The sequence below is a fragment of the Bufo bufo genome, chromosome 6 (assembly GCF_905171765.1).
Source record: "Bufo bufo chromosome 6, aBufBuf1.1, whole genome shotgun sequence".
NCBI lineage: Eukaryota > Metazoa > Chordata > Amphibia > Anura > Bufonidae > Bufo > Bufo bufo.
Window position 1 is genome coordinate 281371351 of NC_053394.1, and position 258522 is coordinate 281629872.

General features: G+C 44.5%; 2 protein-coding genes and 1 pseudogene across 2 annotated transcripts; 2 read left to right on the plus strand and 1 right to left on the minus strand.

The window, feature by feature from the left end:
• Positions 1–107748: 107748 nt before the first annotated feature.
• On the plus strand, positions 107749–173507 carry SMARCD2 (SWI/SNF related, matrix associated, actin dependent regulator of chromatin, subfamily d, member 2). The gene is made up of 13 exons (XM_040439090.1): positions 107749–108486; positions 145761–145945; positions 147050–147092; positions 154347–154469; positions 155444–155563; positions 159389–159484; positions 164139–164240; positions 170272–170433; positions 170655–170752; positions 170858–170993; positions 171106–171228; positions 171708–171809; positions 172892–173507. The coding sequence occupies exons 1-13, from the start codon at positions 108427–108429 to the stop codon at positions 172943–172945; spliced, it is 1404 nt and encodes a 467-aa protein (XP_040295024.1). The 5' UTR covers positions 107749–108426; the 3' UTR covers positions 172946–173507.
• Positions 173508–176117: 2610 nt separating this feature from the next.
• Positions 176118–202436, minus strand: PSMC5 (proteasome 26S subunit, ATPase 5). The gene is made up of 12 exons (XM_040435522.1): positions 202282–202436; positions 194930–195001; positions 194586–194655; positions 193382–193479; positions 193250–193306; positions 192942–193172; positions 191604–191730; positions 190770–190960; positions 189559–189657; positions 189025–189135; positions 179360–179446; positions 176118–176571 (listed from the first exon to the last, which is right to left on the minus strand). The coding sequence occupies exons 1-12, from the start codon at positions 202327–202329 to the stop codon at positions 176518–176520; spliced, it is 1245 nt and encodes a 414-aa protein (XP_040291456.1). The 5' UTR covers positions 202330–202436; the 3' UTR covers positions 176118–176517.
• Positions 202437–220709: 18273 nt separating this feature from the next.
• LOC121006593 lies at positions 220710–220802 on the plus strand (annotated as a pseudogene).
• Positions 220803–258522: the final 37720 nt, after the last annotated feature.

A 258522-nucleotide genomic window follows, 5' to 3' on the forward strand; every position in this document is an offset into this window, starting at 1 on the left:
TTTACTGGCCCAGAGTGTTTAGGGAGGTGGATAAATTCGGTAAGTCTTGCCCGACCTGCCAGGCAACTAGCCCCCAGCACCTTTTCCATAGTCCTTTGGTACCTCTCCCGATCATCGAGGTACCGTTTAAGCGTATCGTTATGGACCTCGTAGGCCCAATACCGAAGTCCGCTAGAGGACAACAAGACATCTTGGTCGTCCTAGACTACGTCACTCGGTACCCGGAGGCGGTGCCACTGCGACATACATCGGCTAAACTTATAGCTAAGGAGCTAATGGAAATGTTCTCCCTAGTGGGGGTTCCTAAAGAGGTTCTGACCAGGGGACCCCTTTTATGTCCAAGGTGATGAGGGAACTCTGTAAGTTGCTGCACAAAAAAAGCTACGGACGTCCGTTTACCATCCCCAAACAGACGGACTGGTAGAAAGGTTTAACAAAACACTAAAAAAACATGTTAAAAAGGGTGGTGTCTAAATATAGGAAGGACTAGGACCTTCTTCTGCCCTATCTCATGTTCGCTGTGCGAGAGGTACCCCAGACCTCTACTAGGTTCTCGCCCTTCGAATTGCTATATGGCAGACATCCTCGTGGGTTGGACGTAGCCAAAGAGGCGTGGGAACAGCAACCCACTCCGCATAATAGTGTCCTTGAGTATGTTACAAGATGCAACAGCAGATAGAGACCGTTTTGCCTCTTGTCAGGGAGCATATGGAGGACGCTCAGCGAGCCCAGAGTCGGATCTATAATTGGCAGGCTCGGGTCCGGATCTTTAACCCGGATGATCGAGTTTTGTTTCTGGTGCCGACCGTGGATAGTAAGTTTCTGGCCAGGTGGCAGAGGCCCTACGAGGTAATTGAAAAAATTGGAGAGGTAAATTACAAGGTACACCAGCCAGGGAGGCAAAAGCTAGAGCAGGTGTACCATGTGAATCTACTCAAACCGTGGAAAGATAGGGAAACCTGTACTGAAGACAGCCCGCAGCCAGGTTTTCTAGGTGAAGCGGTTTCGGCCCCTCTGTCTGAAGCAAGGAAGGCGGCTGCCACAGTAAGAATTGCTGACAGCCTCTCCTCTAAGCAGGCTCAGGTGGCCGGAGAGTTCATTAGTTGGAACACAGATGTGTTTTCGGATATCCCGGGACGCACTTCCACAATTCGGCATGACATTGTCCCTGACCCTCAGGCAAAAGTCTGGCTAAAACCATGCCGGGTACCCGAAACTCGGCGGCAAGCCATCTCAGAGGAAGTGCAGATGATGCTGAGGCTAGACGTCATTGAGGAGTCTAAAAGTGAGTGGGCTAGTCCTATAGTGCTAATACCCAAGCCGGACGGGACACTCCGGTTTTGTAACGATCTCCGAAAACTAAACGAGATTTCTAAGTTTGATGCATATCCCATGCCTTGGGTGGATGAGCTTATTGAGAGGTTAGGCGAAGCCCGGTATTTTTCTGTTTTGGACCTCACCAAAGGGTACTGGTACTGGTACCCTTGACGGAGGCTGCCAAAGAGAAAACTGCCTTCATCACACCAGAGGGGCTGTACCAATATAAGGTGTTACCCTTTGGTCTGCATGGTGCCCCTGCCACTTTTCAACGGCTCATGGACATTGTGCTGCATCCACATCGTCGGTACGCTTCGGCTTACCTGGACGATATTGTCATGCACAGTACCGAGTGGGAAAGTCATCTACCCAAAGTGCAGGTTGTAAAGGACTCCCTTAGGAAGGCTGGACTGACCGCTAACTAGGGTTGGACGATATCAAAAATATTCAGACGATAACGATATTAAAGAATTTATCACGGTAATGATATATATTGCGATAAATACCCGTTTAAAAGAAAAAAACACAAGGAGACTTTATACTGTATGGGGGGGGCCACAAGGAGATGTTATACTGTATGGGGGGCCACAAGGAGACGTTATACAGTATGGGGGGGCCACAAGGAGACGTTATAATGGACTATGGGGCAGCAGCCAGCAGGAGACGTTATAATGGACTATGGGGCAGCAGCCAGCAGGAGACGTTATACTGTATGGGGGGCCACAAGGAGACATGATGATGAGAGCAGCAGCCACAAGGAGACATTACAGTATTGGGGGCAGCAGCGCAGCCGCAAGGAGACATTACAGTATGGGGGCAGCTGGCAGCAGCCACAAAAGGAGACATTACATACAGGATGGGGCTTGGGGGGGGCAGCAGCTGCCCCCCCCCCCCCCCCCCTCATGTCTTATGGCCACCTATGTGACTGTGACTTGTCACCTGCCTGCCAGGCGGCCACCACCATAATTCCTTCTTGTTGGTCATGCTCATCATGTCATGGGGGAGGTACTGGAGGGACTCATGATGGCCTCACTGCGGAGCATGCAGCTAGTGGCAGGCATGAAGGACTGAGTGGGCCAAGACATATAACTGGGGTAATGATAATCTGATAAAGATAGGCAGAGTGGACAGTGACATTACACCTTTTAATAGCTGCCCGTCCGGCAGCTGTGATATATAGGGTCTCTTCTCTCCGCAGGGGGTGGGGGTCGGTCGGACGGAGTTGGACGGAGTGTGGGTTCTTCTGAGTTCTTCTCTGACTGACTTTCCCGCCACTCGCTGCTGTAGCAGAGGTCGCATTACATATTTTCCGAAAGAGTAAAAATACTCCTCTTACCGTTTTTGAGGAGTATTTTCAGCCGAAGAGGAGTACGAAAGTTGAAGTAATCAATATATATAATACATGGGTCTAAATAACATTAAGAGGCTGCTATTTATGCAGGAAACCATTACCAGTCTACTCTAGAATTGTCTTCTATACATAAATAGAAAATTTAGACAATTTTAAATTTCTGACTTTTGTGCAATTTAAAAACTCGTGTTTTATCCATCATATTTAAAATACAACGCAGCCAAAAAGGCAAATTATCAGCGCTCTGCATCTCCAGTATTACATTGGCCCAGCACCATGATTATCCCCACAATGTCCAGCTGTGTAGATCCAGTGCCCACATATAAGATGTCCGAGCAGCGCAGAAATATCTTTGTTGGGATGATGCTGATGGGGCAAAAAAATACAGGATACACAGAGCACTGCATTAACATGATATAGACTGATAGGAGGCAAATACACTCACTGATTACTGCACCAGCAGGCCCTGGCTGAGCAACTGAGCCAGAGCTTGCACTAGCAGGCCCTTGCACTCAGCCAGAACGTGCTGGTGCAGTGATCAGTTAATCCACAGGCTCTTGCTGAGCACCTGACCTGGAGCCTACTGGTGCAGTGATCAGTGAGTCCTCTGACTCAGATGCTCAGTGCTCAGACTCACTGATTACTGCACCAGCAGGCTCTGACTTAGCACCTAACACAGGGAGAACACAGGAGAGTTTAGCGTCGTACTCTACATTCCGGGTGTCAAGATTCCTAGAGGTATGATGACCTCTTGTCTTCAGTCACCTCCTCACCTCTGATGTCGGCAGATGGCTCCATAGCCACGCTGCACTCTAAGTGATCCCATTACCCCGGTCCAGAGCAAAGATCAGTGCTCTGCTGTCCGTCCACAGCTCCTTATCAGCTTGTCCCCAGACATCTGTTGGCCTCCTTAGGGGCTGCTCTTCAGTCTTCACGGATCTTTCCTCGGCCAGCCACTAGTTAGCCTGCACTCTACAGTCAGGGACTCTGGAGAAGCAGCGCGCCGAAATTGGCCAATGAGCAGCCTCCCTCCCTAATAACAAGCTCCTTACTTGCTGCCTTCCCTACACCTGCCAGTAAGGAGCTTAGCTATTGGATGTTTTTGGGTAACAGCAGTATTGCTGTGCTGCCCATAAGATTCACAGCCTGCAGTGCGCTGGTTAACTACATGAAAAGCCTTAATGCGTATTCATACGCATTAGCCTTTTTTCAAAGCGTAAAAATTGCCTGAACAGGCATCTATGACGCTTGTACAGGCGTTATTGCGACCTCTGTGCTGTAGTATGTACTCATTGTACTGCGCTGCTCAACTCAGCCTGGGGGCGCCACCTGATTCTGACGTTAGACGTCGGTCGGTGGGCGGAGACAGCACATTCCGGGCAAGCAGGAGGAGCCGCTGCTGGAAGAAATTGGTAGATAATGATGGGGGAGGGCAGCCGCGGACTCAGTTTTTAAAGGCAATGACGTCACGAAATATACCGTGGTATTTAGGCAACAGCGATATCGCCGTTTTTTTAATACCGCGGTATATCGTGATACCGGTATATCGCCCAACCCTACCGATAACCCAAAGAAATGTGCGATAGGGTTAGAGGAGACAAAGTACCTAGGGTTCGTCATTGGACGTGGAGTTATCAAACCCCAAGTGAATAAAATAGAGGCGATTCGGAATTGGCCCCAACCTGTCACCACGAGGCAAGTAAAGTCGTTCCTGGGAATGGTGGGCTATTATATGAGGTTCTTTCCCCATTTTGCCACTTTAGTGGATCCATTGACAGGGCTCTTGAAGGGACGGAAGTCCATGATGGTCTGCTGGAATGACCAGGCGGAAGAGGCTTTTTATGCATTGAAGTCAGTCCTGTGCGGGTCACCGGTTTTGGTGACGCCCGACTTCAAGGTGGAGTTTGTGGTACAGACCAATGCCTCTGAAGTAGGCCTCGGAGCTGTAATCTCTCAGGAAATCAATGGGGAGGAACATCCCGTTGTTTTCCTGAGCCGCGATCTCACCCCAGCCGAGACCAGGTACAGTATAGTGGAGAGAGAGTGCCTGGCCATCAAGTGGGCACTCGAGTCTCTCCGCTATTATCTGTTGGGGAGAAATTTCCGTTTGGTGACCGACCATTCCCCTCTCAAGTGGATGAGCCAGGCCAAAGAGAGGAATGCTCGGGTCACCAGATGGTTCTTGTCATTACAGAACTTCAAGTTCTCAGTGGAACACAGGGCAGGCCGCTTGCAGGGAAACGCGGATTCCCTGTCCCGGGTACACTGTTTGGCAAGTGTTCATCCCTTCAGGGTTTCAACAAAGGGGGAGGGGGGTATGTAAGAAGGTACAAGGAATCATCGTGGATGATAGGTACGTGTCACCAAGGTTCCTGGCCTCGGCAGGGCCGGTTCTAGGTGAAATGGGGCCCTGGGGCAGAAAACAATAAGGGCCGCCCCCCCACATGACACTTGCTGACTTTAACATCACATCTCTCATTCCCTCCCCCCCCCCCCAAATGCACATTTCTCCAGTCCAAACAGAACCAGGGCGGGCTAGTACACTGCTTGCACTGTCATGCCATCCACAGATGCCCCCATAACAGTGCCATCCACAGATGCCCCCATAACAGTGCCATCCACAGACCCCCATAACAGTGCCATCCACAGACCCCCATAACAGTGCCATCCACAGACCCCCATAACAGTGCCATCCACAGACCCCAATAACAGTGCCATCCACAGACCACCATAACAGTGCCATCCACAGACCCCCATAACAGTGCCATCCACAGATGCTCATAACAGTGCCATCCACAGACCCCCATAACAGTGTGTCTTCCACAGATCCCCCATAATAGTGTCATTCACAGGCTACCATTAGTTCAAAACCCACCAAAAGCACACCTTTTGGTTAAAAATATTTTTTTTCTTATTCTCCTCCTCAAAAACCGTCTTATAGGGCGAAAAATACGGTAATTGGAGCAATTGTATAATTAAGTATATTTGGACCAATATCACAAATATAGGCTTCCTGTGGAAATTGTGTTACCCCGTGTGGTCACTCAGGGTTAATGAACCGAGTTAGAGTTAGTATAAGTCTTAAACAAAAGTTAATTGTAGATGTGGTATCCCGTATTTTCATTCAGGGTTGGTGAGAAGGATTAGTAAAAAAGTTAAGGTTAGTGTATAGATCTTGAGCATAAGTCAATTATACCTTGTACCACCTGATGGGAGTGACAATTGATGGGTAGAATAGCAAAAGTAGATATCGAACATCTCTACTCACAAGAGACTTTTGTGTTTTCAGCTGGAGTCGGGGGCGTCCCACCCGCTACACAGCCACTCACCCGTCCTGATGTATCTGCGCCGGCTCTGTCTCTCTGTCTGGTGGTTTCGTGTAGCTGGCCTCGCTACACTGACAGGGTCTCACGTGATTTCGGGTCGCCCAAGTGATAGCACGATGAGTCACGCGTTACTCCTTATTTGCGAGATTCCGATTTTGTTATACTTGCAAAGGAGTATTCGAATTGTTTACGAATTACAGAGTCTCTGACTTTGAAGATAGATGAAAATGAGCTCGTAATAATCGCGAGATGTCGATTTTCTATTATGGTTGCAACGGAGTGTTGATTCGAATTGTTTGCGAATTCACAGTCTCCACCTTTAAGGGTAGGTGAAATGGACACGAAGTATTATCCCAAAGAGGGTCCCATCCAATACTTCCAGATGCGTTTCGAGGTGTACTACCTCTTCCTCAGTGGCCTTGAATAGGACTCGAGTCTTTCCTGCTTTTATATGCCCATGTTCTGGATTTGCCATAAAATGTGGGATGGAGTGTGGGATGGATTATTAAGATAATTGCCATGCAAAGTAGTTAATATCTTATATTCCCATTGATAATCTTCCTTTGCCCTATATTAAGAAGTAAAAAGCATTTAAAAGAGAAAACCGTAAAAGACATTATAAAATATGGTAAAATATCGCATGCGTTTGTGTTGCGTTTTTGATGCGTTTTTTTTTCATGTGATGCGGTTTTTTGCTATTGCTTGCTAAATACTCAGAAAAGTATTCTGGATAGAAAAGAATTAGTTATTGAAGCCCTCATCCTTGTTTAATCCCATTTTTCATATTACTTTTGTTCTTTTTTTCTTTGAATCTTTCACAATAGGAAGCATTGCTAAGCTGATGAATAAACACTCTTGTTCTAGCTTATATTCGTAGTTTTCTTAAAGTTTCTAATCCAATCGGATGTGGTGGATATTACTACAATTTTCATATATGCTTTTCATATGCCATATTCGTGTGCAATATTCGTATGTAGTAAAAGGGCTGTGGGTCTTACTCCGAGGGGACATTGTGGTGCCAAGAAATCGGCAAGACACACGATGTCCCATCAGTGAAAGACCCAAATTTACAGAAAACCGAAGATCTTAAAATCTGAGTTGAGGCCTCCAGGTATTAAAGTTTCGAAATCATAGATACGTCTAGATTCCTGTCTTGACATTTTAGAAATATGATTTCCGCCTCTCCACTGTATTTCAACTTTCTCAAAAGCTGTAAATATCATTCCACTTGGGTCTTTATTATGATGTTGTTTGAAGTGAAGGGATAATGCGTGTTTTTCGAATCCTTTTCTAATATTAGTGATATGCTCTGATACTCTTTTTTTTGTAAGGTTCTTTTTGTTCTCCCCACATATTGTTTCTTGCATGGGCATTCTATTATATATATTAGATTTGTGGAGTTGCAAGATAGAAATTCTCTTATTTCCCATGCATAAGAGTTATTAGTAGAGCATACTTTCACAGTTTTTCTAGGGAATTTAGTAATTTTACAGTATTGGCACCTGCCACATTTGTAGAATCCTTTTAAATTAAACCATCCATGTGGGATTAAGTCTTTTGATTTTTTTTATAGGTTTTATTGTAGGTGCCATTTTACTGGATAAATTTGGTGCTTTTGTACATGTTATACAGAGAACATCTGTCAGTAGGGGACCTATTATCTTGTCTTTCAATACATGGTGCCAATGTGTTTTGATGATGGCCTCTATTTTTTTATATTGTGTATTATATGGTAGTATAATTCAAATTTTTTCTTCTTGGTTTTGATTAGTACCATTTCCTTTTGGTTCGAAAAAGTTTTTTCTATCCATTTCTCTAATCTTATCTAATGAATCTTCTAATTGTTGTATCGGGTAATTTTTCGCTAAAAATTGTTTTTTCATTATTGAGGCTTCTTTTTCAAAATCTTCCCCATCTGTGCAATTACTTTTCAGGCGTCTGAATTGTCCAGCCGACACATTGAGGATCCATCTTGGTAAATGGCAGCTTGAAAAAAGGATATGGCTATTTCTGGATACTGGTTTTTGGTAGGTACTACAGATAACTTTTATTTGTTTCTGTTCTATTCCAAAAATTCCACTTGTTCCTTACTGAATTTAGAAGAAAATTGTAAGTTAATTGAGTTATTATTGATCTGTTCAAAGAATCTGTTAAGTTCATCTTCTGTTTTATTCCAAATAAAAAATATATCATCTATATAACGATGCCAGAGTACCAAGTCCTCCCCCAGCTTCGGAGCAATGTGGTGGTCTTCCCACTCTCCCATAAACAAACCTGGTACCCATGGTAGTTCCTCTTATCTGTAAGTAAAAAGCTTGATCGTAGACAAAATAATTATGTGTAAGTATAAATTGCACTCCTCTTTTTATAAAATCTATCTGTTCTTGTTGAAGCTCACAATTTTTTTTCAATTGTGAGGTTAAAGCTTTTATACCCTGTTCATGGTTGATTGCTGTATATAGTGAATTCACATCGAGTGTTCCTAAAATCCAGTGGGGTTTATATTGAAGGTCTTCTATTATTTTGATGATCTGTGTTGTATCCTTAATGTAAGAAAATGTTTTCTAACGGATGGTTGTAATCGTTTATCTATGTATTGAGAGAGGTTTGACGTAATAGAATCAATCCCTGAGATGATTGGTCTGCCAGTGTTTTTTTTTGGGTCCTTATGTACTTTCGGAATGCAGTAAAATGCTGGTAACCGCTGTTGAGTGCCTATTATGAATTTATATCCTGTAAGATATTTGGATCCCGACCTTCCCTGGCACATTTTTCAAGTTCTAAATTGTATTCTCTAGTTTGATTTTCTAATTTTTTATAGGTAGTATTGTCCGATAACTGTCTTACACATTCTGTGTCGTATTCTTTAACTCCCCAAATAACAATAGCTCCTCCTTTATCAGCTGGTCTAATTACAATATTTTCATCTTTTTGTAACTGTTTAATTGCCTGAATCTCCTGTGTATTTATGTTATTTAACCTATTTCTTGTCTGGGGTATGTAGTAGATTTTGGTTTGGAATTAGTATGTGTATATAAGTTTCCATTTGTGTAATTTCTGATTATTGGATTTTTTATAAAAGTATTTCTTAAGACATAATTTTCTGACAAACTTTTCAACCCCAATGAATACATCAAATTTGTTTGGTTTAGCGGTTGGGGCAAATTTTACACCCTTATTGAGCAAGGTCATTTGTGCTGGGGTAAGTCTTATTGAACTTAGATTTATTATTGCATCTGTATTTTCTAGTTGTGTCTGTAATTGAGTCTTTTTCCTCTCTCCTCCCTGGCCTCTTCTTGTTCTCTTCTTCTTGTTTCCTGTGGGTATTGTTGGTAATGTTGGTGAAAGTTGGGAGTATAGGGGTTTGTTCTCCTTTGATTCTGTTGGGTGTCCCTCCTGTAATGTATTTTCTGTGAATATGTATTCCATTGTTCCTCTTGATTTTTCTCCCTGTGTCTTAAATTGTACCCATGTTCTATTGATGATGTTTGGTATTGTCTTCGTTCTGGTGTTTGTTTCCTTACTTGTCGTGTTTTGATTCTGTGGTGTGGTGGTGTTCGATCTAAAAAAAAGGGGATTAGCAAGGGTTTCATATCTGTTTGACACTGGGACATTGTAGGGAATATTTTTGTTCGGATTGTCTTTATTTCTATTGTTTACATCTTGTTTCTGAGTGTATGCTACATCTTGTTGTCCATATTGTTGATTATTTTCATACATCTCTTGTGTGTCTGTTTTGGCCAAATTTCAAATTTTTTTTACTTTTTTTGTGATTATTTCTTGTTCAATGTTGCCTAAATTTTTACAAATTTTCTCTTGCCAATTTTTATATTCTTCATTTTGAGGTAGTTTCTCTATTTATCTCTCTTAATTTATTAATTTTCTCAGTGATTTCCTCTAAAATCTGCGATCTTCTTTTTATGATGAGTTGGACCAATGCAACTGATTGTGTTTTCAGAAAGTTAACCTCTTGCCGCTACGCTAACGCCGAAAGGCGTCATTGCGGCGGCTCTCCCAGGCTACACTAACGCCGATCGGCGTCATCTCGCGTGAGCCGAGATTTCCTGTGAACGCGCGCACACAGGCGCGCCCCTTCACAGGATCGGAAGGTAAGCGAATGGATCTTCAGCCTGCCAGCGGCAATCGTTTGCTGGCAGGCTGGAGATGCGATTTTTTTTTAACCCCTAACAGGTATATTAGACGCTGTTTTGAGAACAGCGTATAATATACCTGCTACCTGGTCATCTGGTGGTCCCTTTTGCTTGGATCGACCACCAGAGGACACAGGTAGCTCAGTAAAGTAGCACCAAACACCACTACACTACACCCCCCCGTCACTTATTAACCCCTTATGAACCACTGATCACCCCTGATCACCCCATATAGACTCCCTGATCACCCCCCTGTCATTGATCACCCCCCTGTAAGTCTCCATTCAGACGTCCGTATGTGTTTTGCGGATCCACTGATACATGGATCGGATCCACAAAACACATACGGACATCTGAATGGAGCCTTACAGGGGGGGTGATCAATGACAGGGGGGTGATCACCCCATATAGACTCCCTGATCACCCCCCTGTCATTGATCACCCCCCTGTAAGGCTCCATTCAGATGTCCATATGTGTTTTGCGGATCCGATCCATGTATCCGTAAAAAACATACGGACGTCTGAATGGAGCCTTACAGGATGGTGATCAATGACAGGGGGGTGATCACCCCATATAGACTCCCTGATCACCCCCTGTCATTGATCACCTCCCTGTAAGGCTCCATTCAGACATTTTTTTGGCCCAAGTTAGCGGAAATTTTTATTTTTATTTTTTTCTTACAAAGTCTCAAATTTTACCAACTTGTGTCAAAAAATAAAATCTCACATGAACTCCCCATACCCCTCACGGAATCCAAATGCGTAAAATTTTTTAGACATTTATATTCCAGACTTCTTCTCAGGCTTTAGGGCCCCTAAAATGCCATGGCAGTATAAATACCCCACATGTGACCCCATTTCGGAAAGTAGACACCCCAATGTATTCGCTGAGGGGCATATTGAGTCCATGAAAGATTTAAATTTTTGTCCCAAGTTAGCGGAAAGGGAGACTTTGTGAGAAAAAAAAATAAATAAAATCAATTTCCGCTAACTTGTGGCAAAAAAAAAAAAAAATTCTATGAATTCGCCATGCCCCTCATTGAATACCTTGGGGTGTCTTCTTTCCAAAATGGGGTCACATGTGGGGTATTTATACTGCCCTGGCATTTTAGGGGCCCCAAAGCGTGAGAAGAAGTCTGGGATCCAAATGTCTAAAAATGCCCTCCTAAAAGGAATTTGGGCCCCTTTGCGCATCTAGGCTGCAAAAAAGTGTCACACATCTGGTATCGCCGTACTCAGAAGTTGGGGAATGTGTTTTGGGGTGTCATTTTACATATACCCATGCTGGGTGAGAGAAATATCTCGGTCAAATGCCAACTTTGTATAAAAAAATGGGAAAAGTTGTCTTTTGCCGAGATATTTATCTCACCCAGCATGGGTATATGTAAAATGACACCCCAAAACACATTGCCCAACTTCTCCTGAGTACGGCGATACCAGATGTGTGACATTTTTTTGCAGCCTAGGTGGGCAAAGGGGCCCACATTCCAAAGAGCACCTTTCGGATTTCACCGGCCATTTTTTACAGATTTTGATTTCAAACTACTTCTCACGCATTCGGGCCACTACAATGCCAGGGCAGTATAACTACCCCACAAGTGACCCATTGTGGAAAGAAAACACCCCCAGGTATTTCGTGATGGGCATAGTGAGTTCATGGAAGTTTTTATTTTTTGTCACAAGTTAGTGGAATATGAGACTTTGTAAGAAAAAAAAAAAATCATCATTTTCCGCTAACTTGTGACAAAAAATAAAAAATTCTAGGAACTCGCCATGCCCCTCACGGAATACCTTGGGGTGTCTTCTTTCCAAAATGGGGTCACTTGTGGGGTAGTTATACTGCCCTGGCATTTTAGGGGCCCAAATGCGTGCAAAGTAGTTTGAAATCAAAATGTGTAAAAAATGGCCGGTGAAATCCTAAAGGTGCTCTTTGGAATGTGGGCCCCTTTGCCCACCTAGGCTGCAAAAAAGTGTCACACATGTGGTATCGCCGTACTCAGGAGAAGTTGGGGAATGTGTTTTGGGGTGTCATTTTACATATACCCATGCTGGGTGAGATAAATATCTTGGTCAAATGCCAACTTTGTATAAAAAAATGGGAAAAGTTGTCTTTTGCCGAGATATTTCTCTCACCCAGCATGGGTATATGTAAAAAGACACCCCAAAACACATTGCCCAACTTCTCCTGAGTACGGAGATACCACATGTGTGACACTTTTTTGCAGCCTAGGTGGGCAAAGGGGCCCACATTCCAAAGAGCACCTTTAGGATTTCACCGGCCATTTTTTACAGATTTTGATTTCAAACTACTTACCACACATAAGGGCCCCTAGAATGTCAGGGCAGTATAACTTCCCCACAAGTGACTCCATTTTGGAAAGAAGACACCCCAAGGTATTTCGTGATGGGCATAGTGAGTTCATGGAAGTTTTTATTTTTTGTCACAAGTTAGTGGAATATGAGACTTTGTAAGGAAAAAAAAAAATCATCATTTTCCGCTAACTTGTGACAAAAAATAAAAAAAGTTCTATGAACTCACTATGCCCATCAGCGAATACCTTAGGGTGTCTACTTTCCGAAATGGGGTCATTTGTGGGGGTTTTCTACTGTCTGGGCATTGTAGAACCTCAGGAAACATGACAGCTGCTCAGAAAGTCAGAGCTGCTTCAAAAAGCGGAAATTCACATTTTTGTACCATAGTTTGTAAACACTATAGCTTTTACCCAAACCATTTTTTTTTTACCCAAACATTATTTTTTTATCAAAGACATGTAGAACAATAATTTTAGAGAAAAATTTATATATGGATGTATTTTTTTTTGCAAAATTTTACAACTGAAAGTGAAAAATTTCATTTTTTTTGCAAAAAAATCAGTAAATTTCGATTAATAACAAAAAAAGTAAAAATGTCAGCAGCAATGAAATACCACCAAATGAAAGCTCTATTAGTGAGAAGAAAAGGAGGTAAAATTCATTTGGGTGGTAAGTTGCATGACCGAGCAATAAACCGCTAAAGTTGTGGAGTGCCGATTTGTAAAAAAGGGCCTGGTCACTAGGGGGGTATAAACCTGTGGTCCTTAAGTGGTTAATTCTTCTTTAAACAAATCATTGCATAAATCTTGTATCAGAGTTTTAGACAACTCCAGACCCTTTGGAACAATACCATTGTCGAGATATCGATTAAGGGATTTGATCTCCCATCTTTGTTTTAATTCCTTAATCAGAAGGGTCTCCACTTCTCTAAATATTTCCATCATGGATTTTTCCTTCTTCCTTTCAATGTTTATTTAATTGTCTTCCTCAAATGAGAATTTTTCTAATCGTTGTTTCTGATCTTCTATATAGTTCCAGATGTCCATTTGGAAAAAGAGGGGAGCTCAACCACAATGAGGTGAAAAGGGGTCAATATTAAAGTGAATACAGTTTGTAGTGGCTCTCCCTCCTTTTCAAACTTGGTGAGGGTGCTCTGTATTATGTGACTCACCTCGTCACAAAAATAATTGTTAATAAAGAATAGGAATAAAACAGGCACTCACCATCTGGGACCAATTAAAATATATTAAACGACTATTTTATTTGATAAGAGTAGTTAAAAACTGTTAAAATAACCTATAATAGATCAGGTGGTACTAGAGGAGCATATCTCACAAATAGTGCATACATATTAATGTGAATAAATAGTGCATAAATGTATTAAAATATAACAATCAAAATAAATAAGGTTTTAGGATGGTAAAAAATAAAGAAGTAAAAAAAAAATATATAAAAAAAAGTGAAAAGTAAAAATGGTGTAAAAAGTGTCTCTTGATGTCACTGATAATTGTAGCAATTGTATAATAAATAAGTATATTTGGACCAATATCACAAATATAGGCTTCCTGTGCAAATTGTGTTACCCCGCTGCAAGTATAACAAAATCGGAATCTCGCGAATAAGGAGTAACACGTGACTCATCGTGCTATAACGTGAGCGACCTGAAATCACGTGAGACCCTGTCAGTGTAGCGTGGCCAGCTACATGAAACCACCAGACGGAGAGACACAGAGCCGGCGCAGATACATCAGGACGGGTGAGTGGCTGTGTAGCGGGTGGGACGACCCCGACTCCAGCCGAAAACACAAAAGTCTCTTGTGAGTAGAGACATTCGATACCTACTTTTGCTATTCTACCCATCAATTGTGACTCCCATCAAGTGGATACAAGGTATAATTGACTTATGCTCAAGATCTATACACTAACCTTAACTTTTTTACTAATCCTTCTCACCAACCCTGAATGAAAATACGGGATACCACATCTACAATTAACTTTTGTTTAAGACTTATACTAACTCTAACTCGGTTCATTAACCCTGAGTGACCACATGGGGTAACACAATTTGCACAGGAAGCCTATATTTGTGATATTGGTCCAAATATACTTATTTATTATACAATTGCTACAATTATCAGTGAAATCGAAAGACACTTCTTTTTACACCATTTTTACTTTTAACTTTTTTTTTTACTTTATTTTTTACCATCCTAAACTTTTTTTTTACCATCTTAAAACCTTATTTATTTTGATTGTTATATTTTAATACATTTATGCACTATTTATTCACATTAATATGTATGCACTATTTGTGAGAGATGCTCCTCTAGTACCACCTGATCTATTATAGGTTATTTTAACAGTTTTTAACTACTCTTATCAAATATAATAGTCGTTTAATATATTTTAATTGGTCCCAGATGGTGAGTGCCTGTTTTATTCCTATTATTTATTCTATAAGCGATCTTCTGATTGTACTGCTTTTGCAGTAGGGTATTATACTGTCAGTATACTTTACTGACAGGCATTACCAGGCTGCGCCAGAGAGGCACAGCCTGATAAGGCATACACTGAAAAATAAATGTGCAACCACCCTAAGCAGGGGGCGTAACCATAGCGGTAGACCATGCGACTGCTATGGGGCCCAGGGCAAGATTGGGCCCAGTCTTAGTTGGGATCATCTCCTCTTCTACTGGAGATGAAAACTTGGTCAGGACTCTACCCTCTAAAGGAGCAACTTTTAGCAAATGAGGCAGTGGAAAAAATGGCCCAAGAATCATTAAAAAGGGTCTAGGCAGAAACCCTTCTGTCCTGTGTGGGGGGCCTGGTTTGATCCTTGCTATGGGACCCTTATTTCTCTATGTACGCCACTGACCTTAATAGTCCATTCACACGGCTGTATTTCACACAATCATTCATTTCAACAGGGTTCGCAAAGATGCAGACCGTTGTGTCCGTATGTCCGTTCTGCAGCCCTGCAAAAAACATAGAACATGTCCTATTTTTGTCGTTTTGCGTATATAACACAGGACGGAATGTGGGGGACCGCAAAAGGCGATCTTCTGATTGGCCGGTATCCATAATTTGCAGACCGCAAAATAGATAGTCATGTGAATGGACCCTAAGGGTGACGTATGAACAGAGGGAAATTAGCCCCAGACTGAGACTTGTTGGAATAAAGGTTAATTTACTTTTGTACGCTGTGCATCTGTGTCTGCTCCTCTTTGGTCAGGTTAATCTACACTGAGACTCCAGGAGTAAAAAAACCTGTAATTACAGAACAATCACATTACCTTTGGATGGCAGGTTGCGTGAACACAATTAGCAGTACCGTCAATGGCAGTGGTTCGTTATGCCCAGCTGTTACCATGGTGCAATATAATACATGTTTTTATAGAAGAAACAGATATTCGTTTTAACAAATGCACAGCAGTAATTAAGTGTGTGACTCACTATTTCTAAACAGGGCTGTCAAAATTAACATTAATAAGAAATTACTTTGATATTAAGCCAGGGATTTGTTATGTGCATGATGACTTATGTGGGCACTTTATGCTTACTACTGCTAGGGACTGGATCGCATTTCTGTTCTTCATGGATGTTTGCGATCTTCATTTTCCACACAGTATACTGATCCATATTAACCACCTCAGCCCCCATAGCTTAAACACCCTTAATGACAGGCCACTTTTTACACTTCTGACCTACAGTACTTTCACCGTTTATTGCTCGGTCATGCAACTTACCACCCAAATGAATTTTACCTCCTTTTCTTCTCACTAATAGAGCTTTCATTTGGTGGTATTTCATTGCTGCTGACATTTTTACATTTTTTGTTATTAATCGAAATTTAACGATTTTTTTGCAAAAAAATGACATTTTTCACTTTCAGGTGTAAAATTTTGCAAAAAAAACGACATCCATATATAAATTTTTCTCTAAATTTATTGTTCTACATGTCTTTGATAAAAAAAAAAATGTTTGGGTAAAAAAAAAATGGTTTGGGTAAAAGTTATAGCGTTTACAAACTATGGTACAAAAATGTGAATTTCCGCTTTTTGAAGCAGCTCTGACTTTCTGAGCACCTGTCATGTTTCCTGAGGTTCTACAATGGCCAGACAGTACAAACACCCCACAAATGACCCCATTTCGGAAAGTAGACACCCTAAGGTATTCGCTGATGGGCATAGTGAGTTCATAGAACTTTTTATTTTTTGTCACAAGCTAGTGGAAAATGATTTTATTTATTTTTTTCTTACAAAGTCTCATATTAAACTAACTTGTGACAAAAAATAAAAACTTCTATGAACTCACTATGCCCATCAGCGAATACCTTGGGGTGTCTTCTTTCCAAAATGGGGTCACTTGTGGGGTAGTTATACTGCCCTGGCATTCTAGGGGCCCAAATGTGTGGTAAGTAGTTTGAAATCAAAATCTGTAAAAAATGGTCGGTGAAATCCGAAAGGTGCTCTTTGGAATATGGTCCCCTTTGCCCACCTAGGCTGCAAAAAAGTGTCACACATGTGGTATCTCCATACTCAGGAGAAGTTGGGCAATGTGTTTTGGGGTGTCATTTTACATATACCCATGCTGGGTGAGAGAAATATCTTGGTCAAATGCCAACTTTGTATAAAAAAAAATGGGAAAAGTTGTCTTTTGCCAAGATATTTCTCTCACCCAGCATGGGTATATGTAAAATGACACCCCAAAACACATTGCCCAACTTCTCCTGAGTACGGAGATACCACATGTGTGACACTTTTTTGCAGCCTAGGTGGGCAAAGGGGCCCACATTCCAAAGAACACCTTTTGGATTTCACCGGTCATTTTTTACACATTTTGATTTCAAACTTCTTACCACACATTTGGGCCCCTAGAATGCCAGGGAAGTATAACTACCCCACAAGTGACCCCATTTTGGAAAGAAGACACCCCAAGGTATTCCGTGAGGGGCATGGCGAGTTCCTAGAATTTTTTATTTTTTGTCACAAGTTAGTGGAAAATGATGATTTTTTTTATTATTTTTTTTCTTACAAAGTCTCATATTCCACTAACTTGTGACAAAAAATAAAAACTTCCATGAACTCACTATGCCCATCACGAAATACCTTGGGGTGTCTTCTTTCCAAAATGGGGTCACTTGTGGGGTAGTTATACTGTCCTGGCATTCTAGGTGCCCAAATGTGTGGTAAGAAGTTTGAAATCAAAATGTGTAAAAAATGACCGGTAAAATAAGAAAGGTGCTCTTTGGAATATGGGCCCCTTTGCCCACCTAGGCTGCAAAAAAGTGTCACACATGTGGTATCTCTGTACTCAGGAGAAGTTGGGGAATGTGTTTTGGGGTGTCATTTTACATATACCCATGCTGGGTGAGAGAAATATCTTGGCAAAAGACAACTTTTCCCATTTTTTTATACAAAGTTATCATTTGACCAAGATATTTCTCTCACCCAGCATGGGTATATGTAAAATGACACCCCAAAACACATTCCCCAACTTCTCCTGAGTACGGCGATACCACATGTGTGACACTTTTTTGCAGCCTAGATGCGCAAAGGTGCCCAAATTCCTTTTAGGAGGGCATTTTTAGACATTTGGATACCAGACTTCTTCTCACGCTTTAGGGCCCCTAAAATGCCAGGGCAGTATAAATACCCCACATGTGACCCCATTTTGGAAAGAAGACACCCCAAGGTATTCAATGAGGGGCATGGTGAGTTCATAGAAAAAAAAAATTTGGCACAAGTTAGCGGAAATTATTATTTTTTTTTTCACAAAGTCTCCCTTTCCGCTAACTTGGGACAAACATTTCAATCTTTCATGGACTCAATATGCCCCTCAGCGAATACCTTGGGGTGTCTTCTTTCCAAAATGGGGTCATTTGTGGAGTGTTTGTACTGCCCTGGCATTTGAGGGTCTCCGCAATCATTACATGTATGGCCAGCATTAGGAGTTTCTGCTATTCTCCTTATATTGAGCATACGGGTAACGAGATTTTTTTTTTCCGTTCAGCCTCTGGGCTGAAAGAAAAAAATGAACGCCACAGATTTCTTCATTCGCATCGATCAATGTGGATGAAAAAATCTCTGCCAAAAAAAGAAAAAGGAGGGGAAAGGCGTCTGCCAGGACATAGGAGCTCCGCCCAACATCCATACCCACTTAGCTCGTATGCCCTGGCAAACCAGATTTCTCCATTCACATCAATCGATGTGGATGAATAAATCCTTGCCGGGATTTTTTTTTTTATATATACAAAGTGTTTGCCAAAGTATATGAAGACCGCCACCTCCTCAGCTCATATGCCTCGGCAAACGTATCTTTTACTGCAGAGGAGAAATCTCGTCTTGCAGCGCCGCATACACCGACTTTTGTGTAATCTGATAGCAGCGCAATGCTTCTGTCAGAATGCACATCAGTGCTGCAGCTAGTCGATCGGTTGGTCCACCTGGAAGGTAAAAAAAAGAAAAAAAAAAGAAAAAACCAGGCCGCAACGCAATAAATTTATTAACTTTTGAACAGAACATATAAACTTTTTTTAACTTTTTAACTGAACGTTAACTTTTTTACTTACCGGTAATTTTTTTTTTGTTTAGTTTTTTTTACCTTTATAGAACAAACCTCTCCTTCCCCATGGGACAATGTGCAAAGCGCAAATCGCCCAAAGATGTGGCGAAGTACGTTATGCACTTTATCCCAGGTGAAAGGAGAGGTTTGCAGCAGCTGTGAGTAAAAGGGCCCTAATAGCCCTGTGTGCCTGTCCTGTGAGATGCAATCCCTATGCTACGTGTACCTGTGTGTGGTACTTCCGGAAACACTCACCAAAGCATAGGGCAGGGTGGTCAGGACAGTCAGGACAGAAATAGCGGGTGTCACGCCTTATTCCACTCCTGCTACAGACACATCTTTTTCGGGGTGACGATTGGGTTGAGGTACCAGGAACGACACTGGGGAAATGTCGCTCGTGTAGACGGCTAACTACACTGGTGGATGGGGCCACGGAACCTTCTGGATACAGGAGGTTCTCGATGATCTCTTCCTGGAATTTGAGGAAGGATCCTGTTCTCCCAGCCTTACTGTAGAGAACAAAACTATTGTACAGAGCCAATTGAATTAAATATACAGACACCTTCTTATACCAGCGTCTGGTGCGTCGGGAAACTAAATACGGAGACAACATCTGGTCATTGAAGTCCACCCCTCCCATGAGCAAATTATAGTCGTGGACTGAGAGGGGCTTTTCAATGACACGGGTTGCTCGCTCAATTTGTATTGTTGTCGTGTGCGTGAATGGAGGAGAGCATGTAAACGTCACGCTTGTCTCTCCATTTCACCGCGAGCAGTTCTTCGTTACACAAGGCAGCCCTCTCCCCCCTTGCAAGACGGGTGGTAACGAGCCGTTGGGGGAAGCCCACGCGACTAGTTCGCGCGGTGCCACAGGCGCAAATCTGTTCTAGAAACAAATGCCTAAAGAGGGCCACACTTGTGTAGAAATTGTCCACATAAAGATGGTACCCCTTGCCAAATAAGGGTGACACCAAGTCCCAGACTGTCTTCCCACTGTTCCCCAGGTAGTCAGGGCAACCGACCGGCTCCAGGGTCTGATCTTTTCCCTCAGATCCGAAATTTGTGGGTATAGCCTGTGGCCCTTTCACAGAGCTTATACAATTTGACCCCATACCGGGCACGCTTGCTTGGGATGTATTGTTTGAAGCCAAGGCGCCCGGTAAAATGTATTAGGGACTCGTCTACGCAGATGTTTTGCTCGGGGGTATACAAATCTGCAAATTTCTGGTTGAAGTGGTCTATGAGGGGCCGAATTTTGTGGAGCCGGTCAAAAGCTGGGTGGCCTCTGGGACGGGAGGTGGTGTTGTCGCTAAAATGCAGGAAACGGAGGATGGCCTCAAATCGTGCCTTGGACATAGCAGCAGAGAACATGGGCATGTGATGAATCGGGTTCGTGGACCAATATGACCGCAATTCATGCTTTTTAGTTAGACCCATGTTGAGGAGAAGGCCCAGATTAATTTCGGAAACTTGGACTGGTTTCCACTGGAAAGGCTGGGCATAATAGCTTCCCGGGTTGGCGGATATAAATTGTGTGGCATACCGGTTTGTCTCTGCCACGACTAAGTCCAAGAGCTCCGCAGTCAAGAACAGCTCAAAAAATCCCAGGGCCGAACCGATCTGAGCCGTCTCAACCCGAACTCCAGACTGGGCGGTGAAAGGGGGAACTACAGGTGCGGCTGAAGTTGGTGACTGCCAATCAGGGTTTGCCAGCACCTCAGGGATTCTAGGGGCTCTATGGGCCTGTCTGTGCGGTGGCTGCGACGGGGTAACTACTGCACGTGCCACCGTACCAGCTTCAACTGCCCTTCTGGTGCTCGCCACTTCACCATGTTGTACGGCAGTGCTGGTACTAGGTCCAGGGAGGGCTGCGCTGCTGGTGTATGCCTCACCACGTGATCTGACAGCGCCAGCCCCACTCTGCTGCTCTTGAAGCGGATCCTGCGCAACCTGTGGTCTAGCGACACGGGGCCGGGTACGCCTGGTTCTATCAGGGACCTCCACCTCCTCGTCCGAACTTTGGGTCAGAGAGCCACTGCTTTCTACAGGTTCATATTCTGACCCGCTAGATTCGTCAGATGAGGGTTCCCATTCCTCATTCGACTGGGTCAGAATCCTGTAGGCCTCTTCAGAAGAATACTCCCTGTTTGCCATTTGGATTACTAAATTTAGGGGTATTCCCTGAGACTACCCAAGAAAAAAAGCAAGCCTGTCTTACAAAGGGGAGGCTAGCGAAGTGTCGGAGGCTGCTGCGGTTGATAAAAAATATCAAAACAGATTTTTGTTATCGCCGCAGTGCGTGTAAAGTGAATGTGCAGTGATAAAAAAAAAAAAAAAAATTTGTCACTGCGGTGGGGCGGGCGTGGGTGAACGCACGTGTGGGCGACCGATCAGGCCTGATCGGGCAAACACTGCGTTTTGGGTGGAGGGCGAACTAAAGTGACACTAATACTATTATAGATCTGACCTTGATCAGTTTTGATCACTTACAGATACTATAAAAGTACAAATGCTGATTAGCGAATAAGGGACTGCGGTGCGGTGGGCTGGGCGCTAACCGATCGCTAACTACCTAACCAAGGGGCCTAAACTATCCTAAAACCTAACAGCCAATACTAGTGAAAAAAGAAAGTGTCAGTTTACACTGATCACTTTTTTCCTTTCACTAGTGATTGACAGGGGCGATCAAAGGGGTGATCAAAGGGTTAATTGGGGTGATGGGGGTGATCTGGGGCTAAAGTGTGGTGTTGGTGCTACTCACTGTGAAGCCTGCTCCTCTGCTGGATCCAACCGACGAAAAGGACCAGCAAAAGAGCAGACAAGCCATATAACAGATCATATTTACTAATATGATCTGTTATATGGCTTGTGATTCGTTTTTTTGAAAATCGCCAGCCTACCAGCCAATGATCGTTGCTGGCAGGCTGGTGACGAAATTGTCCTTTAACTTTTGCCGGCCCGCGATGCGCATGCGCGGGCCGGCTTTGAGCCAAATCTCGCTTCTCGCGAGATGATGCGTATATGCGTGACTCTGCGCAGCGCTGCCGCCTCCGGAACGCGATCCTGCGTTAGGCGGTCCGGAGGCGGTTAAGCAATACTTTATGTTTGTTCAAATTTTTTCACGGTCTGTTTAAAAAAGCAGAAGCATGCACTACTTTCATCTGTATTACAGACTAAATATTTTCAGGTCTATTGAAGTCTATGGGTTCATGAAAACTACAGACACACGGATGGCATCCATTTTCCGTCCGTGTTTCATGGACAATCGGGAAATCCCCAGATTGGCCTAGCAGTGCACATATGTGAAAGGAGCAAGAAGTTTACACGTACTGGGAGAGATTTATCAAAAGTGGTGTTAAGGAAAGCTGGCTTAGTTGCCTATAGCAACCAATCATATTCCACTTTTTATTTTCAAAAGGAGCTCTGAAAAATGAGAGGTGGAATCTGATTGGGTGCCATGGGCAAATAAGCCAGTTTTCCTTTACACCACTTTTGATAAATCTCCCTGTAATGGATCTCCTGGCACCCCGACTTGGTACCTCCATTGATGGATGCTCCTAGTGCTTCCTGAGGACTCCAAGCACTCCACTTGACACTGTAAGCACTGCCGACCCCATGAACCGCCGCAGCTTGGTTGGGATCTCGCCGTCTTCTACTCACCCTGGACCTACAACAAGGCTTCCAGGTTCCAGTGGGTGCATCTCTCTTCCTTCAGACAGCGATGCAGGAACAGGGACAGCTCTTACAAGAGCTAGGGATTATACTCTGGAGAGTATAATGATTATAGCAACCCCCAGAGTGTAGTTCTCCAATCCCCCAAACATGAGCCCAGACTTCATGAAGGGTAGAACAGGATACTTTAATGAGGCTACATGCCAGCCTTTTATGCAGGTCTTCCAGCAAGGGACACTCCCCATGGGGACCTTGTGGAAGACTGACAGTTTTTACATAAACCAATCGCATGCAGTTACAGGCAGAAAACACACACATGTGATACAATTAATCAACACAATGGGATAACGTGATCACTCACAGGCAGACAACACCCACATATGACACAATTAACCAACACAATGGGATAACGTAATCACTCACAGGCAGAAACTACCCATTTTTCCCTTTATAGAATGAGCCTGGTGGGGGTCTCTATAGTTCTGGGTCCATAGTCCATAAGAAGGAGGCTAGCCCTCAGGCCTCTCCAGCAGCCCAGTGACGGTTCAGTCCATCACACTCCCCCACTGAATCTTTGGAATTGTCATCTGGCACTATGCCAAGGATAAATGTTCAAGAACTCCAAGAACCCTGGGACACACACAAATTTGTATCACCACCGCCTTCAGGTTGAAGCAGCCTGGGCCAAGGAGGCCATAGAACTTCAAACAACAAAGTGTGAGAAAAGTGGAGTCACAGCAGGCTACTGAAAAATGTTGTTTCTAATTGCAGTAGCGGGACCCCGAGTTCAGCTGCTTCTTCACACGTATGAGTTTCCCACTAAGGATGCCAATACAGTTTGGAAACTGGGATGCATCCTTGGGTAATTTCCATCCAGTGTTCTCATGTAGGGCTAGGCGTTACTTAATGCCTCAGGGTATGTTCTACCACTAATTCGACACTGATTCAGCAAAGGGAAACAGGCATTTTCAGCTGCTAAATCCACAACCAAAACCCCTCAACAGTTTTCTCATTGACTTTGATGTTAAAAAACCCACCTTGTGCATACAGTGTAAATGGTAGAAGATTTTTCAGCAGCTGATTTGAAAAATACTTGAGCTTAAGACAATGGGGAAGCAAAGAAACCTCAACCAAAAACTCTTCTAATACTCTTGTAAAATCTCCTCTAAAACCTCCACCAAATTATAAATCTGCCACCAAAAAATGACCTGTTTTCAGCTAGTAATCTTCTACTAATTCTGCTACAGATTTTTCTGACGCAGATCTTTCCGTGTGAACTTAGTCTTAGTCCGCAAAACACGGATCCGGAATGACGTCTGTGTGCATCACGGACAAGGATAGGACTTTTCTATTAGGGGCCAGACGTCAATATGGATGACGTCTGGCCCCTAATAGAACAGTCCTATCCTTGTCCGTAATGCGGACAATAATAGAAAATGTTCTATTATTTATGGAACGGACATATGGAAACGGAATGCACAACGGAGTAACTTCCATTGAAATGAATGGCTCCACATACAATCGCATAAAAAAAAAAAAAAGGACAGATAAGGAAAGAAAATACGTTTGTGTGCATGAGCCCTTAGTGTGTTCCAGATGTGTTCACAGGTATCTTGCTTGTCTTTGCAATTGTAGACTTTCCTAGCAAAAACTCAAAATGCACAGATGAGAATGAATCCCACGTTGCTTGAAATCTGTAAAAACATTATATATAAAAAAATAAAAAAAGTTATATGAAGATTAAATCTAGAGACATATTGTAAAAAATCGAAATTAAAAAAAGGAAAGAAAAAACAAATACAACAATTAACAATAATTGCTCCTGTGGAGTCACAAAGCAGAGATAAAGTAAAACACAGAGCACACATATAAACCAAGTTGAAAAGGCAGCATGTGGCAAAGAAATCTACAATTCCATAAAAGCAATCAGGATGAACACTGGATAGTTAGCAAAAGCTGTACTCCTACCTTAGGCCCCCTTCACACGGGCGAGTTTTCTACGCAGGTGCAATGCGTGAGGTGAACGCATTGCACCCGCACTGAATACCGACCCATTCATTTCTATGGGGCTGTGCACATGAGTGGTGATTTTCATGCATCACTTGTGCATTGCGTGAAAATCGCAGCATGCTTTATATTCTGCGTTTTTCACGCAACGCAGGCCCCATAGAAGTGAATGGGTTTGCGTGAAAATCGCAAGCATCTGCAAGCAAGTGCGGATGTGGTGCGATTTCCACGCACGGTTGCTAGGAGAAGATCGGGATGGAGACCCGATCATTATTATTTTCCCTTATAACATGGTTATAAGGGAAAATTATAGCATTCTGAATACAGAATGCATAGTAAAATAGCGCTGGAGGGGTTAAAATAAATAAATAATTTAACTCATCTTAGTCCACTTGATCGCGTAGCCCGGCATCTCCTTCTGTCTCCTTTGTTGAATAGGACCTGTGGTGAGCATTAATTACAGGAACAAGACCTTTGATGACGTCACTCCGGTCATCACATGGTACGTCACATGATCTTTTCCCATGGTGATGGATCATTTGATGACCGGAGTGACGTCATCAAAGGTCCTGTTCCTGTAATTAATGCTCACCACAGGTCCTGTTCAACAAAGGAGACAGAAGGAGATGCCGGGCTACGCGATCAAGTGGACTAAGGCGAGTTAAATTATTTTTTTTAACCCCTCCAGCGCTGTTTTACTATGCATTCTGTATTCAGAATGCTATTATTTTCCCTTATAACCATGTTATAAGGGAAAATAATACAATCTACAGAACACCGATCCCAAGCCCGAACTTCTGTGAAGAAGTTTGGGTTTGGGTACCAAACATGCGCGATTTTTCTCACGCGAGTGCAAAACGCATTACAATGTTTTGCACTCGCGCGGAAAAATCGCGGGTGTTCCCGCAACGCACCCGCACATTTTCCCGCAACGCCCGTGTGAAAGAGGCCTAAGTGTCACAGTGCACTACCTGCAGGTGGTAGCAGCTCTCCTAGCGTTCACCATTCGCTAATTATGAAGTCCTAACTGAACTTATTTCTTTGCAAGGCAACAGCTGGCTAAAATATAACTTGTATCACTCTCTGCCCCCCTGACAAGTTTCGCCAAAAACTTGGCGTCTTCAGGGGTATGGGCAGTGATCTGTGAGAGTGGGCGGGACCAGGCTTTTAAAACCTCCCTGCATGCGTCATGACTAATCTGTCGAATGTGTGTCTCTTTTACTTCTGTCTACGAGCATCCGTCCAATCAGTGTGCGCTGCTTAGAGGGCTCTCCGTCGAGAGTCCCTCCCACTGGTCTAATAGCCTATAGGCTCCTGTTAGACCTCCTGCGCCTGCGCACCACCGCTCTGCTGGTCGGGATTGTAAGCCCTTGCTGCACATGCCCAGGCTATTGCGCTATACTCCCGATTCCCCCCATTGATCAGCGCATGCGTACAGTCTTTGATTCCAGGATGCAAACTTACCACAGCGCTTTTATATGGTGTTTGCTTATGGATGGAACGATCTGATGCATCTCTGCTGTGCGCATGTCTGTGCACCATAAGGTTTCCGGGGGCAGGTTAGGTACTTAACTGCGCTTGCTCCGAGTGATAGACTCAGCCGGTAAATGTGGTTCTGCGCATGCTTTAGAACTTCTTCCCTTTGAAGGCATCAGATGTACCAATGCGCTTGTCAGGACACTCAGTGTCTGTCCTGTGTTACTGCGCATGCCCAGGTACTCCCAATCTCACATTATCCATGCATGTCTAGGTACTTAGTGGTTGTTCAGGTACTTGGTAGTTATTCAGTGCAAATTCTATGCTTTGCTGCATTAGCTCGGTATGGTGCGACACTGCGCTCTCGCTGCAATTTGTTCTCTAGGCAAACCCCTTGGATACTATTGCACACATCGGGGCACTAAATATTTCAATAAGCAACCATCTCTAATCTCTATGGTATGGTTTCTAACAGATGTCTAAATATTGTACCTTCCTGGTACATACCCAGGTACTTCTCCATTTTTTCATTTTTGTGATCCTGCTCCGTCGCTGCAGCCACAATTCGCGACATGACAGTGATCACTGCACTGGTTCATATTCTAACCTTTCCCGGACCCATTCATTTCTATGGGGCTGTGCACATGAGTGGTGATTTTCACGCATCACTTGTGCGTTGCGTGAAAATCGCAGCATGCTCTATATTGTGCATTTTTCACGCAACGCAGGCCCCATGGAAGTGAATGGGGCTGTGTGAAAATCGCAAGCATCCGCAAGCAACTGCAAGCATCCGCAAGCAACTTTCACACATGGTTGCTAGGTGATGATCGGGATGGGGAACCAATCTTTATTATTTTCCCTTATAACCATATTATTATTTTTTTAAACTCGTTTTATTGAGAATAACAAGTGAAAATTGGTACATTTACACATGTGTCAATATCGTATATCATACACGTGAATATACATACTCCGCAGTGGAGTCTTACAGTACAATCGAAATGAAATGCATTTCCGCAATTAGGACATTAAAAGCATCAAAGAAAAGAGAAAGATAACATGTGGCAACTCCTAATGGAGTACAATCCCTCCTCATCCCCTCCCCCCCTGCATAAACAATGAAACACTGAGATAGGTAATGTTATGCGTTTTGCACTGAGTGCATGTGGGATGACATTGCAGTAACTGGTGAAGAACACCAAGAACCCCAAATTTTTTCAAATTTCTGAGGGCCCTTCCTATTACCATACATTATTTTTTCATAGGGCAAAATCTGATTTACCAGTGCTTTCCACTGACCTATGGTCGGCGGTCTGTCCGCCATCCAACGTAGAGCTATAGCTTTCCTGGCTAGGAATAGGGTCTCTCTTAAAAAGGTACATACATACAGGGAGCGGGTATCACTATCCACTATCCCCAAAAGGCAGATCTTAGGGCAGCAGGGTATCACCTCTGTGATAAATAATAGCATTCTTAATACAGAAGGCCAAGTAAATTAGGGATGGAGGGGTAAAAAATAAAATAGAAAAAATAAACTCACCTCATCCACTTGTTTGCGCAGCCCGACTTCTCTTCTTTCTTCTTCTTTAAGGACCTGGGAAAAAAGAACCTTTGGTGACGTCACTGCGCTCATCACATGATCCATCACTATGGTGGTGGACCATGTGATGGACCATGTGAAGAGCGCAGCGCGAACAAGTGGATGAGGTGAGTTTATTTTTTATTTTATTTTTTAACCCCTCCATCCCTAATTTACTGTATTAAGAATGCTATTATTTTCCCTTATAACCATGTTATAAGAGAAAATAATAAAGATCGGGTCCCCATCCCGATCGTCACATAGCAAACCATGTGTGAAAATCGCACCGCATCCGCACTTGCTTGCGGATGCTTGTGATTTTCACGCAGCCCCATTCACTTCTATGGGGCCTGCGTTGCGTGAAAAACGCACAATATAGAGCATGCTGCGATTTTTACGCTCATGTGCACAGCCCCATAGAAATGAATAGGTCCGGATTCAGTGCAGGTGTAATGCGTTCACCTCATGCATTGCACCCGCGTGGAAAACTCACCCGTGTGAAAGGGGCCTAAGGTAAGAGTACAGCTTTTGATAACTATCCAGTGTTCATGCTTTTATGGAATTGTAGATTTCTGCTTTGCCACATGCTGCCTTTTCAACTTGGTTTATATGTGTGCTCTGTGTTTTACTGTGAAGAAGTCCGGGTTCGGGTCTGGGTACCAAACATGCCGATTTTTCTCACGCGCGTGTAAAACGCATTAAGACGCTTTGCACTCGCGGAGAAAAATCACGCATTTTCCCGCAACGCACCCGCATCTTTTCCCGCACGTCACCCGCAACACCCGTGTGAAAGAAGCCTTAGGGACACACGGAGGCATTCCTCAGATGAAATTCAACGTCTCAAAGGAGGAGCACTGAAAGCCCAGGAATCGGCCTTCAGCACAGCCATCAGCGCAATGTGAGTGTGGGAGCGCGACATCAGGGAAGAGGGTAAGTATGTGTTTTTTTTTTTTTTCCATAAAGCTGCAGACTGGATGCAAAAGGGGGGCAACAACTAGAGTGAGGGGGCACAAAAGTGGGCATCTTTACTGAGGGGGCGGCCTAATCTGGAATAACTACTGTAATGGGCACATGTGGGCATAACTACTGTGAGGGAAGCACATATCTGGCCATAACCACTGTGAGGGGGCACATATCTGGCATAACTACTGTGAGGGGGCACATATCTGGCTATAACTACTGTCAGGGGCACATACTCTGGCATAACTACTGTGAGAAGGCACATATCTGGGCATAACTACAGCGAGGGGGCACAAAAGTAGGCATAACTACTGTGACAGGAACAAAGTTGGGAATAACTGCTGTGAGGGGCCACAAGGAGGACATAACTATTTTGAAGGGACCACAAGGTGGGCTTAATTACTGTGAGGGGCCACAAGGTGGGCATTAGTACTGTGAGGGGCACAATGTGGGCATTAGTACTGTGTGGTAGCACTTAGGGGAAATGCCCTAGATTACCCTGCTATACATTGGCATGGCTCAGTCTTACAGGCCAGCACAGCACCCCCTGCTGGTGATTTCACAGGGACAGTCACCATCCCTTCCTTATGTGATTATTCTTTTTTTCTCTATGACCACAGGGACTATGTTCTGGATCCAGTGAACATCACGCCGACGCTAGCGACACGCTGGATTAGGTCGGACCAGATTTTATTAGGACTGGGTGAGGGTAGCCATGCATTGGGCTTAGGGCACTTTGACACGAGCGGCTCCTGTGCGGGTAATCCGCTGCGTGAAAGAGTGCCAAGCCCCATTCCGGACAGCAGAGACACGGAGCATTAATATGATTGATAATGCTCTTTGCCTCTCTGTGATCTTTTTACTACAAAATCACAGTGACAACTTTATCTCACTGTAATTTTGTAGTAAAAAGATCACAGAGAGGCATGGAGCATTATTAATCATGTTAATACTCTGTGTCTCGGCTGTCCGGAGCAGGGCTTCGCTCTCTTTCATGCAGCGGATTACCCGCATGGCATCCGCTTGTGTGAAAGAGCCCTTAGTGTAAAGAAAATCTGCCGCCTCTTTGTAGAAATTGTGGGGGGGGGGGGGATCTAAAGTTTGCACTGGGGCCCATAACACCCTAGTTACGCCACTGAACCTGTCCAACAGATGCATCACAACTAGAAAAAATTGCAGAAGAAAAAATACAAACCAGGTTCTGCCTGCAAAAAGCAACAGGGAATGGCATCTGAGAAGTCACCTGTGCTGAATTCAATGATTTTGAATGGGAATTACCAAACTTTAAAACAAGCAGATCTATGTCACATCCATAAACCACTGATGACACACAAATGTCAAACATGGAAACATGGATGAGAAAAGGACTCTTTATGGACATGTTCACGGACAAAACGCGGACATATTTTTCACGGATTTCAATCGGACACGGAAATGTGAATGAGGCCTAAAATGAAGGAAGACAGAAATGCAGTAGAGCAGCACAACATGACAGGAATAAAGACTTTTTAACCTGCTATCAAGCACATTTTCTTTTGACAGTGGACGGTGAGGGTCCTCAATCTGCAGCGCCATCTTTTGGGGTCACATTAGAGGGGCTTAATGGCTCCCATAACTCTTTTTCTCTAAGAATGAGTTTTAATAATACAACAGGCTCATTCTCTGCAGCTGGGGAAGGAGCTTTTCCCAGTGACCCAATCGGACACCAGGGGACCTGCCTACATTCAGCCAAGGGGACCTACAAAGGAGAGGTTGTCTGTTCTGTAATATTGTTTAAGGTACACTACACTGCGTGCAGAATTATTAGGCAAATGAGTATTTTGACCACATCATCCTCTTTATGCATGTTGTCTTACTCCAAGCTGTATAGGCTCGAAAGCCTACTACCAATTAAGCATATTAGGTGATGTGCATCTCTGTAATGAGAAGGGGTGTGGTCTAATGACATCAACACCCTATATTAGGTGTGCATAATTATTAGGCAACTTCCTTTCCTTTGGCAAAATGGGTCAAAAGAAGGACTTGACAGGCTCAGAAAAGTCAGAAATAGTGAGATATCTTGCAGAGGGATGCAGCACTCTTAAAATTGCAAAGCTTCTGAAGCGTGATCATCGAACAATCAAGCGTTTCATTCAAAATAGTCAACAGGGTCGCAAGAAGCGTGTGGAAAAACCAAGGCGCAAAATAACTGCCCATGAACTGAGAAAAGTCAAGCGTGCAGCTGCCAAGATGCCACTTGCCACCAGTTTGGCCATATTTCAGAGCTGCAACATCACTGGAGTGCCCAAAAGCACAAGGTGTGCAATACTCAGAGACATGGCCAAGGTAAGAAAGGCTGAAAGACGACCACCACTGAACAAGACACACAAGCTGAAACGTCAAGACTGGGCCAAGAAATATCTCAAGACTGATTTTTCTAAGGTTTTATGGACTGATGAAATGAGAGTGAGTCTTGATGGGCCAGATGGATGGGCCCGTGGCTGGATTGGTAAAGGGCAGAGAGCTCCAGTCCGACTCAGACGCCAGCAAGGTGGAGGTGGAGAACTGGTTTGGGCTGGTATCATCAAAGATGAGCTTGTGGGGCCTTTTCGGGTTGAGGATGGAGTCAATCTCAACTCCCAGTCCTACTGCCAGTTTCTGGAAGACACCTTCTTCAAGCAGTGGTACAGGAAGAAGTATGCATCCTTCAAGAAAAACATGATTTTCATGCAGGACAATGCTCCATCACACGCGTCCAAGTACTCCACAGCGTGGCTGGCAAGAAAGGGTATAAAAGAAGAAAATCTAATGACATGGCCTCCTTGTTCACCTGATCTGAACCCCATTGAGAACCTGTGGTCCATCATCAAATGTGAGATTTACAAGGAGGGAAAACAGTACACCTCTCTGAACAGTGTCTGGGAGGCTGTGGTTGCTGCTGCACGCAATGTTGATGGTAAACAGATCAAAACACTGTCAGAATCCATGGATGGCAGGCTTTTGAGTGTCCTTGCAAAGAAAGGTGGCTATATTGGTCACTGATTTGTTTTTGTTTTGTTTTTGAATGTCAGAAATGTATATTTGTGAATGTTGAGATGTTATATTGGTTTCACTGGTAAAAATAAATAATTGAAATGGGTATATATTTGTTTTTTGTTAAGTTGCCTAATAATTATGCACAGTAATAGTCACCTGCACACACAGATATCCCCCTAAAATAGCTAAAACTAAAAACAAACTAAAAACTACTTCCAAAAATATTCAGCTTTGATATTAATGAGTTTTTTGGGTTCATTGACAACATGGTTGTTGTTCAATAATAAAATTAATCCTCAAAAATACAACTTGCCTAATAATTCTGCACTCCCTGTAGTGTTGTCCAAGCAGAAGCCTGTGTCATAGAGATACAGAGCATGCAGGAGGATGCTAATACATTACATGTTTAATATAGAAAAAAAGAGTTTAGCAGCTCTCACCTGCCCTTCCTTTGATGTGAGCACGGATAACCCGTGTCAGGTACGGGCAGCAATGCACAAAGAGGTTGAAAGAAATCCAGCTCCACATGGATAAAGGAATGTGCGTTTATTCAGCTTACGGTTAAAAACTCATCCATGAATTACAAAAATTAGCAGTCTTGTCTACGCGTTTCGGGCTACCAGAGACAATTCCAGCCCTTCTTCATGACACAGAAAGACATTAAAAGTGAGACCTTTTAAAGGGGAGGGTACACCTGTGTTCACTAATTGTCTTCACAGGCCTGTAACCGCCCCCAAGAAAAGGTGCCACACCTAAGTTAACTCTTCTCATGAAAATTAAATAGAAGAAAAAACAAAAATATAACCATACACATGCATAGAAAGATATATATATATATATATAATAGCTGTGCAAAAGCTATACTATGCAAGAAAGTATATAAAAGGATACACATAAAGTATATGCTGGACACATAGCAAAAAATTTAACTGAAAATGGTGGAACGTGATGGAAGTCAAATCAACAGAAATTAGATAATTACAAAATTCCCAGAAAAGAGAGGAATCCATACACCAAATTTTCAGTGTATAGATTATTGCTGCAAAATCAGATCTAGGCGTTTGTTAAGCCCCTCAGGTTGGCGCGTATTGAGCGAAAAAATCCAAAACGATTGTCTGTTTTGTAATTTCCTTCTATAGTCTCCTCCACGTTTAGGCAAAAAAACTTTTTCTATGCCTTGTACTATCATATCTGATGTGTCCCCACCATGGCAGACAGCAAAATGCAGACTAGCTGCAGAAACATTGCGACTGCCATGGTGGGGCACATCAGAGATATGTTTGCGTATTCTAGATTTTATTGCATTAATAGTACCAGCCCACGTACTGCAACCTGCATTTTGTACAGGTAATCAAATAGACTGCATGGGTTGTATTGCAATTGAGATACGCTTTCATTGGAAAAACTCTGTTATTTACAGTTGAAGAAAAAGTCTTGGATTTTATCATATGTGTGCAGCAAATACATCTGTGGTGTCCGCACTTGTAACTCCCCTTGGTCCTAAGCCACACTGGTTGCGACTTTTTCTCATCTTGATATAGGCTGGGGCTGACATAGTTTGCAATTGTGGGCGCTTTTCTAGCTGCACATTTAACCCCATCTGCAACTATGTCAATCCATTCTCTATCATATGACAGGACAGGAAAATGCTTTTTTATAATGTGACATATCTGTTGGTACTCTGTACTACATTGTGTCACAAACAGATTATTCCTTCTGCCCTTGTCCTTGATATTGCGTTTTATGTTTTTGTTTTTATTTCTACTGTTGATGCCTATATCAGATGATGGAACCTCCTTTTGCAATAGATGTTCCTGTCTAGGATAAAGGAGGGATCCCCTTTCAATGGTTGAGACTTGTATTATAGCATCCTCTACATGTTTTACACCATAGCCTCTTTTACCCAATCTATGGGAAATATGTCTAGCCTCCTCAATAAAGCTTTTTTCTTCCGTGCAGTTCCTTCTTGCACGGATTATTTCCCCTCTGGGTATATTGGCAGTTACATGTTTTGGATGACAAGAAGTCGCATGTAATGTGGTATTACCTGCCATAGGTTTCCTATGTGTGCATGGAAACCTATGGCAGGTAATACCACATTACATGCGACTTCTTGTCATCCAAAACATGTAACTGCCAATATACCCAGAGGGGAAATAATCCGTGCAAGAAGGAACTGCACGGAAGAAAAAAGCTTTATTGAGGAGGCTAGACATATTTCCCATAGATTGGGTAAAAGAGGCTATGGTGTAAAACATGTAGAGGATGCTATAATACAAGTCTCAACCATTGAAAGGGGATCCCTCCTTTATCCTAGACAGGAACATCTATTGCAAAAGGAGGTTCCATCATCTGATATAGGCATCAACAGTAGAAATAAAAACAAAAACATAAAACGCAATATCAAGGACAAGGGCAGAAGGAATAATCTGTTTGTGACACAATGTAGTACAGAGTACCAACAGATATGTCACATTATAAAAAAGCATTTTCCTGTCCTGTCATATGATAGAGAATGGATTGACATAGTTGCAGATGGGGTTAAATGTGCAGCTAGAAAAGCGCCCACAATTGCAAACTATGTCAGCCCCAGCCTATATCAAGATGAGAAAAAGTCGCAACCAGTGTGGCTTAGGACCAAGGGGATTTATAAGTGCGGACACCACAGATGTATTTGCTGCACACATATGTTAAAATCCAAGACTTTTTCTTCAACTGTAAATAACAGAGTTTTTCCAATGAAAGCGTATCTCAATTGCAATACAACCCATGCAGTCTATTTGATTACCTGTACAAAATGCAGGTTGCAGTACGTGGGCTGGTACTATTAATGCAATAAAATCTAGAATACGCAAACATATTTCTGATGTGCCCCACCATGGCAGTCGCAATGTTTCTGCAGCTAGTCTGCATTTTGCTGTCTGCCATGGTGGGGACACATCAGATATGATAGTACAAGGCATAGAAAAAGTTTTTTTGCCTAAACGTGGAGGAGACTATAGAAGGAAATTACTAAACAGAGAATCGTTTTGGATTTTTTCGCTCAATACGCGCCAACCTGAGGGGCTTAACAAACGCCTAGATCTGATTTTGCAGCAATAATCTATACACCGAAAATTTGGTGTATGGATTGCTCTATTTTCTGGGAATTTTGTAATTATCAAATTTCTGTTGATTTGACTTCCATCACGTTCCACCATTTTCAGTTCAATTTTTTGCTATGTATCCAGCATATACTTCATGTGTATCCTTTTATATACTTTCTTGCATAGTATAGCTTTTGCACAGCTATCATATATATATATATATATATATATATATCTTTCTATGCATGTGTATGGTTATATTTTTGTTTTTTCTTCTATTTAATTTTCATGAGAAGAGTTAACTTAGGTGTGGCACCTTTTCTTGGGGGCGGTTACAGGCCTGTGAAGACAATTAGTGAACACAGGTGTACCCTCCCCTTTAAAAGGTCTCACTTTTTTATGTCTTTCTGTGTCATGAAGAAGGGCTGGAATTGTCTCTGGTAGCCCGAAACGCGTAGACAAGACTGCTAATTTTTGTAATTCATGGAAGAGTTTTTAACCGCAAGCTGAATAAACGCACATTCCTTTATCCATGTGGAGCTGGATTTCTTTCAACCTCTTTGTGCATTACATGTTTAATATACGCGGTATATACATAAGTAATCTGTTAATGGAATTTTTTTATTTTATTAATACAGTGGTCCCTCAACCTACAGTGGTCTCAGGATACAATATTTTCAACATACAATGGCCCTTCCTGGGACACTGTAACTTGAAACCAGACTCAAGATAAAATATCACAGACTGTGTGGCTCTACAGCTTGTGTGACTGGTAGGAAGATCCATCCAATCAGAATGGATGTCTAAAGCTCATTCCTATAGTGCAATGCTGTGCTGTATGTTCTGTACTGCCATCTACCTGTGTCAGGATGAACTGCTTCTATGGATACCAGGTGAAACCAGCTGTGTGTTATTTTTCCAGTACACTGTGTACCGTACCTGACTATGCTCCTGTCCTCATCACATAAATTGTGCACCGCTACCTCTTCAAACAGCTGACTGGAGTAAGGACCCTGCTGATCTAACGTAGTAACATAGTTTATAAGGCTGAAAAAAGACAACTGTCCATCCAGTTCAGCCTGTTATCCTGCAAGTTGATCCAGAGGAAGGCAAAAAAAAAAACTAAAATTCCTCCCCGACTCCAATCAGGCAATCAGAATAACTCACTGGATCAACGACCTCTCTCTAGCAACTATAGCCTATAATATTATTACATTCCAGAAATACATCCAGGCCCCTCTTGAACTCTTTTAGTGAATTCACTATAACCAAATATTCTGATATTGATGACCTATCCCAAGCATACTGTAGGTTATCATATACTTTACATGGAGCCAGAGGAACAAGAAATATAATTGTAGACAGAATGACACCTGTCCTATAAGATAAAAACAATAAATTGAGGGCTAATTTGGACAAGTGGTTGAAGGTAATCATGGTTGAAGGTAATCATGTTCTTGTAATAATAGTAGACCATGTTCAGACCTCACGTATTTGCTGTGACATTCAATGCAGATTACACACTAAAAATCGATGGCATGTAACCGCATAATACTAGTTCGTATTCACGCATGTACTGACATACTCATCGGAGTCTATGGTTGATACATGTGTTAAATGAGTGTCCACCAATCAACAAGCTCGTCAATTGGCCACCCCTTAAACGTGATTTAGGTTTACTATTGCTCTATTGGGGCATTTACCCACTTTGACTCAAGTAGGGACATCAAGTGCCTGATAACAGAGACAGGGATTGAACGGGGCCGCGATAACTCTGTGTTATGGAGGTCACTAGGATGAAATAGCCTTGACAAGGAATTCTAGAGTGAGCACTTCTTACCCTGGCCCTGCTACACATCGCAGCACATGGGAATAGTGCCATATGATCTGTGCCCTCATAGTGTAAGCACAATGACCTCTTCTGGACCGACCTGCTCTTGTGGAACGTCAAGGACAGTATGATTATGTAATCCGAAGCATAAAAAAGTTCTGAATGGCATGGCTGGAACTAATAGTCCACTTGTCCCGCTAACACTGGGGGATCTGTTCAATTGCTTCTGTGTCCCGGGGACACAGAAAGGAGGTGCTACTCAGAGCTGTGTCCAGGACCTAGTTGAACCTAGGAGGTGACAGGGTGTCTGAGAGACGGAGTTCAAAAACCTGGTACGCAATCGGGAGTTGCTGAGTAGTTGACCTATTAAGGCCACCGGGCTGGAAGCCTGCCATGCAATGGCACCTATTAAACCCTACTTCTGGCACTAAAGTAAGAGTTTTTTATGTATAAAATACAAGATTTACTGAATCTTTTTCCATAAAGCTAAATAATCAATCTGCTCAGCTCCTCCTGCTCTATAACATGCTGCCTGCAGATTGCACTGCATTTTGTGGTGTGCAATCTGTCATTAAAGTAAGAACTTGTTACGCCCTGGCTGGAAGGGGTTAAATTAACAGTTTAAGCACATACAGGCATGAGAAAAAGTACACCCTCTTTCTATTTTATTGGGAGAATTTATCAAAGGGGTAATATATGAAGTCACTTGTGTATCAGTCTATATTTGCGTACTTTATCAAATGTCAAATTTGGAGCATATTTAAAACTGTTTTGTCTACAAATGCTACAACAGTCTTCTCCACTTCCCCTACTGCAGTGACTTTAGGGCATTGTTAGCAACTTGTTATTCAGACACACCCACTTTCCCACCCACTCTTTCACACGGACAGTATTTGGTCAGTATTTTTGCATCAGTATTTGTAAACCAAAACCGGGTGTGCGTCCAAAACACAGAAGAAACACAAATATTTGTACTATACGTTTTCTCTGTAGGTTCCACATCTGGTTTTGGCTTACAAATACTGACCAAATACTGATGCAAAATAGCTACCAAATACTGATACTGTGAAACAGGCCTAAGTGGTGTAAAATGCACAAATGAACAAGACATGACAAATTACATTGTGTCATTATTCAACTAAAACAGAATCTGTGCGGAAAAAATTAAGTACACCTTTAGTGCTTCCATAGGAATTAAGAGAGTAAGTAGCAGTCAAGTGCTGCTAACCAAAAGCTCTTGACTAATTGTGTGACCAAGTGTGACTACCTCTATAAAAGCAGAAGGTTTGGCAGTTTGCTGGTATGGAGCATTCCACACAACGCACACAATGCAAAGTTAGAAAGACATCAGCAAGAAGCAATCAGGGCTGGGTAATAAGACAGTTTCAAAAAAATTTGAAGTCCATTATTCTACAGTCAAAAATATTATTCATAAAGAATATGAAACCGAAACGCGTCTGGAACATTAATGGCATTGAGTAGGCTTGAGCGAATCAAGCTTCGGATCATAGATCCAAAGCGGATTCTTTAAAAAAACTTCGCTTTTCAGGGTAAGATATGTCTTGCTACTACCATCTCCCTTTGCATCATATGGGCGTCAGCCCGATGTCATGTTGGGAAATGATCCATAGGGAGTTTGCTCATTTGTTCAGGGCCTAGGTGACTGGAATTTACTTTACTCTACCATAGTTTTGTAAGCTTTTTATGCACCTAAGGCTACTTTCACACTGGCGTTTTGGTTTCCGTTTGTGAGATCCGTTCAGGGCTCTCACAAGCGGTCCAAAACAGATCAGTTTTGCCCTAATGCATTCTGAATGAAAAAGGATCCAAGGATATAGAAGATATAATACAACCGGATCCGTTCATGACGGATGCATGCTGTTGTATTACTGTAATGGAAGCATTTTTGCAGATCCATGATGGATCTGCAAAAAACGCTGATGTAAAGTAGCCTAAGCCTTGTCAAGCCTATTTTCTACTTGATTTTAGAATACACAGCAAAACAACACATCAATGTAAAGGATAGATACAGTCTACACATTGAATGGTAGGTAGATAAAAGGAACGCGGCACTCACCAAGATCTGATGAAGTATCAAAACTTTATTGCTTCTTAATAGCAAAAGATGTGCAGGCTGGGGAGCGGAATGGCCCTGTGGTGTGGATCGGCTGTGGTGTGGAAGCGCGAGTCACGCGCGAAACGGCACCGCCGATCCACACCACAGGGCCATTCCGCTCCCCAGCCTGCACATCTTTTGCTATTAAGAAGCAATAAAGTTTTGATACTTCATCAGATCTTGGTGAGTGCCGCATTCCTTTTATCTACCTACCATTCACTGAGTACTTACTTGTATCTACGCTGAGCACCACATCTTCCGATCTGTTTGCTGAGCCGCGGGTCTGTGATTCCCGATGGAGTAAAGGGCATAGGTGATTCATCGACCAGCAGTGCCGCTGACTCCTTTACTTCCCTCTCCTTCCCGTCTATGACAGTCTACACATTGAGAAGTACACATGCTAAATGTCACAGCTTAAAGTAAAGCAAGCACTGAATTAGGTACTATCCAGAGCAAGGCAAAATAAATAGAATGTTATATAATTGAAAAGCATTCCAGTGTTAAAGAGAGGTGCGAGTAGAAGCCCTGTTGATATAAGTTGTCTGAAATAAATTTATAGGCTCTACAGCAACATTGTCCAAAAGTGTAATTGCCCTGGACAAGTTTAAACAATGCAGAATCTAGATATGCCTACAATACTACATCCCGCTAGGGAAACCACTAGTAACCTGAGTGTTCAAAAAAGTTAGCATAATGGCTGTGCTTCTTTGTACAATCATAACTGTGAAGGAACAGTTATGTTTGTGCTTCCCTAAATTATTTTTCATATTATTCCCATTTTCAGCTGCACAGCTAGTTGTATTTCACTCAGAAGAAGGGGACGCATCCCTTCTATGGAAGTCTGCCAGCACTGTACTGCTGTTACATCCTTTCCCTTACTCCCCACTATAGTTGTTTTCAGCTCCAGGGCTCAAAGAACAGATAGGAGGGATAAAACACACTTACAGATATATAGGAGGCTCCTGTGATGTTCAAAATCTGTGTAGAGGCAGTTCTTTTATTTCGGCTATCTTTGACACCCCCCACTTCCTCTCAGCCATCTTGTGTGTCTATGTTAACATAGACGGATCTTGTCTGACAACAGGAAGTGGACTGCAACTTAGGTGGAACTGAGACCCCTAGTGGCTAGGACAGCTTTTTTTCAGGTGGATGCAGGCATATTTTTTTAAATGCAGGTGTTTAGCAATTAGCTAGTTATGCCATTCTGTATTAAATGAAATGAAATTGTGTGAATGTACACTGACTCTGATGTGGTTGCTTAACACAAGAAAAATGTTGCATCTTTATTTCTGTATGCTTATGCTTAAATGTGAGAAAAATTTGCTTTAAAGAAACATATATCCACCTGTGCAGCTGTATAACCTGTAAGATCTGTGAAACTGCATCTTGTGTAAGTTACAGTCTCAGCATGAATGGTCTAGCAGGTCTAAGGTAACATGAACTTCATTCATCAGTAGAGAACAGTTCTACTGCAAAACAGCCTCATCATTGCCTCCTCCAACACTGCACGGGACCCTGCCTTGCACCTCACCGCATTCATCACTTTCAAGGGCAACTCGAACGACCTTTAGGTAGAAGAATGCCCAGAATCAGGATGTGCCCCGATGGGAAGAAAAGGTGTGCCCTTCCCTTCACTGCATGGCCCAGGTGAGCATCAGAGTGATCACTGACTACATACAACACAGTTCCTCACAGACCCTCTACATAACTGCTCGGTCCTCTTCTCCCAAAACCCACTTCTCCACCATTACAGAAGAAAAACTCTCCACTCTACTCTCCAGATCACATCTCACCACATGTGTACTTGACCCAATCCCATCCCACCTCATCCCTAACCTCACCACAGTGTTTATCCCAGCCCTAACCCATCTCTTCAACCTATCACTAACCTCTAGTGTCTTCCCCTCTGCTTTTAAACATGCTACTATTACACCCATCCTCAAAAAGACTTCACTTGACCCATCTTCTTTGTGCAGTTATTGCCCCATATCACTTCTTCCATATGCCTCAGAGCTACTTGAACAACATGTTCATTCATAACTGTCCTCTAACCTCTCGTCCTGCTCCCTTTTTGTTGAGCTACAATCTGGCTTCCGACCCCACCCCTTGACTGAGACTGCCCTTACCAAAGTCACCAATGACCTACTAACAGCCAAAACCAAAATTACTCTGTCCTCCTTCTCCTTGACCTGTCCTCTGCCTTTGACACTGTCGACCACTCCCTTCTGTTGCAAACTCTCTCATCTCTTGGCATCACTGACCTGGCCCTCTCCTGGATCACATCATACCTCACAGACCGGACGTTTAGCGTCTCCCACTCTCACACCACCTCCTTGTCTCATTCCCTCTCTGTTGGTGTCCCGCAAGGCTCTTTCCTAGGACCTCTGCTCTTCTCTATTTAAACTTTTGGCCTGGGACATCTCATAGAGTCCCATGGCTTTCAGTATCACTCTTATGTTGATGACACCCAAATTTACCTCTCTGGTCCAGACATCACCACCTTATTATCCAGAATCCCACAATGTCTATCTTCTATATCATCCTTCTTCTCCTCTCGCTTTCTAAAACTTAACATGGATAAAACAGAATTCATCATCTTTTCCCCATCTTGCTCAACCCCCCAACAGATCTATCTATCACGATCAATGGCTACACAATCTCCCCGGTCAAACAAGTCCTCTTCCTTGGAGTGACCTAGGATTCTGCCCTCTCCTTCCGACCGCACATCCAAGCCCTTTCCACCACCTGCCGCCTCCAACTCAAAAACATCTCCAGCATCCGCGCTTTCCTTAACTTTGAATCTGCGAAAATGCTTGTACATGCCCTCATCATCTCCCGCCTAGACTACTGCAACATTCTCCTCTGTGGCCTTCCATCTAGCACTCTCGCACCCCTCCAATCTATCCTCAACTCTGCTGCCCGACTAATCCACCTCTCACCCTGTTACTCCTCTGCCTCTCCCCTCTGTCAATCCCTTCACTGGCTCCCCATTGCCCAGCGACTTTAGTTCAAAATACTAACAAATACATACAAGGCCATCCACAACCTGTCCCCTCCCTACATCTCTGAGCTACTTTCCCGATACATCCCCACACGCAATCTCCGATCCTCACAAGACCTCCTTCAATCCTCGTATCACCTTTTCCCACAATCGCCTCCAAGATTTCTCCCGTGCATCCCCCACACTCTGGAACTCGCTACCCCAACATATCAGACTCTCGCCTACAGTGGAATCCTTCAAAAGAAACCTAAAAACCCACTTCTTCAGACAAGCCTACAACCAGTGACCCTGCTGACTCTATACTGCCATGACCAACTTCACCCTCACCTACTGTGTCCTTCTCCCATACCATGTAGATTGTAAGCCCTCACAGGCAGGGCCCTCTCTCCTTCTGTACCAGTTTGTAACTCGTCTTGTTTATGCTTAGTGCAATTGTCTGTATTATGTATGTATACCCCTTTTCATATGTACAGCGCTATGGAATGAATGGCGCTTTAATAAAAAATAATAAAAATAATAACCACCATTCTTGCTATTATCCCTCCTATCCTCTTATCTCCTCGCTTCCCCTCAGCTCACTGCACATGGAGGCAGCAAAATAACAGAAGTGAAACATATTCCTAAAAGGATATCCATGCAGTGTATTATTTAAGGGGAGACATAGATAGTTTACCCTCTCACAGGTTGCCAGTCAGACAACTAATACAACTGCAATACCCATCAGAAATATACCACAGGTATAATATGTCTCCTTGTGTCTTTAGCGCCCTATCTCCTTCAAGCACACATTAGCGTTATCTTGCAGGCAGAATTAGGAGGCTTTTTAATTATGAGCAGCTGTTAAGACTGCCATTACAGAGACCTTCTGGTGCACCCCTATTGGAGGCAGAATACCATAAATCACAAATGATCGGTTGTTTCTCACACCTCCAAAGACATCAAGTTAATGAGCCCCTTGCAAGGCCCTCATTACACCTGACTGGGACAACTGTTTTACAAGGCAATAAAGGCTAAATTGTTACCATGTCTATATCTGTAGCATGCAAACCTTTTTCTACAGTAGTACAGACTAGTGTTTTTTCATCATGCAAAATGCTTCTTTATTACAAAGCTACGTCGGTCTATACCGAGTTTACACAATGCACAGATGTGCTTCTATGTACAAAGCTCATATAGGAAACACCTTTAATGGGGTATTTGTATTAGATTGACCTGGTTTACAAATATAAAAATGTAACTGCAATTATTTTATATATTCACTTTTCATTACGATCTCAATAGAAGTACAGATAAAAAACAAGAAATCAATGATTTAAAGGGCATCTGTCAGCAGATTTGTAGATATGAAACTGGCTAACCTGTTACATGTGCACTTGGCAGATGAAGGCATCTGTGTTGGCCCCATGTTCATATGTTCACTCTGCCCTAACCCCTGAAGACGCCGGTACATGGTGAAACATGTCGGGGGGCAGCGTGGATCTCACGTTTTAATACAGCACTATTCCGCCACCAATATACATAGGGGATAAGTGATACATAGTGCCGATATTAGACTGGCAGTGCGCAGCCAGAAAGGCAACAAAGTATCATCCTAGATAGCTGATCACTAATAGGAAGACTAGTTTAAATACTCAGGTGGTGGAGACGTACTGGAAATTTTAATAATAGGCATTATAGTAGTTATTATAAGCATTATCAATTAAAGGTTAAGTTTTAGGAATAGGAAGTGTTAGGACAATAGGTGTAAGGCAGTCCTAGGGACATTAATAGATAGGTTTATTCGATAAAACACCACATCCTAACACTATAAGGGAAAATGTAAGCAATTGAAATCCATGTTCATATGTGCTCGTATTGCTGAGACAAATGAAGTTTTAATATATGCAAATAAGCCCCTAGGAGCAACGGGGGCGTTGCTGTTACACCTAGAGGCTCAGCTGTCTCTGCAACTGCCATGCCCTCTCCAGTCTTTAGGTATAAAAGCAACACCCCCGTTGCTCCTAGAGGCTCATTTGCATATATTAAAACTTCAATTTTTCTCAGCAATGCTGGCACATATGAACGAGGGACCAACACAGATGTCTTCAGCTGCCAAGTGCACATGCAACAGGTCAGCCAGTTTAGCTCCGCATCGTCAGGCGGACATCAAAACGCTGCAAGCAGCGTTTTGGTGTCCGCCTCCAGAGCGGAATGGAGGCTGAACGGAGGCAAACTGATGCATTCTGAACGGATCCTTATCCATTCAGAATGCATTGGGGCTAAACTGATCCGTTTTGGGCCGCTTGTGAGAGCCCTGAAACGGATATCACAAGCGGACCCAGAAACGCCAGTGTGAAAGTAGCCTAAGAGGTACAAATCTTAACGATTTTTTTCAGGACCTAATATACAGTCAGGTCCATAAATATTAGGACACCGACACAATTGTAACATCTTTGGCTTTATACACCACCACAATGGATTTGAAATGAAACGAACAAGATGTGCTTTAACTGCGGACTGTCAGCTTTAATTTGAGGGTATTTACATCCATATCAGGTGAACGGTGTAGGAATTACAACAGTTTGCATATGTGCCTCCCTCTTGTTAAGGGACCAAAAGTAATGGGACAATTGGCTTCTCAGCTGTTTCATGGCCAGGTGTGTGTTATTCCCTCATTATCCCAATTACAATGAGCAGATAAAAGGGTCCAGAGTTCATTTCAAGTGTGCTATTTGCATTTGGAATCTGTTGCTGTCAACTCTCAAGATGAGATCCAAAGAGCTGTCACTATCAGTGAAGCAAGCCATCATTAGGCTAAAAAAACAAAACAAACCCATCAGAGAGATAGCAAAAACATTAGGCGTGGCCAAAACAACTGTTTGGAACATTCTTAAAAAGAAGGAACACACCGGTGAGCTCAGCAACACCAAAAGACCCGGAAGACCACGAAAAAAAAACTGTGGTGGATGACCGAAGAATTCTTTCCCTGGTGAAGAAAACACCCTTCACAACAGTTGGCCAGATCAAGAACACTCTCCAGGAGGTAGGTGTATGTATGTCAAAGTCAACAATCAAGAGAAGACTTCACCAGAGTGAATACAGAGGGTTTACCACAAGATGTAAACCATTGGTGAGCCTCAAAAACAGGAAGGCCAGATTAGAGTTTGCCAAGCGACATCTAAAAAAGCCTTCACAGTTCTGGCACAACATCCTATGGACAGATGAGACCAAGATCAACTTGTACCAGAGTGATAGGAAGAGAAGAGTATGGAGAAGGAAAGGAACTGCTCATGATCCTAAGCATACCACCTCATCAGTGAAGCATGGTGGTGGTAGTGTCATGGCGTGGGCATGTATGGCTGCCAATGGAACTGGTTCTCTTGTATTTATTGATGATGTGACTGCTGACAAAAGCAGCAGGATAAAGTCAATCACCTTACCTGAATCCGATTGAGCATGCATTTCACTTGCTCAAGACAAAACTGAAGGGAAAATGCAGGAACTGAAGACAGTTGCAGTAGAGGCCTGGCAGAGCATCACCAGGGATGAAATCCAGCATGGAGATGTCTGGTGATGTCTATGCGTTCCAGACTTCAGGCTGTAATTGACTGCAAAGGACTGGCAACCAAGTATTAAAAAGTGAAAGTTTGATTTATGATTATTATTCTGTCCCATTACTTTAGGTTCCTTAACAAGTAGAAGGCACATATGCAAACTGTAATTCCTACACCGTTCACCTGATTTGGATGTAAATACCCTCAAATTAAAGCTCACAGTCTGCAGTTAAAGCACATCTTGTTCGTTTCATTTCAAATCCATTGTGGTGGTGTATAGAGCCAAAAATGTTAGAATTGTGTTGATGTCCCAATATTTATGGACCTGACTGTATATAGCCTATCCTGAAATGGGTTCTCCAGGATTTCACAACTGATGACCTGTCCCTATATACTGCATAACAGCTTCCCCCTGCCTCCCTGTAGTAAGAGCTTGTTGCTCACCCAGGGATCGCTCCTAGTTCATTAATCAGCACACCAGGAGTACAAGGGAGAGCTCACTAACAGCACTGGCCAGTGAGCATAAACTAAGGGGGTAATTTATTAAGCTAAAATACACCTATATTAGACAACTTCTCCAAAGCACGCATCCCCCCAGGGCCCTTTAACCACTTAAGGACCACAGGTTTATACCCCCCTAAAGACCAGGCCCTTTTTTACAAATCGGCACTCCACAACTTTAGCGGTTTATTGCTCGTTCATGCAACTTACCACCCAAATGAATTTTACCTCCTTTTCTCCTCACTAATAGAGCTTTCATTTGGTGGTATTTCATTGCTGCTGACATTTTTACTTTTTTTGTTATTAATCGAAATTTAAAGATTTTTTTTTGCAAAAAATGACATTTTTCATTTCAGTTGTAAAATTTTGCAAAAAAAACGACATCCATATATAAATTTTTCTCTAAATTTATTGTTCTACATGTCTGTGATAAAAAAAAAATATGTTTGGGTAAAAAAAAATGATTTGGGTAAAAGTTATAGCGTTTACAAACTATGGTACAAAAATGTGAATTTCCACTTTTTGAAGCAGCTCTGACTTTCTGAGCACCTGTCATGTTTCCTGAGGTTCTACAATGCCCAGACAGTACAAACACCCCACAAATGACCCCATTTTGGAAAGTAGACACCCTAAGGTATTCGCTGATAGGCATAGTGAGTTCATAGAACTTTTTATTTTTTGTCACAAGTTAGCGGAAAATGATGATTTTTTTTTTTTTTTTCTTACAAAGTCTCATATTCCACTAACTTGTGACAAAAAATAAAAAGTTCTATGAACTCACTATGCCCATCAGCGAATACCTTGGGGTGTCTTCTTTCCAAAATGGGGTCACTTGTGGGATAGTTATACTGCCCTGGCATTGCAGGGGCCCAAATGTGTGGTAAGGAGTTTGAAATCAAAATCTGTAAAAAATGGCCGGTGAAATCCGAAAGGTGCTCTTTGGAATGTGGGCCCCTTTGCCCACCTAGGCTGCAAAAAAGTGTCACACATGTGGTATCGCCGTACTCAGGAGAAGTTGGACAATGTGTTTTGGGGTGTCTTTTTACATATACCCATGCTGGGTGAGAGAAATATCTCGGCAAAAGACAACTTTTCCCATTTTTTTATACAAAGTTGGCATTTGACCAAGATATTTATCTCACCCAGCATGGGTATATGTAAAATGACACCCCAAAACACATTCCCCAACTTCTCCTGAGTATGGCGATACCACATGTGTGACACTTTTTTGAAGCCTAGGTGGGCAAAGGGGCCCACATTCCAAAGAGCACCTTTCGTATTTCACAGACCATTTTTTACATATTTTGATTTCAAACTACTTACCACGCATTTGGGCCCCTAAAATGCCAGGGCAGTATAACTACCCCACAAGTGACCCCATTTTGGAAAGAAGACACCCCAAGATATTTCATGATGGGCATAGTGAGTTCATGGAAGTTTTTATTTTTTGTCACAAGTTAGTGGAATATGAGACTTTGTAAGAAAAAACAAACAAAAAAAAACAACATCATTTTCCGCTAACTTGTGACAAAAAATAAAAAATTATAGGAACTCGCCATGCCCCTCACGGAATACCTTGGGGTGTCTTCTTTCCAAAATGGGGTCACTTGTGGGGTAGTTATACTGCCCTGGCCTTTTAGGGGCCCAAACGCGTGCGAAGTAGTTTCAAATCAAAATCTGTAAAAAATGGCCTGTGAAATCCAAAAGGTGCTCTTTGGAATGTGGGCCCATTTGCCCACCTTGGCTGCAAAAAAGTGGCACACATGTGGTATCACCGTACTCAGGAGAAGTTGGGCAATGTGTTTTGGGGTGTCTTTTTACATATACCCATGCTGGGTGAGAGAAATATCTCGGCAAAAGACAACTTTTCCCATTTTTTTATACAAAGTTGGCATTTGACCAAGATATTTCTCTCACCCAGCATGGGTATATGTAAAATGACACCCCAAAACACATTCCCCAACTTCTCCTGAGTACGGCGATACCACATTTGTGACACTTATTTGCAGCCTAGATGCGCAAAGGGGCCCACATTCCTTTTAGGAGGGCATTTTTAGACATTTGGATCCCAGACTTCTTCGCACGCTTTAGGGCCCCTAAAATGCCAGGGCAGTATAAATACCCCACATGTGACCCCATTTTGGAAAGAAGACACCCCAAGGTATTCAATGAGGGGCATGGCGAGTTCAAAGAAATTTTTTTTTTTGGCACAAGTTAGCGGAAATTGATTTTTTTTGTTTTTTCTCACAAAGTCCCATTTCCGCTAACTTGGGACAAAAATTTTAATCTTTCCTGGACTCAATATGCCCCTCAGCGAATACCTTGGGGTGTCTTCTTTCCAAAATGGGGTCATTTGTGGGGTGTTTGTACTGCCCTGGCATTTGAGGGTCTCCACAGTCATTACATGTATGGCCAGCATTAGGAGTTTCTGCTATTCTCCTTATATTGAGCATACGGGTAATGAGATTTTTTTTTTCCGTTCAGCCTCTGGGTTGAAAGAAAAAATGAACGGCACAGATTTCTTCATTCGCATCGATCAATGTGGATGAAAAAATCTCTGCCAAAAAGAAAAAGGAGGGGAAAGGCGTCTGCCAGGACATAGGAGCTCCGCCCAACATCCATACCCACTTAGCTCGTATGCCCTGGCAAACCAGATTTATCCATTCACATCAATCGATGTGGATAAATAAATCATTGCCGGGATTTTTTTATTTTTTTTATATATACAAAGTGTTTGCCAAAGCATATAAACACTGCCGCCTCCTCAGCTCATATGCCTCGGCAAACGTATCTTTTACTGCAGAGGAGAAATCTCGTTTTGCAGCGCCGCATACACCGACTTGTGTGTAATTTGACAGCAGCGCAATGCTTCTGTCAGAATGCACATCAGTGCTACAGCTGCTTGATCGCTTGGTCCACCTAGAAGGTAAAAAAAAAAAAAAAAACAGGCTGCAACGCAATAAATTTATTAACATTAACTTTAGAGAACATTAACTTTTATAAACTTTTCAAACAGAACAATAACTTTTTTGCTTACCGGTGATTTTTTATTTATTTTTTGTTTTTTTACCTTTATAGGACAAACCTCTCCTTCCCCATGGGACAATGTGCAAAGCGCAAATCGCCCAGAGATGTGGCGAAGTACATTATGCACTTTGTCCCAGGTGAAAGGAGAAGTTTGTGGCAGCTCTGTGTGAAAGGGCCCTAAGACCCCTGTGTGCCTGTCCTGTGAGATGCAATCCCTACACTAATAGTGTACCTGAGTGTGGAACTTGTGGAAACACTCCCCTATGCATAGGGCAGGCTGGTCAGGACAGTCAGGACAAAAAAAGGTGGTGTCACGCCTTATTCCACCCCTGCTGCAGACACGACATCTTTTTCTTGGGGAACGTTGAGTTGGGGTACCAGGATAGACAGACGGGAAGTGTCTGCCATGTAGCCGGCTCACTACATCAGGGCCTTGGGGCACGGACCCTCCTGGATACAGGAGTTCCGAAATGATCTCTTCCTGGAATTTTAGGAAGGATCCTGTTCTCCCAGCCTTACTGTAGAGAACAAAACTATTATACATCGCCAATTGAATTAAATAAACAGACACCTTTTTATACCAGCGTCTGGTGCGTCGGGAAACTAAATAGGGAGCCAACATCTGGTCATTGAAGTCCACCCCTCCCATGTGAAGGTTATAGTCGTGGACAGAGAGGGGTTTCACAATGACTCCAGTTGCCCGTTCAATTTGGACAGTCGTGTCTGCGTGAATGGTGGACAGAAGGCAAACGTCACTCTTGTCCCTCCACTTCACTGCAAGCAGTTCTTGGTCACACAAGGCAGCCCTCTCCCCCCGTGCAAGTCGGGTACTAACGAGCCGTTGGGGGAAGCCCCAGCGACTAGGTCGCACGGTGCCACAGCATTGAATTCCGACTAGATGTAAGTGCCGAAAGAGGGCCACGCTTGAGTAAAAATTGTCCACGTATAAGTGGTACCCCTTGTGGAGTAAGGGTGACACCAAGTCCCAGACAATCTTGCCACTGCTCCCCAGGTAGTCAGGACATCCGACCGGCTCCAGTTTTGAGTCTTTTCCCTCATAGACCCTAAAACGATATGTATAGCCTGTGGCCCTTTCACAGAGCTTATACAGTTTGACCCCATAACGGGCGCGCTTGCTGGGGATGTACTGTTTTATGCCAAGGCGCCCGGTAAAATGTACTAGGGACTCGTCTATGCAGATGTTTTGATTAGGGGTATACGCATCTGCAAATCTGGATGACAAATGGTCTATGAGGGGCCGAATTTTATGGAGCCGGTCATAAGCAGGGTGGCCTCTTGGATGACAGGTGCTATTGTCCGTAAAATGCATAAAACACATGATGGCCTCAAAACGTGCCCTAGACATTACAGCAGAGAACATGGGCATGTAATGTATTGGGTCTTTAGACCAATATGACCGCAATACATTTTTTTTTGTTAGACCCATGCTGAGGAGAAGGCCCAAAAAAATTTTAAACTCGGAAACGGTGACTGGTTTCCACCGGAAAGGCTGGGCATAGAAGCTTTCCGGATTGGCGGTAATAAACTGTGTGGCGTAGCGGTTGGTTTCAGCCACAACTAGGTCATAGAGATCCGCGGTGAAGAACAGCTCAAAAAACTGAAGGGCCGATCCTAAATGAGCCGTCTCCACGCGAACTCCAGACTGGGCGGTGAAAGGGGGCAATACGGGTGCGGCGGAAGCAGGGGAGTGCCAATTGGGATTTGCCAGCACCTCTGGGAGACTAAGGGTTCTACGGGCCTGTGAACGCGGTGGCTGCGACAGGGGAGTTATTGCACGTGCCACCATACCAGCTGGAACTGCCCTTCTGGTGCTCGCCACTTCACCAGGGAATACGGCAGTGCTGGTAGAAGGTCCAGGATGTGCTGCGCTGCTGGTGTATGCCGCACCATAAACAAGATCAGCGCTAGCACCACTCTGCTGCAAATGAGGATCATCATGCAGGGTAGGCAGAACTCTTACATGGGATCGGGTACGTCTGGCTGTAGCAGGGACCTCTACCTCGTCATCCTCACTAGCGGTTAGAGTGCCACTGCTGTCTACAGGTTCATATTCTGAACCACTGGATTCAGCGGGTGAGGCGTCCCCATCGCTTTCATCCATCAGGGCCAGAATCCTGTAGGCCTCTTCAGCGGAATACCCCTTGTTTGACATTTTGGGCTCACTAAATTTAGGGGGTATTCCTCTGAGACTACCCAGGAAAAAGAGCAAACCTACCTAGCAAAAAGAAGTGCTTGCGAAGTAAAGCTGCGACCGCTAATAAAGATCCAAAAAGCTCAAAAGTGATCTTTATAGCGGCGCAGCCATTTTACGGTGTTTTTGCAGTGATCAGAAAAAAAAATTCTGTCACTGCGGTGGGGCGGACTGAACGCAAGTGTGCGCACAAGATCAGGCCTGATCGGGCGAACACTGCGTTTTTTGTAGAACCTAAGGTGACCCTAATGTACTTATATAGATCTGATTGCGATCAGTATTGATCACTTACAGATACTATATAGTACTAGTGCTGATTAGCGACAGCGATGACGCTAATCAGCGACTAATTGGTGACTGCGGTGCGGTGGGCGCTAAACTACCTAGCAAGTAGCTAACTACCTGGCAGGGATGAGGGACCCTTACAGGGGGGGTGATCAATGACAGGGGGGTGGACAAGGGGGTGATCAGGGAGTCTAATATGGGCGATCAGGTGCTAAATAAGGGGTCAATAAATGACAGGGTAATATCTAATGTGAAGTGTGGTGTTTGGTGCTACTTACTGAGCTGCCTGTGTCCTCTGGTGGTCGATCCAAGCGAAAGGGACCACCAGAGGACCAGGCAGCAGTTATATCAGACGCTATTTTAAAAATAGCGTCTGATATAACCATTTCATTCGTCGATTCAAAAATCTACAGCCTGCCAGCCAATGATCGCGGCCGGCAGGCTGCAAATGAACTTGTGCACTATGCGTTCCTGTGAACGCGCGCTCCTGTGTGCGCGCGTTCACAGGAAATCTTGGCTCACGCGAGATGACGCCAATCGGCGTTAGCGTAGCCTGGGAGAGCCGCAGGGATGACGCCTTTCGGCGTTAGCTTAGCGGTAAGTGGTTAAAAGTTCTAGTACTTGTTTTGTGACGCCAGTTGCAATGAAGCAACAAGGGCACAGAGCCCCTTTTAGTGATACTGTGGATGGTACCCAGGTGTAGGAATGCCAGAGTGGTGTAGGGTGGACTAAATGCCCTTTAATGTTGGTGTACGTGTCACGGTACTCCTACCTGGATACGCTGGACCCCAGTTGTTGGCCCCAAAGGAATAAAAAGGGGGTAGTAATAGTAGAGGATGAAGAAATTATTGAGTCCAGACCTTGTGATGAAGTTAATAACAGCTTTATTTTCAATAAACGTTTCTCCAACAGTTTCAGGCTTTGTATTGGTTTCTAGCAGGCTTTAGCATTAACTCTGGCAGGCAAACACACTCAACTCTGCTACATCAGTTGCTCTCTGGCTCTGCTGTGTTGACAGGTTGACTGAATAACTTTGCTTTAGCTGTATGTTGCAACTTCTTTCTTTGTAGTCTGACTCTAGCTTAATACAGGGAACTTTTCCTCCTGGCTTCAGAGGCTTCAAGCTGTGGCCTCCACATCCAGCAGAGCAGAAGGTGCTCTGGGTGGCTTGCTGGGCATGGACACGTCCAACGGCGACATGCCCAGCCCTTGCTTCCTTCCCCTAGCAGGGGGTAAGCTAGACTGACCTCTAACTAAGACCCTCCCCTCCTTAGAGGAATAATTAGAATGGAAAGAAGGGTTCCATCCTCTGTAAATATATCTCTGCCATGCTTGCTGTCACCTACTGGTGAACCAGGTACATTACATTTGAACATAAAAGTTACAAGAAATAGGAATGCGCATTGTAAAGGACTTGGAAAAAATACACAGATGACATGACACTAGCCCATTAGAGATAGTAGCAAAGTGCAGAAGTGGTAATGCCACTCTGGGGCGTTATATTCCCCCTTACTTAAAACCAGGCCATCCTTGGCTTGTGCTTAGGAGATGCTCTAGGGGTATCAAAGAAAAGTTAAAGTGCTGCATGAGCTTGCGGACCATTACACACATATACAGACATAGACACAGCTACCAATAGATTCCTGCCTGTATGAGTAGGGTGTCTAACCACGGTTTTCCCTCTCGCAGTGAACCGGACAAACACTGCACAAAGTGCTCAAATACTCCACAACGTGGCCACAGATGTATATGGAGCGTGGGGGTGTCATGTACTCGAATCCCTTCACGATACTATGAGATGCCCGCAAATAGAAGGGTGGCTTTATCCTGTATTCCCTTCCTAGCACCAAGGTCTAATCATGCTTTACGTTTCGTCACCTTGATGTCTGAACAGGCAGCTACACATTTTCCTTGGCTTGACAATGCACAAGGCCTAGGGACATACACAAATTAAGAGGAGGAGGCGGTGCTCTCCTATACCTCCAGGAGGAATATTCCCTCCAAACACATATTAGCAGCGGGTTACCCTCGACGATGTTAGACCTGCTTGTGACTTACCACTTGGTTCCCCCTGTGTAGCAATAATACAATACCTAGGCTTTCTAGCTAACACAAGGTAACATAAGAACCATAAGTATTAAAAGTCCTAAGAGGCAGTCCATATGAGCAAAGAAGTAAGGTGCTAGCTATCTGGCTAACGATATAAAGTGCAAAGTCCATACAAAAGTGCATAATATCACATTGCGGCACCTGAAAAAGAATACACACAATAGGCACAATATACTTAAACGTTGCTGAAACTTTAAAAAGGGTTAGTGCAAATATATAAGGCAAATAGATACTGCAATAAAATAGTGCAATAACATCAGATTAGAGTCTCTTCTGCGGTGCTTGAAGATCCATTGCACCAAACTGGAACTTTAAGTGCACCAAAGTCGGGATGACGTGATGACGTAGGAGTAGGACGTCGCGCTCTCTCCTCCTCCTCCCGTGGCTTGGCTTCCCCGCTCTCTGTGAGCGTCTCTGCGGCCTCTCCCTCTCTCCCTAGACCCGGGGGACTCGTGATGTAGTTCCGGTCTCCACTTCAGGTGCGCCCCTGCCTTTGCCTCCAAGTGTGTTTTCTCCTCTCCCTCTTTACCCTACCTTACCCAGATTGCAGACTTCTTACTTCCTTCTCCCGTGGCTCGCCTTCCCCGCCCGGACTTCTTACCTGGGCTCCACTTCGCTCCATGCGTTTGCCTCCTGCTGGTGCGGCATCCCTCCTGCTGGATCTTCTCTGCGCCCTGTGTTTTGGGCTGCATGCGGTGTCCGTCGGTGCCTGGTCGGCTGCTCTTCCTGATGGTCTGCTCCGGCTATGTCCTGTGCCTCCTGCTCCTCTCCGGGTTGCCTGTGGTGGTGTCCTCAGGTGGTGTCCTTAGAGATTGGCCGGCTGGTCTTCCTGGTGATCCTCTTCGGCTGTGTCGGCTGTCTCGCGGTGCCCCCGGCTCCTCTCCTGTCATCCATGATTGTCCGGTCTTCATGTGGAAATTGGTGAGACGGTTCCTTTTTCGTTGTTTTTTATGGTTCTTCTATTTCCTTACTAATCAACTAACAAAGTGACACAGTAACCAAAGCTAATTGAAGGATACTAATGAACTCTCAACCTATATCCCACATGGATCATCACTATGGGAGGATAAGGAGATAAAGATAAAGAAACAGGAAAAGGGGGGGCAGGAGAGCAAAAAGAAAGAGAAAGGTGGGAAGGAAAAAAAAATAATAAAGGAAAAAGAGGAGAAGAAAAAGAAAAGAAAAAAAAAAAAAGGAGGAGAAATGGAAAAGAAAATTAAAAGGAAAAAAAAAAAAAAAAAGAGGGGGAAGGAAAGGAGAGAAGAAAGAAGAGGGGGAGGAAAGAAAAGAAAAGAAGGGGGGGGGGGAAAGAAGGAGAAGAGGGGGAAGTAAGGAAAAAGAGGAACACGGAATGGCCCCAAAAGCTAGTAGGCGTTCTGCAGATCTCTCTGCCCAGAAACCGGCCACTAAATCCTTTGAATGAACAAAAATAGACCAATTCCTAAGGTCCCCAAGGGTTAATTCTAGAGGTGGTCAAAAGGACATTAGTTCCAAAAGAACTAACAATACTAAGGTGACGGAAGCAGAACCACAAAAAGTTTCTGGGTACCCCCAAAGGGAAGGGGGAATAGAGGGAGAAGATATGTTTAACGTCGACTCTACCTCGCTAAAAGAAATACTAATGGCAGTAAAACAGAATATGGATTTAATACAAGGCATTACAACCCAACTTGGGTCAATTCAAGCCGATGTGGGACTGATTAGAGATGATTTGTCAAAAATCTGAGATAGAGTTAACAATGTAGAGAGTTCTATGGCTATAATGCAGAATGAATCCCAAAAAATAAATACCGAGGTGTCCACCCTGAAGATAGATCTTAACCTTCTTAAAAGAAAGGTGGTGGACCTCGAAGAACGATCACGAAGATATAATGTGAGAATTTTGGGGGTTCCAGAAGGTGTGGAAGACAAGAACCCTACCCAATTTATACAGATGTTGATCCTGGAAAATTTTGGGAGGGATCTTTTTTCACCTATGTTTATGGTAGAAAGAGCCCATCGGGTCCCAGGTGGGAAACCAATTCCTGGGCGACAACCACGAACACTCCTTGTTAAGATGCTGGCTTCAAGGGACAGGGATATGGTACTAAGAAGGGCGAGGGAATGTTCCCCTGTTCTATATAACGGGAACAGACTGTCTTTTTTCCTGATTTTTCAAAGGATATTCAGGAAAAGAGACGCTCGTTTATTTTTAAAGATACCACTTTTTTTTTCTGACACTCCGGATAAAGCCGCGGACTGGCTTGAACAAAATAATATGTGATTTAACTGTTGTTGGGTTGGCTGGGAATAATAATTATTAGAGGGTGTTTATATTTTCCACTTTCTTTGTTTTACTAGCGAGGAGGTGCCGGGGGGGGGGGGGGGGGGAGTATGGGAGGGATGGTCATAGGTGAGAAATCTGCTGCAATATGTGGTGGATTACCTGTATGGGGGGGTCGGGTGGGCTGGGATGCGTGTGTTTTTTTTTTTTTTCTAATTATTGTTCATAATATCTATCAGAATTCTTACCTGGAATGTTAGGGGTTTGGGGGACAGAAGAAAGAGACAAGCAGTTTTTGATATGATGCGTATACATCTCCCAGCAATTGTATGCTTGATAGAAACACATCTTACTGGGGAGACTTCCGGGGTGGTCACCAGGATATGGGCTGCGCATACGTATCACTCGACGTTCTCTAGTCATTCTAGGGGAGTGACAGTTTTCATTCATAGAACGATTTAATTTTTTTTGCGAGGAGTCCTCTGTTGACCACCAGGGAAGATTGTTTTCTTATACTGTAAGTTGGCGGGGAAGATGTGCATTTTGGCCTTTGTTTATATTCCACCTCCATTCTCTTTCTCAGTTCTTAACTCTTTGTTAACATTTATTGACAAATAGCCGGATTGCCCCACATTGATTATTGGGGATTTCAATTGTGTTATTAATCCGACAGTAGATAGGGTTGCTATGGGTGTGGAGGGAGACGCCCCTGTCCAGGGGTCTCCCCTGGCAGGTTTTTGTTCCGAGGCCGGGTTTGAGGATGTTTGGGGAGGTCCGGGTCAGGGGAGAAGAGTCTTCTCATGTATTAATAAATCAGGTAGATATATGTCAAGAATAGACCATGCATTGATTAATAAAAAATATGTACGATATGTAACACGAATGAAGTACGAGACTAGGTCACTTTCGGATCATCTACCGATACTCCTTGAACTCTGCCTGGCCCAGGATAAACAAATAGGGAGGTGTCCTTTTAGATTAAATCCTTATTGGCTATCACTAATAAAAAATCATGAAATAATACAAAAGGAAATAAACCAATTTTGGGTAACTAATTATGGGTCAACTAAAATCCAAATGGTATGAGATACTTTTAAGGCCTATATGAGGGGTATAATGGTCAGTCACATTGCAAATCTGAGAAAGGAGTATGGGAAAAATGAGAAAAATTTAAAACAACAAGCTTCCTCCGCCACACAATCTTTCTATATAAATAGGACAGAGGAAAATAGGGAAAATATGCAGAAGACTGCACAAGCATACTCTGACTTCTTGCTGGAGAAGGCACAACAGAGTTTATTCTTCAAAGGGCAAAAATATTTTACTGAATCGGGGCGACCAGGGAAACTCCTATCTAGGGTGATCTCGAGTCAGGAATCCAAAAAGAATATAGATAATATACGATTGGCCAATGGGAGGATGGTTAAGGGACAAGACTCCATAGAGAAGGTCTTCCTTGATTATTTTTCAGACCTTTATAGAGCCGATTGTAGGATCACGGATGAATTGATGGACTCTTATCTTGATGGTATAGTCTTTCCTACTATCACTCCGGCTCAAAGGAAGGTACTTGAGCCCGATCTCTATTCAGGAGCTGGAAGGTGCAATTAAGCTATGTTCGGGTAACTCCACCCTTGGCTCAGACGGACTCCCATATGAATTCTATGGTAAATATAAAGAGGATGTTTTTCCCAGATTGTTGGAGGTCCTTGCTGAATCGGTGGAGGAGGGGAACCTGCCAGGTTCAATGAGGGAAGCTGTAATAATATTAATTCCAAAAAAAGGTAAGGACCCCATAGATATGGGATCCTATAGACCGATCTTGCTGTTGAACGCGGATGTAAAGCTCCTGGCGAGGATCTTGGCCACAAGACTTTCTGGGGTTATCTCCTCCATTGTCCACCCGGACCAAAACGGTTTCATTCAAAATAAAAGGTACACAATATAATCTTCATCTGCTTTTTGCCAATATAATGGCTCCTGGGGGGTCTGCTCGCTCCATCCTGTCTTTAGATGCCTCTAAGGTTCCTATGGAGGGCTTTGGCGAGGATGGGCTTTGGGGAGAGATTTATAAACATGATCAAAACACTCTATAGATCTCCTACGGCCAAGTTGAGTCTCAATGGGAGCCTTACTGCCAGTATTGATCTAAATAGAGGTACTTGTCAGGGCTGCCCATTATCTCCACTCCTATTCGATATTTATATTGAGCCCTGGGCCTTGGCTATTAGGCAGGATGCCCAAATTAAAGGATTTGGAACATTGGGAGAGGAAGATCGTATTTCTCTATACGCGGATGATGTCCTTTTTTTCGCAGATAATACAGAGATAACTGTCCCAAGAATTATCCGTATGGTTAAACTATTTGGTGAGGTATCAGGCCTAGATATAAACTGGTCAAAGACTATTCTGATGCCAATAGACCCGGTGTCTCAAGAGGAGTCCTTGATAACCCAGCTAGATGTTGTTGATACTTTTCAATACTTGGGTATGACGATATCCCCCAAGGTTGAAAATTCTGTACATCTTAATCTGACCCCATTGATAACAAAAACTAGGGCAAAAATAGGGATTTGGTTGAGACTTCCTTTATCTAGAGCTGATCGAGTTTCACTGGTTAAAATGCTAATTTTACCCCAATTCCTCTATGTCCTTAGAAATGTACCTATCTGGATAGAGGATAAATATTTCAAACTAATGGAAAGAATAATCAATGATTTGATCTGGGGAAGAAAACGAGTGAGACTCAAACTAGAATATTTATATAAGCCGCTGGAGCATGGGGGCTTAAATCTCCCATGCTTTAAAGGCTACTTCATTGCTGCTCAGCTATGGATGTGCAATGAATGGCCAAATAGTACTTTTTTTAACCACCTGCCATCTGGGCCATTTGCCCCCTTCCTGACCAGGCCAAATTTTGCAAAACTGACATATCTCACTTTATGTGGTAATAACTTTGGAACGCCTTTATTTATCCAAGTCATTCAGAGATTGTTTTCTCGTGACACATTGTACTTCATGATAGTCATAAATTTGAGTCAAAATATTTCACCTTTATTTATGAAAAAATCCCAAATTTACCCAAAAATTTAAAAAATTCGCAATTTTCGAAATTTCAATTTCTCTGCTTTTAAAACAGAAAGTGATACCTCATAAAATATTTATTATTTAACATTCCCCATATGTCTACTTTATGTTGGCATCATTTTGGAAATGTCATTTTATTTTTTTAGGACGTTAGAAGGCTTAAAAGTTTAGAAGCAATTTTTCAAATTTTTGGGTAAATTTGGGATTTTTTTATAAATAAAGGTGAAATATTTTGACTCAAATTTATGACTATCATGAAGTACAATGTGTCATGAGAAAACAATCTCTGAATGACTTGGATAAATAAAGGCGTTCCAAAGTTATTACCACATAAAGTGAGATATGTCAGTTTTGCAAAATTTGGCCTGGTCAGGAAGGGGGCAGATGGCCCAGATGGCAGGTGGTTAAAAAAAAGTAGTATTTGGCCATTCATTGCACATCCATAGCTGAGCAGCAATGAAGTAGCCTTTAAAGCATGGGAGATTTAAGCCCCCATGCTCCAGCGGCTTATATAAATATTCTAGTTTGAGTCTCACTCGTTTTCTTCCCCAGATCAAATCATTGATTATTCTTTCCATTAGTTTGAAATATTTATCCTCTATCCAGATAGGTACATTTCTAAGGACATAGAGGAATTGGGGTAGAATTAGCATTTTAACCAGTGAAACTCGATCAGCTCTAGATAAAGGAAGTCTCAACCAAATCCCTATTTTTGCCCTAGTTTTTGTTATCAATGGGGTCAGATTAAGATGTACAGAATTTTCAAACTTGGGGGATATCGTCATACCCAAGTATTGAAAAGTATCAACAACATCTAGCTGGGTTATCAAGGACTCCTCTTGAGACACCGGGTCTATTGGCATCAGAATAGTCTTTGACCAGTTTATATCTAGGCCTAATACCTCACCAAATAGTTTAACCATACGGATAATGATGATGAAGAACCTTCATTCCAGATTTAAGAAGGAAGCACCTCCTCCAAAAGGAAGGACAAACAGGAGTCTACTTCAGGCCTAATACAAACAATAGGGAAATGCAACACACAGAACCCAAACAAAATACAAAAGGGAAAGGAAAGACTTAACTTCAAAGGGGCTATGGAAGCACCAGGAACTCAGCCGAGATACAACCACAAACTTTCACAGAAGGCACAGGCACAGAAGCTATAAACCGCACAGCATAGTGGGAGAAGCAACTATAAATAAGGAAGGTTAAATGGCCACATTAGCAACACCTGGAGGCAAGGGGTGTGGCTATTACCAGAAACAACACAGACGCCTATTGATCCACAAGAAAAACCTGTCAGATCAAACCACGTGTTGCGAGTCTCACAGATCTCCTGCCACTCACTGTCGTCAGGACGTCCGTAAGTCTTGGTACATCCGTAACAATTACTGAAGACAGGGTTGGAACACTACCTACAGCAACCTGACGGTGTGCAACAAAGATTTGTTATATCTGTCCCTACACATTAGCAAAAAAAAATAAAATTGCCAGTTACACTTTAACTAAAGACGAGTCTTTCACCAGAGAGAAATATTTTGCTTTACTTTTACTTTTTTGCTTTTATTTACTGAAGTACAGTATATCCCTGGTAGAAGTAACAATGTTCACCCGATTCAGACACAGGACTGTTTTTCTGGTTAATTTCTGCACCTATCCGTTCCAGCAAAAAGCAGTAGACATGCATTATCACTATGGTGATGCCAAAAAAAAAAGAAGACATCCATGTGTTAAGACACCTGTCTCTTTGTTGCAAGTAGAGAATTGTAGCAAGCCTGAGGAAATCATTGTCAAAATTATTAGGGATCGACCGATTATCGGTTTGGCCGATATTATCGGCCGATATTGAGGATTTTGAACGTTATCGGTATCGGCATCTATTTTGCCGATATACCGATAACATATTGGGAACACAGAACGCGCTGCTCTCAGCGCTCTCTGTGTTCCCTCCGCAGCACAGGGGAGAAGGAAGCAGTGTCTCCCTCCCCCTGTGCTGCTGCTGCCGCTGCCGCCAATGAGAAGAGAGAACATAAGAGGAGGGGAGGGGCTGTGGCCACTGCGCCACCAATGAAGATAAGCCTTTCATTCATTCATATACAGGAGGCGGGAGCTGGCTGCAGAATCACATAGCCGGCTCCCGACCTCTATGAACTGTAGCTGCGGTCCGCGGTAGTTAACTCCTCAGGTGCCGCGGATCGCAGCTACCGCTCATAGAGATCGGGAGCCGGCTATGTGATTCTGCAGCCAGCACGGGCCTCCTGTATATGAATGATTGAGAGACTTATCTTCATTGGTGGCGCAGTGCGCCCCCCCAAGCCCCCCAGTATTAATCATTGGTGGCGCAGTGCGCCCCCCACCCCCATCCCAATAGTAAAAACATTGGTGGCGCAGTGCGCCCCCCCACCCAGTATTACTCATTGGTGGCTGTGGCCACAGGATCCCCTCTCCCCTGCTCGTCCGATCGGAGCCCCAGCTGTGTAATCCTGGGGCTCCGATCGGTTACCATGGCAGCCAGGACGCTATTGAAGCCCTGGCTGCCATGGTAAGCTCCATGCTGCTGTGTGCACTATGCACAGGGCAGCATGGACAGTGTGAGATCCTATTCACCCTGATAGAGATCTATCAGGGGGAATAGGACAAGGGTTCTGGTCCCTAAGGGGGCTAAAAGTTAGTAAAAAAAAAAAAACACAAAAATATTAAAGTATAAATGAAAAAGATTAAAAAAAAAAAAAATACACATTAACAATAAACAAAAAAAATACACATTAACAATAAACATATTAATTTTCAGCAGATTTGTGTAGGAAATTTTTTTTTTTTCTCAAAAATGAAAATTCCCAGAATATCGGTATAAATTATCGGCTATCGGCCTGAAAGTTCACAAATTATCGGTATCGGTATCGGTCCTAAAAAATCAATATCGGTCGATCCCTAAAAATTATCCAAACAAGTGCAAGTCAACAGGAACTTGTGCTGAAATCGCTGCATCGGAAGCCATACAAAGTGTCAGTTGTGCATGAGTTCACAAAGTGGGACAAGCAGAAGCGTGTGGCATATTACAAATGGCTACTGAATATGATTCTAGATAGACATTTGGACCTATTGCAATCCATCATGTTAGAAGAAAGGTTGAGTCCATCTACCCAAGTGAAAGCGAACGTACAGTGAGCAAAGAGTTGTGGCCTTCAAAGTCACCAGACCTAACGGCATGCAATTTATCTGTGGGATCACCTGAAGGGTAGGGTTTATGAACTAATAACCAGTGTGCAAACTGAAACTGAATTCATGTCCAGAATAATCAAAAGCATTGAGTTGCAGAAGATGTTCCTGAACATAAAACAGGCACAACTGTGCCTAGCGGCTAGCAGAAATCACTTTCAGCTTCTTCTTTAGGGCTTATGCACATGACCGTATGTATTTTGCGGTCCACTAAACACACATTTTTAACTACTGAGATGTAGTTTAAAGGAATACATCCAGTTCTATGCAATCTTTTGGACTTCAGATGTTACTTGAAAGTGTTCATGTAGGCCTAGCCTAAAGCCTGATTCACACGTCAGTATTTTGGTCAGCGATTTCCATCAATGATTTTGAGTCAAAACCAGGATTGGAGCCTCCACAGAGATAAGGTATAAGGGAAAGATTTGCTCTTATTCTGTGTTTGTGAGCCAAAACCAGGTGTGGCTCTAATCACTGATTGAAATCACTGACCAAAACACTGACGTGTGAATGAGGCTTAAAGGGGTATTCCCATCACATACAATGGGGCCATATCGCTAGGATATGCCTTCATTGTCTGATAGGTGCAGGTCCCACCTCTGGGAGCTGCACCTACAACGAGAATGAAGTGGGGAAAGCTGTGGCTGCAGGACCCCGGAAATCCCGGGGTCCATCACTGCTCCCCGCTGCTCCTATAGAAGTGAATGGAAGTGCACTGCGCACACGCGGCCCCTACTCCCCTTCATTTCTATGGGGCAGATGGAAATAGCAGAGCCAGTGATCGGCTATTCATTTCCATTCACCCGCACCTATCAGACAATGGGAGCATATCCTAGCGATATGCCCCATTGTCTGAGATGGCAAAACCCCCTTAAGGCATAACTGAAAAAGAAAGCACACAAGCAAGGTAGGGCTGATTGAGGAGTATTCATTTACATCTGTATTGCTTCATATTAAATATACCGTATAGGTGAAAATAGTGAACTTTGTAATATATTTTATTAAAGAAAAGTGACGATTTCTTTACTTATTTCCCTCCTCCATCTTCACTTAATTACCTCGTTCTTCATGGGATGACGGCCGGGTTTGAGTATGGAAGCCTTGTGGTGAACGCTTCAGTCGTGCCTATGCTGGGGAGAGACACACTGTCCCAACTGCTGGTACGACAGTCAGCCACCCCTGGTAGTGATACCAGGGACACTAAACAGCGTACCTCCCAATTTTTTAAAATGACAAAGAGAGACAATAGCAACGGCACCGTGTTAAATTTCATAGCACTAATTCACACCTCTAACTTCGTCCAATGCATATCTTTACACGCCCAGTCTCTAAATGCCCCACACAGAAGTTATATCTATATCATGCTCCCTCACAGTAGTAATACCCACATTCTGCCCCTTTTTAGTAGTTATGCCCAGATTGTGCTCCCCTTTAATAGTAATGCCCATATTATGCCTCCCTTTTAGATGTAATGCCCACTTTTGGCCCCCTTTTATTAGTGCCACCACTGTTGTTAATTAAATAAAAAACACTAAATACTCACCTAGGCATTCCCCTGATGATTGGAGCACATATTACATTCCCTAGGAGGCATAATGAGGTCACACATCGCGCTGCTGGGCTGTGTAGAAGATGCATGCAAGCCCGGCAATCAGCTTGTGCTCCTCCTACACATCCCAGCAGCGCAATGTGTGTGAGACCGCATCGCGCCCGCTAGTGTGTGCTGGCAGCTGAGTTGAATGATGAAGCAGGGAAAGGACAGATCCCCGCTTCACCATTGCAATCAAATGTCTCTGCGTCCTAAGGACACAGAGATAGTTGAGAGCACTGTGGGACAGAAACTGATATCCAGGACATCCCCGTCGGATCCAGGATGTTTGGTAGGTAAGCTAACCAGTGGCATCTCTAGCTTTCAATTTTTTTTGGAGGGGGCATACTGGGGGCCAGGACAAAAGTAGGGGGGGGGGGGGCAGCTATAACAATGATACATTTACACAAGTATGCTTAGAAATGCTGCGATACTTTACCCAATACCTAAAACCGCAACAGGGAAGAAAAGTCCTGCGGTCTGTGGTTTTAAAAAAAACAATCATTCAGATTTCAACATGACCTAGCTGCATGGGCATGCTAGAATTATTCCAATTCCAGCATCTACCAGCTGTGTCAGAGGTAAGTCCCCTTCTCTTCCCAGGCTGGGAAATAGAATACTCCAGCCATTCAAATGATTTAAACCACTGTGGTCGGAATGACCTGAAGCGCTCTCCCATTTTTTTTTAGGGATATTTTTTTTTAATACAGGCTGTCTTGGCACTTCTGTGGTGCACCGGCTGATATCATCTGGTCCTTGCACATTTGTTTTTTCACTGGTAGCAGATGTTTGTTCACTTTGTGGCAGTACGGCCACTGTGCTGGATATTGCTTTGTGAGGAGGTGCTTCCTTCTTCAATCTGGAATGAAGGTTCTTCATCATCATCATCATCATCATTTATTTGTTCAGCAGTGTCGCACTCATATTCAACTTCATCCTCAAGCTCTTCACATTCCTCAAACAAAGAAGATGGACCAGACTGACTTTTTTCTTCTTGTTGCTGCTCTTCAGCCTTCTTGGCATTAACATTAAATACTGAATAAAATGAACAGATGTCCGTTTTCAACTAATGAGTTAAACTAAGAAAAAATTAGAAAAAGCATGTTCTTATGGGACCCTTAACCAGAGTGAGCTCACACGAGTATATAGACGGTCTGCTATTATTTTGAACACAACTGTATTTTTTTTTTTCAGTTTTTTATTATCAATTTATGCTGCTATATGCACTTGCACTTTAATTAATCATGTATATTTAATATGCACTTTGTTTGGTCACATTGATTAAGTTTATTAGTGTTTTATATTATTATATCACTGTACTAATTCACATGTTGTGTTTTTATATGTGTTTGTTATTAATTTATCACATTTTTACACCTTATGATTGATATATCTGCATATTTATATATTTGTAGCCCTATTATTACTAATTATATGAAATTATGATGATGAATTTTGGTCAACAATGATGGTTATTTTATGCACTTTGGGTTTCACAAATGCTTTCCAGGGTGGAACGCTAGGCCCCTTTCACACGGGCGAGTATTCCGCGCGGATGCGATGCGTGAGGTGAACGCATTGCACCCGCACTGAATACCGACCCATTCATTTCTATGGGGCTGTTCACATGAGCGGTGATTTTCACGCATCACTTTTTCACGCAACGCAGGCCCCATAGAAGTGAATGGGGTTGCGTGAAAATCGCAAGCATCCGCAAGCAAGTGCGGATGCGGTGCGATTTTCCCGCACGGTTGATAGGAGACGATCGGGATGGAGACCCGATCATTATTATTTTCCCTTATAACATGGTTATAAGGGAAAATAATAGCATTCTGAATACAGAATGCATAGTAAAACAGCGCTGGAGGGGTTAAAAAAATAATAATAATATTTTAACTCACCTTAGTCCACTTGATCGTGTAGCCCAACATCTCCTTCTGTCTCCTTTGTTGAATAGGACCTGTGGTGAGCATTAAATACAGGAACAAGACCTTTGATGACGTCACTCCGGTCATCACATGGTACGTCACATGATCTTTTACCATGGTGATGGATCATGTGATGACCGGAGTGACGTCATCAAAGGCCCTGTTCCTGTATTTAATGCTCACCACAGGTCCTATTAAACAAAGGAGACAGAAGGAGATGCCGGCATCGCGATCAAGTGGACTAAGGTGAGTTAAATTATTTATTTATTTTAACCCCTCCAGCGCTGTTTTACTAAGCATTCTGTATTCAGAATGCTATTATTTTCCCTTATAACCATGTTATAAGGGAAAATAATACAATCTACAGAACACCAATCCGAAGCCCGAACTTCTGTGAAGAAGTTCGGGTTTGGGTACCAAACATGCGCGATTTTTCTCACGCGAGTGCAAAACGCATTACAATGTTTTGCACTCGCGCGGAAAAATCGCGGGTGTTCCCGTAACGCCCCCTGCACATTTTCCCGCAACGCCCGTGTGAAAGAGGCCTAAGGGTTACGTCTCCTTCAACAGTGGGAGGCGGAACTTCCATTTACTATGAGCCTTTCCTGCGTTCCACAGTGGAACGCATCGCAGTTCCGGTTCATCGGCACACAATGCCTACAGCTTTTTTCTCAAATTTTATTTTTTATTTTTTTAACCATTTACTTTACCCCCTCTATTTAAGTAATGTGTAAGATCTACTGTCCTCATGAGATCATTAATATTAGTTGGATAGCGCTAATATGGGCGGTTCTATTTGAAAAGGAAGTGACGGTGTGCGTTCCAACGCACGCCATCTACATCCTAATGTGTGGCCACACATTATCAGGTACACCTCAAGTGTTTTTAATATAGTCTCATTAACATCTATATAAAAAGTCCTGTCTGTCACTATGTCCAAACATCCCCTGAGGAAGCTAACGCGAAACGTGCGTCGGGGTTTTTGGAATTCTGCCTGGTTAGTATACCTTATTACTCACGTTTTATCCTCTTGTTACCATATTGCGGTGTTGCACTTTGCACTTTAATGTAGTATGCTGTAGGCACTTGGTATATCCTCTTTTTGACGTAAGTGGTATAAGTGGTGGTTTAATCATCTGTCCTAGCATTCAGTAGGAGGATAGCAGTATATCTTACTGAAAAAAGTGGCCTAAAAGGGTGGAAATGCAGTATATATTAATTTGTATTTTGCAAGGTATGAGGTGCCATTTTGTCCTATGTTTTTTATCTGCCATTGTCTATGTATACATACATACTTTTCTTGTATGTATTAATAAAGAATATATTTTTCATACCATTTTTTGTCGTGCACATTGAATTGGTGAGGTCTATAGAATAGTATTGTGCATGACACTTTAGTGTATGTTAGCTATTTCAATAGGTGCTGGTTTTCCTGCAGGCATTAATTTGTCTTTTTTGCAGAGTATCGTTTGCTCCATTATCATGGATTTTCAGGCCCGGGAGGCCACCTGGAGATCCCAGGCTGAAGCAATTTTTAATCAAGGCGGTTTTAATACACAGGATGTGGAACAACAAAAGAGCACATGAGGACTGAAGGCGGCTTTTAAAAAAATCTTTCACATAAACGACTCAGAACATGGAACAAAATGTTTATGGGACAGTTTGTATTAAAAAAACTTATCCCTTGAGGCTTACGGGTGCAAGTCTTTCCTAGGGTTGGACGATATCAAAAATATTCCCACGATAACGATATTAAGAAATTTATCGCGATAACGATATATATCGCGATAAATGCCCATTTAGAAGAAAAAAACACTTGGGGCCACAAGGAGACATTATACTGTATGGGGGCAGCCACAAGGAGACGTTATACTGTATGGGGGCAGCCACAAGGAGACGTTACACTGTATGGGGGGCAACAAGAAGACGTTACACTGTATGGGGGGGGGGCACAAGGAGACGTTACACTGTATGGGGCAGCCACAAGGAGACGTTATACTGTATGGGGGCAGCCACAAGGAGATGTACACTGTATGGGGCAGCCACAAGGAGACGTTATACTGTATGGGGGCAGCCACAAGGAGACGTTATACTGTATGGGGGCAGCCGGGCAGCCACAAGGAGACGTTACACTGTATGGGGGCAGCCACAAGGAGACGTTACACTGTATGGGGGCAGCCACAAGGAGACGTTACACTGTATGGGGGCAGCCACAAGGAGACGTTACACTGTATGGGGGCAGCCACAAGGAGACGTTACACTGTATGGGGGCAGCCACAAGGAGACGTTACACTGTATGGGGGCAGCCACAAGGAGACGTTACACTGTATGGGGGCAGCCACAAGGAGACGTTACACTGTATGGGGGCAGCCACAAGGAGACGTTACACTGTATGGGGGCAGCCACAAGGAGACGTTACACTGTATAGGGGCAGCCACAAGGAGACGTTATACTGTATGGGGGGCAGCCACAAGGAGACGTTATACTGTATGGGGGCAGACGGGCAGTTCCCCAGCCTCTGATCAGCCCCCCCCAGCCTCTCCCTCTTATCAGCCCCCTCTGGTAACCCCCCCCCCCCCTAGTATTAATCATTGGTGGCAGTGGCCACAGGGTCCCCCTCCCCATCATTGGTGGCATAGCCCCTTCCCCCCAGTATTAATCATTGCTGGCAGTCGCCACCGGGCCCCCCCCCCCCCATCATTGGTGGTAGTGGGCAGTGCACCCCCCCCCCCCAGTATTAATCATTGGTGGCAGTGGCCACAGGGTGCCCCTCCCATCATTGGTGGCAGTGGGCCCCCCCCCCCCCTCCCCAGTATTAATCATTGGAGGCCACAGGGTCATCCCCCCATCATTGGTGGCAGTGGGCCCCCCCTCCTTCCCCAGTATTAATCATTGGAAGCCACAGGGTCTTCCCCCCGATCATCGGTGGCAGTCGGCCCCCCCTCCTCCCTCCCCAGAATTAATCATTGGAGGCCACAGGGTCGTCCCCCCATCATTGGTGGATGTGGGCAGTGCCCCCCTCCTCCCTCCCTCCCTCCCCAGTATTAATCATTGGAGGCCACAGGGTCGTCCCCCCATCATTGGTGGCAGTGGGCCCCCCCTCCTCCCTCCCTCCCTCCCTCCCCAGTATTAATCATTGGAGGCCACAGGGTCGTCGTCCTCCTCCTCCCCCCATCATTGGTGCCAGTTTGCAGTTCCGATCGGAGTCCCAGCAGTGTAATGCTGGGGCTCCGATCGGTTACCATGGTAGCCAGGACGCTACTGAAGCCCTGGCTGCCATGGTATGTTAGTGAGCAGCATTATACTCACGTGCGTCGTGGCCGCCGGTCGCTCCTTCTTCTGTCTGTGCGGCGCATTGCTAAGGCTTATAGCATTAGCAATGCGCCGCACAGACCTATGAGAAGAAGGAGCGCCCGGCGGCCACGACGCACGTGAGTATAATGCTGCTCACTAACATACCATGGCAGCCAGGGCTTCAGTAGCGTCCTGGCTACCATGGTAACCGATCGGAGCCCCAGCATTACACTGCTGGGACTCCGATCGGAACTGCAAACTGCCACCAATGATGGGGGGAGGAGGAGGAGGACGACGACCCTGTGGCCTCCAATGATTAATACTGGGGAGGGAGAGAGGAGGGGGGGCCCACTGCCACCAATGATGGGGGGACGACCCTGTGGCCTCAATGATTAATACTGGGGAGGGAGGGAGGAGGGGGGCACTGCCCACATTCCCGGCACCCGACCTCTGAGAGGACGCTGTGATCACCTGAGGGGTTAATTGCGCGGATCACAGCGTCCTCTCAGAGGTCGGGTGCAGGAAATGCGAGTGACAGAATTCCTTCCCTCCCCCACGCCGGCCGAACTGCTAAGAGCGCCGCCGCAAGCGGCCAGCAGGTATCGGGGACATTTGCACGAGTAGATGTACTCTGCAAATGTCCCGTATCGGTTCATGCTGGGGCGGGCGGCCGCAGATTTAGAAGCGGTCAGCGTACATGACCGCTCCTATGACGTCACGAAATACAGCGGTATTTACAAAACGGCGATATCGCCATATCGCCGTTTTTTTAATACCGCGGTATATCGTGATACCGGTATATCGCTCAACCCTAGTCTTTCCCTCATTTGGGTCAGATGTAGAGCAATTTAATACCAAATGGGAAAATGCGTGCAATAACTGCTCCGGTATATTTATGAGGCTGATGATCCCTGCGAATAAAGTGATGTTGGTGGAGATAGACAAAAATTTAGTTAATATGGAAACACAATTAAAACAACTGATGAGTAATACTGAGTGGGATTCCTTCAAGAATAAGATGGATGAAGCCCATAACACGTGGGGAAAAAAAATTAAGGAGCGTAAAACTAGTAAGTTTATGAGGGATCGCCATGATTATGAATAGAACCGTATTTATAAATGGAAACAACCTAGGCGGGAGCCACGGAGTAGAAGTGTATCGGTGTCATCTTATGTTTCCACCGACACTGAGGGAACCAATCAGAAAGGCACATTTAAACCTTATGCGACAAGATATGGAGGCAAACGGAAGGAGGAACCTAAACATCGATTTGCCAACAAGAGACATCGGACAGGTGAACCGGGTCACTCCAAACCACAGGTAATTAATTTATCGGATGTGGTTTTGACTGAGACACAGATTGAAGTATTGCGTTTGGGCTTGAGCTTTGTCCCGATAACTAAGTTTGACCTCTTTTCAACAGTAAAAGATCTAAATCTTTTTGCACGGAATTTAATTTTAACATTTTTTTTTTCACAAAGAGGGTGAGGATATAACTGCATTCACTGATGCGGAACAAGATGCCATTCGAACCTTATGGGATTTATTGGAAGAACAGGATCAAACTCCGGTGAGTAGATTACCCAAGTCACTTCTACCAAGATCTAAGAATTTTCCTCCTATGTCACTTTACCCTAACATAGATATATTTGTGAAATTAGTGACGGAAGATTTAAAAGGTATTCCGGCCAAGTCTCATTATGACAACTTAAACACACAGCAGAAAATTGTGGTTAAACATATGCGTAAAATGAAACATATTATTAAACCCTCTGATAAAGGGGGCAATGTCATATGGCCAGTGGATTTATATGAGAAAGAGGCATATCGTCAACTACGAGACTCTGAGTGTTATAAAAAATTAACATTCAATCCATTAATCTCTTTCCAGACAGCACTGGATAAGATATTACAGACGGCCTATGAGAAAGGTATAATTAATTAAAAAGAACTAAAATGTCTACATGTCGATTTAACAGTAGCTACATTTTACATGTTACCTAAAGTGCATAAGAATGATAAAGCTCCTCCGGGCCGACCAATCGTCTCAGGTATGAACAACATATGCAAACCCATTTGTAAACTGGTAGATCATGTCTTACGACCTTTGGTTGAAAGTCTTCCTTCCTATTTGAAGGACACTGGTGATATCCTACGAAAAGTGAATGGTTTACCACTTGAAGATGACATGTTGATAGTGACTTGTGATGTGGAGTCTTTATATACGTCAATCCGGCACAACGACGGCATACAGGCGGCTTCCCATTTTTTGTCCATGTCTAATGTGGAAGGTGAGTACAGATCATTCATCATCTCAATCTTGAATTTTGCATTACATCATAATTTTTTTATGTTCAAGGGATCCTTCTACCTACAGCTCCAGGGGACCGCGATGGGGGCGTCATGTGAGCCCTCATACGCTAATCTCTTCCTGGGGCTGTGGGAAAGAGGGATCTTCTTGACAGAACCTGTGAATCAGATTGAGAAGGTACATCTATGGAGTCGGTATATTGATGATATACTTATGATCTGGCAGGGTACCTTGGAAAACTTACAATCCTTCATGGCATCTTTGAACAATAACGATTTGAATATTCGCCTCACATACAAGGTAGGACAAAATAATATGGATTTCTTGGATGTCCTATTGCAAGTAGACAGTGATGGATATATATATATATATATATATATATATATATATATATATATACAGACCTTTTTTGCAAACCAACTTCCGTCAACAGTCTTCTTCATGCTAAATCAGCACATCCGAAAAAAATTGGTAAACAGCATACCCATGGGGCAGTTCCTACGGTTGAGACAAATTTGTTACCGGGATAGCGAGTTTGAAGTACGAGCCAAGGAATTATACAATAGATTCCAGGAAAGAGGATATAGTGAATCTTCATTAAGAAGAGGATACCAATGGGCTAAGCACGCCAAGAGAGATACTCTTTTACATAATTGACCTCTATTGAAGAATTCAAAGAGCAACACGGTACGATTCATTACATCATATAATTCTGACTATATGGAAGTATCATCTATCCTCAGCAAAAACTGGAATGTTTTGCTCATGGATCATACTGTGAAGAATTACTTACCTGCCTATCCATCAATAACCTATCGATGGGAGAAAAATCTTTGTGATGTACTGGTTCACAGTCACCACCAGGGTGCAAATTCCAACAAATTATTTGGCTCAAAAGGCCCCAAATGGGAATGCCACCCTTGCGGCAATTGTGTAGCATTCCCTAATATTTTATCTACTACAGGTTTCAAAGATGCCCCACTCAATAAAGAATATTAAATCACACATACCATTACATGTAACACGGTCGGTGTGGTTTGCGTTGCAAGTTGTCCTTGTGAACTCATGTACGTGGGCCTAGCATCACGTGAGCCAATGAGACATACTAGAGAGCATGTTTTGGGCATACAGGCAGCGAGGGATTAGGACGACATTGCTTGCCTTAAGACTATCCCCGACACTTCAAGACACACCATTCATGTGATGGTTCGCTCTTAAAGGTAAGGGGGATTGATAGAATTTTTGTGGGTAATAGGGGAGGCAACTGGAAGCATATATTGGCACAACGCGAGGTTAAGTGGATTTTCGAGTTGAATACTGTAGTTCCATATGGTCTTAATGAGAGTTTGAGTTTTTCTCCCTTCTTGTAAGATATTCTAAATTTTAGAGCCTGTTAGTACAGGGTAGGGAGTTGTTGTGTGTTCGAGTATTATTTTGACTTACAGGTCTTTACGGATGGTATGGGTAGTAGTTTACCCATTTTAAATCCACATAGGATGTGTTTTAAGTGTTGGTCTTCTCTTAATATGTTGTATTGATTTTATCTTTTTTTTATTTTTTATGTTTGGACTGCCCAGTGCGCCATGTACAACTCTTATCTACAATGGAAATGACAGTTTATACAGAGTATAATTTATTTTTATTTATTTTTTCAGTTTTTTATTATCAATTTATGCTGCTATATGCACTTGCACTTTAATTAAGCATGTTGTATATTTAATATGCACTTTGTTTGGTCACATTGATGAAGTTTATTAGTGTTTTATATTATCATATCACTGTACTAATTCACATGTTGCGTTATTTATATGTGTTATTAATTTATCACATTTTCACACCTTATGATTTTTGATATATCTGTATATTTATATATTTGTAGCCCTATTATTACTATTTATATGAAATTATGATGATACATTTTGGTCAGCAATGATGGTTATTTTATGCACTTTGGGTTTCACGAATGCTTTCCAGGGTGGAACGCTAAGGGTTACGTCTCCTTCGACAGTGGGAGGCGGAACTTCCGTTTACTATGAGCCTTTCCTGCGTTCCACAGTGGCACTTCCGGTTCATCGGTACACAATGCCTATGCCTATTTTAACCATTTACTTTACCCCCTCTATTTAAGTAATGTGTAAGATCTACTGTCCTCATGAGATCATTAATATTAGCTGGATAGCGCAAATATGGGTGGTTCTATTTGAAAAGGAAGTGACGGCGTGCGTTTCAAAGTGGAACGCACGCCATCTACATCCTCATGTGTGGCCACACATTATCAAGTACACCTCAAGTGTTTTTAATATAGTCTCATTAACATCTATATAAAAAGCCCTGTCTGTCACTATGTCCAAACACTCCTGAGGAAGCTAACGCAAAACGTGCGTCAGGGTTTTTGGGATTCTGCCTGGTTAGTATACCTTATTACTCACGTTTTATCCTCTTGTTACCATATTGTGGTGTTGCACTTTAATGTAGTATGCTGTAAGCACTTGGTATATCCTCTTTTTGACATAAGTCGTATAAGTGGTGGTTTAATCATCTGTCCTAGCATTCAGTAGGAGGATAGCAATATATCTTAATTTGAATTTTGCAAGGTATGAGGTCCCATTTTGTCCTGTGTTTTTTATCCACCATTGTCTATGTATACTTTTCTTGTATGTATTAATAAAGAATATATTTTTCATACCATTTTTTGTCGTGCACATTGAATTGGTGAGATCTATCTCAGCTATATGTATCTAAGCTATATGACAACTATATGTATCTAAGCTATATGACACCTACATCTATCTAAGCTATATGACAGCTATATGTATCTAAGCTATATGACACCTACATCTATCTAAGCTATATGACAGCTATATGTATCTAAGCTATATGACAGCTATATGTATCCAAGCTATATGACACCTACATCTAAGCTATATGACAGCTATATGTATCTAAGCTATATGACAGCTATATGTATCCAAGCTATATGACAGCTATATGTATCCAAGCTATATGACAGCCATATGTATCCAAGCTATATGACACCTACATCTATCTAAGCTATATGACAGCTATATGTATCTAAGCTATATGACAGCTATATGTATCCAAGCTATATGACAGCTATATGTATCCAAGCTATATGACAGCTATATGTATCCAAGCTATATGACAGCCATATGTATCCAAGCTATATGACAGCCATATGTATCCAAGCTATATGACACCTACATCTATCTAAGCTATTTGACAGCTATATGTATCTAAGCTATATGACAGCTATATGTATCCAAGCTATATGACAGCTATATGTATCCAAGCTATATGACAGCCATATGTATCCAAGCTATATGACACCTACATCTATCTAAGCTATTTGACAGCTATATCTATCTAAGCTATATGACAGCTATATCTATCTAAGCTATATGACAGCTATATATATATATAAGCTATATCACAGCTATATGTATCTAAGCTATATGACACCTATATCTATCTAAGCTATATGACAGCTATATATATCTAAACTATATCACAGCTAAATGTATCTAAGCTATATGACACCTGTATCTATCTCAGCTATATGTTTCTAAGCTATATGATACCTATATGTATCTAAACTCTGAAAGCTATATGAATCTAAGCTATATGACACCTACATGTATCTAAGCTCTATGTCACCTATATCTATCTAAGCTATATGACACCTATATCTATCTAAGCTAAATGACACCTATATCTATATGAGGGACAATGATTTACTTTGTGATGTTCCTGGGGGCAGTTTTTTTTTTTTATGGCCAGTGGAGTAGGGCAATGGTAACTTGCTGAGGCTACCAGATCGCCAGACACAGAGGCAGGGGAACGGGCACACTGGTGGATCACAGGGAGGGAACGGGCACAACACTGAATCTTTCCGCCCCACAAGGCTCTGACGTTTCGTGTACAGAGCCGGGCTACTCCCTAAGGCAGGGAGAAGCCTGTACATGAGACGTCACCACCGGAGCCTGGTGGATGACGTCCATCTGCCGTTCAGAAACACTGCAGAATAAATAATGTGAGTAAATTACAAATGTATTTTTAATAATGTTATAAGCCACCATAACATATATAGATATAACTTTGACAACCCCTTTAATGAATTTCACCTCCCTCCCCCCGGGATGGTCTGCTAATCAATGCATCTTTCACTATTTGGTGATACTTATCACCACCTTTTAAGTCCTATAGTTTACAATATGGCTTACGTACTTTTTAAATACCTAATGTAATTCTGTAACGTGTATCAATGAAATTTTGCTTTGCCTGATAATACCTGACAATTTTTTGCTTTTGTGGCAGGAGTTTTTCTCTGATAATTTTTTTTTTTCTGCCCTCCAATATAGGCATATTATAATCTCACAAACGGGGTCTTCCTCACTACTTTAAGTTCAACACTTCTAACACTTGAACTTGGTGGTTTTCAAATCTCCCACAGACTAGTACGGGCAAGCCCACAATTATGCAGGACCACTGCTTTATACATCACATCTTAAGGCCTCTTGCACACGACCGTATTTATTTTGTGGTCCAGAAAGAACGGATCTGCAAAAATACGGATGACATCCGTGTGCATTCCGTATTTTGCGGAACGCAACAGCTGGCCCCTAATAGAACAGTACTATCTGTAACGGATCTCCTAGCACCGCGACCGGGTACCTCCGTCGATGAATGCTCATAGCGCTTCCCGAGGACTCCAAGCACTCCACTTGACACCATAACCGCCACAGACCCCACGAACCACCGAAGCTTGGTTGAGGTCTCACCGTCTCCTACCCACCCTGGACCTACGACAAGGCTCCAGTGGGTGAACCTCTCCTAAATCCAGAGAGCAGGAACAGCTCTTACAAGAGCTAGTAGTTATAGCCAGGGGAGTATAGCAAATCTTCAGCGTATAGCAATCCCCAGTGTCGATCAGTTAGCCAAACACCAGCCTCAACATGATGAAGGGTAAAACAGGAGCTCTTTATTTAACACACAAGCATTGACTTATACACATTTTCCAACAAGGTTACCACCCACAGGGTTTTGTAAAAACAACCAATAAACACGTACAATACAGTAAAACACTCCCACACAAAATCCTCCCCTCTGCCCGTGATACAATTACCTTACACAATGGGTTAATGTAATCATCACAGGCAGGAGAATACACAATGTATTCTGTCCTGGAGACAACCGAGGAGTAATTCAATTATCTCTCAGGACAAAGGGAAATCGCCAATACACATGTGGAGACAATAGGACAGACATCATTATTCAAATACACAATGTCCCACCCTTTACAGTACACATAGATATTTAACATATCCCAAAATGGCACGAATTAGACCAGGGGTTCAAAAGTTTAGCATGGGCTGATGAGAGGGCCCATAATCCTAGGGCAAGAGGCTGGCAAACAGGCCCCTCCAAAACCCAGTGGCGAGGTTGGTTTCGCCACACTATCCTTGTCAGTAATGCGGACAAGTTCTATTTTTTTGCGGAACGGACATTAGGAAGTACGGAAACGAAATTCACACGCAGTACCTTCCGCAAAAAAAGGAACAGACACAGAAAGAATATACGTTCGTGTGCAAGAGGCCCAATAGTAACCAATCAAATTAGTGATCAACAGAGGTCCAAGCTGTCAGACCCCCCCCCTTTTCCTCCCCCCCCCCCCCCCCCCCCCCCCCCGATAAAACAGTTTTAACGAATCCTTTGGGCAGGCACTAAATGATATTTATGGATAAATCCCTTTAATAGGAATTATGCAGGCTACTTGTCACGCTCTAATGTGGGAGGGAAACCCCACACCGAACATAGGAGGGAAGGGGAAAGTAAATAAGACCTGAAAACTAGGGAAGGAAGATGGACACCTCCTAGTGAAAACCCTAACCAAAGCGCTGACTGACTTTGCGGATCCGCACTTCCGCATCCATGCTTCCGTTTCCGCCAAAAAATAGAACATGTCCTATTCTTGTCCGCAATTGCAGACAAGATTAGGCATTTTCTATTATAGTGCCGGCGATGTGCGGTCCGCAAACTGCGGAATGTACATTGCCGGTGTCCGTGTTTTGCAGATCCGCAAAACACTTACGGACATGTGAATGGACCCTCATAGTAACATTATTAAAGGTTACGTTTTATCTTTATGTATATTCTAATGGATTGCCTTCCTTGTACAATGTTATAATATACTTTCTATGTTAGAAAGTATATTATAGTGCATTTGTATTGTGCGGCAGTTGTGTGCGGTTCTGCTGCGATACTGCAGGTATATAGAGGGACAAGAAATTGGAACAAATAATTTCTACTGGTGTGATATACCAGGCGCCCCCCAAAAAAACTGATTGAAGCGGGGTGTTATATACCAATATACTTTCTTTATAGTGCATTTGGGTACTGTATAGTGCATTTGCGCATGCGCGTACGTGAAAATTATATTGCCGATATTTCGCATTGAAAAAATTAATGAATGGAGATCGCAAATTCGAATAATACATCTGGTATGTCACTGTCCATGTTGTGGGACTATTTGTGCACTTCTAGTAATTATTTCTTGGCTGCAAATATGAGCTGAAGGTTTTTCAGGTTCGCCTGCCATTAAAATGAATGGGACCCGCCGCAAACTTGCGGTTCACGAACATTTGATCGCATTTGCGCGTTCGTGAACCATCCCAGCAGATGCTCGTCCATCACTACTGATAAGTTCACCTATATAAAGAATGTAGCAAGGGAGGTAGTGCTCTCCCCATAGAAATGAATGGGAGCATACCACGCTTGCGTGGCCACTGGTCCCATTAATTTTTATGGGGCTATTTTCGGTGGCCCCATAGAAATAAATGGAAAGCGGCTGCACATGCTCCGTTCTTGGTGTAGGTGAGGATCCCAGAGGTATGACCCACACCTATCAGACAATGGGAGCATATCCTAGCGATATGCCCCCATTGTCTGAGATGGGAATACCCCTTTAAGGCCTTTAGTTTATATCTCTGTCATTGCGCAGACATTTGTGGAGGTGCTTCTTTGTACGGCTCCTGTATCTCTACTAAAGTCATTTTAAAATGGTCTTATAGCTGTTCATTTTCTTAATAGATTTTCCATTGCCTGCATTCTTCCAGAAGCTGAATAGTTGCATACATTAGCCACAAAAACACTAAATTGAAATAGGGGAAATATAACCAGTTGTGACCATTAGGGGGCCCTCTGACACTAACAATACTTCCATGTTCATGTCTCATACAGCATTTTTTATTTACTGCAGTTGTTAGCAATTTCTTTTAATTAACAATCAGTTCCAAGTTCTTATTTATAGAACAAAACATTAGTACATTTTTTACAGAGCTGTTTTGTCACAGCTTTGTAAAAATTATAATGAAAGACTTGACAAAACTGTGTGAACAGAACAAACCTCTAGACACTAAATGTGCTACATAAAATGTAGGGCTGTGGAGTCAGTAAGCAAGGAATTTGACTCCTCTTTTCTCTTGACTTCACAGCCCTGCTACTTATTATTCTTTTTATAAATAGGGCCCTGAGAGAACATAAGTATAGATTTCTGTTATCTGTTTCCCTTTAAAGGGAACGTTTCATCAGAATATTACCTATTGTTTAACCTGTTAAAGACAAGCCCTTTTGACACCCTTTTAGATCAGACACATTTAAAAAAAATTGAATACATGTATCTTTGAAAGCCATAACTTTTTCCACTGATTTATATTTTAGTAATTTCTTTTTTCATGTCGGGGTAAATATTATAAAAAAAATTTTTTGGTAAATGTTTTTCACATTTTTATTCACTAGCATAAATTGAAATGAAAATCCTTTTTTAAATTATGTCCCCTTTCTATAACGGTCTTTTTGATATAGGGGGTGCATAAGTTATGGTTAGGGTTGAGCGAACTTTACGATTTTTTGACCCCCGTCCCGAACCCGAACATTTCAGTAAAAGTTTGGGTTTGAGTTCGGTGTTCGGTGATTTAATGGCACTTTTTGAAAGCCTGCAGGGCAGCCAATCAACAAGCGTTTAACTCGTGTGCCCTTAGAAGCCATCACAGCCAGGTCTACTAATGGCATGGCTGTGATTGGCCAGTGCAGCATGTGATCCAGCCTCTACAGGGTGGGCTATTTATATGGATACACCTTAATAAAATGGGAATGGTTGGTGATATTAACTTCCTGTTTGTGGCACATTAGTATATGTGAGGGGGGAAACTTTTCAAGATGGGTGGTGACCATGCTGGCCATTTTGAATCCAACTTTTGTTTTTTCAATAGGAAGAGGGTCATGTGACACATCAAACTTATTGGGAATTTCACAAGAAAAACAATGGTGTGCTTGGTTTTAACGTAACTTTATTCTTTCATGAGTTATTTACAAGTTTCTGACCACTTATAAAATGTGTTCAATGTGCTGCCCATTGTGTTGGATTGTCAATGCAACCCTCTTCTCCCACTCTTCACACACTGATAGCAACACCGCAGGAGAAATGCTAGCACAGGCTTCCAGTATCTGTAGTTTCAGGTGCTGCACATCTCGTATCTTCACAGCATAGACAATTGTTTTCAGATGACCCCAAAGATAAAATTCTAAGGGAGTCAGATCGGGAGACCTTGGGGGCCATTCAACTGGCCCACGACGACCAATCCACTTTCCAGGAACCTGTTCATCTAGGAATGCTCGTACCTGACACCCATAATGTGGTGGTGCACCATCTTGCTGGAAAAACTCAGGGAACGTGCCAGCTTCAGTGCATAAAGAGGGAAACACATCATCATGTAGCAATTTCGCATATCCAGTGGCCTTGAGGTTTCCATCGATGAAGAATGGCCCCACTATCTTTGTACCCCATATACCACACCATACCATAAATTTTTTTATTCCAACAGTCTTGGAGGGATCTATCCAATGTGGGTTAGTGTCAGACCAATAGCGGTGGTTTTGTTTGTTAACTTCACCATTCACATAAAAGTTTGCCTCATCACTGAACAAAATCTTCTGCGTAAACTGAGGGTCCTGTCCCAATTTTTGTTTTGCCCATTCTGCAAATTCAGTGCGCCGATCTGGGTCATCCTCGTTGAGATGCTGCAGTAGCTGGAGTTTGTAAGGGTGCCATTTGTGAGTAGCTAATATCCGCCGAAGGGATGTTTGACTAATGCCACTCTCCAGTGACATGCGGCGGGTGCTACGCTGTGGGCTCTTGCTGAATGAAGCTAGGACAGCCACTGATGTTTCTTCATTAGAGACAGATTTCATGCGTCCACATTTTGGCAAATCCAACACTGAACCAGTTTCATGAAACTTAGCAAGCAGTTTGCTAACTGTAGCATGGGAGATGGGTGGTCTCGTAGGGTGTCTTGCATTGAAATCTGCTGCAATGACCCGGTTACTGCGTTCACCAGACATCAACACAATTTCTATCCGCTCCTCACGTGTTAACCTCGGCAACATGTCAATGGCTGTAAACAAAGAGAAACTTGTAAATAACTCATGAAAGAATAAAGTTACGTTAAAACCAAGCACACCATTGTTTTTCGTGTGAAATTCCCAATAAGTTTGATGTGTCACATGACCCTCTTCCTATTGAAAAAACAAAAGTTGGATTCAAAATGGCCGACTTCAAAATGGCCGCCATGGTCACCACCCATCTTGAAAAGTTTCTCCCCTCACATATACTAATGTGCCACAAACAGGAAGTTAATATCACCAACCATTCCCATTTTATTAAGGTGTATCCATATAAATGGCCCACCCTGCATATAAGCTGGAGTCATGTAGCGCCGCATGTCACTCAGCTCTTACTAATGTAGGGATAGGATGCTGCTGCTGTGAGGGAGAATAGGAAAGAATATGATATCAGAACTTGTTAACTCTACGATCTAAGGCCTCATGCACACGACCGTTGTGTGCATCCGTGGCCGTTGTTCCGTTTTCCGTGACTTTCAATGGGTCCATTGAAAACTCGGAAAATGCACCGTTGTTCATCCGCGGCCGTGATCCGTGTTTCCTGTCCGTCAAAAAAATAAGACCTGTCCTATCTTTTTGACGGACAAAGGTTCACGGACCCATTCAAGTCAATGGGTCCATGAAAAAACACGGATGCACACAAGATTGGCATCCGCGTCCGTGATCTGTGGCCGTAGGCTACTTTCACACAGACGGATCGCAGATCCGTCTGCATAAAAGCTTTTTCAGAGCTGAGTTTTCACTTCGTGAAAACTCAGATCCGACAGTATATTCTAACACAGAGACGTTCCCATAGTGATGGGGATGCTTCAAGTTAGAATATACTTTGAACTGTGTACATGACTGCCCCCTGCTGCCTGGCAGCACCCGATCTCTTACAGGGGGCTGTGATCTGCACAATTAACCCCTCAGGTGCCACACCTGAGGGGTTAATTGTGCGTATCATAGCCCCCTGTAAAAGAGCAGGTGCTGCCAGGAAGGAGGGGGCACACCCCCCTCCCTCCCCAGTTTTAAATTCATTGGTGGCCAGTGTGCCCCCCTCCCTCCCCTGTATTACATTCATTGGTGGCCAGTGCGGCCCCCCCTCTCTCCCCTGTATTACTGTACATTCATTGGTGGCCAGTGCGGCCCCCCCTCCCTCCCCTGTATTACTGTACATTCATTGGTGGCCAGTGGGCCCCCCTCCCTCCCCTGTAATACTGTACATTCATTGGTGGCCAGTGCGGCCCCCCCTCCCTCCCCCTCCTAATTAAAATCCCCCCCCCCCCATCATTGGTGGCAGCGGAGAGTTCTGATCGGAGTCCCATTATACTTACCTGCGATGTCTGTGACCGGCCGGGCGCTCCTCCTACTGGTAAGTGACAGGTCTGTGCTATAAGCAATGCGCCGCACAGACCTTTCACTTACCAGTAGGAGGAGCGCCCGGCCGGTCACAGACATCGAAGGTAAGTATAATGCTTCTAAAATTGCTAAGTAACCATGGCAACCAGGACTGCAGTAGCGTCCTGGTTGCCATGGTTACCGATCGGAGTCCCAGCGATTAAACTGGGACTCCGATCGGAACTCTCCGCTGCCACCAATGATGAAGGGGGGGTTTAATTAGGAGGGGGAGGGAGGGGGGCACACTGGCCCCCAATGAATGTACAATAATACAGGGGAGGGAGGGGGGCCCACTGGCCACCAATGAATGTACAGTAATACAGGGAAGGGAGGGGGGGCCGCACTGGCCACCAATGAATGTACAGTAATACAGGGGAGGGAGGGGGTGCCGCACTGGCCACCAATGAATGTACAGTAATAAAGGGGAGGGAGGGGGGGCCACTGGCAACCAATGAATGTACAGTAATACAGGGGAGGGAGGGGGGCCCACTGGCCACCAATGAATGTACAGTAATACAGGGGAGGGAGGGGGGCCGCACTGGCCACCAATGAATGTACAGTAATACAGGGGAGGGAGGGGGGGCCGCACTGGCCACCAATGAATTTATAACTGGGGAGGGAGGAGGGTGTGCGGCACCTGAGGGGTTAATTGTGCGGATCACAGCCCCCTGTAAGAGATCGGGTGCTGCCAGGCAGCAGGGGGCAGTCATGTACACAGTTCGTAGTATATTCTAACTTGAAGCGTCCCCATCACTATGGGAATGCCTCTGTGTTATAATATACCGTCGGATATGAGTTTTCACTATCTAACTCAAATCCAATGGTATATTCTAACATAGAGGCGTTCCCATGGTGATGGGGACGCTTCAAGTTACAATATACCATCGGATTGGAGAAAACTCAGATCCGATGGTATAATAGGGACTCCTGACTTTACATTGAAAGTCAATAAGGGACGGATCCGTTTGCAATTGCACCATATTGTGTCAACGTCAAACGGATCCGTCCCCATTGACTTGCATTGTAAATCAGGACGGATCCGTTTGGCTCCGCACGGCCAGGCGGACACCAAAACGAATTTTTCCTTCATGTCCGTGGATCCTCCAAAAATCAAGGAAGACCCACAGAAGAAAAAACAGACACGGATCACGGACCTACGGACCCCGTTGTGTGCATGAGGCCTAAACCAAATTTTTTTTGTGGGTGCAATGCAAATTTTTGTACGCTGCCCTGAACCCAGTGACACAGAAAAATACGTTTTATCCATCTGTTAGTTAGGTGGGCGTCAGCTGCCATTTTGTGCAAGTTCAGTGCACCAGCACTGCTTATGTGCCAGGGACAATAATTTAATCCTGTTCTTTTAGTTCAGTGGGCAACATATACCCATTTTTTAAGTGCACCTGCACTGCATATGTGCCAGGGGAAGGGAAAATAATATAGGTAATCAGTCTGTGAGTTCAGGGACCCAGGGGGTGACATATTCACATTTTTTTCTGTAAAATACCCCTGTGCTGCATATGTGAGTGTAATCAATTGAGTAAATCCATCTGTTAGATTCTGGGGGGACAAATACATTTATTTTTTGCAAAAAAGTACATTTGCGCCCTGCACTGAATTTGTGATAGTGAAAGAAAATCAGTTAAATCCATTTGTTTGATTGTGGATGAAAAAATCATATTTTTTTTGCCAGAAAGTACCTTTGCGGCCTGCATTGCAAATCTGATAGTCAAATAAAATCAACAAATCCATCTGTTTCACTGTGAGTGAAAAAATCATATTTTTTTTGCCAGAAAGTACCTTTGCAGCCAGCACTGCGAATCTGATAGTGAAAAATAATCAGTAAATCCATCTGTTTCACTGTGGGTGAAAAAAATCTTGCTGTTATATTGTTGTTTGAAAAAAAACACCCTTTTTGTGCTAGATAGTACATTTGTGGCCTACACTGCATTTCTGACAGTCCAATACAACCATTAAATACTGCTGTTATATTGTGGTTTGAAAAAAACACCCTTTTTGTGCTAGATAGTACATTTGTGGCCAGCGCTGCATTTCTGACAGTCCAATAAAACCGTTAAATACTAAAAGCACAGTTTTTGTGCTAAATAGTACATTTGAGGCCTGCGTTGCATTTCTGACAGTCCAATACAACCATTAAATACTGCTGTTATATTGTGGTTTGAAAAAAACCACCCTTTTTGTACTAGATAGTACGTTTGCGGCCTGCGCTGCATTTCTGACAGTCCAATACAACCATTAAATACTGCTGTTATATTGTGGTTTGAAAAAAACACCCTTTTTGTTGTAGATAGTACATTTGCGGCCTGCGCTGCATTTCTGACAGTCCAATAAAATCAGTCAATACTGCTGTTACATTGTTGGTTGACAAATTCAAATTTTTTGTGACCGTGAAGTAATTGTATTAAATTCGCCTGTCACACTGTTGTGTGACCTCAAGAAATTTTTTCTCTTTAGGACACCGTCACAGCCTTACTGTCAGTGAACTTAATTGTTGACTATAGGCGGTTACATTGTCGCCTGACATAAACCATCTGTTAGTTTGGTGGGTGAACGCAAAGAATGAGAGCGTCAAATAAGGGACGTGGCCCTGGTCGTGGTGCTGCTGGTGTTGATGGAGCTCCTATTGCAGAGAGAGGATGTGGTCGATCTGTGCCAGCTGCACGCACAAGTGAAGCACCTTCCTCAGGTGCGAGTAGGTGACAGAACCTTCAGAGTTATTTGGTAGGCCCGAATGCCACTCTACGAATGGTGAGGCCAGAACAAGTACAGGCGATAGTAGATTGGGTGGCTTACAGTGCCTCCAGTTCCTTCACATTGTCTCCCACCCAGTCCCCTGCTAAAAGATCAGAGTTGGCACCTGCATCCCATGGCCATCAGTCTTTCACCTCACCCCCTTGCAAATCAGCCAAGCAGTCTGAGCCCCAAGTCATGCAGCAGTCTCTTCTGCTTTTTGATGACTCTGCTAGCAGGGTTTCCTAGGGCCATCCACATAGCCCTGCCCCAGAAGAGGAAGAGATTGAGTGCACCGATGCCCAACCACTTTTTTTTCACTACATGGGAGGACCACCGCAGCACGTCTCGGATGATAACGAAACACAGGTGCCAACTGCTGTGGCTTTCTGAAGTGTGCAGACCGACAAGGAGGGCAGGGGTGAAGACTGGGTGGAAGATGATGTGGAGGACGATGAGGTCCTCGACCCCACATGGAATCGAGGTCATGCTAGTGACCTTGGTAGTTCAGAGGAAGAGCCACCAGCACAGCAAAAGAGGGAGCAGGGTGCAAAAGCGGAGCAGCCGTCCCTTAGACAGTACGCCTGCTATGCCCACCGCACCAAGGGACCGAGCACACCAAAGCCAGCTCCAAGGAGTTCCCTGGCGTGGCAGTTCTTCAGACAATGTGCTGACGACAAGAAACGAGTGGTTTGCACGCTGTGCAATCAGAGTCTGAAGCGAGGCATAAATGTTCTAAACATGAGCACAACCTGCATGACCAGGCATCTAAGTGCAAAGCACGAGCTGCAGTTTAATAGACACTCAAAAACCAAGAAAGGTCTCTAGCTCCTCCTGCTTCCTCTTCTGCTGCAGTCTGGGCCTCTTCATCGCCCTCTGGAGTGACAGTGGCACCTGCCACCACGCAAACAGAGGATGTGCCAGCAACGCCACGACCTCGGTCACCAAGCATCTCCACAATGTCCCATGGAAGCGTTCAGCTGTCTATCTCCCAAACACTGGAGCGAAAGAGAAAGTACCCCCCTACCCACACGCGATCCCTGGCCCTGAATGCCAGCCTTTCCAAATTCCTGGCCCTTGAAATGCTGTCATTCCCTCTGGTGGACACGGACAGTTTTAAGAATTTGATGGCGGTGGCTGTCCCACAATACATTGTGCCCAGCCGCCACTACTTTTCCAGGCGAGCCATCCCTTCCCTGCACAACCAAGTGAAGGACAAAATCAGGTGTGCACTGCGCAACACCATCTGTGGTAAGGCCCACCTAACTAGGGATACGAGGACCAGTAAGTACGGTCAGGGACGTTATATCTCCCTAACAGCACACTGGGTAAATGCAGTGGCAGCTGGGTCTGAGGCGGATAGCAGTTTGGCGCATGTCCTTCCACCACCGAGGATTGCAGGGCGTTTCTTTTTGCCTCCTGTTGCTTCCTCCTCCTACTCCACTTCCTCATCCGGTCAGCGTAACTTCACCACCAACTTCAGCACAGCCAGGGGTAAACGACAGCAGGCAGTTTTCAAACTTCTCTGTTTGGGGGACAAACTCCACACCGCGCAGGAGCTGTGGACGGGCATGGAACAACATACCAATGAGTGGTTATTGCCAGTGAGCTTCAAGCCCGGCCTGGTGGTGTGCGATAATTGGCAAAATCTCGTACCAGCTCTGGGCCTAGCCGGTTTGACGAACATCCCTTGCCTGGCACATGTGCTGAATTTGGTGGTGCAGAGGTTCCTGCAAAATTACCCCAATATGTCAGAGCTGCTGCAGAAAGTGTGGGCCGTCTGTGCGCGCTTTCGGCATTCTCACCCTGCTGCTGCTCGCCTGTCAGCGCTGCAGCGTAACTTCAGCCTTCCTGCTCACCGCCTCATATGCGACGTGCCCACAAGGTGGAACTACACCTTGCACATGCTGGCCAGACTGTGCGAGCAGCAGCAGCCGATAGTGGAGTTTCAGCTGCAGCATGCACGGGTGAGTCGCTCTGCGGAACAGCACCACTTCACCACCAATGAGTGGGCCTCCATGCGAGACCTGTGTGCCTTGTTGCGATGTTTTGAGTACTCCACCAACATGGCCAGTGCCGATGACGCCGTTCTCAGTGTTACTATCCCAATTCTATGCCTCCTTGAAAAAAAGCTTCGGGCGATGATGGAAGAGGATGTGGCACAGGAGGAGGAGGAGGAAGAGGGATCATTTACAAGGGTTTCAGGCCAGTCATTCACAAGTGGCTCCGAGGGTGGGTTCCTGCACCAACATACGCCAGGTACAAAATTGTCCAGCCAGGGCACAGTTCTGGAGGATGAGGAGATGGAACCGTATTCACAGAAGGGTGGCACCCAAACCAGCCCATGGCCATCACTGGTGCGTGGCTGGGGGGATACAGAGGACACAGACGATACACCTCCCACAGAGGACAGCTTGTCGTTGCCTCTGGGCAGCCTGGCACACATGAGCGATTACATGCTGCAGTGTCTCCACAACCACCGCCGAGTTGGCCACATTCTAACTTGTGCTGATTACTGGGTGGCCACGCTGCTGGATCCCCATTACAAGGACAACGTACCATCCTTAATTCCGTTACTGGAGCGTGGTCAGAAGATGCACGAGTACCAGCACACACTGGTAGACGCGCTGTTGATGGCATTCCCACCTGACAGCGGGGGCTCAGTGGAAGCACAAGGCGAAGGCAGAGGAGGATGAAGAGGTCGCCAACGCAGCTGGGGAACCGCCAGCACCTCAGAAGGCAGGGTTAGCAATGTTTATTATACTGGAGTGTTGGGGGGGCGCACTGCACCACCAATGTTTATTATACTGGGGTGTTGGGGGCGCACTGCGCCACCAATGTTTATTATAATGGGGTGTTTGGGGGGGGGACGCACTGCTCCACCAATGAAGATAACTGAGCTGTTAATACAAATACAGGAGGCCAGAAGGGTTAACTGCCGCTGATCGCAGCTCCCTGTCATAGAGGTCGGGTGCCGGCTATTAGATTCCGGCTCCCGCCTCCTGTATTTGTATTAACAGGTCAGTTATCTTCATTAGTGGCGCAGTGGCTACAGCCCCTCCCCTCCTCCTCCCGTCTCTCTCTTTACTGGCAGCTGCGGCAGCAGCAGCACAGGGGGGAGGGAGAGACTCCTTCTCCACTGCGCTGCTGAGAAGAACATCGGCGGTGGGGCAGAGAACTATCATCTCCTGTGCCCCGCCGCTGTATTCAACTAAAAAGTCTTGTCGCCATTTGTAAATTCTAAGTCGCATTGGCGACCATTTTGGTCGCCATCTGGAGCCCTGCCCTAATTTAAACAACAACAAAAATTAAAAATTAAAATAAAATAAAAAATACCAGGGTTGGCTACCTCCTCCTCCACCACCGCTTTGGCCTACACCGCCACGTCCACCGCCTCCTCAACCTTCTACTCCATATGGACCTTCACCTCCTAGATCAAGATTATTATTTTTTATTTTTACGTATTTTAAGTTATTTTAAGTCATTTCCCTAATTCGTCTGTTACATTGTTGGATGACATTCACCAATTTTTGCCTGTGATATACCCCTGCTCTACATAGCGGACAGGGAAATACTTTTCACTAATTCGTCTGTTACATTGTTGTGTGACATTAAACCATTTTTGTCTGTGATATACCCCGCTCTACATAGTGGACAGGGAAATACATTTCAGTAATTCGTCTGTTATATTGTTGGGTGACATTCACCAATTTTAGCGGACAGGAAACTAAATGTAGTAAAAACATCTGTTACTGATCGGAAGATGCGTGAGTACAAGTGCACGCTGGTTGACGCGCTGCTGATGGCATTCCCACCTGACAGCGGGGGCTCAGTGGAAGCACAAGGCGAAGGCAGAGGAGGAGGAAGAGGTCGTCAACGCAGCTGGGGAACCGCCAGCACCTCAGAAGGCAGGGTTAGCAATGTTTATTATACTGGAGTGTTGGGGGGGCGCACTGCACCACCAATGTTTATTATACTGGGGTGTTGGGGGTGGGGGGCGCACTGCGCCACCAATGTTTATTATAATGGGGTGTTTGGGGGGGGCGCACTGCTCCACCAATGAAGATAACTGAGCTGTTAATACAAATACAGGAGGCCAGAAGGGTTAACTGCCGCTGATCGCAGCTCCCTGTCATAGAGGTCGGGTGCCGGCTATTAGATTCCGGCTCCCGCCTCCTGTATTTGTATTAACAGGTCAGTTATCTTCATTAGTGGCGCAGTGGCTACAGCCCCTCCCCTCCTCCTCCCGTCTCTCCCTTTACTGGCAGCTGCGGCAGCAGCAGCACAGGGGGGAGGGAGAGACTCCATCTCCACTGCGCTGCTGAGAAGAACATCGGCGGCGGGGCAGAGAACTATCATCTCCTGTGCCCCGCCGCTGTATTCAACTGCAGAGCTGCGGCGGCCGGTCTAGTCGCAAATGGCAACAAGACTAAAAAGTCTTGTCGCCATTTGTAAATTCTAAGTCGCATTGGCGACCATTTTGGTCGCCATCTGGAGCCCTGCCCTAATTTAAACAACAACAAAAATTAAAAATTAAAATAAAATAAAAAATACCAGGGTTGGCTACCTCCTCCTCCTCCACCACCGCTTTGGCCTACACCGCCACGTCCACCGCCTCCTCAACCTTCTACTCCATATGGACCTCCACCTCCTAGATCAAGATTATTATTTTTTATTTTTACGTATTTTATGTTATTTTAAGTCATTTCCCTAATTCGTCTGTTACATTGTTGTGTGACATTAAACCATTTTTGTCTGTGATATACCCCGCTCTACATAGTGGACAGGGAAATACATTTCAGTAATTCGTCTGTTACATTGTTGGGTGACATTCACCAATTTTAGCGGACAGGGAACTAAATGTAGTAAAAACGTCTGTTACTGATCGGAAGATGCGTGACTACAAGTGCACGCTGGTTGACGCGCTGCTGATGGCATTCCCACCTGACAGCGGGGGCTCAGTGGAAGCACAAGGCGAAGGCAGAGGAGGAGGAAGAGGTCGTCAACGCAGCTGGGGAACCGCCAGCACCTCAGAAGACAGGGTTAGCATGGCCAAAATGTGGAAAAGTTTTGTCAGCACGCCACAACAACCAGCACTACCAGCTGATATGGAACGTCTTAGCAGGAGGCAGCATTTCAGCAACATGCTGGAGCAGTATGTGTGCACACGCCTACACGTACTGACTGATGGGTCTGCCCCCTTCAACTTCTGGGTCTCCAAATTGGGTACATGGCCTGAGCTTGCCCTTTACGCCTTGGAGGTGCTGGTCTGCCCTGCAGCCAGTGTAATGTCTGAACGTTGGTTTAGCACGGCAGGAGGGGGTTATCACAGACAAGTGCAGCCTCCTGTCCACAGCCAATGTGAACAAGCTCACGTTCATTAAAATGAACCAGGCAGGGATCCCACAGGACTTGTCCGTACCTTGTGCAGAATAGACATGTATACCGGCCTCACCCAGCCATTGTTGTACTCCAGCGCACTTTCTCTTAGTTTTATTTTTTATATTTCCCAATGCTTTGGGGTCTACCCAAATTTGAAAAAAATAAATAAAAAATAAAATACAAAACCAAAAACCAGTGTTGGCTACCTCCTCCACTGCCGCTTCCACCTACACCGCCAGATCCACCGCCTCCTCAACCTCCTCCATATGGACCTCCTCCTCCTAGATCAAGATTATTATTTTTTATTCTTACATATTTTATGTTATATTAAGTCATATCCCTATCCACATTTGTTTGCAGAGCACTTGCCATGCTCGTAACCACATTTTGCTAGCCCTTTCCATTACTTTTTTAGAGCCATTTTAGTGCTCCAAAGTTCGGGTCCCCATTGACTTCAATGGGGCTCGGGGTCAAGTTCGGGTCCCGAACTTGAACTTTTTTGCGAAGTTCGGCCGAACCCAAACATCCAGGTGTCCGCTCAACTCTAGTTATGGTCACTGAGGGCGGGGCTAAAAGATGGCATGTGATAGCATTTTATTTTACATTTTTGTTTCGTTTAAAAAAAAAAAAATTACACTTTGTGCCCCCATAACATCATACAAGACCTTTGGGGGGCATTAAATATTACATGTTTTATAGCAGAAAACAGCCCCCAGAGGCTTTACACTGCAGAGCTGATCTGGGTCCGCTAAGACCCAGCAGCTCGTGCAGAATCAGCGAGTCCTTAAGGAGTCAGAGTGGTAATGGCTCTGATTATAGGATGTGTCACAGTGGTTTCCCTCAGGATGTTCCTCCCTAGCGCCAGTGCAGTGAGAGGAGGGTGCACCCTTTCTTTCCTCAAGGCAATCCCTGTAGTTGGGGCTCCTTCCTGATGGTAGTTTGGGATGCTCTTGACGTTGGTGATTGTATGGGTACCTGATAGGCAGTGTAGTACTGCAATGGCCAGTGTATGGTGCAAAATAGGACTTGTAGTACATCCAACAATAATTTGTACACAGTGCAAATCCTTTTCTTAGATGGCAAAGTGGCCAAAAAATTGCACTCTTGGTATACAATCTTGCTAAAGTCTCTCTCCCTAGAATCTCTGACTAGCAACTGTAGTCTGGCAATTATGGCTGTAGTGTCCACTGTGGGATACAGGTTTTTGATGCACATCTGGCCAGGATATGGTTAGTCTCTGAATCCTAAGGCCTAAGGAGAAGGAGCACATGAACTTTGCTTCATCCCTCCTCACTCGCTAGACACTAGAATGCCCCTCCAGACAGCAAGCAGGAGCAGCTCACTCCTGCCAATAGGGGAAGAACAGGGTGGTTAATAGTGAACAGTAAGACAATGTACAACAACTCGAAATTCTGAGAAATCTTCCTGAAGGTCTTTTTCAGTCAAACGTGGGCTCTCATTTGCCTTTCTAGTAATCTTACGAGAAACTGTCTTCCAGTTCTTGTTAACTTCCATTTCGTAATTACATTACAAACTGAGGAAATGGCAACCTGAAACTACCCCAAAAGGCACAAGCTGAAAGTTTTACCATGGCCCTTACAGTCCCCTGATCTGAACATCATTGAAAATCTGTGCATAGACCTCAAACAACAGGGCATGCCCAGGAATCTCACAGAAATGGTAGACTTTTGCAAGGAATGATGGATGAATGTTGAAGAATGGATGAAAATCATGAATTGAAAGATTCTTGGCTGGTTACAAAAAGTGATTACAAGCTGTGATACTTGCCAAAGAGGGTGCTACTAGGTACTAACCATGCAGGGTGCCCAAATGTTTGCTTCTTTTTTTTTTTGCTATTTTGAAAATTTAAAAGATGAACAATATGTTGTTTTTTGCTTAAAATGCAAAGAGAATGTGTCATCTTTACCTTTATACCTTTTGGGGATCATTTCATCTTCAACTTTCTTAAGGGGAATCCGTCACCTACGTTATCACTATTTAAGTAAAGGATTTGCATAGTGGTACATTGTGCCTTATTTACAAATGTAACTTTCTTTAAGCCATCTGTGTTTCCTATCTTCACAAAAAGAACTTTGTTTGAAATGCAAATGAGCCTTCCAAATGCCCAGTGGGGCGTTACACTCGGCAGAAAGCCCAAGCACGCCTCTTGCCAGTGCCCAAGCCCGCCTCCTCTCGGCTTTGACATAACTCCTTCTGCTTTAATATGTACGCCCCCTATGCCGCCATGTCATATTCCAGGCGGTTGGAGTTAGGGCTGGAATGTGGCGGGGCGTACATATTGAAGCAGGGTGAGTTATGTCAAAGCCGAGAGGAGGCAGGCTTGGGCTTGGGCACTGAAGATCTGTAGTTTTTATTGATACCATTTTGGAGTGTGTATGACTTTTTGGTCACTTTTTCTGGAAGGTAAAGTGAGGAAATAATGGCAAATTGGCTATTTGGATTTTTCTTTCAATTACGCCATTTGCCATATGAGATAAATATTTTTATATTATAATATATGCCTATGATGTTTCATTTTTTTTATTGTTTTTCTTTTGTTCTAGGGAAGGGGGGTGATTTGAATTTTTATATTTTTGAAACTTTTTCTCCCTTTTTTTAAGTTAACCTAGGTGACTATAACATACAATAATTAGATTGCCTCTTGTATTCTATAATGGATATCTATGCATTACAGAATACAAGATTCAGTATATTCCAATGCAGTGCTGCAACTTCCAAGGAAGCATTGGAATATACTAGTAAATTACCTAGCCCTTGTACAGGCTCAGGCCTATTACTAGTATGGGATGCCTTCCCCAATCTCAGCCAGGTGAAGATGGCCCAGGCCAGGATGCACGCAGCTACCAGTTTTAGCGCTCCCAGATGTGTGGTCACATTTGACCACAGCATTTGTGGGGTTAAATGATTGTTTTACCGTGTAAAATAGCAGAAACACAGTGGTAATGGCGCCTGCTCCCCTCACAAGCAGGTGAGATCATTAAAACCCGTACTTTTGCTGTATATGTACAGTGGTGGTCCAGAAAGGGTTAAAGGTGCTTTCCACTGATCATCTGTTTACGGCAGTCACCGTCCTCGAAAAATAACAGTGGACAGAGCCAGAAGCACAAGGCTGCATCCAATCTTTGTTTCTGGCGCTATCAATATCCAAAATGTGGAACACAAGTTACCCATTCCACTTCCCTCTTCATAGCTTAATAAACTAGTCTCTTTTAATTATCATATCATTGAGTATCGGCTACAACTTTATATCGCCCTCTAAGTAAAGGAGGTCTAGGCCTTCCACAGATTTCTGCTTATTACCATGCTTCTCATTTAGAACTGGCACATGATTGGTTGTCTTCATCCACTAATAAGCAATGGGTGCTACTTGAAAGGCAGCTGCCTCCATCAGTATCACTCGATCTGATACCCTCGCTTCTTTTGTTACATGCTGCTTTTTTCCGATCCCAGGCAATTAACAATAAAAGCTGGCCTTAAGGCCTCATGCACACGACCGTATTTTTTCACGGTCCGCAAAACGGGGTTCCGTTGGTCCGTGATCCGTGACCGTTTTTTCGTCCGTGGGTCTTCCTTGATTTTTGGAGAATCCACGGACATGAAAAAAAAGTCGTTTTGGTGTCCGCCTGGCCGTGCGGAGCCAAACGGATCCGTCCTGAATTACAATGCAAGTCAATGGGGACGGATCCGTTTGACGTTGACACAATATGGTGCAATTTCAAACGGATCTGTCCCCCATTGACTTTCAATGTAAAGTCAGGAGTTAATATACCATAGGATCAGAGTTTTCTCCAATCCGATGGTATATTTTAACTTGAAGCGTCCCCATCACCATGGGAACGCCTCTATGTTAGAATATACTGTCGGATATGAGTTAGATCATGAAACTCATATCCGACAGTATATTCTAACACAGAGGCGTTCCCATAGTGATGGGGACGCTTCAAGTTAGAATATACTACGAACTGTGTACATGACTGCCCCCTGCTGCCTGGCAGCACCCGATCTCTTACAGGGGGCTATAATCCGCACAATTAACCCCTCAGGTGCTGCACCTGAGGGGTTAATTGTGCATATCATAGCCCCCTATAAGAGATCAGGGGCTGCCAGGCAGCAGGGGGAAGACCCCCCCTCCCTCCCCAGTTTTAATTTCATTGGTGGCCAGTGCGCCCCCCCCTCCCTCTATTGTAATATCATTGATGGCCAGTGTGCGCCTCTACATAACTTTGTCAAGACCTGTACTGACATATATATGCCTAAATATGCTAATTGGGCCTGTCAGTGTCCCTTTAATGTATATGTGGAATTAAACAACATAGCAACTAGTGAGCTTTTGGAATGCTTGAAGTCATGGGAGGAGGATTTAGTAGGGGTCTTAAAAGATGATATTTCATGGGAGAAGTCTTTTGTCTGTTTCACACTGGTGTTAATGGCTCCCCTGCCGGATCCGTAACTACCGTGTGCCGCCATGCGTGCAGCGGCATTTGTTCGGCCTCCTGTCTGCATATATGCCGTGCTGCGGCCAGAATTCCACCAGTTATAGTGAATGGGGCCGGACGGACTTCCAGCAGCGTACGGCTGCACAAAGTAGTTACATATCCGGCAGACTGCTCCACTGCTGGAACCATTAACACCAGAGCGAAACAAGCCTCAGCTAAAACACATTCTAAATGTATTAACCATCTTGAAGCCTCTCGTAAACTGGTCTATATATGGTACTTTACTCCCAAACGCTTAGCTACTATATTTCCTTCTGTATCTCCTAGATGTTGGAGAGGTTGTCAGGGTTTGGGTTCCATTTGTCATATTTTGGACCTACCAGTTAACACATATCTACTGGCGATGGGTAGAATCTCTTCTGCAGTTTGTCTTGGGTTATTCTGTGCCGCTGTCTCCGGCGGTTTCGTATGGGTATATTTCATCTATTTCATTTAATGTTTGTGCGTGTCGTTAAAAGATATCGACAGTATCCCCCATAACAGTGACCTCTACAGCACCCAGCCCCTTTTACAGTGAACTCCACAGTCCCCCACCCCTTAACACTCCCCCCCCACAGTGCTAAAAGATATCAACAGTATCCCCCATAACAGTGACCTCTACAGCACCCAGCCCCTTTTACAGTGAACTCCACTGTAACGGACCGTTTCAGCAGACAAGGGGTTAAAATCCGTTTAGGCGATAAGCCCCTTTCTGAGAGACAGGCACAGCTACTGCAGGATACACCAAACTCCCGAACTGGATACAAAATAGCACTCCAAACTGGAACCTCACGAATAGCTGCTAGCAGACGAACAGGAATCAGCTTACACTTCTGGCAATCGGTCTTCTAACAGCATACAGTGAATCCCCCCAATAACGAGACAAGGCTCCGTGTTGAGGGTCAAGCAGTGGTCTGAGGTGCTGGCACACCCAGCCTGGTTTTTATTACAGTTGTTGCAAATACAGGTCCGCCCACAGGAAGGTATAAAACAACCAAGCCCATCTGGTGTACACGCCCCTAGGGGACCAGAATGAAGACTTGTGACATAGGACAGATATGCAGCACTGTAGGATACACAGAGACAATACATCCCCACAATGCATCATGGTTTCCTCCTCTCTGCCCTGGAGACACCCGAGGCGTAATCCAATTATCTCTCAAGACAAAGAGAAGTCACCAATACACATGTGCAGACAACAGGACAGACATCACCCTTTAAACACACAATGGGACAATGGCACAATAGAAACACACCCAGCATTTTCCTCCCAAGCTGACAAGTTACACTTATTATAAATTGTTACAACTTTGTGAGTTTACATTGGCCATACATATAACTTACATCAATTTAAACAGTATAACTTGGGGACAAACCTATCCAAAATTCACTTGAATAGGTTCAGGGGTTTAAAAGTTAGTATATGGCCCATAATCCTGGGGCAAGAGGCCAGCAGCCAGGCCTCTCCAAAACCCAGTGGGGAGGTTGGTTTCGCCACACATCCCCCCCCCCCCCAGGGAAGACTAACCAGGTACCTGACCTCACGCCGGTCGGTACCTGAGTTAGTCTGGCAGCCCACCCACAACCCAATACTGGACCTGTTGCATTTGGTAGCCTGTCTCTGTCCAGTGAGTCCACCAAGGTTATGTTGGAAGCTGGTACTCCCGGTCTCTGTGTTGCTCCCTGGCTTGGAGTCTGGTTGTTGGAGGGGGAGACCGACTGTCTCTACCCCCTGTGCTGTAAGTGCAGAGACCACGGTCCCAATTGCACTGTTGTGGGGCTTACTGTCTCCCCCTGGTGCGTTAAGCTGCCACTGGGGAGAGGGGGTAACGAGCTCCTCTCCCATACATACTTCCAGCCGCTGGGGAGGGCGACCGACCGTCTCCGCTCCCAATACAGTGTCCTGCTGCTGGGGAAAGGAGACTGGGCTCTCTATTCCCTGCTGGACACTCTGCCGCTGGGGAATGGAGACTGGGCTCCCAATTCCCAAAAAATCACTCTGCTGCTGGGGGGCAGGAACAACTACCTCTGCCCCCTGTAACTCAGCCTGCCGCTGGGGAGGGAGGACGCTGCTCTCCTCTCCCTGCATTTCACACTGCCTTCCCGGCATATCACTCTGCTGCTGGGGGGCAGGAACAACTACCTCTGCCCCCTGTAACTCAGCCTGCCGCTGGGGAGGGAGGGCGCTGCTCTCCTCTCCCTGCACTTCACACTGCCGCTGGGGAATGGAGACTGGGCTCCCAATTCCCTGCAGGACCGGTGGAGAGACCTCGGTCCCATCTCTACCGGCCACCTGGGGTCCTTCCCAGTAACACTCTACAATATCTGCCCAGCTGAATGGGTCTGGATCTGGGTCTGTCACCTTACCGTCCTGCTGAGCCTGCTCAATGGAGAGGAAGAGATCTCGGTAGTCCTGCTCCAGTTCCCACTCCAGGGTTGCTAGGTGAGCCAGGTCTTGCTCTACCTCATGGGGGTCATCCCACTCATGCCTAGCCTCCCTCTCATAGAAAATGTCCTGAAGTCTGGACTGTACAGGGCTCCCGAAGTCAGGCTCTGCAAAGGACTCCCATAACAAGCCAGGACCATAAAACTCCTCTCCCTCTGGCTTGTCATGTTCGGCTGTCCAGGGTATATACTGTGCCATATACCACCAAAGCGCCTGGTAGGCATCCTCCAGCCATAGCACCTGCCATACCCGGTGCTCTAGTTCCTTCACCCATTCCTCCAGGGGCTGCTCTCCCAGGAAGGGCATCCGCAGGGCCACTTGCTTCTGCAACCGCTGCTCTTCACTGGGGAGACTCTCACCCCGCTGGTATTGTAGATTATCCAGGGCCTGGTACCAGATGCCTTTCCTTAATGCATCCCGGCCATCCAGGTCCTCCTCCTCGTATAACACTGCTGGTTCCATCCTGCTGCTGTCAGGGACGCTGTACTGGGACATGCGTTGTCCTTAAATTGTAAAATCCACAGAAATGGTGTCTCCTGTAGCTGTCCTTCTGGCTGTAGGAACGATCCCGCTGCTTGCCACCAATGTAACGGACCGTTTCAGCAGACAAGGGGTTAAAATCCGTTTAGGCGATAAGCCCCTTTCTGAGAGACAGGCACAGCTACTGCAGGATACACCAAACTCCCGAACTGGATACAAAATAGCACTCCAAACTGGAACCTCACGAATAGCTGCTAGCAGACGAACAGGAATCAGCTTACACTTCTGGCAATCGGTCTTCTAACAGCATACAGTGAATCCCCCCAATAACGAGACAAGGCTCCGTGTTGAGGGTCAAGCAGTGGTCTGAGGTGCTGGCACACCCAGCCTGGTTTTTATTACAGTTGTTGCAAATACAGGTCCGGCCACAGGGAGGTATAAAACAACCAAGCCCATCTGGTGTACACGCCCCTAGGGGACCAGAATGAAGACTTGTGACATAGGACAGATATGCAGCACTGTAGGATACACAGACAATACATCCCCACAATGCATCATGGTTTCCTCCTCTCTGCCCTGGAGACACCCGAGGCGTAATCCAATTATCTCTCAAGACAAAGAGAAATCACCAATACACATGTGCAGACAACAGGACAGACATCACCCTTTAAACACACAATGGGACAATGGCACAATAGAAACACACCCAGCATTTTCCTCCCAAGCTGACAAGTTACACTTATTATAAATTGTTACAACTTTGTGAGTTTACATTGGCCATACATATAACTTACATCAATTTAAACAGTATAACTTGGGGACAAACCTATCCAAAATTCACTTGAATAGGTTCAGGGGTTTAAAAGTTAGTATATGGCCCATAATCCTGGGGCAAGAGGCCAGCAGCCAGGCCTCTCCAAAACCCAGCGGCGAGGTTGGTTTCGCCACATCCACAGTCCCCCACCCCTTAACACTCCCCCCCACAGTGCTAAAAGATATCGACAGTATCCCCCATAACAGTGACCTCTACAGCACCCAGCCCCTTTTACAGTGAACTCCACAGTCCCCCACCCCTTAACACTCCCCCCCCCCACAGTGCCCCGCCAATTTAAAATGGGACCTCCACAGCAGCCCATCCCCTTAACTTTGACCTTCACAGCAGACCGCACCTTTAACAGTGAGTTTCACAGCACCCCACTCCCTTGACAGTGACCTCCTCAGGGGCCCGTCCCCTTAACAGTGACCTCCATAGTACCCCGCTGCCGTAACAGTGACCTCCACAGCAGTTGCCCCTTTAATAGTAGCCCTAGCCCCTGCCCCCCTTAAAGGGGTTCTACAGTTTGTTTTAACTGATGATCTATCCTCTAGATAGATCATCAGCATCTGATCAGTAGGGGTCCGACACCCGGGACCCCCGCCGATCAGCTGTTTGAGAAGGCAGCGGCATTCCAGCAGCGCCGCGGCCTTCTCACTGTTTACCACAGGGCCAGTGACATCACGACTTGTATCAACTGGCCTGGGCTAAGCTCCATTCAGGCCAGTGATACTAGTCGTGACGTCACTGGCCCTGCAGTAAACAGTGAGAAGGCCGTGGCGCTACTGAACAAACTGCAGAACCCCTTAAACAGTGACTTCCACAGCGGCCTGCGCCCTTAACAGTAACATCCAAAGTGAACACCTCTTTAACAGTGACCTCCACAGCACCCTGCCCCTTTAATGCTAGGGCTACACGACGACATGTTTCGCACATTTTGTCTCAACAATTTTTCTAATGATAGGCTATAGTGTCGCACTGCGACATGTGACATGCTGCGACACGACAGTCGCAAAAAATCCATCCGTCGCAGCATGTCACATGTCGCAGTTTTTGATCGCTTGGTGTTGCTCTTTTTGTGATGTAAGTGTGACCAAAAATTGCTTTTTTAACACCGTTTTTAATTATTTTTTCTACAACGTTCAGGTGAGGGGGTGGATCATGTGATATTTTTGTAGAGCCGTTCGTTACAACCCAATATGTCTGGTTTTCTTTTTTTTTTTTCAATTTATTTTGGGAATTTTTTTTATTTTTTTTACTTGAAACTAAAAATTTTTATTATGAAAAACACTTTTTTTTACAATTTTTTTAAACTTTATATTTTTGTCCCACTCTGGGACTTCAACTTCTGGGGTCTGATTCCCTCAGGTGAACACCGTAAATTTTTTTAAATAAAAACTGTCAAAAAAGCCATTTTTTGTCACTTTACATCACAAAAAGTGTAATACAAAGCGATCAAAAAGTCATATGCACCCTAAAATTGTACTAATCAAACCGTCATCTCATACCGGAAAAAATTTGCCCCTATATAAGACAGTCGCCCAAATAAATAAAGTATGTCTTTCAGAATATGAAGACACCAAAAAAATGTTTTTTTCAAAAATGCTTTATTATGTAAAGCTGAAACAAACAACCAAAAAAAGTAATCATATTTGGTATTGTCGCATCCGTAACAACCTGCTCTATAAAAATAGCACATGATCTAACCTGTCAGATGAACATTGTAAAAAAACAAAAAATAAACAGTGCCAAAACAGCTATTTTTTGTTACCTTGCCTCACAAAAAGTGTAATATAGAGCAACCAGAAATCATATGTACCCTAAAATAGTACCAACAAACTTCCACCTTATTCCGTAGTCTCCAAAATGTGGTCACTTCCAAAAACTATATGGCATTCCTTTACTTCTGCACCCTGCTGTGTGCCAGTACAGCAGTTTATGACCACATATGGGGTGTTTATGTAAACTACAGAATCAGGCCTCTTGCACACAAACATTGCGCATTCGTTCCGTGCATTGGGGATCACAATTTGCGGTCCCCAATGCACATGCAGCAGCCGGGATGGATCGAGACCCATTCCACTCTAATGGGTCCGCTATCCGTCCGTATCGCAAAAAAAATAGAACAAGTTCTATTTTTTTGCAGTGCAGAGGCACGGACAGAAACACCACAGAAGCACTCCATAGTGCTTCCTTGGGGTTCCGATCCATGCTTCTGTTCCGCATCTCCATGATTGCGGACCCAATTAAGTGAATGGGTCCGCATCCGTGATGCGTAGTGCACACGGGCCGATGAACGTGTATTGAATACCCGCCGTATGCGTGCCGCAATACAGCCACGGGCACACAACGTTCATGTGCAAGAGTCCTCAGGGTAATAAATATTGAGGTTTTGTTTGGCTGTTAACTTTGTTACTGGAAAAAATGGATTAAAATGGAAAATCTGCCAAAAAAGTAAAATTCGGAAATTTCATCTACATTTTCCTTTATTCTTGTGGAACACCTAAAGGGTTAACAAAGTTTGTAAAATTAGTTTTGAATACCTTGAGAGGTGTAGTTTCTAAAATGGGGCCATTTATGGGTGGTTTCTGTTATGTAAGGCCTCATGCACACGACCGTTGTGTGCATCCGTGGCCGTTGTGCCGTTTTCCGTTTTTTTTTTCGCAGACCCATTGACTTTCAATGGGTCCGTGGAAAAATCGGAAAATGCACCGTTTTGCAGCCGCATCCGTGATCCGTGTTTCCTGTCCATCAAAAAAATAGGACCTGTCCTATTTTTTTGACGGACAACGGTTCACGGACCCATTCAAGTCAATGGGTCCGTGAAAAAACACGGATGCACACAAGATTGGCATCCGCGTCCGTGGCCATAGGCTACTTTCACACAGATGGATCCGCAGATCCGTCTGCATAAAAGCTTTTTCAGATCCGACAGTATATTCTAACACAGAGGCGTTCCCATAGTGATGGGATATACTTTGAACTGTGTACATGACTGCCCCCTGCTGCCTGGCAGCACCCGATCTCTTACAGGGGGCTGTGATCCGCACAATTAACCCCTCAGGTGCTGCACCTGAGGGGTTAATTGTGCGTATCATAGCCCCCTGTAAGAGATCATGTGCTGCCAGGCATGAGGGGGCACACCCCCCTCCCTTCCCAGTTTTAAATTCATTGGTGGCCAGTGGCCCCCCTCCCTCCCTTGTATTTAACACATTGGTGCTAGTGCGGCCTTCCCCCCCTCCCTCCCCTGTAGTTAACACATTGGTGGCCAGTGCGGCCGGCCCCCCTCCCTCCCCTGTAGTTAACACATTGGTGGCCAGTGCGGCCGGCCCCCCTCCCTCCCCTGTAGTACTGTAGATTCATTGGTGGCCAGTGGGCCCCCCCCCTCCCTCCCCCTCCTAATTAAAATCTCCCCCCCTATCATTGGTGGCAGCGGAGAGTACCGATCGGAGTCCCAGTTTAATCGCTGGGGCTCCGATCGGTAACCATGGCAACCAGGACGCTACTGCAGTCCTGGTTGCCATGGTTACTTAGCAATTTTTAGAAGCATTATACTTACCTGCGAGCTGCGATGTTTGTGACCGGCCGGGCGCTCCTCCTACTGGTAAGTGACAGGTTTGTGCTATAAGCAATGCACCGCACAGACCTTTACAGGGGGGGGGGAAGGGGGGGTCTGCCCCCTGCTGCCTGGCAGCACCTGCCAGGCAGCAGGGGGCAGTCATGTACACAGTTCTTTTAGTATATTCTAACCTGAAGCGTCCCCATCACCATGGGAACGCCTCTGTGTTAGAATATACTGTCGGATCTGAGTTTCACGATCTAACTCTAATCCGATGGTATATTCTAACATAGAGGCGTTCCCATGGTGATGGGGACGCTTCAAGTTAAAATATACCATCGGATTGGAGAAAACTCCGATCCGATGGTATAAAAGGGACTCCTGACTTTACATTGAAAGTCAATGCGGGACGGATCCGTTTGCAATAGCACCATATTGTGTCAACGTCAAACGGATCGTCCCCATTGACTTGCATTGTAATTCAGGACGGATCCGTTTGGCTCCGCACGGCCAGGCGGACACCAAACGACTTTTTTTCATGTCCGTGGATCCTCCAAAAATCAAAAAAGACCCACGGACGAAAAAACGGTCACGGATCGCGGACCTACGGACCCCGTTTTTGCGGCCCTTAAAAAAAAAACGGTCGTGTGCATGAGGCCTAAGTCTCACAAAGTTACTTCAGACCTGAACTGGTCATTAAAAATTTTGGAAATTTTCGTCAAAATTTTAAGATTTGCTTCTCAACTTCTAAGCCTTCTAACGTCCCCAAAAAAAAAGAAAATGTCATTTACAAAATGATCCAAACATAAAGTAGACACATGGGAAATGTAAAGTAATAACTATTTTAGGAGAAAATCATTGCTAATTTTTCCCAAATTTTTGGTAAATTTGGTATTTTTTTTATGAATAAAAATGAAATATTTTGACTCAAATTTACGACTGTCATGAAGTACAATATGTGACAAGAAAACAATCTCAGAATGGCTTGGATAAGTAAAAGCGTTTTAAAGTTATCACAACACAAAATGACACGTCAGATTTGCAAAAAATGGCCTGGTCCTTAAAGGGAACCTGTCACCAGGATTTTGGGTATAGAGCTGAGGACATGGGTTGCTAGATGGCCGCTAGCACATCCGCAATATCCAGTCCCCATAGCTCCCTGTGCTTTTATTGTGTAAAAAAACCCGATTTGATACATATGCAAATTAACATAAAAGAGTCATATCTTACTTGTGTGACCAGAGAAGAGTCATATTTTCAAGGTTTATTTTTTTAAGAATACCGGCACAGTGGTGCCTCATGTATCTATAATGGCCTCCCTATAGTGTCCCCAGTATCTATAATGCCCTCATAGTAGCCTCAGTATATATAAGGCCCTCCACAGTGCCACCGTGTATATGAAAGCCCCCATATATAAAATGCCCCTAATAGTGTTCCACTAGTATAAAATCCCCCAATAGTGCCCCTTGTATAGAAAATGCACTCCAGTAGTGTTCCACTAGTATTAAAAGGCCCCCAATGATGCCCCTAGTATAAATTAGACCCAGCCTCATAGCAGCATCAATTTTGCTGGGTAAAAAAGAAAACACCTCATCCACTTAAACATGCTGACACTGGACCGAGTGTTAGCTCGTTTAAGTGGATGAGGTGAGTATATGTGTAGTTTTTTTTAACCCCTGAAAGGAACTTTAACCCATTTTTAATCCCTTCAGGACCCTGCCATTTTTCGCCTTAAGGCCTCTTTCACACGGGCGTTGCGGGAAAATGTGCGGGTGCGTTGCGGGAACACCGTGATTTTTCCGCACGAGTGCAAAACATTGTAATGCGTTTTGCACTCGTGAGAAAAATCGTGCGTGTTTGGTACCCAAACCCGAACTTCTTCACAGAAGTTCGGGCTTGGGATCGGTGTTCTGTAGATTGTATTATTTTCCCTTATAACATGGTTATAAGGGAAAATAATAGCATTCTGAATACAGAATGCATAGTAAAACAGCGCTGGAGGGGTTAAAAAAATTATAATAATAATTTAACTCACCTTAGTCCACTTGCTCGCGTAGCCGGCATCTCCTTCTGTCTCCTTTGTTGAATAGGACCTGTGGTGAGCATTAATTACAGGAACAAGACCTTTGATGACGTCATTCCGGTCATCACATGATCCATCACCATGGTAAAAGATCATGTGATGGATCATGTGATGACCAGAATGACGTCACCAAAGGTCCTGTTGCTGCACAGAGATCAGATGAAGACAGAAGGAGATGCCGGGCTACGCGATCAAGTGGACTAAGGTGAGTTAAAAAAAATTTTTTTTTTTTTTAACACCTCCAGTGATGTTTTACTATGCATTCTGTATTCAGAATGCTATTATTTTCCCTTATAACCATGTTATAAGGGAAAATAATAATGATCTGTCTCCATCCCGATCGTCTCCTAGCAACCGTGCGTGAAAATCGCACCGCATCCGGACTTGCTTGCGATTTTCACGCAAGCCCATTCATTTCTATGGGGCCTGCGTTACGTGAAAAACGCACAAAGAGGAGCATGCTGCGATTTTCACGCAATGCACAAGTGATGCGTGAAAATCACCGCTCATGTGAACAGCCCCATAGAAATGAAAGGGTCGGTATTCAGTGCGGGTGCAATGCGTTCACCTCCCGCATCGCATCCGCGCGGAATACTTGCTCGTGTGAAAGGGGCCTAAAGGGAACCTGTCACCTGGATTTTGGGTATAGAGCTGAGGACATGGGTTGCTAGATGGCTGCTAGCACATCAGCAATACCCAGTCCCCATAGCTCTGTGTGCTTTTATTGTGTAAAAAAAACGATTTGATACATATGCAAATTAACCTGAGATGAGTCAGAGCTTCAACATTTAGAAACGCTCAGCGAGGGTAGCATAGTAGAGGTGACAGGTTCCCTTTAAGAACTCATTGTGATGAACGACTTGATTCATACAAATCAATTTGCTCAACTCTATTCTGAAGCCATAACTTTTTTATTTCTCCACTAACACACTGATTGTGTGAGGACTTGTTTATTGTAGGGTAGTGTCACATCTGGTAGGGAGCAGTGCACCATAAGTTCCACCCACACCACTGTCCCTACCTACTTGGAAGATCTGACCTCAACAACAGCCCCCAACTTGGCAAAGGTCCCTAGACTGTATAAGTCCACAGGATAAAACAAAAAAATGGGGAGCGTCAGATAACCAGGTGAGGAGCAGAGGAGTACACACACAGTCAGAATCCAAGAACAAACCCAAAACAAGCCACGGTCAAAACGGTACAGAAAATGTCAGAGCAAAAACAAGAAACAAACACAGAGTCACACCAGGAGACTTCACGAAGTAAACCTGCAGATAGGGGCAAAGTCAAAGACAAACCAAGGTCAGAGATCCAGTAGTACAAGAAAGCAAGCAAAACACACTTGTGTGGCAAAGAAGACCAATCACAGGTGACTGTGGCCTGCAGTTTAAATCCTCCGATAAGGGCTCATGCACACGACTGTGGTTTGTGTCCACATCCGATCCGCATTTTCTGCGAGTCGGATGCGGCCCCAATCACTTCAATGGGGCCGCAAAAGATGCAGATAGCACACTGTGTGCTGTCCAAATCCGCACATCCATTTTGTGTCATCCGCAAAATTACAGAACACATTACGAACAAGGATAGGACTTTTCTATAAAGGCCAGTAGAATGTACACAGCCAGTATCCATGTTTTGCGGATCCATAATTTGCAGACTGCAAAAACGCCTACAGCCATGTGCATGGGCGCAAAGGAAACACGGGACGCTGGCCCTGCATTCAGATAGGGCAAGCATCTCTGACATCAGCACGAACTGGGCGCCGGCACTGAGCCTGATTGAACTGATTGTTCCTGCATACTGATTGGCCGACCAACCCTGCTGTTAGCAAGGCTGGCTGCTATGGCGAAGGAACAGAACTGGCAGCGTTGTAACAGAGAACCTGGGCTAGCTGTGGGAGTGCAGACAGGTAATTATGTGACTGCTAGTTTTTATTGGTACCATTTTGCATTTTTTTTTCACTCACTGTGCCTGCGCCAAAGACAGAAGTGAACGGCGCAGGCGCAGGATTTCGCCAACGATGCAGGGAAAAGTGGCATCAATCAAGAGGAGCTGGGCGGGCAGAATACGGGACCTGGGCGGGATAAAACGTGAGTGGACGGAGCCTCTAGGTGCTGATTTTACGCCCACATAGCACCTAGAGGCTCATTAGCATATAATAAAAGTGCTTTTTTTAACAAAAACGGCTGCAGGGACTAATGTTAGAAACATACTGTTATGTAGAGCTGACATTGGCGAATCGCTAATGTCAGTCAGCTACATAACGGTATTTCTGGTGGTAGAAACCCTTTAATGTAATGTACAGTAATGTGTTTTAACAGTATATACATGGGCAAAGTGGGCGTGGATCCGCAAAAAACGGATGACATACGGATGTGTTCCATATGCATTACGTATTTTTGCTGACCCATTGACTTGAATGGAGCCACGGATCGTTATTTGCAGGCAATAATAGGACAAGTTCTATCTTTCAGCGGAACGGATATATGGAAATACGAAAACGGAATGCATACGGAGTACATTCTTTTTTTTGCGGAACAATTGAAATGAATGGTTCCGCATACGGACCGCAAACGGAATCCGCAAAAACGGAACGGAAACGAAAAAAATAAAAAATAACGTTTGTGTGCAAGAGGCCTTACGGACAAGGATAGTACAGTTCTATGATGGGCCAGCTGTTCCGTTCTGCAAAATATGTAATACGCACGGATGTTATCCATAATTTTTGCGGCCCGCAAAATGCCTACGGTTGTGTGCATGAGCCCGTAGTGCTTCCAGAGTTCCGTTCCGTGACTCAGTTTCGCATCTCTGGAATTACGGACCCATTTAAGTGAATGGGTCTGCATCCGTGATGCGTGGTACACACGGCCGGCGGCATGAGGCCTAAGGCTAGGTCTACACGACGACATTTGACGCGTGACAGATAGGGCACAACTACACTGCAACATTTGTCGTGCAACAATTTTTATAATGGCAGTGTATAGTGTCACACTGCAACATGCGGCATGCTGCGACTGCGACAGTCGCAGAAAAAGCCATCTCGAATGGATTTTCTGCAACTGTTATGTCGCAGTTGCAGCATGTTGCAGTGCGACACCATAGACTGTCATTATAAAAATTGTCGTGCGACAAATGTCGTCGTGTAGACCTAGCCTAAATGTGCAATCTGAGCAGACAACTTGAATAATTTGTCAGGTGCAAAAGGTGGTTTAGACACTTATGTCAGGTGTTTCTAATAAGGGGCAACAAATTTGTTTTCTGCAAAATCATAGTGAAAAAGTGCCTATCATGTATAGCGAGCTGCACCAAATTAGTAATTTACAAATTACCGTACCATGTGTAAGATTTTGATAAATGTGTATAAAATACATTGTACGATACTACTGATCAATCTTCACCATTGGGGAAGTAATAAATAACGCAAATTCAATTGCGCATAGAAAGGAAGGGAGTATGCCTGCCTCTAGGATCAAAACCAGCAGCAAAGAGGTGAGGACAAAGCAGATCAAAGTCTGCAAAGCACATGGCACAGAAAACAGGGGAGGGAACCTAGAGGGGGTGAGAGGGCAGGGAAAGGGCGTAGAGTAGATAGCAGTGCCAGATGACAGACAGGACACCAGTAAGAGGCAGAAGATAAGTGGAAAGGAAGTAAAAGGAAGACTGTACAAGTGACATATAACAATCAGGCAAATATAGGGTAGGAGTGACAGCAAGAGAGGGCGAGAGGTGGAGTGAGGGTTGGGAATGATTAAAGAGAATAGAAAGGGAGGAGATGACAGAAGGAGGAGAAGCTAAAAGGGAGGGCAGAGATAAGAAGAGGAGGAAAAGGGTGAAAGAGGGAGGGCAGAGATGAGATGGGAGGTTTGTTGCAAAACAGCTCTCTGGAAGTGATGACACCAACAGAAAAGCCTTCCAATAACTTCCTATGAGACCAACAGCAGCACCAGACACACAGTGGGGGAGGTATACACATGAGGCTGCTGTGCACTGGAGATATAAGACATAGGAGGCTCAGCTAGAAAGAAGATCCACAGCACAAAAGTTACACACAGGAGGAAGCGCAACACCCAGGCTGTATTGCACAACAGTTGTACAAAGGAGGTGCCTGAGAGCTGAGAGGACACATGAGGAGCGCTGCTGGAGATAGCAGACAGGTCACAAGCTGCACAAAACCCCATCTAATAAAGAGGGGATGCATAGGAGATGATCTACAAGAGTAAAGCACAAGCTGCATGGGGCAGAAAGAATACAGGAAGAAAACAAGACGTCAGTCTATATATAGAGGACACGCAGCTTCTATCTACACAAAAGGAAGAAGCTAAAGTCTGAAGGAGCTGCACTACATACAGGGTCAAAGAGAAGCACTTCTGGAAGGGCATCGTCCCTCTGTGACTTCACCTCCTCCAGAGGTTCGCCTCTCCCACCTGGACGCCAAATGAATATGATGCGAGGACCAAACCCAGGACTGTACAGGAGTCCGCCAGGACCTTACCAGGTAACCTATAAGGGTACGGTCACACTGTCAGGTTTCTGATGCGGTTTTGGAAGCCAAAACCAGAAGTAAATGAAAATAAAAAAAGAGGAAAAGTCGTATCTGTCCTTTTATACTTGCTCTCCTTTTCTGATCCACTCCTGATTTTGGCTTTCAAAACTGCCTCGGGAAACCTGGCCGTGTCGCCGGACCTTATGACAATAATACCAGTAATCCGCCATATCTACTTAATGTGGATTTATAGAGCCCACAAGAATATATGAAATTGGATAAGTAGCAATTCTTTAATAAGTTTTAGTATCCAAAACAACAGCAAAGTCTTCATATCCGGGATCTGATAATCAAATATAAACCAGAACTTATGGTGTATATAATAAATTATATATATATATATATATATATATATATATATATTTATTGTGCATATTATACACACTTTTTTTATTTTGATTTTTTTTACTTTATTATTTTTTAAATATTTGATAATCTAGAATGTATGTGGGATAACACGACATTTACTGTATGTTCATAGAAAACTGCTAGACTTGTGCCTGATGAGCACAGCCATATGAATGCAAGGTGCTCCATCAGATGCCATATGTATGGCGCATTGCATCTTGCTCCATATATACAGTGAACCACCCGGCTGAGTACTGTATGGCAGCACAGAGGTCCCATACCAGCTCTGTGTGCCACCACACAGGCTCTCTGCCACGTGCAGGAGGCATTTGTAACGTGAACATTTGCCATGCTTTAGGTGTAAAGAACGTTGTCGTCGTTTCCTCAATACTGTAACCACTTGGTACTTTCCATTATAACACAAGAGGAGCGAATTTCCGGTTATGAAATTCGTTCACACTTTGTTTGGTGGTAAAAGGTGAATTGCGTTATGGATTCCGTTACAACGGACCATAACGCAATTCTATGACGGAATGCATAACTAAATGCCTTTAGAGGCATTCTGTTATTCATTCCGTCATAATACAAGTCTATGGGCTGCATAACGGATCCGTCCGGTTTCCGTTATGCAGGGGAGGACTCCCTTTAGAGGCATTCCGTTATGCATTCCGTCATAGAATTGCGTTATGGTCCGTGGTAACGGAATCCATAATGCAATTCACCTTTTACCACCAAAGAAAGTGTGAACGAATTTCAAAATATGAAATTCGCTCATCTCTAATTATAACATTAAGGGCTTGTTCAAACGACCGTATCCGACTGCAAACTGCGGATCCACAAAACACGGATACTGGCCGTGTGCCTTGCACATTTTGCAGATTAGAACATCCTTCTCCATGATAGAAATGCCTATTCTTGTCAGCAAAAATGGACAAGAATAGGACATGTTCTATCTTTTTTGCAGGTTCGCGTAACGGAGGTCTCTGTCCGCGTCTTGGGTGGCCCCACTGAAATGAATGAGTCCGCATCCAAATGGTCGTGTGAATGGGCCCTAAGGTTCTTTCACGTCTGCGTTGAAGACCCGTTGCAGGCCCCCATTACAGATATAGTCAAAAAGACTGGACACAAAGGTCCTGCACATAGGACTTTTTCTCCAGTAAAAAAAAGAGGATTCTGAACAGAAAGTTCGGGTCAGTTATGTTTCCTATCCGGCACTTCCAGAGCAGAAACAACGGAAATATACAACGGTGGTGTGAACTCAGCCTAAGAACACCATCCAATGTGAAACCTCAGCAGACAAATGATGCATAATTAGTCACACGTTGACAGATCTGATTAGAAAAATACAGCGCTATGCGCTTTGTTTCCTTTATGAAAGCAAAAAATAAAAACCTCTTTACATCAAAATATGGATTTTTAAAAGGAAAGAGCACAAATAAGATCTATACTCGCCCACCCAGAGGTATGAGATGGATATGGGTTAAAGCTGCAAATTTTTCATCTCCCTGGGAACTGAATAAAAATTCCTTAAAGGGTTTGTGCTACCATTAAATGCTATTTTAATATAGTTCAGCATAAAAAACTACCGGTAGTTACTTTTATAATTTACTTTCTGTTACAAAAATGCTACAGTTGTGAGATATTCCTTTTACTTCATTCAGAATAATGGCGCCCTCCGGTGTTTAATCTGTAAAGTAATGTGCATGTCCAGTTACAGAGGTGGTCGCACATGCTCAGTTTCATCTTTCAACTGCCCAGCCAGATTTCCTGTTAGAAGCTGTGACAGTTGCATAGAGAGAGCTGCAGCAGAAATTATATACAGTACCGCCGAAGAAGGGACACGCTCCCTGAGCTGCCAGCCTGAAGGGAACCTAGCAGAGCAGTTGTTGCAATGGTTGGGGAGATCTCTGGATCCATGGTAGACGGCTGGTTCTAACCCTGTCATGTACTATATAATGTCTGATTTTAATTTTTACATTCATCAGGCCATAATACCCTTAAATAAAGGTGGCCACCCCACAAACGCACCATGCTCAACTATATATATATATAATTTTTTTTTTTTTTTGTACGAATTATAACCTCTTTTAATAAGTTTGACTTACTGGCCACATTTAAAGAGAACCTTTTTATGTTTTGTTTTTTTTATTCTAGATAAATACATTAACTTGCGCTGATGCTGCCACCCTGCCTGTTTTTTTTTTTTTTTTTAAATATGGCTCCTACGCGCTGCTGTGCCCCCCTGTAGTTTTCCCGTTCAGTATGTTAATACTGAGCATCGGAACAGGGAGGAGGAGACGCCAGGGTTTCTCAGTGGGCGTCTCCTTCTCCCTGGTTGTGCCGCGATCCAATCACAGCGGAGAGAGTCACAGCCAGGGAGAAAAAAACAGCTCACCTTCTCCCTACCCTGCAAGTAAAGGTATTTATCTAGAATAAAAAAAAAACATGAAAGGTCCTCTTTAACCTAACACTTAATTATCAATAGTGGTGTGTACGGTCAAACTCCAATTACACCCTACTCTAAAATTCCCCAATTATTTCTAAACCAATAAAAATAATAACTCTCTGCCAGCATGATCAACCCTATTAAACCAGGCCTAGTGGAGTTGACCCTGCTGATTAAAACAATACCTTTCTTTTCTTTTTAGCTTCCACTGCTGTGGAGATATGTTGACTTAAATTTCTATGTAAATTAGGCAGTTTGAGCACAGAAAAGCCGACATAGCTCTTGGAGGACTGCTACACCTACACCGCTCGGTGCCTCGTACACTCTCCCCTCCCCTTTGAATGACAGGGCTAGACAGCCTTGTGTAAGGCAAGGGCTACATGGCGACGCTGGTTGCGGCCAGGATCGCTGAGCAGTGGTGATCCCATAGAAATTAATGGGATCGCCGCGCCGCTAACAAAAAATCCAACATTGTAGTATTTCTTGTGACTGGCGCGGCGATACCATTCCTTTCTGTGGGATCACCGCTACTCCCAAACTTAACCGCTACAGCTGTCACGCGACCTTAGTTTTTGGTGGTCCAACATTATTTATGGTATAAAAACAGTCATTGGTGTCAGTTTTAGCTAAATCATACCTTCCCCTAGGAAAGAATGATTTTATTAATGTGCTGTGGCTTACATGTAGAGATTTATTGGTAGCAGCGGAGCCTCTGCAGGAGGGAGCGGGCGCTGTGCAGGGAGGAAACAGTTCTTACTGAACTTCCCATCCTCCCAGCAGCTGCGCACCTCCGCTCTCTATGAAGCCGCTGGCACTTGTACATCCAGGTGGACTGAAGCCACCAGAGGCTTCTATGGGTGTCATTTATTAAGAAGACTGTGCCAATTTTTTGGTGTAAAAAAAAAAAAAAAAAAAAAAAAAAAAAAAGTTGCAGGATCCCATTTTTCTCGCATGGCCGTTTTTACGCCGCCCTCACCACTTGGGAGTCGGGGAGCGTGTGGTGATGACCGAAGACATTAGCCACAGCAAATTTACTAACAGAAGAGTGAAAACCACTCCAGTCAGAGGATGGCGTAGTTTTCACTCCAAGTGCACGCACAGCAGGAGGTGCACCTAATTTATAATGAGGCCTGCACTTCCGGCAGCACAGGGGCTACCAAAGATCAGCATAAAAAAACGGTCTTTGATAAATGACCCCAATTATCTAGTAGAGCTCGCCTAATGACTAGGGGTATCTACTGAGCTAACCCTACAAGGCATTGGGAGTCATTTATTATTCTATTTAGTGGTAAAACTAAAAGTCGTAAGTCCCTTTTTTGACTGGCTAAGGGACAATATTTAGTTGTATGGCCGGTTTTACACTGTTTTCGAAAGTTGGGCGGGAGGGATGTGCTAGCCAAGCCAGGGCCCCGGCCCCGCCAAACTTACAGGCATAACTGTTGGCGAAAAACTACTCCAGCCAGATACTGCTGTAGATGCTCCAAATTTATGAAGAGGCACACGCCTCGTCACAAATTATCCTAATCTTATGGCAGCGTAGGGGGGAATCTCTTAGTAAATGACCACCATTGTTCCTAGTTTAAGGCCCCTTGCAGACGAGCGTGTGCGGATTAGGTACAGATGCGTTGCGAAAGTGTTCAGTGAAAAATGCGCGATTTCGCAAAGTCATTCAGTTTTGTCTGCGATCGCGTTCAGTTTTTATTGTGCGGGTGCAATGCGATTTAATGCGTTTTGCACGCACGTGATTAAAAAAAAACTGAATGTTTACAAACAACATCTCTTAGCAACCATCCGTGAAAAACGCATCGCATCTGCACTTGCTTGCGGATGCGATGCAATTTTCACTCTGCTCCATTCACTTCTATGGGGCCTGCGTTGCATGAAAATCACTGAATAAAGAACATGCTGTGATTTTCACGCAACGCACAAGTGATGCGTGAAAACCAACGCACATGTACACAGCCCCATTGAAATGAATGGGTCCGGATTCCGTACGGACTTAATGCGTTCGCATCACGCATTGCACCCGCACGGAATACTTGCGAGTGCATAAAGCAACTGTCTTGGTATGGTGGGAATGGGGGTATCAGGATGGGACATGTACACTTTGAAGCAGGATTACCCAGCAAGCCAAAAGCTAGAAGGCGGCTCATTTATTTGAACGCTGAGCAGTGGTACTGACTGGGCCTTTGTTTGACTGCTGTGCCTCAACTTGTCTAAACTGATGCAGAGTCACTTCTAGGCACTTTAGGCGAAAGAGAGGAGGAGGGGGTCAAGTAGAAAGTGATCTTTATTTTTCTTTGAAAAAGCTCGTAAACGCGTTCAAATGTGAAAGAAAGCTCATCAGGAAGTCAGTTTTGCAAGTTATAACAATGCAATAATGCTGCCAGAGAAAAGAAATCTATTGTTTCACTTTTTACAGTTTTGGGCTGTGCCTGCCAAGTTATTGAAGGATACTACGGAGGAATTCAATTATTTTGTTGATTTAAAGAGAACCTTTCTTGAATTTTATTTATTCTAGATAAATACCTTTACTTGCGGTGTAGCCCCCGCTGATGTTGCCACCCTGCCTGTTTTTTTCAAATACCACTCCTGCGCCCCGCTGTGCCCCCCTGTAGTTTTCCCACTCAGTATGTTAATACGGAGCATCGGAACAGGGATTAGACGCCAGGGTTTCTCAATGGGCGTCTCCTTCTCCCTGGCTGTGCTGCGATCCAATCACATCGGAGAGCGTCACAGCCAGGGAGAAAAAAAAACTTGCCTTCTCCCATACGAGCGGTATTTTAAAAAAAACAGGCAGGGTGGCAGCATCAGCGGGGGGTACCCTGCAAGTAAAGGTATTTATCTAGAATAAATAAATACCATGAAAGGTCCTCTTTAAAGAGGTTATTTCATGTAGAAAAGCTCTGTCCATGTGTGCTATTAGGGTATATGGACATCGTAGAGGGGGATCCTCCCCTGAGCCACAAAACAAAGTCACTTTGTGGCTTAGTGGCTTTTTTTCTGGTGGACTCCATCCATTCATGTACTACACTGACAGTCATGCCTTCAGATCGCCGCCATATAAAACATTCCCAGCTTCCCTCGGCAGTTTGTTGGCGATCCCGGGAGCAGGACCTGGGTGATAAGCTATACCCCCTCAGGGCCGCGTTATGAAAGGGGTTGTATGCCCACATTCAGAAACCACTACATCAGAGTGCCAACGCCAAGTCACGTCCAAATTACGGACCTATAAACATAACAGACCATGAGGTCTGATGCAATTTAGGCGCATCCTCCAGCCGTCTGTGCGCCTAGAACGAAATCTACAGCAGCTGTAGATTTCGGTCTTCTTTTATGCCAGAAAATATAAATTCGCCAGACCCGCTAGCACTGCCCTCTCCCTCTTTTTGGAAAAGTGGCATAGAAACGCCTCTTGAGCCTAGAGTTAGCGTTTGCAACTTTTCTTTTTTTTTTTACGCCAGAAAGGTGGCAGTGGTGAATGATAAATTCCTCCCTTTGTCTTTCATGCTGACTGGCGGTCTCTAACTTGCTCTTTAAGGCCTCTTTCACACGGGCGTGTCCGGATTAGGACCGGATGCGTCCCGGTGCATTGCAGCAAACCCGCGTGAGTAGGAACGCAATTGCAGTCAGTTTTGACTGCGATTGCGTTCCGATGTTCAGTTTTTATCGCGCGGGTGCAATGTGTTTTGCACGCACGTGATAAAAAACCGACTGTGGTACCCAGACCCGAACTTCTTTACAGAAGTTCAGGTTTGGGTTAGTTGTAGTGTAGATTGTATTATTTCCCCTTATAACATGGTTATAAGGGAAAATAATAGCATTCTGAATACAAAATGCATAGTACAATAGGGCTGGAGGGGTTAAAAAAATAAATTTAACTCGCCTTAATCCACTTGTTCGCGCAGCAGGCATCTCTTCTGTCTTCATCTGTGAGCAATAGGACCTTTGATGACGTCACTGCGTTCATCACATGGTCCATCACATGATCCATCCCCATGGTGATGGATCATGTGATGAGCGTAGTGACGTCATCAAAGGTCCTATTGCTCACAGATAATGACAGAAGAGATGCCGGCTGCGCGAACAAGTGGATTAAGGTGAGTTAAATTATTTTATTTTATTTTTAACCCCTCCAGCCCTATTTTACTATGCATTCTGTATTCAGAATGCTATTATTTTTCCTTATAACCATGTTATAAGGAGAAATAATAATGATCGGGTCCCCATACCGATCGTCACCTAGCAACCGTGCGTGAAAATCGCACCGCATCCGCACTTGCTTGCGGATGCTTGCAATTTTCACGCAACCCCATTCATTTCTATGGGGCCTGCGTTACGTGAAAAACGCACAAAGAGGAGACTGCTGTGATTTTCACGCAACGCACAAGTGATGCGTGAAAATCACCGCTCGTGTGCACAGCCCCATAGAAATGAATGGGTCAGGATTCAGTGCGGGTGCAATGCGTTCAACTCACGCATCGCATCTGCGCGGAATACTCGCCCGTGTGAAAGGGGCCTTAGTGTTGCTATAAGTAGTCTCCTACAATCGCTGCACCAGATTTGACTATTTTGAGCGCCAGGTAACAATTTATATACTGTGGCACAGGATGTTCCAAACACTATATTCTATATGACTTGTTGAAAATGCTGAAGGATTAATTTTCCTACTGAAGCAAAAGACTGCTAGGAAAGCAAACATTTTAACAATCTGGAATAAAGTGGGTTAATGAGCGCATGGTGTATTAGATGCTATGCAATGTGTGAAAGTGATATAGGCAGGAATTGGCTTTCAGCTAAAACCTCCTTCATTGTAGATTTCAGTTTGTCCTAACTAATACCCCTCCCCGTCTCCCAAGCAGCGCTGCCATATGACTACCTCATGACACACACCGACCACAAGATTAACATTTGCAGCGCTGCAACGAGAAGAAAAAAGTAAACTAGAAAGCACTGCCCAAACACACACATTATATACAGTAAGTGTTACATTGTATAAATATGGGGTAGTAGGTTACATAGCATTTACGGTATTCTATGGAGGGAGAGGGATTGACTGATATTCACTTGTGGGCACATCTTCAGGCAGATTACACCCCACAATTGTCAGGCTGATTAATGGGAACAAACATTACTATGAACGCTCGTTCCCGACAATCGGCCTGTGTAAGTGCAACACGCTCGTTCTTCGGGTGAACTCCTTGTTTATGCAGCACGTTAAATCGTCGGTTCTGGGCAGCAGTGTGAACAGCGATCTGCTGCGCAGGAACAATGAATCTGTATGAGGACGGCACAGGATGAGATTTTTTGCGAACCCATAGAATTGAATGGGTCCGCGCACGAAAGCAGTAGCCAGCTCTTTACCTCCACTGATGAGCAGGCAGTTATTTGGAAGCAACGGTCCATTCCTGATAACTGCCTGCTCATTCTGTTCATCTAAATGCACCTTTACGCTACCCCTTGGCCCTGTGGACTGTCTGCTTTCCCTCCCACATTAGCAGTAGAAGCGTTAAGTAGAACAGGCACTTCCCAGCATGCACTAAGCCCTGCCTTTGGAGAGGAATCTAGTTTTTCCAGCTAGGTGAGGCATGTAAACAGCACACCTGGTCTATGGGAGTGGAGAGGTGGTGGGGGGGAGGTGATATTTACCTAGCAGAATGAGAGGACGGTCACACGCTCAGGTTTCTGATGCAGTTTTGGAAGCCAAAACCAGGAGTGGATTCAAAAAAGAGAAGTCGGATCTGTTCTTTATATTTTCTCTCCTTTTATCATCCACTCCTGATTTTGGTTTCCAAAACTGCATCAAAAACCAGACTGTGTGACCGTACCCTAAAGGAAAACCTTTGAGAAAATTTAGGAGCACAGTCCCAGAGTGCCGCAATGTGTGCGATACAGTGGATTTTCTTAAAAAAACTAAAATAAGGTGCATGAACTAGGCCCCAAGGCATCCTGCAAAAGTCCGTCTTATGGCTCTATTTTGTACAGAACCTATGATAGGGCTCCCATTGTGGTGCATGAGGTTTTACCTTACAAAGCCAAAAAATACAAATTGTGGCCTGCTCCAACAAATGCCATATTGCAGAGATATCCTCCCCTAGAAAATGATCTCTTACACATGGCACCCGTGTGCAGGAAATAGAAAAGCTTTGATCACATTTTTGAAGAAAGGAGAAAATACTTTCCTGACATTTTGTTAAAAATATGAGAAAAATCTGAAGCAAAAAACACGCCCTGATGCACACCACCGTGTCCATTTATGTTCATGTCACAATTTCTCATTCCCTTCACTAGAACTGCCTATCCATGTCCACAAAACCGACAAGAATAGGGCATGTTCTTCAATTTGCAGAATGGTCACATGGATGCAGACAGCATGCGGATGACCTCCATGTGGTGTCCGCATTTTTTGCCGACCCATAAAAATGTATGGGATCCACAAAAGTTGCAAATCGGACATGAACCAAAACTACGGTCGTGTGCACAAAGCCTACGGACCCCCCTTTTTTTTTTTTTTCTAACAAAAGCATGAAAAAAAGCTTGAAAAAAATGCCACATGAAACGACTATGACAATATAACAAAATAATAGCAAAGACAGGTGCACGCTGCAGTCTTACTAAACCCTCAAACTGATTTTAAAATTGACAGATTAGTCAACATGTCCTACAGTATAGGACATGTCTGAGCCCGAGCACTGCGCCCACATAATTGCTATCTTGTGTAGGATGTCTATTGTGGTACTTGTGGTTCGCTGCAGGCATCCTCCACTGTATGCATTTTTGCCGGGGATCGTCATTAGCAACGGGCCACAAGTGCAGGATTTGCTCCCCTGTATATATATGCACAACTGCATGTGGGTTTGAGCACTTCCTGCCTGTTTAATACCACGCCATTCTTTTCTGTTTGTATATAATGAAACGACTATGAAAGACTCCCACTTTTTTTTTTTTTAGATATTTCAGATATAAATTTAGAGTCTATTGATAAATCTGCCATTTTTTTTTTAATACAGAAACATAATTGGAATTGCCCTGTCAGTACCATATCTATTAAATTATCCTATTATTTAACATGTGTGCTGAATGTTGTAAAAAATGGAGGTCGCATATATACAAAAATGGCATCAATAAAAACTATAGCTTGCCAAACAAAAAGCACAGCTCTGTCAATACAGTTATCGGTGTCCAAATATGGCTTTTTAATTTCTTAAAAGTACTAAAATATGACAAAAACAGCATAAATCTGGTATCGCCAAATTCATACTGAACCACAGAATACAGCCAATATGACATTTTTACTGAGCGAACACTATAAAAACAAAACCCTAAAAATAATAGCAGAATTGTCTTAACACAGTGTTGCACCAAAAAAATTTTTTTTTAAAGTTGTTCAATATATTAAAGGTGTCCCAAAATGGTAGCATTAAAAACTCATCCCACATAAAAGAAGCTCTCATACGGCATAAAAAAAGTTACGGCTTTTAGAATGTGGAGATAAAAAAAAAACTGGGGGAAAAAAAAGACAAGTCTTAAAGAGGTTATCCCATGATTAATGTCTAAAATAAAAATCAGACATCTAGTACAAGACAAACTTTCCAACAAAGCTAGAACCAGCCGTGTACCTCACATGGATCCAGAAATCTCCCATTCACTGATCCAATTGCTCTGCTAGATTGACATAAGGCAGCTCAGGGGTTGTGTCCTTTCTCAGAAGGTATGTCCCTTCTGCAGCAGCTCTCTCCCTGCAATTGTCACAGCTTCTAAAAGCCGATCTAGCTGGTGGCAGTTAAAACAAAAGATGGAACTGAGCATGTGCGACCACCTCTGTAGGTGGTCATGCACAGTATTATACAGATTACACACCAGGAAGAGCCATTATAATAAAGAAAAGAGGATACCACACAACTGGAGCATTTTTGTAACCGAAAGTACATTACAAAAGTAACTAGTTTTTCATGCAGAATTATATTAAAATAACATTTAATGGTGGCACAACCCCTTTCAGTACCAAACTAGGTTGAATCTTTAAGGTGTTGATCAGATGCAGCATTTCATAATGTGATACAGGTGATATAGCAGCATGTAACTAAATGGGGTTAATTACATGGGTATGTTGTGATGCTACCTTCCTGCTGTAGCGCTGGCCAATCGCAGCGCAGAGCTCACAGCCTGGGAGGTTCTTTTCTCCCAGGCTGTGAGCTCTGCGCTGCGATTGGCCAGCGCTACAGCAGAACAAGGGCAGACTCCACCTACCATAACTTAGTGACCGAAGATATCGGAGGGCATAGCGGGAGAACGGAGCGGCGCCCAGGGATAATAGTAAGTGCAGTGAGATCCCTGGGAGCCGCTCTCCATGTCTGTATAGTTAGTTCACATTGTCATAATGGGTGAAAGGTCCTCTTTAAGGCCTCATGCACACGACCGTTGTTTTATTCCGTGTCCGTTGTGCCGTTTTTCGTGATTTTCTGCAGACCCATTGACTTTCAATGGGTCCGCTGAAAACTCGGCTAATGCACCGTTTGTCATCCGCGTCCCTGGTTCCAGTCCGTCAAAAAAATATAACCTGTCCTATTATTTTCGCGGAAAACTGTTTGCGGACCCATTCAAGTCAATGGGACCGCTAAAAAACACGAAGGCACACAAGATTGTCATCCGCGTCCACGCGTCCGTTTTTTTCCTATCATTTGCATGGCAAACCTGTCTTAGATTTTTTTTAACTTTCCTTTATGTCTGGTGATCCTCCAAAAATAAAGGAAGACACAGACACACGGAAACAAAAACGGAAATGGATCACGGAACAACGGAAGCACATTTTGCGGAACGGAACACAACAATGGTCGTGTGCATGAGGCCTTATACACATGTATTGCTCTACATATTTCTGTTCATGGGTTTTATGTCCTTTACCACAGGAAGCATGCTGCATACAAGTCATGTAATTTCCATTACCAGGGGTGGGATAAGTGCATGATAGGCCCGGGGCTGTCTACCCAACTCGGGCCCCTCTATCCATTTTAGTTTAGTGGTTTTTTTCTGTATGAAGAGGCTGCAGTGCTTTGTGAGCGCTTTGTGTTGTTCCTAGTCCATATGACAACACATTCATCGTTCACATGGCCTAGGTGCAGCTCTGTCCCATCCGAGTGTTCGGGTCTGAGCTGTAATACCAAGCGCAGTGCTATCAAATGGACAGCGCTGTGCTTAGTAAGGAGCAAAGAGGCTGCAGCGCTCACTGGGACATCGCGTTCTCCTCAAACAGCGGATTGGCGGGGGTGCCAGGAGTCTGACCCCCACCAATCTCATATTGATGACCTATCAGAGTCTCTATGTAAGGCGTCGTGCACACGACAGTGTTTAGTCAGTAATATCAGTGATTTTGAACCAAAACCAGCTGCGGCTCTAAACACAGAACAGGAGCAGATCTTTCTCTTATACCTTATGTCTGTGGAGGCTCCAATCCTGGTTTTGGCTCACAATCACTAATGGAAATCACTGACCAAAACACTGATGTGTGAATGAGGCTTAACACCGCAGATAACAGTGATAACTCTCTGAGTACAGATAATGTAGTAGATGTCACCTGCAGTCCTATGTAACACCATAGGTAACACGGTATAAACTCTCTGAGAACAGATAAATGTAGTAGATGTTACCTGCAGTCCTATATAACCCCCCCACATAACACAGTGAACTATTGTGTTCTGTGGGGTGCTACATACATCTGCAGGGAACATCTACTACATGATCTGTACCCAGAAAGCTATTACTGTGTTATGTGGGATGTTACATAGGACTGCAGGGATTATCTACTACATTAAGTTTCTGTGTGCAGATAATGTAGTAGATGGTACCTGCAGTCCTATGTAACACTACATGGTACCTGCAGTCTGCACTGCTGAAAGCTGGAGAGCCCACGTTGTTCTCATCGCACTGCTCTCCGACCTCCTCCTCTTCCAGCTAGGACACAGCAGCACACAATGCTCCAGACAACAACAAAAAAATACCCAGGAGCCATTGACTCCTAAACTGAAACAGTTTGGAGCCAAATTACATTTTTAGTTGCCAAATTTAAAATACATATGATTATAATAAAAGACTTGGAGGAGAAGATGAGACGCAGGTCACAGTAGTGAGCCAGCTCTACATATAGGGGAATACAGCACCACATACCTGTTACATCCAGTGACATCTCCTGCCATGTAGACCTTCTCTTTCCTCTTCTCCCCCGTTTGACCCAGACCGCCTTGACAAATTCATTCAGCCGCATCTCGTCTCTACAGAGTTTGTTACACAGACACGTTAGATTTTTAAATTTTTCCATCAACCTCCCCCATCCAGGTGTCCCGACAATGTCCTCCTTCTGCCACTCCCAATACTATGCCCACTGTGCTCCCCAATGTTATGCAGATGGTACGGGCTGGGATGGTGAGGCAGGCGCGCACTCGTCACTGCGTTGCGTCCCGACACAGGCGCACAATGACGTAATCACGCCCGCCTGTGTCGGGAATTTACTACCGCATAGGCCTGAAGCATATGGTGGTGATTGGCAGAGGGGCAAGGAACTATGCGCTCTGGTGCATAGCCACAGTATTGGCCCCATTATAAGCTGCCATTGTCCATTACATGCTGTATATGTATGATTTTTACACAGGGATATGAGCAAAACACTCCTCTGCATCAAATGTATTTATTTATAATTGTGATTTAGAAGCAAGATACTTACCCTGGTAAAAGGGGTTTGCCAGTGTTTTATACTGATGAGCTATCCTCCCGAGCCTCCTTGCAGCTTACCCTAAGCCAGCGACGTCACATTAACTGAATTGGGCTGAGCTGCGATACCAAGTACAGCCACTGTCCGATGGATGGCGCTGTGCTTGGTAATCTACGATGAATTGGACTGAGCTGCCCCTAGGTGACATATGAATGTTACATCACCCATCACTGTCCTAGGGTAAGCTGCGAGAAAGACGCTGCTGCACAGCCTCCTCGGGGGTCCTGGGAGTCGGACTCCCACCATTCAAATACTGATGACATGTCCGGAGGATAGGCTATTAGTATGAAACACTTGGAAACCCCCTTTAAACGACTCATGTCTGTGGACATAGCCTCATATATGTGCATAACTTTCTTTCTCTTAGGCCACGTTCAGGTGTGGCAGGCATGTAACGGTGTGTGAGGGCTCATTTTCTGCAGGGTGAGCAGTAGCTTTTATTGGTAAAATGTTGGAGAACAGGCAACTTTTTCATAATTTTTTATTCTATTTCTTGGGGAGGCGGGATGAGAAAATGTAGCATTTGTGTTTTTTTTTTTTTGTTTTTTTTTTCTAATTTTATTCCTTGTGGGATATAAAACATGATTTTTCAGTAGACTGGACAATTTCGGACACAGCAATACTAAATATGTATATTTTTTAGTTTTTAAATGGAAAAAGGTGTTTCTTTTAAAAAAATTATATTTTAGGTTTTATTTTTAAAATGTTGTTAAAGGGGTTATCCAACCCCTAAAATGCCCGAGTCCCTCACACAGGTTGTACTTACCTTGCTCCCCAGCACCTGCGTCGCTCCTGCTCCACGCACGCCTGCCACTGCATCTCTCACGATGCTAGGAAGGCTCATCCCCGTCGTGGCCTGCTATTGGCTATCCACCACACCACCCCCATCGCCGGATATTTTGATCTGCGTGACGGGGAGATGCAGCGACGGCCGTGCGGGCATTGGAAGCAGGTGTCGGGGAGCCAGCCAATTACAACCTGTGTGAGGGGCCCTGGGATAAGAGGGGGCACTATAGGTAATGGATAACCCCTTTAATTCAACCGTTTATTTATTTTTATTTTGTCCCCTAAGGCCTCATGCACACCGTGTATTTTTTCACGGTCCGCAAAACGGGGTTCCGTTGGTCCGTGATCCGTGACTGTTTTTTCATCCGTGGGTCTTCCTTGATTTTTGGAGGATCCACGGACATGAAAAGTGAAAAAAAAGTCAAGTTTGCATTGAAAATGATAGGGAAAACGGACACGGATCACGGACACGGATGACAATCTTGTGTGCATCCGTGATTTTTCACGGACCCGGTGACTTGAATGGGTCCGTGAACCGATGACTGTGAAAAAAATAGGACAGGTCATATTTTTTTTACGGCCAGGAAACACGGATCACGGATGCGGCTGCCAAACGGTGCATTTTCCGATTTTTCCACGGACCCATTGAAAGTCAATGGAGCCGCGAAAAAAATGGAAAACTGAACCACGGACGCGGATGCACACAACGGTCATGTGCATGAGGCCTTAGGGGACTTCAACCTGTGATCCTTCAATCACTTCTGTTTTGCAGTAAATAGTGATTTTTGTACCCAGAGGTAGGGTGGAGTAGGTGCAGTAACACAGCAGGCTGCCATGACAACGATCAGTACCCTGTGATTTTGTACACTTACGTTCAGGTGCTTGAAGAGGTAAATGGGGTTTAAATTTTTTTTTATTAAAATATATCAATTGCAGAACAATTTAGAAGTATTACCAAGCAGCACAGAAAAAACACCAATATTTCCCTCATAAAACACAGTTATCTCAATGTAAAAAAATCAATTTATGGCTGCTGAAAAAAAATTGGTGATTATTAGTGCCCAAACAGCCCCCATCATTAAGGCTACATGCACACGAACGTTAGCGCCCCGTGCCCGTGCGGCGGACCACAAATGCACGGGCACAGACCATGGGGCAGCCACATGCGGATCGCAGACCCATTCACTTGAATGGGGTCATGCGATCCGCTAAAAAGTAGTGCATAAGGTAATTTTTTGCAGTGCGGCTGCATGGCCAGAAACATCACGGAAGCACTCCGCAGTGCTTCCGTGGGGTTCCGATCCGTGCCCCTGTTCCGCATCTCTGTGAATGCAGAACCATTCAAGTGAATGGGTCCGCGATCCATGATGTGGAGTGCACACGGCCGGTGCCCTTGTATTGCGGACCCACTGCGGACCGTGTGCCACGGGGGGCACACGGTCATGTGCATGTAGCCTAAAGGGGATGTCCAACGCCAAGCTGCATTGAATTAAGGGCTCATGCACACAAATGCATTTTCTTTCCACTTCTGTTTCGTGGTTTTTTTTTGCGGACCGTATGCAGAACCATTCAATTCAATGGATCTGCAAAAGCAACGGAAGGTACTCTGTGTGCATTCAGTTTCCATATTCCCATTCTAAAAAAAAGTACTGCATGTCCTACGGAACGCACATGGAACACATCCGTATGTCATCCGTATTTTGCGGATCCCTACTGTAGAAATGCTATGTCCAGCCCATATTGCTCATGTGTTGATTAAAGGGTTTCTATCACTTTGTTTCACCTATTTAGCTTTCAGACACTAGCGATCCGCTAGTGTCTGCTTTATCTAACCATCCTAATATAAGAGCTTATTGTCCTGCCGTTTAGCTAAAAAAATAACTTATATAGATATGTTAATGAGCCTCTAGGTGCTATGGGGGCGTGATTAGCACCTAGAGGCTCCGTCTACCTTAACAAACTGCCGCCGCCCAGCGCGTCCCTCCAGCCCGCCCATCTCCAGCTGAAGCGATCCTCTCCGTGCGCGTCTCTGTTCTGCGCATGCGCAGTGAATGTCTGATCGCTTCCCTGCTCAGACATCTCCACTGCGCCTGTTCCTCGGAGCACTATGACGTCATCGGCGCAGGCGCAGTGGAGATGTCTGAGCAGGGAAGCGATCAGACATTCACTGCGCATGCGCCGAATACGAGGAGCATCGCATTCCGGAGGAGATGGGCGGGCTGGAGGGACGCGCTGGGCGGCGGCAGTTTGTTAAGGTAGACGGAGCCTCTAGGTGCTAATCACGCCCCCATAGCACCTAGAGGCTCATTAGCATATTAATATAAGTTATTTTTTTAGCTAAACGGCAGGACAATAAGCTCTTATATTAGGATGGTTAGATAAAGCAGACACTAGCGGATCGCTAGTGTCTGAAAGCTAAATAGGTGAAACAAAGTGATAGAAACCCTTTAATAAGTTACTGTTTCCGTTTCCAATCCGAAAAAAACGGATCGCATACGGAAACCATACGGATATGTTTTGTGGGATAACGGAATGGAAGAGGACTTAAATCAGAGAAGAAGAAAAAAACTCTGATACAGAACAACGTATCCATGAAAAACGGACCGCAAAACAACAACGGTCGTGTGCATGAGCCCTAAGAGCCGGGATGCATTTACCACTTACTTGCTCACGTACAATCATGCTTGATGATACATCACAGCTGACGTCAGAGAATGGCTGCAGCGGTGGGTCATATAACCCCTTTAAGGGGGTAATGGGTTATATTAAAGGAGTATTACAATATGAAGTTGACAACTGTTAGATCAGTAGGGGACCATTGTGACACGCATGACCAAGAGAATAGGGGTTCCATGTGCCCCGTTTGAATTAAGCAATGGTCAAGCATGCTGATCACCGATCCATTCAAACTCTATGGGGACAACAATGTACATAGGAACATGATCGAACACTGGGGAAACAGGACCCTCACTCCCGTGATCACTGGGTGTTCCAGTGGTCAGGCACACACCAATCTAAGGCTAGGTTCACACTGAGTATTTTGGGTGCATATTTTGGCTCAGATTCTGCCCGCCAAAAATGCACGCAGAACTTCCCCCATAATTCCCCCCACTTTTTTTTCCCCGCTTGCAGTTTTAAAAACCGCACTGTGGAAAAATAGAAGTGTCTTGTCTAATCTTGCAATCAGCATCCCGAATTTCTATTTAAAATGGCCGGGAATGAAAATCCTCGCTGAAGCCATACCAAAAACCTCACAAATGTGGTCTACAAGCCGACCTTACGGTGAAGGCACAATATACCACAATACCTTACAGCTATTCTGCACTCATTTGTGCCTTACGTGAAGATAACACCCGCTCATTTGTACACAGAGAAGGTGGGACATTTACTGAGCATGTTGTACCAGAATTATGGTGTAAAAAGCACCAAAAAGAATGGTGTTTTTGGTTTGCACCAAATATATCAACTGTTTTCCGCACAATTTTCACCATAAAGAATGCATCACACCAGAAATTAGTTATAAATGTCAGAGCGGGCGGGGCTATCAAATTGCCGCATATTACGCCTAATTTATCATCCTCTTAGGCCTCATGCACACGGCCGTTGTTTGGGTCCGCATCTGAGCCGCCGTTTTGGCGGCTCGGATGCGGACCCATTCACTTCAATGGGGCCGCAAAAGATGCGGACAGCACTCCGTGTGCTGTCTGCATCCGTTGCTCCGTTCCCCGGCCCCGCAAAAAAAATAACGTGTCCTATTCTTGACCGCGCTTTGCGGACAAGAATAGGCATTTATATTGATGGCCGCCCGTTCCGCAAATTGCGTATGGCACACGGGCGGCTTCGTTTTTTTTCAGATACGCGGTTTGCATATCGTAAAAAAAAACTGAACGGTCGTGTGCATGTGGCCTTATGGGCAGAAATGGCTCAAAGTGTTGCGGACAATTAAGCCAGCTTATGTATGTGGTGGTTTGTGTAAAAAGTTGCAATTATGGCAGAAAGATGCGACTTTTTGACTAAAAGTCGCGTTTATGAAAAGAAAAACCAACCTGTAGTGGGAGCAAGTGATAGGAAAGTATTAAAACAGGACGATAGAAATGAGTTAAACAGCAAAAACAAAACAATGAGAAAAAAATCCTGAGAGTCTGAGACAAAAGTAGCAATTTGCCTCTGGAAATGTCACAAATATGCTTCAAAAGTCGCAAGTGTGGTCTGGCAGGGGGGTAGCTGAAATGGCGCATTTCAGTTTAACCTCCTCAGGACCGCCGTACGCAGGATTGCGTCTTTGCGGCGGCCCTGCTCTTCTGGGTGGACGCGCCGGCGCGTCCTATCGCGAGACGCGAGATTTCCTGTGAACGCGCGCACACAGGCGCGCGCGCTCACAGGAACGGAAGGTAAGAGAGTTGATCTCCAGCCTGCCAGCGGCGATCGTTCGCTGGCAGGCTGGAGATGTGTTTTTTTTAACCCCTAACAGGTATATTAGACGCTGTTTTGATAACAGCGTCTAATATACCTGCTACCTGGTCCTCTGGTGGTCCCCTTTGTTTGGATCGACCACCAGAGGACACAGGTAGCTCAGTAAAGTCCCACCAAGCACCACTACACTACACTACACCCCCCCCCCGTCACTTATTAACCCCTTATTAGCCCCTGATCACCCCTGATCACCCCATATAGACTCCCTGATCACCCCCCTGTCATTGATTACCCCCCTGTCATTGATCAACCCCCTGTAAAGCTCCATTCAGACGTCCGCATGATTTTTACGGATCCACTGATAGATGGATCGGATCCGCAAAACGCATCCGGACGTCTGAATGAAGCCTTACACGGGCGTGATCAATGACTGTGGTGATCACCCCATATAGACTCCCTGATCACCCCCCTGTCATTGATTACACCCCTGTCATTGATTACCCCCCTGTAAAGCTCCATTCAGACGTCCGCATGATTTTTACGGATCCACTGATAGATGGATCGGATCCGCAAAACGCATCCGGACGTCTGAATGAAGCCTTACAGGGGCATGATCAATGACTGTGGTGATCACCCCATATAGACTCCCTGATCACCCCCCTGTCATTGATCACTCCCCCTGTCATTGATCACTCCCCCTGTCATTGATCACTCCCCCTGTCATTGATCACCCCCCCTGTCATTGATCACCCCCCCTGTCATTGATCACCCTCTGTAAGGCTCCATTCAGACATTTTTTTGGCCCAAGTTAGCAGAATTATTATTTTTTTTTCTTACAAAGTCTCATATTCCACTAACTTGTGTCAAAAAATAAAATCTCACATGAACTCCCCATACCCCTCACGGAATCCAAATGCGTAAAATTTTTTAGACATTTATATTCCAGACTTCTTCTCACGCTTTAGGGCCCCTAGAATGCCAGGGCAGTATAAATACCCCACATGTGACCCCATTTCGGAAAGAAGACACCCCCAGGTATTCCATGAGGGGCATATTGAGTCCATGAAAGATTGAAATTTTTGTCCCAAGTTAGCGGAACGGGAGACTTTGTGAGAAAAAAATTAAAAATATCAATTTCCGCTAACTTGTGCCAAAAAAAAAAAATTTCTATGAACTCGCCATGCCCCTCATTGAATACCTTGGGGTGTCTTCTTTCCAAAATGGGGTCACATGTGGGGTATTTATACTGCCCTGGCATTCTAGGGGCCCCAAAGCATGAGAAGAAGTCTGGTATCCAAATGTCTAAAAATGCCCTCCTAAAAGGAATTTGGGCACCTTTGCGCATCTAGGCTGCAAAAAAGTGTCACACATCTGGTATCGCCGTACTCAGGAGAAGTTGGGGAATGTGTTTTGGGGTGTCATTTTACATATACCCATGCTGGGTGAGATAAATATATTGGTCAAATGCCAACTTTGTATAAAAAAATGGGAAAAGTTGTCTTTTGCCAAGATATTTCTCTCACCCAGCAAGGGTATATGTAAAATGACACCCCAAAACACATTCCCCACCTTCTCCTGAGTACGGAGATACCACATGTGTGACACTTTTTTGCAGCCTAGGTGGGCAAAGGGGCCCATATTCCAAAGAGCACCTTTAGGATTTCACAGGTCATTTACCTACTTACCACACATTAGGGCCCCTGGAAAATGCCAGGGCAGTATAACTACCCCACAAGTGACCCCATTTTGGAAAGAAGACACCCCAAGGTATTCCGTGAGGGGCATGGCGAGTTCCTAGAATTTTTTATTTTTTGTCACAAGTTAGTGGAAAATGCTGATTTTTTTTTTTTTTTTTTTTTTTTCATACAAAGTCTCATATTCCACTAACTTGTGACAAAAAATAAAAACTTCCATGAACTCACTATGCCCATCAGCGAATACCTTGGGGTCTCTTCTTTCCAAAATGGGGTCACTTGTGGGGTAGTTATACTGCCCTGGCATTCTAGGGGCCCAAATGTGTGGTAAGGAGTTTGAAATCAAATTCTGTAAAAAATGACCTGTGAAATCCGAAAGGTGCTCTTTGGAATATGGGCCCCTTTGCCCACCTAGGCTGCAAAAAAGTGTCACACATCTGGTATCTCCGTACTCAGGAGAAGTTGGGGAATGTGTTTTGGGGTGTCATTTTACATATACCCATGCTGGGTGAGAGAAATATCTTGGCAAAAAACAACTTTTCCCATTTTTTTTTTATACAAAGTTGGCATTTGACCAAGATATTTATCTCACCCAGCATGGGTATATGTAAAAAGACACCCCAAAACACATTCCTCAACTTCTCCTGAATACAGAGATACCAGATGTGTGACACTTTTGTGCAGCCTAGGTGGGCAAAGGGGCCCATATTCCAAAGAGCACCTTTCGGATTTCACTCGTCATTTTTTACAGAATTTGATTTCAAACTCCTTACCACACATTTGGGCCCCTAGAATGCCAGGGCAGTATAACTACCCCACAAGTGACCCCATTTTGGAAAGAAGAGACCCCAAGGTATTCGCTGATGGGCATAGTGAGTTCATGGAAGTTTTTGTTTTTTGTCACAAGTTAGTGGAATATGAGACTTTGTAAGAAAAAAAAGAAATAAATAAATCATTTCCTGCTAACTTGTGACAAAAAATAAAAACTTCCATGAACTCACTATGCTAATCAGCGAATACCTTAGGGTGTCTACTTTCCGAAATGGGGTCATTTTTGGGGCGTTTCTACTGTCTGGGCATTGTAGAACCTCAGGAAACATGACAGGTGCTCAGAAAGTCAGAGCTGCTTCAAAAAGCGGAAATTCACATTTTTGTACCATAGTTTGTAAACGCTATAACTTTTACCCAAACCATTTTTTTTTTTTACCCAAACATTTTTTTTTTATCAAAGACATGTAGAACAATAAATTTAGAGCAAAATTTCTATATGGATCTCGTTTTTTTTTTGCAAAATTTTACAACTGAAAGTGAAAAATGTCATTTTTTTGCAAAAAAATCGTTAAATTTCGATTAATAACAAAAAAAGTAAAAATGTCAGCAGCAATGAAATACCACCAAATGAAAGCTCTATTAGTGAGAAGAAAAGGAGGTAAAATTCATTTGGGTGGTAAGTTGCATGACCGAGCAATAAACGGTGAAAGTAGTGTAGGTCAGAAGTGTAAAAAGTGGCCTGGTCTTTCAGGGTGTTTAAGCACTGGGGGCTGAGGTGGTTAAAAAAAGTCTAATTTTCGTTGTATTGGTTTTAAAATGTCGCAAGTCAATAGAAACGGGAGGATAATCAGGTTGATATTTTAAAAAGTCACATTTTACAAGTGGCGTGCACCTTTTGATACATTCCGCCATTATTGATGTCCCCCAATATCTACATCATTCTACTTGCCTTGGTGTAGACCTAGTTCACATTTGGATGTAATTCTAGCTTTTGGAGAGAACTGTCCCACAGCCTGGAGATAAATGACATAAGCTTGGATTTGGTTCTCGTCGTTGTATATGGAAACGTTTTAAGCAGCTGCTTATAAATATCCAAGTGTTTGAGTTGCAGTTTCAAGATCCCTTAGGCTCTGTGTGCACGGCGGATACACTGGAAGCAGACACAGCACATAGGGGGCCTAGTCATAGGCGAATCCTCTGGCAGTCTGTGCCCCGAAACGGAAAACTATGGCAGCTCTGGGCTGCCAGAGATTCCGGTCTTCATTTACTCCAGAAAGCTGGCATAAAACAAGATAAATGTGCCCTGCCCCCTCCCCGCCGTACCCACTTCTCGGAAAGTGCTGAGGGCGGCTTAGAAACGCCACTTGCGACTAAATTTAGTTGCAGTGGCGTTTAAAAGTCGGAAGCACAGGGTTTTTCACCAGAAAACTGGCATAGGGAAAATTATAAACTCTTCCCCCACCCCCAAAAAAAATAATTCTTTAGGCTAGTTTCACAGTAGCGTGAAAACTATCTGGAGGTGGAATAGCCTGCCGGAATCCATCATATCCGGCATAAGGCCGGAGCACCATCAGACTATAATGTGACCCGGCGGGGATTCTACCTGTTTCCCGCATTAGTACTGGGATTCAGCCGGACAAATCCCCGCCAGGTCCCATTATAGTCAATGGACTCCGGCAGGCAAAGGCAGTATCTGGCCCTGCTGGATACAATGAACTCCGGCAGAGGTTTAGTTTAACGCCAGTCTGAAACTATCCTTCCCAATGTCCTTCATTGGAAATGATAAGCCATTTATATGAAGGACGTGTCAAGAATGGGTTTGTAAAGCAGAAAGCCAGTCCTGGGTGGAAATAAAGCTGTAGGGTGTGCCCTCCACACTGCCCAGCACCTTAGTTCAGGACCATACAACCTCCGCGGACTAGAAACACTGGTCCACATTTACTATTGTGGCTGTGTCTGAATTCTGTCCTAAATTGCTGCATTTTTGGCGCAATCTGGAGCAATGGAAACAAAAGACAAAAAGAATAATAAACTGGGGGGGGGGGATTTATTAAAACTGGTGAAAAGGAAAACTGGCTTAGATGCCCATAGCAACCAATCAGATTCCATCTTTCATTTTTCACAGCTCCTCTGGAAAATAAAAGGTAAAGGCTGATTGGTTGCTATGGGCACCTAAGCCAGTTTTCATAAACCTCCCCCACTGTCCCTCATCCACCCAGGAGGTGTGAGTCGGCTGGAAGGGGCATGACCTCAAGGCCAAGGGACAGGGCTTATTACGCACCATTTAGCACCTAACATTTGATCACAAAATGAGCCAACCAATAGGAGATATAGGGGGTCATTTACTAAGACCGTCATTTTTTATGGTCTTTTTAGTACCTTTTTATGCTGGCTTTGTTGCTGGAAGATACGCCTCATTTATGAGGGTGCATGCGCCTTGTCATAATTTAGGCGCATCCAGGGCCGTCTTTAACACAGGGGCAAAAGGGGCCGCTGCCCCGGGCCCATTTGCTCCTGGGGGACCCAAGGCAGCTGCCACTTGAGCCCCGCTTGCCACTGGTGACGTGAGGGGCAGCGGCAGGGCACAGGGAGATGAGCGCTTCCATTGTGGAAGCGCTCATCTCCATAGTCATCTGTATCGCCGTCCTCAGAACAGCGATAAAGATGGAAGTGCTGCTGCGGGGCAGGGGAGGGAGAGGCGTCTCCCTTCCCCGTTCCTCTGATAGGCTGCAGGCCTAGTGCCTGCAGCCTATCAGAGGCCGGTGCATGCGGCGCGATGACATCATCACACCGCCTGAGCCATACAGTGCAGGACACAGCCCGAAAAAGGCCTGCATCGCATCGCTGACAGCCTGATGGAGGTATGTATGTGTTTATTTTTTTTATATGGTACTACTACTGGCACATGATTGGGGGGCATTTATGGGGGCACCTGTTACTGGCACATGATTGGGGGGCATCTATGGGAGCACCTGTTACTGGCACATGATTGGGGGGCATCTATGGGCGCACTTGTTACTGGCACATGATTGGGGGGCATCTATGGGGGCACTTGTTACTGGCACATTATTGGGGGACATCTATGGGGGCATATTTTACTGACACATTATTGGTGGCACTATGGGGGCATCCTTGGAGCACTTCTTACTGGCACATTATCGGGGGCACCTACTGAGGCCACAAAGAAGGGGTATTTTGTAAGGAGGGCTCTGTATAGGGGCACATTATGGTGGGTACTATGGGGAAGAGGAGAGAGGAGTACTATGGGGTCATCTATGGGGAGGTCACTAAGAAGGGGTATTTTATACTTGCAAATTATGGGGGACACTGAGGGCTTTAGGAAGAAGGGGGGAGAGGAGCACTATGGGGCATTTACTGGGGGCACTATATAGGGGGTATTTTTTGCACTGGCACATTATAAGGAGAATTATTACTACTGGGGGGCATTATGATGGGCTTTATTACTACTGGGTGTCTATGGGGAACATGATTACTAGTATGGGCACTATAGGAGCATTATTACTTCTGGGGCACAGTGGGGACATGTTGAGGGTGCTGTAGGAGCACTATTACTACCATGTGTGCTCTAGCAGAGAATTATTCCTATTGGTGGGACTTTTGGGAGCACTATTACTGTGGGGGCACCTTGGCACAGTATCAGCTTACCGCAATTATTTTTGTGGGACGTTATGTTTACACTATTAGTATGGGGCACTATTTGCTGGGCGCAGATATTTTAGGGCACTGTGTGCCAATAATTATTGAAGGGCACTATCTGCATGGTACTACTATTATCAGGGGGTTTATCTGTTTTTGCAGTATAGTATTGGGGAGCACAGCGGAACAGTATTGGGGGTGGTAGGATGATTTGTCCAGAAGATGGGAGGATGATGGAAAAGTAGTAAACTAAGATTTTGTTTGTCAAACTGCAGAGATGAGAAATGGCTGAAAAATGGTGGTCTGGTCTGAAGGGAGAAGATGAGGAAAGAGAACATCATCTACATCAAAGAGACGTCACTGGATGTAAGAGGTATGTGGCGCTGTATTACCCACACGGCAGGCGCAGAAGAAAAGGAACGCCACATGGTTTTTGGAAGGCAGATTTTGCTGAACTGGTTTTTAGATGCCATGTCCCATTTGAAGCCCCCCTGATGCACCCTTACAGTAGAAACTCTTTGACCCCATTTTGGAAACTAGGGGATAAGGTGCCAGTTTTATTGTTACTATTTGGGGTACATATGATATTTTGATCATTCATTATGACACTTTATGGGGGCAAGGTGACAAAAGAATTGGTTGTTTTAGCACAGTTTTTATTTATTTATCTTTACAGCGTTCATCTGAGGGGTTAGTTCAGGTGACATTTTTATAGAGCAGATCGTTACGTACGTGGCGATACCTAATATGTATACTTTTTCTTATTTATTTAAGTTTTACACAAGAATAGCATTTTTGAAACAAAAAAAACGCAATTAGACTTACCGGTAATTCCGTTTCCTTGAATCCACCATGACGGCCCACCTTGACCCTTGACCTCTGTAGGGGCAGGAACACATAGAGAGTTTAAGAACCCCCCACCCCTCCACCTCCTCAGTGCTTTACAATTACCCGAAAAGGTGGAACAAAAGTAAAAGGATATTAATCCATACCCTTAAACTCCTATCTATCCTAAAGTACGTAAGTATGAAAAGATATATTCGTAAGCATATATCTCCCCTTTTTTTTTTTTTTTTTTTTTTTTTGGGAAGGGGAATAGTATGGGCCGTCATGGTGGATTCAAGGAAACGGAATTACCGGTAAGTCTAATTGCGGTTTTTCCATTTCATCCACCATGACGGCCCACCTTGAGACATAACAAATAACTAAAAGGGTGGGGATAACGCCTGTAAAACCCTCCGGCCGAAAAGAGTTTCATTCGAATCCGGAAGATTAAGACGGTAATGTTTTACAAAGGTATTGGTGCTTGACCAGGTTGCAGCCTTGCAAATCTGGTCAAGCGAGACTCCTCCTTTCTCAGCCCAAGAGGAGGCAGTGGCCCTAGTAGAGTGGGCCTTAACATTATCAGGACTGGGTATATTCTGGAACCTGTAACAATATTCAATGGTGGATCTGATCCATCTGGCTATGGAAGACCTAGCTAGTTTCTTTCCCTTATTTTTCCCCGAAAACTGAACAAGGAGATTGCCATCAACCCTAAAATCCCTGGTATAATCCAGGTACTGGATCACTGTATCCCTGACATCTAAGAGATGTAAATTAACACTAGACCCTGAAGATTCAGATCTGGGGATGGAAGGTAGAAAGATCTCCTGTTCCCGATGGAAGGGAGAGACTACTTTTGGGAGAAAACCTGGATCGAGAGTTAAACGGATGTGATCTTGGGTGATCTGGAGGTAGGGTTCCCTACAAGAAAGGGCCTGGATCTCTCCAATACGTCTTGCTGAGGTGATAGCAATTAAAAAGGCAGTTTTTAGGGAAAGGTGTTTTAAAGAGATTTCTGATAACGGTACGAAGGGAGGTTTTGTTAGGCCTTCTAGGACTATGTTAAGGTCCCAAGTAGGAGCCCTTGATTTCAGAGAGGGTCTCAATCTTGAAACCGCTCTAAAGAACCTCCTGATCCATCTGTGGTTAGCTAGGCTGCAGTCATAAAAGGAGCTGAGAGCAGAAACCTGGACTTTCAGGGTACTAGGTCTTAGGCCCAATTCCAAGCCGCACTGTAGAAAATCCAAGATCCTATTGATGGGAGGGGAGGAGGTGTCTGGGCGCTCCACTCCTAACCAGGAACAGTATCTCTTCCAGATCTTTAGGTAGATGGCAGACGTCACATTTTTCCTACTGGCCCTTAGGGTAGATATCACTTTTTCTGAAAGACCCCTGTTTCTTAATGTCTCGCTCTCAGGATCCAGACTGACAGTTTGAATATCCCGGGGTCTGGATGAAGTAGAGGGCCCTGGACTAGAACATCTTTCTGGAAAGGGATTTCCCATGGATCCTCCAGCGATAGCTGTTTTAGAGTGGAGAACCAACTCCTCTTCGGCCACAAAGGGGCTATTAAGATCAGAGTAGTTGGTTCCCCTAGGAGTTTCTGGATGACCCTGGGAAGAAGAGGTATTGGGGGGAAGGCGTAGGCCAGGTTCCAATTCCAGTGTATCGATAGGGCATCGATTGCCCAGGGTCTGTCTTCCCGGTTTAGGGAGCAGAAGCATTCCACCTGCGCATTCTTTCTGGAGGCGAACAAGTCTACCTCCGGACGGCCCCATCTTTCCGAGATCTTCCGGAAGATGTCCCTGTTCAGAGACCATTCTCCTGGATCTATCGTCCTCCTGCTCAGGAAATCTGCTATCGTATTTTCGCAGCCCTTTAGGTGGATGGCGGAGAGAGATAAGACGTTCTCTTCTGCCCAGGAGAAGATTCTTCTTGCTAACACACCCAAAGGCCGTGACCTTGTCCCTCCTTGATGTCGCAGATAGGCCACCGTTGTGGTGTTGTCGGACATTACTCTTAGGTGTTGCCCTTTTAAAAAACTCTCTCCCCTTACTAACGCCTCCAGGACTGCATACAGCTCTCTGTAGTTTGAGGATTTGACTCGTATCTCGGCTGGCCAGGAGCCCTGTAGAAGATGATCTCCAATCTTTGCACCCCAGCCTCCGAGGCTTGCGTCCGTGATAACCTGAACTGCCGGATGGTTCTGCCACTGTAGGCCTCCAAGCAGTCTTCCTCTTTCTTTCCACCAGTCTAGGTCTGTTTTTACGGCCTGCGGGATCCGGAAAGTCTTGTCCAGACTTACCTGCTTCCCGTCCCAGATGCCTAGGATCCAACTCTGGATCACCCTTGTGTGGCCTTGGCACCAGGCAACCGAAGGGATGCAGGCTGTTAGGCTTCCCAGGAGACTCATGGCCTTCCGGATGGAGCAACTGCGAGACCTCTGAAATGCTCGGATCTTTTCCACTAGAGTCGTGGCCTTGTCCCGAGGGAGGAAGGTTCTTAACAGGGATGAGTCCAGCTCCACACCCAGGAACCTTATTCTCCTGGATGGGATTAGGGTGGATTTCTTTAGATTTATGATCCAGCCGAGATTGTTTAGGAATTCCGAGAATCTTTGTGTAGCTCGGAGGTTCTCGGACTCTGTTTTGCCCAGAATCAGGAAGTCGTCGAGATATGGGATGATTGTAATTCCCTCTTGACGAAGATAGGCCACCATCTCTACTACTACTTTTGTGAAGACCCTGGGGGCCGAGGAGATACTGAAGGGAAGGGCCACATATTGAAAGTGATGGATTGATCCGTCTTGACCCTTTATAGCAAATCTTAGATACCTCTGAGAGAGATGATGAATGGGGACGTGGTAGTAGGCGTCCTTTAAATCGATCGATGTCATGAACGCCCCCTTCAGGATCAGGGGAATTATGGATGGGATTGTTTCCATCCTGAACCTCCTGTATAGAATGGACTTGTTTAGGGGTTTTAAGTTTATAATGGTGCGAAAGGATTGGTCTGGCTTTTTTATTAAAAAAAGGCTGGAATAAAACCCTCTCCTTTCCTCTGGGATAGGGACCCTTTAAATCACCCCTAGGTCCAAGAGGTCTTGGACGCCCTGCCAAATTTTTGGAAGTTCTGATCTGCGCTGGTGTGAGATGCAGAATCTTCCTGGGGGGACTGATGCGAATTCTATCTTGTAGCCCTGAGAGATTACATTTAGAACCCAGGGATTTGAAGTTACCTGTTTCCAGGAAGATAGAAAACCAATCAGTCGCCCCACCTACTCAGGCGTCACTGCTGTTTGTTTGGTCTATTTTGGGGGTTGAGTATGAAGCCTCTTCCTCTCCCTCCTTTGGGATAGCTCCATCGGCCAGTTTTCCCTTTCCCCCTGTAGGATCTCTGCTGAGGCTGGAATTGACGAAAGGGCTTCTTTTTAGAATCTTTCTCCTCTGGGAACCCCTTTTTCTTGTCTGCTGCCCCCTCTAGGATTTTATCCAAAGTGGGACCGAAGACAAATTCCCCTGAGAAGGGGATGGAGCAGAGTTTAGCCTTGGAAGCCTTGTCCCCGGACCAGGCCTTCATCCATAACGCCCGCCGGGCTGCATTAGAAAGAGCCGCATCCTTGGCTGAGAAGCGGATCGACTCTGCAGAAGCATCGGCCAGAAATGCAGTGGCGGAGCGTAGAAGAGGGAGCGAGTCTCTGATCTCTTCTCTTGGGGTTTTATTTTTCAGGTGTACGTCCAACTCCCCTAGCCATATATACATTGCTCTAGCAACAGAAGTAGCAGCGATATTAGTCTTGACCCCAAACATGGCTGATTCCCAGGATTTTTTTAGGAGCCCGTCCGCCTTTCTATCCATAGGATCGTTCAACTGTGAGGAGTCTTCAAAGGGTAGAGCGGTCTTCTTTACTACCTTAGCCACTTGTAGATCCACTTTAGGGGTCTGATTGTAAAGTTTGCATTCAGTCGGATCAAAGCAGAGCCTGTTTCTGAACTCCTTAGGAACGCCTAACCTCTTCTCCGGGTCTGACCATTCTTCCATTATCATCTCCTTTATATTTTCATTAATGGGAAAAACTATAGGGGATTTAGATCTAAGGCCCCCAAACATTTCGTCTTGTACCGTACGAGGTTTAGGGGTATCCTCGATACCCATTGTGGATCTAACTGCTCTCAGCAGCTCCTCCATTTCATCAGCGGAGAAGAAATATTTTTTATCCTCGTCCGGAATTTCCCCGTCAGACAAGGGTTCCTCATTAGGAAATTGTCTGGATGAGATGGAAGCCACTTCCACCTCCTCGCCCTCAGAGGAGGAGATAGCGGACAACTTGCGTTTCTTGGAGGGGATAGGAGTACTAGCGGGGGTTGTCAGGGTGGCTAAAGAGGACTTAATTTCGTCTGCAATAAAAGATTTCATTTCAGACAGAATATCTGGTTGTTCTTCTTTCCAAATTTCCGATGTGCAAGATTTGCACAACCTTTTTTTGTAGTTCTCAGGGAGACGCTTAGAACAAGCGCAGCATTTTAGGAGTTTGGACTTTGGCTTTGACTCCTTGCTGCCCTGGAGAGGAAACAACCAGATATGCCAATTAGAATTTCAATGTCAAAAGACTGAAATATATACCCCCCAGAAGGGGACTCACGGTACTGGCAGTAGTGGGATCAGGGCCTTCCTGGCGGGGAGCAGGTGTCTCAGACATCGCGGTGCTGCAGGCAAGAGCTGGAGGGAACCGCGGTCTACTTTCCTTTTCAAATTTCCCGGCGTCTGACGTCATCAAGCTGCGCCTCTAGTGACGGCAAGAGCCGGTGCCACACGAGCCTATGAGAGGATGCGTGCGGCGTCCGGCCTGCCTCCTCGCCGTACCTGCTCCCCCAGCCGGTCACAAGCGCACAGCATGCAGAGGAAGAACGTCGCATACCGCACACCGCGCGCCCGTGAATCCGGCACCCCCGACTGCTTCCCTAAGGAGGGAAGGAAGTACGAGAGGTATGGGGGAGGGCCACAGGCCTCAGCATAGGCCGAGACGAGGGTCCTCGATGTTCCAAGCTGGCCAGCCTTAGCCCATGCCGCGGGAGGCCAGCTGGAGAACCTGCAAAGTAAAAACTAACGATGTAATCCTCCCTGAGGAGGATCCTCTCCACGTGTTGGCCCCTGTAGGGGCAGGAAAGCACTGAGGAGGTGGAGGGGTGGGGGGTTCTTAAACTCTCTATGTGTTCCTGCCCCTACAGAGGTCAAGGGTCAAGGTGGGCCGTCATGGTGGATGAAATGGAAAAATTATGTTTTAAAGAGGACCTTTCACCGATTATTACACTATGAACTAACTATACAGACATGTAGAGCGGCGCCCGGGGATCTCACTGCACTTACTATTATCCCTGGGCGCCGCTCCGTTCTCCTGCTATGCCCTCTGGTATCTCCGTTCCCTAAGTTATGGTAGGCAGAGTCTGCCCTTGTTCTTCTGTAGCGCTGGCCAATCGCATTGCAGAGCTCACAGCCTCTGCAATGCGAAAAACCTCCCAGGCTGTGAGCTCTGCGCTGCGATTGGCCAGCGCTAGAGCAGAACAAGGGCAGACTCCGCCTACCATAACTTAGGGACTGGAATCTCCGCCTACTATAACTTAGTGAGCGGAGATACCGGAGGGCATAACGGGAGAACGGAGCGGCACCCGGGGATAATAGTAAGTGCAGTGAGATCCCCAGGCGCCGCTCTACATGTCTGTATAGTTTGTTCATAGTGTAATAATCGGTGAAACGTCCTCTTTAATGTATATTTTTTTTATTTTTTTTATGATTGTCTTATGTTGGGGCTCATTTTTTGCGGGATGAGGTGACTGTTTTATTGGTACCATTTTGTGGGACATACGCCTTTTTGATCACTTGGTGTTGCACTTTTTGTGATGTAAGGTGACAAAAATGGCTTTTATTGACAGTTTTTATTTTTATTTTTTTTATGGTGTTTATCGGACTGGGTGGATCATGTGATATATTTATAGAGCCGACCGTCACAGACGCGGCAATACCAAATATGTCTATTCTATTTTAAAAAAAATCTATTTTTAATTTATTTTTTTTATTCCTTACTTGGGTATTTTTTTATTATTTTTTTTTTACATGCGTAACCATTCTTATTTTATTTTTTTTAACACTTTTTTTTTTTTTTTTTTTTACACTTTTCGTCCTCCATAAGGTGATACAAGACCTCTGGGGGACATTTAACTTCACTTTTTTTTTTGTGCAGGGCTGATTGAGGTCTGTGAAAGACCCGACAGCTCCTGCACTCATCCGGCTCTGTATAAATAAATAAAATTTTATTCATACTTCTTCCCCCTTTCCCCAAAGTTGGGCTACATGGACACGACCGTTGGTTTGGATGCGAGCCCATTCACTTCAATGGGGCCGCAAAATATGGGGACAGCACTCCCTCTGCTGACCGCATCCGTTGCTCCGTTCCGTGGTCCGCAAAAAAAATATAACCTGTCCAATTCTTGTTCATTTTGCGGACAAGAATAGGCAGTTATATTAATGCCTGTCCGTGCCGTTCCGCAAATTGCAGAACGCACACGGACGTCATCCGTGTTTTGAGGATCCGCAATTTGCGGAACGCAAAACACACAACGGTCGTGTGCATGTAGCCTTAAAATGAAAGTACATAAACAATTAAAAAAATAAACATCATGGGTACTGCCACGTGCGAAAACGCCTGTACTATTAAAATAGAGCAATATTTATCCTATATGGCAAATGGTGAAATGGGAAAAAAAAGTCACCTCCTACAAACACAGCATAAATATCAAAACGTTAGTACAGAATATAGAGATTCAAAGAAAAAAAAACTAATTTTTTTCAGTATTCAAACAAAACAAAAAAAATATACATATGTGGTATCGCTGTAATCGTACTGACCCAGAGAATTAAAGTAACAGGGTAACCGGTCAGTTTTACTGCTTAGTAAACACCATAAAAACAAAACTCAGAAAACTATAACGGAATTGTGTTTTTTTTTGTTTTATAATTCCACCCCATTTGGAATTTTTTTTCTACACTGTATGCAACTGTAAGGCCCCTTTCACACGGACGAGTTTTGTGAGGTGAGCGCATTGCACCCGCACTGAATCCGGACTCATTCACTTCAATGGGGCTGTGCAGATGAGCGGCGATTTTCACCCATCATTTGTGCGTTGCGTGAAAATCGCAGCATGTTCTATATTCTGCATTTTGCACGCAACGCAGGCCCCATAGAAATTAATGAGGATGTGTGAAAATCGCAAGCATCCGCAAGCAAGTGCGGATGCGGTGCGATTGTCATGGATGGTTGCTAGGAGATGATGGGGATGAGCGACCCCATTAAAGTCAATTTACTATATTATTTTCCCTTATAACATGGTTATAGGGGAAATAATAGCATTCTTAATACAGAAGGCTTAGTAAAATGTGCCTTGAGGGGGAAAAAAATTAACTCTCCTCCATCTACTTGATAGTGCAGCCGGCAACATCATCATCTTCATCTTCTTCTTTCAGGACCTTTTGATGATGCAATCGCGCTCACCACGCGGTGAGCGCAGTGACGTCAGCGCAGGTCCTGCTGAATGAAGATATATCTTCATTCAGCAGGACCTGCGCTGACGTCACCACGTGGTGAGCGCAATTACATTCAAAGGTCCTTTTGCAGGTCCCGAAAGAAGAAGAAGAATGAAGACAATGGCGGCTGTGTGATAAAGTGGATGAGGCGAGTTATGTTTTTTTTTTTTTTTTTTTTTTTTTTTAAGCCTCAATTGACATTATACTTAGCATTCTGTATTCAGAATGCTATTATTTTCCATTATAACCATGTTATAATGTAAAATAATAAAATCTACAGAACACCGAACACGAACTTCAGTGAAGAAGTCCGGGTTTGGTTCTGGGTACCACATTCAGTATTTTCTCACGCGCGTGCAAAACGTATTGCACTCGTGTGGAAAAAACTGAACATCGGGGGGGGAAAAAGTTATGGCTTTGGGAAGGCTGGGAATAAAAAGCGATAATGAAAAAAAAACTGCACATCGCCTGGTCCTGAAAGGGTTAAGGCTCCTATACCTACACCCCCCAGTAGATGGCGTATTTTCCTCCTCGGCAGGATACCACCACAGGCCACTCACGATAATATATATATATATGACCTTATCTGTACTTTCTACCTGACATGGCTGACGTGTAAATCACATTTCTCTTACCTCAGAAGACGCAGTTTACGGCCTGCCGTACTGAATTACGCTTATAATTCACGTTTTATCTGCAGGCTTCAGCACCAGCAATTCTCTCAGAGAAGGCAGCCTCTGCCGGTATAATATCAGCGAGAGCTAATTTATGTATTAATATAATTGGCTATTAATTACACAGTACTTCCATACATGAGCTATTAATCCACTATTCATATCTGCAATTTACACGGATTTGTGCAATCTCAGGGAAAATGGCGCGTAAATATCAAAGCGATGCATTGCATTATGGAACCTGTAGTTCGGAAGCCTCGAGCAGGGAACGATAATCCCCGTCACATGACGCGCAACGACCAATTAGATTCAGCGACAGAGTACCGCACACCCTGGAGGTTCTGGCGAGAATAATGTGGAAGCTTCCAGAAGTTTATGTTCAAGGAAAGGATTTTCCGGTCAGCGCAGTATTTATAGCTTAGTTTAATGGGGGGCAGAGTACTTGCCGAAACTACAAGTCCCAGCGTGCAAGGAGATTCTGTAGCTTTGATGGCATTCTGGGATTTGTAGTTTTCTTCTTACAAACCCCCAGGATATTATTGTGTTGTATTGCAAATGTTTTAGGGGGACATTATGGTTTTGTTGGTGTCAATTTAAAGTGTCTTTGGGTTCTCTTTTTTGCACCATATTTATGAACAAGGCATATGGTTTTTTTTTTTAATTTGGTGCATGTGCAATGTAGCTGTGCCTTTTTTAAAGATAGTATGGCAGAGGGTTACCTGTCGTACTGTGCACCTGGCCACAACATTTTGTGTCACCTTTTAAAACGTTGCTCATTATAAATGCCTCTTGAAGGGGTTGTCCGGGTTCAGAGCTGACATACCCTTATTTTCACCCAGGCAGCCCCCCTGAGGCTAGCATCGGAGCATCTCATGCTCCGCTGCACTCCCTTTGCATGCGCTAAATCGCGCAGGGCAAGGGCTCTTTTGTTTATCATAACACACTGCTGGGCGGAAGTTTAACTTCCGCCCGGCAGTGTGTTCGGTGATGTCACCGGCTCCGATGGGCGGGCTTTACCGCTGCCCTTGCCGTTTTACTGGCTAGAGCAGCGCTAAAGCCCTCCCATCAGTGCCGGGGTTCCTGGCAGCCCCATGGAGAGCCTGGTACGTCACCGGATCTCCAAAAAATGCCTTTGCCCTGCGCGATTTAGCACAGGGCAAAGGAGAGCATCGGAGCATGAACTGCTCCGATGCTCATGTCAGGGGGGCTTCCTGGGTGAAAATGGAGGTATGTCCAGGTTCAGCTCTGAACCCAGACAACCCCTTTTAAAGGGGACTGGAAGATGGAGACACGGCACATGTATGCGATCAGCCATACATTTCACCCCGAAGATGCCATAGTGAAATGTGACCACGGCATCTGAGCAGGCCAGAAGTAGGAGACGTGCGCTCCCCTAACAGCGTTTTCCCCGGCTGAGATCGGGCAACCTGTTATGCTGCTGTAATAGCCCAAAGCCTCAAGCAGGCTTCAGCAATTAGTGGAATATACCAATACAGGCCACCAGGTGGCAGCACAGTATGGTTATATTGGAAATGAAGTGTTCAGTGATGGCTATATAGCCATTAATGAACACAATTGGCAATCTAATGATTGCCAGTTATAGTCGCCTAGGGTGACTAAAAAAAAGTTTATAAAAAAGATATAAAAGTTGAAATCACCCCCCTTTCCCCAAAATACTTAACAAATAAAATAAATAAACCTCATGGGCATCGCTACATGCAAAACTGCCTGTACTATTAAAATATAACAATATTATTCCCGAATGGTGTAATGGAAAAAAATTGCCTTTTTTTTTTGTCACTTCAACTCATTTTATAAAAAGTGATAAAAAAAAAGTCACACACACTTCAAAATGGTATCACTGAAAAGAACAGATCGCCCCGTAAAGAATGATTGTTGGTTTTGAATTTTTTTTCTGTGTTAAAATGTAAGAAAAACAATACAATTGTGGTATCGTTGTAATTGTACTGACCAGGAGAATGAAGGTAACAGGTCAATTTTACCGCATAGTGAACACCGTAAAAAAAAACAAAAAAAGAAAAAACACCTGTGGCTATGTGAACGGAAAAATAAAAAAGTTATGACTCTAAGGAAGGCTGGGAGTAAAAAACGAAAATGCAAAAACGTAAAATTACCCGGTCCTCTAAGGGTTATTCTCATCTCAGACATTGGGGGCACATGGCTAGGGTATGTCCCTCAATGTCTTATAGGTGCGGGTCCCACCTCTGGGACTCACAACTATACTTAGAACAGAGGCCACAAAGTCCCAGAGGGCGCGCCGCCGTTGCCCTCCATTCATCCCTATAGGAGCGCCGAAAATAGCCAAACCGAGTCCTATTGAAATGAATGGGAGGTGCAAGCACGGCCGCCTCTATATTGACTTCTATGGAGCTGACAGCGCTGTCATGGAGGGTGGGCGTTAATACGCGGTGAGCCCTCCAGAACTTTGTGTAGGTGTGGGTCCATATCCCAGCGATATGCCCTCAATGTCTAAGATGGGAAGACTGCACTGTATTGACGGTCTGCATTGTTAATGGCTGCACGGCACCTTCAATACTGCGTACCCATTAACAATTCCGACCACCTACACAGTGCAGTCTTCATTATTTAGATAAGGAGAAGCTGCTGCCTAATTTGCGGCGTGGTACTTGACCGCACGACCACAGCATGTGGTTTTACCCTTGCTAAACCTTACGGTATTTCTACGGTCTGAACAGTCTCTTTACTTCTCAAAAACCTACAGATAGAAGAGTTAAAGGGGTTGATGCAGGAGTTGTAGCCTGTAACCATGGCTGGACATTGGTCTGCAGAGGTCCTGGGCGGGTGCTTCTTTTGAAGATACACACGTGTTGCTGGATATGTAACTTATGTATTGTGCTTTTATAATCTACTCAGGACCAACTACTTATATATAGGCTCGAGGAGCTGTATTGCGGTCTAGGCACATACGTCATATATGCATCTCCTCTCCCTGGATGAGCAGATATACATTATACACCATTCTGGCCCCAAGGTCTCCTCTCGATGCTGCTTTTTAATACAGTTTATAGTACAGAACTACTTTACATGCTTTGTACACAAGTTTACGACCACGGTAACAGATGGCATGGCTCGGTGTATTTCGATGCACAGGTTTGTCAATGACTGAGACCAATTATCTGTATATAAATCAAGTAACCGTAAAGTACATTCTTCTTTGCATTCTGTTTTTATCTCTAGCCTATTACCAGAATCCTTCTGATTTCCACTTTCTTTATTTTGTTTTTCAGCGCCCGGGTATGATGCTCGGTGCCCGAATACCACTACCGGGCATGCCAGTTGGATCTCCTATGCTCCCCACATATGGACCAGGGTCCCCTATGCGACCTGGTATGAACTCTATGTTGATGGACTCATTTAGAAAAAGGCTTTTGACTCCACAAGGACATCCTTCTGTACCGAACCAGAGAAGGGGGTAAGTAGTCATAAAGGGTCTTTTGTTTAAAGTCTCAGAGGATCGTTCACAACTGCTCATGTTAAAGGGGCATCCCACAATTTTTTTTTTTTAGGCGGTGTTACATCCTTTTTCTCCAGACTTATCAACTTTAATCCACGGATCCGCAAAACACGGACAGCAGCAATGTGCGTTCCGCATTTTGCGGACCGCACATTGCCGGCACTACTAGAATATGCCTGTTCTTGTCCGCAATTGCGGACAAGAATAGGACATGTTCTATTTTTTTGCGGAACGGAAGTGCGGAAGTGCGGATCGTGTCCGTCCGTGTGCTTTCCGCATCCATAAGTCTGTTCTCAAAAAGATAGAACATGTCCTATACTTGGCCACAGAATGTGGACCACAGACCCATTGAAGCCAGTGGGTCTGGAAAAAAACTGACACGGTCTTTTGCAGATCTGCGTTTTGTGGACCCCAAAATACGTACGGTCGTGTGCATGAGGCCTTACTGCAGGGTTTTCCCACAGATTACAACTGTGGTTCCCAGAATGGGTACATGTTGTTGTCTACTTATTGCCAAGGCTCTCTTCTTACAAGTAATAATTATCTAAAGTGACAACCCCTTTAAATACATTGGTACTTTGTAAGATAATGTAATAATTTAAAGGGGTTGTTCCAGAAAAAATATTCTAGTTTTCACACCAGCTCCTGGATCTGAATACTTTTGTAATTACATGTAACTAAAAATTTAGCATAGTCACTGAGTTATTCAATAAAATTTATCTCTATGACGCCACCTGCTGTTTGTTCCTTTTCTTATTTCTTTGTCCTGCTCACTGAGGTGGCCGCACATGCTCAGTTTAATCCTACAACTGCCTCCTGAGCTGTGATAGGCAGAGCATGGACACGCCCCCTTAGCTGCAGTAGAAAAGACACTCCCCTTGAGCTGTCAGCTTGATATAAATCAAGTAGAGCAATGAATGGGGAGATCTCTGGATCTATGTGAGGTACAGGGCTGGTTCTAGCTTTGTTAGAAAGAGATTGTCAGGTATTATATGATTTTCATTTTTACATTAATCATGGGATAAACCCTTTTTAATCGTTGCCCCTTTATTGAATTTCTAGAATGAAGAGAAGGAAAATGGCCGATAAGGTTTTACCACAGAGGGTAAGTTTCTGTTTACTTTCTTTGACACCTAATTTGATTTCTTAAGGGAGTTTACAAACTTTATGCAGATCTTACTGCTAACCCCTTAAGGACCCTCGCCGTACATGTACGCTGCTGGTGGACATGACTTAAGGACCAGTGCCATACATGTACGGCGGGCTGATCGGGCAGGTGCACGAACTGCGCCCGCCCAATCAGCGGCACAGACCCGGAAGTCACTGACAGTTGGGCCCCTGCTGTATACGCTGGCATCGGTGTAAACACCGAAGCCGGCTTATTAACCCCTTGTATGACACGGTAAAAAAAAAGCCCCTTTCCCAAAATAAAACACACATAAAATTGTAAAAAAAAAAAAGAAAACCAGACATGCAGACATTTTGGGTATTGCTGCATCCGTAACGACCGGCTCTATAAAAATATCACATGATCCACCCTTTCACCTTAATGCCGTAGAAAAAAATAAAATAAAAACTGTGCTAAAACAATAATTTTTTTTGTCACCTTACATCACAAAAAGTGCAACGCCAAGCAATCAAAATGGCATATGCACCCCAAAATAGTACCAATCAAACCATCACCTCATCCTGCAAAAAAATTAGCCCCTACATAAAACAATCAGGCAAAAACTAAAAAAACTATGATAAAACAATCAGGCAAAAACTAAAAAAACTATGGCTTTCAGAATATGGAGACACTAAAACATGATTATTTTTTTTTGTTTAAAAAATGCATTTATTGTGTTAATAGTGAAAAAAAGCAAATTTTTTTGTCACCTTACATCACAATCAAAAAATCATACACACCCCGAAATAGTACCAAGCAAACCGTCATCTCATCCTCAGGGGTGTGGAAATTAAAAAAAAAACTACTTGTCGAAGGACTAAAGTGGAGGCTCAATCTACTTGTCCCTCATGACCATCTACTTGTCCTGAACTTATACTAACGTTATACTGTATGGGGGCGGGGGACACAAGGCGATGTTATGCTGTATGGGGCGGGGGCCACAAGGCGATGTTATGATGTATGGGGCGGGGGCCACAAGGCGATGTTATGCTGTATGGGGCGGGGGCCACAAGGCGATGTTATGCTGTATGGGGCGGGGGCCACAAGGAGACGTTATGCTGTATGGGGCGGGGGCCACAAGGAGACATTATGCTGTATGGGGGCGGGGGCCACAAGGAGACATTATGCTGTATGGGGGCAGGGCCACAAGGAGACGTTATGCTGTATGGGGGCGGGGGCCACAAGGAGACGTTATGCTGTATGGGGGCGGGGGCCACAAGGAGACGTTATGCTGTATGGGGGCGGGGGCCACAAGGAGACGTTATGCTGTATGGGGGCGGGGGCCACAAGGAGACGTTATGCTGTATGGGGGCGGGGGCCACAGGGAGATGTTATACTGTATGGGGGCGGGGGCCACAGGGAGACGTTATATTGTATGGGGCGGGGGCCACAGGGTGACGTTATACTGTATGGGGGCAGGGGCCACAGGGTGACGTTATACTGTGCGGGGGCAGCCGCTTGGTGACGTTATACTGTATGGGGCACTAGGGCAGCCCCAAGGTGACGTTATACTGTATGGGGGCAAGAGGGAGACGTTATACTGTATGGGGGCCACAAGGAGACGTTATACTGTATGGGGGCAACAGGGAGACATTATAGTTTATTAAGTGCCACGTGCAGTGCAGATTGCAGGCAGGGCCAGAGCCTCAGAAGACAGACAGCACAACCTTTATTTCTGACACCCCTGCAGATGAGCGTTCCTCCTGGAGTCTGTCCACATCGCAGCTCCCGGCCTGACCTGCAAGCGCTGACTGGGGTCACATAGCATTGTACTGATTTATGATGCTATGTAACCCTTACAGTTCTGGAATGTATTGGATAACACTGACATAATGCTGTCAGTGTTATCCAACACATTCCAGAACTGTAAGGGTTACATAGCATCATAAATCAGTATAATGCTATGTGACCCCAGTCAGCGCTTGCAGGTCAGGCCGGGAGCTGCGATGTGGACAGGCTCCGGGAGGAACGCTCATCTGCAGGGGGCCGTGGGGTCTCTCACTCCTCTTCTCCCATCTTGGCCTGCAATTACTCAGTCTCTGGAGACGGTGTGCTGACTTACTGTGCGCTCCTGTGCTGGCAGGTGGGCTGAGACTTCGATACAGGAGCCGGGAGGAGCGGGGGCCGCCTGCAGGAAGTGATATGTACGGTACTCATATGCACGATGCAGGGGCAGGCTGACATAGATGTAGGAGCGGTCAGCTCGCGGCTAGCATATGACTGCTCCTATTACTGCCCAACCGACCTGTCCCTGCTATTTGCCCGCACAGGGCTAAACAACTGTTCAAACTACTTGCCCGGCGCCCGGAACTACATGTCCCGGGCGTCGGGCGATAGGAATTCCACACCCCTGCATCCTGCAAAAATTGAGATCCTACCTAAGACAATCGCCCAAAAAATAAAAGAAACTATGGCTCTCAGAATATGGAGACACTAAAACATGTTTTTTTTATTTATTTTAAAAATGCTTTTATTGTGTAAAACTTAAATAAAAAAAGTATACATATTAGATATTGCTGCGTCCGTACCAACCTGCTGTAAAAAAATATCACATGAACTAACCCCTCAGGTGGACACTGTAAAAAATTAAATAAAAACTGTGCCAAAACAGCTATTTTTTGTTACCTTGCCTCACAAAAAGTGTAATATAGAGCACCCAAAAATCATATGTACCCTAAAATAGTACCAACAAAACTGCCACCCTATCCCGTAGTTTCCAAAATGGGGTCATTTTTTTGGAGTTTCTACTCTGGTGGTGCATCAGGGGGTCTTTAAATGTGACATGGCAACTTAAAATTATCCCAGTGAAATCTGCCCTCCAAAAACCACATGGCGCTTCTTTCCTTCTGCGCCCTGCTGTGTGCCTGTACAGCAGTTTATGATCACCAATGGGGTGTTTCTATAAACTACAGAATCGGGGGAAATAAATATTGAGTTTTGTTTGGCTGTTAACCCCTGCTTTGTTAGTGGGGAAAAATGGATTAAAAAATGGAAAATCTGCCAAAAAAGTAAAATTCTGAAATTTCATCTACATTTTCCTTTAATTCTTGTGGAACACCTAAAGGGTTAACAAAGTTTGTAAAATCAGTTTTGAATACCTTGAGGGGTGTAGTTTCTAAAATGGGGCCATTTATGGGTGGTTTCTATTATGTAAGCCCCACAAAGTGACTTCAGACCTGAACTGGCCCTTAACCACCTCAGCTTCCCTAGCTTAAACACCCTTAATGACCAGGCCACTTTTTACACTTCTGCACTACACTACTTTCACCGTTTATTGCTCGGTCATACAACTTACCACCCAAATGAATTTTACCTCCTTTTCTTCTCACTAATAGAGCTTTCATTTGGTGCTATTTCATTGCTGCTGACATTTTTACTTTTTTTGTTATAAATCGAAATTTAACGAAATTTTTGAAAAAAAAAGACATTTTTCACTTTCAGTTGTAATTTTTTTTTTTAAAAACGACATCTCACCCAGCATGGGTATATGTAAGGTATTTCGTGATGGGCATAGTGAGTTCATGGAAGTTTTTATTTTTTGTCACAAGTTAGTGGAATATGAGACTTTGTAAGAAAAAATTAATAAATCATCATTTTCCGCTAACTTGTGATAAAAAATTCTAGGAACTCGCCATGCCCCTCACGGAATACCTTGGGGTGTCTTCTTTCTAAAATGGGGTCACTTGTGGGGTAGTTATACTGCCCTGGCATTTTAGGGGCCCTAATGTGTGAGAAGTAGTTTGAAATCAAAATGTGTAAAAAATGCCCTGTGAAATCCTAAAGGTGCTCTTTGGAATTTGGGCCCCTTTGCCCACCTAGGCTGCAAAAAAGTGTCACACATCTGGTATCGCCGTACTCAGGAGAAGTTGGGCAATGTGTTTTGGGGTGTCATTTTACATATACCCATGCTGGGTGAGAGAAATATCTTGGTCAAATGCCAACTTTGTATAAAAAAAATGGGAAAAGTTGTCTTTTGCCGAGATATTTCTCTCACCCAGCATGGGTATATGTAAAAAGACACCCCAAAACACATTGCCCTACTTCTTCTGAGTACAGCGATACCACATGTGTGACACTTTTTTGCAGCCTAGGTGGGCAAATGGGCCCACATTCCAAAGAGCACCTTTCGGATTTCACACATCGCAAAGGGGCCCAAATTCCTTTTAGGAGGGCATTTTTAGACATTTGGATCCCAGACTTCTTCTCACGCTTTAGGGCCCCTAAAATGCCAGGGCAGTATAAATACCCCACATGTGACCCCATTTTGGAAAGAAGACACCCCAAGGTATTCAATGAGGGGCATGGCGAGTTCATAGAAATTTTTTTTTGGCACAAGTTAGCGGAAATTGATTTTTATATATTTTTTTCTCACAAAGTCTCCCTTTCCGCTAACTTGGGAAAAAAATTTCAATCTTTCATGGACTCAATATGCCCCTCAGCGAATACCTTGGGGTGTCTTCTTTCCGAAATGCGGTCACATGTGGGGTATTTATACTGCCCTGGCATTTTAGGGGCCCTAAAGCGTGAGAAGAAGTCTGGAATATAAATGTCTAATTTTACGCATTTGGATTCCGTGAGGGGTATGGTGAGTTCGTGTGAGATTTTATTTTTTGTCACAAGTTAGTGGAATATGAGACTTTGTAAGAAAATAAATAAAAATAAAAAGTAAAAAATGTCTGAATGGAGCCTTACAGGGGGGTGAATGGAGCCTTACAGGGGGGTGATCAATGACAGGGGGGTGATCGCCCCACATAGACTCCCTGATCACCCCCCTGTAAGGCTTCATTCAGACGTCCGTATGTGTTTTACGGATCCATGGATCGGATCCGCAAAACGCATACGGACGTCTGAATGGAGCCTTACAGGGGGGTGATCAATGACAGGGTGGTGATCAATAACAGGGGGGTGATCATGGAGTCTATATGGGGTGATCACCCCCCTGTAAGGCTCCATTCAGACCTCCGTATTTGTGTTTTGCGGATCCGATCCATGGATCCGTAAAACACATACGGACGTCTGAATGGAGCCTTGCAGGGGGGTGATCAATGACAGGGGGGTGATCAGGGAGTCTATATGGGGTGATCAGGGGTTAATAAGTGACAAGGGGGGGGTGTAGTGTAGTGTGGTGCTTGGTGCTACTTATTACAGAGCTGCCTGTGTCCTCTGGTGGTCGATCCAAGCAAAAGGGACCACCAGAGGACCAGGTAGCAGGTATATTAGACGCTGTTATCAAAACAGCGTCTAATATACCTGTTAGGGGTTAGAAAAATCGCATCTACAGCCTGCCAGCGAACGATCGACGCTGGCAGGCTGCAGATCCACTCGCTTACCTTCGGTTCCTGTGAACGCGCGCGCCTGTGTGCGCTCATTCACAGGAAATCTCGCGTCTCGCGAGATGACGCACGGATGCATCCAGGAGGAATGAATCGACCGCCGCCAGGACGCATCCGTGCGTTAGGCGGTCGGAAAGGAGTTAAAAAGTGGGTTTTGGAAATTTGCAGAAAAATTTCAAGATTTGCTTCTAAACTTCTAAGGCCCCTTGCAGACGAGCGTGCTGGATGCATTGCGGGCGGGTTCAGGGAAACGCGCGCGAGTTCGCACGCAATTTGTTTGCGATTGCGTTGCTCCGTTTTTTTCCATGTGAGTGCAAAGTGTTTTAATTCGTTTTGCACGCGCGTGATCTAAAACTGAATGTTGATACCCAGACCCGAACCCAGACGTCTTCACTGAAGTTCGGGTTTGGGTTCTGTGTTCTGTAGATATTATTTTCCATTATAATATGGTTATAATGGAAAATAATAGCATTCTTTAATACAGAATGCTAAGTAAAATGTCCATTGAGGGTTAAAAAATAAAAAAATTACTTGATCGCGCAAACGTTATCGTCTTCTTTCTTCTTCTATCTTCATTCAGCAGGACCTGCGGTGTAACCATGTTATAACATGTAACCATGTTATAATGGAAAATAATAAAGTAAATGGACTTTTAATGGGGTCCCGGGGCTCATCCCTATTTATTAACATCCTCTCCTTAGCAACCATCCGTGAAAATCGCATTGCATCCGCACTTGCTTGTGTGCATGAAAATGCAGAATATAGAACACGCTGCCATTTTTCACGCAACACAAAAGTGATGCATGAAAATCACTGCTCATGTACACAGCCCCATTGAAATGAATGGGTTAGGATTCAGTGCGGGTGCTATGCGTTTACGTCACGCATTGCACCCGCGCCTTCTAACTTCCCCAAAAATAAAATGGCATTCACAAAATGATCCAAACATAAAGTAGACATATGGGAAATGTAAAGTAATAACTATTATATGAGGTATTACTATCTGTATTAAAAGCAGAGAAATAGAAATTTTGAAAGTTGATAATTTTTCAATTTTTTTTGTAAATTTGGTGGGGTTTTTTTGTTTTTGTTTTTTTTTTAAACTAAAAATAGTGTTAAATTTCAGTCAATATTTTCTATCATGAAGTACATTGCGTCACTAGAAAACATTCTCAGAATGGCTTGGAGAAGTAAAAGCGTTTCAAAGTTCCCAAGGTGACACATGTCAAATTTCCTAAAAACAGCCTGGTCCTTAAGGTGAAAAATGGCAGGGTCCTGAAGGGGTTAAGGATGAACGAATTGATTCGTCCATGAAATAATGTTGTTCAAATGCTTGATTGACAGGGCTGGAAAATGTTGCACCTGCGCTGCTGCACTGAGTAGAGGTGCAAGTGCAGAGGGTTTCCTTTCGATACCGGAGCAGAGACTGTTCATGCACCGCTAACTGCAGGTGTCTGGCTCTGTCAATTAGGAGGTAGGGGAGAGCTTCTTGAGCAGCGAGTACACCCCCTCACACTGAACTGTATTTGATGAACAAATTTGATTAGTACAAATCAATTTGCTTATCTCTAGTTACTGTATAATAAAAAATTACCTGACTTTTTAATGTACTTTGTGGGTTTTTTAATATCTCTGCTGGCAGTCAGTGGATGGAAACCTTCATTGTTTAGTACAGTGCGACTGTGACTGGGTTTACACTTATTGTCGCATGCGTTTGTCACGCTTTTGCAATGCGATTTTTTTTTATTTTTTTATTTGAATTATTATTATTTTTTTTGTGTGTGCAATAAGTTGTGATTGTTTAATGATCCTTATGTAAGGGACGGCATAAAGGTTCATCTTTATTTGTTCTTGTTAGATCCGCGAGCTAGTCCCAGAGTCACAGGCATATATGGACCTCTTGGCTTTTGAGCGGAAATTGGATCAGACAATTGCCAGGAAGAGGATGGAGATCCAAGACGCCATCAAGAAACCTCTTACTGTAAGATGGGTGATGACGGGGCTGGAGGGAGGGGTACTGGAAATACCGAGATCTGTGTTTTTTTTTTTTAGAATAGAATGACTGTCAAACAGAAACCTGAGAATTGGCTCTGTTCACATCTGCACTGTGGCTTTTATTTGTAACAAAAACATAAGGCCTCTTTCACATGTCAGTGAATCAGAGATGTGTGCTGTCTATCTTCTCCATGGACAGCACACGTAACCATTGATTTTAATGTGTTTATATACACATGAGTGGTGTCCACTGAAAAAACCACAGAGACATGCACTATTTTGGTCCGTGATGCAAACCAAACGCACCCATTGAAGTCTATGGGTCCGTGAAAACCACTGACACAACACAGGTGGCACCCATGTTCCATCAGTGGTTTTCACGGACTATTGGTAGGTGATGCTTTGGAATTGCCTTTTCTAGTCTAGCAGTGTGGAATACTGATGAGGGCAGAAAAAATGGCCACACAACCCAAACCCTGATACTTCATGGACATCTTCACGGATGAATTACTGACCGTCTTGCCATGGATGTCATTATGGACATGTGAAAGAGGTCTAAGGCTGTTCCAGATCCTTCATACAACACACTGATTTATAATAGGACCCAGAAAATATATGAATTGTCGGACCCCCGCCGGTCAGATGCTGGTGATCTATCCAGAGGAAAGATCATCAGTTTAAACAAAGTGCAGAACCCCTTTAATATGGGCTAGTAATTACTTTCTATATCTCTTTGCACAGAATAATTATCTTAACATGCTCAATGATATGAAGCTTCATGATTATTTTTGCTTTCATGGTGACATTAAGTTACTGCTCAAGTACACAAAATTAATTGTAAAAGGATCACAAAAGTTGTTTTGTCTTGGACGAGTTGGAGATAAGTGAATATAAAGTGTAATAAGTTTGTATCTCACCCAATCCAATACATAACTTTCTAACATACTCCTTACTCTACAGCAAAAGCGTAAACTAAGGATCTATATTTCCAATACTTTCACTCCGGCCAAACCGGACGGAGAGGAAGGAGAGAAAGTGAGCTCCTGGGAGCTGCGTGTTGAAGGGAAATTGCTGGAAGATGTGAGTATGAGCCATATAGGTCAGTGATGTCCATCAGTGATTGTGAGCCAAAACCAGGTGTGGGTCAGAAACACAGAATAGGCACACTGCAAATCTTTCCGTTTAAAGAAGCACTTCCACAAATTTTTTATTCTTTGACCTGTTAGAAAGGTACATGATATAAACTGTAATGAAGTCAATTGTCTTACCAGTGACTGTATTTGTGAGTTACAACTAGAGATGAGCGAATTGACTTCGGATTTAAAAACTTGTAATAACTTCAGAAATTACTGTAAAAACAGTAATAATTTCCGAAGTTATTACATGAAGTCTTGCACGGCTTCATGACGTAATCACTTCGGCTCATTGGAGCCAATACATTCTAAGGCCGAGTTCACACGAACGTGTGTGACCCGTGCCCGTGCTGCGGCCCGCAAATTGCGGGCCGCAATGCACGATCGCCGGCCGTAAGTCAGCCACATCGGATCGCGGACCCATTCACTTTAATGGGTCCGCGATCCGCCCGTTCCGCAAATAGATAGGACATGTTCTATCTTTTTGCGGAACGGAAGTACGGGACGCAACCCCACGAAAGCACTCTGTAGTGCTTCCGAGGGGTCCCGTTCCGTGCGGCCGCCCGCAATTCCGGATTTGCGGACCCATTGAAGTAAATGCGGAACGCAATTTGCGGGCCGCAATACGGCCACGGATCACACACGTTCGTGTGAACTAGGCCTAATACTCTACGGAGTGGGATCTCCGTACAGTATTAGAACAAAGTTTTTAGCAAATCGATTTTCTCATCGATTTAGTCGATGTAATCAAGGCAAAAAAATCCTCAATGCAGTTTTTCTGCATCGAGGATTCGTTTAAATCACATGACACAGAGCGTGAGTGAAATGAAGCTTCTCACGGCACCACGCTGCAGGACTTTGTATTCACACATGGTCAGCACACTGTCTGACTCTGTGTGTGACGTCAGGTCCCCAAGTGCATGCTGTGATGAAGACACGTCTCCTGAGGACTCCATGTGTCGGCGCACTCTGCACTGAAAGGTAAGTATAAAGTTAGCAGAGGCAACAGCGGCGGGGCTGGGGAAGGATATAATGGTGGCACCTGTGATTTGGCATGGGGAAATGGGGCCACATGTGATTTGGCATGGGCTGGGGGAAATGGGGGCACCTGTGATTTGGCATAGGGGAATGGGGGGGGGGAACCTGCGATTTGGCAAGTATAAAGTTATTGGGGGGGAGAGGGGTTAATGGGGGTACCTGTCATTTGGCACATGGAATGGCTGATGTGGGGGACATGGTGGATGGCATGAAGGCACTGGGGAAGGGGGACATCATGGCAATCTGGATGGAGGGGCTGATGGCAGTGCCATCATGGGAGCACTGGGGGACATGGCATGGAGGGGCTGCTGATCTGATCGCACTGGGGTACATGGTGGATGGCATAGGAGACACTGGGGAAGGGGGACATCATGGCAATCTGGATGGAGGGGCTGATGGCAGTGCCATCATGGGGGCACTGGGGAACATGGCATGGGGCTGCTGATCTGATGGCACTGGGGGAGTGGGGGACATGGTGGATGGCATAGGAGGCACTTGGAAAGGGGGACATTTTTATAAAGCAATATGTTATTTTAAGAAGGTTTTTCTTATTAGATTACTTGATTAATCGTACTTAAATAATCATTTACTGCAGCCCTAGTTACAACCTACCTTCTGATACTCAGCTGTGTCATGTGACCAACACTCTGCCTCTCCAAATAACACAGCATCTTATGTGTAAACAAGAAGCCAGTTTCTCTATTTATTCCTATGGGAGCCTTAAAGAGGACCTTTCACCATAATAAAACCTCTAAACTAACTATACAGACGTGTAGAGCGGCGCCCAGGGATCCCCCTGCACTTAGTATTATCCCCGGGCGCCGCTCCGTTCTCCGGTTATAGCCTCCGGTATCTGCATAGTTAGGCTCCACCCAGGGGAACCTGGCGCTGTCTCTTTCTCCTATGCTGTAGTGCTGGCCAATCGCAGCGCTCAGCTCATAGCCTGAGATTTTTATTTATTTTTTCTCTCAGGCTATGAGCTGAGCGCTGAGATTGGCCAGCGCTACAGCATGGAAGAATGAGACGCCGGCAGGTTCCCCTGGGTGGAGCCTAACTATGAAGATACCGGAGGCTATAACCGGAGAACGGAGCGGCGCCCAGGGATAATAGTAAGTGCAGGGGGATCCCTGGGCGCCGCTCTACACGTCTGTATAGTTAGTTTAGAGGTTTTATTATGGTGAAAGGTCCTCTCATAGGAATGAAGAGAAGTAACTGACATCCTGACCTGTGACAGTTTGAGAGTCGGTGTTGGTCACATGACACAGCTGAGGACCGGAAGGGAGGTTATAACTCACAAATACAGTCACTGGTTAGATGATTACCTTCACTACAATTTACATCACGTACCTTTCTAATGGGCCAGAGAATAAAGATTTTTGTGGGAGTGCTTCTTTAAGATCCACGGTCGATCCACTGTGCAATGCACGAACACCCACCATGGGGCAGCCGCAGCAGATCGCGGACCCATTCACTTTAATGGGACCGTGATCCGGCCGTTCTGCAAAAAGATAGGACATGTTCTATCTTTTTGTGGAATGTAAGTGCGGGACGAAACCCCACGGAAGCACTCCGTAGGTTTCCATTCGCTGCTTCCGTTCCACACCATTCCGCATCTCCGGATTTGCGGACCCATTGAAGTGAATGGGTCCGCATCCGTTATGCGGAATGCACACGGAACGGTGCCCGTGTATTGCGGATCCGCAAATGCGGTCCGCAATACAGCCACGGAGCGCACACGTTCGTGTGCAATAAGCCTAAATATGATGTGGTTAGTGCAACTGGTTGTGCAGTCAGATCTTCAGGGTAGGTCTTTAATATCAGAACTGTGTGGGATAGGTCATCAATATCTGTAGCCTGGACATCCCCCTTAAGAGCTAGTCCCTTAGGGTACTTTTACACTAGTATTATACTTTTTTCCGGCATTGAGTTCCGTCCTAGGGGCTCAATACTGGAAAAGAACTGATGAGTTTTATCCTAATGCATTTTGAATGGAGAGCAATCTGTTCAGGATGTCTTCAGTTCAGTCTTTTTGACTTATCAGGACGGAGATAATACCGCAGCATGCTGCGGTTTTATCTCCGTCCAAAATTCCGGAACACTTTTTTTTCCCATTGAAATGCATCAGCAAAACGGATCTGGTATAACGTTACATTACCCTACTTCGTGAGAATTTCCTACCTCCTAATTTCCTGTCGCACCGGAAATGACGTGTGGAGGCGTTCCTTCCTTTTGACGATCTGTGCATGCGCAAAAGGACAATTTAGGGAAAATCTCACTGCGGAGTTCAGCAGCACACCGGGACACTGCGCTTGTGCCGGAGAGCCGAAGTAGGGAAATATTACGGCCCATTGCGCAAGCGCGGTTAACTCCTGAAAATCCATCCGATCTCAGCGCCTGCACAGTGTGGGGGTAGGGAAAAATTACGTCCAAGTGCGCAAGCGCCTAGGGTAGTATAAATATCCATTTCGCAAGCGCTGCTAACCCTTTGCTGAGGTAGGGAAATCTCACGACCTAGGGTAATGTAATGTTACACCGGCATTGCGATCTGCGCATGTTCAGGCCACAAAAAATGTGGGGAAAAAATAAATGCCTGCTCCGTTTTTCCGGATGACACCGGAGAGACGGATCCGGCATTTCAATGCATTTGTCATACGGATCAGGATTCCGTATGCGGAACGAAATTGCGGACGTGTGAATGGAGCCTTAGTCTTATACAGTATTCCTATATTTACAGCCCAGCAAACAGAAAAGGAAGTTCTCTTCATTCTTTAAAAGTCTCGTCATTGAGCTGGACAAAGACCTTTATGGACCAGATAATCATTTGGTGGAGGTGAGTGAAATAAAGGAAATTAGTTCACATTGCAGTATTCAGTGTAAACTTGTGGAAATCAGTTGTTGCATGATTTGTAGAATGTCTGTGTATAAAACATTTACAGGTCACATATGCATAGCAAGCACATACATGAATGCAATCCACTGTTGTGCAGTAGGACAGATTTTTAACCTATTGTACATAGTGATGCCTGTCCAAGAACTTTAGGGTACGTTCAATAAAGTCTGCGCCCAAAATAAAACACACATTCACATCTTCCCCATTGATTTCAATGGAGAATCCGCCTGTTAAATCATACTGCCCGCAAAAAAACTAAAAAAAAAGTGCTGAAAAAAACTCTGTAAACTTACCCTTACAGTCTGTATCTTTCAATTAATGCTCTATAAATACTGAAGCCTCTACCATACTGTTAAAATTTTAGCCAAATCGTATGTCTATTACTAACAGATCATCACGGTCATTTCCTTAAAGAGGACCTGTAGCCTCTCGTGGCATGTCTGTTTTAGTAAATAATTGTATTCCACATGAAATGACAATTCTTGAGCATCTATTCTTATCCTTATATATTTTTCCGGCTAGAAGTTTATGAATGAAAGTACAACTTGGGGGTTACCGATTAGGAGTGTGTACCTGCACAGTCTGACACTCGCAGCCCTCCAGCTGTTCCAAAACTACAACTTCCATCATGTCTGCACAGCCTACAGCTATCAGGGCATGCTGGGAGTTGTAGTTTTGCAACAGCTGGAGGGCCACAGGTTGGACATCCCTGGCCTAGACGGTCTCCCAGTAGCAGACAGTGTAGGGACACACTAACTGGTAATACCCAGTTGTACCGTTATTCATCTTCCAGCAGGAAGAGGAATGGTACAATTCCAGTTATATGAAAAGATGCTTCAGAATTTTTATTTTATGGGGAATGCATGCAAGTTACTTACTAGAACAGACTTGTCAGAAGAAGGGACAGTTCCCCTTCAAAAGGAATCCGTTACCAATTTTATGTAGCCCTATCTGAGGGCAGCATAAACTAGTGATTGATATGCTGGGTCACTTATTTTTCTTGGCCCAGTCATTTTCTTACAAATCACTGGTGAAAATCTCCAGTGTGAGCCCAGCGTTGAAGTCCCGACCCTCATGGGCTGTGACTGCCACTGCCATCTAAAGGATTCCCATGTTGTGGAAAGCAGGCAGTCAGCAGCATGGGAGAGTTGGTTGCTCCTGAATACACTGGGGCTTCTCAATAGAGATCTTAAGAAAATAACAGGACCAAAAAGTGACCTATTGTTTCAACCAATACCCCATAATGAGAAACGGAAAACCGAATTTTAGAAATGTTCTTTTAAAAAGGAAAAACTAAAATTTTGCGTTGACATTATATTCAGACCCTGTGTTATGACACTTGAAATTTAGCTCTGGGGCCTCTCATTTCTCTTTATCATCTTTGATGTGTTTCTCTGCCTCGATTGGAGTCCACCTGTGGTAAATTTAGTTGATTGGACATGATTTGGAAAGACACAGGCCTGTGTACATAAGGTCTCACAGCTGACAATGTATATCAGAGCAAAAGCCAATCCACTGAGGAAAGAACTGCCTGTAGAGATCAGAGACAGGATTGTCTGGAGGTACAGATCTGGAGAAGGGTACAAAAAAAAAATTCTGCTGCACTGAAAATTCCCAAGAGCACAGTGGCCTCCATAATTCTTAAATGGAAGAAGTTTGGAACAACTAGGACTCTTTGTAGAGCTGGCTGCCACACCAAATTAAGTAATCGGCGGAGAAGGGCCTTGGTAAGAGAGGTGACCAAGAACACTATGGTCACTTTTGCTTAACTGCTCCAAAGATCCTGTGTGTAGATGGGAAAAACTTCCAGAAGGTCAACCATTACTGCAGCACTCCGCCAATCTGGACTTTATGGCAGAGTGGCCAGAAAGAAGCCTCTCCACTGTAATAGACACATGAAACCCACCTGGAGTTTTCAAAAAGCAGCTAAAGGACTCTCAGACTGTGAGAAACAAGATTCTCTGGTCTGATGAAACCAAGATTGAACTTTTTGGCATCAAATCTACAGGGTGGGCCATTTGTATGGATACACCTTAATAAAATGGGAATGGTTGGTGATATTAACTTCCTGTTTGTGGCACATTAGTATATGTGAGGGGGGAAACTTTTCAAGATGGGTGGTGACCATGGCGGCCATTTTGAAGTTGGCCATTTTGAATCCAACTTTTGTTTTTTCAATAGGAAGAGGGTCATGTGACACATCAAACTTATTGGGAATTTCACACGAAAAACAATGGTGTGCTTGGTTTTAACGTAACTTTATTCTTTCATGAGTTATTTACAAGTTTCTCTTTGTTTACAGCCATTGACATGTCGCCAAGGTTAACACGTGAGGAGCGGATAGAAATTGTGTTGATGTCTGGTGAACGCAGTAAGCGGGTCATTGCAGCAGATTTCAATGCAAGACACCCTACGAGACCACCCATCTCCCATGCTACAGTTAGCAAACTGCTTGCTAAGTTTCGTGAAACTGGTTCAGTGTTGGATTTGCCAAAATGTGGACGCATGAAATCTGTCTCTAATGAAGAAACATCAGTGGCTGTCCTAGCTTCATTCAGCAAGAGCCCACAGCGTAGCACTCGCCGCATGTCACTGGAGAGTGGCATTAGTCGAACATCCCTTCGGCGGATATTAGCTACTCACAAATGGCACCCTTACAAACTCCAGCTACTGCAGCATCTCAACGAGGATGACCCAGATCGGCGCACTGAATTTACAGAATGGGCAAAACAAAAATTGGAACAGGACCCTCAGTTTACGCAGAAGATTTTGTTCAGTGATGAGGCAAACTTTTATGTGAATGGTGAAGTTAACAAACAAAACCACCGCTATTGGTCTGACACTAACCCACATTGGATAGATCCCTCCAAGACTGTTGGAACAAAAAAATTGATGGTATGGTGTGGTATATGGGGTACAAAGATAGTGGGCCATTCTTCATCAATGGAAACCTCAAGGCCACTGGATATGCGAAATTGCTACATGATGATGTGTTTCCCTCTTTATGCACTGAAGCTGGCACGTTCCCTGAGTTTTTCCAGTAAGATGGTGCACCACCACATTATGGGTGTCAGGTCCGAGCATTCCTAGATGAACAGTTTCCTGGAAAGTGGATTGGTCGTCGTGGGCCAGTTGAATGGCCCCCAAGGTCTCCCGATCTGACCCCCTTAGACTTTTATCTTTGGGGTCATCTGAAGGCAATTGTCTATGCTGTGAAGATACGAGATGTGCAGCACCTGAAACTACAGATACTGGAAGCCTGTGCTAGCATTTCTCCTGCGGTGTTGCTATCAGTGTGTGAAGAGTGGGAGAAGAGGGTTGCATTGACAATCCAACACAATGGGCAGCACATTGAACACATTTTATAAGTGGTCAGAAACTTGTAAATAACTCATGAAAGAATAAAGTTATGTTAAAACCAAGCACACCATTGTTTTTCTTGTGAAATTCCCAATAAGTTTGATGTGTCACATGACCCTCTTCCTATTGAAAAAACAAAAGTTGGATTCAAAATGGCCGACTTCAAAATGGCCGCCATGGTCACCACCCATCTTGAAAAGTTTCCCCCCTCACATTTACTAATGTGCCACAAACAGGAAGTTAATATCACCAACCATTCCCATTTTATTAAGGTGTATCCATATAAATGGCCCACCCTGTACTCATCACCTGCTTGATACCATAGTGAAGTATGGTGGTGGTAGCATCAGACTGGGCTGAGGGTTCACCTTCCAACAAGACAATGACCCTAAGCATACAGCCAAGACAATACAGGGGTGGCTTAGGGACAACCCTGTGAATTTTCTTGAGTGGCCCAGCCAGAGCCCTGTCTTGAACTCAATCAAACATCTTTGGAGAGACCTAAAAATGGCTGTCCACCGACAGTCCCCATCCAACCTGACAGAGCTTGAGAGGATCTGCAGAAAAGAAAATCCCCCAAATCTAGGTGTGCAAACCTTGTGGCATCATCCCCAAGAAGACTGAAGGCTGTAATTGCTGCCAAAGGTGCTTCTACTAAGTCTTGAGTGAAGGTTCTGAATACTTATGTCAATGCAATATTTTGTTTTTTCCCTTTCAATAAATAAGCAAAGATTTTGAGTCTGAAGAATTTTCGAATGCACTGTATATATAGGCCCTCTCTAACTTCACAACCAACTTTCTTTGTACTATTTTGTGTGTAAAGCTTGTATACATACCTATGTATTTCCACAGTAAGGCTGCTTACACACGGCTGTGTGAGGTTTGTAAAATGTAGTACGTGGGATGGCAGCATTTCCTGGGCCGTCAGCAGTTCATATGGGCCAAACTCACAGCATCCTAAATTATTATGACTGCTATAGATCACATAGACCACGCATGGCAGTGTAAAAGCCGCCTACAAACAAACCCTGTGTAGTCTGATCCTGAATCCAAACTCCTCTATCTCCTCATTACTTCTTGTTAACCAATCCAACATACTGTACATTAGCAAGGAGTAAGGAACAGATGAATACCCCTTGCTAATTGTCTGTTGCCTACTCCTGGTAACAGTAGTATAAAAAAATTATAGCTGTAATGGGATGCATTATTAATGTCAATCTTACCTCTCTCACAGTGGCACAGAATGGCCACCACACAAGAGACCGATGGGTTTCAGGTGAAGCGCCCAGGAGATGTGAATGTCAAGTGTACATTACTTCTTATGCTGGATCATCAGGTAGGTTAACCATATCTGTATAAATTAAAGGTGCCTGATTGTGTCATTTTTAAAAGTTAAAATATAGAAGCCTGGCTTCTAATGCCAACTTTCTCTCATAAAGCATGTGTGTTTTATGCTGGACCTATTTGGCTGATTTGCATTGGTTCTGCATTCCTTAAAGTAAGGCGGCTGGATTAGAAATTGGTATATATGTGTATCAGCTGCAAAGAGATGGTGGGTTAAAATCATTTAAGCAATTCAGGAATGAGTTTGCCCTTCCCCATACGGCATTTTATCAATTCTTGCAGTTACGACACGCGTTCCAGGCTCAGGCAAAAGTCTGTCGCTTACATGCACAACAGTTCCATTGTTACAACAAATTCTCACAAGTGACTCCTCGAGTGGACTAATATCATCCATATATAGGAATTTATTTGTGAAATCTGTGCAGCGTGATCCCTTGGTGGTCAAACAAAAATGGGAGGGAGAGGTTGATTCTATTTCAGAGGATCAATGGAAAGCAGTACTGGCACTGACACCTCAGTTATCACTGTGCAAGGGTCAGCGTATGTCCTAATTATTTCTTATTCACCGGGTATATCTGACTCCATCCTTTCTGTTCAAGATCGGGGTTGGGAACGATGTTTCCTGCCCTAGATGTGGGGAGAGTCCTGCATCCCTGATGCACATCTTCTGGAAATGTACAGAGCTTAAAGAGGACCTTTCACCGATTCTTACCCTATGAACTAAGTATACAGACATGTGGAGCGGCGCCCGGGGATCTCACTGCACTTACTATTATCCCCGGGCGCCGCTCCGTTCTCCTGCTATGCCCTCCGGTATCTCCGTTCCCTAAGTTATGGTAGGCGGAGTCTGCCCTAGCGCTGGCCAATCGCATTGCAGAGCTCACAGCCTGGGAGAAAAATAACCTCCCAGGCTGTGAGCTCTGCGCAGCGATTGGCCAGCGCTAGGGCAGACTCCGCCTACCATAACTTAGGGACTGGTATCTCCGCCTACTATAACTTAGTGAGCGGAGATACCGGAGGGCATAGTGGCAGAACGGAGCGGCGCCCGGGGATAACAGTAAGTGCAGTGAGATCCCCGGGCGCCGCTCTACATATCTGTATAGTTAGTTCATAGGGTAAGAATCGGTGAAAGGTCCTCTTTAAAGGGTTTCTACCATCAGAATTTCTGTTATGTAGCTGACTGACATTAGCTACATAACAGTGTGTTTTATTACATTTGTCCCTGCAGCTGTTCTGCTAAAATGAACACTTTCACAATATGCTAATGAGCCTCTAGGTGCTATGTGGGCGTAGATTCAGCACCTAGAGGCTCGGTCTACTCACCCTTTATCCCGCCCAGGTCCTCCATTCTGCCCGCCCCGCTCCTCTTGATTGATGTCCAAGTTCCATGCATCGTTGAGGAAATCCCGCGTCTGTGCCATTCACTTCTGTATCAGGCGCAGTGAGTGAAGGCCGCGCTCCTGGTGTCGGCTTCCTAACTGCGCCAGCGCCGACTACGTCACAGTGAGGAAGTCGGCACCAGGAGCGCGGCATTCACTCACTGCGCCGAATACAGAAGTGAGCGGTGCAGGATTTCCTCAACGATGCATGGAACTTGGACATCAATCAAGAGGAGTGGGGCGGGCAGAACAGGGGACCTGGGCGGGATAAAGGGTGAGTAGACCGAGCCTCTAGGTGCTGAATCTAAGCCCACATAGCACCTAGAGGCTCATTAGCATATTGTAAAAGTGGGTATTTCTCGCCCATTTTCCTTGGGGGACACAGAAGACCTTGATATAGCTCAGCTCCCTAGGAGGCGTGACACTAAGTGAAAACTGTTAAGCCCCTCCTCCAACAGCTATACCCTCAGCCTGGAGAGAGAGACTGCCAGTTTTTGCTTAGTGTCCAAGGAGGCAAGACACTCCCTGTTTTCTCCTTGTTGTTTAATTTTAGATTTTTACTTTTTTTTCTTTTTCTTCCAGACCATCAGGGACAACAGAGACGCAATAGACCTCTCTGTTTCTCCCGGGATTGAGCTGCGCCAGTGCCGGTCACCCGCACTGCTGCCTCCCCCACAGAAGGCAAGGTGGACCAGGGCAGCCTAGCTCCCCTGCATCCCGCCAGCGCAAGGGTCGCCCGCACGCCAAGTCCCTCTTCCAGCGTCCTGCCACTACGGTGCCAGTAGCTGAAGGGGCGACCCTGCTGGAACGGACCGAGGGTGAAGACGGCTGATGGTGAGAGAGTGGCTTCTCCAGCCCCCTTCGCTGAGTGACTATTTTGCAGTGAGCAGACGTTCTTGTGCGCTCTGTGCGTTGTTTGGGCCGTGTATGCCTTCTCCCGTAGGTGGGTTGGCCTTCTCACTGCTTATGGGGCTGCTCGTACGTATGCCTCCCTTCCTCCTGCGACATACTTGTTTCTCTTGGGATACGATGCTTGCCGCAAGCCTTGCACTCTTCTCTGAAGAGATCATTCTGTCCACCTGACCCGGACGGGCTCTACTTGCTCTCTACTGCACCGAGCTAGGTGGTACTCATTCTCGGGTTTGGATTGTATATTGCGGTTCCGTTGTGACGGTATCCACCATGTTCGTTGGCCCTTCCACCCGGGGAGTGTTCGTGGTTCCTAGATGCGTACCCATTCGTCCTCCCGCGGCATTGCTTTCCTGCGCAAGCGGTCACATGGGCGAGAGTGCTGTCTGCAGCGCCCCTCGAATTCTACGTTGGCTCTGGCGGGACTACGGTTCCCTCGCCTACTACCATTTCCTCCTCTTCGGATGCAGTGTGGTACGAGTCCTTCCTATTGGCGTCCTCTGCGCTTCAGTTCTGCTCTGCTACCAGGTTCGGGCCGCTCTTCTCGGGAAGGTCATCCAACTTCTCTTGGGTGCTCGATTATCTAAGTCCGGGGGGCCTCCACTTTGGGTTCCTCAGGGTATTCGCCTTCTGCGAGGCGGTGAGCCGGGCATCTCACAGAGTAGCGGGTGTTCTGCTTTTGGGCTGTCCTACTATGACTTCCCTGTTGCCCACTCCTCCTTTCGGTTGGAGGGTGTTATGCCGGCCTTCGTCTCGACTGACTTTTCTCGCCGGCTCTGTTTTGGCTCCCGCTTGGGGCATATCTCTCCGATGTGGCTTCTGCCCAGGCCAGGCTTCAGGGGCTGTTCCTTCACTGCCCTCCCCTCTGGGGAGAGCATGGTATTTCACTTGGATGGTTCTGGTTCTGTTCCTTGTGGTCTCGTACTGTCTCCCTCGTTCACACTGGCTGTACTAGCTGTGTACCTATTTACCGGGTCTACCGCGTTCTGTCCTCCTGCTGGGTGCAGATTGCGTTTTCCATTCTAGGCAATGGTCCTGCTGTGGACTTACCTTCTCGGTAACTTGGGAGGACTACCCTTCGGTCAAGATTGTCCTTAGTTCTACCACACCAGGACTGTAGAACCCCTTCCTGTGGTAGCAACATCGACATGGACTTTAGCCTGTCTTGTCCTGGCATCTGTTGGATGCTGGGCAGACCCTTTCAGTTCCTCCAGTCTGTCCTTCTGCTCCCCCACTCCGGGTGGCTACGGGACCAGTTTTGCCGACTCTTTTGCTCGTGTTACTGGTCTGCGCCTGCTCACATTGGGTTTTCTCCCACTTGCCCAGGCGATTCCAGCGGGCACGCTAGTGTTCGCTCCCGGCCATGCTTCGTCCAGGATCTATTGTCGGACTTAGAGTTCTTACCTGGGGTTCTGTGGGAAGCTGGAACATTCCCCAACTCTAGCCTTTCTCTCACCATGGTTCTGTCTTTCTCCAGTCCGGCCTGGACCTGGGACTAGGACTCTGTTCCTTGAAGTGTCAAGTGTCGGCGCTGTCCATCCTCTTCCAGCGTTCTCTGGCCCCTCTTGGGCCTGTCAAGACCTTCTTCCACGGAGTGGCTCTTTGGTTCCTCTGTACCGTCCCCCGATACCGCCCTGGGAACTACATACTGAGCCCTCGGCTCTCCAAGCTTTCCCTTGGAGCCGTTACAGAAGTTCTCTCTACTCCTTCTGTCCTGTACGGTTGAGTTTCTGTAGCCATCGTGTCTCTCAGACGGGTGTCTGAATGGCGGCCCTTCTTGTTCCGAGCCTTCTGTCCTTCCCCAAGACAGGGCTGTTCTCCATCCCGTCCCTTCCTTCTGAAGGTGGTATCTGCCTTTCATCTCAACGAGGCTATCGTCCTCCCCTTCCCACCCCCGGGAACGGACACTTCACCGATGGGACGTTGTTTGGGCCTTGCAGTTTTTACTTGGAGATCTCCGACTCTTGTCGACGCTCGGTCTCTTGTGGTTCCAGGAGGTCCGCGCAAAGGTTTGACTGCCTCCAGGGTGGCTTTCCTCCGCTTCATCAAAATGGCTATTGCTGAGGTTACCGCACCAAAGGGCAGGGTTCCGCCTTTGGTGTCACCATTCATTTCACCAGAGCAGTCGGTGCCTCCTGGGCCGGAGGCATTGGGCTTCGGCCATGCAATTGTGCAAGGCGGCCACCGGTCTTCCTTGCACGCCTTACCAAGTTCTACAGGGTGCATACGCGGGCTTCGGCGGATGCTGCCTTGGGCCGCCTGGGTTTGCAGGTGGCGGTTCCTTGATGTCTTCGGGTGCTTCTACTTGGAGCTGTGGTCCCCACCCTCTTAGAAGACCTTGGGACGTCCGTGTCCCCCAAGGAAAATGGGCGAGAAAATTAGATTTTTGTATAACTTACCAGTAAAATCTCTTTCTCGCACTTCCTTGGGGGGACACAGCACCCACCCATTCATTGTTTTTTTCTACACGGTTTCCGGATTTGGTTTACCACGTTGGGTAGTTGGCTTGTTGGTACCACTTGTTGGACATTGCCTTTTCTCACTACTTGGACACGCAACTGGCAGTCTCTCTCTCCAGGCTGAGGGTATAGCTGTTGGAGGAGGGGCTTAACAGTTTTCACTTAGTGTCACGCCTCCTAGGGAGCTGAGCTATACCAAGGTCTTCTGTGTCCCCCAAGGAAGAGCGAGAAAGAGATTTTACTGGTAAGTTATACAAAAATCTCGTTTTTAGCAAAACTGCTGCAGGGACAAATGTAATAAAACACACTGTTATGTAGTGCTGACATTAGCACATCGCTGTCAGTCAGCTATATAACAAATTCTGATGGTAGAAACCCTTTAAGAATTTTTGGACAGGTGTGTTTACCCGTATTAAAGAAGCATATCAAATTGTGGTCCCGCCTGGTCCGAGGACGTGTGTGCTGGGAATATTGGACATTAAAAACCGAAATTTATCCTTGGGTGTGCAGCGTCTGCTCTTCCAGGCCAGGAAATGAATTGCTAAATACTGGCTTAGACCCCAGCCCCTATCTGGGGCTGAATTTTTGAACAGAATGGACGAGATCCTCCGCCTGGAAAAAGCTGTGTATATATTAAAAGGCAATGCTTGGCCAAGTTTACCAAAATATGGGACAAATGGGTAGCGTATAGGACGGCTGCGACATAGCTTGGTTTATGGTTTTCTTGGCTGTGTTGGGAGGAGTGGTCTCAGAGATGCATGCGGTTTTGGAACACGCATACGCGTGACCAGAACTGGGAAGGGAAATTATGGTAGGTGACGGAGTGGAGGTGCTTACTGAACAGTTTATCTTAGAAGGGATGGAGGTTGAGCTCATACTTAGTGTCGGCAATATCTTCCTCGGTGCTCTGATACGCTATACCTATATTAGTGGTGTGGTGCCCGTCTCATCGCTGGATGAGGGTTGGGTGGGAGGGATAGGGGTGGTTTATTCTATACTAATATGTAATACAGTGTGCAAGGGTAGTTTTCAGCATCATTTGATTGTATTATTGAAAGTTGGATGTGATTTATGAAAATGTCTCAATAACACTCTGAATGTCCAATGGGATTGTATGTACCTACTTCTTTATCCTCTGATGGGGTCTTTTATTTCTGTATATTGAAAAATTGTTAATAAAAAAAATTCTGATTCAAAAAAAAGAAATTGGTATATATGTGATATGTAATTTAAATACAGTTGTTTCCTTTCTCTTTCTTCCATACTACTTTGGTAGCCTCCCCAGTATAAGTTGGACACCCGCCTGGCTCGCCTGTTGGGTGTTCACACTCAGACCCGTGCCAATATCATGCAGGCTCTTTGGCTCTACATTAAGAACAACAAGTTGCAAGACAGCCATGAGAAGGAATACATCAACTGCAACCGCTACTTCAGGCAGGTAGGAATCATCACACGCTGGTCTTCACAAGCCAAAACCTAGTCTAGATAATACTACAGAGGCATACTTCCAGAAAACTACTTAACATGTACAGGATCATATACTGTATACCATCTCCCTCACAACACCTACAGCCTTGGTAACAATTCCCTACTGTTCTCCACCTGTTGTCTCTTCGGCTGCTGCACCTGATTTTTTTTCACTTATTTTGGTTTCCCCAGATCTTTAACTGTATCCGAATGAGATTCTCAGACATTCCCATGAAGCTGGCAAGTCTCTTGCAGCACCCAGACCCCATAATAATTAACCACACCATTAGGTAAGCACAGAAATTATTATTTTTCCTATGCTAATTTGGGGGTTATCCTTTATAAATAAATATTAGGTTGTTTTTTTATTGTATGTCATTCACCTTTTTTCTTAGTGTGGATCCAAATGACCAGAAGAAGACAGCCTGTTATGACATTGAGGTTGAAGTGGATGACCCTCTAAAGTCCCAAATGAGTAACTTTCTTGCTTCCACTACAAACCAACAGGAGATTGCCAGCCTAGATGTCAAGGTTAGACTCACCAGCCTATGCGAAGATCCATAAAAGACAACAATCTGTCCTTTTCCTGGGTTACAAACTGGTTTGACTTTGAAATGTATTTCCTAACTTTTACCCCTTTCAGATTCATGAGACAATCGAATCCATCAACCAGCTGAAGACGCAGAGAGATTTCATGTTAAGCTTCAGCAATGATCCACAGGAATTTATCCAGGACTGGCTCAAATCCCAAAGCAGAGACCTCAAGGTAATGCAAAAATCTGCTCACTCGCATTGGTTGTAGGTCTATTGAAGGAATTATGGGCTTGATTTATCTTCATTTTTCACCAGTTTTCTGGCATGAAAAAACTGCACTTAGAAAAAACACTTTGTGACTTTTTACACACCACTTGTGCAAAAATATTTGCGCATGTGTGGTTTCTCCGCTGCCTTCAACACTTTCCCAAAAAGAGATCGTGACGAGGGCGGTGCCCACGAGCCAACCACATTTATGCCAGTTATCTCGCATTAAAGACGACAGAAATCTATGCTGGTGTAGATACCAGTTTAGGCGCACAACACTGCCGGTGATGCGCCAAATTTATGAAGAGGCTTACACCTGGTTATAAATTTAGCTTCCGGCCTCGCACAGGATTATCATAGACTGCCAGATTATGAAAAATCAGGATCTATGTTTTAAACTGATACAGATGATTTGTTACATTTGTATTTTGTTGATTCTTTTAGATTATGACAGATATGATGGGAAATCCCGAGGACGAAAGACGCTCCGAGTTCTACCAGCAACCGTGGGCTCAAGAAGCTGTGGGGAGACACATCTACTTCAAGGTCTGGTTCTTGTATTTTAATTATTTTTTTTAAATAAAAAAAAATGCACCTTCCATCCCATGCAGAACTTCTCATCTCTTTATTATATCTCATGTTACCCTTATGGAATGATTTCCTAATGCATTCATTTATATCCACCATACAAAAACTCTGCACCTGACCTACTTAGAAATAATAAATTACCACCACAGAAAATACAAGCTTTAATTGGCTACACACGTTAATGGGATTGTCTAGGACTTATCGATGATCAATCCTTAGAATAGGTAGTCTATATCAGATCGGTAGAGATCTGACTCAGAGCACACCACAGCAGTCATCTGTTTGAAGGGGCCTGCAACACTCAGTCAAGGGAGGTGGCCTCTTCTATAGACCTTTGACTCCACTTTCATTAGTCACTTTCTGCAGCTCAGTCCCATTTAAGGGAATGGGACTGAGCTACAAGACCAGGCAGACGATACACAATGTGCAGCACTGTGCCTGATACACAGCCCAGATACCCCTTGAGACAGCGGATCCCCTACCGACCCGATATTAGTAACCTATTCTAAGGATAGATAATCTATATTCAAGCCTCTTTAAATAAGGCATATCCTTTAAAGGGCTGTCAGCAAATCCACAGCTATTCATTCCCCATGAATATACGGGCTTAGTTAGATCCAAAAATGCAGGTTTGCTTCCATGGGTGTAAGCCTGACCACTGAAGTAAAGAATCAGGCATGTTGGAGACCTCGGCTGTAACATTAAATCAGCTGATTCAGTCAACTTTGACTTAGGCCCCATTCACACAACCTTTTTTTGAGTCTGCATGTTTTGCAGATCTGATGCAGACCCATTCATTTCGATGGAGCCGCAAAAGTTGCAGACAGCATGCCAAATCCCTATGTCCGGTCTGTGACCCCGGAAAAAAAAAAAAAGGTCCTATTCTTGTCCGCGGACAATAGGCATTTCTAACAATGGTTGGGACATACTGATCCATAAAATGTGGAATACACAAGTAGTTGCAAGATGCTGCTACCTTTTTTTTTTTTTTAATAATTCACTGAACATTTTAAATGCAAACATTTTTTTTCTGTTTTTAGGTCCAGCAAAGGAGACAGGAACTTGAGCAGGTTCTGGGGATTCGTCTCACCTAAACAGTCCCACAACAACTCATATATATACATTCCATGTGCCTAATTGTTATGTCCTATACCTGTAAATCTTTGTTATGTACCCAGACACCTTGGAATGACTGCGTGTCGGTTCTCAGGTACTAGAGGGAAATGCTGCCTTCGTTTATTTTTTATTTTTATATAAAGGCTTTGCTTTAGACAATCAACAATGCCATAACCTAAAATCACACATTACTCTCTTCTAGATGTTTCATTCCTGCTTTTCCACAGACACAGCAGCTTTTGGGGCAAATGCACACCTTTAGGGTTTGGCCACACATGGAGTAAATGCTGTGGATTCTACTCGGCGGAATTGTGTGGAAAACTGCAGCAATTTTAGCACAAGCAAATTGCTGCAGATGTAAAAATCCCCTCCACACACAGAGAGCACCTACAGCGTCCCGCTTGCGCTACAGGTTTTCAATCCAGAGCATGTCAACTGTTGCTGGTTTTACCGGCAGCTTGCTGAAAGCAGTGGAAGATCTGCTGCAGTTGTGCCACAAAAACCAGCCGCCAGATCCGGAATGCTATGTGTCGCCATACCCTTAAGCTTCCAGTGCATTGGTGTTGTAGCTCCACAACAGCTAGATCACTGATATTAATTTGCTAATAAAGCTGTGTCATATTTAAGCATGTCGCACAATAGATCTCTTTTCACATACATAATATATATAGTGCATGGATGTAAAGAGACAATCAGAACAGGAATACATGGCATTGCATGCAACAGATTTATTTTCTTTAAAAAAAAAAAAACACTTCTAGGAGTAAAGATCAAACTAGGTCCATAGCTTGGGAAAAAAAAGCGCTCTGCACAGATATTACATAGAAGTGATGTCACTATGTATTACCTGTAGTTTCACAAAAGCACTGCAGTAAGTGGCTATATTCCAGAAATAACACGTTAGACCACTGTGGTTCTGCTGGACCAAATATGAATCAGAACAGTTAAGTTCCACAGAGCCTAAAATGAGCCCAAAGTAGGTTTCATACAGCTGTGACCCGATGAGGTCCTGTGGTCTAAGTTCAGTCCAGGTATTAAAGGCAATGCCAAACAGTTCACATTTAGCTCTGCATCATCTGTTTATGCCTAAGTTGTTGTTGTTTTTTTAGCTTTAGCCACTTTTTGAAGGGAATGCATGCTAAAAGTAGTAGATCTACAGAACAAGTAAGTCTGTATACATGGGCTGAAGTGCCAAACCCAAGTGGCTATTTTTATATCTCCAGAAATACTTGTCCTTGCAAGAAAAGCTCAGGAATAACCCTGTGAATTGTAGAAATTCTGTAAGGTTAGATACTCTCTTCTAATCACAGATGGTGATAATTTTACAGGCATTAGTTTAAGCAGAAGGCACCATTTGCACTATATTCCAATGGAGGATGCTGGGTACAAGGTTTTGGTTTTCATATTTTTTTTTGTAGTTTGAGGATATTGTGAATGTTATACTTTCCTTTCTAAAAGGTGTCTGTTTTATAACTTTATTATGCAAATGGCTATAACTATATACAATCTTTGCACTACTGTGTCTAAAATCACCAGCAGCCATGTTTGCAAGAAGAATATTGTCTTTTTCTGCTGGTGCATCATATAATTTCCTGTGTATAAGACTTGGGGTACATCCACACGGGACGGACGCGCTGTGGATTTGAATACGGCAAGTCCGTAGCAGTAGAGTCAGTGAGAACTACAGAAATCTCGTTCACACAATGCGGATTTTAAATCCTCAGCATGTCCAATATATAAGCCTTCCTCTGCTGGTTTCACTCGTTGCAGGACAAAAGTTGAAATCTGTGGCAATTTCACTGCTGAAACACCGCAAAATCCACCCCTTGTGACCATACCCTGGACTAATGCGTGGGGTTGATGCTGTGAATTTGCCTTGCAAAATATAATGGAGCATGCGACGTGGAGCCATATTTTCTCAGGGCATGTCCTATGGATGTATGCAGATGCAAATTATTATTCTGGTTCACAAGCCTTATAAAGGTCTATTTAAGAAAAAAAAAGTTAGAATATAGGAACAAGGTGTCTGTAATAGCTTGAATGTATTTTAGGATAAGCCACAAAACTCTCTCCATGCAGCAATTTACAGTCACCCACTTACTAAGGAGGATTCTAGTGGTTGACTGGGTTATTATTGGGTGCAGTGGCATTGTGAAAGTCACTTCTACTGACATGGTAGCCGGTCTCTTTTCTGGCTTTGGAGGAGTAAAAAAAACTGCCTTGTTCACAACAGTTTTTTCTTAGTTGAAGGCCATCTACCAGCAGATTTGTACCAATGATTCTGGTTGACCTGTTACATGTGCACTTGGCAGCTGAAGGCATCTGTGTTGGTCCCAGGTTCATATGTGCCTGAATGGCTAAGAAAAATGATGTTTTAATATGTGAAAGAGACTTTAGGAGAAACGGGGGCGTTGTCATTACATCTAGAAGCTCAGCTCTCGCTGCACTTTGATTGACAGGGCTAGGTGTGATGACAGTTTCACTACCTGGTCCTGTCAATCTAAGTGCAGAGGGCTCAGCAGTTGCAGAGAAAGCAGAGCCTTTAGGAGTAATGGCAATGCCCCGTTAGTCATAGAGGCTAATTATATTGGAAAAATCATTTTTGTCAGCAAGACTGACACATATGAACATGGGACCAAAACAGATGCCTTTCATCTGCCAAGTGCACATGTAACAGGTCAGTTTCACAGGTACAAAGCTGCTGCCAGATGCCCTTTAAACCAAGGGGCATATAAATCTTCCCTTTATTCTTCCATACCTGTCCATATGTAGCTTTTTTTTTTTATCTATAGTGATGCAAGCAGAGGATTGGCTCTTTTGTATGAAGTACTATAGTTAAAGCTGGGTCAGAATAACTGGATCGTAGCAGGTAGATATTGGGTGTTTATGACAATAGAGGTCGTTACTTCGGTAGAGATTCCACATTGCCCATCACCTAATGAATAACTGTTTTCTCAAGTCTCAGCCGTCCCTGTATGTGGGCGATGGGCACAAGTTAAAATGGGTGCGGTCGTTTCTCATGATCTTTTAGTGATGTGCAGTTTACAGCGCTGTGGGGCAGGGGCAAAATGTGTTTCATTACTAAATATTTCTTTGTTGTTCGCAAAATTGTTGAATGGTTAAGAAATAAAAAAAAATAAAAGCTTTTATTGTTAACTTGTTCTGTTCTTTATTAAAAACAGATGACAGATTCAGTAATATTACAAAAAGAAATTTAGATCTAGTTCGATAGTAATTGAAAAGACATCTCACTAATCCATCTTGCTGCTTCAGTCCCCCATATGATCAGTGTACACACCCAAAAAAATAAAATAATTTTGAATAAAGGGGGCTTACATGCATCAGCAATCCACGTGTCCCATGACGGGCGTTTTCCCTTTGGATACAGCCCCCTTGCTGGTTACAGTATGGTGGTGACAATAACAGCTCAGTTTCCAAATTAGAAGTGTTTGCCCTGGGGTGCCATGACTACACAAGGGAGACTGCAGGATGAAAAACACTAGCAGCTGTACAGAACACATAATAGAGCTGAGAAGATTTTATGGCGTATTCATTTCCATAATTTCTTTATAGACATGTTCTTCTCACTGTCTTTCTGCATCACCTGAAAAGGATAGAAATATGTAAATTTCAGTACATGTACATTATGTATACGTTTGTTAACAGCATCTCCATTCATTCTGTCAGTCTATCAACTCCAAAATCAGTTTCAAAGTTAGCATACCGCCATGTAGGGTAGGTGCCCCAAAACACAACCATACCTTTCTTGTAAAAATTTGGTCCTCTAATCATGAGAAAAATTTTATGCAAATAAGGTTTTTGGTCAACCACGAGCGAGACGACTGGTGCACGTGCTTTCCCCCCCCCGTGTCATTGCCATCTGCTCCGAAATCTGAATAGCTGTCAATCAAACAAGGAGGGAGAGCACTGGGCAGGGCTACTGGCAGTGCAATGGTGTACTAAATGGAGTAGCCCCTTCCAGTGTGCGCCAAAATCCTTACTTGCATAAACATAAAAAATAATAATGATCATTTCTCAGGATTAGAGGACCAGATTTTCACAATAAATGTACACCATATTTTTTGCTTTACAAGACGCACCGGATTATAAGCAGCACCTAAGGTTTTAGATGAGGAGAATCAGAATATATTTATTTTTTTCATTAGACCTCCAAATTAGACCCCCAGTCTTGATCAGACCAAAAATAACGTACCTCTCCAGATGACACCGCCACTGTGCAGATCCAGCCACTCCCTGCTCCCTTTTCTTCTCCAGGCTCTCGCTGCACTGTGACCTGACATCGCATGTCAGGTCACAGTAAGTGCACTACATCCTGACACTGTGCAGCACGGCACCCGGAGAGTAAAGCCAGCGCTATATTGACTGATCTGCACGACCACTGCATACTGGTGAGCCCTTCCATAATGGAAATGCTCACTTTAAAAAAAAAGGCTCTGCCATTTTCCCCACACTTTTGCGTCATATGAAGCAAAATATATGGTAGTGTTTCAAAACACTAAACCTGCATGTGGTGTTCTTCCATCAACTACTTTTAAATGCTGCAAGTTTGGGTACATATCCTTGTTCAAAAGGCAATGTCATGGCTGCAGAATATTAGTTGTTGCATAGAACTTGTGCAACTGATACTCCTTTGTCAAACAAAAAAAAAGGGGTCTACTTTTGAACCAGAAATGGTCTGACCTTGTATTTGGGGCACAGAGGAGAATCTCTTCTGAACTTTAAGAGACCAATTAATCTGTCATTTAGGCCGAATGCGCACGGCAGTGAGTGGTCCGTGGTATCCCAGCCTGGCATCCTGCTGAGCGCACAACGTCATTGGTTGCTATGACGCTGTGTGCTTCATGCCGCCGCTGCACTGCAGTAATACACTGGTATGATCTATACGAGTGTATTACTGTAGTGCAGCGGCGGCATGAAGCGCACGGCGTCATAGCAACCAATGACGCTGTGCGCTCCTGCTCTCAGCAGGATGCCAGGCCAGGATACCACAGATGGCCGTGTGCATTCGGCCTTATTCTATGGGACAGAGAGATCCAACTGCTGGAACTGCCACAAACCATCAAAACAGGAGACCAGATCCAATTCACTTGAGTGTCTGTAAGTGCTACAGTGAACACATTAACCACAGCTCCATACAAACCCTGCAACGCAGTGCAAGTTAAGGGGAGCATGAGCTACAGCGTAGTAATCGGCAGTGACACACTGGTCAAACCCCCAGAGAGTCAACGTTTACTGCCAGTCCAATTTTTCTCACTGGAATACCCCTTTTAATTTTACTGTCCTATGAAGAATATCAGTGAGAGTTACCGTTCTTTAAAATTAGTTGTACACAAATAGTTAAGAAGTCTAAACAATATGAATAAATATTTATTGGAATATACAGGTACATCCTTTAAATTCTGGGAGCAATCCTATTACAAGAGTGAGAAGAAGGAAGCCCGAGCTTCCTGCAGCTGAAACCAACCACACCGCTGAGGCTATAGACACACGAGCGAGTTCAGCGCGAGAAACTCACATGTGGCAGTCAGAGTTCCCATTCTGAACTCTGCTCCTCTGACAGGATCGCAACATCATTATAATGTTGTGTATCTCTGATACCTGGAATCTATTGAATTACACTGACAGCGTTATGTCAGTGTCATTCAATAGATTCAAGGTCGCACAGCATTATAAATTATTATGACACTGTGTGATCCTGTCAGATCAGAGATGCAGAAGTCAAAACGGGAACTCACACTGCCACAGCAGCGAGTTTCCCGCACTGAACTCTTGTCTGTGTCTGGCCTTAGGGACAGCGCCATCTTGACAGCCTTGCCCTGTAGCAAGTCTGGGCCCCCTCTCTGTTCTCAGCTCTTAAACAGCTAGTCTTAATTTTGGACCATACGGTTACATTTTATATGTCCCTTCTCACTACGTTACAACGCCCCATCGAGTGTGCCGCAAAAAGCATCTAAAGCAACTAATTAATATGGTGCTAGGAACGAACACTAGTTTCTTAAGCAAACCTGGGCATAATTGTGGAGCATATTTAGCTTAGAAAATCTGCCCAAATGTGTATTACAAAACCAGTCTCAAAAAATCTAGTCAACTTGCAATTCACAGCCGCGAGACTACCACTGGAGTTGAAGATTGTTCTGTATCTGCTTAGAGTAGCCAACTGAACATGTGATCTACTGGCACATGATACCATAACCCATCACTGAATACACCCGAGTGCAGCTACACGTAGAACCAGCTTTCTTAATATGAATCTCTAGCCATCGCATCAGAAAATAATTATTCACTTTTCTTGAACTCCTGCAAACCGATAAATGCTTTGTCTCGTCTTCTGTCTAAACGGAGACGCAGGATAGCAGAAGCCGTCAGCTTACCTTTGCTACTGCCATTTCAAAGTCTTCTTGTGTGACATGTACCCTTCTTTCGCGCAGAGCGTACATGCCTGCCTCTGTACACACACCCTGTAATCATATGAAAGCAGAAATACATCGATTACTCTGACAGTGGGGAGGGGAGCATGTAATTACTATTATGTTCTTACAGGCGTGTTGGATGTACGTGGAAAACAGCACTAAAGAATATTAAACAGCAAATGCTTTTAACCCCTCAGGGACCACTAAGACCTCTTTCACACGAGCGTGTCCTGGATGCGTCCCGGTGCATTGTGGCAAACCCGCGCGAGTAGGTACAGTTTTGATTGCGTTCCGTTGTTCAGTTTTTATCGTGCGTGTGCAATGTGTTTTGCACGCGCGTGATAAAAAAAAAACTGACTGCGGTACCCAGACCCGAACTTCTTCACAGAAGTTCAGGTTGTGTAGATTGCTATTATTTTCCCTTATAACCATGTTATAAGGGAAAATAATACATTCTGAATACAGAATGCTGAGTAAAATAGGGCTGGAGGGGTTAAAAAAATAAATAAAAATTAACTAACCTTAATCCACTTGTTCACGCAGCCGGCATCTCTTCTGTCTTCATCTGTGAGGAAAAGGACCTTTGATGACGTCACTACGCTCATCACATGATCAGTCACATGATCCATCACCATGGTGATGGATCATGTGATGAGCGTAGTGACGTCAAAGGTCCTTTTCCTCACAGATGAAGACAGAAGAGATGCCGGCTGCGCGAACAAGTGGATTAAGGCGAGTTAAATTATTAGTATTTTTTATTTATTTTTTTAACCCCTCCAGCCCTATTTTACTATGCATTCTGTATTCAGAATGCCATTTTCCCTTATAACCATGTTATAAAGGGAAAATAATGATCGGGTACCCATCCCGATAGTCACCTAGCAACCGTGCGTGAAAAATCGCACCGCATCCGCACTTGCTTGAGGATGCTTGCGATTTTCACGCAACCCCATTCATTTCTATGGGGCCTGTGTTACGTGAAAAACGCAGAAAGTGATGCGTGAAAATCACCACTCATGTGCACAGCCCCATAGAAATGAATGGGTCCAGATTCAGTGCGGATGCAATGCGTTCACCTCACGCATTGCACCCGCGCGGAAATCTCGCCCGTGTGAAATGGGTCTAATACGTCTTTACGATAGTCAGTGAGGAACCTTAGGTTGGCCGCTGACTTGTTACAGCGGTCTGGTCTAAGCGCTGCACAGGTCTCCTTTGCAATGGAGAGCAGGGTCTCAGCTCTCACATGAGTGCCAGGCTCCTGCTCTAACAGCCCAGATAGTCAGAAGCGTCGCTTCGGGCAGCTTAAAGAGGACCTTTCACTAGAATAAAACATCCAAACTAACTATACAGACATGGAGAGCGGCGCCCAGGAATCCCCCTGCACTTACTGTTATCCCCGGACGCCGCTCCGTTCTCCCGTTATAGCCTCCGGTATCTTCATAGTTAGGCTCCACCCAGGGGAACCTGCCGGCGTCTCCTTCTCCTATGCTGTAGCGCTGGCCAATCGCAGCGCTCAGCTCATAGCCTGAGAGGCTTTTTTTTCTCTCAGGCTATGAGCTGAGCGCTGCGATTGGCCAGCGCTACAGCATAGGAGAAGGAGACGCCGGCAGGTTCCCCTGGGTGGAGCCTAACTATGAAGATACCGGAGGCTATAACGGGAGAACTGAGCGGCGCCCGGGGATAACCGTAAGTGCAGGGGGATCCCTGGGCGCTGCTCTCCATGTCTGTATAGTTAGTTTAGATGTTTTATTCTAGTGAAAGGTCCTCTTTAAGGCCTTAGATGCCACCTCAATAGCGACCACAGCATCTATGTGGTTTAGACAGCTTCCTTTGTCTTCCATCGGCACCTCACGAATGAGATTGCAAGGTGCCGTTTTATTCAAAACCCCAAGGCCTGCCTGCAGTGTGTGCCAATCAGGCAGTGCCTCCCTAGCACAGACTGCCGGTGGCTGTCAGTATAATACATTGTACTGCAAAAGCAGTACAGTATTATAGAAGTGATCAAAATATCACCAGTTAAAGACCCCTTGTAGGACTAGCAAATGGTTAAAAAAGTTTCATAAAGTTTTACAAAATAAAACAAAATCTACAAAGTTAAAAGATACACCTTTTCCCATTGAAAACAAGCTTTCTCGCTGGTATCATTGGGGGACACAGGACCGTGGGTATAGCTTGCTGCTGCCACTAGGTGGCAACACTAGGCTGAAAAAAAGACTTAGCTCCTCCCCTGCAGGCTATACCCCCTCCAGCCTGGAGAGAGCATGTCAGTTTTTAGCTTAGTGTCGTAGGAGGCAGACCTCCCTGCTTTATGCAGGGCGGCTTTCTTATTTGATTCTTTTTTTTATTTTATATTTTTCCTTTTAGGTTGGGAAACAGAGTTGCTCAGCCTCTCCGTTATCCCAGGGAGCAAGACCGGTGAGAAAATCCACCGCTTACCTCCCCACAAAAGAAAAAAGGAGGACCAGGGCAGCCTCGCTCCCCTGCTTCCCGCCAGCCAAGTGGTCACCTAGGTCCGCCAAAGAAGAAGACCCTCCCGCCATGCCAGACTCCTGCCACACCGGTGCCAGCAGCTGAGGAGGTGACCCTGCTGGAAAAGCTGACCTGCCGGTCCACTACGGAGGGTGAAGAGAAGAGGAGGAAGATGGGGTGAGTACACGGGACTAGGTAAGTAGGTTTAACCCTCTGCCTGCCTAGCGGAACTTTTTTTCCATTTCTTCTTCCTCCTCCTCGAACCGCTGGTTGCTTGTCTCTCCCTTTTTTCTACCTGACCAGTAGCCATGCGTGGCGCTGCTCTGGACTCCCCTCATCATTTTTTTTCCTATCTGACCAGTGTTCCCTGTACGGGTGAGGCGTTGGACGTCGTCATCGCACTCTATCCAGCAGGGGTATTTCTCTTATCCTGGTCTGGTCGAAATATTTGTCGAGCGGCGTTGCCACGCCGTCAATATATGGTCACTGATGGAGCTCCTCGCAGTCGGTGGTTCTCCCACCAGATTTACTCTACCTATCTCACATGTATTGGTTCCTTGGCCGGCAGCGGGGCGTGTCTGATTCAGGCGTTTTTTCTCTGTGGGTTATCAACCAGCTTTTCAGTCTCCCCCGCAAGCCTCTTCGGCTCTGGGGCATTGGTCTGCCAATCGACCGCTTCTGTGGAGCGTCTCTCTTTAGCAGGGGTGTATCCCGTGGCCTGGGTTTTTGGTTCTGCATCTAGAGTTAGGGCCAGCTACCTGGTTTCGTCCAGGCGACCGATGGGTCGTTTGGTGGCCTTTCAGTGAGGAACATGACCTCTCTCTGTAAATCTTCTTCCCCTCTTTTTATTTCTGGGAAGGTGGCATTCCTGGGGGCAGGTTTTTCCATCCAATGATACCAGCAAGAAAAACAAGATTTTTGTGAAACTCACTTGTAAAATCTCTTTCTCGCTTAGTTCATTGGGGGACACAGGACCGTGGGTATAGCTGCTTGCTGCCACTAGGAGGAGACACTAGACTGAAAAGTGATAACTCCTCCTTGCAGCTATACACCCTCTAGCCTGGAGAGAGCACATCAGTTTGTGCCCAAGCAATAGGAGTAGGAGAAAAATCTATACGGTAAACAACCAATAACTGACCAATGCCAGTCGGATCGAACCCGAACTGAGGGCCATACCGGTTCCTCAACCGCTAGCATTTACAGAAAACCGCAATTACTGGGTGGGAGCTGTGTCCCCCAATGAACGAAGCGAGAAAGATTTTACAGGTGAGTTTCACAAAAATCTTGTTTTCTCGCTTGTATCATTGGGGGACACAAAACCGTGGGATGTCCTAAAGCAGTCCACGGGGAGGGAAACAAACCACATGCCCATGGAGAAAAAAAAAAAAACACCTCGAGGACGCGTAACCCACTACCGCCTGCAAGACCTTGTTGCCAGGAACAGCAGCCGCCCGTAGTAAGACACCCGGTAAAACTTGGTGAATGTGTGCCCGGAAGACCAAGACACTGCCTTCTACAACTGGAAAGCTGCTGCATGACGGAGATGAACCCAAAAAGCGCAGGCCGCTGATCGGGTGGGCCAAGGCTCAGCGAGCGATGCCTTACCCCGGAAGCGGAACGCCCGAGCAGCTGTTAAACGGATATACCTGGAAAACAGCCCTTGGAGGCCGTGAGCTTTGACAAGGACCTCCAGGAAAAAATTGGTAAAATTCCGTACAGCGGAGGCCAAATCACATGGCTGATAGAGAGCTCTGTCTGTAAAGAAAGAGGATACTGGGCGGAGCACTGCCTTATGTTCTTGATAAAAGAAAAAAGTACGAACAAGAAGGCGTAGTAACTCCGAAAAATGTTACCAAAACGCTGGCTCCTAGTCGCAACAGTGGGAGTAGAACTAAAATCCAGGTCCACAGAATCCTCCTCTGGCCAGGAGAACGCTCCCTAGGAAGCGGAATATTGGTAGACCAATGCCCTACCAGCTGTAGAGGCTTGTGGTGAGATTTCTATCGAGAGAAGTTGCTTGAGAAACCACCGAGACAAAAACGCCTGAGCCAGGCATGCTCCACTGTAGGCCAAAGAAACAATACCTCGGAGAAAGGAAAAGGTAAAGCCAATGAGAGCATCATCGGTGATGGGAAGCCCCGTCGGTGACCCTATATTCACAATGTGGCAACCGTGCCTGGAAGGGCAGATGGGTGGAACAAAGATGAGAGAAATACTCTTGCCGGATGGAATGCGAATACAACGCCCACACCTCCACCGTACCCGAGGAACCCTGGGTGCGTGGAAAAAATAGAGATGAGCTTCCCAAGTCGTACGACCCATGGCTACTGGTCAGCTAGACAGAAGGAGAAGACGAACAGTTATCCAGCTCGAAGAGGGACAGGGAAGGAAAAGTGTGTTCTGTCCCAGAGACGAAGCCCTTACCAGCGGTGACCAGGCGTGACAGACACACACTCTAGCAGTCGTGGGAGACTCAGTCCACCACTGGAATGAGCAGTGAAAGAATGACCACCGTTGGCTTGAGGTAACGTAGATATTACTCATCTCTGAAGAGAGGTAGCACCGATGGTGTCACGGCATCAACCATTAAAAACCCAGGTCGCGCTTATAACGGCAACCTAGTGGTTGACGAGTGCCGCAGGGACTAAGCTACCCAGTGGAACGCACTTGAAGGTAGGTGCTGATCAGCAATGGCAAGTACGCCATCGCCACGCCTGAGTTGACGACAGAAGGATAACAGTTGCCAGAGCAACAGGCACTCATAGGTAGTGTAAACCAGAGAGAAGCCAGAGCTAAAGTCCATTGCCTCTGAGACTGATGCACTACTGAATCTATTGGTAATGCAATACTCCGCCTGAAGATGAGGCGATACAAGGGAAGCCACAAGAGTAATGCTAACGCTATACTCCAGCTGAGGAGGAGGCCACACCATAGAGGTCACCGATTCCAGTGTCGGAAGAATCCATCATCTGACGAAAAGGCTGTGCAGCAGGAACCCTAGCATGTAATGGCGACGCAAACACCCCTTGTGCAGTAGGAGCTACCACATGCTCCGCCAGCGTAAAATGAAAAGAACGCTGAACAGGAGCAACCGCCGAAGCAGTGGTAGGGTAGAACCCCTACCTGAGGGGAGCTGCCCCACTACAGCGAATACAACCAACTAGCTCTAGCGTGAAGACTTTCCACCCTGGTAATGGTCACTGCAGAGTGCCAGCATAACACCCTCACCTACATAAGGAAGAGTGGTGGACAAGAATCAATAGTCAGTGGAATACTCTGCTTGCTGGATCGTAATTACATCATTCTGGGTAATGTGACTGAACTGAACGGTGGATGCCTATGGGGATGTGGGGTCTCTAGGACACAAGTGTTGCTGGGAGACCCCCCTGAGAGCACAAAGGTCGACATTTTCATGCCCCCAACCCGTGCCAGAAGAATACAATCTGAAAGTAGCCATAGAATCCCGTGGCCGTATCCGTATGCCACTAGATTGAGAGTACCAGCGGTACCGACTGTGGTCACGGACCACTTTGAAGGAAGCCAGGCATCTAGTGTCGTTGCGTAGTTAAATTATAGCATGCAAAAAATGCTAGTGGTTCCCCCGTAAAGGAACATTTGTAGAGGGTAATGCCTGATGGAATGTGATGGCAAATGACTGATGGAATAGCATCCAGTGGTAGTGCGATCCTCTGGTTAAGGAAGGGGGTAGCGCGATAGTCAGAAACACAATCCACGGAAGTGTAATTACCCCACCTACGGAGGGAGGGGGGGGGATGCCTACGGTAAGCGCTGCACTCAGTGGCAGAGCAATCACTCCACCTATGACAGGGAGTAACATATTCAGCAAGTACTGTAACACGAGGTAGTGCAAGTACCTCACTTACCGAAGGGGGTAACGCATACAGCAGGAACTTGCATGCGACGAGTTGAGTACCCGGCGGGAAGTGTCCATTATTTCACCGAAGTAAAAAGTCAATGTATACGTAAACACTGTAACGGCCTTGAGAATGCCATCATGCCAGCTAAACAAGAGACTAATACATACAGACAGTATTGTGTCCAGCGGAACTGCAATTCCGCCACCTACGGAGCTGGGGACCCCTATGGCTGGCATTGAGACCAGTGCCAGTGTGGTCAGTCCACCAAAGGAAGAGGTAATACATAAGGTAAGTATTGCCACCAGTAGTAGTGCAAATACCGCCTAGGGAAGGGGGTAATGCATACACCAGTACCGTAAACTTGGAAGATTGAAGAGGATACGTGTCAGAGTCCGAATAACTAACCCCTCCAGGGGGGTTTTAGCGTGATCCTAGGGAGGAAGGGTGGGAGTGCGAAGGTGAGCCAGGAGGAAATATGACCTGCTCTGGCCCCCTCGTGCGCAGTTCCACCTCTCAGCCTCTAGCCCATGGCTGTTGCAGGCCGCACCGGTATTGATGTAACGACCAAACTACCCCGGGAGTGGAATGGAACTCCTAAAAGGTCCACTTACTGGATTGCGCAGGTGGAGATTTATCAACCAAACGACCCAGGAGGGTGGATTGGGAACTTCCAGAGGTCTTGAAAATTTCAGTTGTCCTGCCTTGGCTTTGCGCAGGTAGAGCACTGACAACCAAACGGGATTGGGAAACCTTCCGATATACTCCACTGGATTTGCGCAGTTGGAGCATTATCAACCAGACGGCCTCAGAGGGCGGATTGGGAAACCTTCAGATATACGCCACTGAATTTTGCAGGTGGAGCATTATCGACCAAGCGGTCCGGAGGGCGGATTGGAAATCCTTCAGAAGTACTCCACTGGATTTGCACAGTTGGGGCATTATCAACCAAACGGCCTTAGAGGGCGGATTGGGAATCCTTCCGATGCACTACACTGGCTTTGCGCCAGTGGAGCACTATTAACTGCCCGTAGGGTGGATTGGGAACCCTTCAGATGTACTCCACTGGATTTTGCGCAGTTGGAGCATTATCAACCAAACGGCCCCAGAGGGCGGATTGGGAACCCTTAAGATGTACTCCATTGGCTTTGTGCAGGTGGAGTACTATCAACCAAACTGCCCTTAGGGTGGATTGGGAATCCTTCAGATGTACTCCACTGGATTTTGCGCAGTTGGAGTATTATCAACCAAATGGCCCCGGAGGGCGGATTGGAAACTTAGGAATCCTCCACTGATCGGGATTGGGTACAGGTCCTGGGCATAGAGAGCTCTGTGAGGAGGGCGGGACCTGTATGGGAGTACTTTTTTATTAAAATTTTATTAAATAAATTTTTTTGGGGATAAGGACCTAACCTCAAATGGACAAGGGGCAGGAAAGGCTGCATACTGCAATATTAAGGCACATTGTGCCTGCAGATAGAAACCCAGGGTAAGGGTAATCTGGTCATCGGCCTCAAAGATGTGGCTGGGTAGGAAGGTTTAACTGTCCAAGGACCGGGGCGGAGCCAGTTGGCTCCCGGGGAGAATTTGCGCCAGAAGATGAGCCCGCCCCCCAATACCTCAGGGTGGCCTAGAAGGCCGCAAAGCCGGGCACTAAAGTTTTTCATGCAGGCTGACCGGAACTCACCGCCAGCCGAACACAGCGGTACCTGGATCGGTGCAATGAATGAGGCTGCCTGTGCCCACTGGCTGCGGAAGCCCACCCCGTGGGCTGGGAGAAAAACAGCGCGGCCGGGAAGAAATGTGGTAGGCCCGAACGAAGTCGGGGCCTAGATTTGTGGCACCCGGCCGACTGGGATCTCCGCTCCGCTGCCGGAAAACGGAGGCACCCAGAACGGTACTAGACGGCGCCCAAGAGGTATACTTGACTAAAGGGGTGGAGCTTGGCCGACCGGGGAGCCCGCCCGGTCGGTCTGAGAAAAGGGGGGCGCGGAACGGAGCGCAGTAATCGGTAGTTTCTAAATGTCCGCTGCTCGATATTAGATCAGAGGGGTGGGGAGAAGATCTAAAATGCCGCCGTAGTGTTTGGGACTAACCGCTTATTGCCTGATTTGTGAGGCGATATGCGGCGACTGGTGGAGGACTCGCAGCCTCCTTAAGAAAGGGTCATGGTGTGAGGGGGACAGAGGTACAGTAATACTCACCTGTCTTCATCTGTGGTCTTCATCTTTAGTCTAGTACCAGCAGGGCCACCCCACAACCGCTGGCACCAGGCGACAGGGGTCCGGGCAGAGAAGGGCTGGAGAACACAGAGTGCTGATAAGGCCTCCATCGGTGCTTATTAGCACTAGCCTGATTACACAGACGCAAACGTGGGAGGATTGAGTTACCACATTAGTTCCTCCCTCATTCAGTCCTGCTGATTATTGGCAGCACATTTTTGATTACACAGGGAGATGTGCTGCTAATAATGGGGCATGCTTTATCCTGACCAAAGTCAGTCGACAAACCAGCTTTTGCTCATTTATCGGCTGATCGATTTTACAGGCCAATTATAGGGAACAAGTGTTCCTATGAATGCTTGTTCCGGGTAATTGGCATCAAATTCGAGCGGTCCTGTTGGTAATGCCAGTGACACTGGAGACTATGGATACCGCCTTGTGAAAAGGTACTGATTTTCATTGCAGAGATCCAGCAAGCAAACAATCTTTGGGACATTGCTTCCTGGGAAAAAAAATAAAAAATTTAATATCTTGGGGGCTGTGGATAAATCTAAAGATTAAATCAGGTGATGTGACATTCCACCCATTACTAAGATCAACACTGTACTGGTTTCACATGGGAGTAGCTAAAACATCACTCAAAAATGTGTTCTGCTAGCAATTACAGAGGTCACAACAGATTCCTCAGAACTCGCCACAGTACACATGCTTGGAAACAAAATTAAAAAGGCAGGGAAAACAAGTCCAAAGATTACTGGCGTTCATTCTTACTAGAAATACTCCTAAAATGTGGTCATGGAGTAAGATTTGGGGAATGGGTGTTAAAAGCACACATGTCCAGGGGGGGGTAAACTGAGGGATTTCACAATATAGTCCACATCTGTTTCCCAGGACTGTGGGCGGTGATGAGTGCTATAGGACCGCCTTGCAAATATCCATCTGCTCCCTATTAATCTGTCATCTGCAAGGACCTGGGTGCTGGGCCAAAAGCAGAGACACGTCTCCAGCTTCAGCCGCAAGACTGAACTGACCTTATCCGATACAGTTACAAGTTTCTTACCTTCACCTCTGCTCCTGAAGCTCCAGGCATAAGCTCAGCAATTTTACGCAGGTTGATACCACGAGTCAGATTCATCTTTCGGGAATGGATTTTTAGGATGTCCAAACGGGCCTGTGCGAAGAAAGACACCTCAACTCACACCTGATGCATATCCAAAGCAGAAAGAACCATTAAGTCAGGAGAATTTGTAAGAGCACTACCTTCTGTACTGGGACTACAATCTGTATAAGCAGTTCACAAGTCAGACCTTGGTAGTATTAAAGAGGGTTCTCCCATCTCGCCATTACTAATAGGGAAATGGCACCGAGTGGCAACCACCAGGTCTTAATAGCAATGACCCACTCTGCTGTTTCCAGGCCACCTGGTGGTCGACGCTTAGTCGCATCTCGCCTTAGTAACAGCGAGATGGGACAGCCCCTTTAATGATGACTGTTTTCATCTGTAAGCGCTTAGTTTATTAAAGAACAGGCCAGCTTTACACTGAATAGAAAAATAAGTGGAAATGGATCTATATAGAACAGTGCACATAATTACCTCCTCATTAGGAGGTGGGAACTCAATCTTCCTGTCAATACGGCCAGGGCGAAGCAAAGCAGAATCCAATATATCAATTCTGTTGGTTGCCATGATGACCTGGGAAGCAAACAGAGTGGAAAAAACCATTAGCACAACACAAATACATCCCGCCTCCACCAACTAGAAAAGAAAAAAAAATGAAAAGAAAGGCAAAAGGTGTCATTTTGTTTAAAGAGTAATAAACCTTTATCTAAACTTTAAATATGTTCTCCCTAATGCCCTAACAAAACTATGTCTAATATACTTTATTAATGAATCTATGTCTACTACACTTTTTGCTACATAAAGCGCACCATTCCCTGGTGCGCTTAAAACTCCCTTAGCTTAGCAGAGCAGGCAGAAGCCCACTCAGCTAATCCTGGCATAGTAGATGGGTACAGGGTACCCATGTGCTATGCGATGAGTTAGTAATAGTCCAGGGAACACGGGCAGGAGCAGCAATGTGCGCTCCTGCCCATACTCACTGCGCTGCTGCTGCCCATTCATAAAATGTACTCCGTATACCGCGCGGTGTACAGAGAACTGAGTTATGCGCACCAGGGAATGGTGGGCTTTAGGTAGCAAAATGTAGTAAAAATAGACAATTCATTAATAAAGTATTCTAGACATAGTTTTATTAGGGCATTAGGGAGAACATATTAAAAGTTTACATAAAGGTTTAGTTACTCTTTAAACCTTTTCCGATCACATTGCCAGCAACTCGGATCCTTATAAATGCTTTTAGTTACTGGCAATGTGATCTGAAAAGGATTATTTTTTTTTTTAAACTAAGACAGACTTCGGGACAAAAGGTTATGCTATATGACCGATCAGGAGCCCTCAGACATTGACACACAAGGTGAAGCGGTCGTCACATCCAGATATCCAAGAATGCATAGGTGTCTACTGTCCCTTCCTTCAAGTCATTCGATTTCCATTCAGATAAGTCCATTCTACATTCAAGAGGAGAGAGAGTCCCATCATGTGGCTGCTGCAGTCACATGCCCATGGATGATGACATCACAACATGATGATGTGGTGGTGGGGTGTTTGTCTCTTGTATATTTTAGTGTTATATTATGAAGGCAATAGGGAACTCTAAAATACAAATGACTACTGGGACTGGTGAGGAGAACATAGATCATCAGATGATCCATTTTTAACAGTCCAAGTACCAGGGTATAACTTACCTTAATATTCTTTGTTGCCTCAAAGCCATCCAGCTGGTTTAGTAACTCAAGCATGGTACGCTGCACTTCACTGTCTCCACCAGAACCACCTTCCAACCGGGAGGACCCAATAGAATCAATCTCATCCATGAAGATAATAGAAGGAGCGTGTTCTCGGGCCATGACGAACAGTTCTCGCACCATGCGAGCTCCTAGTAATGTACCACAGGTTTCAAATTAATGCATCTACCGACAAAAATACAGGGGCTGCACAAAGGTGTATAAAATCAGCCTAAAAGCTATGGAGTCATTATTTCTTTTCTGATTAATTTACATATAAAAAATGGTGGCAGGTTGTTATGAAATAAATGGTACTATTTGTGCTCTGCAGCTTCCTTCTAGGTTTCATAGTACTTCGCAGATGCATAAAGCTGTTCTACGAAAGGTCATTCAGACTGCCCGTCTGACAGAACAAACTTCTAAGCTGGATTCTGACTACATCAAAGTTCAACTATTACAAAAATGTTTTTAGCTGCAAAGCCATGTCAAGTAATGAGAAAGAATGGCTCCAACAGTGTCCATAACCTTTAACAGAACCCAGATATACCTAAGATGGCTAATTGTGGGAACTCTATATGTATAGCGCAAGACAGAATTGGATACTGTTAGGTGTTAAGATGATAACTTTTACCAAAGTTTAATAAAAAAAAAAATTAAAAAAATCCTCTAGTTTTGGCCTTTAAAAGTACAGCTCTGGCAAGCAGTCTGAAGGCGTTCTGAGTCAGTTTCAGAATATTCCCCTACAATTTCAATGTGCAGTCATCTCACAATATAATTCCAGAAAATAACACTCACCTTCCCCAATAAACTTCTGAACAAGTTCAGACCCAGACACACGGATAAATGTGCAGTCTGTATGATGTGCAACAGCACGGGCCAGTAAAGTCTTCCCGGTACCTGGAGGTCCATAAAGAAGCACTCCCTGCAAGAGAAATTTTCTAATAAATAATTGGGTCACCTACTGGGCAAATGTGCAAGTCAAGACCAACTGCTTCTCAGAAAACACAGATAAACATCCAACTGTCCAAACATTCAACCCCTGGATGGCTACAGGGGTTTTGTAATTTACCATATGTGAGAATGTAACCTCCATAGTAAAGGCCTCACAAATACGGATTGTTAGAGATTTTCTTCTTAAAGAGGCCTCTCATCAAGAAAAACCCTGCCCTAAAGCTACTTAAAGGGGTTTTCCGAGACATTATAACTGATAATCTATCCTCAGGATAGGTCATCAGTATCTGATAGGTGGGGTTCCAAGACCCAGGACCCTGCCGATCAGCTGTTTGAGACGGCAGCAGCGCTCACAGTAGCGCCACGATGTTCTCACAGGCCAGTGAAAAAATGTTCATCGGTCACGTGGCTTAGATGCAGCTCAGCCCCATAGAAGTGAATGGGGTTGAGCCGCGATACCAAGCACCGCCACTATACAATGTACTGCACTGTGCTTGGTAAGCTGCGAGAAGGCTGGTGCCTTCTGAAACAGATCATTGGCGGGGGCCCGGGTGTTGGACCCCCACCAATCAGATACTGATGGCCTATCCTGAGGACAGGGTATCAGTATTAAAATCTGAAAACTTTTAAGGTACCAGTTCACATAACACAAAGGTGTTCAGCTGTTTTCACTAGGAGGAATCTCTGTCCAGGTATACATTACATTAAATGAACGTGCAACCTTGAAATATCTATCTGGCCCTCCAGAGCAGAAGCTACCGTTACTACAGCCGCTCTCCACTGTTAGGGCTGTTTCACACGAGCGGATGCCGTGCGTGACATCCGCTCCGTGAATGACAGCCAAGACCCGATGCAGACAGCAGAAGCACGGAGCATTAACATGACTGATAATGCTCCGTGCCTCTCTGTGATCTCTTTACTACAAAATCACAGTGACAACTTTATCTCACTGTGATTTCGTAGTATAGAGATCACAGAGAGGCACGAAGCATTATCAGTCATGTTAATGCTCCGTGCCTCTGCAGTCTGCATCGGGTCTTGGCTGTCATTCACGGAGCGGATGTCACGCGCGGCATCCGCTCATGTGAAACAGCCCTTACTCGTAGATGGTGGTCCGATGCGTCACAGACCAGTTTAATCACTTGTCCTATATAACAAATGTTGAAAGTGAAAATCTCAAACCTTGGGTTGTGCAATCCCCAGTGCCTCAAACAGCTCAGGGTGCTTGACTGGCAGTTCGATGACTTCCTTTATCTCTTTGATCTGCTTGTCTAAACCTCCAATCATCTCATATGTGGAGTCTGGAACCTTCTCCACCATCATGAGCGACACTAGCGGGTCCACCTTGTTGGGCAGGATTTTGTGCAAGGTGTAACTGTCATTTCTTAAAGCCACTCTGCAGTTTGGGGTCACCTAATAAAGAGTTTGGGGTCAGAAATGTGCATCTTACAGGACATTTTATAGAACGACATTCTGGAGAGAATACTCACATCATTTATATCAATGTTTTTGTCGATGTCTACAACAAACTTCCCCTCGGGATGGACCTAGAGGATGACAAGTCAATAAGTAACATGAAGTCCATCTATTAGAGCTCCACAATGTGAGGTGTATTCACTCACCTTAACCAAAACCTTCTTCTTGTCCATGGCTCGAACCACTTCTCCAACATAGGATCCCTGCTCCTGAAGCAGCTGCAGCTCCTCACGCAGCAGCCGCACTGGAAAGAAGTGGATAATATACTGGTAAATATACACACCTCACTCCTCAAAAGCTCTTAACACCAATATGGAATAATGTTAATATTCTGCTCCAAACAATGGCTGTTCTGTCTGTGCTCAAACTGATCCTTGAGCAAGCAGTGCTGTCCTAGGTCTACCTTGCAAGTGCTTACTGTCCAAATGACTTGATTTGGGTCGATTCTAGCAGGAAGTTCCTGCAGCCTACCTGTACGGTCAGGTCCCAAGCTACAGTTGTCATACATACAGGTTTGGGTGGGCTGCTAGAAGACGCCCATGTAACACACAATTAGTGTACAGTACAGCATTGACAAGACTTTGGGATCATTTTCGCTTTAGTCAAAAGCTAGATTCTCAGCTTTTTGTCTAGAATAGAGTGTAACATGCCTGCTGCAAATAAAGCCAACTGACTTTGTAGATGTGCGCTTTGTCCCATCCTGATTGGTGGGCCCAGTTCAGAGAATTAAGCTCTTTTAGTTGCAAAGATAGTTGGTGTTGCACCCAAGGTTCTGCTCACTTTCTGTGCTGGCCGCGCCTGGCCCTGAACTCTCGCTCCTGCTCATTTGCCTCTGATCGCAGAAGAAAATGCACAGGCATGAGAGTTCAGGGCCATGTCACTCAAAGCGGTGGTGAGGGCAACAGTCAGCATGGAAAGTGAGTGGAGCTTTAGGTACAATGAGGTGCAACCGCAAGGCCCTCATTGCACCAAGGGGTTCATTTGCATACGATAAAATGGCTTATTTCTCGGAACTGGGGACAACGATCAGGATGGGACAAAGTGCGTTGAATTCCGCTGCCAAGCACAAGTATGTGGTGACAGATTCTTTTTAAAGAACTGACTACTGTAGCAGGACCTGAGTATCTATAATGAAAAAATCTAAACTGTATGGCTAAGTGTCTTACTAAGGCTCTGCTCACTCTTACATTAGCTTTTTTGTCAGTAAAGCTGACGGGCCTACACACAAATCCTCCTCATAGCAGTTTATAATGGATCATAACGGATCCACCATATCCATCCAGGAACCTTTAAAAACAGGAAGCTGTGACATCAGTGTGACTAGGACCAAATATCTAGTCTTCTGCTTACCTTTTGCATTGAGCTCATTCCTTTGGGCTTGAAGACGTCTCAGATTCTGGCTTTTTTCATTGACAACCAACTAGAGAGTAAACAGTTATTAGTAGGTATAACTATGAGGAAATAAGCTGCTGTATACCGTACATCTACAGGTAGACTCTCATACAGCCAAATGGAGTCTTGTGATTTTTCAGTGTCAGAAACTTGCAACAAATCTGCAGCATGTGAACATACCCTTATGTGATCAACTTATAAACACGGACACATGATAAGTCAAACGTGTACAAACCCCAACATGGAGGCAGGTTATGGAAGCATTGCAAGCTGTAAGGAAGTAGCGATGTTTCATTTCTTACCTGCAGATCCTCAATCTTTGATAAATAATACTGCCGCAAGCCAGTGCCACCCCGAGTCTCGTCCATGTCCATCTGCGTGTCAGAAGAAATCAAGTTCATTTTTTTCTGCTACCACTACACTCCGGGTACAAATATAGCAAACTAAAATCAGGATGGCACCAAGAAAGTCACAATGGCCCATGTGCATATCCTTCATGGCCCTGTACTTTCAAGTACAAGGACCCAATGGACCAGTTATAAGTCATTTTGTAAATATAGACTGCATTATACTTCAGGGCTGTATTCAGAATTCGGCAGTCCCCTGAGCCGAGAGCTGCCAGCTTACAGCTCTGGAATGTATTGGATAACACTGGCATAATGCTGTTATCCAATACATTCCAGAACTGTAAGGGTTACATAGCATCATAAATCGATATAATGCTATGTGACTCCCGTCAGTGCCGGGAGCTGCGTTGCGGACTCGCTGCAGGAGGAACGCTCGTCTGCAAGGGGCCTTACTGTTTAACTGACTGCACAGATCTTGCTTTGGTAATTTGCATTCTGGGATGAGTGGTCTTTACCCCAGGAAATGTACAATAAACAGACGGACAGATACAGAAGAGACTACCCTCTGTCTACATTATAGGAGATCAGCTGTTAGGGATGAGCCTGACTGACTGATCCCAGTGACAACCAGCAGAATCATGAATGCAGCTCTGGAGTATAATACAGACTGTAAATTTCTTGCCTCTGTGATGTCCGTGTATTAGAAACCAAAATGTATGGCTAGTAGCTAGGACAGATTTAAGACAGAACTGATTCCAGTCTTCTGCCAAGCTCCACACGCTTTTTAAGAAAGTGTTGAGAGCAACGTAAAAACTAGTCACAAAAATGTGTGCCATTTCAGGCATAAATATTTTGTAAATGGCCCCCAGTAACTCCACAAGCCAAATGTTAAATAAAGCTCTGGAGTATAATACTAGGACAGTGTATTCACTGGTGTCATGGCTTCTAACCTTAAAGGGATTCTGTCACCAGATTTAACCCCATTAAGCTAGCTGACATAAGCAATGTGCTAATGTCAGCTAAACCTAACTAGTCTATTCCTACTTTTATCTATGCCCCCGTTACTTCAGAAATATAACTTTTATAATATGCTAATTAGCCTCTAGGAGCGGGGGGCTTTGTTCCTGCTCCTGGAGGCGCAGGTGCGGTGAGGAAGCTGGCAGCCTGCGGGCGTCTTTCCCTCACCTCGCCTGCCCCGAATGCTGAATGATGTGAGATTTCACCAGAGCACAGGGCTGGCAGACAGATGCGAGCGCTGCCTGGCCCTGTCAATCAGGACTTGGAGGGAGGCAACAAAGGTGGGAGAACGGAGCCTCTAGGAGCAGGAACAACGCCCCCTTTCTCCTAGAGGCCAATTAGCATATTATAAAAGTTAGATTTCTGGAGTAACGGGGGCATAGATAAAAGTAGGAATAGACTAGTGAGGTTTAGCTGACATTAGCACATCGCTAATGTCAACTAGCTTAATAGAGTTGTTGCGATACCAAAATTTTGATTCGGTTTCGATACCATAAAAAAGCATTGCGAAAAAAAAAAAAAAAAAAAAAAAAAAAAGCCACGTGCATTCCGCATTTGAAAAAAATGGTAAATTGCGCAGATTTTTTAAATATTTTAATAGTTTGGACTTTCCAGACGTGGCGATGTTTATTTATTTATTGTTTATATATTTTATATGTAAAATTGGGAAAGGGGGCAGTGCTCCAGACTAAAAAAAAAAAATACCTAGTAGCCATTGGCTCCTGAACTGAAAAATTTAGGAGCCAAATTACATTTTTAGTCGCTAAATCGAATCTAAATTTTGGTATCGTGACAACGCTACGCCGATCAGATCGGCGTAGGGTTGTTTCGATACCAAAATTTGGATTTGCTTTCGTCACCATAAAAAAGTATTGCGATACTCCATACAACGCGGGGTGGGGGGGAATAAATAAATAAAAAAAATTAAAATAAAAATCATGTGCATTTCGCATTTTATGAAACATTCGGCCCATAATGGAACAGTCCTATCCTATTTTTTTGGGGTGACAAGGTGACAAAAAATGGCGAATAGCATGGTTTTTATTTATTTATTTCTGTTACGGCGTGCACCGCATAGGAGATATTTTTTAATAATTTAATAGTTTGGACTTTTCGGATGCAGCGCTATGTAATATGTTTATTTATTGTTTATATATTTTATATGTAAAATTGGGAAAGGGGGGGATTTAAACTTAATATTTTAGGGTACTCTCACACTAGCGTTTTTCTTTTCCGGCATAGAGTTCCATCACAGGGGCTCTATGCCGGAAAAGAAGTGATCAGGCATATCCCAATGCATTCTGAACAGAGCGTAATCCGTTCAGGATGCATCAGGATGTCTTCAGTTCAGTCATTTTGACTGATCAGGCAAAAGATAAAACCGTAGCATGCTACGGTTTTATCTCTGGCGAAAAAAAACTGAAGACTTGCCGGAATGCCGGATCCGGCATTTTTCCCCATAGGAATGTATTAGTGCCGGATCCGTCCTTCCGGCACTAATACATTCCTATGGGGAAAAATCCCGGATCCGGCATTCCGGCATGCGCAGACCAGTAAAAATGTGTAAAAAGATACAAGACGGATCCGTCTGTCCGCATGACAAGCGGAGAGACTGATTCGTTTTTGCTATGCATTTGTGAGATGGATCCGCATCCGGATGCGTCTCACAAATGCTTTCAGTGACATCCAGATTGGCAGATCCGGCAGGTAGTTCCGACGACGGAACTGCTTGCCGGATCACACTGCCGCAAGTGTGAAAGTAGTCTTAGGCCTCTTTCAGACGGGCGTCACGTTTTGGCTCCGGATGCATCGCGGCAAACCCGCACGTGTAGGTACGCAAATGCAGGCAGTTTTTACTGCGATTGCGTTCCGTTTTTATCGCGCGGGTGCAATGCGTTTTGCACGCACGTGATAAAAAAAACTGACTGTGGTACCCAGACCCGAACTTCTTCACTGAAGTTCAGGTTTGGGTTCAAGGTTGTGTAGAAGTAATTATTTTCCCTTATTAGGGCTCTTTCACACCTGCGTTCTTTTCTTCCGACAGAGTTCCGTCGTCGGGGCTCTATGCCGGAAGAATCCTGATCAGGATTATCCTAATGCATTCTGAATGGAGAGAAATCCGTTCAGGATGCATCAGGATGTCTTCAGTTCCGGAACGGAACGTTTTTTGGCCGGAGAAAATACCGCAGCATGCTGCGCTTTTTGCTCCGGCCAAAAATCCTGAAGACTTGCCGCAAGGCCGGATCCGGAATTAATGCCCATTGAAAGGCATTGATCCGGATCCGGCCTTAAGCTAAACGTTGTTTCGGCGCATTGCCGGAGCCGACATTTAGCTTTTTCTGAATGGTTACCATGGCTGCCGGGACGCTAAAGTCCTGGCAGCCATGGTAAAGTGCAGTGGGGAGCGGGGGAGCAGCATACTTACCGTCCGTGCGGCTTCCGGGGCGCTCCAGAGTGACGTCAGGGCGCCCCAAGCGCATGGATCACGTGATCGCATTGGACACGTCATCCATGCGCATGGGGCGCTCTGACGTCATTCTGGAGCGCCCCGGGAGCCGCACGGACTGTAAGTATACTGCTCCCCCGCTCCCACTATGGCAACCAGGACTTTAATAGCGTCCTGGCTGCCATAGTAACACTGAAAGCATTCTGATGACGGTTCCGTCTTCAAATGCTTTCAGTACACTTGCGTTTTTCCGTATCCGGAGTGTAATTCCGGCAAGTGGAGTACACGCCGGATCCGGACAACGCAAGTGTGAAAGAGGCCTAACATGGTTATAAGGGAAAATAATAGCATCCTTAAAACAGAATGCATAGTACAATAGGGCTGGAGGGGTAAATAAAAATTTATATATATATAAATAAATAAAAAAATTTAACTCACCTTAATCCACTTGTTCGCGCAGCCGGCATCTCTTCTGTCTTCTGTGAGGAAAAGGACCTGTGGTGACGTCACTGCGCTCATCACATGGTCCATCACATGAAAATGGACCATGTGATGAGCTCACTGACATCACCACAGGTCCTTTGACAGGTCCTGAAGAAAGAACAGGAGACCGGCAGCTACGCGATCAATTGGAGGTGGTGAGTTAATTTTAATTTATTTATTTTTAACCCTCAATGGCACTGCGCCACCAATGTTTATTATACTGGGGTGTTGGGGGGGGCCCAAGCGCAGGCCAGTATCGAAAAAAAAAGGAAATCCCGGTACAAAAGTATCGATTGGGTATCGAAATTTCGATACCCGCAACAACCCTATAGCTTAATGGGGTTAAATCTGGTGACAGAAACCATCTAAGGCTACTTTCACACCTGCGTTCAGGTGTCCGCTCGTGAGCTCCGTTTGAAGGGGCTCACGAGCGGCCCTGAACGCAGCCGTCCGGCCCCAATGCATTCTCAGTGGAGGCGGATCCACTGAGAATGCATCAGTCTGCCAGCGTTCAGCCTCCGCTCAGCGAGCGGACACCTGAACGCTGCTTGCAGCGTTCGGGTGTCCGCCTGGCCGTGCGGAGGCGAGCGGATCCGTCCACACTTACAATGGAAGTCAATGGGGACGGATCCGCTTGAAGATGACACTATATGGCTCAATCTTCAAGCGGATCCGTCCCCCATTGACTTTCAATGTAAAGTCTGAACGGATCCGCTCAGGCTACTTTCACACTTAGAAATTTTTCTAAGTTATAATGCAGACGGATCCGTTCTGAACGGATGCAAACGTCTGCATTATAGGAGCGGAGCGGATCCGTCTGATGAAACATCAGACGGACCCGCTCCGAACGCTAGTGTGAAAGTAGCCTTAGGCTACTTTCACACTTGTGTTGTGAATGCCGGTATTGAGATCCGGCAGAGGAATTAAACGGATCTGTTTTGGTTTTGCACATCAGGATGCATCCATTCTGTTAGGATGTGGTTGTGTGAAATCAAAAACGGAATAAAACAGATCCTTCACTAAATACATTGAAAGTCAAAGGGTAACTGATCCGTTTTTTAGTCACCATTGACTTACATTGTTTCAGTTTTTTATGACCGGACACAAAATTGCAGCTTGCAGCGGTTTTGTGTACAGTCACAAAACGGAATGCTGATGGAACGGATCTCTTTCCATTCAAAATGTATGGGGACAAAATGGAAACATTTTTTTCCGGTATTGAGATCCTCTGCTGGATCTCAATACCGGAAAACAACAGAGCAAGTGTGAAATAGGCCTTAAGGAGTTATCTATTTGGAACTGCTGACTTCTCCTCACAGGAGCGCTGCTGCCTACTCAAACAGCTGATCAGCAGGGATTCCGGGTGTCGAACCCCCACTGATTATATACGGAGGATAGGTCAGCAGTTACCAGTAGCAGGATAACTCCCCTCGATGGAGACAATATCACATATCCATCTCATTCTTCATACTCCTGATCAGTCAGATGAACAGAGAAAAAAAAAAAAAGAAAAAGAAAAAAAAGGATCCCGTAACACAATTGGCATCCATTTAAGGCCTCATGCACACGACCGTTGTGTGTTTTGCAGTCCGCAAATCGCGGATCCGCAAAACACGGATGGTGTCCGTGTGCGTTCCAATTTGCAGAACTGCACGGATAGCCATTAACATAACTGCCTATTCTTGTCCGCAAAATGCGGACAAGAATATGACAGGTTACATTTTTTTTGCGGACCACGGAATGGAGCAACGGATGCGGACAGCACACGGAGTGCTGTCCGCATATTTTGCGGCCCCATTGAAGTGAATGAGTCCGCACCCGAGCCGCCAAAACTGCGGCCCGGATGCAGACCAGAACAACGGTCGTGTGCATGAGGCCTAAGCCATATCTTTATTTATTTTTTTTTGGGCAGAAAAAAAGTCCTGCACACAGGATTTTTTGTTCCATCTCAATAAGGCCTTGTTCACATCAGCGTTCAGCCTTTCCGTTCTCCTGCTCCGTTTAGGAGCAGGAGAACGGATAGGACGGATTCGGCACATAACTGAGCTGAACGGAACCTAGGGACCCCATAGACTATAATGGGGTCCGTTAGATTTCTGCTCAGAAGTTGATTTTGAAGTGGAGACAAAAGTCCTGCACGCACAACTTTTGTCTCCGCTCCAAAATCATATTCTGAGCAGAAATTTAACGGACACCATTATAGTCTATTCGCTCCGTAGGCTCCGTTCGGTTCAGTTATGTGCCTCCTCTGTCCTATCCATTCTCCTAAAACGGTGATGTGCCTAACAGATCTCTGAAGGAAATGCCTCAAACGGTTACCAAATGTGCATAACTGATGAGCAGGATCCGTTTATTTTTTTTCTTCTGTCCTTTTCACATGTCAGAAGAATGGAAAAAAATTGACGGAGATGTGAACTTTCCCTGCGACGGACATTAGAGGCCACCATCGCAGATTCTATCAAAGATACAGACCAAAATGACACAAAATGCTGCTTTCCTTCGTCTGGTAAGATGCGGGGCTCCCAAACAAAAACCCAGCGGACGCCATTATAGTGAAAGGTCCAACACTGCTCATATACCGGGGCAGATCAATGCTGGCGTGGACCCTGCCTAACAGCCATGATGCAGATGTGATAGAGCAGGCATGGCCAATCTGTGGCTCTCCAGCTGTTGTAAAACTACAATTCCCACCATGCCCTGCTGTACGCTATCGATAGCTGTTAGCAGTCTGGGCATGCTGGGAGTTGTAGTTTTGCAACATCTGGAGAGCCTCAGGTTGGCCATCCCTGTGATAGAGCCTTAGCCAATAAGAACTGAATGGCATCCTAAGGCCCTGATCACACCTGCATCATAGAAGCCATGACACTCAGCATGTTGTCATATGACAGAAGCCACAAGCAGCTGATCGACTCCTTAATAATATCTGCAATAGATGCTTTCAATGGAACCTCCAATGCAAATGTGAACAGAGCCCGAGTCATTCTTTCCATCAGAGGCCACAGATCCTACAGGTCAGCGTCCCTACATAAAACTGGAAGGTGGGGATCAAGGGTGGACATGCCCTTTAAAAGAGCAACAGTGTGGCAAGCGGCGGCCACCTTGCCCAAATCTGCTTGAGAGCTAATCTGTAGAACTACAAGCCCCAGCATGGCTGTTAGGGTTGATGGCGCTGACAGATCTGTAAAACCTACAGAACTATTACGAACAGGCACTGACAACCACAAGAGGCGCCGTACACGGCGGAGAGGAAAACACAGCCGTCCATTACGGGCCCGGCATTACATATACAATGACGAGAATATAATTAGAGCGACACAAGACACTGCTGAACTACCGCACACTACAGCACTAAAGCCGGTACCTGCTCAGCTCCGTCCCCCGCCATTCTGAATTCACCCGGCGGAGCCATTCTCTGCCGCACCGTGACTCAGGACCGGACGCAGCTACGTACGGCCGGACTTCCTGCTTTTACCACAAAGTTCCATTTTTCGGCCAGAACGTCTTGTGTGTTTTTCTTAAGCTCTTTAGCGCCACCTGCTGTACTGGAAGGTGATAACCTTTAGGTGAAATTGGAAATACTGCACGGTCATAAGAGTGAGTTTATAACAAGGTGGATTTTGAAGTCTTTCTTGAGTCTGGGTTGATGCAGTTTGCCCCAGATTTAACACTTTTCTCTAGAGATGTCACTCAATTTTAAGCCTCCCCTTCAGTGTTCCCTAAGCCTTGGCAGCTGCTGAGCTGGGGTCGGCTCAGAGCTGGGCACAGCGCCATCAAAGGTGGGCGATAGGAAAACCTAAGATAATTGTCACGTTAAAGAGCATACAGTGTAACCCCTGCACTATCCGTATAATACAGTATAATCCCTGCACCATGCTGTACAGAATACATTATAATCCCTGCACCATGCTGTATAATATACATTATAATCCCTGCACCATGGTGTGTAATATACATTATAATCCATACACTATGCTTTCTAATCTATATTATAATGCATACACCATGCTGTACAATATACAGTATAATCCCTACACCATGCTGTACAGAATACATTATAATCCCTGCACCATGCTGTGTACTATACATTATAATCCCTGCACCATGCTGTATAATATACATTATAATCCCTGCACCATGCTGTACAATATACAGTATAATCCCTGCACCATGCCGTATAATATACATTATAATCCCTGCACCATCCTGTACAATATACAGTATAATCCCTGCACCATGCTGTACAATATACAGTATAATCCCTGCACCATGCCGTATAATATACATTATAATCCATACACTATGCTTTCTAATCTATATTATAATGCATACACCATGCTGTACAATATACAGTATAATCCCTACACCATGCTGTACAATATACAGTATAATCCCTGCACCATGCCGTATAATATACATTATAATCCCTGCACCATCCTGTATAATATACAGTATAATCCCTGCACCATGCCGTATAATATATATTATAATCCCTGCACCGCTGTACAGTATACATTATAATCCCTGCACCATGCTGTACAATATACATTATAATCCCTGCACCATGCTGTACAATATACATTATAATCCATACACCATACAGTAAAATATACAGTATAATCCCTGCACCGCTGTACAGTATACATTATAATCCCTGCACCATGCTGTACAATATACATTATAATCCATGCACCATACAGTAAAATATACAGTATAATCCATACACCATGCTGCACAATATACATTATAATTCCTGCACCATTCTGTATAATATACAACATAACCCCACAGTGTAGGTGTTATACTGTATATATTATGTATATTGTACTGTACATACTGTATATGATTACGGTTATATTATACTGTACATTATTATGTATATTATACAGCATGGTGCAGGGATTATAATGTATATTATACAGCATGAGGCAGGGATTATAATGTATATTGTATGGCATGGTACAGGGATTATAATGTATAATGTACAGCAAGTGTATGGAGGTTACACCATGCCTGACAATATAACCCCTGTGCCATGCTGTACAATATACAGTATAACCCCTACACAGTGTAGAGGTATACTGTATATTGTGTGGCACAGTGTAGAGGTATACTGTATATTGTGTGGCACAGTGTAGAGGTATACTGTATATTGTGTGGCACAGTGTAGCGGTATACTGTATATTGTGTGGCACAGTGTAGAGGTATACTGTATATTGTGTGGCACAGTGTAGAGGTATACTGTATATTGTGTGGCACAGTGTAGCGGTATACTGTATATTGTGTGGCACAGTGGATGCTATATGTGTATAACATAAACATATTTCATATGAAAACTTACAATTACTTGGCTTGGCCGTTGGGGATCTCGGACGCCACTTCAACACTTTGGCCGGGGGCCAGGTCTCCTCTTTTGCCGCACTGCACTTGTTCTCCTCTTCCAGTAGCAGCAGCGCATGAGAAAGGAGGCGGGGCCAGCTTCGAGCGCCGCACAGGAACGGAGTCCTGACCACGCCCCGTACATAGAAATCAAGGGGCCCTATAGCAAAAAATAGTGGGTTCCCCCAACTAAATATAAAATATTGAGCGCCAGCAGTCAGTTTCTGGTCCCGTTTTGCACGTTGCCACCAGAACCACAGTTTGGTTAAACATCCAAGAAAAGAAGACCAGAGTATCGCAGGGGTAAGTCAAAAATATTAAGTAGCTTTATTCAAAAACGTACATCCATCACATGATGCAATGTTTCAGCATAAAAAACACCTTTGTCAAGCGGTCAAAGGTATTTTTTGCTGGTACCTTTTTGAATAAAGCTGCTTAATATTTTTGACTTACTGTACTGTGGTCTTCTTTTCTTGGATATATATATATATATATATATATATATATATATATCAGTGTGTGTGACACTAGTACAGTCACACACAAAGTGATGTAGACTGCTGCACCAGGCCTTCCAGCCTCTCCTACTTACCGAGGGTGACAAAGTGCTGTCACTGAGGCAGTCACTGGGCCGCGGTCGTCACACTGGGGGAGATTTCCAAACTTTTCTCCTCAAGAACTACAGGCCTCTTGTCCCCTCACTGCAATGGCGCCGGCAGCCGGAGACACACCCCTGCCGCGCCAGAGGTGAGATGTGGTGATGCTGAAGTACAGCTGGCCAATAAGCAGCGACAGCATCAGGGATCTCACTGCTTATTTGTCAGCTGTATCTGACTTACAGGCAGGGAGCCAGTATGAACGGCATTACTATATAAAACTTACTTCTGGCTGCTATGTGGACCCTCTTGTAAGCACCATTACATGAAGTCCGGGCTGCAACGGTGAGCGGGCCTGCACACTCGCGTTTTGTGCGGATCCGTCATGGACGGATTCGTTCAGATAATACAACCGTCTGCATCCGTTCAGAACTGATCCGTTTGTATGATCTTTAACATAGCCAAGATGGATCCGTCTTGAACACCATTGAAAGTCAATGGAGGACGGATCCGTTTTCTATTGTGCAAGATGGTGTCAGTGAACTGTGTGCCAGGACGGATCCGTTTGGCTCAGTTTCATCAGACGGACACCAAAACGTCGCAAGCAGCTGTTGTGGAAATTTTATTAGGATGTGTTTCTTTTTTTTTTTTTTTTCTTCAAAATAGTTACAAAACATTTAAAGCCAATAAACAAATAATAAAAAAAGAACTTACAAACATAGATAATGAATGTTAAAGGATAACTGTCACATTTAGACCCTAATTTAAATTTTCATATATGTAGTTACTAATAACATGATATTCCAGAATCAGTTACTATTAGACTGACATACCCCATATTTAATAAGATTCAGCCCTTAGCAACCAGTCTGCATAAAACTGCAATTTCACTATTCAGTTAAGATGGCCGCCACTGCCCTCACCCTGAGGCTAATCCCGCCTGCCCTCACTAGCCAGTAACAATAGCCCCCCAAAAGTGTCAGTAACCAGAGCCCTCCCCCTAAAGGGTTAATCTCCTGCAGCACAAAGGGGTCCTCTTACCACATGTTGCTTTCATTTATACACTGAGCAGACGGCAGATCTCCCTTCCCTGGTCTGTGCAGCTTCCACTCTGCATTCTCCAGCTCTGCTGAGTGAGGGAGCGTCTGCCAAGCACAGGGACAGGGAGAAGTGCACACAGCCCAGGCACTGTTATCAGCTGCTGGGGAGGACCTGGCTTTAATCATTTACTTACAGTCCCTGGCTGTCAGTAATGTGACCTTGCAGGCTGCGTGCGCCAACAAAAATGTGGAATTAAGGGGTAATTGAATAAACAGTGAAAAGTTGAAATAGGGCCACCAAGGTAATATTAATCACCACAATCCAATACTCCAAAAAAATAATAATACGACAGTTATCCTTTAATACAATCCTAACAAACTGATGGACAGTAACTTTAAATCTAGATCTGTAGATTCTGACTTATTATATTTTATACAAAAATTTGTTTTTGCAAACAGTCGGTTGCTGCTGTGTATAGGGTTCCCACCCCGGGTAGTATATTAGCAAAGATCACAGCAGATTGGGTCAATTTTGGTGTATTTGGAGCATAGCTCCGTTTCCATTGGCACAAACTTTACCCTCTCTTCACCATCATATCCACATCACACTGCGGCACAGTGTCTGAGGAAGGCTTTGCATAGCCGAAAACGTTTACACACGTACTGCCGTATGTTATTATACTTTATTTTTGAAACAAAAAATAAAAAGAGAAACAGAAAGAATATCTTACTTATCTGCTGTGATCTTTGCTAATTTATTATATTTTATCCCATAATCCCACCCAACCCCCTTTTTTTGGCTGCTGTTGCTGGTATCAAGAACCCTGCACGTCCCCGTCCCCCCCCCCCCCCGGCCCGCCCGCCCGCGAGCTCATCCTAGTGCAACCCAATTGTGATACTCCAAAAGAATAGGATGTGTTTCTAATATATTGTGTATTGTCATCATGTCTCTCAGTGTCAGAGTAAACCATTGGAGTGGGTATCTTCCTGTGGATGTCCTGTCCTGTAAATAAACATGCATGAGGATCATAGTAACTTTATCTGGCATTGATCACTCCAGTGGTTATAGGATACATGTGTTTGTTAGCTGGCTATGTAATTCTAAATGATGGTGTCTTGTCTTACTGTGTCATCACTTCCTGTATGTCATCACTTCCTGTATGTCATCACTTCCTGCATCCTTGTTACATGAAGTAAGTGGTCGGGTGATGGGCCGGCCCCTTTTCTATTGTTACACCTTTTGTGAGTAAACAATAAAAGTGAACAGACGGGGCAGGAGGGCGCAGTGCTCAGCAGAACTAAACATGAAAACACCTTTGTCTGACTATGACTGCGGTTGAGATTTTTACCTTTCCTTACACAAAGTCTGATAAGAGCGGATTTCTACTATTAATATTTTTACAACACAGCGTTTTGGTGTCCGTCTCCAAAGCGGAATGGAGGCTGAACTGATGCAAACTGATGCATTCTGAGCGGATCCTTTTCCAATCAGAATGCATTAGAATGCAAACGGATCTGTTTTGGACCGCCTGTGTGAGATCCCTGAACGGATCTCACAAACGGAAAGCCAAAACGCGAGTGTGAAAGTAGCCTTACAGGGAACACTGCTCCCCTTGCACCTCTTTGCAACATTAAAAAATGGCAGCTGATGAATCTGCCATTCACCTAATTAACATAGTTAACCACACCCACTTTACCACCTACTTTTAAAAAATTTGAAGAGCGGAATAAAATCACAGAAAACTGCAAATTTGTGATTTAAATAATGCAGTGCGTAAAATATTTTTGTGGCATAAAAACCAACAATTTTCCCCAATATTACCATTTTCTGAAATGGACTGGATCCCGGCGAAGGGAGAAGGAATGTTTTATAAGGGGTTTTCCAAGATTTTTGAACTGATGATGTATCCTCAGTGGTGGTCCTTTACCAGGGACCCCCACCGGTCAGCTGTTTGAAAAGACATCAGCGTCTGCAGTAGAGCCATAGTCTTCTCGCAGCTTTTCCTAGGTGCAGCTCAGCCCCATTGAAGTGAATGTACAATGTAAGGTGCTGCGCATAGCATACCTCCCAACCGTCCCGGATCCGGCGGGACAGTCCCAAATTTCAGTGGCTGTCCCGCGGTCCCGGTATGTGACATAACTTCAGAAATTGGTTTATACTGTAAAAAAACATTTCCTGAACTCGGGTTCAGTTCCAAGGTACCACTAGGAACCGAACCCGAGTTCAGGAAATGTTTTTTACAGTATAAATCAATTTCTGAAGTCATTATGCGAAGTCTCGCAAGACTTTGCGAAGTAATAACTTCGGCTCATCGGAGCCAATACATTCTAATACTGTACAGAGTGCTCGCTCCATACAGTATTGAAACGAGTTTTATGCGAATCGACTTCGGATGTTTCATCCGAAGTCGATTCGCTCATCCCTAATAACTACTGTGAGGGGGCACATATCTGGCCATAACTACTGTGAAGGGACACATATCAGAGCATAACTACTTTGAGGGGGCATATATCTGGTCATAACTACTTTGAAGGGGACAACATGCTGGCATAACTACTGTGTGGTGGCATAAAGGAGGAATAATTCCTAAGTGGGGGCATTTTGGATACTGGGTGGGATTAGGTGTTTAGTTATTATTTGGGTGGAGTTAGCGGCGTGGCCTAGCGTTGAAAAAATTTGCCACTTCGCGCACGTCGCACGTAATGTCCCTCTTCCTTCTTTTCAAAAGTTGGGAGGTATGGCATAGTGTCCCGTGGGAAGGCTGCTGCACTTCAAGCGCCAGTGCCTTTTCAAAAAGCTGATTGGCGGGGGAGTCCCAGGTGTAAGACCCCCACCATTCAAATACTGACGACCTATCTGGAATTTAAAGTGGTTGTCCAGATTCAGAGCTGAACCCGGACATATCACAGTTTTCACACAGGCAGCCCCCTCTGAGTGGAGCATCACAGCATTTCAGTATCACGCAGGACAAGGTCTTTTTTGTTTACATTTTATTTCCGGTGACGTCACCAGCACTAATGGGCGGGCTTTAGCGAAGCCCTAGCTGGTTTACAGGCTAGGGCAGTGCTAAAGCCCGCCCATTAGTGCCGTGACATGATCGGGCTCACTGCTAGGTGGAAGCCCCCACATAGGTTTTCCATGGAGAGCCCGGTACATCACTGGATCTCCATAAAAATCCCTTGCCCTGCGCGACTACGAGTGTAATTTAGCTACGTCTTTTGGACAAAGAAAGGATTCCATCCCATCAGAGTGAATAATAACAGAGACTGTATCAATGCACATGTTTTTTTTATTTTTTTATGTAGCCTTCATTCTTTACAGAAATAATCACAGCAGATACTGTATTCAGCATAAGATACCACCCGCCATATCATACAGGTTCGCTTGGAATACGGAAACATATTGTGGGTAAACCTGTATCTTATTAGGTCGACATTCACATGGTCACGTGGCCTTAAAGACCACGTGTTTTCAATGGGATGACCAAATGAAAGTCCAGAAAAAACCCTGCCTCAAACATCACCTCATTATCTCACACACTTTCAGTTCTGAGAACATCCAGAAACTTTTATCTATATATGAGCAGGGAATTTGGAGTTAAAAGGGATAGACACTGGTGGCATATCTCGATGATACACCATCAGTACCCAGTCAGTGAGGGTCCCATTCCTGTGATCTCTGCCAATCGCCAGAACAAAGTGGCAGCAATGTTAGGAAAGTGCTGTGCCACTCATAGGGGGAGATTTATCAAAACTGGTGCAAAGGAAACCTGGCTTAGTTGCCCATAGCAACCAATCAGATCCCACCTTTGATTTCTTGGAGCTCCTTTGGAAAATGAAAGGTGGAATCTGATTGGTTGCTATGGGCAACTAAGCCAGTTCTACTTTGCATGCTGGTTGCCTAGGGCAACGTGTCATTTTGTCAGCATGTTTGTGCTAAGCCCCTTATATTCCTGGTTCCCTTCCCTGTCTGGTTCTGGAGGGGTTAACTATCTGGCTGGTGTGGATCTAGGTGTGTCCTGGGTGTGGCCTCATGACTCTTTATATTCTGGTGTTGTGAGTCTGAGGTCAGTTGTCTTCCAGCCTTTGTGAGTGCTGGAGTTATGCTCTAGTCTGGCTTATTCCATCTGCCCTGTGCTTGAGGGCCACCTTGCCCGCTCCGTATGTTGGAACGCACGTCCAAAGCACGCGCTCACTTGGGCGCAAGAAGGGGAAATCACATCTTTCCTGCGCTCCAGTGAGCGTTGATTAGTGGGAGGCTGATTACCGGCAAACCTTATTATTGTGTACAGGGTAAGACTTTTGTTCAGAAACAGTGAAGCTGCATTTACCAGTTCCACCTCTGGGACCTTCTTCTATCTAGAGAACAGGGCCCTTGAAATTAATAAAATTGTGCGGCATATGTGTGCCGTGTTCTCCATTAATTTCCATAGGAGTTCGAAAACAACCATTCGAGCGTGCTCTGTTATTTTCGTAAGTTCTATGGCAGTGAATGGAGAACGTAACATGCAAGCGCGGCCAACTCTCCATTCAGAGCTCTGTTACTTTTGGAACTTGCAGAGTAGTGAACAGCAGTTGGTCGCTCATGCACAGCTGTTCTTTGTTCACTTCAAGGGTCCCGTTCTGGAGATAGGAGCCAGTCCCAGATGGGAATACCCTTTAACCCCTTAAGGACACAGCCTTTTTACACCTTAGGACCAGGCCATTTTTTGAAAATCTGACCAGAGTCCCTTTAAGTGCTGATAACTTTAAAACGGTTTGACTTATCCAGGCCGTTCTGAGATTGTTTTTTCGTCACATATTGTACTTCATGACACTGGTAAAATGGAGTAAAAAAAAAATTTTTTTTTGCACCAAAAAATACCTAATTTAACAAAAATTTGAAAAAAATTAGCAAATTTCAAAGTTTCAGTTTCTATACTTCTGTAATACATAGTAATACCCCCAAAAATTGTGATGACTTTACATTCCCCATATGTCTACTTCATGTTTGAATTGTTTTGGGAATGATATTTTATTTTTTGGGGATGTTATAAGGCTTAGAAGTTTAGAAGCAAATCTTGAAATTTTTCCGAAATTTACAAAAACTCAATTTCTAGGGACCAGTTCAGGTCTCGAGTCACTTTGCGAGGCTTACATTATAGAAACCACCCGAAAATGACCCCATCTAAGAAACTACACCCCTCAAGGTATTCAAAACTGATTTTGCATACGTTGTTAACCCTTTAGGTGTTGCACAAGAGTTATTGGCAAATAGGGAGGAAATTTGAGAATTTCATTTTTTTGTCTAATTTTTCATTTTAACCCATTTTTTCCACTAACAAACCAAGGGTTAACAGCCAAACAAGACTGTATCTTTATTGCCCTGACTCTGCCATTTACAGAAACACCCAATATGTGGCCGTAAACTACTGTACGGCCACACAGCGAGGCGTAGAGTGAAAGGTGCGCCGTTTGGTTTTTGGAAGGCTGATTTTTATAGACTGGTTTATTTACACCATGTCCCATTTGAAGCCCCCTGATGCACCCCTAGAGGAGAAACTCCCTAAAAGTGACCCCATCTAAGAAACTACACCCCTCAAGGTATTCAAAACTGATTTTACATACGTCGTTAACCCTTTAGGTGTTGCACAAGAGTTATTGGCAAATGGCGATGAAATTTGAGAATTTCATTTTTTTGCCTAATTTTCCATTTTAACCCATTTTTTCCACTAACAAAGCAAGGGTTAACAGCCAAACAAGACTGTATCTTTATTGCCCTGACTCTGCTGTTTACAGAAACACCCCATATGTGGCCGTAAACTACTGTACGGGCACACAGCGGGGCGTAGAGTGAAAGGTGCGCCGTTTGGTTTTTGGAGGGCTGATTTTGCTGGACTGTTTTTTTGGCACCATGTCCCATTTGAAGCCCCCCTGATGCACCCCTAGATTATAAACTCCATAAAAGTGACCCCATCTAAGAAACTACACCCCTCAAGGTATTCAAAACTGATTTTACAAACTTTGTTAACCCTTTAGGTGTTGCACAAGATTTAATGGAAAATAGAGATACAATTTCAAAATTTCACTTTTTTGGCAGATTTTCCATTTTAATATTTTTTTTCCAGTTACAAAGCAAGGGTTAACAGCCAAACAAAACTCATTATTTATGGCCCTAATTCTGTAGTTTACAGAAACACCCCATATGTGGTCGTAAACAGCTGTACGGGCACATGGCAGGGCGCAGAAGGAAAGGAACACCATATGGTTTTTGGAAGGCATATTTTGCTGGACTGGTTTTTTTGACACCATGTCCCATTTGAAGCCCCCCTGATGCACCCCTAGAGTAGAAACTCCAAAAAAGTGACCCATTTTAGAAACTACGGGATAGGGTGGCAGTTTTGTTGGTACTAGTTTAGGGTACATATGATTTTTGGTTGCTCTATATTACACTTTTTGTGCGGCAAGGTAACAAGAAATAGCTTTTTTGGCACCGTTTTTTTTTTGTTATTTACAACATTCATCTGACAGGTTAGATCATGTGGTAATTTTATAGAGCAGGTTGTCACGGACGCGGAGATACCTAATATGTATACAATTTTTTTTATTTATGTAAGTTTTACACAATGATTTCATTTTTAAAACCAAAAAAATGTTTTAGTGTCTCCATAGTCTAAGAGCCATAGTTTTTTCAGTTTTTGGGCGATTATCTTAAGTAGGGTCTCATTTTTTGCGGGATGAGATGACGGTTTGATTGGCATCTATTTTGGGGTGCATATGACTTTTTGATTGCTTGCTATTACACTTTTTGTGACGTAAGATGACAAAAAATGGCTTTTTTTACACCGTTTTTATTTTTATTTTTTTACGGTGGTCATCTGAGGGGTTAGATCATGTGATATTTTTATAGAGCCGGGCGATACGGACGCGGCGATACCTAATATGTATACTTTTTTTTTATTTATGTAAGTTTTACACAATGATTTCATTTTTGAAACAAAAAAAATCATGTTTTAGTGTTTCCATAGTCTAAGAGCCATAGTTTTTTCAGTTTTTGGGCGATTATCTTGGGTAGGGTATGATTTTTGCGGGATGAGATGACGGTTTGATTGTTACAATTTTGGCGTACATGCGACTTTTTTGATCACTTTTATTACCTTTTTTGGGAAGTAAGGTGGGCAAAATTTCAATTTCATCATAGTTTTTTATTTTTTATTTTTATGGTGTTCACCGTTCGGGTAAAGTAACATGACCGTTTTATAGATCAGGTCGTTACGGACGCGGCGATACCAAACATGTGTAGGGAATTTTTTTTTTTTCATTTTTTATCAGTGATAAATGTGTTTTTTGATTTTTACTTTTTTTTCACTTTTATTCACTTTTTTTTGACCCAGACCCACTTGGTTCTTGAAGATCCAGTGGGTCTGATGTCTGAATAATACAGTACAGTACAATATATATTGTTCTGTACTGTATTTTACTTACACTGAACAGATCTATGCTTTCAGCACAGATCTGTTCAGCACCATGGACAGCAGGACGCCTGAGAGGCGTCCTGTTGCCATGGGAACCTTCCCCGTCTGCTCAGTACTGCTCAGAACTTCGCAGACGGGGAAGGGTAAGGAGGGGATCTCTCGGGGGGCTCTCTGGGGGCTCTCTCCCTCCCCATCGGGGGGCTGCAAAGGCACAGCAGCCCCCCGATGGGAGAGGGAGGGAGCTCCCTGCGCTGTTAACCTTTTCCATACAGCGGTCCGTACGGACCGCTGTATGGAAAGGGTTAAACGGCTGACATCGCATCGCAGATGTCAGCCGTTTATACCAGGGTGCCAGCAATGTGCTGGCACCCTGGTATCCCCACTAGACACCAACGATTATACAAGGGGAGGCGGGCGGGGGATCGCGATCCCGCCTGCCGCACCGCCCGCCTCCCGCACCGCCCACACCGCCCGCAACCCTCCCCCTGCACCTCCCGCCACCATAAAAATCATTCGGGGGTGCAGGGGGGGCAAAATAAAACTTTTTTTTTGGCATATAAAGTTTCTGATCCCTGCGGTCAGGGACTGCGGGGACCAGAAACTTCAGAAATCGCAGCAAACCGCAGGTCTGAATTGACCTGCGGTTTGCCGCGATCGCCGACATGGGGGGGTCACGGGACCCCCCCGCGCATTTAGCCTAGGTGCCTGCTCAATGATTTGAGCAGGCACCGGGTTCCGATCACTGCCAGCCGCACGGCAGTGATCGAAAATACACAGGGCGTACATGTACGCCCTGTGTCCTTAAGTACCAGGGCACAAGGGCGTACCTGTACGCCCTATGTCCTTAAGAGGTTAAGGTTCCATTCACACGTCCGCAAGTGTAATAGAAATAATAGACTATAAGGCCTCATGCACACAACAGTATTTTTTCACGGTCCGCAAAATGGGGTTCCGTTGTTCCGTGATCCGTTTCAGTTTTTGTTTCCGTGTGTCTTCCTTGATTTTTGGAGGATCACCAGACATGAAAAGTGAAAAAAAAATCTAAGTCAAGTTTGGCTTGAAAATGATAGGAAAAAAACGGATGCGGATGACAATCTTGTGTGCCTCCGTGTTATTTCACGGATCCATTGACTTGAATGGGTCCGCGAACCGTTGTCCATGAAAAAAATAGGACAGGTCATATTTTTTGGACGGACTGGAAACACGGATCACGGACGCGGATGACAAACGGTGCATTTTCTGAGTTTTCAACGGACCCATTGAAAGTCAATGGGTCCGCAGAAAATCACGGAAAACGGAACGATCGTGTGCATGAGGCCTAATAGAAATGCCTTTTCTTGTCCGTGGCTGCGGGACCGCGGAACGGAAGTGCGGACAGCACACAGCACACTGTGTGCTGTCCGCATCTTTTTTGGACCCAATGAAAATGAATGAGTCCGCACCCGTTCCGCAAAATTTCGGAACGGATGCAGACCCATTTTGCGGACGTGTGAATGGACCCTAAGTCTTCTAATGTGTCTGCTTGACTTTCTCCAGAGGACGCACAGTCAGCGCATCCTAGGCTAGAAAAAAGCTGAGTTAGGCCTCTTGCACACGAACGTAAGGGCTCCGTGCCGCAAATTGCAGTTCGCAATGCACGGGCACCGACCGTGGGGCAGGCGCATGTGGATCGCAGACCCATTCACTTGAATGGGGTCCGCGATCCGTCCATTCCGCAAAAAGATAGAACAAGTTCTATCTTTTTGCGGAACGGAAGCACGGAAAGGAACACCACATAAGCACTCAGTAGTGCTTCCGTGGGGTTCCGTATCTCTGGATTTGCGGACCCATTCAAGTGAATGGGTCTGCATCCGGGATGCGGAATGCACACCGCTGGTCACCCGTGTATTGTGGAACCGCCGTATGCGGCCCGCAGCATGGGCATGGAGCCCTTACGTTCGCGTGCAAGAGGCCTTAAAGAGGACCTTTCACTGGTCCTGACATTACAATATTAGTACCTGGCAGTGTAGGGCATGATCATTAGATGTCCGTGTGTCTCCTTCTCCCTGGCTGTGAGCTGGCCAATCGCAGCAGAGAACAAAAAGCTCACCTTAAGCCAGGAAGAACTAAAAGCTCACTTTAAGAGGTATGTGCCTTTATATAATTGTGCCGCAACTGATGCAAGCAAGGAAGAGCTTAAATGAGTTGATACTGATGACTCTTGCTCAGGATAGTGGCCTCTTTCTAGGCCATGTGATTTCACGTTTATCAGTCACATGGCCTAGGTGCAGCTCAGTCCCATTCAAGCAAATGGGGCTGAGCTGCAATACCAAGCACAGCCACTATCCTATGGATGACACTGTGCTTGGTGAGCTGCAAGGAGCCTGTGGTGCTCACCAGAACACCGCTACTTCCTCAAAGAGCTGATCAGCGGAGGGTCCTGGGTGTGGGACCCCCGCCGATCTGATATTGATGACCTATCCCGAGGATAGGTCATCAATATTGAAATCGTGGACAACCCTTTAAGAGCAGCATGTAAAACGGCAGTCTTGCTAAATATTCCTATAAGTCTTTACATATCATTCAGTCTGGGAAATACAGATAGGGAGGCACAAATGATCTTTCCCACAGCTCAAAATAGGGATCTTAATTAGAGATGAGAGTTGGATGAAGTACATAGTAATGTTATAATGATGCACATATAAAGACCTCATAGACTTCAACCGAGATGATTTATCCTGGACACACAGAGCAGCACAGGACATATAAGGGGAACTACTTTGGAGGATGTTTTTGCATAGTTTTGTGTTTTACTGCTTTGGAAATGTGTTCTTTATTGCTGGAGCAGGTAAGTCCGTCAAAGTGGGGGACTAGGATGCAGTATATGGTTGTCATTTATTACAGAGCTGTATTCTCTGCCGTGTGCACAGTATAAAGGGCAACCTGTCAGCAAAGGATGCGGCTGCTCAGGAGACCCTTACTTGCCTTTTATTCAGGACATAATGTCCATCATATAGAACAAACAACTGATAGCTAAGTGACCTGATGTCAGAAAGCAAAGACTTTATTTTCTATTAGAGTAGTAGAGTAATGAAGCACGTATATGATGGTATAAGGTTTGTAGTCACTGTCTTTTAAAGCGGTTGTATGAGAAAAAGTTATTTTTACAAAACAGTGCCACTCTTTTCCATAGGCTGTGGCTGGTATTGCAGCTCCGTCCCATTCAGGTGAAGACTGTGCTATTATAAAGTAGTGTATATATTCAGAATTCTTATAAGGAGCATAAAACCCTCAGTCATTCCAGTAAATTATTTTATAGATGACAGCACAAAGGAAGAAAACTACAAAGGGAAGCTAAGAATATGAGCTAAAGATGTGCAATTAAAGATCACTGCCACCTGCTGGCCACAATAAAATATTCTCCAGGCACTAGATGTTCTAATTTCCAGTATCGACTTCATAAAAAACATTGGGACAGATTTACTAATCCCATAGATAGCAGAAATTTAGACTCAGTCTAAAGATCCACCAGTTTTACCACAGTGTCTCAGGCTAGATGAAAAATTTGGTGCATGATCTGGCCTACGTTTGGCAAGCTATGCACAGTGAATGTTTCTAAAACTAGATGCGCATAAATTGCACCAAAAATGCAGCGAACTGTACCATATGGCACCAAACTTTGAAGCATTTTAAAACTTGCAATCACATTAGTACATGTGGACCATTTCATTTCAATGTTTTTCCACTATGAGAAGTGATCATATACCACTGGGATCTGCTATAACTTCCTAATCGGTGGGTGTCTGACTACCGGGACTGCCTCAGATTAGGCAGAAGGCATTAGAAGACTTAACTGGCATGTCACTATGTCCTTTCTGCCGTGACTCAGACCCCTGCCAATCTGATATTGATAACTTATCCTGAAGATAGTTCATCAATATCTGTAGCTTGGACAACCCTTTTAGCAAGGGTTTGTACATGACTAGGAAAGCATGGCTGCGTTCTTCCAGAAACAGCATCATACTTGTCCATGGGTGGAGTCTATTATTGCAGCTAGGGTCCTTTGATGTAAAAGGGAATAAGTTGAAATACCACATATAACCTGTCCCGTAGGCAGATGTGCCACTGTTTGTGGCACAAGCAGCCATGTTTTTCTAATCCTGTGCAACTTCTTTAAAGCTTTTCTGTGTTCTTACAGCCTAATTTTGTGTCAGAGATGCTGATATTAAGATGAATTTTTCCAAGAACTAATGCTTTTCCTATTTTCCTTATATGTTAGTCACCTACATGGAGATACTGGAGGAGAGAAACATTTTAAAAGAGTTTATGAAAAATTCATTGAAAACCCCAAAAAAGGACCTTGATCTTCAAGTACTAAGCCTGCATCTACGTCCATCAACTAGAATCAAGTCTAAAAGGAATGGTTTGGACAGAGTTGAGAAAAGTTCTCATAGTGGTCAAACCATACTGCCAAGTGGGATGAGAATGGATGATGCGACAACACAAGTTACACCAAAAACAGACCTCAAATTTCTTCCGACCCCTCAGAGTAAGAGACAGCATGAGTTAGAATATGAAAAGCTACTTGAAAAATATTTCAAAACGAAGGGTCAGTCAAAGAAGCGCAACAAGCTCCAAAGGCCTGCTAAGCTCAGAGAGCCAAATTTAATGTTGGGAAAAGAGAAAGATGAGGGATACAGGGAGGTCAAACTTAAGAACCTCAGGTCTAGAAGAACTGACCTTTTCACCAAATCTTGGAGAAAGAAAGAACAAAAAGGAAAAAGACAATCCATGTATTGGAAAGTTAAGCCCACCAATGAGAAATTTCTAAAATTACCAGGTAATTGGAGAGATGTTCGATATCTGCCAATACCACCTATAATTGATGGGAATGTGGTAAGTCAGGAAGCCCCTCTGGTGTATAATCAACTTAGAGAAGAAAACTATTACAACACTCAACAAGTAGAGAAAGATGAAGAGGAAATGCAGAAGCGAGTCATATGGGATGGATTAAGAGAACATGTTGCTCTGGATCAACCTAGTCATAGAAAAAAAAAATCTGAGAATATAGGGAAGGTGACATCCAGTGAACCCAGTTCTACAGAAGATCACCTGAAAGAAACTGAGTCCTCCATAGAGACTATTGCAAATGAAAATTTCAATTATATTCCTGAAGGTACAAAACAGACTTCAGTTGTAGTCCTTCCTACAAGAAATAGAGTAAAGGACAATAAGCTTCCTCCAGACATTCCACAATTATGGAGTATGGTAGTGCCCTTGGAGGACATACCCATAATAGATGTATACTCAGATACTATTCAACCTGTAGAAACACATACTGGACCCTACAAAACTGACCTTCAGACGCATCTGTGGTCCCATGGTGACGGTGACATTCTCTTACAAGCAGAAGGTAGTGGGAGGTATAATTCCATGGGCCCGGACCATGAAGACAGCATTGTAACTTCACCCTTAAATGGTCAAATGGCACAAGAAAAACACAAATTTACTTTGTCACAACCGATGGCAACTATTCAGCACTCTTCCTACAGCACTTTTCCTACTCCTACCAAGAGTAAATACATTGCAAAGCCAAGTACAGACAGCAAAGAGTTATTTGATGGCATATTCAGCCCATTAGACGCAACATTAACTCATAATCTTGGGCGAATATATTGTAAACCGGGATATAAAGAATATGGTGGCATTTGCAAAAGCCAGTGTGAAATTGGTGGCATCTTCTGTGGAAACAATGGGCAGTGTGTTATTGTGGAAAATATGGGAGCAATGTGCAGGTTAGTATATCATTTTCACCATAATGTCTTTGTGTGTCCTTCTTGAAGAAACCATCTATAACGAGAACTTGGTAGCAAGTTTATAATTTTCCAGCAGTTGGACCATAGAGGAAATAAGTATTACACAGTGCCTGTTGAAATCATTGGTTAGTCCTTGTAATGAGTGGACAGACCAGATCTTCCAGAGCGAGAGATGTTCTTTGTTGCTGCTCCCTGTTCTGGCTTTTAGATGCATGTCCTGAATAAAGAGTTACGGAGGTGTGCTTTGCGTGTTCTCCACGGATGGCTGACATGTCCATTAAATTTAATGTGTGTATTCACACATCAGTGCTTTTCCACAGACTGTGGAAGCATACCCTATTACAGATCTCTTACTTACATTATAGGCTACTTTCACATCTGCGTTTTCCTTTCCGGTATTCATATTCATCATAGGAGCTCAAAACTGGAGGAAAACGCTTCCGTTTTGTACCCATTCATAGTCAATGGGGGCAAAACTGAACGGAACGGGGTGCACCAGAATGCATTCCTGTACCATTTGGTTGCATTCCCATGTCGGACACAAAACCGCTGCAAACATTTTTGTGTGCGTCATGGGATACTGATCAAGACGGAAACACAATGTAAGTCAATGGTGCCAGATCAGTTTTTTCGGACACGAAAGAAAACGGATCTGGCACCCATTGAATTACAATGGTTTTATTGCCAGATCTGTCTTGGTCATTTTACAGATAATACAACAGGATCCGTTCAGAACGGATGCAGGCGGTTGTATTATCCTAACGGAAGGGTTTTTGCTGATCCCTGCCGGATCCAGCAAAAACACTCATATGAAAGTAGCCATAGTTTATGAAAACCACGGACATAGCATAGATGTCATCCATAGTAGGTCAATGGTTTTCACAAATCATTGTGAGGAGATTATCTGGAAATTCATTTTCAGCCTAACAGTGTACATGGAATACGGATGACACACATAGGGCAATAAATGGACACACGGACCAAACACGGAATGCACCCCCTACTCTGCTTGACATTTAAAAGTTGAGTAAGAGTTTTTTTTTATGTTATACTAACTCCTTCTTTGTGCCCACTTGAAAAAATGTGTAAACCAAACATCCCCTTTAATAAAATCCATAAAAGGGAAGTCCTAAAAAGGGAATCCAGTTGTTCCTGAACCCTTATTTGTGCACTATAGTGGCATTTTTCAAAAGGGAAATACTAAATATATTGCGCTTGGACTTGTATATGTATATTGATTATTGATGTAAACCATAGAGAAAAACATTTACTGGGGGCACCTACTTTTTTATTCCCTATGTTTCCTTGTTATAGGTGCCAGCAGATGAATTCTTTATGTTATGGTGGGGAGTGCTGCCGACCATCCCTCACAACATTCCAGCTAGTGTGTGTCATTGGTGGTTGCTGTGTTCTTTTCTCTATGTTCCTGGGAACTCTTCCTTTCTTGGTCCGGAGGATGAATACTAAGGCAATTTCTAAATCTCTGAGAACTAGGTAAGTGCATATTTATCAACTCAACTCTACTAAGTTCGCTTCTCGGCCTTTTGGCTAAGATCAAGTGTAGTAACTGTACTATCCGTCTGGTAGAGTTTACTCCCGGGATGTAGAGCAGAGAACCACTGTGTAGTACCTGTCCTTCAGTGCAGCTGCACTGTACTTCATCTATGGGGAGGAGTGGTTATCCAACCCATGGATGTTGAGCTGGACAGAGAACCACTGATCGATGCCATGAGGCTGGGTTGTGTTGAAAGCCCAAAGTGCATAGTGCCCCAGGAGCTGTGACCCTGGGGTGCCTGAACTCACTGGGATCGTCCCTGGCCCACAGAGTGATGGCACATTTGCACGAGCACTTTTCTTTCTTACACTTTTAGCGCACACACCTCTATTCGCTCGGCTTCGGCCCTGAAAATATGAGGAATTTTTATAATTCCGGTCGAATGTCCGGGCCGTAATGGCACACATTCACTTTATTTATTTTTTGTGTTCACTGTGTGCACTTTTACACGTTTGTAGCATCCACTAGGATTTTCAGGGTTGCGGCGCCCTTACGGGTACCCCCTCCCCTGAGGTCTAGGGGTGTGTGGCCATATTGGTTCCTCAACCCCCTGCTAAACCCCTTGGGCTCTCCCTCTATGGAGAGTCCAGACCTTTGTTGAAGCTCCTGGCTGCCGCCCTGGGTGGCAGCCGAGGCAAATGCAGGGACCATAGACGGGTACCCTCGGCTTTGGCTGAGGGTTGCCATTTGTCCCTGTCCCTTGCAGGAGCCATAGGCCTGGAGGGTTAGGGAATGGTCTGTGGGGGCCCTTCTCTTATGGAGAGGGCCTGCGATAGACCGCAACCTAGTGCACGTTTTTGTGTGGCACGCTGCACGATTTTGTTGCACGGGGTGAAGAAAGCACGTACTTTGGGCTTTTGATAAAATAAAAAAACTCAACTCTACTAAGTATGCAAACAAATGACTTCTAGTTAAACAGGAAGCAACAAAGTTGCGGGATGGTGCCCACAGACTGTGGAAAACTCCTGTAATGTAATGTGGGCCAGTGATCAAGAAAAAGCTATGGGAATGTACAGTACAGTATCTTTTATATGTGAAATGATCTAGTTTATTAAGAACTGATTGATGCTTTCGATCTCTCATCAGGCTTTGGATTTCCAATCTGATGCCACATCCTAGCACGTCCTCGTCTTCTCAATCTGTAGACTTCACCGAATGTTCCGACTACGAGTCTCCACCAGATGTCTCTACTTTTTATTGTAAAAAGAAGGTGAGGGCAGATGTAACCTTAAAGGGGTATTCTAGTAAAAACAATTTTTTTTAAAGTGTCTGCTGCATGGCCCCTGAAACAGAAGATTTAGACTTACTTGCTCCACGTCACTCTGGTGGTCCACGCTGCCTCTTATCTCTCCATCTTGCGTGCCTAGGAGTCTTTAGATCCGGATGGCTATGGGCATGGTCACATGCAGCGCTCCAGCCAATTACTGGCTTCAGCAGTGATGTACTACCAGTAATTGGCTGGAGCAGTGTATGTGACTATGCCCAAAGCCAGCCATATGTAAACAATGCCTGGACCAGAAGATGGAGTGAGCGAAGGCAGTGTGAAGGTTTGGAGCGGCATGGAGCAGGTAAGTATGAATCTTATGTTTCAGGGGCCATGCTGTGGGACGTTGTTAAAAAATCTATTTCTTCAGGAAAACACCTTTAAAAAAAGAAAGTAAGAAATATAGCAAAAAAAAAAATTAGTTCAACCATGTGACAAGGTGATTCAGGTTGTCCAGATGGACTTTTTTAAGGGGTCAGAATTACTTAAAAAAAAAAAAAAAGTCATTTATCACCTGTCACTCCTATTCTGCCACAGTTTTTTTTTTGTTGTTGTTGTTGTTTTATTACTCCTTGCCAACACCTGGATGTTGGGTCTTTAAACAGCTCCAACCGGACAACTCCAATTATAGTCATTTAACCATTCAGATTCTGTGATCAAGGAGGGGGCTATGGTTTTGTTGTTATGGCAGCTTGGAGCCTATTGAAGGCTTTCAGGCCTGCAGTAGCAAAGTTCCTGTTGAGCCCTGCCTCTCTCAGGGCTTAATAGGAACATTGCTAATTTATCACAGATGGCAGTACTATTTGATGCAGACAATGGTTTAAGTAATCTAATGATCACATGTTCAAGACCCCTAGAGGGACTAGAGGGTAAGTAAAAAAAAGTTTGTAATAATATAAATAACACTAATTATACATTTAAATCACCCCAATTTCTTAATTTTACACATGCATGCCAAAATGGTCAAACTATTAAACTCTGAAAGTATTTATCCTTAAAGGGTTTCTGTCACCCCACTAAAGTGATTTTTTTTTTTTGGGCTAGTTAAATTAGTTATATAGCGATATATTAAAATATAATAGTGTTCCTTACTTTGATCCAGCAGTTTAGTCAAAAAACGAAGTTTTATTATATGCAAATTCGGTCTCTACCAGCAAGTAGGGCGTCTACTTGCTGGTAGCTGCTGCAGAAATCCGTCCCCTCCTCTTGTTTATTGACAGGGCCAGCCGGGATCTCCTCCTCCGGCCAGCCCTGTCGGCATTTCAAAAATCGCGCGCCCGTGTTGAATCTGCGCAGGCGCTCTGAGATGAGGAGGCTCGTCTCCTCAGAGCTCCCTCAGTGCGCCTGCGCCGATGACATCATCGAAATAGAAGACGTCATCGGCGCAGGCGCACTGAGGGAGTTCTGAGGAGACGAGCCTCCTCATCTCAGAGCGCCTGCGCAGATTCAACACGGGCGCGCGATTTTTGAAATGCCGACAGGGCTGGCCGGAGGAGGAGATCCCGGCTGGCCCTGTCAATCAATAAGAGGAGGGGGCGGATTTCTGCAGCAGCTACCAGCAAGTAGACGCCCTACTTGCTGGTAGAGACCGAATTTGCATATGATAAAACTTCGTTTTTTGACTAAACTGCTGGATCAAAGTAAGGAACACTATTATATTTTAATATATCGCTATATAACTAATTTAACTAGCCCAAAAAAAAAAAATCACTTTAGTGGGGTGACAGAAACCCTTTAACGGGGAAAAAATCAATATGCCTGAATCACAGTTTTTTGCTCACTTCACCTCCGCAAAAAAATTGATTAAAAGTGATCAAAAAGTCATGACCAAAATGTCGTCAATTAAAATTACAGTTCACCATGCAAAAGAAAGCACTTATACAGCTCCATAGAAGAAAATAGAAAAACAAGGGCGGAGCCAGCAGCGCATGGCGGAGGTTGTGTGAAAACACGGCTCCAGAGCGTTAAAGCCCAACGCGGCCCAAACCGACTATCTCCTCACGTGGCAAGACCCCTTTGCGGATTTTAACTCTCATCTGACCACCTGGCACAAATATGGCCAAAATAAAACCGTGCAGAAGAAAACTCACTGACTTCTTCCCTCCGACGGAAGCCTCACAAGATGGCACGGCCTTCTCAATATCAGGCACATGTGGCAGTAACTCCGGTGGAAGCAGCCCCAGCTCCTCGGCAGCGGTGAGTGGTTCTCCTCCACACGATAGATCCCTGTCTTCAAGCCCAGGCTCTGATATTTTTTGGGAGAGGCCCTGCACCTCTAACCGAGCAAACTACTGGGAAAGGTACGAAGAAGCAGAAAGGCCTAAAGCGCCTGCAAGAAGCGGGGAATGAGCTGCCATTGAACACGCAGGCTAATTCACCTGCGGCCTTAGCGACTCCTCTGAGGGAATCTTTGCTTAGATCTCTGCTAGCTGATCTCAAGACCTCCATACAGCATGATTTCCATGCAGCATTTGCTAACTTATCTCAAGAACTCACGTCCCTAGCTAGGGGGACGAACATCACATGTAGAAAACAAAATGGCTGAACTTACTACAGCACAGCGCATAATGAGATTTTTTATGTCACTAATGCATTGTAACAAGAGATTCTATCCCTTCAACTGAAAATAGCCGATATGGAGGACAGATCCAGACAAAACAATGTCCGGTTTAGAGGGGTCCCGGAGACAGTTAAGACTGAGGAATTAAGAGACTTCCTTGCAGATCTGTTTGTATGTCTGTTGCCCAGTGCCTCTGCCACTGACTTAATAATAGACAGAGCACATAGACTGCCAAAGGCCAAATCTATCCCACCATCCTCACCACGGTATTTCATAGTCCGTATTAATTTTTTTCACATTAAGGAAAAGATAATGGAGGCATCAAGAGGCTGTTCATCTCTTCCTGATAGATTTAAAGAAGAGTCCTTGTTTGCGGATCTCTCAGCGGCTACCTTAGCCAGACGCATAGAATTTGGAGAAGCAACAAAGACCATGAGGGATCACAACATCCCATACCACTGGGGTTTTCCAGTAAAGCTCATCATTACTAAAAATGGAGGCAAGCATTTGGCCACATGACCTACGGAAGATCTACGACTCTGCTCTGAATGGAACCTGCTGTCTACTGAGGCGTCCACCACTAACAACAAAAGGATCTCACCACAGCATGTCTCAGAGGAATGGCAGACAGTTTCCTATAGAAAACGCCGCACAGTATGAACTGGAGTTAGCTATTTTTTACTTTCTGCTCAGAATAACTTTTGATATCTAACCCTAAGTGCTGATATTCAAAAATTATTTTGCTAGGTGGTTGGAGTGATGCAAAGATCATATACTCTCCAAGGCCAGGTGAGGTTTTTGCCTTTATTATGGGCTTCCCCTGGCTCTGGAAATCTTGGTTGGAGTTCTTTATTATGATTCCTCTCAATTACTGCAAATTATGCATGTACCTGGACTTTTACTGTTTTCCTTTAGTTTTTCTTAGTTCTTGTTTTAGTTGGTGCCTTAGGTACCTGCTATACTGTACCTTTTTTGAAGGTCGCAAATGGAGGCTTGGTGGCCCTCAGCTACATTATAACCACATTCTGATGTATGTAATGGGGTTGTCCTTACCTGGAAATGGAGGAGGGAAGGGGGATATGAGCCCGGCCCTTTGCTGTCCCCTCAGAATGGTTATTAAGTTTGTTTCACTTAATGTTAAGGGGCTCAACTCCCCATATAAGCGCTCAAAAGTTTGGAGGGAGGCATTAAAATTGGGAGCTAATGTGCTCTGTCTCCAAAAAACTCACTTGAACACTAATGATCTGTGTAGATTGAAACATGTTCGATTTTCTCAAATTTACTCAGCTCTAGCTGTACAGAAATAAAGAGGGGTGACCATAGCTATAAAAATATCGTGGCATTTTCCTTAAATGAGGAGATAGTGGACAGTGATGGCAGGTTTGTGATTCTATTATGTTTAATTAACAACTCACCGTATACCTTGGTGTCGTTATATGCCCCTAACACAGGTCAAACTCCATTTCTGTCCTCGTTATTACAAAAGCTACCCCAAGAGCCTTATCGGGCCCTAATGGTTGTAGGAGATTATAAAAAAGACCATATGGCCTTCCATGGATTCTACCTCCACTTCAGTGACTAATACATCTTCCCCCTCTAATATGTTTTCTTTATTACATAGACATGGCCTGTACAACGTCTGGCGGATCCAACATCTCTCCAGTACATAAGGTATACACCCGAATTGACTTTTTCTTTGTGGATAAATCCACTCTCCCGAAGGTCCTAAATTCCACCATACAAACTATTAATTGGTCGGATCATGCCCCTATCACTATGAGTGTCAATGATCTATTTAACCAACGCCCATTCTCTCTATGGAAACAAAACACCTATATATTGCAAAATCCTAGGGAATGCCTTAAAGATTTTTTTCCATTTTAATTCTAATGGAGCAACATCTATGGCCACTTTCTGGTGCGCTCTTAAGGCGACCATTATGGGGCATTTTATTAAACAATCTTCCTATGATAGACGATCCAAACAAACCCAACAACTCATCCTATAACAGCAATTAGGGGACTTACACAGGCTAAATAAAATCAGCTTTTCCTCAGAACGAGAAAAACAGATTACTAAGATCCAGTCTAGTCTTCATGAGATGGATCTACAAACCGGATTCCAAAAAAGTTGCGACACTAAACAAATTGTGAATAAAAACTGAATGCAATGATGTGGAGATGGCAAATGTCAATATTTTATTTGTAATAGAACGTAGATGACAGATCAAACGTTTAATCCGAGTAAATGTATCATTTTAAAGGAAAAATACGTTGATTCCAATTTTCACGGTGTCAACAAATCCCCAAAAAGTTGGGACAAGTAGCAATAAGAGGCTGGAAAAAGTAAATTTGAGCATAACGAAGAGCTGGAAGACCAATTAACACTAATTAGGTCAATTGGCAACATGATTGGGTATAAAAAGAGCTTCTCAGAGTGGCAGTGTCTCTCAGAAGCCAAGATGGGTAGAGGATCACCAATTCCCACAATGTTGCGCAGAAAGATAGTGGAGCAATATCAGAAAGGTGTTACCCAGCGAAAAATTGCAAAGACTTTGCATCTATCCTCATCAACTGTGCATAACATCATCCGAAGATTCAGAGAATCTGGAACAATCTCTGTGCGTAAGGGTCAAGGCCGTAAAACCATACTGGATGCCCATGATCTCCAGGCCCTTAAACGACACTGCACCACAAACAGGAATGCCACTGTAAAGGAAATCACAGAATGGGCTCAGGAATACTTCCAGAAACCATTGTCAGTGAACACAATCCACCGTGCCATCCGCCGTTGCCAGCTGAAACTCTACAGTGCAAAGAAGAAGCCATTTCTAAGCAAGATCCACAAGCTCAGGCGTTTTCACTGGGCCAGGGAACATTTAAAATGGAGTGTGGCAAAATGGAAGATTGTTCTGTGGTCAGACGGGTCACGATTCAAAGTTCTTTTTGGAAATCTGGGACGCCATGTCATCCGGACCAAAGAGGACAAGGACAACCCAAGTTGTTATCAACGCTCAGTTCAGAAGCCTGCATCTCTGATGGTATGGGGGTGCATGAGTGCGTGTGGCATGGGCAGCTTGCATGTCTGGAAAGGCACCATCAATGCAGAAAAATATATTCAGGTTTTAGAACAACATATGCTCCCATCCAGACGTCATCTCTTTCAGGGAAGACCCTGCATTTTTCAACAAGATAATGCCAGACCACATTCTGCATCAATCACAACAACATGGCTGCGTAGGAGAAGGACCCGGGTACTGAAATGGCCAGTCTGCAGTCCAGATCTTTCACCTATAGAGAACATTTGGCGCATCATAAAGAGGAAGGTGCAGCAAAGAAGGCCCAAGACGATTGAACAGTTAGAGGCCTGTATTAGACAAGAATGGGAGAGCATTCCTATTTCTAAACTTGAGAAACTGGTCTCCTCGGTCCCCAGACGTCTGTTGAGTGTTGTAAGAAGAAGGGGAGATGCCACACAGTGGTGAAAATGGCCTTGTCCCAACTTTTGGGGGATTTGTTGACACCATGAAATTCTGATTAAACATATTTTTCCCTTAAAATGGTACATTTTCTCAGTTTAAACTTTTGTTCTGTGATTTATGTTCTATTCTGAATAAAATATTAGAAGTTGGCACCTCCACATCATTGCATTCAGTTTTTATTCACGATTTGTATAGTGTCCCAACTTTTTTGGAATCCGGTTTGTATATAAATATGAATTTGCCTTGAAAAGAATGAAACTGAACCATTATTAGTATGGGAAAAAAAGCTGGTTCTTTATTAGCACGCCAACTTAAGACACGTGCGGTTAAATCGAAAATCCCTAACTTGAACCACCCCAACGCCTCTAAAGTAATGGACCCTCAGGCAATAGCGAACCAATTTGCAGAATATTATGCTTCTCTCTATAATTTAAAGCTTGATCAATCTACCATACAACCTACCCACTCAGCTATTGAGTCATTCCTCTCCCAGATAACATTACCCAAAATAGCTATGCCTCACATACAACTATTGACTAAGGAATTCTCAGAACCCAAAGTCATGAAAGCAATAATGTCCTTGAAACTAAATAAATCCCCTGGGCCTGATGGGCTTTTTAATACGTTCTATTAAGTACTAGGACCACTGTTATGCCCTTATCTGACCAAACTCTTCAATGCTGTTTCTAAAAATGAATCCTTTCCACCTAAAATGTTGGAAGCAGTGATAGTGACCCTTCCCAAACCGAGGAAACCTCCCAATATTCCAGCTAATTTTCGACCAGTTTCCCTATTAAATGGAGATCTCAAACTGTAATCCAAGGTAATAGCTAACCGCTTGGCTCCGATTCTACCAACACTTATTGAGAGCGATCAGGTGGGGTTTGTAAAGGTCCGCCAGACGTCGGACGGTACACGCAGATTTCTCAATATCCTGTCTGTGGTGGGGTCGGGTCGGACGCCTTCTCTGCTTCTATCTCTGGATGTGGAGAAGGTGTTCGATTGAGTAGATTGGGGTTATCTATCAGCGGTACTTCGCCGCTTTGGATTTCCCCCTGTGCTGTTGAAATCTATTATATCCTTGTACACTTGCCCTACAGCAAGAGTATCTACATCAGGCTCCTTGTCTTGACCATTCCATATATGGTATGCGGTAAGGATGTTTGCCTTGGTCATGGAACCTTTTGCACAGCTTATTAGGTCCTCACCTAGAATAACTGGTATTCCCATAGGTGGTGTTGATCATCGTATCCGTTTATTTGCTGATGATGTCTTGATTAGCCTAAGCCCTCCGGAGCACACCTTACCTGCTATATTTGACATTATAGAACAATTTGGTGTAGTTAGCTATTATAAAGTCAATGCTACTAAATCCTTGATGTTAGACATGGGGCTAAGCCCTGCGGTAAAGGCTATACTTTCTCAACGATTTTCCCTTTAAATGGACAGAAGAAGGGGTTCCTTACTTGGGTGTTACACTTATCTTTCCACCGTTTACAAAAAGTCAATTGCGACACCATGCTTTCCCAAATTCGGAAGAATATTAATTCATTTTCCCATTATCCTGTATCATGGCTGGGGAGAATAGCAGGGGTACAAATGTTCCTTTTACCAAAGGTACTATACTATTTTAGAAATCTTCCTATAATGTTTCCAATCTCAGTCCTCAAACATATCCAGTCATTGTTTTATGGACTTTATTTGGAACCATGCTAGACCCAGTGTAGCGGCAAATATTAGAGCCATAATACTAGACCAACTTAAAAGCTGGTGGATAGCTGATAGTTCTAAAAAATGGGTAACAATGGAAGCCCAATTAGTGACAGCACCTTCATTGAAAGAGTTCATGTGGAACATAGCCCTGACCGGCACTGTACCATCAACACCATCGATGACTGTAAATGCTAGGGCTAAATTATGGAACAAACTCTCAGAAGATTTGTTCCCATGAGATATGCAGATACCCCTATGAAGGTTTTGCAACTCTTGCTACCAGATTCAGATTACACACTGTGGATACAGAAAGGTATAAACACCTTGGGAGATATTAGTATAGGGGGGACTTTGGTACCCTTTACTAACATGTCTAAATACTGTATACTATTGCGAAAAATTACTTTTATAGGTACCTCCAGCTTAGACACTCAATGCAGTCTCTACAATTCTCATCTGACTCAACACCAGGTATTTATGAATCTTACTTTGCCAATCCCACTTTATTAACTAAAAGTATATCAAGAAATTATAGAGAACTTCAGCAACTACATAGCCCGGAACAATTATCTTTTCAAGCAAGGTGGGAAACTGATTTAAAATGCCAATTCTCTTCGGGACAATGGAACTTTGTATTCTCTCTAAGCAAATCTACTTCCAGATGTGTTAACCATCTAGAAGCCACTCGGAAGCTGTTCTATAGGTGGTACTATACACCTTACCGGCTTTCCAAAATATTCCCAAATGCCTCTAATGTAAGTTGGAGGTGCTCACGAGAAGTAGGCACATTAATGCACGTTTGGTGGCGATGTGAGGAAATCAGGGGGTTCTGGATTTCTATTAGACAGCTACTGAGCACAGTAATTAAGACATCAATACCATGGGGCCCTGAAGTGGCTCTTCTGTCTATAGGTCTATACCCATTGCCAAAACCAGATGTGACCATTATATCACACATTCTTACTGTCACCAGAACTTTGGTGGCTAAATGTTGGAAGAGTACCTCTTTACCTGCCATAGGAGAAATTGTAGGGAAAGTCAATTATAACTATACTATGGAGGAGCTTATTGCTAGGAGATTAAACACATTATCCACATTTGCCTCACAATGGGAAAAATGGAGTGTATTTAGACAGCACTGAAACATGTACTTTATGATTTGGAAGTAAAGAAAAATGATGGCGGCGTGGTGGGCTATCTGGCCTCCTGTAATTGTGACAAATCTGATGAAAAGCAGTGTACTTTAATGTTATAGCTGTTTGCTGTTTTCTTTTCTTTTTCCTAAAATATCAGTTTAAAATACAATTCTTCCTGAGAGAGTTCAGCTTGTTAAGCCTTTCAAACGGGATTCAAAGACTGTATTACTTATCCAGATATGATAGAGTCAGTGTTATTTCTGTCCATTGACTCTTTGATATTACTGTACTTGTATGTAAGGCTACTTTTACACTGCCGTTTCTGGGTCCGCCTGTGAGATCCGTTTCAAGGCTCTCACAAGCGGCCCAAAACGGATCAGTTTAGCCCCAATGCATTCTGAATGGATAAGGATCCATTCAGAATGCATCAGTTTGGCTCCGTTCAGCCTCCATTCCGCTCTGGAGGCGGACACCAAAACGCAGCTTGCAGCGTTTTGGTGTCCGCCTGGCGATGCGGTGCCAAACGGATCCGTCCTGACTTACAATGTAAGTCAAAGGGGACGGATCCGTTTACATTGACACAATATGGTGCAATTGTAAACGGATCCGTCCCCCATTGACTTTCAATGTAAGTCAGGACGGATCTGTCTGACTTACACTTAGACTTAGACTTTTTTTTTACATAGTAATGCAGACGGATCCGTTCTGAACGGATACCAGCGTTTGCATTATAGGTGCGGATCCGTCTTTGCAGATACCAGACGGATCCGCACCTAAACGCATATGTGAAAGTAGCCGAACACTACTGGAGATGTGTATGTTTTTCTCATTTTTGAAAACTCAATAAAATATAAGTTACAAAAAAGAAAATAGAAAAACAAAACAAAAACTATAAATTTGGTATTGCTGTAATCGTACTGACCGACGGAATAAAGATAACATCAGTGTTTTTGCACCTAGTGAACGTTGTAAATACAAAACCCGTAAAACAATGGTGGAATTGTTTTTTTTTCTAATTCAACCCCATTAACCCCTTAAGGACTTAGGACGTACCGGTACGTCCTAACTTTAAATCGCGATTGCGGCGCGGCGGGGGTTAATCGCAACAGGATGTCCTCTGAAATCATGTGCCCCCCCCCCCCCCCCCCGCGCATCGGCGATCGCAGCAAACTGCAGGTCAATTCAGACCTGCGGTTTGCTGCGTTTTCGGTCCATTCAGGTCTCCGGTGACCCGATGAACCAGAAAAGGACTGTGATCGGTAGTGTGATCACACACCACCAATCACAGTCCGAGCATTTGGGAGAGGCGGTGCTGGCCGTGGTGCTGAATGCCGCTGTCCAGGGTGCTGATTGGTGCGGGGAGAGAGGCGCGAGATTCAAACTTCCAGCGCTCCTCTCTTCCCTCCTCTACCTGTTCAGCACCTGCACCGTCCAGCACTGTCCTCACCAGGCTCTTGCGATCCCCCCATCGGCACCCATCACCCTCCAGGTAGGTTAGGGTCAGTGAGGGAAGGGCACGATTAGGCAGGGATAGAAGGGAAAAGTTAGTTAGGAAAAAAAAACAAAAAACACTTTATCTAAATTTATTGTTTTCTAGCTTTCAGACCCTAGACCCCCCCCCCCCCTGCCACTTGCCCCCACCACCAGCCCCCCTAATGGTGGAGCAGACGAACCTGTACACCCAACAGTTCGTTGCTCAGCACCCGGGCTCCTTTTTGGCTAGACCCAGTGGCTGGGCGCCGGTCAGTGCAGCCGAGATGATGACATCGTGCTGCACATGGGTCTAGTGCAAAAACCCAGTGTCAGGCAATACTGGAGTGGGGACGTCCTCTACCAGACCCCACTCTACAGTATGGCCATGACACATCCCCGGTTTGAGGCCATCCGGAAATGTCTGCATTATTCAGATAATGCAGCATGTCCCCCCCGAGGTGATCCTGCCCATGACCGTCTGTATAAGATACGGCCGGTCATCCATTACTTCGGGGCCAAATTTGCGCAGGCCTACCTACCTGGAAAGGAGGTCGCGGTTGAGGAGTCTCTCGTTGCGTTCAAGGGGAGACTCAGTTTCCGCCAATACATTCCCTCTAAGCGGGCGAGGTATGGCGTGAAAATGTACAAAATTTGTGAGAGTACCTCAGGGTACACTTACAAATTTCGTGTGTACGAGGGGCAAGATTCCCGTATTGAACCCCCAGAATGTCCCGCCACTCTGGGTGTTAGCGGGAAACTCGTGTGGGACCTTATGTACCCACTGCTAGATAAGGGTTACCACTTGTACGTGGATAACTTTTATACTAGCATTCCCTTGTTCTGGTCCCTTGCCGCCAGATCCACGTTCGCTTGTGGGACAGTGCGGAAAAATCAACGCGGCCTCCTTACCTACCCCCTCCAGGTACCTATTCCCAGGGGTGAGACCCGTGCCCTTACCAGTAAAAACCTGTTGCTGGTCAGGTATAAGGACAAGAGGGATGTCCTTGTACTGTCCACAATTCATGGTAACGGCATCACCCCTGTCCCTGTGCGAGGTACCGCGGCAACGGTCCTCAAGCCCAATTGTATCGTCGACTACAATCGGTATATGGGAGGAGTTGATCTCTCTGATCAAGTCCTCAAGCCATATAATGCCATGCACAAAACCCGGGCATGGTACAAAAAAGTTGCGGTCTACTTGGTACAGGTTGCCTTGTACAACGCTTTTGTACTATCCCAAAGCGCTGGCAACACAGGGACATTTCTCCAATTCTATGAGGCAGTCCTCAAGGACCTGATCTTTTCAGACCGGGAAAGAGCAGGCCGGAGTACCTCGGGAACTGAAGGCGCCCGGATCGTCCCTGGCCAACATTTTCCAGGTGTGGTCCCCCATACTGGAAAGAAGGGAAGAACCCAAAAAAAGTGTAGAGTGTGTCACAAGAGGGGGATATGGAAGGACACCACCACTCAATGTGACACTTGCCCCGATCATCCGGGCCTCTGCGTTATCGATTGCTTCAGGGAGTATCACACTTCCATGGAGTACTAAATTTTTATACTCCCTAGAGAACATAAAAAACTATGGTTCTCAGACTTTGGAGACACGGAAACTATTTTTTTTTTCCAAAAATATTAGTTTTAGTGCAGGCATCCTCAAACTGCGGCCCTCCAGATGTTGTAAAACTATAACTCCCAGCATGCCCAGACAACCTACAGCTATCAGCAGGGCATGGTGGGAATTGTAGTTTTACAACATCTGGAGGGCCGCAGTTTGAGGATGCCTGCTTAGTGTCTCCAAAGTCTGAGGGCCATACATATTGGGCATCGCCGCGTCCATAAAAATCTTCTCTATAAAAATAACATTTAACCCAACCCCCCCGGATGAACAGCGTTAAAAAAAAAAAAAAAAACGTGTAAAAAAAAAAGCCATTTTTTGTCACCTAACATCACAAAAAGTGTAATAGCGAGCGATCAAAATGTCATATGCACCCCCAATTAGTGCCAATAAAACCGCCATCTCATCCCGCAAAAAACTACATTAGATAGTCGCCCAACAAAAAAAAAAAAACTGTAGCTCCCAGGCTATGGAGATACTAAAATAATTTTTTTGGGTTCCTAAAATGATAATATAGTGTAAAATCTAAATAAATTTTAAAATGTAGACATATTAGGTATCGCCGCGTCCGTAAGAATCTGCCCTATAAAAATAACATTTGACCAAACCCCTCGGACGAGCAGCGTTAAAAATATAAAATAAAAATGGTGCCAAAACACAAATTTTTGGGCAAAATTTCCATTTGAATCCTTTTTTTCCGGTAATAAAGCAAGGGTTAACAGCCAAACAAAACTAAATATTTATTGACCTGATTCTGTAGTTTGCAGAAACACCCCATATGTGGTCATAAATGGCTATATAGCCACACGGCAGGGCATAGAATGAAGGGAACGCCATATGGTTTCTTGAAGGCAGATTTTGATGGACTGGTTTATTTACACCATGTGCCATTAGAAGCCCCCCTGTCACGATCATGGTCATGGTTGTGACTCCTTGTGACGCATGCAGTTGCCCGCGGTCTGGTATTGTTCTCAACCAGGTGAGGGCTGCTAGTATGTTGCCTCACGTGTGGTTGCCGCTGGCAACATAAGGTTCTTGGCAGTGGAGCAGCCGGAGCTGGTGGCTAGGCGGCTCGCTGTCTATGCATGCGCTTGCCTCTGGCAATGTGTAGTTTTATGTGTGCACTTTGTTTGTTTAGTGGGATTTAGTTGTATGTTCACTTCCCCTTTAAGTGGTTACCTTACCTAGTCTGGTGTTGGAAGGGTTAACTCCCTTCCCAGTGTGTGTCTGTGTGGGTGTGGCTACTTGGACTATTTAGCCTCTGCTGGAAGCCTGTAGCTGAGGGGTACTCCAGGCATGTTATGCTGGAGTCATCCTCCTGGTATCCTTATACCATCTTCCAGTGAGGGCCACCCTTGTGGTCATAAAAGACATGTCGTGATGTTATGTTTGTGTGGTGTCTATCCTCATTGCAGCTATGGATCTGGTTTCCTGTGTGTTTGTGTGTGTGCTGTGTCCTTTAATGTTTGGTGTGGACATCAGCATTTGAGCACGGGTTCCAGTCAGTGTGTCTGTGGCAGGTAGGTGTGGAAGTGGTTTCACTCATCTGCCATATCCATAGGCTGTATATGTACTCCCTTCCTTGCAGCTTGGCCAGTTAGACACTTGTTCGTCCGTGTCTAGGAGGAACAGGTCGTCTTACCCTGCTACTAGCACAGGGTTGGTCCTGAGGGATAGTAGGGACCCTAGGTTCCAGAGTATGAGCCCTCCTACCATCTGGGTTGGCTCATACAGTTAGGAGTCAGGGTCAGCATTAGGGACGCGATAGGAGGTTACCTGCTCCCTGATCCTGTGTTCCTGGCCTAGCAGCTACCCTATTCCATAACATCGCATGGATGAGGGTTTCCCCCACTCTCATCCGTGACAGTATGACCACAATGGCTCCTTGCTTGGCCACCTTCGAAAGAGGGTGCAGCATGTATCGCCATCTGTTGATGGGGTGCATGCGCGTTCTCCGGAGGGAGAGCGTATTGGGGGTTTCACCGTTAACGGCGTGGTGAGTGGCTTTTTCCCCGCCATTCATTTTCACCGTTGCCTGTATTGGTGCCCCCTTGTCCTTCTCTATGTTTCTATCTCTGGCTGTCTGCTGGCAGCATTCCGTTAGTGTTCCGGCGGTGTGCTGGTTAGGAGTGGCTGTTGGCAACGACCTGGAGTGGGAACGTGAGTAGAGTGGACGCAGTGTTCAGTGAGGTCTCTCCAGGCTGTTTCTTTGCTGGCGCTCTGGTTCCTGTGTGTTGCTCCAGGGGCTGGCAGTCGGCGCCCTGGTTCCTGTGTGTTGCTCCAGGGGCTGGCAGCAGTCCCGGGTAACTCGCTTGCACTGACATTGCTTCTGCTACTTTTTCCCTTCTCCCATCCCTGTTTTTGCTTTCCTCACTAGTTTCCCTTTTTTTTTGGTGGGGGGGCTTTGAGGGGTGGGAGTGTCACGACCATGGTCATGGTCGTGACTCCTTGCGATGCATGCAGTTGCCCGCGGTCTGGTATTGTTCTCAACCAGGTGAGGGCTGCTAGTATGTTGCCTCACGTGTGGTTGCCGCTGGCAACATAAGGTTCTTGGCAGTGGAGCAGCCGGAGCTGGTGGCTAGGCGGCTCGCTGTTTATGCATGCTCTTGCCTCTGGCAATGTGTAGTTTTATGTGTGCACTTTGTTTGTTTGGTGTGCATGGGATTTAGTTGTATGTTCACTTCCCCTTTAAGTGGTTACCTTACCTAGTCTGGTGTTGGAAGGGTTAACTCCCTTCCCAGTGTGTGTCTGTGTGGGTGTGGCTACTTGGGCTATTTAGCCTCTGCTGGAAGCCTGTAGCTGAGGGGTACTCCAGGCATGTTATGCTGGAGTCATCTTCCTGGTATCCTTATACCATCTTCCATTGAGGGACACCCTTGTGGTCATAAAAGACATGTCGTGATGTTATGTTTATGTTTGTGTGGTGTCTATCCTCATTGCAGCTATGGATCTGGTTTCCTGTGTGTTTATGCGTGTGTGCTGTGTCCTTTTATGTTTGGTGTGGACATCAGCATTTGAGCACGGGTTCCAGTCAGTGTGTCTGTGGCAGGTAGGTGTGGAAGTGGTTTCACTCATCTGCCATATCCATAGGCTGTATATGTACTCCCTTCCTTGCAGCTTGGCCAGTTAGACACTTGTTCGTCCGTGTCTAGGAGGAACAGGTCGTCTTACCCTGCTCCTAGCACAGGGTTGGTCCTGAGGGATAGTAGGGACCCTAGGTTCCAGAGTATGAGCCCTCCTACCATCTGGGTTGGCTCATACAGTTAGGAGTCAGGGTCAGCATTAGGGACGCGATAGGAGGTTACCTGCTCACTGATCCTGTGTTCCTGGCCTAGCAACTACCCTATTCCACAACATCGCACGGATGAGGGTTTCCCCACTCTCATCCGTGACACCCCCCTGATGTAGCCTAGACTAGAAGCTCCAAAAAAGTGACCCCATCTAAGAAACTACACCCCTCAAGGTATTCAAAAGTTACTTTACAAACTTTGTTAACCCTTTAGGTGTTCCACAAAACTAAATAGCGAATGTAGAAACAATTTTAGAATTTAAATTTTTTTGTTACCTTGCCTCAAAAAAGTGTAATATAGAGCAACCAAAAATCATATTTACCCTAAAATAGTCCCAAAACATCAACCACCTTATTTCCTAGATGGGGTCACTTTTATGGAGTTTCTACTCTAGGGGTGCATCAGGGGGCTTGAAAGGGTACATGGTGTAAATAAACCAGTCCAGCAAAATCTGCCTTCCAAAAATCATATGGCGTTCCCCTTCTTCTATGTCCTCCAGTTTGGCCAAACAGTAGTTTAGGACCACATATGGGGTGTTTTTGCAAACTACAGAATCAGGGCAAACCCATATTGAGTTTTGTTTGGCAGTTAACCCTTACTTTATTACTGGAAAAAATGGGTTAAAATGGAAAGTTTTCCAAAAGATAGAAATTCCAAAATTGTTTCTCCATCTGCCATTAACTCTTGTGGAACACCTAAAGGGTTAACAAAGTTTGTAAACCCAGTTTTGAATACCTTAAGGGGTGTACTTTCTTAGATGGAGTCACTTTTTTGGAATTTCTATTCTAGGGGTGCAACGGGGGGCTTGAAATGGGACATGGTATAAACAAAACCAGTCCTGCAAAATCTGCCTTGCAAAATCCATATGGCGCTCCCCTCCTTCTATGTCCTCCCGTTTGGACAAACAGTAGTTTAGGACCACATATGGGGTGTTTCTGCAAACTACAGAATCAGGGCAACCCATATTGAGTTTTGTTTGGCAGTTAACCCTTGCTTTGTTCCTGGAAAAAATGGATTATATTGGAAAATTTTCCAAAATATCGAAATTCTTACATTTTATGTCCATTTGCCATGAAGTCTTGTGGAAGACCTAAAGGGTTAACAAAGTTTGTAAAATCAGTTTTGAATACCTTGAGGGGTGTAGTTTCTAAAATGGGGTAATTTTTGGGTGGTTTCTATTACGTAAGCCTCACAAAGTGACTTCACACCTGAACTGGTCCATAGAAAGTGGGATTTGGAAAATATCTGAAAAATTTCAAAATTTGCTTCTAAACTTCTAAGCTATGTTACATCCCCAAAAAATAAAATGACATTCCCAAAATGATACAAACATGAAGTAGACATATGGGGAATGTAAAGTCATAATTTTTGGGGGGGGTATTACTATGTATTACAGAAGTAGAGAAACTGAAACTTTGAAATTTGCAAATTTTTCTACTTTTTGGTAAATTTGGTATTTTTTTGTGCAAAGAAATTAACTTTTTTGACCCAATTTTAGCAGTGTCATGAAGTACAATATGTGACGAAAAAACAATCTCAGAACGGCCTGGGTAAGTCAAAGCGTTTTAAAGTTATCAGCACTTAAAGTGACACTGGTCAGATTTGTAAAAAATGGCCAAGTCCTTAAGGTGAAATAGGGCTGAGTCCTTAAAGGGTTAATAATTTTGTTCCAGCTTCCTAATTCATTTTATGAAAATTATATGCTGCCGTTGTAAAGTACAATTTCTGTCTAAAAACAAAACTCTTATACAGCTATGTGAATGGAACAGTAAAAAGAGTTATGACTCTTGGAAGGCTAGAAGGAAAAAATTAAAATAAAAACTGTTTACAGCACCAATGGGATAAATTACTGGCTGGATGACCACTTTAATTTACAAGCCAAAGCAGAGAGCAGTTACCGAAACCATGGGGGTAATTTATCACGCCCTGCACTCCAGGATTCTGGCTTCAAAGGGTATTGTGACTTTTTTTTATTTGTGCAAAAATTGCAACTTTTTGCATATTTACATCACTCATTCCAGTTTTGAAAAGATGGGTTGGAAAGTAGGCATGGTTTGCAATGTTAATTAGTTCCACTCCAGATTTATCACTGCAACGTTTTTTTTTAAAAAGTCACAAAATCACTCCAGTAGTAGGGGTGGCATGAGAAACTGGAGCAGCATTTCTAGACAAAAGTGTTAGGTTGAAAGATGCACCAAACATGTTCCATTTGATAAATTTGGTGCAAAATACACCAATGCAGACTCAAGGAAAACTGACTTCAGATATTCATTTGCCTTTCTGTTAGACCGAGTACTTCCGTGAGTTACACAGATACCTCATTGATTGAAATAGGTGACATGCAGTATTTCAGTTTTTTCTTTGGTGGTACTGCAGGGGAATTGAACATTTGCTGTTTGCGGTGCGAGAAGGGGTACGCCATCTGGTACCACAGTTGTAGGAATAAAAAATTTAAGAATTCAGATAAGAACTTAGTGCAATAAGGAAAAGTATACTCCAGTTTCCATTGTATGGTATCACCACTAGGGGTCAGGATTAAGCCATATTCTTCAGCACTGTGCATTGAGGCAAATAACTGCAATAAATTACATAGCCAAATATCTTTTGTGAAAACTACAAGTATAATACAAGTGCTTTACTTTTTATAATGACAGATGGCACGTAACGAGAGCATGTGGCAATGTGAAAGAACCCGGCTTTGAGACCACGCCTGATTTTGGAGATAGAAGTTACCAGCATATAACCAACAGGAGCATTATACACCTGAAGGAGCATTTCGCAAAAAGCAATGACAATGTGTGTATGCCCTTGTCTGGAACATTTTTGAGATATTAAAATTGATGATAATTTCTGGATATTTATGTAGCTAGCTGATATATGCATCTTTGTAGCCTTGAATGTTTTTTTTTTTTTGGGTTATCTTAATATATTACCTGATTAATATTGCAATATGCCATTTTAAGATTTGGAATTGAAAACCTATTTTACCTTAGACTGGTGATTATTATTATTTTTGTGTGTGTGTGTTTAAATGGTTTCTCATGCTTCGACCCTATTAGGGCATGCTAATGTCCAGGACCGCACTCTGTTAATCAGGACACATAGCCATTGTTAAAAGGGTTCTTGCTCTAAAGGACTCAGTGAGACTATGAGGGCCATTTACTGTGACTCTATGCCAGTTTTCTGGCATGAAAAAGTTGCAAATCGTAGGCCTTTTAACCCCTTAAGGACCAGGCCATTTTTTGCAAATCTGACCAGTGTCACTTTATGTGTGAATAACTTTAAAACGCTTTTACTTATCCAGGCCATTCTGAGATAGTTTTTTCATCACATATTGTACTTCATGACACTGGTAAAATGGAGTCCAAAAAATTCATTTTTATTTATAAAAAAAATACCAAATTTACCAAAATGTTTTAAAAAATTAGCAAATTTTCAAGTTTTAATTTCTTTACTTCTATAATACATAGTAATACTTCCAAAAATAGTTATTAATTTACATTCCCCATATGTTTACTTCATGTTTGGATAATTTTGGGAAGCCATTTTATTTTTTGGGGACGTTACAAGGCTTAGAAGTTTAGAAGCAAATCTTGAAATTTTTCAGAAATTTTCCAAAACCCACTTTTTAAGGTCTGAAGTCACTTTGTGAGGCTTACATAATAGAAACCACCCAAAAATGCCCCAAATTTGGAAACTGCACCACTCAAGGTATTGAAAACTGATTTTACAAACTTTGTTAACCCTTTAGGTGTTCCACAAAAGTTATTGGCAAATGGAGATAAAATTTCAGAATTTACATTTTTGGGCAAATTTTCCATTTTAATCTATTTTTTCCAGTAACAAAGCAAGGGTTAACAGCCAAACAAAACACAATATTTATTGCCCTGATTCTGTAGTTTATAGAAACACCCCATATGTGGTCGTAAACTATAGTACGGGCACACGGAAGGGCGCAGAAGGAAAGGAGCACCATATGGTTTCTGGAAGGCAGATTTTGCTGGACTGGTTTATTTACACCATGTCCCATTTGAAGCCCCCCTGATGCACCCCTAGAGTAGAAACTCCAAAAAAGTGACCCCGATTTTGGAAACTATGGGATAAGGTGGCAGTTTTGTTGGGACTTTTTTTTAGGGTACATATGATTTTTGGTTGCTCTATGTTACATTTTTGAGAGGCAAGGTTACAAAAAATTGAAATTCTGAAATTTAATCTCCATATGCCAATAACTCTTGTGGAACACCTAAAGGCTTAACAAAGTTTGTAAAATCAGTTTTGAATACCTTGAGGGGTGTAGTTTCTTAGATGGGGTCACTTTTATGGAGTTTTTCCTCTAGGGGTGCATCAGGGGGGCTTCAAATGGGACATGGTGTCAAAAAACCAGTCCAGCAAAATCTGCCTTCCAAAAACCATATGGCGCTCCTTTCCTTGTGCGCCCTGCCGTTTGGCCATACAGCATTTTACGACCACATATGGGGTGTTTCTGAAAACTACAGAATCAGGGCAATAAATATAGAGTTTTGTTTGATTGTTAACCCTTGCTTTGTTAGCGAAAAAAATGGATTAAAATGGAAAACTTGGCAAAAAATAGCTGTTTTGTCATTTTTTTTTATTTTTTGGACTATGTTCGTTTGAGGGGTTAGGTCATGTGTTATTTTTATACAGCAGATTCTTATGGATGTGGCAATACCTAATATGTCTTCTTTTTTAAATGTATTTAGGTTTTACACTATAATATCCTTTTTTAAACAAAAAATAAAAATTTTTGTATCTCCATAGTCTGAGAGTCAGTTTTTTAAAAGTTTTTAGCCGATTGTCTTAGGTAGGGGCTCATTTTTTGCGGGATGAAAGGACGGTTTTATTGGCACTATTTTGGGGGGCATATCACAAAAAGTGTAATAGCAAGCAGTCAAAAAGTCATATGCACCCCAAAATAGTGCCAATAAAACCGTCCTATTATCCCTCAAAAAATGAGCCCCTACCTAAGACAATCAGCAAAAAAATGGATATTATAGTGTAAAACCTGAATAAATGTAAAAAAGTAGACATATTAGGTATTTCCGTGTCCGTAAGAATCTGCTCTATAAAAATAACACATGACCTAACCCCTCAGATGAACACAGTCAAAATTTTTTAATAAAAACGGTGTCAAAAAAGCCATTTTTTTACACCGTTTTTTATTTTATTTTTTTGACTGTGTTGATCTGAGGGGTTAGGTCATGAGAGCCATAGTTTTTAGTTGTTTTTTTTCTGGGCGATTGTCTGTGGCCAAATAGAATTAAAATTGGGGAAGGGGATTATACATTTTATACTCCATGGAAGTGGGGTACTCCGTGAAGCAAACGTCAATGCAGAGGCCCGGATGATCGGGGCACGTGTCAAACTGAGTGGTGGTGTCCTTCCGTATCCCCCTCCTATGACACACTCTGCACCTTTTTGGGGACCGTCCCTTCTTTCCAGTATGGGGGACCACACCTGGAAAGTGTTGGCCAGGGATCCGGGCGCCTCCAGTTCCCGAGGTACTCCGGCGGCTCTTTCCCGGTCAGAAAAGATCAGGGCCTTGAGGACTGCCTCATAGAACTGCAGGAATTTCCCTGTGTTGCCAGCGCTCCGGGACAGCACAAAAGAGTTGTACAAGGCAACCTGTACCAAGTAGACCGCAACTTTTTTGTACCATGCCTGGGTTTTGTGCATGGCGTTATATGGCTTGAGGACTTGATCAGAGAGATCAACTCCTCCCATATGCCGATTATAGTCCACGATACAATCGGGCTTGAGGACCGTTGCCGCGGTACCTCGCACAGGGACTGGAGTGATGCCGTTACTGTGAATTGTGGACAGTACAAGGGCATCCCTCTTGTCCTTATATCTGACCAGCAACAGGTTTCCACTGGTAAGGGCACGGGTCTCACCCCTGGGGATAGGTACCTGGAGGGGGTGGGTAGCAAGGCCGTGTTGATTTTTCCCCACGGTCCCACAAGCGGATGTGGAACTGGCGGCGAGGGACTGGAACAAGGGGATACTAGTATAAAAGTTATCCTCGTGCAGGTGGTAACCCGTATCTAGCAATGGGTGCATAAGGTCCCACACAAGTTTCCCGCTAACACCCAGAGTGGGGGGACATTCTGGGGGTTCAATACGGGAATCTCGCCCCTCGTACACACAAAACTTGTAAGTGTACTCTCACAAAGTTTGTACAGCTTCACGCCATACCTCGCCCGCTTAGAGGGAACATACTGGCGGAAAATGAGTCTCCCCTTGAAAGCAATGAGAGACTCAGCGACCTCCCTTCCAGGTACATAGGCCTCCAAAAATTAGGCCCCGAAGTGATCGATGACCGGCCTGATTTTGCACAGGCGGTCATAGGCAGGATCACCTCGGGAGGGACATGCTGCAATATCTGCATAATGCAGGCATTTCCGAATGGCCTCAAAACGGGAACGTGTCATGGCCATACAGTAGAGTGGGGTCTGGTAGAGGACGTCCCCACTCCAGTACTGCCTGACACTTGGTTTTTTTGACTAGGACCATGTGCAGCACGAGGCCCCAAAATGTCCTCATCTCATCCAGCCACCAGACCTAGCCAAAAAGGAGCCCGCAATGTTGCGCAATGAACTGTTGGGCGAAAAAGATCGTTTGCTCTACTATCAGATTCACAAAGTGGTCACTGAAAAAAAAACTAAAAAATTCATATTCAGTGAAGCCCATTGTGGGAATCTGGATTCCTGATTGGCCAACAAAGTCAGGAATCACGGGCTAAAAATCATTTGGGGTACACCAGACAAGTTCACTAGTAGGGGGCTCAGGTGGACTTATCTGGTAGGCCGGAAAACTAGTACGAGCCCCAGGGCTGCTCATAATAGTGTGGGCCACAGGGTCCCTGGCATGGGGGTCCCTTTGCTCCACCTGCCTTGGGGGCTCATCATCATCACTAGATGATGAGGAGAATGCGGATGACAAGAGGAAAGTGGGGTCATCCTCGTCCTCACTGGGGCTCTCGGAGTCGGAGGCAAGCAGGGCGTATGCCTCCTCAGCCGAGAACGTCTGGCGGGCCATAGGGGAGTGTGTTTGTGTGCGTGTGTGTAAAACTTTATTTAGTGTGCGTCTGTGTGGGGGGACGGGTGTTCACGTTCACTACCCTAACAGAAAAAAAAAAAACTAAATGAAAAAAACAAACAAAAACTATTCAAACTGGCTGATCAGCGGTCCGAAGCTGATCAGCGGTGGGGTCGGCGATGCGCTGACAGTGGCCGGACGCTAAGAGTTCCGGCCACAGTCAGCGCATGCACACAAAAAAAAAGCGCTTGAAAAAAAATGTGTGTTGGGGGGGCAGGGGGGCAAGTTGCAGCACCCCTGGGGGTCTAGGGTCGCACAGCTGAGTGTGCTGTGGACCCCAGACACTCGATCAGGGTGAAGCTGAAAAATAAAACTTTTTTTCCCCCTAAAGTCTCCCTGCCTAATATAATCTTTCCCTAAAACCTGTCCCTGCGAATTTTGGTGGCTCACGTGGGGGTGCTGGGCTCACTGATGGATGACGGGCTCCTCTCTCCACAGAAGCAGTGCCACAGGACCCCCCTTGGCATTGTCACAGAGTGCCTGCTGAATTGTTTCAGCAGGCACTCTGTTCCGATCACCGCCCGCCACGCAGCGGTGATCCGAAATACACAGGGCGTACCTGTATGCCCTGTGTCTTTAAGGACTCGGACATCAGGGCGTACAGGTACGCCCTGTGTCCGTAAGAGGTTAAACACCATCGCACCTAAACTTAGGTGCAAGTGGTGTTTCTACTCTGCCCTCTGCACTTTCCAAACAGGGAGTGTGAATGCGTAAATGATCACTGAAATCTACACCAGCTATGAGCCGGAGTAGATTTCGATCCAGAAGCATGGACTGCCTGCATGTCATAAATTAAGTGCATCCTCCGGCAGCTCAGGGACATTTCAAGACCATGGATATGATGATCTTGATAAATGACTCCTTATGTGTTATGACTGATTATTTAAATAAGCTTCATGTAATACTACATCTCTCCTGTAGAGGCCACTGCAGGAAAATTATGTCGTTATCAGCTGACCACCAGTGGTGCCTAATGTAAAGAAATGGATGTCCTGATGGCACAACCCCTTTAAAGTTATAGTCCACCTTTAATTAATGGTGGTTATACAGTAGTCCTCTTCATTGGTCATTCCGTTTTGGTGTCTTCTCAGTCTTCTTTTTTGAAGACAAGATAAGATATACAGAGATATTATAATGTTTTCTTTTCCTGGGACTGTAATATTGATGATCTGTTTTCAATATTTGATTGATGCAGTCCGACTCCCAGCAGTCCTACCAGTCAGGTGAGTGAAGGGGCTGCCGCATTACCTCCTATTCATTATTTATCCTGATAATGCAATATACAGCCAAACGTATGTAGAGAACACAACACTAGCTGGAGAATAGGCCATCAATTTTACACTCGAAAACCTCTTGAAATTACACAATAGAACCAATATTAGTGAAGATGGAGCTTTATATTCACTTTTTGTTGCTTCCAGGGCTGTGGAGTCAGAGTCATGGAGTCAGAGTGAATTTTAGGTAGAGTCAGCAGATCTTCAAAATAGACATTTTAAACATACAATATATTTTTAATACCGTATAATCAATATACTAAATGCATAGGTTGCATTCTACTATATTCAATATATTAGTAATTATAATGCATGAACCATTTACGTCAACGTGTGGAAAAATAGAGTTGGAGCTTGGTTTACCTTGCTTGCGTTGATATAAAAAAAATGCACTTGTACTAGCCCAATCATAAGAAAAAAATAATTTAATTTAGCGGCTCACCCCCTTTCTTGCTCTGGATAAAGGTGCTCTGGCTCTATGACTCACCCCGTCAATCTAAATCAAATATATTATAAATATAGACAGACACACTTAATTTGGAATAATCCAGAGGTCTTTAGTCTATATCATCCACATATTCCTTTATTTTGTCTATAAAAATATATAAAAAATATATTACAAAATATACGAATAATAATAATGTGACTTAAAACACCAATGCCCCTCTATTTGCTGTATATGGGGTAAATATGTGAGATCTCCCTTTACTCCCACATATACATCCAATACGGGACTATATAGATAGTTTCTATCCTCTGTATATGTCCCTGCTGGTCCAATTGAATGCTGGATTAGTATTCAGCTGATATTGTAGTTCAAAGAATGTTCAGGATTAGGTCATCAATATGGTTACATTGTCTTTTTTTCTTTCCAAGTTATACACAACTCATCAGCAGTATATAAATAATATGCAGACAAATCGTCAATCCAAAAGGGTGTTTTTGATTGTTGTGTAGATATACTGTACAATTCACCTATGGTTCCCATGCATTGGTTTTCTGAGTCTCCTTTGTATAGATGGTAATATATATTCAGCAATGGTCAGGAGTCTATACTCACTGTTAGGAGATATATTTTTTATACTGCTATCCACCGTGGCATCCCACGTGGTAGCTGTGGCGCTCACCTCAGATTCAGCGTCTATGCCCCCAACGCGGACAGCGGTACCTGTACTGTGGTTTGCTGGATCCTGGCACCCACATGGTAGGGTGCACTTTGCCACAAATTTCCCTGACCTTCATAGGGTAACTCACCTGCGCTCTGTATCTCCAGTGCGGGCAGCAATATCTGTACTGTAGTAGCTGGGTTCCGGTGTCCACGTGGTAGAGCGCACTATGCCTCAGCTGCCCGAACCTTCACAAGATAAATCATGTGGTATCTGTGGAGCACTCCACACTTCATCTGCACTTATTTCTTCATCGGGATTTTGCCTCAATAGGTCAAGTGGGTTATTTTAGTGGGTCGTGGATTTTACATTGCCAGTAATACCAGACACGTTTCAGAGTTATGCATACTCCTTCTTCAGTGGCCCAATCATATGTTTTCAAGTTGGTTTTCTTTATTATCTATTTTGGAAATCTGCACTTTATGTAAAAACTCGATCACTGCTGATTTCTATGGCAGTCATAACTGGGCCTTATTCTAGAGTGCCGCGTTTCTGCGGTGGCCTAGAATAAGCGCTACATGGGTCTCCAGTGCAGTGGAAAGCAAGAGACTTTTTGTCGTAGAAGTGCCAATTCTTGGCATTTTACTCCTTAGATACCATAGTCAGTACTGACCCCAGCATCTAAGGGGTTTAGAGGGAAGAGGCTCCCTCTGTGAGGTGCAGCCTGTTAATGCCTGTCAGTATAGTGTACTATAGAAGCGATTAGAAGGTCACCTGTCAAAATCCCCTTGTGGGACTAATAAGTGTAAAATAAAGAATTACTGTAAATACAGTTTTATTTTATTTTTTATTTCCAAGTAAAAAAAGAAAAATAAAAAATACCCCCCTTTTCCCTGAAAAAATTGCAAAACTAAAATCTCATCCACATATTCTGTATCGATGCTTCCATAATAACTTACACTATAATTATTGTGACGAATACCGTACCCCGACTGATGTCGGACGTAAAATACGCAGAGCCAGCGAGATACGGTATAGTCATTTCATTTATCTTGCGTGTTGAACACTGTAAAAAAATGGTGTAAAAATTGCTGTTTTTTGCTTATTCGCCACCAAAAAGTTGAATAAAAAGCAATCAAAAAATGGTAATCAAAACTACCAGTCGTACCACAAAAATCAAGCCCTCACACAGCTCCGGAGAAATAAAAATTAAAAAGTTATGAGTCTTGGGATGCTGCGATGCAAAACATTTTTATGTTTTATTGTGCAAAAGTAGTAAAACTTAAACTATACATATTTAGTATCGCTGTAATCACACTGACCCAGAGAATAAAGTTATTATGTTATTTATGCCACAAAGAGAATGGCACAAAATGTACAACATGTGACAGTATTGCTGTTTTATTCCATTTCCTTCAGAAAGCATTAATAAAAGTTAACCATGTGTACCCCAAAATGGTGCCGTTAAAAGCTCCAACTTGTCCCTCAAAAAACAAGCCCTCATACGACTACATCACTGGAAAAAAAAATGTTGCTCCTGGAATGGCACAATGAAAAAAAAAAATATATAAAAATAAAATAATTGCTTGGTCACCTAGGCCCCACATGCATACGGGGGAAGGGGTTAATGTTAAGTAGCATCGAAGTGGCTGTGCTAATGGCTGAAAGGCTGAATACTAGAGATGCCAGTGGAGATTAGGTTTGGTATGTATATATTTCACATGCCTCATGACTAAGGCCAGGGTCAGACCAAGCAAAAGACATCTTCATTACCCACACCCATAATTGTTTAAGCAGCAACTAGCAGGGATGAGCCTATCAGTGATGACAGCTCCCTGTTCTCGCTTTTCCCGATAAGTTGCCCATGTAAAGGTGCCATCAATCACCCGATGAATGAGCAAAGGCTTGTTCATCGGGTGATCTTGTCTTTCATCCAGCACTAAAAATCATCTTTTCAGTGCAGTCGATCTCCCTGTTTAAATTGGGATCTGCTGCCCAAAAACAATGACTCTCTATGGGGACTACAGCGATCACTTGTCCACATACAGAGAAGATGGTTGCTGCGTGTAAATGCAGCTCACTCCTCCTCTGACGGTCATTCTTTCCCAATGATTCCATGTATCATCGGTCCTTGTAAAAAGACCATAAAGGAGACCTGTCACCTCTCCTAACATGTCTGTTGTACTACTTGCATTCCCCATGTAATAACGATTCTGGAGCATCTTATGACTCTATGGTGTACCATTCCTTTAGTTTATGAATGAGTTGTTAGCAGCTTGCTGTAAAGGTACAGATGGGTGTTAGGCTACTTTCACATTAGCGTTTTCAATTCCGCTATTGAGATCCGTTATAGGATCTCAGTAGCGGAAGAAAACGCTTCAGTTTTGTCCCCATTCATTGTCAATTGGGTAGCTAGCACATGGATTTCTGCAAGCCCCATTCAGGTTAATGGAACTGATTTACAGTTGTGGAAATTTCGGCCACAGAATCTGTGGTGTGTGAAGTTACCCTAAGGCCTCATGCACATGAACGTTGTTTAGGTCCGCATCCGAGCCGCAGTTTTTGCGGCTTGAATGCGGACCCATTCACTTCAATGGGGCCGCAAAAGATGTGGACAGCACTCCGTATGCTGCTCCGTTCCTTGGTCCACAAACGGTCCCTGCCTTCTCTCTGGGGTGCCCTGTTGTCACTAACACTGGGCCCCCAGCACAGCAGCTGCATGTTTAGCGTGCAGTGCTATCCCTGAAAGGACGTTTCAAAACATCCGAACAGAGATAAACCCCACCGCCCAGGACGTTTATAGTCAATGGGCAGTCGGGAAGTGGTTAACCTCTTGGGAACATAGGGCGTACAGGTGATCGGAACTGGGTGCCTGCTGAAATCAATCAGCAGGCACCCTGGGTCAATGCCGAGGGGGGTCCTGTGACTCCCCGTATCGGCGATCGCTGCAGATTAACCGCTTCTATGCCGCTGACCGCGGCATAGAAGGGGTTTGTGTTTGAGTGATAAATATAGTCATATTTGGTATTGTCGCGTCCGTGACAACCTGCTCTATAAAAATACCACATAATCTAACCTGTCAGATGAATGTTGTAAAGAACAAAAATAAAAACGGTGCCAAAACAGCTATTTTTGTTAACTTGCCTCACAAAAAGTGTAATATAGAGCAACCAAAAATCATATGTACCCTAAAATAGTACCAACAAAACTGCCACCTCATCCCGTAGTTTCCAAATTGGGGTCACTTTTTTGGAGTTTCTACTCTAGAGGTGCATCAGGGGGGCTTCAAATGGGACATGGTGTCAAAAAACCAGTCCAGCAAAATCTGTCTTCCCATAACAGTATGGCGTTCCTTTCCTTCTGCGCCCTGCCGTGTGCCCGTACAGCAGTTTACAACCACATATGGGGTGTTTCTGTAATCTACAGAATCAGGGCCATAAATATAGAGTTTTGTTTGGCTGTTAACCCTTGCTTTGTAACTGGAAAAAATTGATTCAAATGGAAAATCTGCCAAAAAAGTGAAATTTTATCTCTATTTTCCATTAATTCTTGTGGAACACCTAAAGGGTTAACAAAATTTGTAAAATCAGTTTTGAATATCTTGAGGGGTGTAGTTTGTAAAATGGGGTCATTTTTGGGTGGTTTCTATTATGTAAGCCTCACAAAGTGACTTCAGACCTGAACTGGTCCTGAAAAAGTGGGTTTTAGAAATTTTCAGAAAAATTTCAAGATTTGCTTCTAAACTTCTAAACCTGGTAACGTCCCCAAAAAATAATGGTATTCACAAAATGATCCAAGCATGAAGTAGACATATGTGGAATGTAAAGTGTGGCGAAACCAACCTCGCCACTGGGTTTCGGAGGGGCCTGGCTACCAGCCTCTTGCCTCAGGATTATGGCCCATACTAACTTTAAAGGAGCAGACAGACCGGCCGCACAGCTTAAATCTGTCTTTGCAATTGTATTTTGTTATGTGAGGGTACCCAGATAATTTTATTGTATTTGTGTATTCTGAGTGCCATTCACCTAATGATATGCACTCAGACTTGAGCTATCTGGGAATATGTTAAATGTCTGTGTTTGCTGTGGGGGTGTGACATTGTGTGTTTGGGTGGTGATTTCTGTTCTGTTGTCCCCACATGTGTATTGGTGATTTCCCTTTGTCTTGAGAGATAATTGGATTACTCCTCGGGTGTCTCCAGGGCAGAGAGGAGGAAACCATGATGCATTGTGGGGATGTATTGTGTCTGTGTATCCTGCAGTGCTGCATATCTGTCCTGTGTCACAGTCTTCATTCTGGTCCCCTAGTCGCGTGTCCACCAGATGGGGACCTGCATAAATACGGGCGGGTAGCCCTCAATAAAGAGTTCCTGTTTTATCCTTCATCATGTTGAGGCTGGTGTTTGGGTAACTGATCGACGCTGGGGATTGCTATACGCTGGGAGATTTGCTATACTCCCCTGGCTATAACTACTAGCTCTTTTAAGAGCTGTTCCTGCTCTCTGGTTTTAGGAGAGGTTCACCCACTTGAGCCTGGAGCCTTGTCGTAGGTCCAGGGTGAGTAGGAGACGGTGAGACCTCAACCAAGCTTCGGCGGTTCGTGGGGTCTGCAGTGTGTACGGTGTCAAGGGGAATGCTTGGAGTCCTCGGAAAGCACTAGGAGCATTTATCAACGGAGGTACCCGGTCGGGGTGCTAGGCGTTCCGTTACATAAAGTAATAACTATTTTTGGAGGTATTACTATGTATTATAAAAGTAGAGAAATTGAAATTTGGAAATTTTTTCAAATTTTTGGTAAATTTAGATTTTTTTAATAAAATTTTTCTATTTTTTTTTTTACTTAATTTTACCACTGTCATAAAGTACAATATGTAACTAGAAAACAATATCAGAATGGCCTGGATAAGTACCGTAAAAGCATTTTAAAGTTGACACATAAAGTGACCCATGTCAGATTTGCAAAAAATAGCCTGGTCCTTAAGGGGTTAAAAAAAAAAAAACTTATTAAAAAAAAGAAAAGAAATTGCTAAAAAAAAAACATATTGGAAAGCTGTATGTGAAAAAAGGCAAAGAAGCTGTGCTCATCTGTAACAAATGTATTGTGGAGGCTCGGACCGTGCTGGGAAGTAGTGTGACCCAATATACAAAAAACTGAAGACGATTTCCAGCTTCCGAAAAAGTGACAGCCTTTATTTCATGTGCACAGAAAAATCCAATACAAAATCCATGTTTGCGCGTTTCAGATCATATGTTGCTGATCCTTACGTGTTATGTCACGAGTAAGGATCAGCATCATATGATCCAAAACGCATAGACATGGATTTTGTATCGGATTTTGCTGTGCACATGGAATAAAGGCTGTCACTTTTTTGGAAGCAGTACATCGTCTTCAGTTTTTTGTAGAAATCTGTATGCTGTAGGAAGGCGCAAGGCTCCGTCATTGACGAAAGGTACGTGTCACCGAGGTTCCTGGCCTCGGTGAGATAGGAACCAGTTATTTTGTGTGTCAGCGGCAGCTAGTGCTCGCTGACACAGTTTTTTCTTAGTGTGGCTGAAAAGCCGATCCGGGCCGGTTCTTATTGGGAGCAGCCAAAGAGCAAGGTGGGTGGCTGTTCCCCACGTCCAGGCCAGGTTTTGGGCTGGGGTTTAAAAACCCAGCCAGCAGCTAAGCTGGGTGTGGAATGATCATCCAGGTAATAGTGGAGCTGTGGAATCTCTGCATTGGGATCTGAGTCTGTGTCTGTGTGTGAGCTGGATGCATCCCTGCGACCTGTCTGGGACGACAAGGGAACGACATCCAGGTCTGGGACTCTTTATGCGGTACCCGCAGCATGGTGTGAAGTGAACACCAGGACTTGACCTTCTTATGCGGTACCTGCAGCAAGGTGTGAATGGAACACCAGGATTTAAACCAAGGTGACTTTGTTTATATTTTCTCTTCTGCCTTTTTGTGTGAATAAACACGGAACTTTTGCTTTTCAACCGTGGACTTGCCTCTGTATTGCGTCCACTTACCCTGCCTACCAGAGCAAATCCCTACAATTGGTGGAGGATGCGGGCAAGCGCAGTGAGGCTGGCGTGAACACCAAAATATTGTTGGTTTGCACACGGTTATATTCATTCATCAAACCGGCTAAATTCAAACCTGTGTCACGTGACAAAATGGAGGCTGTTATGAAGGCCCTCGTGGAGGCTAACCTGCAGCAACGCGAGGCTAATAAGCAGCAGCAGGAGACCAACCAGTTGCTGCTACAACACATAATGGCTTTGCAGAGAGCAGGAGCAACCCCAAGCGTACATGATGCCCGGAAAGCAGTCCGTGCAGCGATCCGTAAAATGACCCCCGCAGATGATGTTGAGACCTACCTGGCGATGTATGAGAAAGTGGCCACCAGGGAAAAGTTGCCCCAAGACCAGTGGGCTGAGGTCGTCGTTCCTTTTCTGACATCAGAGTCCCAGCGGGTGTATTTTCACTTGCCGGACGATCAAGCGGCCGACTACCCAAAGGTAAAGGGGGAGATTTTGGCAAGACTGGGGGTGAATGTGTTGGTCCAGGCACAGCGGGTGCATCAGAGGGGGTTCAACTCGGCTGAGCCCGTGAGACCCCAGTATTATGACCTGCTCAACATGTTGCAAAAGTGGCTACAACCTGACGTGCTGAGCCCCACTGCTATGTTGGACCAGTTGTCAGCAGACAGGTTCTGCCACCCCCTCTCCAGCAATGGATTGGCCAGGTCTCTCCAGGTAATGCGCTGGAGATGGTCGACCTGGTGGAGCGGTATGAGGCTACCCGGAACTTACAGGGGGGTTCTGTTGGGAGGGGGCAGTCAAATCCCGTAACTCTCCATCCTGGACCCGGCAACCGGTGCTCACCAAACCCGCCCGGGACGTAACCCTTGTGGACCCCGCTCCAATAATCTGCTGGTGGTGTCGGGAGCCTGGCCATGTTCGAGCGGACTGGCCACAGCAGGGGGAACCCATGGACACGAACTATGGCTTCCGTCAATCATTATATGCCAGGAAACTGTGTGCAGTGGGTGCTCCGGAGTCTCTGAACCACCTGTGCCAGGTTGAGGTGGGAGACACTCCAGCGGAGGCTCTGTTGGACTCAGAAAGTCTGGTGACCCTGGTAAGAGCTCCTGGTACGCTCCGCTGAGTACACCGGCCGTAAGGTCGGAGTCATGTGTATACATGGGGACTTAAAAGACTACCCTACTGCTATGGTGACTCAGTCTACGGTTTCCGGCAGGTGGATCCACGTGGTGGCTGTTGCAACTAACCTATACTGTGAACTTATAGTAGGGAGAGACTTCCCGGGTTTCACGGCACTGTGGCCTGTTCCGAGAGTGACTGATACGCATGAGACAGGTGTAACCCTAGCAGAGTGGCCAGGCTCAGAGGGGAGACCAGAACCCTGGGAACCTGAGTCCGAAGGGCCAGCGGTAGGGGTGACCGCCACTTCTGTGGAAGAGGAGGAGACAACACCGCTAAGTGTAATGGTGGGAGACATGGAGGACTTGCCGCCGGGGCCTGAGCTGGCAGACCTCACTGTCTCTGGCGATAATTTTGGTACCGCACAACACCGGGATCCAACCTTATCCCGAGCCTGGAAAAATGTACTAATAAAAGATGGTGAACCACAACAACCGGGGGCAGAGTCAGTGTTCCCCCGTTTTGTGGTTAATCAGGATATGTTGTATCGGGTAAATCAGCTGCGAGGTTAATCCGTTGAACAGTTGGTGGTGCGCCAGGCTTACGCAAACTCGTGTTAGAGTTAGCCCACCAGCATGTTCTCGGGGGTCATCTGGGAATGCAGAAAACACAGGACCGGATACTACAACGGTTTTACTGGCCCAGTGTGTTTAAAGAGGTGGACGAGTTCTTTAAGTCTTGCCCGACCTGCCAGGCAACTAGCCCCCAGCACCTTTTTCGCAGTCCCTTGGTACCCCTCCTGATCATCGTGGTACCGTTTGAGCGAATCGCTATGGACATAGTAGGTCCTGTACCGAAGTCCGCTAGGGGACATTAACACATTTTGGTTGTCCTTGATTACGCTACTCGGTACCCGGAGGCAGTGCCACTGCGACATACCTCGGCGAAATTTATAGCTAAAGAGCTAATAGAGATATTCTCCCTAGTGGGGCTACCTAAAAAGTTCCTGACTGACCTGAGGACCCCTTTCATGTCCAAGGTCATGAGGGAACTCTGCAAGTTGCTACGTATTAAACAGTTACGGACGTCCGTGTATCATCCACAAATGGATGGACTGGTTGAAGGGTTTAACAAAACACTAAAAACCATGTTAAAAAGGGTGGTGACCAAAGATGGAAAGGATTGAGACCTTCTTCTGCCCTATCTCATGTTCGCAGTGCGAGAGGTGCCCCAGGCCTCTACTGGGTTCTCGCCCTTCGAATTGCTATATGGCAGACATCCTCGTGGCTTATTGGACGTAGCCAAAGAGGCATGGGAACAACAACCCACTCCGCATAAAAGCGTCCTGGAACAGCGGATAGAGACCGTTTTGCCTCTGGTCAGGGAACATATGGAGGCCGCTCAGTGAGCCCAGAGTCAGATCTATAATTGGCAGGCTCGGGTTCGGAACTTTAACCCGGGTGATCGGGTTTTGGTTCTGGTGCCGACCGTGGACAGTAAGTTCATAGCCAGGTGGCAGGGGCCCTACGAGGTACGTGAAAAAATTGGAGAGGTAAATTGCAAGATACACCAGCCGGGGAGGCGAAAGCCGGAGCAGGTTTACCATGTTAATTTACTAAAACCTTGGAAAGATAGAGGAACCTGTACGGAAGACTTTCTTGGACAAGAGGTTCCGGCTCCTATGTCTGATGCAAGGGAAGCTGTTGCCACAATAAAAATTGCTGACAGCCTCTCCTCTAAACAGGCTCAAGAAAATAGGGAGTTCATTAGTCGGAACACGGATGTGCTCTCAGACCTCCCTGAACGCACTTCCGTAATCCAACATGACATTGTCGTTGAGAATCAGGCAAAAATCTGGTTAAAGCTGGGTACCCGTGGCTCGAAGCCATCTAGGAGGAAGTGCAACTCATATTGCAGCTGGATGTCATTGAGGAGTCTAAAAGTGAGTGGGCCAGTCCTATAGTCTTAATTCCCAAGCCAGGCGGGACGTTACGATTTTGTAACGATTTTCAGAAATTAAACGAAATATCTAAGTTCGATGTATATCCAATGCCTCGGGTAGATGAACTAATTGAGAAATTAGGCCAAGCCAGGTATTTTTCTGTTTTGGACCTCACCAAAAGATACTGGCAGGTACCTTTGACGGAGGCCGCCAAAGAGAAAACTGCCTTCATCACAGGGGGGGCTGTACCAGTATAAGGTGTCACTCTTTGGCCTGAATGGTGCCCCCGTCACCTTTCAATGTCTAATGGATGTTGTACTTCGTCCACATCGGCGGTACGCCTCAGCTTAACTGGACGATATTATCATTCACAGTACCGACTAACAGCAAACCCAAAGAAATTTGCGATAGGGTTAGAGGAGACTAAATACCTTGGGTATGTCATTGGGCGCGGAGTCATCAAACCCTAAGTAAACAAAATAGAGGCGATACCGAATTGGCCCCGACCTGCCACCTCTAGACAAGTAAAGTAGTTCCTGGCAATGGTGGGCTATTATATGAGGTTTGTCCCCCATTTTGCCACTTTAGCGGCTCTGTTGACAGGGCTCTTAAAAGGACGGAAGTCCGTGATAGTCCGCTGGAATGACCAGGCGGAAGACGCTTTCTCAGCTTTGAAGTCGGCCCTTTGTGGATCCCCGGTTTTGGTGATGCCCGATTTCAAGAGGGAATTTGTGGTACAGACGGACGCCTCCGAAGTAGGCCTCAGTGCGGTACTGTCTCAGGAAGACAACGGGGAGGAGCATCCCGTTGTCTTCCTCAGCCATAAGCTCACTCCAGCGGAGACCCGGTACAGTATAGTGGAGAGAGAGAGTGCCTGGCCATCAAGTGGGCACTCAAGTCTCTCCGCTATTATCTGTTGGGGAGGAAATTCGGTCTGGTGACCGATCACACCCCTATCAAGTGGATGAGCCAGGCCAAAGAGTGGAATGCTCGGGTCACCAGATGGTTCTTGTCTCTACAGAACTTTACGTTTACAGTAGAACACAGGGCAGGCCGGTTACAAGGAAACGTGGATGCCCTGTCTCGAGTTCACTGTCTGGCGTGTTCACCCCCTCAGGGTTGAACAAAGAGGGGAGGTATGTAGGAAGGCGCAAGGGTCCGTCATTGATGGAAGGTACGTGTCACCGAGGTTCCTGGCCTCGGTGAGATAGAAAACGGTTATTTTGTGTGTCAGCGGCAGCTAGTGCTTGCTGACACAGTTTTTTCTTAGTGTGGCGGAAAAGCCGATCCGGGACGGTTCTTATTGGGAGCAGCCAAAGAGCAGGGTGGGTGGCTGTTCCCCACGTCCAGGCCAGGTTTTAGGCTGGGGTTTAAAAACCCAGCCAGCAGCTCAGCTGGGTGTGGAATGATCCTCCAGGGGATAGTGGAGCTGTGGAATCTCTGTATTGGGATCTGAGGCTGTGTCTGTGTGTGAGGCTTGTAGCTGGATGCATGCCTGCGACCTGTCTGGGAGGGCAAGGGAACGACATCCAGGTCTGGGACTCTTTATGCGGTACCCGCAGCATGGTGTGAAGTGAACATCAGGACTTGACCTTCTTATGCGGTACCTGCAGCAAGGTGTGAATGGAACACCAGGATTTTAACCAAGGTGACTTTGTTTATATTTTCTTTTCTGCCTTTTTGTGTGAATAAACACGGAACTTTTGCTTTTCAACCGTGGTCTTGCCTCTGTATTGCGTCCACTTACCCTGCCTACCAGAGCAAATCCCTACAATGCATAATGTAAAAAAGTCACAAAAATTATTTTGGCAGTCCAACACATTAAAAGTTCCAACCGTTGAACCACCATGTGCACTAAATCACAAAAAAAAGTGTCTGGTTATTAAGACCTTTTCAGGCCTGGTTATTAAAGGCTTAACCAATAAGCAATTTCCCAACTAGCATTAGAAAATGCTTACTAGTTATTCCATGATGCCTGTCACACAGATATAATCTATAACTGAGGGAGTGAAGGCAGTAATAGCCAATGAGTGTATAACACCCCAGAGTGGTGCTACCACTCCTGCACCCTGCTACTATCTCTAATGGGCTAACAAAACGTCATCTTATGTATTTTGTTCAGGTCCTCCACAATGTACATTCCTAATATTTTTATGCAATATATGTGCCTGGTTCACCAGGTGGCAGCATTTCTGGCAGAGCTATCTTAGACAGAATGGAACTCACCATTCCATTCTCCCCCCTTTTGGGCAGAAGTGGGCGAGTCCTGCCGGCTACCAGAAGGAGATGGGGCAGTTCTGGTTTGCTCTGGTTGAGACTCCATGTTGGAGCTGAAAGGATTCTAACCTACTGTACTTTTTGGCTGAAAAAGGAGGATTCCACTGATATTGCTCCATGAACTCCGGAACCACCACCGAATCTTAAGCTTCTGGCTATGAAAGACCAAGAGTCTATCCTTTACTGCTGTCCAGAGAATATGTCACCTACCAGAAAAAGGTCAAGGCTTACAGAAGATCCTCCAGAAGAGGGTGATCCTGCAGTTCTGCCACAGAAGGCCACCAGGAGATCGCAGATGAAGTTTCTGCTGGAGTTGCAGCTGCAGAGAGCACCAATGCTAGCCGTGACAGCGATGAGGCTGTCACACAGCTTAAAGAAGGACTTTTGT

Bases quoted from the DNA above. Each gene is read 5' to 3' on its own strand.
- SMARCD2 (XM_040439090.1), top strand. From the start codon at position 108,427: ATGAATATGATGCGAGGACCAAACCCAGGACTGTACAGGAGTCCGCCA. The intron at 170,994-171,105 runs GTTAGACTCACC...TACCCCTTTCAG, and splicing joins TTGCCAGCCTAGATGTCAAG to ATTCATGAGACAATCGAATC. The intron at 171,229-171,707 runs GTAATGCAAAAA...TGATTCTTTTAG, and splicing joins CCCAAAGCAGAGACCTCAAG to ATTATGACAGATATGATGGG.
- PSMC5 (XM_040435522.1), bottom strand. From the start codon at position 202,329: ATGGCTCCGCCGGGTGAATTCAGAATGGCGGGGGACGGAGCTGAGCAG. The intron at 193,480-194,585 runs GTAAGCAGAAGA...ACTTCTTTCCAG, and splicing joins GAATGAGCTCAATGCAAAAG to TGCGGCTGCTGCGTGAGGAG. The intron at 191,731-192,941 runs GTTTGAGATTTT...TTTCTCTTGCAG, and splicing joins TGGGGATTGCACAACCCAAG to GGAGTGCTTCTTTATGGACC.